Genomic DNA, 288,358 nt, shown 5'->3' with positions numbered 1-288,358 from the left:
CCTAACAGGACTGACCACCTGCACTGATTCTAACACTACTGACGAACTGCTCTGATTCTAACCCTAACAGGACTGACAACCTGCTCTGATCCTAACCCTACTGACCACCTGCTCTGATTCTAACCCTAACAGGACTGACCCCCTGCTCTGATTCTAACAGGACTGACCACCTGCTCTGATTCTAACCCTAACAGGACTGACCCCCTGCTCTGATTCTAACCCTACTGACCACCTGCTCTGATTCTAACCCTAACAGGACTGACCACCTGCTCTGATTCTAACAGGACTGACCACCTTTCTCTGATTCTAACCCTAACAGGACTGACCACCTGCTCTGATTCTAACCCTAACAGGACTGACCACCTGCTCTGATTCTAACAGGACTGACCACCTGCTCTGATTCTAACCCTAACAGGACTGACCACCTGCACTGATTCTAACACTACTGACGAACTGCTCTGATTCTGACCCTAACAGGACTGACCACCTGCTCTGATTCTAACAGGACTGACCACCTGCTCTGATTCTAACAGGACTGACAACCTGCTCTGATTCTAACCCTAACAGGACTGACCACCTGCTCTGATTCTAACAGGACTGACCACCTGCTCTGATTCTAACAGGACTGACCACCTGCTCTGATTCTAACCCTAACAGGACTGACCACCTGCTCTGATTCTAACACTACTGACAACCTGCTCTGATTCTAACCCTAACAGGACTGACCACCTGCTCTGATTCTAACCCTAACACGACTGACCACCAGCACTGATTCTAACACTACTGACGACCTGCTCTGATTCTAACCCTAACAGGACTGACCACCTGCTCTGATTCTAACAGGACTGACCACCTGCTCTGATTCTAACCCTACTGACCACCTGTTCTGAATCTAACCCTAACAGGACTGACCACCTGCTCTGATTCTAACAGGACTGACCACCTGCTCTGATTCTAACCCTAACAGGACTGACATCCTGCTCTGATTCTAACAGGACTGACCACCTGCTCTGATTCTAACCCTAACAGGACTGACCACCTGCTCTGATTCTAAACCTAACAGGACTGACCCCCTGCTCTGAATCTAACTCTAACAGGACTGACCACCTGCTCTGATTCTAACAGGACTGACCACCTGCTCTGATTCTAACCCTAACAGGACTGACATCCTGCTCTGATTCTAACAGGACTGACCACCTGCTCTGATTCTAACCCTAACAGGACTGACCACCTGCTCTGATTCTAAACCTAACAGGACTGACCACCTGCTCTGATTCTAACCCTACCAGGACTGACCACCTGCTCTGATTTTAACCCTACCAGGACTGACCAACTGCCTGATTCTAACCCTACCAGGACTGACCACCTGCTCTGATTCTAACAGGACTGACAACCTGCTCTGATTCTAACCCTAACAGTACTGACCACCTGCTCTGATTCTAACACTACTGACCACCTGCTCTGATTCTAACCCTAACAGGACTGACTACCTGCTCTGATTCTAACAGGACTGGCCACATGCTCTGATTCTAACACTACTGACTACCTGCTCTGATTCTAACCCTAACAGGACTGACCACCTGCTCTGATTCTAACCCTAACAGGACTGACCACCTGCTCTGATTCTACCCCTAACAGGACTGACCACCTGCACTGATTCTAACACTACTGACGAACTGCTCTGATTCTAACCCTAACAGGACTGACAACCTGCTCTGATCCTAACCCTACTGACCACCTGCTCTGATTCTAACCCTAACAGGACTGACCCCCTGCTCTGATTCTAACAGGACTGACCACCTGCTCTGATTCTAACCCTAACAGGACTGACCCCCTGCTCTGATTCTAACCCTACTGACCACCTGCTCTGATTCTAACCCTAACAGGACTGACCACCTGCTCTGATTCTAACAGGACTGACCACCTTTCTCTGATTCTAACCCTAACAGGACTGACCACCTGCTCTGATTCTAACCCTAACAGGACTGACCACCTGCTCTGATTCTAACAGGACTGACCACCTGCTCTGATTCTAACCCTAACAGGACTGACCACCTGCACTGATTCTAACACTACTGACGAACTGCTCTGATTCTGACCCTAACAGGACTGACCACCTGCTCTGATTCTAACAGGACTGACCACCTGCTCTGATTCTAACAGGACTGACAACCTGCTCTGATTCTAACCCTAACAGGACTGACCACCTGCTCTGATTCTAACAGGACTGACCACCTGCTCTGATTCTAACAGGACTGACCACCTGCTCTGATTCTAACCCTAACAGGACTGACCACCTGCTCTGATTCTAACACTACTGACAACCTGCTCTGATTCTAACCCTAACAGGACTGACCACCTGCTCTGATTCTAACCCTAACACGACTGACCACCAGCACTGATTCTAACACTACTGACGACCTGCTCTGATTCTAACCCTAACAGGACTGACCACCTGCTCTGATTCTAACAGGACTGACCACCTGCTCTGATTCTAACCCTACTGACCACCTGTTCTGAATCTAACCCTAACAGGACTGACCACCTGCTCTGATTCTAACAGGACTGACCACCTGCTCTGATTCTAACCCTAACAGGACTGACATCCTGCTCTGATTCTAACAGGACTGACCACCTGCTCTGATTCTAACCCTAACAGGACTGACCACCTGCTCTGATTCTAAACCTAACAGGACTGACCCCCTGCTCTGAATCTAACTCTAACAGGACTGACCACCTGCTCTGATTCTAACAGGACTGGCCACCTGCTCTGATTCTAACAGGTCTGACCACCTGCTCTGATTCTAACAGGACTGACCACCTGCTCTGATTCTGACCCTAACAGGACTGACCACCTGCTCTGATTCTAACAGGACTGACCACCTGCTCTGATTCTAACAGGACTGACCACCTGCTCTGATTCGAACAGGACTGACCACCTGCTCTGATTCTAACCCTAACAGGACTGACCACCTGCTCTGATTCTAACACTACTGACAACCTGCTCTGATTCTAACCCTAACAGGACTGACCACCTGCTCTGATTCTAACCCTAACACGACTGACCACCAGCACTGATTCTAACACTACTGACGACCTGCTCTGATTCTAACCCTAACAGGACTGACCACCTGCTCTGATTCTAACACTACTGACCACCTGCTCTGATTCTAACCCTAACAGGACTGACCCCATGCTCTGATTCTAACAGGACTGACCACCTGCTCTGATTCTAACCCTACTGACCACCTGCTCTGAATCTAACCCTAACAGGACTGACCACCTGCTCTGATTCTAACAGGACTGACCACCTGCTCTGATTCTAACCCTAACAGGACTGACATCCTGCTCTGATTCTAACAGGACTGACCACCTGCTCTGATTCTAACCCTAACAGGACTGACCACCTGCTCTGATTCTAAACCTAACAGGACTGACCCCCTGCTCTGAATCTAACTCTAACAGGACTGACCACCTGCTCTGATTCTAACAGGACTGGCCACCTGCTCTGATTCTAACAGGTCTGACCACCTGCTCTGATTCTAACAGGACTGACCACCTGCTCTGATTCTAACCCTAGTGACCACCTGCTCTGATTCTGACCCTAACAGGACTGACCACCTGCTCTGATTCTAACAGGACTGACCACCTGCTCTGATTCTAACAGGACTGACAACCTGCTCTGATTGTAACCCTAACAGGACTGACCCCCTGCTCTGAATCTAACCCTAACAGGACTGACCACCTGCTCTTATTCTAACAGGACTGACCACCTGCTCTGATTCTAACAGGACTGACAACCTGCTCTGATTGTAACCCTAACAGGACTGACCACCTGCTCTTATTCTAACAGGACTGACCACCTGCTCTGATTCTAACAGGACTGACCACCTGCTCTGATTCTAACAGGACTGACCACCTGCTCTGATTCTAACAAGACTGACCACCTGCTCTGATTCTAACAGGACTGACCACCTGCTCTGATTCTAACCCTAACAGGACTTTCCACCTGCTCTGATTCTAACACTACTGACCACCTGCTCTGATTCTAACCCTACCAGGACTGACCACCTGCTCTGATTCCAACCCTAACAGGACTGACCACCTGCTCTGATTCTAACAGGACTGACCACCTGCTCTGATTCTAACACTACTGACCACCTGCTCTGATTCTAACCCTAACAGGACTGACCACCTGCTCTGATTCTCCACACCTTAGCACACATGTACTCATTCACACACCCACACTCGTTAATTGCCCCCACCTGGTGCAATTGAGGGGCCTTGGAGGTTCATAGTGTAGTTTGAGGGGCCTAGACAGCTACAGGCCACATATGGTTATGGCAGCGAGGGTGTAAATGCTAAGGCTCCATATAAAAGCCTCTATGGTTATGGCAGCGCGGGTGTAAATGCTAAGGCTCCATATAAAAGCCTCTATGGTTATGGCAGCGCGGGTGTAAATGCTAAGGCTCCATATAAAAGCCTCTATGGTTATGGCAGCGCGGGTGTAAATGCTAAGGCTCCATATAAAAGCCTCTATGGTTATGGCAGCGAGGGTGTAAATGCTAAGGCTCCATATAAAAGCCTCTATGGTTATGGCAGCGCGGGTGTAAATGCTAAGGCTCCATATAAAAGCCTCTATGGTTATGGCAGCGAGGGTGTAAATGCTAAGGCTCCATATATAAGCCTCTATGGTTATGGCAGCGAGGGTGTAAATGCTAAGGCTCCATATAAAAGCCTCTATGGTTATGGCAGCGAGGGTGTAAATGCTAAGGCTCCATATAAAAGCCTCTATGGTTATGGCAGCGCGGGTGTAAATGCTAAGGCTCCATATAAAAGCCTCTATGGTTATGGCAGCGAGGGTGTAAATGCTAAGGCTCCATATAAAAGCTAACATCTTAAGTAGTGTGTGTGTTTCAAGTTGTTTTATGTCACATGCACAAGTACAGTGAAAAGCCTTTTTTGCTAGCTCTAAACCCAACAATACAATAATCAATATCAAAGTGATACTAAAAATGACAAGGTTGAGTAAAAAGCAACGTGAACTAAAAATAAGAGCTCAGAACAGGAGAAAGTCAGAAACTGGGACTGTGAAGCCCTTCTTACATCAGCTGATATCTCAAAGTGCTGTACAGAAACCCAGCCTAAAACCCCAAACAGCAAGCAATGCAGGTGTAGAAGCACGGTATTTAGGAAAAACTCCCTAGAAAGGCCAAAACCTAGGAAGAAACCTAGAGAGGAACCAGGCTCAGAGGGGTGGCCAGTCCTCTTCTGGCTGTGTCGGGTGGAGATTATAAGAGTACATGGCCATTAAGGCCAGATTATTCTTCAAGATGTTCAAACGTTCATAGATGACCAGCAAGGTCAAATAGTAATCAGTGGTTGTAGAGGGTGCAACAGGTCAGTATCTCAGGAGTAAATGTCAGTTGGCTTTTCATTGCCGAGCATTCAGAGGTCGAGACAGCAGACGCGGTAGAGAGAGTCGAAAACAGCAGGTCCGGGAACAAGGTAGCACGTCCGGTGAAGAGGTCAGGGTTCTCTAGCCACAGCCAGAACAGTTGAAACTGGAGCAGCAGCACGACCAGATGGACTGGGAACAGCCAGGAGTCATCAGGACAAGTAGTCCTGAGGCATGTTCCTGGGGCTCAGGTCCTCCGGTAGGGGAGGAGAGAGAGGATTAGAGGGAGCATACTTCAATTTACACAGGACACCAGTTAAGACAGGAGAAGGACTCCAGATATACAGACTGACTCTAGCCCCCGGGCACATAGACTATTGCACCATAGATAATGTCCTCCAGCTGTAGAAAAACAAGGTAGAGCTGATACACACAGCACTGATTACATCATCAACGGTGGTTATGTGAATTCCTGGAACAGACAAGTGATAGTAATTTGACCTATGACCAGGTGAAATGTGACTAACCTGACGTTTGACTGGTGGATGGTACCTGGGATAGATGGATGACAGGGCCAACCTAGCTGGTGATGAATATGGCCCAGATAAAAAAAGACTCATCCTTGAACATTTTGATAAACCAGAGTTTGAGCCTTGAACATCACAGTTCACACAGTGTCCAGTTTGTTAACATAAATCAATCTCCAGTGTTCCTTTGTTCAGGTTCTGTGTGTATTTATCCACCATGTCTGTCAGACGGATTCTTCCTGTTTTTATCTCTCCCTCTCAGCTGCTGGCCTTCCTGCAGGGTCTGTTCACGTTCTACCACCAAGGATATGAGCTCGTTCACGAGTTTGAGCCTTACAAACAACAGCTCCAGTTCAACCTGCAGAACGCAAGTAGCCTGGTCCAAGATCAGACCTGTAAGCTTTACTAAGTAGCCTGGTCCCTGATCAGACCTGTAGTCTTTACTAAGTATCCTGGTCCCTGATCAGACCTGTAGTCTTTACTAAGTAGCCTGGTAATGTAGCTTCAGGTCAACCCTCAGAACATATGAAAGAAGGTCTTACTGGAACTCTCGTCACACCTGAGGGGTAGTGAAACCACAGCAGACTGGTTGTTGTTCAGGTAGTGAAACCACAGCAGACAGGTTGTTGACCAGGTAGTGAAACCACAGCAGACTGGTTGTTGACCAGGTAGTGAAACCACAGCAGACTGGTTGTTGTTCAGGTTGAAACCACAGCAGACTGGTTGTTGACCGGGTAGTGAAACCACAGCAGACTGGTTCTTGTTCAGGTAGTGAATCCACAGCAGACTGGTTGTTGATCAGGTTGAAACCACAGCAGACTGGTTGTTGATCAGGTAGTGAAACCACAGCAGACTGGTTGTTGTTCAGGTAGTGAAACCACAGCAGACTGGTTGTTGACCAGGTAGTGAAACCACAGCAGACTGGTTGTTGTTCAGGTAGTGAAACCACAGCAGACTGGTTGTTGACCAGGTAGTGAAACCACAGCAGACTGGTTCTTGTTCAGGTAGTGAAACCACAGCAGACTGGTTGTTGTTCAGGTAGTGAAACCACAGCAGACTGGTTGTTGACCAGGTAGTGAAACCACAGCAGACTGGTTGTTGTTCAGGTAGTGAAACCACAGCAGACTGGTTGTTGTTCAGGTAGTGAAACCACAGCAGACTGGTTGTTGTTCAGGTAGTGAAACCACAGCAGACTGGTTGTTGTTCACGTAGTGAAACCACAGCAGACTGGTTGTTGTTCAGGTAGTGAAACCACAGCAGACTGGTTGTTGTTCACGTAGTGAAACCACAGCAGACTGGTTGTTGTTCAGGTAGTGAAACCACAGCAGACTGGTTGTTGATCAGGGTGAAACCACAGCAGACTGGTTGTTGATCAGGTAGTGAAACCACAGCAGACTGGTTGTTGTTCAGGTAGTGAAACCACAGCAGACTGGTTGTTGCTCAGGTTGAAACCACAGCAGACAGGTTGTTGTTCAGGTAGTGAAACCACAGCAGACTGGTTGTTGATCAGGTAGTGAAACCACAGCAGACTGGTTGTTGTTCAGGTAGTGAAACCACAGCAGACTGGTTGTTGACCAGGTAGTGAAACCACAGCAGACTGGTTGTTGATCAGGTAGTGAAACCACAGCAGACTGGTTGTTGTTCAGGTAGTGAAACCACAGCAGACTGGTTGTTGACCAGGTAGTGAAACCACAGCAGACTGGTTGTTGACCAGGTAGTGAAACCACAGCAGACTGGTTGTTGACCAGGTAGTGAAACCACAGCAGACTGGTTGTTGTTCAGGTAGTGAAACCACAGCAGACTGGTTGTTGACCAGGTAGTGAAACCACAGCAGACTGGTTGTTGTTCAGGTAGTGAAACCACAGCAGACTGGTTGTTGACCAGGTAGTGAAACCACAGCAGACTGGTTGTTGTTCAGGTAGTGAAACCACAGCAGACTGGTTGTTGATCAGGTAGTGAAACCACAGCAGACTGGTTGTAGTTCAGGTAGTGAAACCACAGCAGACTGGTTGTTGTTCAGGTAGTGAAACCACAGCAGACTGGTTGTTGACCAGGTAGTGAAACCACAGCAGACTGGTTGTTGTTCAGGTAGTGAAACCACAGCAGACTGGTTGTTGACCAGGTAGTGAAACCACAGCAGACTGGTTGTTGTTCAGGTTGAAACCACAGCAGACTGGTTGTTGTTCAGGTAGTGAAACCACAGCAGACTGGTTCTTGTTCAGGTAGTGAAACCACAGCAGACTGGTTGTTGACCAGGTAGTGAAACCAAAGCAGACTGGTTGTTGACCAGGTAGTGAAACCACAGCAGACTGGTTGTTGTTCAGGTTGAAACCACAGCAGACTGGTTGTTGACCAGGTAGTGAAACCACAGCAGACTGGTTGTTGACCAGGTAGTGAAACCACAGCAGACTGGTTCTTGTTCAGGTAGTGAAACCACAGCAGACTGGTTGTTGACCAGGTAGTGAAACCACAGCAGACTGGTTGTTGTTCAGGTAGTGAAACCACAGCAGACTGGTTGTTGACCAGGTAGTGAAACCACAGCAGACTGGTTGTTGACCAGGTAGTGAAACCACAGTAGACTGGTTGTTGACCAGGTAGTGAAACCACAGCAGACTGGTTGTTGTTCAGGTTGAAACCACAGCAGACTGGTTGTTGTTCAGGTAGTGAAACCACAGCAGACTGGTTGTTGACCAGGTAGTGAAACCACAGCAGACTGGTTGTTGACCAGGTAGTGAAACCACAGCAGACTGGTTGTTGACCAGGTAGGGAAACCACAGCAGACTGGTTGTTGACCAGGTAGTGAAACCACAGCAGACTGGTTGTTGTTCAGGTTGAAACCACAGCAGACTGGTTGGTGTTCAGGTAGTGAAACCACAGCAGACTGGTTGTTGACCAGGTAGTGAAACCACAGCAGACTGGTTGTTGTTCAGGTAGTGAAACCACAGCAGACTGGTTCTTGTTCAGGTAGTGAAACCACAGCAGACTGGTTCTTGTTCAGATAGTGAAACCACAGCAGACTGGTTGTTGTTCAGGTAGTGAAACCACAGCAGACTGGTTCTTGTTCAGGTAGTGAAACCACAGCAGACTGGTTCTTGTTCAGGTAGTGAAACCACAGCAGACTGGTTCTTGTTCAGGTAGTGAAACCACAGCAGACTGGTTCTTGTTCAGGTAGTGAAACCGCAGCAGACTGGTTCTTGCTCAGGTTGAAACCACAGCAGACTGGTTGTTGTTCAACCCTTAATCCGTAACCATGGGCACCCTCTTAGATATCATCCTGACCAACTTGCCCTCTAAATACACCTCTGCTGTCTTCAACCAGGATCTCAGCAATCACTGCCTCATTGCCTGAGTGCATAATGGGTCCGCCGTCAAACGACCACCCCGCATCACTGTGAAACGCTCCCTAAAACACTTCAGCAAGCAGGCCTTTCTAATCGACCTGGCCCGGGTATCCTGGAAGGATATTGACCTCATCCCGTCAGTAGAGGATGCCTGGTTGCTCTTCAAAAGTGCTTTCCTGTCCATCATAAATAAGCATGCCCCATTCAAACAATGTAGAACTAAGAACAGATATAGCCCTTGGTTCACCCCAGACTTGACTGCTCTTGAACAGCACAAAAACATCCTGTGGCGTTCTGCATTAGCATCGAATAGCCCCTGTGACAATACTGTGCAGCAGTCTTCATCAACCTGGCCAAGGCTTTCGACTCTGTCAACCACGCATTCTTATCGGCAGACTCAATAGCCTTGGTTTCTCAAATGACTGCCTCGCCTGGTTCACCAACTACTTCTCTGACAGAGTTCAGTGTGTCAAATCGGAGGGCCTGTTGTCCGGACCTCTGGCATTATATGGGGTTGCCACAGAGTTCAATTCTCCGGCCGACTCTTTTCTCTGTATATATCAGTGATGTTGCTCTTGCTGCTGGTGATTCTCTGATCCACCTCTACGCAGACGACACCATTCTGTATACATCTAGCCCTTCTTTGGACACTGTCCTAACAAACCTCTAAACGAGCTTCAACGCCATACAACACTCCTTCCGTGGCCTCCAACTGCTTTTAAATGCTAGTAAAACTAAGTGTATGCTCTTCAACCAAATGCTGCCCGCACCCTCCCGCCCGACCAGCATCACTACTCTGGACAGTTCTGACTTAGAATATGTGGACAACTGCAAATACCTAGGTGTCTGGTTAGACTGTAAACTCTCCTTCCAGACTCACATTAAGCATCTCCAATCCAAAACGTTATCTAGAATTGACTTCCTATTTTGCAACAAAGCCTCCTTCACTCAAACTTACCCTCGTAAAACTGACTATCCTACCGATCCTTGACTTCTGCGATGTCATTTTAAAAATAGCCCCCAACACTCTACTCAGCAAACTGGATGTAGTCTATCACAGTGCCATCCGTTTTATCACCAAAGCCCCATATACTACCCACCACTGCGACATGTATGCTCTTGTTGGCTGGCCCTCACTACATATCTGTCGCCAAACCCACTGGCTCCAGGTCATCTATAAGTCTTTGCCTTATCTTATCTTAGTCTTATCACCATGGCCCATTTATTGCTTTACCTCCCTTATCTTACCTCATTTGCACACACTGTATATATACTTTTTCTACTGTATTATTGATTGTATGTTTGTTTATTCCAAGTGTAACTGTGTTGTTGTATGTGTCGAACTGCTATGCTTTATCTTGGCCAGGTCGCAGTTGTAAATGAGAACTTGTTCTCAACTAGCCTACCTGGTTAAAAAAAGGTGAAATAAATAAAAATTCAGTCAGAAACTTTGCACACACACTTCTGCCATCTTGTGGACAGCATCTTACACATAGAATCCTATCTCTGTGTTGTGGCCTTTCTCTTGCATTTCAAATATGATGGGAAAAACTCATGTTTTTGTTTGTATTATCTTTTACCAGATCTAATGTGTTATATTCTCCGACATTAATTTCACATTTCCACAAACTTCAAAGTGTTTCCTTTCAAATGGTACCAATATGGTACCATTATGGTACCAACATATCCTTGCTTTTGGTTCTGACTTACCGGCGGTTAAATTTAGGTACCGAATGTGGCTGGCGCATATCGATTAAACGTCAAACCGTTTCTGATCATGGTTAACCTTTTTTTTCTTCATAAAAAGCTGTAAAACCTAAACAAAACGTATGTCCCTGTCCTGTTTTTCAAGATGTGGCCAATTTTAAACAGCCAGACAAATTTGTTAAATGAAGAAATAACCTTTTTTTTACGATTTGTTGTTTGTAAATGGCTGCTGGGTAATTTGATATGCTTCGAAATCTGTTCGTTTGTAGGCATCGAATTGAGCGAAGGCTGCGCATCTTCACTGAGTTGCAAACTAAATGGATAGGTCTAGCTCATTGATTTGTAGATCTGACGCAGATTATGAGCCTAGCAAAGTGTCGCGAATGAGGTATGTAGTACCCGCAGAAGGCTACGAGGAGGAGCAAGAGAGCTATAAACCCATATATTTTTTTTGCCTTAAAAACCCTAAACCTACGTATAACCTAATTTAGCCCTAACCCCTAACAATAGGTATAACCTATTTTAGCCTTAACCCTAGGGTAGAACACTTTTAGAAACTATTTAAGTAATAATATTAGGTTGGTAAATAACATTATAATACTAAATAGCAGTATGATTATTTTTCTAATCAAAAGCTATTTCAAATGTTGCTGTTTTTTATAATTTTATTTAAAAAAAATATATATATATATTTATTTTTGCAAGGTAGAACACTTGATAATCAAGCTACATTTTATGTTTTATTTGAAATGGGTGTGACCTAGTAACCTCTATGTGGAAGTCCAGCAATGGGCTGGGAATAGGAGGGGCAGGTCTGAGACTGATCTCAGGAATTAATAAGAAAAAGTACTATTTTTTTCGCAGCTGCCTCACCAATGTCTTTATGTGAATTAAGAACTTTGAATTGCTCAATATTTCCAATAGATGGCAGCATTTGACCATGACGCATCAGTTATAGGCTATGGCAGCAATATGATTGACATAAAATTGCATGCAATCAAAGACTATATGTCCCATTATTTTCTAAAATGGTTACTCATTACTTTACAGTTTCGTATGAGGCCTGTGTTGCTTTTGGGAGAGCAATAATATACTTTCTATAGCAGGTATTGAACACCGGCCACTAGTCAGATACACTAACCCCAAGTCTATGTAAACATGTCTATTCATCTTCATATCCCATATCTATGTATGAGACACGTGAACATGCCAGTTGGTTACTTGTGTGAGAAGGCAGAGCGGGTCGATGCTGGTTGATGAATTTGACAATGAACGTACTAGGAAAATATGTTTCTCGACCAGAGGTGACTGAATTAATGTTCAGGATTATTAATCATAGTTATTTAACTATACATTCATGTACATACTACCTCAATTGGCCGAACCAAGCAGTGCTCCAGCACATTGGCTAACCGGGCTATCTGCATTGTGTCCCACCACCCACCACCCGCCAACCCCTCTTTTACGCTACCGCTACTCTCTATTCATCATATATGCATAGTCACTTTAACCATATCTACATGTACAGTGGGGCAAAAAAGTATTTAGTCAGCCACCAATTGTGCAAGTTCTCCCACTTAAAAAGATGAGAGAGGCCTGTAATTTTCATCATAGGTACACTTCAACTATGACAGACAAAATGAGAAAATTAATTTATTTGCAAATTATGGTGGAAAATAAGTATTTGGTCAATAACAAACAAGCAAGATTTCTGGCTCTCACAGACCTGTAACTTCTTCTTTAAGAGGCTCCTCTGTCCTCCACTCGTTACCTGTATTAATGGCACCTGTTTGAACTTGTTATCAGTATAAAAGACACCTGTCCACAACCTCAAACAGTCACACTCCAAACTCCACTATGGCCAAGACCAAAGAGCTGTCAAAGGACACCAGAAACAAAATTGTAGACCTGCACCAGGCTGGGAAGACTGAATCTGCAATAGGTAAGCAGCTTGGTTTGAAGAAATCAACTGTGGGAGCAATTATTAGGAAATAGAAGACATACAAGACCACTGATAATCTCCCTCGATCTGGGGCTCCACGCAAGATCTCACCCCGTGGGGTCAAAATGATCACAAGAACGGTGAGCAAAAATCCCAGAACCACACGGGGGGACCTAGTGAATGACCTGCAGAGAGCTGGGACCAATGTAACAAAGCCTACCATCAGTAACACACTACGCCGCCAGGGACTCAAATCCTGCAGTGCTAGACGTCTCCCCCTGCTTAAGCCAGTACATGTACAGGCCCGTCTGAAGTTTGCTAGAGAGCATTTGGATGATCCAGAAGAAGATTGGGAGAATGTCATATGGTCAGATGAAACCAAAATATAACTTTTTGGTAAAAACCCAACTCGTCGTGTTTGGAGGACAAAGAATGCTGAGTTGCATCCAAAGAACACCATACCTACTGTGAAGCATGGGGGTGGAAACATCATGCTTTGGGGCTGTTTTTCTGCAAAGGGACCAGGACGACTGATCCGTGTAAAGGAAAGAATGAATCGGGCCATGTATCGTGAGATTTTGAGTGAAAACCTCCTTCATTCAGCAAGGGCATTGAAGATGAAACGTGGCTGGGTCTTTCAGCATGACAATGATCCCAAACACACCGCCCGGGCAACGAAGGAGTGGCTTCGTAAGAAGCATTTCAAGGTCCTGGAGTGGCCTAGCCAGTCTCCAGATCTCAACCCGATAGAAAATCTTTGGAGGGAATGAAAGTCCGTGTTTCCCAGCAACAGCCCCAAAACATCACTGCTCTAGAGGAGATCTGTATGGAGGAATGGGCCAAAATACCAGCAACAGTGTGTGAAAACCTTGTGAAGACTTACAGAAAACGTTTGACCTCTGTCATTGCCAACAAAGGGTATATAACAAAGTATTTGAGATAAACTTTTGTTATTGACCAAATACTTATTTTCCACCATAATTTGCTAATAAATTCATTAAAAATCCTACAATGTGATTTTCTGGATTAGTTTTTCTCATTTTGTCTGTCATAGTTGAAGTGTACCTATGATGAAAATTACAGGCCTCTCTCATCTTTTTAAGTGGGAGAACTTGCACAATTGGTGGCTGACTAAATACTTTTTTGCCCCACTGTACATACTACCTCAATCAGCCTGACTAACCAGTGTCTGTATGTAGCCTCGCTACTTTTATAGCCTCACTACTGTATATAGCCTGTCTTTTTACTGTTGTTTTATTTCTTTACTTACTTGTTCACCTAACACCTTTTTTGCACTATTGGTAAGAGCCTGTAAGTAAGCATTTCACTGTAAGGTCTACTACACCTGTTGTATTCAGCATTTCACTGTAAGGTCTACTACACCTGTTGTATTCAGCATTTCACTGTGAGGTCTACTACACCTGTTGTATTCAACATTTCACTGTGAGGTCTACTACACCTGTTGTATTCAGCATTTCACTGTAAGGTCTACTACACCTGTTGTATTCAGCATTTCACTGTGAGGTCTACTACACCTGTTGTATTCAGCATTTCACTGTGAGGTCTACTACACCTGTCGTATTCAGCATTTCACTGTAAGGTCTACTACACCTGTTGTATTCAGCATTTCACTGTAAGGTCTACTACACCTGTTGTATTCAGCATTTCACTGTGAGGTCTACTACACCTGTTGTATTCAGCATTTCACTGTAAGGTCTACTACACCTGTTGTATTCAGCATTTCACTGTAAGGTCTACTACACCTGTTGTATTCAGCATTTCACTGTAAGGTCTACTACACCTGTTGTATTCAGCATTTCACTGTGAGGTCTACTACACCTGTTGTATTCAGCATTTCACTGTGAGGTCTACTACACCTGTTGTATTCAGCATTTCACTGTAAGGTCTACTACACCTGTTGTATTCAGCATTTCACTGTAAGGTCTACTACACCTGTTGTATTCAGCATTTCACTGTGAGGTCTACTACACCTGTTGTATTCAGCATTTCACTGTGAGGTCTACTACACCTGTTGTATTCAGCATTTCACTGTAAGGTCTACTACACCTGTTGTATTCAGCATTTCACTGTAAGGTCTACTACACCTGTTGTATTCAGCATTTCACTGTGAGGTCTACTACACCTGTTTTGGTCCTTCCTCGTGCGTTAGCAGTGTGGAAAGGGACAGGAAAAAGCTTGTGCGGAAGTTTTTCTGTGAGGATGAAGGGGGGTGTGTTCAAGAGAAAACGGATGATCTGAGATATAATTTGTGGTCTCATGCTGCCGTCTATTGGAATTATTTAGCAACCGCAATACTTTTTTTCGAAGCCATGTCTTCATCTGACCATCAGTTTCTATACCGTCTATACCAGGTTATTACTCAGAATTGCAAAATATACAATATGTGTTAGTTAATTTGATCACTTAAAACCATAAAATTGCAAATTTAAGGCATAACAATGAACAATGCAACAATGGTCCATATACCTTTAAACCAAAAACACCATACGTTTAGTTAATTATTAAAAATTAATAATTATTATTTCCAACTGCTGCCAATCAGCAGTTGGAAAAGATAACAAAGTGGTCTCCTGACACTGTTTTGGTAAAAAGCTGGAGAAATGTAACCACTACAATGTATGGACAGAATAATGGATGCAAGGGCTGACATGGTACAAAAATGATCGTTTTGAGGCTTTACAGTTTAATGTATTTATTTTTTACAAACATTGGAGTAAAACAAGCTTGCATTTTGGGTTCTGATTAGAGACACTTGAACTAAGCTCATAAGTTATATTATTTTCTGAATCAATGGGTTCGATATTATTAATTTATAAATAAAAAATGGATGTAACTGTTGGTTCACCTTTAACATAAACACTAGACACACCGGGAATTAGATGTGTATATACCTCTATATCTAACTGTAACTGTTGGTTCACCTTTAACATAAACACTAGACACACTGGGAATTAGATGTGTATATACCTCTATATCTTTGGTAGATCTAAAGAGCCTTTGATTTACTGAGCAGTTTGTTTTCAGAAGCTGCCTGTTTGCTATCAGAGAATTAGAATAATGAGTTCAAACCACAAAATGTTGAACTCAAAAAAAGGCAAATGGTAGCAGATAAATAGCTGATTAAATTCAACTGCTTTTTAGACATTCCTATTTCCCCAACATAACGGCAATGTCTGTTTACTTTCTACACAATTTGTTCTTTTTCAGTTTCATCCTAAGAACAGATTGCAGTGATAAAATAAAAACGGCTACATTTTGTTGTGCCATTTAGGAGGAAATGGAATTCTAAGCATCATTTCAGTCAGAAGAAGTACTGCAAAGGTTTTTTTTCTCCAATTAATTTGCTATGGCCTCGTGCTAGTGTTCCTGCCTTGGGTGAATTTTGACTCGTTCTATTGTCCAGCCTAGCTTTGACTAACCCAATCCATTGTATTTGAAGCTGATAGACACAGTTTCATCTCCTAATCATGTTTTAGCTCCCTGTAATTTATAATCTCTTCTTGTTGGCTAATGAGCCGTCTTGTCATTGTCATAAAGGCTGAACATATTAATCAGATGTGTGTGGCAATACCTACCACGTGATAATTAGGTTGCCGCTAGCAAAGCTGGCTAGCTAGTTAGCTAGGCTAGTGCCAGTGTTAACTATGCAATGTTAGCTAGCTAGGTGGCTAATGTTAGACATTAATGTTAGATTGAATAACATTACTTTCAATAGCTAACATTTGGTCTACGTTGTGATTACCACTTGATGTTTAAATAAAGTGGTAATTAGATAAGTTAGCTAAATGGCTAGGCTAGTCCATTCTTTTTGACAATGAGACAAACAATTTTTTTCAGACAGGTCATGGCTTGTTCATTGTGCCATGGTGAATGTCTCTTTTGAGGAGGCCAGAGTTTTGCAGTCAGAAAGAGAGTGCTAGTGACAAGCCCAGACGAGGAAGGTAATCATAAGGAACATGTCAGTGTATAGGCAGCATAAGAATTCTTTAAAAATACTATGCCTTTCACCTATAATGCTAACTAAATGTCAATTGTTAAATGAACATGCATTCAAATCTGATTAACATTCTAACACCCAGGAAACACCCAGTTAACAGCCAGGAAACACCCAGGTAACACCCAGGTAACACCCAGGTAACACCCAGGTAACAGCCAGGTAACAGCCAGGTAACAGCCAGGAAACACCCAGGAAACACCCAGTTAACAGCCAGGAAACACCCAGGTAACAGCCAGGTAACACCCAGGAAACACCCAGTTAACAGCCAGGTAACAGCCAGGTAACACCCAGGTAACAGCCAGGAAACACCCAGTTAACAGCCAGGTAACAGCCAGGAAACACCCAGGTAACAGCCAGGAAACACCCAGGAAACACCCAGTTAACAGCCAGGTAACAGCCAGGTAACACCCAGGTAACAGCCAGGAAACACCCAGTTAACAGCCAGGTAACAGCCAGGAAACACCCAGGAAACACCCAGGTAACAGCCAGGTAACACCCAGGAAACACCCAGTTAACAGCCAGGTAACAGCCAGGTAACACCCAGGTAACAGCCAGGAAACACCCAGTTAACAGCCAGGTAACAGCCAGGAAACACCCAGGTAACAGCCAGGAAACACCCAGTTAACAGCCAGGTAACACCCAGGTAACAGCCAGGTAACAGCCAGGAAACACCCAGGAAACACCCAGGTAACACCCAGGAAACACCCAGTTAACAGCCAGGTAACAGCCAGGTAACATCCAGTTAACAGCCAGGAAACACCCAGGAAACACCCAGTTAACAGCCAGGTAACAGCCAGGAAACACCCAGGAAACATCCAGTTAACAGCCAGGAAACACCCAGGAAACACCCAGGAAACATCCAGGTAACAGCCAGGAAACACCCAGGTAACATCCAGGAAACACCCAGGTAACAGCCAGGTAACACCCAGGTAACACCCAGGAAACACCCAGTTAACAGCCAGGTAACAGCCAGGTAACAGCCAGGAAACACCCAGTTAACAGCCAGGAAACAGCCAGGTAACAGCCAGGAAACACCCAGTTAACAGCCAGGAAACACCCAGGTAACACCCAGGAAACACCCAGGTAACACCCAGGAAACACCCAGTTAACAGCCAGGTAACAGCCAGGTAACATCCAGTTAACAGCCAGGAAACACCCAGGAAACACCCAGGAAACATCCAGGTAACAGCCAGGTAACACCCAGGAAACACCCAGGTAACATCCAGGAAACATCCAGGTAACAGCCAGGTAACACCCAGGAAACACCCAGGTAACACCCAGGTAACAGCCAGGTAACACCCAGGTAACACCCAGGAAACACCCAGGTAACACCCAGGAAACACCCAGGTAACACCCAGGTAACAGCCAGGAAACACCCAGTTAACAGCCAGGTAACACCCAGGTAACAGCCAGGTAACACCCAGGAAACACCCAGGTAACACCCAGGAAACACCCAGGTAACACCCAGGTAACAGCCAGGAAACACCCAGTTAACAGCCAGGTAACAGCCAGGTAACACCCAGGTAACAGCCAGGAAACACCCAGTTAACAGCCAGGTAACACCCAGGAAACACCCAGGAAACACCCAGGTAACAGCCAGGTAACACCCAGGAAACACCCAGGTAACACCCAGGTAACACCCAGGTAACAGCCAGGAAACACCCAGGAAACATCCAGGTAACAGCCAGGAAACACCCAGGTAACATCCAGGAAACACCCAGGTAACACCCAGGTAACATCCAGGTAACAGCCAGGAAACACCCAGGTAACATCCAGGAAACACCCAGGAAACACCCAGGTAACATCCAGGAAACACCCAGGAAACACCCAGGTAACATCCAGGAAACACCCAGTTAACAGCCAGGTAACACCCAGGTAACACCCAGGAAACATCCAGGTAACAGCCAGGAAACACCCAGGAAACACCCAGGAAACACCCAGGTAACAGCCAGGAAACACCCAGGAAACACCCAGGTAACAGCCAGGTAACAGCCAGGAAACACCCAGGAAACACCCAGGTAACACCCAGGTAACAGCCAGGTAACACCCAGGTAACACCCAGGAAACACCCAGTTAACAGCCAGGTAACAGCCAGGAAACACCCAGGTAACACCCAGGTAACACCCAGGAAACACCCAGGTAACACCCAGGAAACACCCAGGTAACACCCAGGTAACACCCAGGAAACACCCAGGTAACAGCCAGGTAACAGCCAGGAAACACCCAGTTAACAGCCAGGTAACAGCCAGGAAACACCCAGGTAATGCCAGGTAACACCCAGGAAACATCCAGGTAACACCCAGGAAACACCCAGGTAACACCCAGGTAACAGCCAGGAAACACCCAGTTAACAGCCAGGTAACAGCCAGGAAACACCCAGGTAACACCCAGGAAACATCCAGGAAACACCCAGGAAACATCCAGGAAACACCCAGTTAACAGCCAGGTAACAGCCAGGTAACACCCAGGTAACATCCAGGAAACACCCAGGTAACAGCCAGGAAACACCCAGGTAACAGCCAGGAAACACCCAGGAAACACCCAGGTAACAGCCAGGAAACACCCAGGTAACAGCCAGGAAACACCCAGGTAACAGCCAGGAAACACCCAGGAAACACCCAGGTAACAGCCAGGAAACACCCAGGTAACAGCCAGGAAACACCCAGGAAACACCCAGGTAACAGCCAGGTAACACCCAGGAAACACCCAGGTAACAGCCAGGAAACATCCAGTTAACAGCCAGGAAACAGCCAGGTAACACCCAGGAAACACCCAGGTAACACCCAGGAAACACCCAGGTAACACCCAGGTAACACCCAGGAAACACCCAGGTAACAGCCAGGTAACACCCAGGAAACACCCAGGAAACAGCCAGGAAACATCCAGGAAACACCCAGGTAACACCCAGGTAACACCCAGGAAACACCCAGGTAACAGCCAGGTAACACCCAGGAAACACCCAGGAAACAGCCAGGAAACACCCAGGAAACACCCAGGAAACACCCAGGAAACACCCAGGTAACAGCCAGGAAACACCCAGGTAACAGCCAGGTAACACCCAGGAAACACCCAGGAAACAGCCAGGAAACACCCAGGAAACACCCAGGAAACACCCAGGTAACAGCCAGGAAACACCCAGGAAACACCCAGGTAACAGCCAGGAAACACCCAGGTAACAGCCAGGAAACACCCAGGTAACAGCCAGGAAACAGCCAGGAAACACCCAGGTAACAGCCAGGAAACACCCAGGTAACAGCCAGGAAACAGCCAGGAAACACCCAGGTAACAGCCAGGTAACACCCAGGAAACACCCAGGTAACAGCCAGGAAACATCCAGTTAACAGCCAGGAAACAGCCAGGTAACACCCAGGAAACACCCAGGTAACACCCAGGTAACACCCAGGAAACACCCAGGAAACACCCAGGTAACAGCCAGGAAACACCCAGGTAACAGCCAGGAAACACCCAGGAAACACCCAGGTAACAGCCAGGTAACACCCAGGAAACACCCAGGTAACAGCCAGGAAACATCCAGTTAACAGCCAGGAAACAGCCAGGTAACACCCAGGAAACACCCAGGTAACACCCAGGAAACACCCAGGAAACACCCAGGTAACACCCAGGTAACAGCCAGGAAACATCCAGTTAACAGCCAGGAAACAGCCAGGTAACACCCAGGAAACACCCAGGTAACACCCAGGAAACACCCAGGAAACACCCAGGTAACACCCAGGTAACACCCAGGAAACACCCAGGTAACACCCAGGTAACAGCCAGGAAACACCCAGGAAACACCCAGGAAACACCCAGGAAACACCCAGGAAACACCCAGGTAACAGCCAGGTAACACCCAGGAAACACCCAGGTAACAGCCAGGAAACACCCAGGTAACACCCAGGAAACACCCAGGTAACAGCCAGGTAACACCCAGGAAACAGCCAGGAAACACCCAGGTAACACCCAGGAAACACCCAGGTAACAGCCAGGTAACACCCAGGAAACACCCAGGTAACACCCAGGTAACACCCAGGTAACAGCCAGGTAACACCCAGGAAACACCCAGGAAACAGCCAGGAAACACCCAGGTAACACCCAGGTAACAGCCAGGTAACACCCAGGAAACACCCAGGAAACACCCAGGTAACACCCAGGAAACACCCAGGTAACAGCCAGGTAACACCCAGGAAACACCCAGGAAACACCCAGGTAACACCCAGGAAACACCCAGGTAACAGCCAGGTAACACCCAGGAAACACCCAGGAAACAGCCAGGAAACATCCAGGAAACATCTGAATGCAGGAACAAGGAAGCAGTATATTCTGTGGTGTGATGGTTTGAATTGGCATCAACACCAATTTAGGAGAAAGTCATTTTATTATGAACCTGAAAGACAAGTACTTTGTTATTGATACATAAAATAAAATAATTATAAATGTAGGTTTGTTTCCATAATTGTCATGTATTTGTTCATCTTATTTGACTTTAGTGTCATTTAGTGTTTCTAAACCATATCAGTTTTGGTTCAATTGATGTGATGTTGTATCAGAAATGTCTTCTGTAAAAGAACAAACCATTTCAACGTTATGAATCTGCCAGGATATTATTCCTTCTTATTTTCGATGTTCTACGGAAGGAGAGGGAAATGTTGGTTTGTTAAATAACAGAAAAAACATTCATATAACTGATCTGTTTAAAATAATGGAAAATAACCCTTTTTAATTATCCATGAAATAGAAAAATGCTAATTAAACTGCAGTACTTTTAGTGTTATTTAAAGGGGAATTCCACTCAAACTATCTTTTGGTACTTTTTTCAATTAGTCCAATGTTGATACAGTTCCCAAATGTTCTGCATGTCAGCAGTCAAGTTACCAAGAGATTTGCAAAGTGTTCAGATTCAGAACACATCAGAACACATCAGAAGCAGAACACATCAGAACACATCAGATTCAGAACACATCAGAACACATCAGATTCAGAACACATCAGAACACATCAGAACACATCAGATGCAGAACACATCAGAACACATCAGATTCAGAACACATCAGAACACATCAGAAGCAGAACACATCAGAACACATCAGATTCAGAACACATCAGAACACATCAGATTCAGAACACATCAGAACACATCAGAACACATCAGATTCAGAACACATCAGAACACATCAGAACACATCAGATTCAGAACACATCAGAACACATCAGATGCAGAACACATCAGAACACATCAGATTCACAACACATCAGAACACATCAGATTCAGAACACATCAGAACACATCAGATTCAGAACACATCAGAACACATCAGAACACATCAGATGCAGAACACACTTTGCTGATTGGTCTAATTGAAAAAATACCAAAACATCGTTTTTGAATGGAGTTCACCCTTAATGTTTAAACATTTAGCCAAACATTTAAGTTTCTGATTTAAATTACTATAATTACAATGTATTTGTATACTACTGGCATATTAATTTACTTCTGAAACCTCCTACTTTAATTGAAAATGTCTGTATTTTTGTAAGGCAATCCTATGAAATTACTTTGTAATTCCATAAATATACATAGGTTTAACCGAATGTGGCTATGTATGTATTTTTACAAGACGATCAAGTTGATTTACAGTTTAAAACAAATCCTTAATCAGGAATTACTCTATTTTATTGTGTATTTCTATAGAATTACTGTTAAACATTAAATGTACAGTAATTGACCCCTAAAATGGACAATTTAAAATGTAATTATACAATATGTTTCAGTTCATTTACATCTTAAGAGCTACTTTAATCAGAACATTTATTTTATTTACAGATGAGGTTAACCTGGAAGAGTTAGATACGCTGGTTTGATGAGGTTAACCTGGAAGAGTTAGATACGCTGGTTTGATGAGGTTAACCTGGAAGAGTTAGATACGCTGGTTTGATGAGGTTAACCTGGAAGAGTTAGATACGCTGGTTTGATGAGGTTAACCTGGAAGAGTTAGATACGCTGGTTTGATGAGGTTAACCTGGAAGAGTTAGATACGCTGGTTTGATGAGGTTAACCTGGAAGAGTTAGATACGCTGGTTTGATGAGGTTAACCTGGAAGAGTTAGATACGCTGGTTTGATGAGCTAAACCTGGAAGAGGAAAATAACGAGATGAACAGAAATCTGATGAAATAGACTGATAATTTAAAAAGCAAAGTCTGTTTCTCCATGTCCAATACCTCCACATAAACACTGCTCAGCATCATCAGACCACCAGCAGGGCCAGAGACAGGGCCACTACCTCCACATAAACACCAGTAAGCAGCATCAGACCACCAGCAGGGCCAGAGACAGGGCCACTACCTCCACATAAACACAACTCAGCATCATCAGACCACCAGCAGGGCTAGAGTCAGAGTCAGTCAGGGCCAGAGTCAGGGCCAGAGAAGAGTCAGAGTCAGGGCCAGAGTCAGGGCCAGAGTCAGGTCAGGGTCAGAGAAGAGTCAGAGTCAGGGCCAGAGAAGAGTCAGAGTCAGGGCCAGAGAAGAGTCAGAGTCAGGGCCAGAGAAGAGTCAGAGTCAGGGCCAGAGAAGAGTCAGAGTCGGGGCCAGAGAAGAGTCAGAGTCGGGGCCAGAGTCAGAGAAGAGTCAGAGTCAGGGCCAGAGAAGAGTCAGAGTCAGGGCCAGAGTCAGGGCCAGAGGCAGGTCAGGGTCAGAGAAGAGTCAGAGTCAGAGAAGAGTCAGGGCCAAAGTCAGATTCAGGGCCAGGTCAGGGCCAGAGAAGAGTCAGGGCCAAAGTCAGATTCAGGGCCAGGTCAGGGCCAAAGAAGAGTTAGGGCCAAAGTCAGATTCAGGGCCAGGTCAGGGCCAGAGAAGAGTCAGGGCCAAAGTCAGATTCAGGGCCAGGTCAGGGTCAGACGGTGGCCTTAGGGGGGACCAGGGTGGATCTCAGCCCCGGCTCCAACTCCACCACCACCCCTCTAGCCTCCAACGGCTATCATTTTACCAAGATGGCCTAGGCAGATGTCAGGGTTCAGGGGAGCAGGCTGCAGGGGTACCAGGGGGTCCAGGAGAGAGGCCAGGGAGACCAGAGTGGAAGCCAAGGATGTCAGGGTTCAGGGGAGCAGGCTGCAGGGGTACCAGGGGGTCCAGGAGAGAGGCCAGGGAGACCACAGTGGAAGCCAATGATGTCAGGGGCCAGCAGGAGAACCAGGTGTCCCAGGGTCCCCAGGAGAGTGAGGTCTGCCAGGGCAGGGATGGGTTCTGTTTCGTCCCGCTCCAGGAAAGGCACGGTCATCAGACCCCAGTCTGCTACGGCCACCAAGACCCCTTACAACATGGATCACCATGTCACCACCAAGACCCCTTACAACATGGATCACTCTGATGACACCACCAAGACCCCTAACAATATGGATCACTCTAATGACACCACTAAGACCCCTAACAATATGGATCACTCTAATGACACCACTAAGACGCCTAACAACATGGATCACTCTAATGACACCACTAAGACCCCTAACAACATGGATCACTCTAATGACACCACTAAGACCCCTAACAACATGGATCACTCTAATGACACCACTAAGACCCCTAACAACATGGATCACTCTAATGACACCACTAAGACCCCTAACAACATGGATCACTCTAATGACACCACTAAGACCCCTAACAACATGGATCACTCTAATGACACCACTAAGACCCCTAACAACATGGATCACTCTAATGACACCACTAAGACCCCTAACAATATGGATCACTCTAATGACACCACTAAGACCCCTAACAACATGGATCACTCTAATGACACCACTAAGACCCCTAACAACATGGATCACTCTAATGACACCACTAAGACCCCTAACAACATGGATCACTCTAATGACACCACTAAGACCCCTAACAACATGGATCACTCTAATGACACCACTAAGACCCCTTACAGCATGGATCACTCTAATGACACCACTAAGACCCCTAACAACATGGATCACTCTAATGACACCACTAAGACCCCTAACAACATGGATCACTCTAATGACACCACTAAGACCCCTAACAACATGGATCACTCTAATGACACCACCTGCTTTTTTGGTTTTATGTACTTGATGACTGACGTCGTCCACCTGCTATTTGAAATATATTTCATTCCAGCCCTACTAGAGGTGAGGACCCAGTGACCCACAGCCTTCCCACTGAACTCTCCCTGCACATTGTATTGTATTCTAGTCCAACAGAAACTGAACTCTCCCTGCACATTGTATTGGATTCTAGTCCAACAGAAACTGAACTCTCCCTGCACATTGTATTGGATTCTAGTCCAACAGAAACTAAACTCTCCCTGCACAATGTATTGGATTCTAGTCCAACAGAAACTGAACTCTCCCTGCACATTGTATTGGATTCTAGTCCAACAGAAACTAAACTCTCCCTGCACATTGTATTGTATTCTAGTCCAACATAAACTGAACTCTCCCTGCACATTGTATTGGATTCTAGTCCAACAGAAACTAAACTCTCCCTGCACATTGTATTGGATTCTAGTCCAACAGAAACTGAACTCTCCCTGCACATTGTATTGGATTCTAGTCCAACAGAAACTAAACTCTCCCTGCACATTGTATTGTATTCTAGTCCAACAGAAACTAAACTCTCCCTTCACATTGTATTGGATTCTAGTCCAACAGAAACTAAACTCTCCCTGCACATTGTATTGGATTCTAGTCCAACAGAAACTAAACTCTCCCTGCACATTGTATTGGATTCTAGTCCAACAGAAACTGAACTCTCCCTGCACATTGTATTGGATTCTAGTCCAACAGAAACTAAACTCTCCCTGCACATTGTATTGGATTCTAGTCCAACAGAAACTGAACTCTCCCTGCACATTGTATTGGATTCTAGTCCAACAGAAACTAAACTCTCCCTGCACATTGTATTGGATTCTAGTCCAACAGAAACTAAACTCTCCCTGCACATTGTATTGGATTCTAGTCCAACAGAAACTGAACTCTCCCTGCACATTGTATTGTATTCTAGTCCAACAGAAACTGAACTCTCCCTGCACATTGTATTGTATTCTAGTCCAACAGAAACTAAACTCTCCCTGCACATTGTATTGGATTCTAGTCCAACAGAAACTGAACTCTCCCTGCACATTGTATTGTATTCTAGTCCAACAGAAACTGAACTCTCCCTGCACATTGTATTGGATTCTAGTCCAACAGAAACTGAACTCTCCCTGCACATTGTATTGTATTCTAGTCCAACAGAAACTGAACTCTCCCTGCACATTGTATTGGATTCTAGTCCAACAGAAACTGAACTCTCCCTGCACATTGTATTGGATTCTAGTCCAACAGAAACTAAACTCTCCCTGCACATTGTATTGGATTCTAGTCCAACAGAAACTAAACTCTCCCTGCACATTGTATTGGATTCTAGTCCAACAGAAACTAAACTCTCCCTGCACATTGTATTGTATTCTAGTCCAACAGAAACTGAGCTCTCCCTGCACATTGTATTGTATTCTAGTCCAACAGAAACTGAACTCTCCCTGCACATTGTATTGGATTCTAGTCCAACAGAAACTAAACTCTCCCTGCACATTGTATTGTATTCTAGTCCAACAGAAACTGAGCTCTCCCTGCACATTGTATTGTATTCTAGTCCAACAGAAACTGAGCTCTCCCTTCACATTGTATTGTATTCTAGTCCAACAGAAACTGAGCTCTCCCTGCACATTGTATTGGATTCTAGTCCAACAGAAACTAAACTCTCCCTGCACATTGTATTGGATTCTAGTCCAACAGAAACTGAACTCTCCCTGCACATTGTATTGGATTCTAGTCCAACAGAAACTGAACTCTCCCTGCACATTGTATTGGATTCTAGTCCAACAGAAACTAAACTCTCCCTGCACATTGTATTGGATTCTAGTCACACAGAAACTGAACTCTCCCTGCACATTGTATTGGATTCTAGTCAAACAGAAACTAAACTCTCCCTGCACATTGTATTGGATTCTAGTCCAACAGAAACTGAACTCTCCCTGCACATTGTATTGGATTCTAGTCCAACAGAAACTGAACTCTCCCTGCACATTGTATTGGATTCTAGTCCAACAGAAACTGAACTCTCCCTGCACATTGTATTGGATTCTAGTCCAACAGAAACTAAACTCTCCCTGCACATTGTATTGGATTCTAGTCCAACAGAAACTAAACTCTCCCTGCACATTGTATTGTATTCTAGTCCAACAGAAACTGATCTCTCCCTGCACATTGTATTGGATTCTAGTCCAACAGAAACTAAACTCTCCCTGCACATTGTATTGGATTCTAGTCCAACAGAAACTAAACTCTCCCTGCACATTGTATTGGATTCTAGTCCAACAGAAACTGAACTCTCCCTGCACATTGTATTGGATTCTAGTCCAATAGAAACTGAACTCTCCCTGCACATTGTATTGGATTCTAGTCCAACAGAAACTAAACTCTCCCTGCACATTGTATTGTATTCTAGTCCAACAGAAACTGAACTCTCCCTGCACATTGTATTGGATTCTAGTCCAACAGAAACTGAACTCTCCCTGCACATTGTATTGGATTCTAGTCCAACAGAAACTGAACTCTCCCTGCACATTGTATTGGATTCTAGTCCAACAGAAACTGAACTCTCCCTGCACATTGTATTGTATTCTAGTCCAACAGAAACTGAACTCTCCCTGCACATTGTATTGGATTCTAGTCCAACAGAAACTAAACTCTCCCTGCACATTGTATTGGATTCTAGTCCAACAGAAACTAAACTCTCCCTGCACATTGTATTGGATTCTAGTCCAACAGAAACTAAACTCTCCCTGCACATTGTATTGGATTCTAGTCCAACAGAAACTAAACTCTCCCTGCACATTGTATTGTATTCTAGTCCAACAGAAACTGAGCTCTCCCTGCACATTGTATTGGATTCTAGTCCAACAGAAACTAAACTCTCCCTGCACATTGTATTGGATTCTAGTCCAACAGAAACTAAACTCTCCCTGCACATTGTATTGGATTCTAGTCCAACAGAAACTGAACTCTCCCTGCACATTGTATTGTATTCTAGTCCAACAGAAACTGAACTCTCCCTGCACATTGTATTGTATTCTAGTCCAACAGAAACTAAACTCTCCCTGCACATTGTATTGGATTCTAGTCCAACAGAAACTGAACTCTCCCTGCACATTGTATTGTATTCTAGTCCAACAGAAACTGAACTCTCCCTGCACATTGTATTGGATTCTAGTCCAACAGAAACTGAACTCTCCCTGCACATTGTATTGTATTCTAGTCCAACAGAAACTGAACTCTCCCTGCACATTGTATTGGATTCTAGTCCAACAGAAACTAAACTCTCCCTGCACATTGTATTGTATTCTAGTCCAACAGAAACTGAACTCTCCCTGCACATTGTATTGGATTCTAGTCCAACAGAAACTGAACTCTCCCTGCACATTGTATTGGATTCTAGTCCAACAGAAACTGAACTCTCCCTGCACATTGTATTGGATTCTAGTCCAACAGAAACTAAACTCTCCCTGCACATTGTATTGGATTCTAGTCCAACAGAAACTAAACTCTCCCTGCACATTGTATTGTATTCTAGTCCAACAGAAACTGATCTCTCCCTGCACATTGTATTGGATTCTAGTCCAACAGAAACTAAACTCTCCCTGCACATTGTATTGGATTCTAGTCCAACAGAAACTAAACTCTCCCTGCACATTGTATTGGATTCTAGTCCAACAGAAACTGAACTCTCCCTGCACATTGTATTGGATTCTAGTCCAATAGAAACTGAACTCTCCCTGCACATTGTATTGGATTCTAGTCCAACAGAAACTAAACTCTCCCTGCACATTGTATTGTATTCTAGTCCAACAGAAACTGAACTCTCCCTGCACATTGTATTGGATTCTAGTCCAACAGAAACTGAACTCTCCCTGCACATTGTATTGGATTCTAGTCCAACAGAAACTGAACTCTCCCTGCACATTGTATTGGATTCTAGTCCAACAGAAACTGAACTCTCCCTGCACATTGTATTGGATTCTAGTCCATAAACTGAACTCTCCCTGCACATTGTATTGGATTCTAGTCCAACAGAAACTAAACTCTCCCTGCACATTGTATTGGATTCTAGTCCAACAGAAACTAAACTCTCCCTGCACATTGTATTGTATTCTAGTCCAACAGAAACTGAGCTCTCCCTGCACATTGTATTGGATTCTAGTCCAACAGAAACTAAACTCTCCCTGCACATTGTATTGGATTCTAGTCCAACAGAAACTAAACTCTCCCTGCACATTGTATTGGATTCTAGTCCAACAGAAACTGAACTCTCCCTGCACATTGTATTGTATTCTAGTCCAACAGAAACTGAACTCTCCCTGCACATTGTATTGTATTCTAGTCCAACAGAAACTAAACTCTCCCTGCACATTGTATTGGATTCTAGTCCAACAGAAACTGAACTCTCCCTGCACATTGTATTGTATTCTAGTCCAACAGAAACTGAACTCTCCCTGCACATTGTATTGGATTCTAGTCCAACAGAAACTGAACTCTCCCTGCACATTGTATTGGATTCTAGTCCAACAGAAACTGAACTCTCCCTGCACATTGTATTGGATTCTAGTCCAACAGAAACTGAACTCTCCCTGCACATTGTATTGGATTCTAGTCCAACAGAAACTGAACTCTCCCTGCACATTGTATTGGATTCTAGTCCAACAGAAACTAAACTCTCCCTGCACATTGTATTGGATTCTAGTCCAACAGAAACTGAACTCTCCCTGCACATTGTATTAGATTCTAGTCCAACAGAAACTGAACTCTCCCTGCACATTGTATTGGATTCTAGTCCAACAGAAACTGAACTCTCCCTGCACATTGTATTGTATTCTAGTCCAACAGAAACTAAACTCTCCCTGCACATTGTATTGTATTCTAGTCCAACAGAAACTGAACTCTCCCTGCACATTGTATTGGATTCTAGTCCAACAGAAACTGAACTCTCCCTGCACATTGTATTGGATTCTAGACCAACAGAAACTGAACTCTCCCTACACATTGTATTGTATTCTAGTCCAACAGAAACTAAACTCTCCCTGCACATTGTATTGGATTCTAGTCCAACAGAAACTAAACTCTCCCTGCACATTGTATTGGATTCTAGTCCAACAGAAACTGAACTCTCCCTGCACATTGTATTGGATTCTAGTCCAACAGAAACTGAACTCTCCCTGCACATTGTATTGGATTCTAGTCCAACAGAAACTAAACTCTCCCTGCACATTGTATTGTATTCTAGACCAACAGAAACTGAGCTCTCCCTGCACATTGTATTGTATTCTAGTCCAACAGAAACTGAGCTCTCCCTTCACATTGTATTGTATTCTAGTCCAACAGAAACTGAGCTCTCCCTGCACATTGTATTGGATTCTAGTCCAACAGAAACTAAACTCTCCCTGCACATTGTATTGGATTCTAGTCCAACAGAAACTGAACTCTCCCTGCACATTGTATTGGATTCTAGTCCAACAGAAACTGAACTCTCCCTGCACATTGTATTGGATTCTAGTCCAACAGAAACTAAACTCTCCCTGCACATTGTATTGGATTCTAGTCACACAGAAACTGAACTCTCCCTGCACATTGTATTGGATTCTAGTCAAACAGAAACTAAACTCTCCCTGCACATTGTATTGGATTCTAGTCCAACAGAAACTGAACTCTCCCTGCACATTGTATTGGATTCTAGTCCAACAGAAACTGAACTCTCCCTGCACATTGTATTGGATTCTAGTCCAACAGAAACTGAACTCTCCCTGCACATTGTATTGGATTCTAGTCCAACAGAAACTAAACTCTCCCTGCACATTGTATTGGATTCTAGTCCAACAGAAACTAAACTCTCCCTGCAAATTGTATTGGATTCTAGTCCAACAGAAACTGATCTCTCCCTGCACATTGTATTGGATTCTAGTCCAACAGAAACTAAACTCTCCCTGCACATTGTATTGGATTCTAGTCCAACAGAAACTGAACTCTCCCTGCACATTGTATTGGATTCTAGTCCAACAGAAACTGAACTCTCCCTGCACATTGTATTGGATTCTAGTCCAACAGAAACTGAACTCTCCCTGCACATTGTATTGGATTCTAGTCCAACAGAAACTAAACTCTCCCTGCACATTGTATTGGATTCTAGTCCAACAGAAACTGAACTCTCCCTGCACATTGTATTGGATTCTAGTCCAACAGAAACTGAACTCTCCCTGCACATTGTATTGGATTCTAGTCCAACAGAAACTGAACTCTCCCTGCACATTGTATTGGATTCTAGTCCAACAGAAACTGAACTCTCCCTGCACATTGTATTGTATTCTAGTCCAACAGAAACTGAACTCTCCCTGCACATTGTATTGGATTCTAGTCCAACAGAAACTAAACTCTCCCTGCACATTGTATTGGATTCTAGTCCAACAGAAACTAAACTCTCCCTGCACATTGTATTGGATTCTAGTCCAACAGAAACTAAACTCTCCCTGCACATTGTATTGGATTCTAGTCCAACAGAAACTAAACTCTCCCTGCACATTGTATTGTATTCTAGTCCAACAGAAACTGAGCTCTCCCTGCACATTGTATTGTATTCTAGTCCAACAGAAACTGAACTCTCCCTGCACATTGTATTGGATTCTAGTCCAACAGAAACTGAACTCTCCCTGCACATTGTATTGGATTCTAGTCCAACAGAAACTGAACTCTCCCTGCACATTGTATTGTATTCTAGTCCAACAGAAACTGAACTCTCCCTGCACATTGTATTGTATTCTAGTCCAACAGAAACTAAACTCTCCCTGCACATTGTATTGGATTCTAGTCCAACAGAAACTGAACTCTCCCTGCACATTGTATTGTATTCTAGTCCAACAGAAACTGAACTCTCCCTGCACATTGTATTGGATTCTAGTCCAACAGAAACTGAACTCTCCCTGCACATTGTATTGTATTCTAGTCCAACAGAAACTAAACTCTCCCTGCACATTGTATTGTATTCTAGTCCAACAGAAACTGAACTCTCCCTGCACATTGTATTGGATTCTAGTCCAACAGAAACTGAACTCTCCCTGCACATTGTATTGGATTCTAGTCCAACAGAAACTGAACTCTCCCTGCACATTGTATTGGATTCTAGTCCAACAGAAACTAAACTCTCCCTGCACATTGTATTGGATTCTAGTCCAACAGAAACTAAACTCTCCCTGCACATTGTATTGGATTCTAGTCCAACAGAAACTGAACTCTCCCTGCACATTGTATTGGATTCTAGTCCAACAGAAACTGAACTCTCCCTGCACATTGTATTGGATTCTAGTCCAACAGAAACTAAACTCTCCCTGCACATTGTATTGTATTCTAGTCCAACAGAAACTGAGCTCTCCCTGCACATTGTATTGTATTCTAGTCCAACAGAAACTGAGCTCTCCCTTCACATTGTATTGTATTCTAGTCCAACAGAAACTGAGCTCTCCCTGCACATTGTATTGGATTCTAGTCCAACAGAAACTAAACTCTCCCTGCACATTGTATTGGATTCTAGTCCAACAGAAACTGAACTCTCCCTGCACATTGTATTGGATTCTAGTCCAACAGAAACTGAACTCTCCCTGCACATTGTATTGGATTCTAGTCCAACAGAAACTAAACTCTCCCTGCACATTGTATTGGATTCTAGTCACACAGAAACTGAACTCTCCCTGCACATTGTATTGGATTCTAGTCACACAGAAACTAAACTCTCCCTGCACATTGTATTGGATTCTAGTCCAACAGAAACTGAACTCTCCCTGCACATTGTATTGGATTCTAGTCCAACAGAAACTGAACTCTCCCTGCACATTGTATTGGATTCTAGTCCAACAGAAACTGAACTCTCCCTGCACATTGTATTGGATTCTAGTCCAACAGAAACTAAACTCTCCCTGCACATTGTATTGGATTCTAGTCCAACAGAAACTGAACTCTCCCTGCACATTGTATTGTATTCTAGTCCAACAGAAACTGAGCTCTCCCTTCACATTGTATTGTATTCTAGTCCAACAGAAACTGAGCTCTCCCTGCACATTGTATTGGATTCTAGTCCAACAGAAACTAAACTCTCCCTGCACATTGTATTGGATTCTAGTCCAACAGAAACTGAACTCTCCCTGCACATTGTATTGGATTCTAGTCCAACAGAAACTGAACTCTCCCTGCACATTGTATTGGATTCTAGTCCAACAGAAACTAAACTCTCCCTGCACATTGTATTGGATTCTAGTCACACAGAAACTGAACTCTCCCTGCACATTGTATTGTATTCTAGTCCAACAGAAACTGAACTCTCCCTGCACATTGTATTGGATTCTAGTCCAACAGAAACTAAACTCTCCCTGCACATTGTATTGGATTCTAGTCCAACAGAAACTAAACTCTCCCTGCACATTGTATTGGATTCTAGTCCAACAGAAACTAAACTCTCCCTGCACATTGTATTGGATTCTAGTCCAACAGAAACTAAACTCTCCCTGCACATTGTATTGTATTCTAGTCCAACAGAAACTGAGCTCTCCCTGCACATTGTATTGGATTCTAGTCCAACAGAAACTAAACTCTCCCTGCACATTGTATTGGATTCTAGTCCAACAGAAACTAAACTCTCCCTGCACATTGTATTGGATTCTAGTCCAACAGAAACTGAACTCTCCCTGCACATTGTATTGTATTCTAGTCCAACAGAAACTGAACTCTCCCTGCACATTGTATTGTATTCTAGTCCAACAGAAACTAAACTCTCCCTGCACATTGTATTGGATTCTAGTCCAACAGAAACTGAACTCTCCCTGCACATTGTATTGTATTCTAGTCCAACAGAAACTGAACTCTCCCTGCACATTGTATTGGATTCTAGTCCAACAGAAACTGAACTCTCCCTGCACATTGTATTGTATTCTAGTCCAACAGAAACTGAACTCTCCCTGCACATTGTATTGGATTCTAGTCCAACAGAAACTAAACTCTCCCTGCACATTGTATTGGATTCTAGTCCAACAGAAACTGAACTCTCCCTGCACATTGTATTGGATTCTAGTCCAACAGAAACTGAACTCTCCCTGCACATTGTATTGGATTCTAGTCCAACAGAAACTAAACTCTCCCTGCACATTGTATTGGATTCTAGTCCAACAGAAACTGAACTCTCCCTGCACATTGTATTAGATTCTAGTCCAACAGAAACTGAACTCTCCCTGCACATTGTATTGGATTCTAGTCCAACAGAAACTGAACTCTCCCTGCACATTGTATTGGATTCTAGTCCAACAGAAACTAAACTCTCCCTGCACATTGTATTGGATTCTAGTCCAACAGAAACTAAACTCTCCCTGCACATTGTATTGGATTCTAGTCCAACAGAAACTGAACTCTCCCTGCACATTGTATTGGATTCTAGTCCAACAGAAACTGAACTCTGCCTGCACATTGTATTGGATTCTAGTCCAACAGAAACTAAACTCTCCCTGCACATTGTATTGTATTCTAGTCCAACAGAAACTGAGCTCTCCCTGCACATTGTATTGTATTCTAGTCCAACAGAAACTGAGCTCTCCCTTCACATTGTATTGTATTCTAGTCCAACAGAAACTGAGCTCTCCCTGCACATTGTATTGGATTCTAGTCCAACAGAAACTAAACTCTCCCTGCACATTGTATTGGATTCTAGTCCAACAGAAACTGAACTCTCCCTGCACATTGTATTGGATTCTAGTCCAACAGAAACTGAACTCTCCCTGCACATTGTATTGGATTCTAGTCCAACAGAAACTAAACTCTCCCTGCACATTGTATTGGATTCTAGTCACACAGAAACTGAACTCTCCCTGCACATTGTATTGGATTCTAGTCAAACAGAAACTAAACTCTCCCTGCACATTGTATTGGATTCTAGTCCAACAGAAACTGAACTCTCCCTGCACATTGTATTGGATTCTAGTCCAACAGAAACTGAACTCTCCCTGCACATTGTATTGGATTCTAGTCCAACAGAAACTGAACTCTCCCTGCACATTGTATTGGATTCTAGTCCAACAGAAACTAAACTCTCCCTGCACATTGTATTGGATTCTAGTCCAACAGAAACTAAACTCTCCCTGCAAATTGTATTGGATTCTAGTCCAACAGAAACTGATCTCTCCCTGCACATTGTATTGGATTCTAGTCCAACAGAAACTAAACTCTCCCTGCACATTGTATTGGATTCTAGTCCAACAGAAACTGAACTCTCCCTGCACATTGTATTGGATTCTAGTCCAACAGAAACTGAACTCTCCCTGCACATTGTATTGGATTCTAGTCCAACAGAAACTGAACTCTCCCTGCACATTGTATTGTATTCTAGTCCAACAGAAACTAAACTCTCCCTGCACATTGTATTGGATTCTAGTCCAACAGAAACTGAACTCTCCCTGCACATTGTATTGGATTCTAGTCCAACAGAAACTGAACTCTCCCTGCACATTGTATTGGATTCTAGTCCAACAGAAACTGAACTCTCCCTGCACATTGTATTGTATTCTAGTCCAACAGAAACTGAACTCTCCCTGCACATTGTATTGGATTCTAGTCCAACAGAAACTAAACTCTCCCTGCACATTGTATTGGATTCTAGTCCAACAGAAACTAAACTCTCCCTGCACATTGTATTGGATTCTAGTCCAACAGAAACTAAACTCTCCCTGCACATTGTATTGGATTCTAGTCCAACAGAAACTAAACTCTCCCTGCACATTGTATTGTATTCTAGTCCAACAGAAACTGAGCTCTCCCTGCACATTGTATTGTATTCTAGTCCAACAGAAACTGAACTCTCCCTGCACATTGTATTGGATTCTAGTCCAACAGAAACTGAACTCTCCCTGCACATTGTATTGGATTCTAGTCCAACAGAAACTGAACTCTCCCTGCACATTGTATTGTATTCTAGTCCAACAGAAACTGAACTCTCCCTGCACATTGTATTGTATTCTAGTCCAACAGAAACTAAACTCTCCCTGCACATTGTATTGGATTCTAGTCCAACAGAAACTGAACTCTCCCTGCACATTGTATTGTATTCTAGTCCAACAGAAACTGAACTCTCCCTGCACATTGTATTGGATTCTAGTCCAACAGAAACTGAACTCTCCCTGCACATTGTATTGTATTCTAGTCCAACAGAAACTAAACTCTCCCTGCACATTGTATTGTATTCTAGTCCAACAGAAACTGAACTCTCCCTGCACATTGTATTGGATTCTAGTGCAACAGAAACTGAACTCTCCCTGCACATTGTATTGGATTCTAGTCCAACAGAAACTGAACTCTCCCTGCACATTGTATTGGATTCTAGTCCAACAGAAACTAAACTCTCCCTGCACATTGTATTGGATTCTAGTCCAACAGAAACTAAACTCTCCCTGCACATTGTATTGGATTCTAGTCCAACAGAAACTGAACTCTCCCTGCACATTGTATTGGATTCTAGTCCAACAGAAACTGAACTCTCCCTGCACATTGTATTGGATTCTAGTCCAACAGAAACTAAACTCTCCCTGCACATTGTATTGTATTCTAGTCCAACAGAAACTGAGCTCTCCCTGCACATTGTATTGTATTCTAGTCCAACAGAAACTGAGCTCTCCCTTCACATTGTATTGTATTCTAGTCCAACAGAAACTGAGCTCTCCCTGCACATTGTATTGGATTCTAGTCCAACAGAAACTAAACTCTCCCTGCACATTGTATTGGATTCTAGTCCAACAGAAACTGAACTCTCCCTGCACATTGTATTGGATTCTAGTCCAACAGAAACTGAACTCTCCCTGCACATTGTATTGGATTCTAGTCCAACAGAAACTAAACTCTCCCTGCACATTGTATTGGATTCTAGTCACACAGAAACTGAACTCTCCCTGCACATTGTATTGGATTCTAGTCACACAGAAACTAAACTCTCCCTGCACATTGTATTGGATTCTAGTCCAACAGAAACTGAACTCTCCCTGCACATTGTATTGGATTCTAGTCCAACAGAAACTGAACTCTCCCTGCACATTGTATTGGATTCTAGTCCAACAGAAACTGAACTCTCCCTGCACATTGTATTGGATTCTAGTCCAACAGAAACTAAACTCTCCCTGCACATTGTATTGGATTCTAGTCCAACAGAAACTGAACTCTCCCTGCACATTGTATTGGATTCTAGTCCAACAGAAACTGAACTCTCCCTGCACATTGTATTGGATTCTAGTCCAACAGAAACTAAACTCTCCCTGCACATTGTATTGGATTCTAGTCCAACAGAAACTGAGCTCTCCCTGCACATTGTATTGTATTCTAGTCCAACAGAAACTGAGCTCTCCCTTCACATTGTATTGTATTCTAGTCCAACAGAAACTGAGCTCTCCCTGCACATTGTATTGGATTCTAGTCCAACAGAAACTAAACTCTCCCTGCACATTGTATTGGATTCTAGTCCAACAGAAACTGAACTCTCCCTGCACATTGTATTGGATTCTAGTCCAACAGAAACTGAACTCTCCCTGCACATTGTATTGGATTCTAGTCCAACAGAAACTAAACTCTCCCTGCACATTGTATTGGATTCTAGTCACACAGAAACTGAACTCTCCCTGCACATTGTATTGGATTCTAGTCACACAGAAACTAAACTCTCCCTGCACATTGTATTGGATTCTAGTCCAACAGAAACTGAACTCTCCCTGCACATTGTATTGGATTCTAGTCCAACAGAAACTGAACTCTCCCTGCACATTGTATTGGATTCTAGTCCAACAGAAACTGAACTCTCCCTGCACATTGTATTGGATTCTAGTCCAACAGAAACTAAACTCTCCCTGCACATTGTATTGGATTCTAGTCCAACAGAAACTAAACTCTCCCTGCAAATTGTATTGGATTCTAGTCCAACAGAAACTGATCTCTCCCTGCACATTGTATTGGATTCTAGTCCAACAGAAACTGAACTCTCCCTGCACATTGTATTGGATTCTAGTCCAACAGAAACTGAACTCTCCCTGCACATTGTATTGGATTCTAGTCCAACAGAAACTGAACTCTCCCTGCAAATTGTATTGGATTCTAGTCCAACAGAAACTGAACTCTCCCTGCACATTGTATTGGATTCAAGTCCAACAGAAACTAAACTCTCCCTGCACATTGTATTGGATTCTAGTCCAACAGAAACTGAACTCTCCCTGCACATTGTATTGGATTCTAGTCCAACAGAAACTGAACTCTCCCTGCACATTGTATTGGATTCTAGTCCAACAGAAACTGAACTCTCCCTGCACATTGTATTGGATTCTAGTCCAACAGAAACTGAACTCTCCCTGCAAATTGTATTGGATTCTAGTCCAACAGAAACTGAACTCTCCCTGCACATTGTATTGTATTCTAGTCCAACAGAAACTGAACTCTCCCTGCACATTGTATTGTATTCTAGTCCAACAGAAACTAAACTCTCCCTGCACATTGTATTGGATTCTAGTCCAACAGAAACTGAACTCTCCCTGCACATTGTATTGGATTCTAGTCCAACAGAAACTAAACTCTCCCTTCACATTGTATTGTATTCTAGTCCAACAGAAACTAAACTCTCCCTGCACATTGTATTGTATTCTAGTCCAACAGAAACTAAACTCTCCCTTCACATTGTATTGGATTCTAGTCCAACAGAAACTGAACTCTCCCTGCACATTGTATTGGATTCTAGTCCAACAGAAACTGAACTCTCCCTGCACATTGTATTGGATTCAAGTCCAACAGAAACTAAACTCTCCCTGCACATTGTATTGGATTCTAGTCCAACAGAAACTGAACTCTCCCTGCACATTGTATTGGATTCTAGTCCAACAGAAACTGAACTCTCCCTGCACATTGTATTGGATTCTAGTCCAACAGAAACTGAACTCTCCCTGCACATTGTATTGGATTCTAGTCCAACAGAAACTGAACTCTCCCTGCACATTGTATTGTATTCTAGTCCAACAGAAACTGAACTCTCCCTGCACATTGTATTGTATTCTAGTCCAACAGAAACTAAACTCTCCCTGCACATTGTATTGGATTCTAGTCCAACAGAAACTGAACTCTCCCTGCACATTGTATTGGATTCTAGTCCAACAGAAACTAAACTCTCCCTTCACATTGTATTGTATTCTAGTCCAACAGAAACTAAACTCTCCCTGCACATTGTATTGTATTCTAGTCCAACAGAAACTAAACTCTCCCTTCACATTGTATTGGATTCTAGTCCAACAGAAACTGAGCTCTCCCTGCACATTGTATTGGATTCTAGTCCAACAGAAACTAAACTCTCCCTGCACATTGTATTGGATTCTAGTCCAACAGAAACTGAACTCTCCCTGCACATTGTATTGGATTCTAGTCACACAGAAACTAAACTCTCCCTTCACATTGTATTGGATTCTAGTCCAACAGAAACTAAACTCTCCCTGCACATTGTATTGTATTCTAGTCCAACAGAAACTGAACTCTCCCTGCACATTGTATTGTATTCTAGTCCAACAGAAACTGAACTCTCCCTGCACATTGTATTGGATTCTAGTCCAACAGAAACTGAACTCTCCCTGCACATTGTATTAGATTCTAGTCCATAAACTGAACTCTCCCTGCACATTGTATTGTATTCTAGTCCAACAGAAACTGAACTCTCCCTGCACATTGTATTGGATTCTAGTCCAACAGAAACTAAACTCTCCCTGCACATTGTATTGGATTCTAGTCCAACAGAAACTAAACTCTCCCTGCACATTGTATTAGATTCTAGTCCATAAACTGAACTCTCCCTGCACATTGTATTGGATTCTAGTCCAACAGAAACTAAACTCTCCCTGCACATTGTATTGGATTCTAGTCCAACAGAAACTAAACTCTCCCTGCACATTGTATTGGATTCTAGTCCAACAGAAACTGAACTCTCCCTGCACACTGTATTGTATTCTAGTCCAACAGAAACTAAACTCTCCCTGCACATTGTATTGGATTCTAGTCCAACAGAAACTGAACTCTCCCTGCACATTGTATTGTATTCTAGTCCAACAGAAACTGAACTCTCCCTGCACATTGTATTGTATTCTAGTCCAACAGAAACTAAACTCTCCCTGCACATTGTATTGGATTCTAGTCCAACAGAAACTAAACTCTCCCTGCACATTGTATTGTATTCTAGTCCAACAGAAACTGAACTCTCCCTGCACATTGTATTGGATTCTAGTCCAACAGAAACTAAACTCTCCCTGCACATTGTATTGTATTCTAGTCCAACAGAAACTGAACTCTCCCTGCACATTGTATTGGATTCTAGTCCAACAGAAACTAAACTCTCCCTGCACATTGTATTGGATTCTAGTCCAACAGAAACTAAACTCTCCCTGCACATTGTATTGTATTCTAGTCCAACAGAAACTGAACTCTCCCTGCACATTGTATTGGATTCTAGTCCAACAGAAACTAAACTCTCCCTGCACATTGTATTGTATTCTAGTCCAACAGAAACTGAACTCTCCCTGCACATTGTATTGGATTCTAGTCCAACAGAAACTGAACTCTCCCTGCACATTGTATTGTATTCTAGTCCAACAGAAACTAAACTCTCCCTGCACATTGTATTGGATTCTAGTCCAACAGAAACTGATCTCTCCCTGCACATTGTATTGGATTCTAGTCCAACAGAAACTGAACTCTCCCTGCACATTGATTTGGATTCTAGTCCAACAGAAACCCTTTGACAGAGCTTTACTCTCTTTGTGTGGCTGCCAGTTTGCAAATTTGTTTGAGATTCTTTGGGGATATTATTTTCTCTTTGGAAAGCTTCTTCTTAAGTTGCATCAATACGCTGTGTTTTCATTCCCACCGTACCATTCACCACCACTTACGGGATTACTATGTCATGGTGGAAATGTTCTTTTTGGGTCACCTCATGTTTTTATATTGGTGGACAATTTCGAGAAGATCTTGAGGTTTTTTATAACAGAATGTATACCAGGCAGGATAAACGAGTGGAAATGAAATTCCTTGAACCTTTTCCCTGCCTTTCCTCTTCTGTTGCCTTATTGGGGGCTGCGTAATCAACTTAGGTGACCCTAGAACCATCCTGCCTCTCAATGGTTAATTGTGTACTTTGCCTCAAGCCCGTGCCAACCTACAGTACCAGTCGAAAGTTTGGACACACCTACTCATTCAAGGATTTTTCTTTATTTTTACTATTTTCTACATTGTAGAATAATAGTGAAGACACCACAACTATGAAATAACACATATGGAATCATGTAGAAACCAAAAAATGTGTTTTAGATTCTTCAAAGTAGCCACACTTTGTCTTGATGACAGCTTTGCACACTCTTGGTATTCTCTCAACCAGCTTAATCTGGAAACCTTTCACAACAGTCTTGAAGGAGTTCCCACATATGCTGAGCACTTGTTGGCTGCTTTTCCTTCACTCTGCGGTCCAACTCATCCCAAACCATCTCAATTGGGTTTAGGGCGGGTGATTGTGGAGGCCAGGTCATCTGATGCACCACTCCATCACTCTACTTCTTGGTCAAATAGCCCTTACACAGCCTGGATGTGTGTTGGGTCATTTTCCTGTTGAAAAACAAATGATAGTCCCACTAAGCGCAAAACAGATTGGATGGCGTATCGCTGGAGAATGCTGTGGTAGCCATGCTGGTTAAGTGTGCCTTGAATTCTAAATCACAGACAGTATCAACAGCAAAACACCCCCACACCATCACACCTCCTCCTCCGTGCTTCATGGTGGGAACCACACATCCGTTCACTTCTCACAAAGATACAGCGGTTGGAACCAAAAATCTCAAATTTGGACTCATCAGACCAAAGGACAGTTTTCCACTGGTCTAATATCCATTGCTCGTGTTTCTTGGCCCAAGCAAGTCTCTTCTTTGTATTGGTGTCCTTTAGTAGTGGTTTCTTTGCAGCAATTCGACCATGAAGGCCTGATTCACGCAGTCTCCTCTGAATAGTTGATGTTGAGATGTGTCTGTTACTTTAACTCTTTAAAGCATTTATTTGGGCTGCAATTTCTGAGGCTGGTAACTCTTATGAACTTATCCTCTGCAGCAGAGGTAACTCTGGGTCTTCCTTTCCTGTGGCGGTCCTCATGAGAGCCAGTTTCATCATAGCGCTTGATGGTTTTTGAGACTTCACTTGAAGAAACTTTAAAAGTTCTTGACATTTTTTGGATTGACTGTCTTAAAGTAATGATGGACTGTCGTTTCTCTTTGCTTATTTGAGCTGTTCTTGCCATAATATGGACTTGGTCTTTAACCAAATAGGGCCATCTTCTGTATACCACCCCTACTTTGTCACAACACAACTGATTGGCTCAAACGCATTAAGAAGGAAAGAAATTCCACCAATTAACTTGTAACAAGGCACACCTGTTAATTGAAATGATTTCCAGGTGACTACCTCATGAAGCTTGTTGAAAGAATGCCAAGTGTGTGCAAAGCTGTCATCAAGCCAGAGGCTGGCTACTTCAAAGAATGTCAAATATAAAATATATTTTGATTTGTTTTACACTTTTTTGGTTACTAAATTATTCCGTATGTGTTATTTCATAGTCTTGATGTCTTCACTATTATTCTATATGTAGAAAATAGTTTAAAAAAAGTAATAATGATGATAATTACTGCTCCCTAACACAGATGTTGGGGTTATTAAATTATCAATAACATAGATGGTAGAGGAAGGGAAGGCTGTACCTGAGACTAGGATGGTAGAGGAAGGGAAGTCTGTACCTGAGACTAGGATGGTAGAGGAAGGGAAGTCTGTACCTGAGACTAGGAAGGTAGAGGAAGGGAAGGCTGTACCTGAGACTAGGATGGTAGAGGAAGGGAAGTCTGTACCTGAGACTAGGATGGTAGAGGAAGGGAAGTCTGTACCTGAGACTAGGATGGTAGAGGAAGGGAAGTCTGTACCTGAGACTAGGATGGTAGAGGAAGGGAAGTATGTACCTGAGACTAGGATGGTAGAGGAAGGGAAGTCTGTACCTGAGACTAGGATGGTAGAGGAAGGGAAGTCTGTACCTGAGACTAAGATGGTAGAGGAAGGGAAGTCTGTACCTGAGACTAGGATGTTAGAGGAAGGGAAGTCTGTACCTGAGACTAGGATGGTAGAGGAAGGGAAGTCTGTACCTGAGACTAGGATCATAGAGGAAGGGAAGTCTGTACCTGAGACTAGGATGGTAGAGGAAGGGAAGGCTGTACCTGAGACTAGGATCATAGAGGAAGGGAAGTCTGTACCTGAGACTAGGATGGTAGAGGAAGGGAAGTCTGTACATGAGACTAGGCAAACAAATATATTCTGTCAGTGCCTGCAAAACAATAATACACTTTCATCATCATTCATTCAGCTGGATGTATGGGAAAAGGGCCGAAACAGAGGCTCTATGTCCAGAGACTGGGTCTTGACAAAATAATTTCTCAGTGGAGCAGGGACGCTCATTTGCATAACAATTATGGGAACTACATGGGATTACTTTTTCTAGCAGCATTAGAGAGAGAGAGAGGGAGAGAGATGGAGAGAGAGGGAGAGAGAGGGAGAGAGAGGGAGAGAGAGGGAGAGAGAGGGAGAGAGAGAGGGAGAGAGAGAGAATAAGCTATGCAATGTTTAAAAATAGCATAGCCTACATTTGCAACAGTGCAATCTAATTTTAGAGAGAGAGAGAGAGTGAGAAAACAAGAGAGAGAGAGAGCAGAGAGAGAGAGCAGAGAGAAAGAGACAGAGCTCATCACAACAGAGCTCTGACCAATACTCCAGGGTCGGGCAGAACACTGTCCTTCAGAGAAGTACACCACATGATGCAGTCCACACCATGTATCATTCAGATCATCAGCCTACATATGCTGAGGTAACCTCTGGCAAAAGACACCTAGAACTATCAGAGATTGGGCATGTGCACCAACTACTGCATCTAATATGCAGACTACTGGGCTAGACAGACCCTTTCATTCACTCACTCTCTCACAGACACACAATAGACACATATGTACAAAGGGTTGCAGATTGTATTGTACTTATTTTTAGTTCAATCTTATTCCCTTCTTACTGATTTGTTGACAACTATTCTTTATTTTGTTGGTATTATCACTCCTCTTTCACCCCAGCTGCCAAACTAACCCTGATTCAGATGACCATTCTACACATGCTAGATTACAGAGACATCATTTATAGATCGGCCGGTAAGGGTGCTCTCGAGCGGCTAGATGTTCTTTACCATTCGGACATCAGATTTGCCACCAATGCTCCTTATAGGACACATCACTGCACTCTATACTCCTCTGTAAACTGATCATCTCTGTATACCCGTCGCAAGACCCACTGGTTGATGCTTATTTATAAAACCCTCTTAGGACTCACTCCCCCCTATCTGAGATATCTACTGCAGCCCTCATCCTCCACATACAACACCCATTCTGCCAGTCACATTCTGTTAAAGGTCCCCAAAGCACACACATCCCTGGGTCGCTCCTCTTTTCAGTTCGCTGCAGCTAGCGACTGGAACGAGCTGCAACAAACACTCAAACTGGACAGTTTTATATCAATCTCTTCATTCAAAGACTCAATCATGGACACTCTTACTGACAGTTGTGGCTGCTTTGCGTGATGTATTGTTGTCTCTACCTTCTTGCCCTTTGTACTGTTATCTGTGCCCAATAATGTTTGTACCATGTTTTGTGCTGCTACCATGTTGTGTTGCTACCATGTTGTGTTGCTACCATGTTTTTGTCATGTTGTGTTGCTACCATGCTGTGTTGTCATGTGTTGCTGCCTTGCTATGTTGTTGTCTTAGGTCTCTCTTTATGTAGTGTCTAGAAGGCCAGCATCACGGAGTCGCCTCTTCACTGTTGATGTTGAGACTCGTGTTTTGCGGGTACTATTTAATGAAGCTGCCAGTTGAGGACTTGTGAGGCGTCTGTTTCTCAAACTAGACACTCTCATGTACTTGTCCTCTTGCTCAGTTGTGCACCGGGGCCTCCCACACATCTTTCTATTCTGGTTAGAGACAGTTTGCGCTGTTCTGTAAAGGGAGATAGGTTTGGGTCATGCTGATTATTTGGTTCTTCTATCACCAACCAAAGAAGGTCTTCAACAGAACCTTAATATTCTAGGGCAATATTGCCATAATTGGGCCATGGCAGTAAGAAAAATAAATAAACTTAGGATTTTCCTGAAAAAACCCAGATGTCAGAAACTCAAATATAAATTCACCCTGAACAACACCATAATTGAACACAGTAAAATGACTCATATCTTGTTCTGACCCTATCTGCATTGGGAAAATTTAATATGTTAGTGAATGCATTCAAAGAAAAAGTCTGCAGAGCATTGTATGAAATAAAAAATTACATTTTTCGAAATCAACATCCCAATTAGGATTTGGACCCAAATATTTTAAAGCGTAATCCTACCAATAGCTCTTTACGGAAATGAGGTTTGGGGGCCACTCAATAAACTGGATGTTAAAATGTGGGACAAACATCCAATTGAAGCCCTACATGCAGAATTGGGCTGCTTTCCCTAACCCTAACCCCTAACCCTAACCCCTAACCTTAACCCTAACCCTAACCCATGTAGTGCAGAATTGGGCTGCTTTCCCTAACCCTTCCCTAACCCTAACCCCTAACCCTAACCCTAACCCTAACCCTAACCCTAACCCCTAACCCTAACCCTAACCCTAACCCCTAACCCTAACCCCTAACCCTAACCCTAACCCCTAACCCCTAACCCCTAACCCTTTCCAGTGGTAATGAAAATACAGAAAAGATAATTATAATTTAAAGCACTTCAAACCCAAGAGCTGAGCCCAGAAACGAGCACTCTCAGTCAGCTGGTGTTGGACCTAACCAACCAAACTGACACCAGCACTGCTTCGGTAAAAAATAATTAAAATAAACATGAACCAATCAAATGACTCATATTTACAAAATTGGAAAAACTAAACAAAATCCCAAAGCCGACTAAATTGCTATCTGGCCCTAAACAGGGAATATGAATTGGCTGATTATCTCTATATGAAGCAGAGACAGATCCAAGTACAGGCTGAGTGACCACCACTAACCCTAACCCTAACCTTAAAAGGCCTGTGGGGTTGATGGTATCCTAAATAACATCATCCTCAGCTCTGGCATCTTCCCCAATATTTGGAACCAAGGATTGATCAGCCCAATCCACAAAAGTGGAGACGAATTTGACCCAATAACTACCGTGGGATATGCGTCAACAGCAACCTTGGGAAAATCCTCTGCATTATCATTAACAGCAGACTCGTACATTTCCTCAATGAAAACAATGTACTGAGCAAATGTCAAATTAGATTTTTACCAAATTACCGTAAGACAGACCACGTATTCACCCCGCACACAGTAATTGACAAACCAAAACAAAGGCAATCTTCTCATGTTTGTTGATTTCAAATAAGCTTTTGACTCATTTCGGCATGAATGCCGGCTATACAAATTGATGGTAAGTGGTGCTGAGGGAAAAACATACAACATTATTAAATCCATGGACACAAACCACAAGTGTGAGGTTAAAATTGGCAAAACACACACATTTCTTTCCACAGGGCCGTGGGGTGAGACAGGGCCGTGGGGTGAGACAGGGCCGTGGGGTGAGACAGGGCCGTGGGGTGAGACAGGGCCGTGGGGTGAGACAGGGCCGTGGGGTGAGACAGGGCCGTGGGGTGAGACAGGGCCGTGGGGTGAGACAGGGCCGTGGGGTGAGACAGGGCCGTGGGGTGAGACAGGGCCGTGGGGTGAGACAGGGCCGTGGGGTGAGACGATAAAGCTTAAGCTCCACCCTCTTCAACATATATATGAATGAATTGGCGAGGGCACTAGAACACTCTGCAGCACCCGGTCTCACCCTACTAGAATCTGAAGTTAAATGTCTACTGTTTGCTGATGATCTGGTGCTTCTGTCCCCAACCAAGGAGGGCCTACAGCAGCACCTAGATCTTCTGCACAGATTCTGCCAGACCTGGGCCCTGACAGTAAATATCAGTAAGACCAAAATAATGGTGTTCCAAAAAAGGTCCAGTCGCCAGGACCACAAATACAAATTCCATCTAGACACCGTTGCCCTGGAGCACACAAAACACTATACATACCTCGGCCTAAACATCAGCGCCACAGGTAACTTCCACAAAGCTGTGAACGATCTGAGAGACAAGGCAAGAAGGGTCTTCTATGCCATCAAAAGGAACATAAAATTCAACATACCAATTAGGATCTGGCTAAAAATACTTGAGTCAGTTATAGAACCCATTGCCCTTTATGGTTGTGAGTTCTGGGGTCTGCTCACCAATCAAGAATTCACAAAATGGGACAAACATCAAATTGAGACTCTGTATGCAGATTTTTTTACTAAAATATCCTCTGTGTACAACGTAAAACACCAAATAATGCATACAGAGCAGAATTAGGCCGAAACCCGATAATTATTGAAATCCAGAAAAGAGCCATTAAATTCTACAACCACCTAAAAGGAAGCGATTCCCAAACCTTCCATAACAAAGCCATCACCTACAGAGAGATGAACCTGGAGAAGAGTCCCCTAAGCAAGCTGGTCCTGGGGCTCCCTTTCACAAACACAAACAGACCCCACAGAGCCCCAGGACAACAGCACAAATAGACCCAACCAAATCATGAGAAAACAAAAAGATAATTACTTGACACAGTGGAAAGAATTAACAAAAAACAGAGCAAACTAGAATGCTATTTGGCCCTAAACAGAGAGTACACAGTGGCAGAATACCTGACCACTGTGACTGACCCAAACTTAAGGAAAGCTTTGACTATGTACAGACTCAGTGAGCATAGCCTTGCTATTGAGAAAGGCCACCGTAGGCAGACCTGGCTCTCAAGAGAAGACAGACTATGTGCACACTGCCCACAACATGAGGTGGAAACTGAGCTGCACTTCCTAACCTCCTGCCAAATGTATGACCATATTAGAGACACATATTTCCCTCAGATTACACAGATCCAAAAATAATTCAAAAACAAACCCTATTTTGATAAACTCCCATATCTACTGGGTGAAATACCACAGTGTGCCATCACAGCAGCAATATGTGTGACCTGTTGCCACAAGAAAAGGGCAACCAGTGAAGAACAAACACTATTGTAAATACAACCCATTGTATTTTGTGTACTTTAACCATTTGTACATCGTTACAACACTGTATATTTACATAATATGACATTTGTAAATGTCTTTATTCTTTTGGAACTTCTATGAGTGTAATGTTTACTGTTCTTTTTAATTGTTTATTTCACTTTTGTATATTATCTATTTCACTTGCTTTGGCAATGTTAACACATGTTTTCCATGCCAATAAAGCCCCTTGAATTGATATTATTTACTAAGACTATAGTTTATTAATCATTTACTAAGGAAGGCATGACAATACAATGGCATTTCAATTGCTATAACAATAACACAGAGTTTCCCGTCACAAAAACACTGCAGATTAGTCTAAGATCTGTCTAACAGTAGTAAGAATAGTTGATTAAACGTTGCTGTGGAGAAAGTTCTCCCCACTAGAGAAAGGGGATGTGGTCTCTGTCCCAGTGAATGATCCCAAGCCCTGCCCATTCCGAGGTTCAGATCACATGAGTCAGACTCGGATGTCCTGCTCGGAGTGTCGAACCAAGTCAGCTTCAACTTTACAACAGTGAGAAAGAAGGCAATGATTTGCAATGCGCGCTGTCACTCGTGTTTCATGGCAAAATCGGTGAACTCTCGAAAGTTAATCTGTGCAGTTATTTGAGTTTCGCTCGAGATAAGTTTTTAGCTGTTTTCTTTGTGTTTCTTTTTGGAAACAGATACAGTGGGGTAGAAATGCGCGTTGTTATATTAGCTAGTGTGTCTTTCCGAAACAGCAGAAAGAAGAGTTTTCGGAGATTACCATAGTTAGCCTTTAGACATATTGTTGGGAGAAAATACATTCACAATAATTTAACAACTTCATCGAATTTACTTTTGGAAGAATTTACTTTTGGAGGTTCGATGATTTGAGGTTTTCAGTTTCGTTGTAAAGAAAACGTTGCATTGATTTTGGCTCTTTGAATCTTTTATAGACATTTTTTCTCGGGCAAATACTTGTTGTATTGTTTTTGGAATAACCATGGATCCCAGCCAGCACAACCCTCCAGCCGGTCACCAGATAGTCCACGTCCGGGGAGACTCGGAGACGGATCTGGAGGCCCTTTTCAACGCTGTTATGAACCCGAAAAACACAATCGTCCCCCCCTCCGTCCCCATGAGGATGAGAAAGCTACCCGATTCCTTCTTCAAACCGCCAGAGCCAAAGTCCCACTCCAGACAAGTAAGACGAGAGAGACCACCCTGACACACAACCCACCTACTAGGCCCCCGACACTTTACTAGTAGAGGAAAACCCTTTGTGTTGTTTTACTCTCACGCACACATGTTACTAGTCGGGAGTGTCCCAAAACTCCAGACAAAAGCGGGAGGTTTAAAACATATTTAGTAGTCGCCAAAGTTCAGGAGCATGTCTTTAACTAATTCAATTCATTGAGAAGTTATCTTCTGTTTCCTAAATACAGACCAATCAACAACTGAGCACGGTAACCTTTGAGGGAGTTGTTGATTAACGTTTAAAGTGTTATTACTATAGTACTGCGTGCTGTTATGCATGAATTACATTATTATACTTTAAAAAAATAGTTACTTCAAGTTAGTACACAAGTTGTAGTTGCATAAAGTTGTATTTGCATAAAGTTGTATTTGCATATGGGTTATTTTATAATAAATCAGTATTTGTTTGCGTTGCCTAAATAAGCGTATTAATATACAGTACCATGATTAACATACATTATTCGTTTTAAGATTGATTAAAGGTGTAACTTTTGATGTTTGTAAAATTTTAACAAAATGTCTTTTACTCTGATAGCAACAGGTAAGTTTGTGTAGAAGTGGATGCTACCAGCGCGGTTTGTGAAACAATGTAGCATATTTATCTAGTAATACGGTTACGAAATCATATGCTGGTTTTTGACTCACTCAATCCTATTGACAATTTCTTCTTTTTAGTTTGTGATCTTTGGTAAAGAGTTGAGCTAACAGAGCGCATTCAGACTTGTCGGAGTATGGCTGTCGGGACAGTTGTTCTCCCTGATTCGCTGTAGCAGCAGCCCTCTCCTCCTCTGCCTTTATGAGGAGCACCATGACGCTGTAGCAGCCCTCTCCTCCTCTGCCTTTATGAGGTGCACCATGACGCTGTAGCAGCAGCCCTCTCCTCCTCTGCCTTTATGAGGAGCACCATGACGCTGTAGCAGCAGCCCTCTCCTCCTCTGCCTTTATGAGGAGCACCATGACGCTGTAGCAGCCCTCTCCTCCTCTGCCTTTATGAGGAGCACCATGACGCTGTAGCAGCAGCCCTCTCCTCCTCTGCCTTTGAGGAGCACCATGACGCTGTAGCAGCCCCCCTCTCCTCCTCTGCCTTTATGAGGAGCACCATGACGCTGTAGCAGCCCCCCTCTCCTCCTCTGCCTTTATGAGGAGCACCATAACGCTGTAGCAGCAGCCCTCTCCTCCTCTGCCTTTATGAGGAGCACCATGACGCTGTAGCAGCAGCCCTCTCCTCCTCTGCCTTTATGAGGAGCACCATGACGCTGTAGCAGCAGCCCTCTCCTCCTCTGCCTTTGAGGAGCACCATGACGCTGTAGCAGCCCCCCTCTCCTCCTCTGCCTTTATGAGGAGCACCATGACGCTGTAGCAGCAGCCCTCTCCTCCTCTGCCTTTATGAGGAGCATCATGAAACGGCTCCTACTTCTTATTCATGTTTACTCAAGCTCATGACCTAAAATGTTTCTTCTTATTGCATGCAACAACTACCTCTTTATTCAACTCTTTACTCTTTAGAAAACGTGGCTATAATTCATTAAAATAATGACTTTGAAGTGAGTAGTGACCTGCATGTAGTTTAACTATAAATGAAACTACATTTCGCAGTAGCTTGGTGGTAGTTGAACTAAATGTAAATCTAGGCAGTGTTTCCACTAGTTAATAACTGTTTTTTGCCATGGAGTGGTGGAGTTAACTACTGGAACTACAAACATTCCCAAACCAGAAACCGTGGATTGACGGCAGCATTCGCGTGAAACTGAAAGCGCGAACCACTGCTTTTAACCAGGGCAAGGTGACCGGAAGCATGACCGAATACAAACAGTGTAGCTATTCTCTCCGCAAGGCAATCAAACAGGCTAAGTCTCAGTACAGAGACAAAATCGAGTCGAAATTCAACAGCTCAGACACAAGAGGTATGTGGCAGGGTCTACAGTCAATCACGGATTACAAAAAGAAAACCAGCCCCGTCGAGGACCAGGATGTCTTGCTCCCAGACAGGCTAAACAACTTTTTTGCCCGCTTTGAGGACAATACAGTGCCACTGACACGGCCCCCTACCAAAACCTGCGGGCTCTCCTTCACTGCAGCCGAGGTGAGTAAAACATTTAAACGTGTTAACCCTCGCAAGGCTGCAGGCCCAGACGGCATTCCCAGCCGCGTCCTCAGAGCATGCGCAGACCAGCTGGCTGGTGTGTTTACGGACATATTCAATCAATCCTTATCCCAGTCTGCTGTTCCCACATGCTTCAAGAGGGCCACCATTGTTCCTGTTCCCAAGAAAGCTAAGGTAACTGAGCTAAACGACTACCGCCCCGTAGCACTCACTTCCGTCATCATGAAGTGCTTTGAGAGACTAGTCAAGGACCATATCACCTCCACCCTACCGGACACCCTAGACCCACTCCAATTTGCTTACCGACCCAATAGGTCCACAGACGACGCAATCGCAACCACACTGCACACTGCCCTAACCCATCTGGACAAGAGGAATACCCATGTGAGAATGCTGTTCATCGATTACAGCTCAGCATTTAACACCATAGTACCCTCCAAACTCGTCATCAAGCTCGAGACCCTGGGTCTCGACCCCGCCCTGTGCAACTGGGTCCTGGACTTCCTGACGGGCCGCCCCCAGGTGGTGAGGGTAGGTAACAACATCTCCACCCCGCTGATCCTCAACACTGGGGCCCCACAAGGGTGCGTTCTGAGCCCTCTCCTGTACTCCCTGTTCACCCACGACTGCGTGGCCATGCACGCCTCCAACTCAATCATCAAGTTTGCGGATGACACTACAGTGGTAGGCTTGATCACCAACAACGACGAGACGGCCTACAGGGAGGAGGTGAGGGCCCTCGGAGTGTGGTGTCAGGAAAATAACCTCATACTCAACGTCAACAAAACAAAGGAGATGATTGTGGACTTCAGGAAACAGCAGAGGGAGCACCCCCCTATCCACATCGACGGGTCAGTAGTGGAGAAGGTGGAAAGTTTTAAGTTCCTCGGTGTACACATCACGGACAAACTGAACTGGTCCACCCACACAGACAGCGTTGTGAAGAAGGCGCAGCAGCGCCTCTTCAACCTCAGGAGGCTGAAGAAATTCGGCTTGTCACCAAAAGCACTCACAAACTTCTACAGATGCACAATCGAGAGCATCCTGTCGGGCTGTATCACCGCCTGGTACGGCAACTGCTCCGCCCACAACCGTAAGGCTCTCCAGAGGGTAGTGAGGTCTGCAGAACGCATCACCAGGGGCAAACTACCTGCCCTCCAGGACACCTACACCACCCGATGTCACAGGAAGGCCATAAAGATCATCAAGGACAACAACCACCCAAGCCACTGCCTGTTCACCCCGCTATCATCCAGAAGGCGAGGTCAGTACAGGTGCATCAAAGCAGGGACCGAGAGACTGAAAAACAGCTTCTATCTCAAGGCCATCAGACTGTTAAACAGCCACCACTAACATTTAGCGGCCGCTGCCAACATACTGACCCAACTCCAGCCACTTTAAAAATGGGAATTGATGGAAATTATGTAAAAATGTACCACTAGCCACTTTAAGCAATGCCACTTAATACAATGTTTACATACCCTACATTACCCATCTCATATGTATATATACTGTACTCTATATCATCTACTGCATCTTGCCATCTTTATGCAATACATGTACCACTAGCCACTTTAAACTATGCCACTTTATGTTTACATACCCTACAGTACTCATCTCATATGTATATACCGTACTCTATACCATCTACTGCATCTGCCATGCCGTTCTGTACCACCACTCATTCATATATCTTTATGTACATATTCTTTATCCCTTTACACTTGTGTATGTGTGTAAGGTAGTAGTGTGGAATTGTTAGGTTAGATTACTGTTGGTTATTACTGCATTGTCGGAACTAGAAGCACAAGCATTTCGCTACACTCGCATTAACATCTGCTAACCATGTGTATGTGACTAATAAAATTTGATTTGATTTGATTTGATTTGATTTAGAATATAATTAACTATGGGTGAAGCAGGCAGTTCCTTTATTTCCTGTCATCAGACCTGCCTAAATCTCACTTGAAACATGCTTGTTGTGTTTAATAGGCTACATTATACATTCTGTTAAAATATAAGCCCAAATGTTATCTCTTCTTGCAATTTTTTGATCTGATAATTTTTCACAAAGTAGTTTGGATGTAGTGGACTTCTTTTCAAAGTAACTTTAGTGAAGTGAACTTTATTTTCCTTATTGGCTTTAGGGGCGGCAGGTAGCCTTGAGGTTAGAGTATTAGGCCAGCAAACAAAAGGTTGCTGGTTGGAATACCAGAGCCAGCAAGGTGAACAATTTGTCAATGTGCCCTTGAGCAAGACACTTAACTAATTGCTCCAGGGGCGCTGTACAACGGTGACCCTGGCCGTGACCCCACTCTCTGTGGGTTTCTCAGGGGGAGTTGGGATACGCAGGAAACACATTTCCATTACACACTGTGTGTAACAAGACAATATTAAAGTATATTTATAGTAACTTCTTCCAGTGTGAAGTAACTGTATTGAGGAGCTTTCCCAATACTTGTAGTGACGAACATGATTGAACCACTTCTAATGAGTTTTCTCATTAAAAACCTTCCATGGGTAATCTGGTGTGCATTACTGGTCATTTTTCAACGGAAGGGTGACTTAAATCACTTCCCTGACTCCTCTCTACCCCTCTCCTTCTCATCTCCTCCTCTCTCTTCCTCCTCTCTCCTCTCTCCTCCTCTCTCCCCTTCCTCCTCTCTCCTCTCTCCCTTCTCTCCTCCTCCTCTTTCCCCCTCCTCTCCTCCTCCCTCCTCTTCTCCTCTCTTCTCCTCTCTCCCCCTCATGTCATCTCTTCTCCTCTCTCCCCCTCCTCTCTCCTCCATCTCTTCTCTCCTCTCTCCCCTCCTCTCTCTTCTTCTCTGTCCTTCTCCTCCTCTTCTCTCCTCTCTAATCGTCCTCTCTCCCTCTCCTCTCTCCCCCTGCTCTCTCCCTCTCCTCTCTCCCCCTCCTCATCCCCCCTCATCTCCTCTCCTCCCTACCTCCACCCAGGCCAGCACAGACGCAGGTACGGCTGGTGCCCTCGCCCCCCACCACGTGCGTGCCCACTCGTCTCCGGCCTCTCTACAGCTAGGGGCAGTGTCACCCCTGTTGGGCATGGTCCCCGCGGGCGCCCCTCCATCGAACCTCCGACAGTCGTCCTATGAGATCCCAGATGACATGCCCCTGCCCCCGGGTTGGGAGGTGGCTCAGACCCCCTCTGGACAGAGATACTTCCTCAAGTAAGTTTAAAAACAACACTTTAATATCACACTATGTAGGCTGCATCCTGTCGGGCTGTATCACCGCCTGAGCGGCAACTGCACTGCCCACAACCGCAGGGCTCTCCAGAGGGTGGTGCGGTCTGCACAACGCATCACCGGGGGCAAACTACCTGCCCTCCAGGACACCTACATCCCCGATGTCACAGGAAGACCAAAAAGATCATCACGGACAACAACCACCCGAGCCACTGCCTGTTCACCCCGCTATCATCCAGAAGGCGAGGTCAGTACAGGTGCATCAAAGCTGGGACCGAGAGACTGAAAAACAGCTTCTATCTCAAGGCCATCAGATTGTTAAATAGCCGTGGCTACACAGCCACCACCCGGTTACTCAACCCTGCACCTTAGAGGCTGCTGCCCTCTATACATAGATATGGAATCACTGGCCACTTTAATAATGTTACTCCACCCTCCACCTTAGAGGCTGCTGCCCTCTATACATAGACATGGAATCACTGGCCACTTTAATAATGTTACTCCACCCTCCACCTTAGAGGCTGCTGCCCTCTATACATAGACATGGAATCACTGGCCACTTTAATAATGTTACTCCACCCTCCACCTTAGAGGCTGCTGCCCTCTATACATAGACATGGAATCACTGGCCACTTTAATAATGTTACTCCACCCTCCACCTTAGAGGCTGCTGCCCTCTATACATAGACATGGAATCACTGGCCACTTTAATAATGTTACTCCACCCTCCACCTTAGAGGCTGCTGCCCTCTATACATAGACATGGAATCACTGGCCACTTTAATAATGTTACTCCACCCTCCACCTTAGAGGCTGCTGCCCTCTATACATAGACATGGAATCACTGGCCACTTTAATAATGTTACTCCACCCTCCACCTTAGAGGCTGCTGCCCTCTATACATAGACATGGAATCACTGGTCACTTTAATAATGTTTACATTCTGCTTTACTCATCTCATATGTATCTACTGTATTCTATTCTGCTGTATTTAGTCAATGCCACTCCAACATTGCTCATCCTAATACTTAAATATTCCATTCTTATAACTTTATGTGTGTTGTAGTGAATTGTTAGATACTACTGCACTGTTGGAGCTAGGAACACAAGCATTTAGTTAGATACTACTGCACTGTTGGAGCTAGGAACACAAGCATTTAGTTAGATATTACTGCACTGTTGGAGCTAGAAACACAAGCATTTAGTTAGATATTACTGTACTGTTGGAGCTAGGAACACAAGCATTTAGTTAGATACTACTGCACTGTTGGAGCTAGGAACACAAGCATTTAGTTAGATATTACTGCGCTGTTGGAGCTAGGAACACAAGCATTTAGTTAGATACTACTGCACTGTTGGAGCTAGGAACACAAGCATTTAGTTAGATACTACTGCACTGTTGGAGCTAGGAACACAAGCATTTAGTTAGATACTACTGCACTGTTGGAGCTAGGAACACAAGCATTTAGTTAGATACTACTGCACTGTTGGAGCTAGGAACACAAGCATTTAGTTAGATACTACTGCACTGTTGGAGCTAGGAACACAAGCATTTAGTTAGATACTACTGCACTGTTGGAGCTAGGAACACAAGCATTTAGTTAGATACTACTGCACTGTTGGAGCTAGGAACACAAGCACTTAGTTAGATATTACTGCACTGTTGGAGCTTGGAACACAAGCATTTAGTTAGATACTACTGCACTGTTGGAACTAGGAAAACAAGCATTTAGTTAGATATTACTGTACTGTTGGAGCTAGGAACACAAGCATTTAGTTAGATGCTACTGCACTGTTGGAGCTAGGAACACAAGCATTTAGTTAGATATTACTGTACTGTTGGAGCTAGGAACACAAGCATTTAGTTAGATGCTACTGCGCTGTTGGAGCTAGGAACACAAGCATTTAGTTAGATACTACTGCACTGTTGGAGCTAGGAACACAAGCATTTAGTTAGATACTGCTGCACTGTTGGAGCTAGGAACACAAGCATTTAGTTAGATATTACTGTACTGTTGGAGCTAGGAACACAAGCATTTAGTTAGACACTACTGCACTGTTGGAGCTAGGAACACAAGCATTTAGTTAGATATTACTGCACTGTTGGAGATAGGAACACAAGCATTTAGTTAGATGCTACTGCACTGTTGGAGCTAGAAACACAAGCATTTAGTTAGATACTGCTGCACTGTTGGAGCTAGAAACACAAGCATTTAGTTAGATACTACTGCACTGTTGGAGCTAGGAACACAAGCATTTAGTTAGATACTACTGCACTGTTGGATCTAGGAACACAAGCATTTCGCTACACCCGCTAAACACCAGTCTCAACGTCAGCAGTGAAGAGGCGACTCCGGGATGCTGGCCTTCTAGGCAGAGTTGCAAAGAAAAAGCCATATCTCAGACTGGCCAATAAAAATAAAATATTAAGATTGGCAAAAGAACACAGACACTGGACAGGGGAACTCCGCCTAGAAGGCCAGCATCCCAGATTCGCCTCTTCACTGTTGACGTTGAGACTGGTTTTTTGCAGGTACTATTTAATGAAGCTGCCAGTTGAGGACTTGTGAGACGTCTGTTTCTCAAACTAGACACTCTAATGTACTTGTCCTCTTGCTCAGTTGTGCACCGGGGCCTCCCACTCCTCTTTCTATTCTGGTTAGAGCCAGTTTGCGCTGTTCTATAAAGGAAGTAGTACAAAGCATTATACGAGATCTTCAGTTTCTTGGCAATTTCTCACATGGAATAGCCTTCATTTCTGAGAAAAATAATAGACTGAGGAGTTTCAGAAGAAATGTCTTTGTTTCTGGCCATTTTGAGCCTGTAATCGAACCCACAAATGCTGACGCTCCAGATACTCAACTAGTCTAAAGAAGGCCAGTTTTATTGCTTCTTTAATCAGGACAGCAGTTTTCAGCTGTGCTAACATAATTGCAAAAAATAGTTTTCTAATGATCAATTAGCCTTTTAAAGTGATAAACTTGGATTAGCGAACACAACATGCCTTTGGAACACAGGATTGATGGTTGCTGATAATGGGCCTCTGTATGCCTATGGAGATATTCCATTACAAAATCTGCCGTTTCCAGTTACAATAGTCATTTACAACATTAACAATGTCTACACTGTATTTCTGATCAATTTGATGCTTTTATTTCAAAAACAAAGACATTTCTAAGTGACTCCAAACTTTTGAATTTTAGTGTAAATGGGGATGGGAATAACATGTCATTATAATGGGGATGTGAATAACATGTCGTTATAATGGGGATGGGAATAACATGTCATTATAATGGGGATGGGAATAACATGTCATTTTAATGGGGATTAGCATTTTATTTTATTTATTTTATTTCACCTTTATTTAACCAGGTAGGCTAGTTGAGAACAAGTTCTGATTTGCAACTGCGACCTGGCCAAGATAAAGCATAGCAATTCGACACATACAACAACACAGAGTTACACATGGAATAAACAAAACATACAGTCAATAATACAGTAGAAAAAAGAAAACAAAAGTCTATACACAGTGAGTGCAAATTATGTAAGATAAGGGAATTAACTTATCTGGGATATGTGGGACGGTAGCGTCCCACTTGGCCAAAAGCCAGAAAAAATGTAGCGCGCCTAATTCAAATATATTACTATAAAATTCAATATTTCATAAAATTTCATGAAAGCTACACATGTTGTGAATCCAGCCAACATGTCTGATTTCAAAAAGGATTTACGGCGAAAGCACACCAAACGATTATGTTAGCTCAGTACATAGCCACAGAAAAACACAGCCATTTTCCCAGCCAAATATAGGAGTCACAAAAAGCAGAAATAGAGATAAAATTAATCACTAACCTTTGATGATCTTCATCAGATGACACTCATAGGACATCATATTACACAATACATTTATGTTTTGTTCGATAATGTGCATATTTATATCCACAAATCTTAGTTTACATTGGTGCCATGTTCAGAAATATCCAAAATATCCGGAGTAATTACAGAGAGCCACGTCAAATAACAGAAATACTCATCATAAACTTTGATGAAAGGTACATGTTTTACATATAATTAAAGATACACTTGTTCCTAATGCAACCGCTGTGTCAGATTTAAAAATAACTTTACGTAAAAAGCACACCATGCAATAATCTGAGACGGCACTCAGATAGTAACAAAATTTCTCCGCCATGTTGGAGTCAACAGAAATACGAAATTACATCATAAATATTCCCTTACCTTTGATTATCTTCATCAGAATGCAGTGCCAGGAATCCTAGTTCCACAATAAATCGTTGTTTTGTTCGATAATGTCCATTACTTATGTCCAATTAGCTAATTTTGCTAGCATGTGTAGTTCACGTGTCCAAACGCTCGCGCAGATGCAGGCAAATGTTGGACGAAAACTTAAAAAAGTTATATTCCAGGTCGAATAAACTGGTCAAACTTAGTAGAGAATCAATCTTCAGGATGTTGTTATCATTTATATCCAATAAGGTTCGAACCGGAGAATTCTTTTCAGTCTCTATAAGTAATGGAACGCAAGACGATATAATGAGGAAAGCGCATGACCAGGAACTGGCAATCTGCCAGACCACTGACTCATTCCCCTCCCATCCGGTCCCACAACACAGCATAAGCTTCATTCCACGTTCTACTGACTGTTGACATCTAGTGGAAGGCGTATGAAGTGCAAACAGATCCATATATTACAGGGAATTGAATAGGCGATGACTTTAACAACGACCACTCTCAGAATTTTCACTTCCTGTTTGGATTTTTTCTTAGGTTTTTGCCTGCCATATGAGTTCTGTTATACTCACAGACACATATGAGTTCTGTTATACTCACAGACATCATTCAAACAGTTTTAGAAACTTCAGAGTGTTTTCTATCCAATAGTAATAATAATATGCATATATTAGCATGTGGGACAGAGTAGGAGGCAGTTCACTATGGGCACGAAATTCATCCAAAAGTGAAAATGCTGCCCCCTATACCAAAGAAGTCAAAGCTAGTGAGGGAGATGTGAGTCTCCAGCTTCAGTGATTTTTGCAGTTCGTTCCAGTCATTAGCTGCAGAGAACTGGAAGGAAAGGCGATCAAAGGAGGAATTGGCTTTGGGGGTGACCAGTGAGATATAACTGCTGGAGCGCGTGCTACGGGTGGGTGCTGCTATGGTGACCAGTGAGGTGAGATAAGGCGGGGCTTTACCTAGCAGAGACTTGTAGATAACCTGTAGCCAGTGGGTTTGGAGACGAATATGTAGTGAGGGCCAACCAACGAGAGCATACAGGTCGCAGTGGTGGGTAGTATATGGGGCTTTGGTGACAAAACGGATGGCACTGTGATAGACTGCATCCAATTTGTTGAGTAGGGTATTGGAGGCTATTTTATAGATGACATCGCCGAAGTTGAGGATCGGTAGGATGGTCAGTTTTACGAGGGTATGTTTTGCAGCATGAGTGAAGGATGCTTTGTTGCGATATAGGAAGCCAATTCTTTATTTAATTTTGGATTGGAGATGCTTAATGTGAGTCTGGAAGGAGAGTTTACAGTCTAACCAGACACCTAGGTATTTGTATTTGCAAGACAATGATAGGTTGCTTTAACTTTTATTTTCCATTTAGAAGTGTAAAAAGTGTCAAACTTCCTGGATTAGGTTAAAGGTGCACTATGCAGAAATCGCTGCACCATATTCTGGTTGATAAAATTCTAATAGTTCATCCTAATTTCAGTTTATGTGACTAAACAAGCAAGTATAGTGTAGAGAATCATTGTACCGTCTAAACCGCTGTGAAATATATTTTCCATTAACAAAAAGATTGTATTTTCATGTGTTAAAAGCTGGTTTACAAAACTGAAAGTAAAAGATGCAAAAACAACATTGAAGAACGGAAAGCTTAGAAACAGAGCACACAGAACAGACATACCGCTTCTTAGACTGGCTTTCAATGAGAACGACAGATCTATAACTCACATTTCTATGTGAATTTGTTCGGGTCGCCCAGAAAGTGACATATTTCAGGTTTAAATAACAATAGAAATGTGACAACTCTTGCAAAGCTTCCTGTTGGTTGTTTTGTTCTGTGTATATTTGTGATGGATATGTACTTTGTTAGAGCCTTCCAGAGAGGGCCCAAGCCATTAGCATAAACAAAGGATCTTTAAATGGATCGGAAAGAAATAGAACTAGAGAATAGCAGCAGGGTATTGGGTCGTATTGGGTCGTAGCTCAGACTGAGCCTTTGTCCAGCAGGGTATTGAGTCGTAGCTCAGACTGAACCTTTGTCCAGCAGGATATTGGGTCGTAGCTCAGACTGAGTCTTTGTCCAGCAGGGTATTGGGTCGTAGCTCAGACCGAGCCTTTGTCCAGCAGGGTATTGGGTCGTAGCTCAGACTGAGCCTTTGTCCAGCAGGGTATTGGGTCGTAGCTCAGACTGAGCCTTTGTCCAGCAGGGTATTGGGTCGTAGCTCAGACTGAGCCTTTGTCCAGCAGGGTATTGGGTCGTAGCTCAGACTGAGCCTTTGTCCAGCAGGGTATTGGGTCGTAGCTCAGACTGAGCCTTTGTCCAGCAGGTGAAGGCTTTGTAAATGTGGAACACTGTTGTTGAGGTCTGGGACTGACCTTCCCACCGGCCCTGTGCGTGTAAGAAGAGACCAGAACCCGTCTGAATCAGCCAACAAATACCAACAACGCTGTAATTATCAATGGCTTCACAATGTGGCATCCCCAACCCAGGCAGTCAGTCAGTCCCCTAGCCCCTCACTAAACCAGCCCAGAATAGAGAGGAGCAACAATGTGGCATCCCCAACCCAGTCAGTCAGTCCCCTAGCCCCTCACTAAACCAGCCCAGAATAGAGAGGAGCAACAATGTGGCATCCCCAACCCAGTCAGTCAGTCCCCTAGCCCCTCACTAAACCAGCCCAGAATAGAGAGGAGCAACAATGTGGCATCCCCAACCCAGTCAGTCAGTCCCCTAGCCCCTCACTAAACCAGCCCAGAATAGAGAGGAGCAACAATGTGGGAACTTACTAAAGTTATTTTAGAACCATTCATTGGCTCTGTAAAATGGTTCACTGGTTGTTAGGGTTGCGACCGTTACAAATATTGTTGGTGATTTATTGTCCCCCAAGAGGAAATCAAGGAGGGGCCTGTGGATCTCTCCGCCCGACAGCACGTCAGTCACGCACCATAGTTTAGACAGCACTGGTCCAATTTTGACCAAAACTTGTGTAAATTCAATTTACGTCATTTAGCAGACGCTGTTCAAGAGCACATCGGCAGATTTTTCACTTAGTCGGCTTGGGGATTTAAACCAGTGACCTTTCGGTTACTGGCCCAACGCTCTTAGCCGCTGGGCTAGCTACCAACGACACTGATGTGTCTTGACATATAGATCTGTCATTGACATTGACATTGACATCATTTAGCAGACGCTCTTATCCAGAGCGACTTACAAATTGGAAAGTTCATACATATTCATCCTGGTCCCCCCGTGGGGAATGAACCCACAACCCTGGCGTTGCAAGCGCCATGCTCTACCAACTGAGCCACACGGGACCATTTACATAATGTAACTGATTGGTTCAAGGCAGGCGCTATAGTAATCAACTGAAATGTGTTAGTCACAATCAATAGACAGGCAGGAAGGGAGGAGCAGACAGGAAGGGGGGAGCAGGCAGGAAGGGGGGGCAGGTAGGAAGGGGGGAGAAGGCAGCTGTATTGTGATCTGTCTCTCTATAAACTCTATAAAAGCTCAGACACACCTATAGGATTGTCAAATGTTTGCCTGCCAACAGTACTTTGCACCTCTGAACAGTGTCGGCATTCCATCAATCTTTTTTGTGTTCACACAGCAAAGACCTTGAAGTAGTCAGCCTTGTTAAAATACTCCAAACAAGATGGTGAAAGTAGCTTTGATTAGCAGTGTTGTCCATGTGTGTTGCTTAGTCATGGTCTAGATTCCAATGTTAGCAAGCTAGCTGCGCTAATGTTGCTATTTTATAGAAGGCCTTAGTTGATACTAGCCTGATGGCTACAGCTAGATAACTACCTAGCAAGATGACGAATAAACTATTTAAATCACTTTCTATAGTCCCATACTGTCATTGCCAGACCATATATTTTTTTTTAGCTAGCTAGCTAACATTAGCATATTCACTAGCTAGCAAAGCATCCTAGCGAGCTAGCTAAGGACGGTGCACTAACTCGGCAACTAATACAGGAAGCTGTTTCATGGAAACTAATCCATTGTGACTTAATTATGTCAATACTAGCTACAGTGGTTAGCTAGCTTGGAGGAAGTATTTAGTGTTGTGTGTATTGCATCTCTGCACTTAGCTAGCTACCATCCCATAGCCTACATTGCAAATTAATTGTGACTGGCTCATGACATTTAGCCAAAGACAGTTTGAAGATAGGTAGAAACTGATCACATGTCATGGTGACGTTCGCTAGCTAAGCTAATGCGCGGAAACACGCCATCAGAGGTGCGTTCAGTTCGCTTTAACGTTTGCTATGTTCCCCAAAACGTTCTTGTATTTTCTTGAACAGACTTTGAGGTCTGTTTGCTACCGTTTGGTGGGTGTGGCTTGATGCAATGAGTGACGTATTTAAAGGGATTGGCCATGCTGACATCGTTCCCCAAACCCACAACCCAACTCCTCACAGTTTTTCAACTGGTCATTCATTCCAGAATAAAATAAAACAATGTGCTGTACGCAGCCCTGATCTAACGGTTGTCTCGCGCCATGACATCAAAGGCACTCCTTTGATAAGAAGTTGTTTTTGGACGTGTCAGTTTGTCACCTTCAAGAGGTTGTATTACTAACATGTTCAACTAGATCATGTCTCCAATCTATAGTGGATTGTAATTAACAACTAAGGAAGATTTCTTCACTTCTCTCATTGACTCTCCAAACCTCGGCCTGGTCGGCTTGGTCTGTTTCGAAGCGTTCCTAGAAGTCTGGCGATGTTGCGCCTCTGGGCTTAGAAACTCTTTGATTTAACCACAGGATTAGTGGTGAAAACGCCCTCTTTTTCCTTTTTGTTGTCACTCCTGTTGGTTCCCCCACGTCGGGGTTCATGCTCTCTGATTGGCTCAAAGTCAAGTGGTTGGCTACCAGGGATGCCAGGCAGGTGTATGGGCTACTTTTAAATTGCACCGCGGCCCACATAAAAATAGATATATTCAACGGTAACCTGCTGCTGCTGCCAGTGAACAGGTTGTTACTGAGTGAGTGAACGGTGGGGAGGGCCAGAGTGGTGTAATCAGAGCACTGGTTGAGAGAGTACCGCAGCAGAGGCAGCTGTGTCAAGGAGTCAACCACTTGACTTTGAGCCAATCAGAGAGCATGAACCTTGACTTGGGGGAACAGCAGACGCTGTTCAAGAGCACATCGGCAGATTTTTCACTTAGTCGGCTTGGGGATTTAAACCAGTGACCTTTCGGTTACTGGCCCAACGCTCTTAGCCGCTGGGCTAGCTACCAACGACACTGATGTGTCTTGACATATAGATCTGTCATTGACATTGACATCATTTAAAAAAATCTGCCGATGTGCTCTGACAAGGAGTCAGAGTAGCACATCATGACAACCTTTTTACCAGTTGTCGGTAGGCTATAACCATTGGTCATTATGGAGACTCCCGTTTACCAGTAGACTATAACCATTGGTCATTATGGAGACTCCCGTTTACCAGTAGACTATTTTGATTGGTCATTATGGAGACTCCTGTTTACCAGTAGGCTATATCCATTGGTCATTATGGAGACTCCTGTTTACCAGTAGGCTATATCCATTGGTCATTATGGAGACACCTGTTTACCAGTAGGCTATATCCATTGGTCATTATGGAGACTCCTGTTTACCAGTAGGCTATATCCATTGGTCATTATGGAGACTCCTGTTTACCAGTAGGCTATATCCATTGGTCATTATGGAGACTCCTGTTTACCAGTAGGCTATATCCATTGGTCATTTTTTTACATTTTACATTTTAAGTCATTTAGCAGACACTCTTATCCAGAGCGACTTACAAATTGGAAAGTTCATACATATTCATCCTGGTCCCCCCGTGGGGAATGAACCCACAACCCTGGCGTTGCAAGCGCCATGCTCTACCAACTGAGCCACACGGGACCATAATGACTGCTGGTCATTATGGAGACTCCTGTTTACCAGTAGGCTATATCCATTGGTCATTATGGAGACTCCTGTTTACCAGTAGGCTATATCCATTGGTCATTATGGAGACTCCTGTTTACCAGTAGGCTATATCCATTGGTCGTTATGGAGACTGCTGTTTACCAGTAGACTATTTAGATTGGTCATTATGGAGACTGCTGTTTACCAGTAGACTATTTAGATTGGTCATTATGGAGACTCCCGTTTACCAGTAGACTATTTAGATTGGTCATTATGGAGACTACTGTTTACCAGTAGACTATTTAGATTGGTCATTATGGAGACACCCGTTTACCAGTAGACTATTTAGATTGGTCATTATGGAGACACCCGTTTACCAGTAGACTATTTAGATTGGTCATTATGGAGACTCCCGTTTACCAGTCGACTATTTAGATTGGTCATTATGGAGACTACTGTTTACCAGTAGACTATTTAGATTGGTCATTATGGAGACACCCGTTTACCAGTGGACTATTTAGATTGGTCATTATGGAGACTCCCGTTTACCAGTAGACTATTTAGATTGGTCATTATGGAGACTCCCGTTTACCAGTAGACTATTTAGATTGGTCATTATGGAGACTACTGTTTACCAGTAGACTATTTAGATTAGTCATTATGGAGACTGCTGTTTACCAGTAGACTATTTAGATTGGTCATTATGGAGACTCCCGTTTACCAGTAGACTATTTCGATTGGTCATTATGGAGAGCCCCGTTTACCAGTAGACTATTTAGATTGGTCATTATGGAGACTGCTGTTTACCAGTAGACTATTTAGATTGGTCATTATGGAGACTCCCGTTTACCAGTAGACTATTTAGATTGGTCATTATGGAGACCACTGTTTACCAGTAGACTATTTAGATTGGTCATTATGGAGACTGCTGTTTACCAGTAGACTATTTAGATTGGTCATTATGGAGACTGCTGTTTACCAGTAGACTATTTAGATTGGTCATTATGGAGACTGCTGTTTACCAGTAGACTATTTAGATTGGTCATTATGGAGACTGCTGTTTACCAGTAGACTATTTAGATTGGTCATTATGGAGACTGCTGTTTACCAGAGAGACTATTTAGATTGGTCATTATGGAGACTGCTGTTTACCAGTAGACTATTTAGATTGGTCATTATGGAGACTGCTGTTTACCAGTAGACTATTTAGATTGGTCATTATGGAGACTGCTGTTTACCAGTAGACTATTTAGATTGGTCATTATGGAGACTGCTGTTTACCAGTAGACTATTTAGATTGGTCATTATGGAGACTGCTGTTTACCAGTAGACTATTTAGATTGGTCATTATGGAGACTGCTGTTTACCAGTAGACTATTTAGATTGGTCATTATGGAGACTGCTGTTTACCAGTAGACTATTTAGATTGGTCATTATGGAGACTACTGTTTACCAGTAGACTATTTAGATTGGTCATTATGGAGACTGCTGTTTACCAGTAGACTATTTAGATTGGTCATTATGGAGACTGCTGTTTACCAGTAGACTATTTAGATTGGTCATTATGGAGACTGCTGTTTACCAGTAGACTATTTAGATTGGTCATTATGGAGACTGCTGTTTACCAGTAGACTATTTAGATTGGTCATTATGGAGACTGCTGTTTACCAGTAGACTATTTAGATTGGTCATTATGGAGACTGCTGTTTACCAGTAGACTATTTAGATTGGTCATTATGGAGACTGCTGTTTACCAGTAGACTATTTAGATTGGTCATTATGGAGACTGCTGTTTACCAGTAGACTATTTAGATTGGTCATTATGGAGACTGCTGTTTACCAGTAGGCTATATCCATTGGTCATTATGGAGACTCCTGTTTACCAGTAGGCTATATCCATTGGTCATTATGGAGACTGCTGTTTACCAGTAGGCTATATCCATTGGTCATTATGGAGACTCCTGTTTACCAGTAGGCTATATCCATTGGTCATTATGGAGACTGCTGTTTACCAGTAGACTATTTAGATTGGTCATTATGGAGACTGCTGTTTACCAGTAGACTATTTAGATTGGTCATTATGGAGACTGCTGTTTACCAGTAGACTATTTAGATTGGTCATTATGGAGACTGCTGTTTACCAGTAGGCTATATCCATTGGTCATTATGGAGACTCCTGTTTACCAGTAGGCTATATCCATTGGTCATTATGGAGACTCCTGTTTACCAGTAGGCTATATCCATTGGTCATTATGGAGACTCCTGTTTACCAGTAGGCTATATCCATTGGTCATTATGGAGACTCCTGTTTACCAGTAGGCTATATCCATTGGTAATTATGGAGACTCCTGTTTACCAGTAGGCTATATCCATTGGTCATTATGGAGACTCCTGTTTACCAGTAGGCTATATCCATTGGTCATTATGGAGACTCCTGTTTACCAGTAGGCTATATCCATTGGTCATTATGGAGACTCCGGTTTACCAGTAGGCTATATCCATTGGTCATTATGGAGACTCCTGTTTACCAGTAGGCTATATCCATTGGTCATTATGGAGACTCCTGTTTACCAGTAGGCTATATCCATTGGTCATTATGGAGACTCCTGTTTACCAGTAGGCTATATCCATTGGTCGTTATGGAGACTGCTGTTTACCAGTAGACTATTTAGATTGGTCATTATGGAGACTGCTGTTTACCAGTAGACTATTTAGATTGGTCATTATGGAGACACCCGTTTACCAGTAGACTATTTAGATTGGTCATTATGGAGACTCCCGTTTACCAGTAGACTATTTAGATTGGTCATTATGGAGACTCCCGTTTACCAGTCGACTATTTAGATTGGTCATTATGGAGACTACTGTTTACCAGTAGACTATTTAGATTGGTCATTATGGAGACACCCGTTTACCAGTGGACTATTTAGATTGGTCATTATGGAGACTCCCGTTTACCAGTAGACTATTTAGATTGGTCATTATGGAGACTCCCGTTTACCAGTAGACTATTTAGATTGGTCATTATGGAGACTACTGTTTACCAGTAGACTATTTAGATTGGTCATTATGGAGACTGCTGTTTACCAGTAGACTATTTAGATTGGTCATTATGGAGACTCCCGTTTACCAGTCGACTATTTAGATTGGTCATTATGGAGACTACTGTTTACCAGTAGACTATTTAGATTGGTCATTATGGAGACACCCGTTTACCAGTGGACTATTTAGATTGGTCATTATGGAGACTCCCGTTTACCAGTAGACTATTTAGATTGGTCATTATGGAGACTCCCGTTTACCAGTAGACTATTTAGATTGGTCATTATGGAGACTACTGTTTACCAGTAGACTATTTAGATTGGTCATTATGGAGACTGCTGTTTACCAGTAGACTATTTAGATTGGTCATTATGGAGACTCCCGTTTACCAGTAGACTATTTCGATTGGTCATTATGGAGACTGCCGTTTACCAGTAGACTATTTAGATTGGTCATTATGGAGACTGCTGTTTACCAGTAGACTATTTAGATTGGTCATTATGGAGACTACTGTTTACCAGTAGACTATTTAGATTGGTCATTATGGAGACTGCTGTTTACCAGTAGACTATTTAGATTGGTCATTATGGAGACTGCTGTTTACCAGTAGACTATTTAGATTGGTCATTATGGAGACTACTGTTTACCAGTAGACTATTTAGATTGGTCATTATGGAGACTGCTGTTTACCAGTAGACTATTTAGATTGGTCATTATGGAGACTGCTGTTTACCAGTAGACTATTTAGATTGGTCATTATGGAGACTGCTGTTTACCAGTAGACTATTTAGATTGGTCATTATGGAGACTGCTGTTTACCAGTAGACTATTTAGATTGGTCATTATGGAGACTGCTGTTTACCAGTAGACTATTTAGATTGGTCATTATGGAGACTGCTGTTTACCAGTAGACTATTTAGATTGGTCATTATGGAGACTGCTGTTTACCAGTAGACTATTTAGATTGGTCATTATGGAGACTGCTGTTTACCAGTAGACTATTTAGATTGGTCATTATGGAGACTGCTGTTTACCAGTAGACTATTTAGATTGGTCATTATGGAGACTGCTGTTTACCAGTAGACTATTTAGATTGGTCATTATGGAGACTGCTGTTTACCAGTAGACTATTTAGATTGGTCATTATGGAGACTGCTGTTTACCAGTAGACCATTTAGATTGGTCATTATGGAGACTGCTGTTTACCAGTAGACGATTTAGATTGGTCATTATGGAGACTGCTGTTTACCAGTAGACTATTTAGATTGGTCATTATGGAGACTGCTGTTTACCAGTAGACTATTTAGATTGGTCATTATGGAGACTGCTGTTTACCAGTAGACTATTTAGATTGGTCATTATGGAGACTGCTGTTTACCAGTAGACTATTTAGATTGGTCATTATGGAGACTGCTGTTTACCAGTAGACTATTTAGATTGGTCATTATGGAGACTCCTGTTTACCCGTAGACGATTTAGATTGGTCATTATGGAGACTGCTGTTTACCAGTAGACTATTTAGATTGGTCATTATGGAGACCCCCGTTTACCAGTAGACTATTTAGATTGGTCATTATGGAGACTGCTGTTTACCAGTAGACTATTTAGATTGGTCATTATGGAGACTGCTGTTTACCAGTAGACTATTTAGATTGGTCATTATGGAGACTGCTGTTTACCAGTAGACTATTTAGATTGGTCATTATGGAGACTGCTGTTTACCAGTAGACTATTTAGATTGGTCATTATGGAGACTGCTGTTTACCAGTAGACCATTTAGATTGGTCATTATGGAGACTGCTGTTTACCAGTAGACTATTTAGATTGGTCATTATGGAGACTGCTGTTTACCAGTAGACTATTTAGATTGGTCATTATGGAGACTGCTGTTTACCAGTAGACTATTTAGATTGGTCATTATGGAGACTGCTGTTTACAAGAGAGACTATTTAGATTGGTCATTATGGAGACTGCTGTTTACCAGTAGACTATTTAGATTGGTCATTATGGAGACTCCTGTTTACCCGTAGACTATTTAGATTGGTCATTATGGAGACTGCTGTTTACCAGTAGACTATTTAGATTGGTCATTATGGAGACTCCTGTTTACCCGTAGACTATTTAGATTGGTCATTATGGAGACTGCTGTTTACCAGTAGACTATTTAGATTGGTCATTATGGAGACTGCTGTTTACCAGTAGACTATTTAGATTGGTCATTATGGAGACTACTGTTTACCAGTAGACTATTTAGATTGGTCATTATGGAGACTGCTGTTTACCAGTAGACTATTTAGATTGGTCATTATGGAGACTGCTGTTTACCAGTAGACTATTTAGATTGGTCATTATGGAGACTACTGTTTACCAGTAGACTATTTAGATTGGTCATTATGGAGACTGCTGTTTACCAGTAGACTATTTAGATTGGTCATTATGGAGACTGCTGTTTACCAGTAGACTATTTAGATTGGTCATTATGGAGACTGCTGTTTACCAGTAGACTATTTAGATTGGTCATTATGGAGACTGCTGTTTACCAGTAGACTATTTAGATTGGTCATTATGGAGACTGCTGTTTACCAGTAGACTATTTAGATTGGTCATTATGGAGACTGCTGTTTACCAGTAGACTATTTAGATTGGTCATTATGGAGACTGCTGTTTACCAGTAGACTATTTAGATTGGTCATTATGGAGACTGCTGTTTACCAGTAGACTATTTAGATTGGTCATTATGGAGACTGCTGTTTACCAGTAGACTATTTAGATTGGTCATTATGGAGACTGCTGTTTACCAGTAGACTATTTAGATTGGTCATTATGGAGACTGCTGTTTACCAGTAGACTATTTAGATTGGTCATTATGGAGACTGCTGTTTACCAGTAGACCATTTAGATTGGTCATTATGGAGACTGCTGTTTACCAGTAGACGATTTAGATTGGTCATTATGGAGACTGCTGTTTACCAGTAGACTATTTAGATTGGTCATTATGGAGACTGCTGTTTACCAGTAGACTATTTAGATTGGTCATTATGGAGACTGCTGTTTACCAGTAGACTATTTAGATTGGTCATTATGGAGACTGCTGTTTACCAGTAGACTATTTAGATTGGTCATTATGGAGACTGCTGTTTACCAGTAGACTATTTAGATTGGTCATTATGGAGACTCCTGTTTACCCGTAGACGATTTAGATTGGTCATTATGGAGACTGCTGTTTACCAGTAGACTATTTAGATTGGTCATTATGGAGACCCCCGTTTACCAGTAGACTATTTAGATTGGTCATTATGGAGACTGCTGTTTACCAGTAGACTATTTAGATTGGTCATTATGGAGACTGCTGTTTACCAGTAGACTATTTAGATTGGTCATTATGGAGACTGCTGTTTACCAGTAGACTATTTAGATTGGTCATTATGGAGACTGCTGTTTACCAGTAGACTATTTAGATTGGTCATTATGGAGACTGCTGTTTACCAGTAGACCATTTAGATTGGTCATTATGGAGACTGCTGTTTACCAGTAGACTATTTAGATTGGTCATTATGGAGACTGCTGTTTACCAGTAGACTATTTAGATTGGTCATTATGGAGACTGCTGTTTACCAGTAGACTATTTAGATTGGTCATTATGGAGACTGCTGTTTACAAGAGAGACTATTTAGATTGGTCATTATGGAGACTGCTGTTTACCAGTAGACTATTTAGATTGGTCATTATGGAGACTCCTGTTTACCCGTAGACTATTTAGATTGGTCATTATGGAGACTGCTGTTTACCAGTAGACTATTTAGATTGGTCATTATGGAGACTCCTGTTTACCCGTAGACTATTTAGATTGGTCATTATGGAGACTGCTGTTTACCAGTAGACTATTTAGATTGGTCATTATGGAGACTGCTGTTTACCAGTAGACTATTTAGATTGGTCATTATGGAGACCCCCGTTTACCAGTAGACTATTTAGATTGGTCATTATGGAGACTGCTGTTTACCAGTAGACTATTTAGATTGGTCATTATGGAGACTGCTGTTTACCAGTAGGCTATATCCATTGGTCATTATGGAGACCCCCGTTTACCAGTAGGCTATATCCATTGGTCATTATGGAGACTCCTGTTTACCAGTAGGCTATATCCATTGGTAATTATGGAGACTCCTGTTTACCAGTAGGCTATATCCATTGGTCATTATGGAGACTCCTGTTTACCAGTAGGCTATATCCATTGGTCATTATGGAGACTCCTGTTTACCAGTAGGCTATATCCATTGGTCATTATGGAGACTCCGGTTTACCAGTAGGCTATATCCATTGGTCATTATGGAGACTCCTGTTTACCAGTAGGCTATATCCATTGGTCATTATGGAGACTCCTGTTTACCAGTAGGCTATATCCATTGGTCATTATGGAGACTCCTGTTTACCAGTAGGCTATATCCATTGGTCGTTATGGAGACTGCTGTTTACCAGTAGACTATTTAGATTGGTCATTATGGAGACTGCTGTTTACCAGTAGACTATTTAGATTGGTCATTATGGAGACACCCGTTTACCAGTAGACTATTTAGATTGGTCATTATGGAGACTCCCGTTTACCAGTAGACTATTTAGATTGGTCATTATGGAGACTCCCGTTTACCAGTCGACTATTTAGATTGGTCATTATGGAGACTACTGTTTACCAGTAGACTATTTAGATTGGTCATTATGGAGACACCCGTTTACCAGTGGACTATTTAGATTGGTCATTATGGAGACTCCCGTTTACCAGTAGACTATTTAGATTGGTCATTATGGAGACTCCCGTTTACCAGTAGACTATTTAGATTGGTCATTATGGAGACTACTGTTTACCAGTAGACTATTTAGATTGGTCATTATGGAGACTGCTGTTTACCAGTAGACTATTTAGATTGGTCATTATGGAGACTCCCGTTTACCAGTCGACTATTTAGATTGGTCATTATGGAGACTACTGTTTACCAGTAGACTATTTAGATTGGTCATTATGGAGACACCCGTTTACCAGTGGACTATTTAGATTGGTCATTATGGAGACTCCCGTTTACCAGTAGACTATTTAGATTGGTCATTATGGAGACTCCCGTTTACCAGTAGACTATTTAGATTGGTCATTATGGAGACTACTGTTTACCAGTAGACTATTTAGATTGGTCATTATGGAGACTGCTGTTTACCAGTAGACTATTTAGATTGGTCATTATGGAGACTCCCGTTTACCAGTAGACTATTTCGATTGGTCATTATGGAGACTGCCGTTTACCAGTAGACTATTTAGATTGGTCATTATGGAGACTGCTGTTTACCAGTAGACTATTTAGATTGGTCATTATGGAGACTACTGTTTACCAGTAGACTATTTAGATTGGTCATTATGGAGACTGCTGTTTACCAGTAGACTATTTAGATTGGTCATTATGGAGACTGCTGTTTACCAGTAGACTATTTAGATTGGTCATTATGGAGACTACTGTTTACCAGTAGACTATTTAGATTGGTCATTATGGAGACTGCTGTTTACCAGTAGACTATTTAGATTGGTCATTATGGAGACTGCTGTTTACCAGTAGACTATTTAGATTGGTCATTATGGAGACTGCTGTTTACCAGTAGACTATTTAGATTGGTCATTATGGAGACTGCTGTTTACCAGTAGACTATTTAGATTGGTCATTATGGAGACTGCTGTTTACCAGTAGACTATTTAGATTGGTCATTATGGAGACTGCTGTTTACCAGTAGACTATTTAGATTGGTCATTATGGAGACTGCTGTTTACCAGTAGACTATTTAGATTGGTCATTATGGAGACTGCTGTTTACCAGTAGACTATTTAGATTGGTCATTATGGAGACTGCTGTTTACCAGTAGACTATTTAGATTGGTCATTATGGAGACTGCTGTTTACCAGTAGACCATTTAGATTGGTCATTATGGAGACTGCTGTTTACCAGTAGACGATTTAGATTGGTCATTATGGAGACTGCTGTTTACCAGTAGACTATTTAGATTGGTCATTATGGAGACTGCTGTTTACCAGTAGACTATTTAGATTGGTCATTATGGAGACTGCTGTTTACCAGTAGACTATTTAGATTGGTCATTATGGAGACTGCTGTTTACCAGTAGACTATTTAGATTGGTCATTATGGAGACTGCTGTTTACCAGTAGACTATTTAGATTGGTCATTATGGAGACTCCTGTTTACCCGTAGACGATTTAGATTGGTCATTATGGAGACTGCTGTTTACCAGTAGACTATTTAGATTGGTCATTATGGAGACCCCCGTTTACCAGTAGACTATTTAGATTGGTCATTATGGAGACTGCTGTTTACCAGTAGACTATTTAGATTGGTCATTATGGAGACTGCTGTTTACCAGTAGACTATTTAGATTGGTCATTATGGAGACTGCTGTTTACCAGTAGACTATTTAGATTGGTCATTATGGAGACTGCTGTTTACCAGTAGACTATTTAGATTGGTCATTATGGAGACTGCTGTTTACCAGTAGACCATTTAGATTGGTCATTATGGAGACTGCTGTTTACCAGTAGACTATTTAGATTGGTCATTATGGAGACTGCTGTTTACCAGTAGACTATTTAGATTGGTCATTATGGAGACTGCTGTTTACCAGTAGACTATTTAGATTGGTCATTATGGAGACTGCTGTTTACCAGAGAGACTATTTAGATTGGTCATTATGGAGACTGCTGTTTACCAGTAGACTATTTAGATTGGTCATTATGGAGACTCCTGTTTACCCGTAGACTATTTAGATTGGTCATTATGGAGACTGCTGTTTACCAGTAGACTATTTAGATTGGTCATTATGGAGACTCCTGTTTACCCGTAGACTATTTAGATTGGTCATTATGGAGACTGCTGTTTACCAGTAGACTATTTAGATTGGTCATTATGGAGACTGCTGTTTACCAGTAGACTATTTAGATTGGTCATTATGGAGACCCCCGTTTACCAGTAGACTATTTAGATTGGTCATTATGGAGACTGCTGTTTACCAGTAGACTATTTAGATTGGTCATTATGGAGACCCCCGTTTACCAGTAGACTATTTAGATTGGTCATTATGGAGACTGCTGTTTACCAGTAGACTATTTAGATTGGTCATTATGGAGACCCCCGTTTACCAGTAGACTATTTAGATTGGTCATTATGGAGACTACTGTTTACCAGTAGACTATTTAGATTGGTCATCAGACTTCTGTTTACCATAAAACATTTTAACTGATATAACGGCGACAAAGCATTGGAAAATGACTTTAGATGCACTAGAGCTGTTTAGATACATTTTCTCCGAGGTATTTTAAAGTCAACTACATTCAAACGTCGACTTTTCTTCTGGATAATCGTATCAAGTGTGTTTTACTCGTTCTCAGTTCCAGGGTCTGGAGCCCTGCACCAGTAGACATGTGTTTTACTCGTTCTCAGTTCCAGGGTCTGGAGCCCTGCACCAGTAGACGTGTGTTTTACTCGTTCTCAGTTCCAGGGTCTGGAGCCCTGCACCAGTAGACATGTGTTTTACTCGTTCTCAGTTCCAGGGTCTGGAGCCCTGCACCAGTAGACATGTGTTTTACTCGTTCTCAGTTCCAGGGTCTGGAGCCCTGCACCAGTAGACATGTGTTTTACTCGTTCTCAGTTCCAGGGTCTGGAGCCCTGCGTCAGTAGATGTGTGTTTTACTCGTTCTCAGTTCCAGGGTCTGGAGCCCTGCACCAGTAGACGTGTGTTTTACTCGTTCTCAGTTCCAGGGTCTGGAGCCCTGCACCAGTAGACGTGTGTTTTACTCGTTCTCAGTTCCAGGGTCTGGAGCCCTGCACCAGTAGACATGTGTTTTACTCGTTCTCAGTTCCAGGGTCTGGAGCCCTGCACCAGTAGACATGTGTTTTACTCGTTCTCAGTTCCAGGGTCTGGAGCCCTGCGCCAGTAGACATGTGTTTTACTCGTTCTCAGTTCCAGGGTCTGGAGCCCTGCACCAGTAGACGTGTGTTTTACTCGTTCTCAGTTCCAGGGTCTGGAGCCCTGCGTCAGTAGACGTGTGTTTTACTCGTTCTCAGTTCCAGGGTCTGGAGCCCTGCGTCAGTAGACGTGTGTTTTACTCGTTCTCAGTTCCAGGGTCTGGAGCCCTGCACCAGTAGACGTGTGTTTTACTCGTTCTCAGTTCCAGGGTCTGGAGCCCTGCACCAGTAGACGTGTGTGTTTTACTCGTTCTCAGTTCCAGGGTCTGGAGCCCTGCACCAGTAGACATGTGTTTTACTCGTTCTCAGTTCCAGGGTCTGGAGCCCTGCACCAGTAGACGTGTGTTTTACTCGTTCTCAGTTCCAGGGTCTGGAGCCCTGCACCAGTAGACGTGTGTTTTACTCGTTCTCAGTTCCAGGGTCTGGAGCCCTGCGTCAGTAGACGTGTGAAACGGAAGTTATGGAACTGCATCGCGTGCTTCTGTTATGGGGAAAAGTCCACAATTAAAATGACATTAAATGTGGAGAATCATAGGCTGCGTTAGCATCTGTTAGCTATCACAGGCTATTCATTTAGTTAATATCAAGGCTTAGGACAAGACCCAGATGCAGACTGTTTCAAAGTAACAAAAGTGTTTTACAGAACCAGAGGGGGCAGGCAAACGACAGGTTGAGATTCTCTGTCCAATCACTCAAACTCTCCTGTCAAATTTATCTACAGCACATGCACAAACGGAATTTATTTACAATTAGAAACTGTGTGGTTTGAACCCTGAATGCTTATTGGTAGAATGCCATGGTATATCAGACTGTGTACCATGGGAATGACAAAAACCTTACTTTTTACTATTCTAATTACATTTATACTAGCAATAAGGCACCTCAGGGGTTTGTGGTATATGTCCAATATACCACGGCTAAGGGCTGTGGTTAAAGAGCAGCCCTTAGCCGTGGTATATTGACATATACCACACCTCCTCTGGACTTATTGTTTAGTCAGAGAAGTCAAAACAAGTTAAATCCATTGATCTGGAGAGTTTAATGAGGGCGATTTATCTTTTCTCTTGTGACGTATTCTTAAACATACAATAATTATTATTTTGAAGGAAAACCATATTTTGCTTCTTAGCCTACGTCGTTAAAAATGACATCGATATTCCTTCTTAATTCGCTCGATAACGTTATGGAGAAAGGGTCTCTTGGATAAATATGTCACCTCCTCTCTTGGATAAATATGTCACCTCCTCTCTTGGATAAATATGTCACCTCCTCTCTTGGATAAATGTGTCACCTCCTCTCTTGGATAAATGTGTCACCTCCTCTCTTGGATAAATATGTCATCTCCTCTCTTGGATAAATATGTCACCTCCTCTCTTGGATAAATATGTCACCTCCTCTCTTGGATAAATGTGTCACCTCCTCTCTTGGATAAATATGTCATCTCCTCTCTTGGATAAATGTGTCACCTCCTCTCTTGGATAAATGTGTCACCTCCTCTCTTGGATAAATGTGTCACCTCCTCTCTTGGATAAATGTGTCACCTCCTCTCTTGGATAAATATGTCATCTCCTCTCTTGGATAAATATGTCATCTCCTCTCTTGGATAAATGTGTCACCTCCTCTCTTGGATAAATGTGTAATCTCCTCTCTTGGATAAATATGTAATCTCCTCTCTTGGATAAATATGTCACCTCCTCTCTTGGATAAATATGTCACCTCCTCTCTTGGATAAATATGTCCCCTCCTCTCTTGGATAAATATGTCAACTCCTCTCTTGGATAAATATGTCAACTCCTCTCTTGGATAAATGTGTCATCTCCTCTCTTGGATAAATATGTCACCTCCTCTCTTGGATAAATGTGTCACGTCCTCTCTTGGATAAATATGTCATCTCCTCTCTTGGATAAATATGTCATCTCCTCTCTTGGATAAATATGTCACCTCCTCTCTTGGATAAATATGTCGCCTCCTCTCTTGGATCAATATGTCACCTCCTCTCTTGGATAAATATGTCACCTACTCTCTTGGATAAATATGTCATCTCCTCTCTTGGATAAATATGTCACCTCCTCTCTTGGATAAATGTGTCACCTCCTCTCTTGGATAAATATGTCACCTCCTCTCTTGGATAAATGTGTCACCTACTCTCTTGGATAAATATGTCACCTCCTCTCTTGGATAAATGTGTCACCTCCTCTCTTGGATAAATATGTCCCCTCCTCTCTTGGATAAATGTGTCACCTCCTCTCTTGGATAAATATGTCATCTCCTCCCTTGGATGAATATGTCACCTCCTCTCTTGGATAAATATGTAACCTCCTCTCTTGGATAAATATGTCCCCTCCTCTCTTGGATAAATATGTCACCTCTCTTGGATAAATATGTCACCTCCTCTCTTGGATAAATATGTCATCTCCTCTCTTGGATAAATATGTCACCTCCTCTCTTGGATAAATATGTCACCTCCTCTCTTGGATAAATATGTCACCTCCTCTCTTGGATAAATATGTCACCTCCTCTCTTGGATAAATATGTCACATCCTCTCTTGGATAAATATGTCACCTCCTCTCTTGGATAAATATGTCCCCTCCTCTCTTGGATAAATATGTCACCTCCTCTCTTGGATAAATATGTCACCTCCTCTCTTGGATAAATATGTCACCTCCTCTCTTGGATAAATATGTCACCTCCTCTCTTGGATAAATATGTCACCTCCTCTCTTGGATAAATGTGTCACCTCCTCTCTTGGATAAATATGTCACCTCCTCTCTTGGATAAATATGTCACCTCCTCTCTTGGATAAATATGTCATCTCCTCTCTTGGATAAATATGTCCCCTCCTCTCTTGGATAAATATGTCACCTCCTCTCTTGGATAAATATGTCCCCTCCTCTCTTGGATAAATATGTCACCTCCTCTCTTGGATAAATATGTCACCTCCTCTCTTGGATAAATATGTCACCTCCTCTCTTGGATAAATATGTCCCCTCCTCTCTTGGATAAATATGTCACCTCCTCTCTTGGATAAATATGTCTCCTCCTCTTTTGGATAAATATGTCGCCTCCTCTCTTGGATAAATATGTCACCTCCTCTCTTGGATAAATATGTCCCCTCCTCTCTTGGATAAATATGTCATCTCCTCTCTTGGATAAATGTGTCATCTCCTCTCTTGGATAAATGTGTCACCTCCTCTCTTGGATAAATATGTCACCTCCTCTCTTGGATAAATGTGTCACCTCCTCTCTTGGATAAATATGTCACCTCCTCTCTTGGATAAATGTGTCACCTCCTCTCTTGGATAAATATGTCACCTCCTCTCTTGGATAAATATGTCACCTCCTCTCCTGGATAAATATGTCCCCTCCTCTCTTGGATAAATATGTCATCTCCTCTCTTGGATAAATATGTCACCTCCTCTCTTGGATAAATGTGTCACCTCCTCTCTTGGATAAATATGTCACCTCCTCTCTTGGATAAATGTGTCACCTCCTCTCTTGGATAAATATGTCATCTCCTCTCTTGGATAAATATGTCATCTCCTCTCTTGGATAAATATGTCACCTCCTCTCTTGGATAAATATGTCCCCTCCTCTCTTGCATAAATATGTCACCTCCTCTCTTGGATAAATATGTCACCTCCTCTCTTGGATAAATATGTCCCCTCATCTCTTGGATAAATATGTCATCTCCTCTCTTGGATAAATATGTCACCTCCTCTCTTGGATAAATATGTCACCTCCTCTCTTGGATAAATATGTCATCTCCTCTCTTGGATAAATATGTCACCTCCTCTCTTGGATAAATATGTCACCTCCTCTCTTGGATAAATATGTCACCTCCTCTCTTGGATAAATATGTCATCTCCTCTCTTGGATAAATATGTCCCCTCCTCTCTTGGATAAATATGTCATCTCCTCTCTTGGATAAATATTTCACCTCCTCTCTTGGATAAATATGTCCCCTCCTCTCTTGGATAAATATGTCATCTCCTCTCTTGGATAAATATGTAATCTCCTCTCTTGGATAAATATGTCACCTCCTCTCTTGGATAAATGTGTCACCTCCTCTCTTGGATAAATATGTCCCCTCCTCTCTTGGAGAAATATGTCATCTCCTCTCTTGGAAAAATGTGTCACCTCCTCTCTTGGATAAATATGTCACCTCCTCTCTTGGATAAATATGTTACCTCCTCTCTTGGATAAATATGTCCCCTCCTCTCTTGGATAAATATGTCACCTCTCTTGGATAAATATGTCACCTCCTCTCTTGGATAAATATGTCATCTCCTCTCTTGGATAAATATGTCACCTCCTCTCTTGGATAAATATGTCACCTCCTCTCTTGGATAAATATGTCACCTCCTCTCTTGGATAAATATGTCCCCTCCTCTCTTGGATAAATATGTCACATCCTCTCTTGGATAAATATGTCACCTCCTCTCTTGGATAAATATGTCCCCTCCTCTCTTGGATAAATATGTCACCTCCTCTCTTGGATAAATATGTCACCTCCTCTCTTGGATAAATATGTCACCTCCTCTCTTGGATAAATATGTCACCTCCTCTCTTGGATAAATATGTCACCTCCTCTCTTGGATAAATGTGTCACCTCCTCTCTTGGATAAATATGTCACCTCCTCTCTTGGATAAATATGTCACCTCCTCTCTTGGATAAATATGTCATCTCCTCTCTTGGATAAATATGTCCCCTCCTCTCTTGGATAAATATGTCACCTCCTCTCATGGATAAATATGTCCCCTCCTCTCTTGGATAAATATGTCACCTCCTCTCTTGGATAAATATGTCACCTCCTCTCTTGGATAAATATGTCACCTCCTCTCTTGGATAAATATGTCCCCTCCTCTCTTGGATAAATATGTCACCTCCTCTCTTGGATAAATATGTCTCCTCCTCTTTTGGATAAATATGTCACCTCCTCTCTTGGATAAATGTGTCACCTCCTCTCTTGGATAAATATGTCCCCTCCTCTCTTGGATAAATATGTCATCTCCTCTCTTGGATAAATGTGTCATCTCCTCTCTTGGATAAATGTGTCACCTCCTCTCTTGGATAAATGTGTCACCTCCTCTCTTGGATAAATATGTCACCTCCTCTCTTGGATAAATGTGTCACCTCCTCTCTTGGATAAATATGTCCCCTCCTCTCTTGGATAAATATGTCATCTCCTCTCTTGGATAAATATGTCACCTCCTCTCTTGGATAAATGTGTCACCTCCTCTCTTGGATAAATATGTCACCTCCTCCCTTGGATAAATATGTCCCCTCCTCTGTTGGATAAATATGTCATCTCCTCTCTTGGATAAATATGTCACCTCCTCTCTTGGATAAATATGTCCCCTCCTCTCTTGGATAAATATGTCACATCCTCTCTTGGATAAATATGTCACCTCCTCTCTTGGATAAATATGTCCCCTCCTCTCTTGGATAAATATGTCACCTCCTCTCTTGGATAAATATGTCACCTCCTCTCTTGGATAAATATGTCACCTCCTCTCTTGGATAAATATGTCACCTCCTCTCTTGGATAAATATGTCACCTCCTCTCTTGGATAAATGTGTCACCTCCTCTCTTGGATAAATATGTCACCTCCTCTCTTGGATAAATATGTCACCTCCTCTCTTGGATAAATATGTCATCTCCTCTCTTGGATAAATATGTCCCCTCCTCTCTTGGATAAATATGTCACCTCCTCTCTTGGATAAATATGTCCCCTCCTCTCTTGGATAAATATGTCACCTCCTCTCTTGGATAAATATGTCACCTCCTCTCTTGGATAAATATGTCACCTCCTCTCTTGGATAAATATGTCCCCTCCTCTCTTGGATAAATATGTCACCTCCTCTCTTGGATAAATATGTCTCCTCCTCTTTTGGATAAATATGTCACCTCCTCTCTTGGATAAATGTGTCACCTCCTCTCTTGGATAAATATGTCCCCTCCTCTCTTGGATAAATATGTCATCTCCTCTCTTGGATAAATGTGTCATCTCCTCTCTTGGATAAATGTGTCACCTCCTCTCTTGGATAAATGTGTCACCTCCTCTCTTGGATAAATATGTCACCTCCTCTCTTGGATAAATGTGTCACCTCCTCTCTTGGATAAATATGTCCCCTCCTCTCTTGGATAAATATGTCACCTCCTCTCTTGGATAAATATGTCACCTCCTCTCTTGGATAAATGTGTCACCTCCTCTCTTGGATAAATATGTCACCTCCTCCCTTGGATAAATATGTCCCCTCCTCTGTTGGATAAATATGTCATCTCCTCTCTTGGATAAATATGTCACCTCCTCTCTTGGATAAATGTGTCACCTCCTCTCCTGGATAAATATGTCCCCTCCTCTCTTGGATAAATATGTCATCTCCTCTCTTGGATAAATATGTCACCTCCTCTCTTGGATAAATGTGTCACCTCCTCTCTTGGATAAATATGTCACCTCCTCTCTTGGATAAATGTGTCACCTCCTCTCTTGGATAAATATGTCATCTCCTCTCTTGGATAAATATGTCATCTCCTCTCTTGGATAAATATGTCACCTCCTCTCTTGGATAAATATGTCCCCTCCTCTCTTGGATAAATATGTCACCTCCTCTCTTGGATAAATATGTCACCTCCTCTCTTGGATAAATATGTCCCCTCCTCTCTTGGATAAATATGTCATCTCCTCTCTTGGATAAATATGTCACCTCCTCTCTTGGATAAATATGTCCCCTCCTCTCTTGGATAAATATGTCACCTCCTCTCTTGGATAAATATGTCATCTCCTCTCTTGGATAAATATGTCACCTCCTCTATTGGATAAATATGTCACCTCCTCTCTTGGATAAATATGTCACCTCCTCTCTTGGATAAATATGTCACCTCCTCTCTTGGATAAATATGTCACCTCCTCTCTTGGATAAATGTGTCACCTCCTCTCTTGGATAAATGTGTCACCTCCTCTCTTGGATAAATATGTCACCTACTCTCTTGCTGCGATAGTTTTTTGGGGGGGCTAGTCTTCAGGCCTTGTGGGTAGGTTTTCAGAGGTCATTGGGCTAGAAATGTTAGCTGGATCTTGCAACACTGTTGGCCACTGACGAGTATTGCGATTCTACAAATAGAAATGGCAGGTTTGTTGCTGCCTAGTCAGCACGCAGCAGGAACGACCTCCTACTGTGATAAGTACTTATCGGCAGTCTATCGGCAGTGAGCTTCTCGGCCTGTTTTATGCTTAAGGCAGGGACGTGCAGAGAGAAGTGTGTGGTTGGAATAACAGCAGAAATGGCCTATTTACAATATCCATTACAGCCTGATGATGGTGAGATGTGTTGTTTTACAATATCCATTACAGCCTGATGATGGTGAGATGTGTTGTTTTACAATATCCATTACAGACTGATGATGGTGAGATGTGTTGTTTTACAATATCCATTACAGACTGATGATGGTGAGATGTGTTGTTTTACAATATATATTACAGCCTGATGATGGTGAGATGTGTTGTTTTACAATATATATTACAGACTGATGATGATGAGATGTGTTGTTTTTTCAATATATATTACAGACTGATGATGAGATGTGTTGTTTTACAATATATATTACAGACTGATGATGAGATGTGTTGTTTTACAATATATATTACAGACTGATGATGAGATGTGTTGTTAAACAATATATATTACAGACTGATGATGAGATGTGTTGTTAAACACTATATATTACAGCCTGATGATGAGATGTGTTGTTTTACAATATATATTACAGCCTGATGATACGATGTGTTGTTTTACAATATATATTACAGACTGATGATGAGATGTGTTGTTTTACAATATATATTACAGCCTGATGATACGATGTGTTGTTTTACAATATATATTACAGACTGATGATGAGATGTGTTGTTTTACAATATATATTACAGACTGATGATGAGATGTGTTGTTTTACAATATATATTACAGACTGATGATGAGATGTGTTGTTTTACAATATATATTACAGACTGATGATGATGAGATGTGTTGTTTTACAATATATATTACAGACTGATGATGAGATGTGTTGTTTTACAATATATATTACAGACTGATGATGAGATGTGTTGTTTTACAATATATATTACAGACTGATGATGAGATGTGTTGTTTTACAATATATATTACAGACTGATGATGAGATGTGTTGTTTTACAATATATATTACAGATTGATGATGAGATGTGTTGTTTTACAATATATATTACAGACTGATGATGAGATGTGTTGTTTTACAATATATATTACAGACTGATGATGAGATGTGTTGTTTTACAATATATATTACAGACTGATGATACGATGTGTTGTTTTACAATATATATTACAGACTGATGATGAGATGTGTTGTTTTACAATATATATTACAGACTGATGATGAGATGTGTTGTTTTACAATATATATTACAGACTGATGATGAGATGTGTTGTTTTACAATATATATTACAGACTGATGATACGATGTGTTGTTTTACAATATATATTACAGACTGATGATGAGATGTGTTGTTTTACAATATATATTACAGACTGATGATACGATGTGTTGTTTTAAAATATATATTACAGACTGATGATGAGATGTGTTGTTTTACAATATATATTACAGACTGATGATACGATGTGTTGTTTTACAATATATATTACAGACTGATGATGATGATGTGTTGTTTTACAATATATATTACAGACTTATGATGATGAGATGTGTTGTTTTACAATATATATTACAGACTGATGATGAGATGTGTTGTTTTACAATATATATTACAGACTGATGATGAGATGTGTTGTTTTACAATATATATCACAGACTAATGATGATGAGATGTGTTGTTTTACAATATATATTACAGACTGATGATGGTGAGATGTGTTGTTTTACAATATATATTACAGACTGATGATGAGATGTGTTGTTTTACAATATATATTACAGACTGATGATGGTGAGATGTGTTGTTTTACAATATATATTACAGACTGATGATGAGATGTGTTGTTTTACAATATATATTACAGACTGATGATGAGATGTGTTGTTTTACAATATCCATTACAGACTGATGATGAGATGTGTTGTTTTACAATATATATTACAGACTGATGATGAGATGTGTTGTTTTACAATATATATTACAGACTGATGATGATGAGATGTGTTGTTTTACAATATATATTACAGACTGATGATGAGATGTGTTGTTTTACAATATATATTACAGACTGATGATACGATGTGTTGTTTTACAATATATATTACAGACTGATGATGATGATGTGTTGTTTTACAATATATATTACAGACTGATGATGAGATGTGTTATTTTACAATATATATTACAGACTGATGATACGATGTGTTGTTTTACAATATATATTACAGACTGATGATGATGATGTGTTGTTTTACAATATATATTACAGACTGATGATGAGATGTGTTGTTTTACAATATATATTACAGACTGATGATGATGAGATGTGTTGTTTTACAATATATATTACAGACTGATGGTGAGATGTGTTGTTTTACAATATATATTACAGACTGATGATACGATGTGTTGTTTTACAATATATATTACAGACTGATGATGATGATGTGTTGTTTTACAATATATATTACAGACTTATGATGATGAGATGTGTTGTTTTACAATATATATTACAGACTGATGATGAGATGTGTTGTTTTACAATATATATTACAGACTGATGATGATGAGATGTGTTGTTTTACAATATATATTACAGACTAATGATGATGAGATGTGTTGTTTTACAATATATATTACAGACTGATGATGAGATGTGTTATTTTACAATATCCATTACAGACTGATGATGAGATGTGTTGTTTTAAAATATATATTACAGACTGATGATGAGATGTGTTGTTTTACAATATATATTACAGACTGATGATACGATGTGTTGTTTTACAATATATATTACAGACTGATGATGATGATGTGTTGTTTTACAATATATATTACAGACTTATGATGATGAGATGTGTTGTTTTACAATATATATTACAGACTGATGATGAGATGTGTTGTTTTACAATATATATTACAGACTGATGATACGATGTGTTGTTTTACAATATATATTACAGACTGATGATGATGATGTGTTGTTTTACAATATATATTACAGACTTATGATGATGAGATGTGTTGTTTTACAATATATATTACAGACTGATGATGAGATGTGTTGTTTTACAATATATATTACAGACTGATGATGAGATGTGTTGTTTTACAATATATATTACAGACTGATGATGAGATGTGTTGTTTTACAATATATATCACAGACTAATGATGATGAGATGTGTTGTTTTACAATATATATTACAGACTGATGATGATGAGATGTGTTGTTTTACAATATATATTACAGACTGATGATGAGATGTGTTGTTTTACAATATATATTACAGACTGATGATGAGATGTGTTGTTTTACAATATATATTACAGCCTGATGATACGATGTGTTGTTTTACAATATATATTACAGACTGATGATGATGAGATGTGTTGTTAAACACTATATATTACAGACTGATGATGAGATGTGTTGTTTTACAATATATATTACAGACTGATGATGATGACATGTGTTGCTCTCCACTCTTTTCTTCTCTCTGTAATTGGACAGAAAAGTCAGCATGGAGCCTCATGTTTGTGTTGTTTTCAGATCCTACAGCTCTGTTTTAACTCTCGATTGTCCCAATTGGCACCCTATTCCCTATATAGTGCACTACTTTTGACCAGACGTAGTGCATTACATACATAACAGAGTGCCATTTGGGACATATTCTCTGTTTTGTAACGTTATAATAAACTTGTAAATTCCAGTGTGTGGAAGAAAATACAGCAGTTCAGTTTGTGGGGTTCCCTCCCTAAAGGGAAGCTCTATACAGTAGTTCAGTTTATGGGGTTCCCTCCCTAAAGGGAAGCTCTATACAGTAGTTCAGTGTGTGGGGTTCCCTCCCTAAAGGGAAGCTCTATACAGCAGTTCAGTTTGTGGGGTTCCCTCCCTAAAGGGAAGCTCTATACAGTAGTTCAGTTTGTGGGGTTCCCTCCCTAAAGGGAAGCTCTATACAGTAGTTCAGTGTGTGGGGTTCCCTCCCTAAAGGGAAGCTCTATACAGTAGTTCAGTGTGTGGGGTTCCCTCCCTAAAGGGAAGCTCTATACAGTAGTTCAGTGTGTGGGGTTCCCTCCCTAAAGGGAAGCTCTATACAGTGGTTCAGTTTGTGGGGTTCCCTCCCTAAAGGGAAGCTCTATACAGTAGTTCAGTGTGTGGGGTTCCCTCCCTAAAGGGAAGCTCTATACAGTAGTTCAGTGTGTGGGGTTCCCTCCCTAAATGGAAGCTCTATACAGTAGATCAGTGTGTGGGGTTCCCTCCCTAAAGGGAAGCTCTATACAGTAGTTCAGTTTGTGGGGTTCCCTCCCTAAAGGGAAGCTCTATACAGTAGTTCAGTGTGTGGGGTTCCCTCCCTAAAGGGAAGCTCTATACAGTAGTTCAGTGTGTGGGGTTCCCTCCCTAAAGGGAAGCTCTATACAGTAGTTCAGTGTGTGGGGTTCCCTCCCTAAAGGGAAGCTCTATACAGTGGTTCAGTTTGTGGGGTTCCCTCCCTAAAGGGAAGCTCTATACAGTAGTTCAGTGTGTGGGGTTCCCTCCCTAAAGGGAAGCTCTATACAGTAGTTCAGTGTGTGGGGTTCCCTCCCTAAAGGGAAGCTCTATACAGCAGTTCAGTGTGTGGGGTTCCCTCCCTAAAGGGAAGCTCTATACAGTGGTTCAGTGTGTGGGGTTCTCTCCCTAAAGGGAAGCTCTATACAGTAGTTCAGTGTGTGGGGTTCCCTCCCTAAAGGGAAGCTCTATACAGTAGTTCAGTGTGTGGGGTTCCCTCCCTAAAGGGAAGCTCTATACAGCAGTTCAGTGTGTGGGGTTCCCTCCCTAAAGGGAAGCTCTATACAGTGGTTCAGTTTGTGGGGTTCCCTCCCTAAAGGGAAGCTCTATACAGTAGTTCAGTTTGTGGGGTTCCCTCCCTAAAGGGAAGCTCTATACAGTATAATGTGACGTGCTTCTGGCAAATACACTTTTCAGCTTCAAATCAGCTTCACAGTTTTCTCTTTCTCCTAAAATATGTTGTGGGACTGTAGACAAATCCTCAGATCTATTATGCTGTTAATAACTCTATGCTTCTTGCAGTTCTTGATTCCATTTTCCCATGAACATTTTTTAAAAGTTCATTAAAGTTTCATGACAGTTCATTTCATTCAGTGATGAACTCTTCTCTCTGTGCAGCCATCTGGACCAGTCGACCACCTGGCAGGACCCTCGTAAGGCCCTCCTACAGATGAACCAGGCCCCTCCCACCAGCCCTGTACCAGTCCAGCAGCAGAACACCATGAGCCCAGCTAGTGGTCAGTACACACACACACACACACACACACACACACACACACACACACACACACACACACACACACACACACACACACACACACACACACACACACACTCACAGCCCTGTACCAGTCCAGCAGCAGAACACCATGAGCCCGGCTAGCGGTCAGTAAAATACATTCACACACCGTTGTGTTTATGTTGTACTGATAGCATACGGGGTTCTTTTGGAGCATTCGAGGGCTTAAGGCTGAAATGAACAAATGATCTGTGTGGTAGTTTTTATTTTTAACAACCTACTGAATAAAGAAGTATTTTTACCCCTCTTTAACTCTGGGTCTTCCTTTCCTGTGGCGGTCCTCATGAGAGCCAGCTTCATCATAGCGCTTGATGGTTTTTGCAACTGCATTTAAAGAAACTTTCAAAGTTCTTGAAATTTTCCTGATTGAGTGACCTTCATGTCTTTAAATAAAGACGGACTATCATTTCTCTTTGCTATTTGAGCTGTTCTTGCCATAATATGGACTTGGTCTTTTACCAAATAGAGCTATCTTCTGTATACCACCCCTACCTTGTCAAAACACAACTGATTGGTTCAAACGCATTAAGAAGGGAAGAAATTCCACAAATTAACTTTTGACAAGGCACACCTGTTAATTGAAATGCATTCCAGGTGACTACCTCCTGTAGCTAGTTGAGAGAATGCCAAGAGTGTGCAAAGCTGTCATCAAGGCAAAAGGTGGCTATTTTGAAGAATGTAAAATCTAACATATATTTTGATTTGTTTAACACTTTCTTGGTTACTACATGATTTCATATGTGTTATTTCATAGTTTTGATGTCTTCACTAATATTCTACAATGTAGAAAATAGTAAAAATAAAGAAAAACGCTTAAATGAGTAGGTGTGTCCAAACTTTTGACTGGTACTGTATATTACATTAACAAAGCCACCACTGTTGAAAGGTTAAAGCTCTGAAAGTGCTTGTCATATTGATTTACTAGATACATTTACTTTAATAAACAGTCAAGAAATGTGTCTACAAACAAAACAAGCAGCATAACCTATTCAGTAGTAATAACAATAGGTCTGGTTGGTAGAGTGGTGGTTGCCAGTGACGACAGAGACAGAACTGCCAATCAATGGGCTCCCACCAAACATGTTGGAGAGGGTTAGTCTAGTTCTACCTCTCTCTAACCCCACCTAGGAATATTCTAGTTCTACCTCTCACCCCACCTAGGAATATTCTAGTTCTACCTCTCTCTAACCCCACCTAGGACTATTCTAGTTCTACCTCTAACCTCACCTAGGAATATTCTAGTTCTACCTCTCTCTAACCCCACCTAGGAATATTCTAGTTCTACCTCTCTCTAACCCCACCTAGGAATATTCTAGTTCTACCTCTCTCTAACCCCACCTAGGACTATTCTAGTTCTACCTCTAACCCCACCTAGGAATATTCTAGTTCTACCTCTAACCCCACCTAGGAATATTCTAGTTCTACCTCTCTAACCCCACCTAGGACTATTCTAGTTCTACCTCTAACCCCACCTAGGAATATTCTAGTTCTACCTCTAACCCCACCTAGGAATATTCTAGTTCTACCTCTCTCTAACCCCACCTAGGAATATTCTAGTTCTACCTCTCTCTAACCCCACATAGGAATATTCTAGTTCTACCTCTCTCTAACCCCACCTAGGAATATTCTAGTTCTACCTCTAACCCCACCTAGGAATATTCTAGTTCTATCTCTAACCCCACCTAGGAATATTCTAGTTCTACCTCTCTCTAACCCCACCTAGGAATATTCTAGTTCTACCTCTCTCTAACCCCACCTAGGAATATTCTAGTTCTACTTCTAACCCCACCTAGGAATATTCTAGTTCTATCTCTAACCCCACCTAGGAATATTCTAGTTCTACCTCTCTCTAACCCTACCTAGGAATATTCTAGTTCTACCTCTCTCTAACCCCACCTAGGACTATTCTAGTTCTACCTCTCTCTAACCCCACCTAGGACTATTCTAGTTCTACCTCTCTCTAACCCCACCTAGGAATATTCTAGTTCTGCCTCTAACCCCACCTAGGAATATTCTAGTTCTACCTCTCTCTAACCCCACCTAGGAATATTCTAGTTCTACCTCTAACCCCACCTAGGAATATTCTAGTTCTACCTCTCACTAACCCCACCTAGGAATATTCTAGTTCTACCTCTCTCTAACCCCACCTAGGAATATTCTAGTTCTACCTCTAACCCCACCTAGGAATATTCTAGTTCTATCTCTAACCCCACCTAGGAATATTCTAGTTCTACCTCTCTCTAACCCCACCTAGGAATATTCTAGTTCTACCTCTCTCTAAACCCACCTAGGAATATTCTAGTTCTACCTCTCTCTAACCCCACCTAGGAATATTCTAGTTCTACCTCTCTCTAACCCCACCTAGGAATATTCTAGTTCTACCTCTAACCCCACCTAGGAATATTCTAGTTCTACCTCTCTCTAACCCCACATAGGAATATTCTAGTTCTACCTCTCTCTAACCCCACCTAGGAATATTCTAGTTCTACCTCTAACCCCACCTAGGAATATTCTAGTTCTATCTCTAACCCCACCTAGGAATATTCTAGTTCTACCTCTCTCTAACCCCACCTAGGAATATTCTAGTTCTACCTCTCTCTAACCCCACCTAGGAATATTCTAGTTCTACTTCTAACCCCACCTAGGAATATTCTAGTTCTATCTCTAACCCCACCTAGGAATATTCTAGTTCTACCTCTCTCTAACCCTACCTAGGAATATTCTAGTTCTACCTCTCTCTAACCCCACCTAGGAATATTCTAGTTCTACCTCTAACCCCACCTAGGACTATTCTAGTTCTACCTCTCTCTAACCCCACCTAGGAATATTCTAGTTCTGCCTCTAACCCCACCTAGGAATATTCTAGTTCTACCTCTCTCTAACCCCACCTAGGAATATTCTAGTTCTACCTCTAACCCCACCTAGGAATATTCTAGTTCTACCTCTCACTAACCCCACCTAGGAATATTCTAGTTCTACCTCTCTCTAACCCCACCTAGGAATATTCTAGTTCTACCTCTAACCCCACCTAGGAATATTCTAGTTCTATCTCTAACCCCACCTAGGAATATTCTAGTTCTACCTCTCTCTAACCCCACCTAGGAATATTCTAGTTCTACCTCTCTCTAAACCCACCTAGGAATATTCTAGTTCTACCTCTAACCCCACCTAGGACTATTCTAGTTCTACCTCTCTCTACCCCCACCTAGGAATATTCTAGTTCTACCTCTAACCCCACCTAGGAATATTCTAGTTCTACCTCTCTCTAACCCCACCTAGGAATATTCTAGTTCTACCTCTAACCCCACCTAGGAATATTCTAGTTCTACCTCTAACCCCACCTAGGAATATTCTAGTTCTACCTCTAACCCCACCTAGGATTATTCTAGTTCTACCTCTCTCTAACCCCACCTAGGAATATTCTAGTTCTACCTCTAACCCCACCTAGGAATATTCTAGTTCTATCTCTAACCCCACCTAGGAATATTCTAGTTCTACCTCTCTCTAACCCCACCTAGGACTATTCTAGTTCTACCTCTAACCCCACCTAGGAATATTCTAGTTCTACCTCTAACCCCACCTAGGAATATTCTAGTTCTACCTCTCTAACCCCACCTAGGACTATTCTAGTTCTACCTCTAACCCCACCTAGGAATATTCTAGTTCTACCTCTAACCCCACCTAGGAATATTCTAGTTCTACCTCTCTCTAACCCCACCTAGGAATATTCTAGTTCTACCTCTCTCTAACCCCACATAGGAATATTCTAGTTCTACCTCTCTCTAACCCCACCTAGGAATATTCTAGTTCTACCTCTAACCCCACCTAGGAATATTCTAGTTCTATCTCTAACCCCACCTAGGAATATTCTAGTTCTACCTCTCTCTAACCCCACCTAGGAATATTCTAGTTCTACCTCTCTCTAACCCCACCTAGGAATATTCTAGTTCTACTTCTAACCCCACCTAGGAATATTCTAGTTCTATCTCTAACCCCACCTAGGAATATTCTAGTTCTACCTCTCTCTAACCCTACCTAGGAATATTCTAGTTCTACCTCTCTCTAACCCCACCTAGGACTATTCTAGTTCTACCTCTCTCTAACCCCACCTAGGACTATTCTAGTTCTACCTCTCTCTAACCCCACCTAGGAATATTCTAGTTCTGCCTCTAACCCCACCTAGGAATATTCTAGTTCTACCTCTCTCTAACCCCACCTAGGAATATTCTAGTTCTACCTCTAACCCCACCTAGGAATATTCTAGTTCTACCTCTCACTAACCCCACCTAGGAATATTCTAGTTCTACCTCTCTCTAACCCCACCTAGGAATATTCTAGTTCTACCTCTAACCCCACCTAGGAATATTCTAGTTCTATCTCTAACCCCACCTAGGAATATTCTAGTTCTACCTCTCTCTAACCCCACCTAGGAATATTCTAGTTCTACCTCTCTCTAAACCCACCTAGGAATATTCTAGTTCTACCTCTCTCTAACCCCACCTAGGAATATTCTAGTTCTACCTCTCTCTAACCCCACCTAGGAATATTCTAGTTCTACCTCTAACCCCACCTAGGAATATTCTAGTTCTACCTCTCTCTAACCCCACATAGGAATATTCTAGTTCTACCTCTCTCTAACCCCACCTAGGAATATTCTAGTTCTACCTCTAACCCCACCTAGGAATATTCTAGTTCTATCTCTAACCCCACCTAGGAATATTCTAGTTCTACCTCTCTCTAACCCCACCTAGGAATATTCTAGTTCTACCTCTCTCTAACCCCACCTAGGAATATTCTAGTTCTACTTCTAACCCCACCTAGGAATATTCTAGTTCTATCTCTAACCCCACCTAGGAATATTCTAGTTCTACCTCTCTCTAACCCTACCTAGGAATATTCTAGTTCTACCTCTCTCTAACCCCACCTAGGAATATTCTAGTTCTACCTCTAACCCCACCTAGGACTATTCTAGTTCTACCTCTCTCTAACCCCACCTAGGAATATTCTAGTTCTGCCTCTAACCCCACCTAGGAATATTCTAGTTCTACCTCTCTCTAACCCCACCTAGGAATATTCTAGTTCTACCTCTAACCCCACCTAGGAATATTCTAGTTCTACCTCTCACTAACCCCACCTAGGAATATTCTAGTTCTACCTCTCTCTAACCCCACCTAGGAATATTCTAGTTCTACCTCTAACCCCACCTAGGAATATTCTAGTTCTATCTCTAACCCCACCTAGGAATATTCTAGTTCTACCTCTCTCTAACCCCACCTAGGAATATTCTAGTTCTACCTCTCTCTAAACCCACCTAGGAATATTCTAGTTCTACCTCTAACCCCACCTAGGACTATTCTAGTTCTACCTCTCTCTAACCCCACCTAGGAATATTCTAGTTCTACCTCTAACCCCACCTAGGAATATTCTAGTTCTACCTCTCTCTAACCCCACCTAGGAATATTCTAGTTCTACCTCTAACCCCACCTAGGAATATTCTAGTTCTACCTCTCTAACCCCACCTAGGACTATTCTAGTTCTACCTCTAACCCCACCTAGGAATATTCTAGTTCTACCTCTAACCCCACCTAGGAATATTCTAGTTCTACCTCTCTCTAACCCCACCTAGGAATATTCTAGTTCTACCTCTCTCTAACCCCACATAGGAATATTCTAGTTCTACCTCTCTCTAACCCCACCTAGGAATATTCTAGTTCTACCTCTAACCCCACCTAGGAATATTCTAGTTCTATCTCTAACCCCACCTAGGAATATTCTAGTTCTACCTCTCTCTAACCCCACCTAGGAATATTCTAGTTCTACCTCTCTCTAACCCCACCTAGGAATATTCTAGTTCTACTTCTAACCCCACCTAGGAATATTCTAGTTCTATCTCTAACCCCACCTAGGAATATTCTAGTTCTACCTCTCTCTAACCCTACCTAGGAATATTCTAGTTCTACCTCTCTCTAACCCCACCTAGGACTATTCTAGTTCTACCTCTCTCTAACCCCACCTAGGACTATTCTAGTTCTACCTCTCTCTAACCCCACCTAGGAATATTCTAGTTCTGCCTCTAACCCCACCTAGGAATATTCTAGTTCTACCTCTCTCTAACCCCACCTAGGAATATTCTAGTTCTACCTCTAACCCCACCTAGGAATATTCTAGTTCTACCTCTCACTAACCCCACCTAGGAATATTCTAGTTCTACCTCTCTCTAACCCCACCTAGGAATATTCTAGTTCTACCTCTAACCCCACCTAGGAATATTCTAGTTCTATCTCTAACCCCACCTAGGAATATTCTAGTTCTACCTCTCTCTAACCCCACCTAGGAATATTCTAGTTCTACCTCTCTCTAAACCCACCTAGGAATATTCTAGTTCTACCTCTCTCTAACCCCACCTAGGAATATTCTAGTTCTACCTCTCTCTAACCCCACCTAGGAATATTCTAGTTCTACCTCTAACCCCACCTAGGAATATTCTAGTTCTACCTCTCTCTAACCCCACATAGGAATATTCTAGTTCTACCTCTCTCTAACCCCACCTAGGAATATTCTAGTTCTACCTCTAACCCCACCTAGGAATATTCTAGTTCTATCTCTAACCCCACCTAGGAATATTCTAGTTCTACCTCTCTCTAACCCCACCTAGGAATATTCTAGTTCTACCTCTCTCTAACCCCACCTAGGAATATTCTAGTTCTACTTCTAACCCCACCTAGGAATATTCTAGTTCTATCTCTAACCCCACCTAGGAATATTCTAGTTCTACCTCTCTCTAACCCTACCTAGGAATATTCTAGTTCTACCTCTCTCTAACCCCACCTAGGAATATTCTAGTTCTACCTCTAACCCCACCTAGGACTATTCTAGTTCTACCTCTCTCTAACCCCACCTAGGAATATTCTAGTTCTGCCTCTAACCCCACCTAGGAATATTCTAGTTCTACCTCTCTCTAACCCCACCTAGGAATATTCTAGTTCTACCTCTAACCCCACCTAGGAATATTCTAGTTCTACCTCTCACTAACCCCACCTAGGAATATTCTAGTTCTACCTCTCTCTAACCCCACCTAGGAATATTCTAGTTCTACCTCTAACCCCACCTAGGAATATTCTAGTTCTATCTCTAACCCCACCTAGGAATATTCTAGTTCTACCTCTCTCTAACCCCACCTAGGAATATTCTAGTTCTACCTCTCTCTAAACCCACCTAGGAATATTCTAGTTCTACCTCTAACCCCACCTAGGACTATTCTAGTTCTACCTCTCTCTAACCCCACCTAGGAATATTCTAGTTCTACCTCTAACCCCACCTAGGAATATTCTAGTTCTACCTCTCTCTAACCCCACCTAGGAATATTCTAGTTCTACCTCTAACCCCACCTAGGAATATTCTAGTTCTACCTCTAACCCCACCTAGGAATATTCTAGTTCTACCTCTAACCCCACCTAGGATTATTCTAGTTCTACCTCTCTCTAACCCCACCTAGGAATATTCTAGTTCTACCTCTAACCCCACCTAGGAATATTCTAGTTCTATCTCTAACCCCACCTAGGAATATTCTAGTTCTACCTCTCTCTAACCCTACCTAGGAATATTCTAGTTCTACCTCTCTCTAACCCCACCTAGGAATATTCTAGTTCTACCTCTAACCCCACCTAGGACTATTCTAGTTCTACCTCTCTCTAACCCCACCTAGGAATATTCTAGTTCTACCTCTAACCCCACCTAGGAATATTCTAGTTCTACCTCTCTCTAACCCCACCTAGGAATATTCTAGTTCTACCTCTAACCCCACCTAGGAATATTCTAGTTCTACCTCTCACTAACCCCACCTAGGAATATTCTAGTTCTACCTCTCTCTAACCCCACCTAGGAATATTCTAGTTCTACCTCTAACCCCACCTAGGAATATTCTAGTTCTATCTCTAACCCCACCTAGGAATATTCTAGTTCTACCTCATTCTAACCCCACCTAGGACTATTCTAGTTCTACCTCTCTCTAACCCCACCTAGGAATATTCTAGTTCTACCTCTCTCTAACCCCACCTAGGAATATTCTAGTTCTACCTCTCTCTAACCCCACCTAGGAATATTCTAGTTCTACCTCTAACCCCACCTAGGAATATTCTAGTTCTACCTCTCTCTAACCCCACCTAGGAATATTCTAGTTCTACCTCTCTCTAACCCCACCTAGGAATATTCTAGTTCTACCTCTAACCCCACCTAGGAATATTCTAGTTCTACCTCTAACCCCACCTAGGAATATTCTAGTTCTACCTCTCTCTAACCCCACCTAGGAATATTCTAGTTCTACCTCTAACCCCACCTAGGAATATTCTAGTTCTACCTCTCTCTAACCCCACCTAGGAATATTCTAGTTCTACCTCTCTCTAACCCCACCTAGGACTATTCTAGTTCTACCTCTCTCTAACCCCACCTAGGAATATTCTAGTTCTACCTCTCTCTAACCCCACCTAGGAATATTCTAGTTCTACCTCTAACCCCACCTAGGACTATTCTAGTTCTACCTCTCTCTAACCCCACCTAGGAATATTCTAGTTCTGCCTCTAACCCCACCTAGGAATATTCTAGTTCTACCTCTCTCTAACCCCACCTAGGAATATTCTAGTTCTACCTCTAACCCCACCTAGGAATATTCTAGTTCTACCTCTCACTAACCCCACCTAGGAATATTCTAGTTCTACCTCTCTCTAACCCCACCTAGGAATATTCTAGTTCTACCTCTAACCCCACCTAGGAATATTCTAGTTCTATCTCTAACCCCACCTAGGAATATTCTAGTTCTACCTCTCTCTAACCCCACCTAGGAATATTCTAGTTCTACCTCTCTCTAAACCCACCTAGGAATATTCTAGTTCTACCTCTCTCTAACCCCACCTAGGAATATTCTAGTTCTACCTCTCTCTAACCCCACCTAGGAATATTCTAGTTCTACCTCTAACCCCACCTAGGAATATTCTAGTTCTACCTCTCTCTAACCCCACATAGGAATATTCTAGTTCTACCTCTCTCTAACCCCACCTAGGAATATTCTAGTTCTACCTCTAACCCCACCTAGGAATATTCTAGTTCTATCTCTAACCCCACCTAGGAATATTCTAGTTCTACCTCTCTCTAACCCCACCTAGGAATATTCTAGTTCTACCTCTCTCTAACCCCACCTAGGAATATTCTAGTTCTACTTCTAACCCCACCTAGGAATATTCTAGTTCTATCTCTAACCCCACCTAGGAATATTCTAGTTCTACCTCTCTCTAACCCTACCTAGGAATATTCTAGTTCTACCTCTCTCTAACCCCACCTAGGAATATTCTAGTTCTACCTCTAACCCCACCTAGGACTATTCTAGTTCTACCTCTCTCTAACCCCACCTAGGAATATTCTAGTTCTGCCTCTAACCCCACCTAGGAATATTCTAGTTCTACCTCTCTCTAACCCCACCTAGGAATATTCTAGTTCTACCTCTAACCCCACCTAGGAATATTCTAGTTCTACCTCTCACTAACCCCACCTAGGAATATTCTAGTTCTACCTCTCTCTAACCCCACCTAGGAATATTCTAGTTCTACCTCTAACCCCACCTAGGAATATTCTAGTTCTATCTCTAACCCCACCTAGGAATATTCTAGTTCTACCTCTCTCTAACCCCACCTAGGAATATTCTAGTTCTACCTCTCTCTAAACCCACCTAGGAATATTCTAGTTCTACCTCTAACCCCACCTAGGACTATTCTAGTTCTACCTCTCTCTAACCCCACCTAGGAATATTCTAGTTCTACCTCTAACCCCACCTAGGAATATTCTAGTTCTACCTCTCTCTAACCCCACCTAGGAATATTCTAGTTCTACCTCTAACCCCACCTAGGAATATTCTAGTTCTACCTCTCTAACCCCACCTAGGACTATTCTAGTTCTACCTCTAACCCCACCTAGGAATATTCTAGTTCTACCTCTAACCCCACCTAGGAATATTCTAGTTCTACCTCTCTCTAACCCCACCTAGGAATATTCTAGTTCTACCTCTCTCTAACCCCACATAGGAATATTCTAGTTCTACCTCTCTCTAACCCCACCTAGGAATATTCTAGTTCTACCTCTAACCCCACCTAGGAATATTCTAGTTCTATCTCTAACCCCACCTAGGAATATTCTAGTTCTACCTCTCTCTAACCCCACCTAGGAATATTCTAGTTCTACCTCTCTCTAACCCCACCTAGGAATATTCTAGTTCTACTTCTAACCCCACCTAGGAATATTCTAGTTCTATCTCTAACCCCACCTAGGAATATTCTAGTTCTACCTCTCTCTAACCCTACCTAGGAATATTCTAGTTCTACCTCTCTCTAACCCCACCTAGGACTATTCTAGTTCTACCTCTCTCTAACCCCACCTAGGACTATTCTAGTTCTACCTCTCTCTAACCCCACCTAGGAATATTCTAGTTCTGCCTCTAACCCCACCTAGGAATATTCTAGTTCTACCTCTCTCTAACCCCACCTAGGAATATTCTAGTTCTACCTCTAACCCCACCTAGGAATATTCTAGTTCTACCTCTCACTAACCCCACCTAGGAATATTCTAGTTCTACCTCTCTCTAACCCCACCTAGGAATATTCTAGTTCTACCTCTAACCCCACCTAGGAATATTCTAGTTCTATCTCTAACCCCACCTAGGAATATTCTAGTTCTACCTCTCTCTAACCCCACCTAGGAATATTCTAGTTCTACCTCTCTCTAAACCCACCTAGGAATATTCTAGTTCTACCTCTCTCTAACCCCACCTAGGAATATTCTAGTTCTACCTCTCTCTAACCCCACCTAGGAATATTCTAGTTCTACCTCTAACCCCACCTAGGAATATTCTAGTTCTACCTCTCTCTAACCCCACATAGGAATATTCTAGTTCTACCTCTCTCTAACCCCACCTAGGAATATTCTAGTTCTACCTCTAACCCCACCTAGGAATATTCTAGTTCTATCTCTAACCCCACCTAGGAATATTCTAGTTCTACCTCTCTCTAACCCCACCTAGGAATATTCTAGTTCTACCTCTCTCTAACCCCACCTAGGAATATTCTAGTTCTACTTCTAACCCCACCTAGGAATATTCTAGTTCTATCTCTAACCCCACCTAGGAATATTCTAGTTCTACCTCTCTCTAACCCTACCTAGGAATATTCTAGTTCTACCTCTCTCTAACCCCACCTAGGAATATTCTAGTTCTACCTCTAACCCCACCTAGGACTATTCTAGTTCTACCTCTCTCTAACCCCACCTAGGAATATTCTAGTTCTGCCTCTAACCCCACCTAGGAATATTCTAGTTCTACCTCTCTCTAACCCCACCTAGGAATATTCTAGTTCTACCTCTAACCCCACCTAGGAATATTCTAGTTCTACCTCTCACTAACCCCACCTAGGAATATTCTAGTTCTACCTCTCTCTAACCCCACCTAGGAATATTCTAGTTCTACCTCTAACCCCACCTAGGAATATTCTAGTTCTATCTCTAACCCCACCTAGGAATATTCTAGTTCTACCTCTCTCTAACCCCACCTAGGAATATTCTAGTTCTACCTCTCTCTAAACCCACCTAGGAATATTCTAGTTCTACCTCTAACCCCACCTAGGACTATTCTAGTTCTACCTCTCTCTAACCCCACCTAGGAATATTCTAGTTCTACCTCTAACCCCACCTAGGAATATTCTAGTTCTACCTCTCTCTAACCCCACCTAGGAATATTCTAGTTCTACCTCTAACCCCACCTAGGAATATTCTAGTTCTACCTCTAACCCCACCTAGGAATATTCTAGTTCTACCTCTAACCCCACCTAGGATTATTCTAGTTCTACCTCTCTCTAACCCCACCTAGGAATATTCTAGTTCTACCTCTAACCCCACCTAGGAATATTCTAGTTCTATCTCTAACCCCACCTAGGAATATTCTAGTTCTACCTCTCTCTAACCCTACCTAGGAATATTCTAGTTCTACCTCTCTCTAACCCCACCTAGGAATATTCTAGTTCTACCTCTAACCCCACCTAGGACTATTCTAGTTCTACCTCTCTCTAACCCCACCTAGGAATATTCTAGTTCTACCTCTAACCCCACCTAGGAATATTCTAGTTCTACCTCTCTCTAACCCCACCTAGGAATATTCTAGTTCTACCTCTAACCCCACCTAGGAATATTCTAGTTCTACCTCTCACTAACCCCACCTAGGAATATTCTAGTTCTACCTCTCTCTAACCCCACCTAGGAATATTCTAGTTCTACCTCTAACCCCACCTAGGAATATTCTAGTTCTATCTCTAACCCCACCTAGGAATATTCTAGTTCTACCTCATTCTAACCCCACCTAGGACTATTCTAGTTCTACCTCTCTCTAACCCCACCTAGGAATATTCTAGTTCTACCTCTCTCTAACCCCACCTAGGAATATTCTAGTTCTACCTCTCTCTAACCCCACCTAGGAATATTCTAGTTCTACCTCTAACCCCACCTAGGAATATTCTAGTTCTACCTCTCTCTAACCCCACCTAGGAATATTCTAGTTCTACCTCTCTCTAACCCCACCTAGGAATATTCTAGTTCTACCTCTAACCCCACCTAGGAATATTCTAGTTCTACCTCTAACCCCACCTAGGAATATTCTAGTTCTACCTCTCTCTAACCCCACCTAGGAATATTCTAGTTCTACCTCTAACCCCACCTAGGAATATTCTAGTTCTACCTCTCTCTAACCCCACCTAGGAATATTCTAGTTCTACCTCTCTCTAACCCCACCTAGGACTATTCTAGTTCTACCTCTCTCTAACCCCACCTAGGAATATTCTAGTTCTACCTCTCTCTAACCCCACCTAGGAATATTCTAGTTCTACCTCTAACCCCACCTAGGAATATTCTAGTTCTACCTCTCACTAACCCCACCTAGGAATATTCTAGTTCTACCTCTCTCTAACCCCACCTAGGAATATTCTAGTTCTACCTCTAACCCCACCTAGGAATATTCTAGTTCTATCTCTAACCCCACCTAGGAATATTCTAGTTCTACCTCTCTCTAACCCCACCTAGGAATATTCTAGTTCTACCTCTCTCTAAACCCACCGTGGAAAATTCTAGTTCTACCTCTCTCTAACCCCACCTAGGAATATTCTAGTTCTACCTCTCTCTAACCCCACCTAGGAATATTCTAGTTCTACCTCTAACCCCACCTAGGAATATTCTAGTTCTACCTCTCTCTAACCCCACATAGGAATATTCTAGTTCTACCTCTCTCTAACCCCACCTAGGAATATTCTAGTTCTACCTCTAACCCCACCTAGGAATATTCTAGTTCTATCTCTAACCCCACCTAGGAATATTCTAGTTCTACCTCTCTCTAACCCCACCTAGGAATATTCTAGTTCTACCTCTCTCTAACCCCACCTAGGAATATTCTAGTTCTACTTCTAACCCCACCTAGGAATATTCTAGTTCTATCTCTAACCCCACCTAGGAATATTCTAGTTCTACCTCTCTCTAACCCTACCTAGGAATATTCTAGTTCTACCTCTCTCTAACCCCACCTAGGAATATTCTAGTTCTACCTCTAACCCCACCTAGGACTATTCTAGTTCTACCTCTCTCTAACCCCACCTAGGAATATTCTAGTTCTGCCTCTAACCCCACCTAGGAATATTCTAGTTCTACCTCTCTCTAACCCCACCTAGGAATATTCTAGTTCTACCTCTAACCCCACCTAGGAATATTCTAGTTCTACCTCTCACTAACCCCACCTAGGAATATTCTAGTTCTACCTCTCTCTAACCCCACCTAGGAATATTCTAGTTCTACCTCTAACCCCACCTAGGAATATTCTAGTTCTATCTCTAACCCCACCTAGGAATATTCTAGTTCTACCTCTCTCTAACCCCACCTAGGAATATTCTAGTTCTACCTCTCTCTAAACCCACCTAGGAATATTCTAGTTCTACCTCTAACCCCACCTAGGACTATTCTAGTTCTACCTCTCTCTAACCCCACCTAGGAATATTCTAGTTCTACCTCTAACCCCACCTAGGAATATTCTAGTTCTACCTCTCTCTAACCCCACCTAGGAATATTCTAGTTCTACCTCTAACCCCACCTAGGAATATTCTAGTTCTACCTCTAACCCCACCTAGGAATATTCTAGTTCTACCTCTAACCCCACCTAGGATTATTCTAGTTCTACCTCTCTCTAACCCCACCTAGGAATATTCTAGTTCTACCTCTAACCCCACCTAGGAATATTCTAGTTCTATCTCTAACCCCACCTAGGAATATTCTAGTTCTACCTCTCTCTAACCCTACCTAGGAATATTCTAGTTCTACCTCTCTCTAACCCCACCTAGGAATATTCTAGTTCTACCTCTAACCCCACCTAGGACTATTCTAGTTCTACCTCTCTCTAACCCCACCTAGGAATATTCTAGTTCTACCTCTAACCCCACCTAGGAATATTCTAGTTCTACCTCTCTCTAACCCCACCTAGGAATATTCTAGTTCTACCTCTAACCCCACCTAGGAATATTCTAGTTCTACCTCTCACTAACCCCACCTAGGAATATTCTAGTTCTACCTCTCTCTAACCCCACCTAGGAATATTCTAGTTCTACCTCTAACCCCACCTAGGAATATTCTAGTTCTATCTCTAACCCCACCTAGGAATATTCTAGTTCTACCTCATTCTAACCCCACCTAGGACTATTCTAGTTCTACCTCTCTCTAACCCCACCTAGGAATATTCTAGTTCTACCTCTCTCTAACCCCACCTAGGAATATTCTAGTTCTACCTCTCTCTAACCCCACCTAGGAATATTCTAGTTCTACCTCTAACCCCACCTAGGAATATTCTAGTTCTACCTCTCTCTAACCCCACCTAGGAATATTCTAGTTCTACCTCTCTCTAACCCCACCTAGGAATATTCTAGTTCTACCTCTAACCCCACCTAGGAATATTCTAGTTCTACCTCTAACCCCACCTAGGAATATTCTAGTTCTACCTCTCTCTAACCCCACCTAGGAATATTCTAGTTCTACCTCTAACCCCACCTAGGAATATTCTAGTTCTACCTCTCTCTAACCCCACCTAGGAATATTCTAGTTCTACCTCTCTCTAACCCCACCTAGGACTATTCTAGTTCTACCTCTCTCTAACCCCACCTAGGAATATTCTAGTTCTACCTCTAACCCCACCTAGGAATATTCTAGTTCTACCTCTAACCCCACCTAGGAATATTCTAGTTCTACCTCTAACCCCACCTAGGAATATTCTAGTTCTACCTCTCACTAACCCCACCTAGGAATATTCTAGTTCTACCTCTCTCTAACCCCACCTAGGAATATTCTAGTTCTACCTCTAACCCCACCTAGGAATATTCTAGTTCTATCTCTAACCCCACCTAGGAATATTCTAGTTCTACCTCTCTCTAACCCCACCTAGGAATATTCTAGTTCTACCTCTCTCTAACCCCACCTAGGAATATTCTAGTTCTACCTCTCTCTAACCCCACCTAGGAATATTCTAGTTCTACCTCTAACCCCACCTAGGAATATTCTAGTTCTACCTCTAACCCCACCTAGGAATATTCTAGTTCTACCTCTCTCTAACCCCACCTAGGAATATTCTAGTTCTACCTCTAACCCCACCTAGGAATATTCTAGTTCTACCTCTCTCTAACCCCACCTAGGAATATTCTAGTTCTACCTCTAACCCCACCTAGGAATATTCTAGTTCTACCTCTAACCCCACCTAGGAATATTCTAGTTCTATCTCTAACCCCACCTAGGAATATTCTAGTTCTACCTCTCTCTAACCCCACCTAGGAATATTCTAGTTCTACCTCTCTCTAAACCCACCTAGGAATATTCTAGTTCTACCTCTCTCTAACCCCACCTAGGAATATTCTAGTTCTACCTCTAACCCCACCTAGGAATATTCTAGTTCTACCTCTAACCCCACCTAGGAATATTCTAGTTCTACCTCTCTCTAACCCCACCTAGGAATATTCTAGTTCTACCTCTCTCTAACCCCACCTAGGAATATTCTAGTTCTACCTCTAACCCCACCTAGGAATATTCTAGTTCTACCTCTAACCCCACATAGGAATATTCTAGTTCTACCTCTAACCCCACCTAGGAATATTCTAGTTCTACCTCTCTCTAACCCCACCTAGGAATATTCTAGTTCTACCTCTAACCCCACCTAGGAATATTCTAGTTCTACCTCTCTCTAACCCCACCTAGGAATATTCTAGTTCTACCTCTAACCCCACCTAGGAATATTCTAGTTCTACCTCTAACCCCACCTAGGAATATTCTAGTTCTATCTCTAACCCCACCTAGGAATATTCTAGTTCTACCTCTCTCTAACCCCACCTAGGAATATTCTAGTTCTACCTCTCTCTAAACCCACCTAGGAATATTCTAGTTCTACCTCTCTCTAACCCCACCTAGGAATATTCTAGTTCTACCTCTAACCCCACCTAGGAATATTCTAGTTCTACCTCTCTCTAACCCCACCTAGGAATATTCTAGTTCTACCTCTAACCCCACCTAGGAATATTCTAGTTCTACCTCTAACCCCACCTAGGAATATTCTAGTTCTACCTCTCTCTAACCCCACCTAGGAATATTCTAGTTCTACCTCTAACCCCACCTAGGAATATTCTAGTTCTACCTCTAACCCCACCTAGGAATATTCTAGTTCTACCTCTAACCCCACCTAGGAATATTCTAGTTCTACCTCTCTCTAACCCCACCTAGGAATATTCTAGTTCTACCTCTAACCCCACCTAGGAATATTCTAGTTCTACCTCTCTCTAACCCCACCTAGGAATATTCTAGTTCTACCTCTAACCCCACCTAGGAATATTCTAGTTCTACCTCTAACCCCACCTAGGAATATTCTAGTTCTACCTCTAACCCCACCTAGGAATATTCTAGTTCTATCTCTAACCCCACCTACGAATATTCTAGTTCTACCTCTCTCTAACCCCACCTAGGAATATTCTAGTTCTACCTCTCTCTAAACCCACCTAGGAATATTCTAGTTCTACCTCTCTCTAACCCCACCTAGGAATATTCTAGTTCTACCTCTAACCCCACCTAGGAATATTCTAGTTCTACCTCTAACCCCACCTAGGAATATTTTAGTTCTACCTCTCTCTAACCCCACCTAGGAATATTCTAGTTCTACCTCTAACCCCACCTAGGAATATTCTAGTTCTACCTCTAACCCCACCTAGGAATATTCTAGTTCTACCTCTAACCCCACCTAGGATTATTCTAGTTCTACCTCTCTCTAACCCCACCTAGGACTATTCTAGTTCTACCTCTAACCCCACCTAGGAATATTCTAGTTCTACCTCTAACCCCACCTAGGAATATTCTAGTTCTACCTCTAACCCCACCTAGGAATATTCTAGTTCTACCTCTAACCCCACCTAGGAATATTCTAGTTCTACCTCTCTCTAACCCCACCTAGGAATATTCTAGTTCTACCTCTAACCCCACCTAGGAATATTCTAGTTCTACCTCTCTCTAACCCCACCTAGGAATATTCTAGTTCTACCTCTCTCTAACCCCACCTAGGACTATTCTAGTTCTACCTCTCTCTAACCCCACCTAGGAATATTCTAGTTCTACCTCTAACCCCACCTAGGAATATTCTAGTTCTACCTCTAACCCCACCTAGGAATATTCTAGTTCTACCTCTAACCCCACCTAGGAATATTCTAGTTCTACCTCTCACTAACCCCACCTAGGAATATTCTAGTTCTACCTCTCTCTAACCCCACCTAGGAATATTCTAGTTCTACCTCTAACCCCACCTAGGAATATTCTAGTTCTATCTCTAACCCCACCTAGGAATATTCTAGTTCTACCTCTCTCTAACCCCACCTAGGAATATTCTAGTTCTACCTCTCTCTAACCCCACCTAGGAATATTCTAGTTCTACCTCTCTCTAACCCCACCTAGGAATATTCTAGTTCTACCTCTAACCCCACCTAGGAATATTCTAGTTCTACCTCTAACCCCACCTAGGAATATTCTAGTTCTACCTCTCTCTAACCCCACCTAGGAATATTCTAGTTCTACCTCTAACCCCACCTAGGAATATTCTAGTTCTACCTCTCTCTAACCCCACCTAGGAATATTCTAGTTCTACCTCTAACCCCACCTAGGAATATTCTAGTTCTACCTCTAACCCCACCTAGGAATATTCTAGTTCTATCTCTAACCCCACCTAGGAATATTCTAGTTCTACCTCTCTCTAACCCCACCTAGGAATATTCTAGTTCTACCTCTCTCTAAACCCACCTAGGAATATTCTAGTTCTACCTCTCTCTAACCCCACCTAGGAATATTCTAGTTCTACCTCTAACCCCACCTAGGAATATTCTAGTTCTACCTCTAACCCCACCTAGGAATATTCTAGTTCTACCTCTCTCTAACCCCACCTAGGAATATTCTAGTTCTACCTCTCTCTAACCCCACCTAGGAATATTCTAGTTCTACCTCTAACCCCACCTAGGAATATTCTAGTTCTACCTCTAACCCCACATAGGAATATTCTAGTTCTACCTCTAACCCCACCTAGGAATATTCTAGTTCTACCTCTCTCTAACCCCACCTAGGAATATTCTAGTTCTACCTCTAACCCCACCTAGGAATATTCTAGTTCTACCTCTCTCTAACCCCACCTAGGAATATTCTAGTTCTACCTCTAACCCCACCTAGGAATATTCTAGTTCTACCTCTAACCCCACCTAGGAATATTCTAGTTCTATCTCTAACCCCACCTAGGAATATTCTAGTTCTACCTCTCTCTAACCCCACCTAGGAATATTCTAGTTCTACCTCTCTCTAAACCCACCTAGGAATATTCTAGTTCTACCTCTCTCTAGAACTAGACTAGGAATATTCTAGTTCTACCTCTCACTAACCCCACCTAGGAATATTCTAGTTCTACCTCTCTCTAACCCCACCTAGGAATATTCTAGTTCTACCTCTAACCCCACCTAGGAATATTCTAGTTCTATCTCTAACCCCACCTAGGAATATTCTAGTTCTACCTCTCTCTAACCCCACCTAGGAATATTCTAGTTCTACCTCTCTCTAACCCCACCTAGGAATATTCTAGTTCTACCTCTCTCTAACCCCACCTAGGAATATTCTAGTTCTACCTCTAACCCCACCTAGGAATATTCTAGTTCTACCTCTAACCCCACCTAGGAATATTCTAGTTCTACCTCTCTCTAACCCCACCTAGGAATATTCTAGTTCTACCTCTAACCCCACCTAGGAATATTCTAGTTCTACCTCTCTCTAACCCCACCTAGGAATATTCTAGTTCTACCTCTAACCCCACCTAGGAATATTCTAGTTCTACCTCTAACCCCACCTAGGAATATTCTAGTTCTATCTCTAACCCCACCTAGGAATATTCTAGTTCTACCTCTCTCTAACCCCACCTAGGAATATTCTAGTTCTACCTCTCTCTAAACCCACCTAGGAATATTCTAGTTCTACCTCTCTCTAACCCCACCTAGGAATATTCTAGTTCTACCTCTAACCCCACCTAGGAATATTCTAGTTCTACCTCTAACCCCACCTAGGAATATTCTAGTTCTACCTCTCTCTAACCCCACCTAGGAATATTCTAGTTCTACCTCTCTCTAACCCCACCTAGGAATATTCTAGTTCTACCTCTAACCCCACCTAGGAATATTCTAGTTCTACCTCTAACCCCACATAGGAATATTCTAGTTCTACCTCTAACCCCACCTAGGAATATTCTAGTTCTACCTCTCTCTAACCCCACCTAGGAATATTCTAGTTCTACCTCTAACCCCACCTAGGAATATTCTAGTTCTACCTCTCTCTAACCCCACCTAGGAATATTCTAGTTCTACCTCTAACCCCACCTAGGAATATTCTAGTTCTACCTCTAACCCCACCTAGGAATATTCTAGTTCTACCTCTCACTAACCCCACCTAGGAATATTCTAGTTCTACCTCTCTCTAACCCCACCTAGGAATATTCTAGTTCTACCTCTAACCCCACCTAGGAATATTCTAGTTCTATCTCTAACCCCACCTAGGAATATTCTAGTTCTACCTCTCTCTAACCCCACCTAGGAATATTCTAGTTCTACCTCTCTCTAACCCCACCTAGGAATATTCTAGTTCTACCTCTCTCTAACCCCACCTAGGAATATTCTAGTTCTACCTCTAACCCCACCTAGGAATATTCTAGTTCTACCTCTAACCCCACCTAGGAATATTCTAGTTCTACCTCTCTCTAACCCCACCTAGGAATATTCTAGTTCTACCTCTAACCCCACCTAGGAATATTCTAGTTCTACCTCTCTCTAACCCCACCTAGGAGTATTCTAGTTCTACCTCTAACCCCACCTAGGAATATTCTAGTTCTACCTCTAACCCCACCTAGGAATATTCTAGTTCTATCTCTAACCCCACCTAGGAATATTCTAGTTCTACCTCTCTCTAACCCCACCTAGGAATATTCTAGTTCTACCTCTCTCTAAACCCACCTAGGAATATTCTAGTTCTACCTCTCTCTAACCCCACCTAGGAATATTCTAGTTCTACCTCTAACCCCACCTAGGAATATTCTAGTTCTACCTCTAACCCCACCTAGGAATATTCTAGTTCTACCTCTCTCTAACCCCACCTAGGAATATTCTAGTTCTACCTCTCTCTAACCCCACCTAGGAATATTCTAGTTCTACCTCTAACCCCACCTAGGAATATTCTAGTTCTACCTCTAACCCCACATAGGAATATTCTAGTTCTACCTCTAACCCCACCTAGGAATATTCTAGTTCTACCTCTCTCTAACCCCACCTAGGAATATTCTAGTTCTACCTCTAACCCCACCTAGGAATATTCTAGTTCTACCTCTCTCTAACCCCACCTAGGAATATTCTAGTTCTACCTCTAACCCCACCTAGGAATATTCTAGTTCTACCTCTAACCCCACCTAGGAATATTCTAGTTCTATCTCTAACCCCACCTAGGAATATTCTAGTTCTACCTCTAACCCCACCTAGGAATATTCTAGTTCTACCTCTCTCTAAACCCACCTAGGAATATTCTAGTTCTACCTCTAACCCCACCTAGGAATATTCTAGTTCTACCTCTAACCCCACCTAGGAATATTCTAGTTCTACCTCTCTCTAACCCCACCTAGGACTATTCTAGTTCTACCTCTAACCCCACCTAGGAATATTCTAGTTCTACCTCTAACCCCACCTAGGAATATTCTAGTTCTACCTCTAACCCCACCTAGGAATATTCTAGTTCTACCTCTCTCTAACCCCACCTAGGAATATTCTAGTTCTACCTCTAACCCCACCTAGGAATATTCTAGTTCTACCTCTCTCTAACCCCACCTAGGAATATTCTAGTTCTACCTCTAACCCCACCTAGGAATATTCTAGTTCTACCTCTAACCCCACCTAGGAATATTCTAGTTCTACCTCTAACCCCACCTAGGAATATTCTAGTTCTATCTCTAACCCCACCTAGGAATATTCTAGTTCTACCTCTCTCTAACCCCACCTAGGAATATTCTAGTTCTACCTCTCTCTAACCCCACCTAGGAATATTCTAGTTCTACCTCTCTCTAAACCCACCTAGGAATATTCTAGTTCTACCTCTCTCTAACCCCACCTAGGAATATTCTAGTTCTACCTCTAACCCCACCTAGGAATATTCTAGTTCTACCTCTAACCCCACCTAGGAATATTCTAGTTCTACCTCTCTCTAACCCCACCTAGGAATATTCTAGTTCTACCTCTCTCTAACCCCACCTAGGGATATTCTAGTTCTACCTCTAACCCCACCTAGGAATATTCTAGTTCTACCTCTAACCCCACATAGGAATATTCTAGTTCTACCTCTAACCCCACCTAGGAATATTCTAGTTCTACCTCTCTCTAACCCCACCTAGGAATATTCTAGTTCTACCTCTAACCCCACCTAGGAATATTCTAGTTCTACCTCTCTCTAACCCCACCTAGGAATATTCTAGTTCTACCTCTAACCCCACCTAGGAATATTCTAGTTCTACCTCTAACCCCACCTAGGAATATTCTAGTTCTATCTCTAACCCCACCTAGGAATATTCTAGTTCTACCTCTAACCCCACCTAGGAATATTCTAGTTCTACCTCTCTCTAAACCCACCTAGGAATATTCTAGTTCTACCTCTAACCCCACCTAGGAATATTCTAGTTCTACCTCTAACCCCACCTAGGAATATTCTAGTTCTACCTCTCTCTAACCCCACCTAGGACTATTCTAGTTCTACCTCTAACCCCACCTAGGAATATTCTAGTTCTACCTCTAACCCCACCTAGGAATATTCTAGTTCTACCTCTAACCCCACCTAGGAATATTCTAGTTCTACCTCTCTCTAACCCCACCTAGGAATATTCTAGTTCTACCTCTAACCCCACCTAGGAATATTCTAGTTCTACCTCTCTCTAACCCCACCTAGGAATATTCTAGTTCTACCTCTAACCCCACCTAGGAATATTCTAGTTCTACCTCTAACCCCACCTAGGAATATTCTAGTTCTACCTCTAACCCCACCTAGGAATATTCTAGTTCTATCTCTAACCCCACCTAGGAATATTCTAGTTCTACCTCTCTCTAACCCCACCTAGGAATATTCTAGTTCTACCTCTCTCTAAACCCACCTAGGAATATTCTAGTTCTACCTCTCTCTAACCCCACCTAGGAATATTCTAGTTCTACCTCTAACCCCACCTAGGAATATTCTAGTTCTACCTCTAACCCCACCTAGGAATATTCTAGTTCTATCTCTAACCCCACCTAGGAATATTCTAGTTCTACCTCTCTCTAACCCCACCTAGGAATATTCTAGTTCTACCTCTCTCTAAACCCACCTAGGAATATTCTAGTTCTACCTCTCTCTAACCCCACCTAGGAATATTCTAGTTCTACCTCTAACCCCACCTAGGAATATTCTAGTTCTACCTCTAACCCCACCTAGGAATATTCTAGTTCTACCTCTCTCTAACCCCACCTAGGAATATTCTAGTTCTACCTCTCTCTAACCCCACCTAGGAATATTCTAGTTCTACCTCTAACCCCACCTAGGAATATTCTAGTTCTACCTCTAACCCCACATAGGAATATTCTAGTTCTACCTCTAACCCCACCTAGGAATATTCTAGTTCTACCTCTCTCTAACCCCACCTAGGAATATTCTAGTTCTACCTCTAACCCCACCTAGGAATATTCTAGTTCTACCTCTCTCTAACCCCACCTAGGAATATTCTAGTTCTACCTCTAACCCCACCTAGGAATATTCTAGTTCTACCTCTAACCCCACCTAGGAATATTCTAGTTCTATCTCTAACCCCACCTAGGAATATTCTAGTTCTACCTCTAACCCCACCTAGGAATATTCTAGTTCTACCTCTCTCTAAACCCACCTAGGAATATTCTAGTTCTACCTCTAACCCCACCTAGGAATATTCTAGTTCTACCTCTAACCCCACCTAGGAATATTCTAGTTCTACCTCTCTCTAACCCCACCTAGGACTATTCTAGTTCTACCTCTAACCCCACCTAGGAATATTCTAGTTCTACCTCTAACCCCACCTAGGAATATTCTAGTTCTACCTCTAACCCCACCTAGGAATATTCTAGTTCTACCTCTCTCTAACCCCACCTAGGAATATTCTAGTTCTACCTCTAACCCCACCTAGGAATATTCTAGTTCTACCTCTCTCTAACCCCACCTAGGAATATTCTAGTTCTACCTCTAACCCCACCTAGGAATATTCTAGTTCTACCTCTAACCCCACCTAGGAATATTCTAGTTCTACCTCTAACCCCACCTAGGAATATTCTAGTTCTATCTCTAACCCCACCTAGGAATATTCTAGTTCTACCTCTCTCTAACCCCACCTAGGAATATTCTAGTTCTACCTCTCTCTAAACCCACCTAGGAATATTCTAGTTCTACCTCTCTCTAACCCCACCTAGGAATATTCTAGTTCTACCTCTAACCCCACCTAGGAATATTCTAGTTCTACCTCTAACCCCACCTAGGAATATTTTAGTTCTACCTCTCTCTAACCCCACCTAGGAATATTCTAGTTCTACCTCTAACCCCACCTAGGAATATTCTAGTTCTACCTCTAACCCCACCTAGGAATATTCTAGTTCTACCTCTAACCCCACCTAGGATTATTCTAGTTCTACCTCTCTCTAACCCCACCTAGGACTATTCTAGTTCTACCTCTAACCCCACCTAGGAATATTCTAGTTCTACCTCTAACCCCACCTAGGACTATTCTAGTTCTACCTCTCTCTAACCCCACCTAGGAATATTCTAGTTCTACCTCTAACCCCACCTAGGAATATTCTAGTTCTACCTCTCTCTAACCCCACCTAGGAATATTCTAGTTCTACCTCTAACCCCACCTAGGAATATTCTAGTTCTACCTCTCACTAACCCCACCTAGGAATATTCTAGTTCTACCTCTCTCTAACCCCACCTAGGAATATTCTAGTTCTACCTCTAACCCCACCTAGGAATATTCTAGTTCTATCTCTAACCCCACCTAGGAATATTCTAGTTCTACCTCTCTCTAACCCCACCTAGGAATATTCTAGTTCTACCTCTCTCTAACCCCACCTAGGAATATTCTAGTTCTACCTCTCTCTAACCCCACCTAGGAATATTCTAGTTCTACCTCTCTCTAACCCCACCTAGGAATATTCTAGTTCTACCTCTAACCCCACCTTGGAATATTCTAGTTCTACCTCTAACCCCACCTAGGAATATTCTAGTTCTACCTCTCTCTAACCCCACCTAGGAATATTCTAGTTCTACCTCTCTCTAACCCCACCTAGGAATATTCTAGTTCTACCTCTAACCCCACCTAGGAATATTCTAGTTCTACCTCTAACCCCACCTAGGAATATTCTAGTTCTACCTCTAACCCCACCTAGGAATATTCTAGTTCTACCTCTCTCTAACCCCACCTAGGAATATTCTAGTTCTACCTCTCTCTAACCCCACCTAGGAATATTCTAGTTCTACCTCTAACCCCACCTAGGAATATTCTAGTTCTACCTCTCTCTAAACCCACCTAGGAATATTCTAGTTCTACCTCTCTCTAACCCCACCTAGGAATATTCTAGTTCTACCTCTAACCCCACCTAGGAATATTCTAGTTCTACCTCTAACCCCACCTAGGAATATTTTAGTTCTACCTCTCTCTAACCCCACCTAGGAATATTCTAGTTCTACCTCTAACCCCACCTAGGAATATTCTAGTTCTACCTCTAACCCCACCTAGGAATATTCTAGTTCTACCTCTAACCCCACCTAGGATTATTCTAGTTCTACCTCTCTCTAACCCCACCTAGGACTATTCTAGTTCTACCTCTAACCCCACCTAGGAATATTCTAGTTCTACCTCTAACCCCACCTAGGAATATTCTAGTTCTACCTCTAACCCCACCTAGGAATATTCTAGTTCTACCTCTAACCCCACCTAGGAATATTCTAGTTCTACCTCTCTCTAACCCCACCTAGGAATATTCTAGTTCTACCTCTAACCCCACCTAGGAATATTCTAGTTCTACCTCTCTCTAACCCCACCTAGGAATATTCTAGTTCTACCTCTCTCTAACCCCACCTAGGACTATTCTAGTTCTACCTCTCTCTAACCCCACCTAGGAATATTCTAGTTCTACCTCTAACCCCACCTAGGAATATTCTAGTTCTACCTCTAACCCCACCTAGGAATATTCTAGTTCTACCTCTAACCCCACCTAGGAATATTCTAGTTCTACCTCTCACTAACCCCACCTAGGAATATTCTAGTTCTACCTCTCTCTAACCCCACCTAGGAATATTCTAGTTCTACCTCTAACCCCACCTAGGAATATTCTAGTTCTATCTCTAACCCCACCTAGGAATATTCTAGTTCTACCTCTCTCTAACCCCACCTAGGAATATTCTAGTTCTACCTCTCTCTAACCCCACCTAGGAATATTCTAGTTCTACCTCTCTCTAACCCCACCTAGGAATATTCTAGTTCTACCTCTAACCCCACCTAGGAATATTCTAGTTCTACCTCTAACCCCACCTAGGAATATTCTAGTTCTACCTCTCTCTAACCCCACCTAGGAATATTCTAGTTCTACCTCTAACCCCACCTAGGAATATTCTAGTTCTACCTCTCTCTAACCCCACCTAGGAATATTCTAGTTCTACCTCTAACCCCACCTAGGAATATTCTAGTTCTACCTCTAACCCCACCTAGGAATATTCTAGTTCTATCTCTAACCCCACCTAGGAATATTCTAGTTCTACCTCTCTCTAACCCCACCTAGGAATATTCTAGTTCTACCTCTCTCTAAACCCACCTAGGAATATTCTAGTTCTACCTCTCTCTAACCCCACCTAGGAATATTCTAGTTCTACCTCTAACCCCACCTAGGAATATTCTAGTTCTACCTCTAACCCCACCTAGGAATATTCTAGTTCTACCTCTCTCTAACCCCACCTAGGAATATTCTAGTTCTACCTCTCTCTAACCCCACCTAGGAATATTCTAGTTCTACCTCTAACCCCACCTAGGAATATTCTAGTTCTACCTCTAACCCCACATAGGAATATTCTAGTTCTACCTCTAACCCCACCTAGGAATATTCTAGTTCTACCTCTCTCTAACCCCACCTAGGAATATTCTAGTTCTACCTCTAACCCCACCTAGGAATATTCTAGTTCTACCTCTCTCTAACCCCACCTAGGAATATTCTAGTTCTACCTCTAACCCCACCTAGGAATATTCTAGTTCTACCTCTAACCCCACCTAGGAATATTCTAGTTCTATCTCTAACCCCACCTAGGAATATTCTAGTTCTACCTCTCTCTAACCCCACCTAGGAATATTCTAGTTCTACCTCTCTCTAAACCCACCTAGGAATATTCTAGTTCTACCTCTCTCTAACCCCACCTAGGAATATTCTAGTTCTACCTCTAACCCCACCTAGGAATATTCTAGTTCTACCTCTCTCTAACCCCACCTAGGAATATTCTAGTTCTACCTCTAACCCCACCTAGGAATATTCTAGTTCTACCTCTAACCCCACCTAGGAATATTCTAGTTCTACCTCTCTCTAACCCCACCTAGGACTATTCTAGTTCTACCTCTAACCCCACCTAGGAATATTCTAGTTCTACCTCTAACCCCACCTAGGAATATTCTAGTTCTACCTCTAACCCCACCTAGGAATATTCTAGTTCTACCTCTCTCTAACCCCACCTAGGAATATTCTAGTTCTACCTCTAACCCCACCTAGGAATATTCTAGTTCTACCTCTCTCTAACCCCACCTAGGAATATTCTAGTTCTACCTCTAACCCCACCTAGGAATATTCTAGTTCTACCTCTAACCCCACCTAGGAATATTCTAGTTCTACCTCTAACCCCACCTAGGAATATTCTAGTTCTATCTCTAACCCCACCTAGGAATATTCTAGTTCTACCTCTCTCTAACCCCACCTAGGAATATTCTAGTTCTACCTCTCTCTAAACCCACCTAGGAATATTCTAGTTCTACCTCTCTCTAACCCCACCTAGGAATATTCTAGTTCTACCTCTAACCCCACCTAGGAATATTCTAGTTCTACCTCTAACCCCACCTAGGAATATTTTAGTTCTACCTCTCTCTAACCCCACCTAGGAATATTCTAGTTCTACCTCTAACCCCACCTAGGAATATTCTAGTTCTACCTCTAACCCCACCTAGGAATATTCTAGTTCTACCTCTAACCCCACCTAGGATTATTCTAGTTCTACCTCTCTCTAACCCCACCTAGGACTATTCTAGTTCTACCTCTAACCCCACCTAGGAATATTCTAGTTCTACCTCTAACCCCACCTAGGACTATTCTAGTTCTACCTCTCTCTAACCCCACCTAGGAATATTCTAGTTCTACCTCTAACCCCACCTAGGAATATTCTAGTTCTACCTCTCTCTAACCCCACCTAGGAATATTCTAGTTCTACCTCTAACCCCACCTAGGAATATTCTAGTTCTACCTCTCACTAACCCCACCTAGGAATATTCTAGTTCTACCTCTCTCTAACCCCACCTAGGAATATTCTAGTTCTACCTCTAACCCCACCTAGGAATATTCTAGTTCTATCTCTAACCCCACCTAGGAATATTCTAGTTCTACCTCTCTCTAACCCCACCTAGGAATATTCTAGTTCTACCTCTCTCTAACCCCACCTAGGAATATTCTAGTTCTACCTCTCTCTAACCCCACCTAGGAATATTCTAGTTCTACCTCTCTCTAACCCCACCTAGGAATATTCTAGTTCTACCTCTAACCCCACCTTGGAATATTCTAGTTCTACCTCTAACCCCACCTAGGAATATTCTAGTTCTACCTCTCTCTAACCCCACCTAGGAATATTCTAGTTCTACCTCTCTCTAACCCCACCTAGGAATATTCTAGTTCTACCTCTAACCCCACCTAGGAATATTCTAGTTCTACCTCTAACCCCACCTAGGAATATTCTAGTTCTACCTCTAACCCCACCTAGGAATATTCTAGTTCTACCTCTCTCTAACCCCACCTAGGAATATTCTAGTTCTACCTCTCTCTAACCCCACCTAGGAATATTCTAGTTCTACCTCTAACCCCACCTAGGAATATTCTAGTTCTACCTCTAACCCCACCTAGGAATATTCTAGTTCTATCTCTAACCCCACCTAGGAATATTCTAGTTCTACCTCTCTCTAACCCCACCTAGGAATATTCTAGTTCTACCTCTAACCCCACCTAGGAATATTCTAGTTCTACCTCTCTCTAACCCCACCTAGGAATATTCTAGTTCTACCTCTAACCCCACCTAGGAATATTCTAGTTCTACCTCTAACCCCACCTAGGAATATTCTAGTTCTACCTCTAACCCCACCTAGGAATATTCTAGTTCTACCTCTCTCTAACCCCACCTAGGAATATTCTAGTTCTACCTCTAACCCCACCTAGGAATATTCTAGTTCTACCTCTAACCCCACCTAGGAATATTCTAGTTCTACCTCTAACCCCACCTAGGAATATTCTAGTTCTACCTCTAACCCCACCTAGGAATATTCTAGTTCTACCTCTCTCTAACCCCACCTAGGAATATTCTAGTTCTACCTCTCTCTAACCCCACCTAGGAATATTCTAGTTCTACCTCTAACCCCACCTAGGAATATTCTAGTTCTACCTCTAACCCCACCTAGGATTATTCTAGTTCTACCTCTAACCCCACCTAGGAATATTCTAGTTCTACCTCTAACCCCACCTAGGAATATTCTAGTTCTATCTCTAACCCCACCTAGGAATATTCTAGTTCTACCTCTCTCTAACCCTACCTAGGAATATTCTAGTTCTACCTCTCTCTAACCCCACCTAGGAATATTCTAGTTCTACCTCTAACCCCACCTAGGACTATTCTAGTTCTACCTCTCTCTAACCCCACCTAGGAATATTCTAGTTCTACCTCTAACCCCACCTAGGAATATTCTAGTTCTACCTCTCTCTAACCCCACCTAGGAATATTCTAGTTCTACCTCTAACCCCACCTAGGAATATTCTAGTTCTACCTCTCACTAACCCCACCTAGGAATATTCTAGTTCTACCTCTCTCTAACCCTCGACTCATATCATCTACCACCGGATACTGAAATCCAAGATGGCAGCATGTCAAGTCGTTTGTTTGTGACTAGTACATTTTAACCTACTAATAATCTATTTATTTATGGTTGCGTAACTTCGTTGTTGTGTAGTGCAAACTATTTTATTTTTGCTGGTGTAAAGATCACGGGTCCTCCTCAACTCGGCACTTCATTATTTTGAAGTTTACCAAAGTAACTAACTCTGGCTGCCCTGAGTTCCTCCTTCGTCCGCGGAGTGTCTTGTCCAAGCTGCTCCTTTTTGCTCTTCGCCTGGCTGTCAGTGGCAGCTCAACCCGTTCTCTCTATCGCCCTCAACACCCATCTACTCACACGCGCAAACACTCACATTGACTCACATACACGCTGTCCCTCTCTCCACTTACCTTCGTTGGCCTCTTATTTTTTTGTCAGAGAAAATGACAATTTACGTGGTATTGCTTTGTGCACTGACTTTACTGAACTCTGGAGAAAACGAACATTGTCGCAGGGTGAGTACATCTGACAATGTCCTCTCCCGTCCATTAGACATTTTGTCAGCAGGAACTCGCTCTTTTTCACTCGGTCCACTCGTCCAAGTGCCGATGCATCTGTGGCATGATGTGAACAGTACGAATTTGTGTCACTACCAAAGTCTAATGGTTTTAAATGACTGTTTTGTATTGTCTGGAAACTCACTTGTAGAATTCGCTTGCAGTAGGTCTCTTAAAAAAGAGAAGCCGTGCAAGGTTATTAAACAGAGGTGCCTAGTTATTATTCTGTTGTTGATATCAGGTAACGTGCAACCTAACCCTGGCCCTGATATGCAATGTCTCCAAACCCCCTCTGATTTTAAATCAAGATCTGGTTTTGGTATTTTTCATCTAAATGTACGCAGCCTGTTGTCAAAAATTGATGGGGTTAGGATTTGGGCTAAATCAACTGATGCTGATGTAATTGTGTTTTCTGAAACCTGGCTCAGCAAGTCTATTTTTGATAAGGATATTTGTATAAGTGGTTACAATGTTTATCGCACTGATCGGGTTAAGAAAGGTGGGGGTGTGGCTATATATGTAAAATCTAAATTCCATGTAAGTGTGGCAAAGTCTGAAACTATTTGTAAACAGTTGGAATTTCTTGCTTTGAATATTGAGGTTTCAAAGGGCCTCTCTATAACTGTGATTGGCTGTTATAGACCCCCCTCTGCTCTCGGTGATGCATTTTCTTCTTTGATGCACCTTATGTCTAAACTTCTTTACAGTGAAATGATCTTGATTGGTGATCTCAACTGGTGTTGGTTAAAGCCGGTGTTGGATGATTTACAAATGTTTTGTAATTCTATGAATCTTACCCAGTTGATTAATTCACCCACTCGCCCAAATCTTAAATGCCCAGATAAATCTACCCTGATTGATTTGATATTGACAAATGTTCCACATAAATATTCTGCGGTTGGTGTTTTTTGTAATGATTTAAGTGACCATTGTGCTGTTGTTGCTGTTAGAAATACTAAGGTTCCTTAGACAAACCCACGTTTTATTTGTAAGAGAAATTTGAAGTGTTTTAATGAGCAGGCTTTCTTTCATGATTTGTTTTATTTTGACTGGAGCAGATTGAGCTTATCCCTGATGTGGAAACTGCCTGGATATTCTTTCATGATGTTTTTTTGCAAATAGTAAACAAACATGCCCCATTCCGCAGGTTCAGGGTTAAAGGGCGGAATAATCCATGGTTTTCTTCTGAGCTGTCTTGTATTATTCACGACCGTAATCTAGCCTGGGCTAAAGCAAGGAAATCTTGTTCTGATGCTGATTGGCTTATTTTTATGCAGTTAAGAAACAAGTGTTCTTTTCTTCTCAGGAAGGTCAAGTCTGAATATTTTATGTCTGTTACCACTGATAACCTGAATGACCCTAGAAAGTTTTGGAAGGCTATTAAGTCTATGTCTTGTAACAGTAATGTTAATGAATTACCGTCATGTGTTTTGAAGGACTCTGTTGCTATATATGACAAAACTGAAATGCTGAATTGTTTCGATGAGCACTTTGTATCATCTGGTAGGCTGTTTGATTCAGTGTCCTCTGTCTCTGTACAACCCTGTGTGGATGAACCAGTGTCTTCTGTCTCTGTACAACCCTGTGTGGATGAACCAGTGTCCTCTGTCTCTGTCCAACCCTGTGTGGATGAACCAGTGTCCTCTGTCTCTGTACAACCCTGTGTGGATGAACCAGTGTCCTCTGTCTCTATACAACCCTGTGTGGATGAACCAGTGTCCTCTGTCTCTGTACAACCCTGTGTGGATGAACCAGTGTCCTCTGTCTCTATACAACCCTGTGTGGATGAACCAGTGTCCTCTGTCTCTGTCCGGCCCTGTGGATGAACCAGTGTCCTCTGTCTCTGTCCAACCCTGTGTGGATGAACCAGTGTCCTCTGTCTCTGTCCAACCCTGTGTGGATGAACCAGTGTCCTCTGTCTCTGTCCAACCCTGTGTGGATGAACCAGTGTCCTCTGTCTCTGTCCAACCCTGTGTGGATGAACCAGTGTCCTCTGTCTCTGTCCAACCCTGTGTGGATGAACCAGTGTCCTCTGTCTCTGTCCAACCCTGTGTGGATGAACCAGTGTCCTCTGTCTCTGTCCAACCCTGTGTGGATGAACCAGTGTCCTGTCTCTGTACAGGCCTGTGTGGATGAACCAGTGTCCTCTGTCTCTGTCCAACCCTGTGTGGATGAACCAGTGTCCTCTGTCTCTGTCCAACCCTGTGTGGATGAACCAGTGTCCTCTGTCTCTGTACAACCCTGTGGATGAACCAGTGTCCTCTGTCTCTGTACAACCCTGTGTGGATGAACCAGTGTCCTCTGTCTCTGTCCAACCCTGTGTGGATGAACCAGTGTCCTCTGTCTCTGTCCAACCCTGTGTGGATGAACCAGTGTCCTCTGTCTCTGTACAACCCTGTGTGGATGAACCAGTGTCCTCTGTCTCTGTCCAACCCTGTGTGGATGAACCAGTGTCCTCTGTCTCTGTCCAACCCTGTGTGGATGAACCAGTGTCCTCTGTCTCTGTCCAACCCTGTGGATGAACCAGTGTCTTCTGTCTCTGTCCAACCCTGTGTGGATGAACCAGTGTCCTCTGTCTCTGTACAACCCTGTGTGGATGAACCAGTGTCCTCTGTCTCTGTCCAACCCTGTGTGGATGAACCAGTGTCCTCTGTCTCTATACAACCCTGTGTGGATGAACCAGTGTCCTCTGTCTCTGTACAACCCTGTGTGGATGAACCAGTGTCCTCTGTCTCTGTCCAACCCTGTGTGGATGAACCAGTGTCCTCTGTCTCTGTACAACCCTGTGTGGATGAACCAGTGTCCTCTGTCTCTGTACAACCCTGTGGATGAACCAGTGTCCTCTGTCTCTATACAACCCTGTGTGGATGAACCAGTGTCCTCTGTCTCTGTCCAACCCTGTGTGGATGAACCAGTGTCCTCTGTCTCTGTCCAACCCTGTGGATGAACCAGTGTCCTCTGTCTCTGTCCAACCCTGTGTGGATGAACCAGTGTCCTCTGTCTCTATACAACCCTGTGTGGATGAACCAGTGTCCTCTGTCTCTGTACAACCCTGTGTGGATGAACCAGTGTCCTCTGTCTCTGTACAACCCTGTGTGGATGAACCAGTGTCCTCTGTCTCTGTACAACCCTGTGTGGATGAACCAGTGTCCTCTGTCTCTGTACAACCCTGTGTGGATGAACCAGTGTCCCCTGTCTCTGTCCAACCCTGTGGATGAACCAGTGTCCTCTGTCTCTGTCCAACCCTGTGGATGAACCAGTGTCCTCTGTCTCTGTACAACCCTGTGTGGATGAACCAGTGTCCTCTGTCTCTGTACAACCCTGTGTGGATGAACCAGTGAGAGCTGGTCAAACTTTTAGCTTTCTGCCATTCTCAGTGCAGGTGGTACATAAAGCCCTGAAATCCTTAGATCAAAGAAAGCCTGCAGGTCCTGATCTTTTGGATCCCTGCTTTTTAAATCTGGCAGCTGATTTCATAGCTGAACCACTTGCATATCTGTTCAATCTAACCCTGGAATGTAATGAAATTCCAAAGATCTGGAAATCAGCATTTGTCCTACCACTTTTAAAAGGGGGAGATCCAACTCTTTTAAATAATTATAGGCCAATCTCAAAGCTGTCACCCCTGGTGAAAATACTTGAAACCCTTGTACGTGAACAGCTAAAAGAGTTTTTATTTACTAACTCTATTTTATCAATGTACCAATCGTGCTTCAGGAAAAAGCATAGCACAATTACAGCAGCCATGAAGGTTTTAAATGATATCACTGAAGCCCTTGACAAAAAACAGCACTGTGTCTCACTTTTTATTGATCTCTCTAAGGCTTTTGATACAGTTGATCATGCTATACTAAGGCAGAGATTGTTGAGTGTCGGTCTTTCGGAGCATGCAGTTGCATGGTTTGCTAACTATCTGTCTGATAGAACTCAGTGCACTCAATTTGATGGGCTTATGTCTGTTAAATTGTCTGTCCTGAATGGTGTGCCCCAAGGCTCTGTACTTGGTCCTCTCTTATTCACTATTTATATAAATGATTTAGACAAAAATGTCCAAAATGCACAACTTCATTTTTATGCTGATGATACTGTTATTTACTGTTGTGCCTCATCTCTTACAAAAGCTTTCCAGAACTTGCAAACTGCTTTTTATACTGTTCAACATACCTTGTGTCAATTGAAGCTTATCCTCAATACTGACAAAACTAAACTAATGGTGTTTTCTAATGCAAGAAATAGACCTCTGAACCTTTCACCTATTACTACCTGTCAGGGCAAGGAGATTGAGGTTGTAACCTCATATAAATATCTTGGAATTCTAATTGATGACGGCCTCTCTTTTAAATTGCATATTCAACAACTTACAAAAAAATTGAAGCTGAAATTGGGATTTTATTTTAGGAATAAGGCCTGTTTTTCTTTTGAAGCCAGAAGGAGGCTAGTATCAGCTACATTTATGCCTTTACTAGACTATGGGGATATTTTATATATGAATGCTTCCGCTCAGTGTTTGAGATCAATTGACACTCTTTACCATGGCACTTTGAGATTTATTTTAAACTGCAAAACCCTTACGCACCACTGCACTTTGTATACCAGGGTTGGCTGGCCTTCTCTAGTCACTCGTAGGCTCAGTCACTGGTATACTTTTATTTACAAAGCCATTTTGGGTTTACTACCTTTTTATTTGGGCATTTTTATTGTTCAGAAATGTGGTGGGTACTCTCTTCGTTCGCTAGACTTTATCCTGCTAACTGTTCCAAATGTCCCAACTGAATTTGGTAAAAGGTCTTTTATGTACTCTGCGCCATCGTCTTGGAACACCTTACAAAATACTTTTAAACTGGAAGAACTTGTCCCGATTGGTGTTTTTAAATCACTGATGAAGGATTTTGAGGCTGATTCCCTGACCTGTCAATGTTTTTAATTTGCTGTTTTTGATATTGTTATACTCTTGTGAACTCAATGGTTTTTACTAGATTACTTGTAGTTTTTTTGTTGTTGTCTGTCTGTAATTTTTTGTAATGACTTGCTGCTTCCTATCTTGGCCAGGACGCTCTTGAAAAAGAGATTTTAAATCTCAATGAGCCCTTCCTGGTTAAATAAAGGTTAAATAAATAAATAAAAATAAAATAAATAACCCCACCTAGGAATATTCTAGTTCTACCTCTAACCCCACCTAGGAATATTCTAGTTCTATCTCTAACCCCACCTAGGAATATTCTAGTTCTACCTCTCTCTAACCCCACCTAGGAATATTCTAGTTCTACCTCTCTCTAACCCCACCTAGGAATATTCTAGTTCTACCTCTCTCTAACCCCACCTAGGAATATTCTAGTTCTACCTCTCTCTAACCCCACCTAGGAATATTCTAGTTCTACCTCTAACCCCACCTAGGAATATTCTAGTTCTACCTCTAACCCCACCTAGGAATATTCTAGTTCTACCTCTCTCTAACCCCACCTAGGAATATTCTAGTTCTACCTCTAACCCCACCTAGGAATATTCTAGTTCTACCTCTCTCTAACCCCACCTAGGAATATTCTAGTTCTACCTCTAACCCCACCTAGGAATATTCTAGTTCTACCTCTAACCCCACCTAGGAATATTCTAGTTCTATCTCTAACCCCACCTAGGAATATTCTAGTTCTACCTCTCTCTAACCCCACCTAGGAATATTCTAGTTCTACCTCTCTCTAACCCCACCTAGGAATATTCTAGTTCTACCTCTCTCTAACCCCACCTAGGAATATTCTAGTTCTACCTCTCTCTAACCCCACCTAGGAATATTCTAGTTCTACCTCTAACCCCACCTTGGAATATTCTAGTTCTACCTCTAACCCCACCTAGGAATATTCTAGTTCTACCTCTCTCTAATCCCACCTAGGAATATTCTAGTTCTACCTCTCTCTAACCCCACCTAGGAATATTCTAGTTCTACCTCTCTCTAACCCCACCTAGGAATATTCTAGTTCTACCTCTCTCTAACCCCACCTAGGAATATTCTAGTTCTACCTCTAACCCCACCTTGGAATATTCTAGTTCTACCTCTAACCCCACCTAGGAATATTCTAGTTCTACCTCTCTCTAACCCCACCTAGGAATATTCTAGTTCTACCTCTCTCTAACCCCACCTAGGAATATTCTAGTTCTACCTCTAACCCCACCTTGGAATATTCTAGTTCTACCTCTAACCCCACCTAGGAATATTCTAGTTCTACCTCTCTCTAACCCCACCTAGGAATATTCTAGTTCTACCTCTCTCTAACCCCACCTAGGAATATTCTAGTTCTACCTCTCTCTAACCCCACCTAGGAATATTCTAGTTCTACCTCTCTCTAACCCCACCTAGGAATATTCTAGTTCTACCTCTAACCCCACCTTGGAATATTCTAGTTCTACCTCTAACCCCACCTAGGAATATTCTAGTTCTACCTCTCTCTAACCCCACCTAGGAATATTCTAGTTCTACCTCTCTCTAACCCCACCTAGGAATATTCTAGTTCTACCTCTCTCTAACCCCACCTAGGAATATTCTAGTTCTACCTCTCTCTAACCCCACCTAGGAATATTCTAGTTCTACCTCTAACCCCACCTTGGAATATTCTAGTTCTACCTCTAACCCCACCTAGGAATATTCTAGTTCTACCTCTCTCTAACCCCACCTAGGAATATTCTAGTTCTACCTCTCTCTAACCCCACCTAGGAATATTCTAGTTCTACCTCTAACCCCACCTTGGAATATTCTAGTTCTACCTCTAACCCCACCTAGGAATATTCTAGTTCTACCTCTCTCTAACCCCACCTAGGAATATTCTAGTTCTACCTCTCTCTAACCCCACCTAGGAATATTCTAGTTCTACCTCTCTCTAACCCCACCTAGGAATATTCTAGTTCTACCTCTCTCTAACCCCACCTAGGAATATTCTAGTTCTACCTCTAACCCCACCTTGGAATATTCTAGTTCTACCTCTAACCCCACCTAGGAATATTCTAGTTCTACCTCTCTCTAACCCCACCTAGGAATATTCTAGTTCTACCTCTCTCTAACCCCACCTAGGAATATTCTAGTTCTACCTCTCTCTAACCCCACCTAGGAATATTCTAGTTCTACCTCTCTCTAACCCCACCTAGGAATATTCTAGTTCTACCTCTAACCCCACCTTGGAATATTCTAGTTCTACCTCTAACCCCACCTAGGAATATTCTAGTTCTACCTCTCTCTAACCCCACCTAGGAATATTCTAGTTCTACCTCTCTCTAACCCCACCTAGGAATATTCTAGTTCTACCTCTAACCCCACCTTGGAATATTCTAGTTCTACCTCTAACCCCACCTAGGAATATTCTAGTTCTACCTCTCTCTAACCCCACCTAGGAATATTCTAGTTCTACCTCTCTCTAACCCCACCTAGGAATATTCTAGTTCTACCTCTAACCCCACCTAGGAATATTCTAGTTCTACCTCTCTCTAACCCCACCTAGGAATATTCTAGTTCTACCTCTAACCCCACCTAGGAATATTCTAGTTCTACCTCTAACCCCACCTAGGAATATTCTAGTTCTATCTCTAACCCCACCTAGGAATATTCTAGTTCTACCTCTCTCTAACCCCACCTAGGAATATTCTAGTTCTACCTCTCTCTAACCCCACCTAGGAATATTCTAGTTCTACCTCTCTCTAACCCCACCTAGGAATATTCTAGTTCTACCTCTCTCTAACCCCACCTAGGAATATTCTAGTTCTACCTCTAACCCCACCTTGGAATATTCTAGTTCTACCTCTAACCCCACCTAGGAATATTCTAGTTCTACCTCTCTCTAATCCCACCTAGGAATATTCTAGTTCTACCTCTCTCTAACCCCACCTAGGAATATTCTAGTTCTACCTCTCTCTAACCCCACCTAGGAATATTCTAGTTCTACCTCTCTCTAACCCCACCTAGGAATATTCTAGTTCTACCTCTAACCCCACCTTGGAATATTCTAGTTCTACCTCTAACCCCACCTAGGAATATTCTAGTTCTACCTCTCTCTAATCCCACCTAGGAATATTCTAGTTCTACCTCTCTCTAACCCCACCTAGGAATATTCTAGTTCTACCTCTCTCTAACCCCACCTAGGAATATTCTAGTTCTACCTCTCTCTAACCCCACCTAGGAATATTCTAGTTCTACCTCTAACCCCACCTTGGAATATTCTAGTTCTACCTCTAACCCCACCTAGGAATATTCTAGTTCTACCTCTCTCTAACCCCACCTAGGAATATTCTAGTTCTACCTCTCTCTAACCCCACCTTGGAATATTCTAGTTCTACCTCTAACCCCACCTAGGAATATTCTAGTTCTACCTCTCTCTAACCCCACCTAGGAATATTCTAGTTCTACCTCTCTCTAACCCCACCTAGGAATATTCTAGTTCTACCTCTCTCTAACCCCACCTAGGAATATTCTAGTTCTACCTCTCTCTAACCCCACCTAGGAATATTCTAGTTCTACCTCTAACCCCACCTTGGAATATTCTAGTTCTACCTCTAACCCCACCTAGGAATATTCTAGTTCTACCTCTCTCTAACCCCACCTAGGAATATTCTAGTTCTACCTCTCTCTAACCCCACCTAGGAATATTCTAGTTCTACCTCTCTCTAACCCCACCTAGGAATATTCTAGTTCTACCTCTCTCTAACCCCACCTAGGAATATTCTAGTTCTACCTCTAACCCCACCTTGGAATATTCTAGTTCTACCTCTAACCCCACCTAGGAATATTCTAGTTCTACCTCTCTCTAACCCCACCTAGGAATATTCTAGTTCTACCTCTCTCTAACCCCACCTAGGAATATTCTAGTTCTACCTCTAACCCCACCTTGGAATATTCTAGTTCTACCTCTAACCCCACCTAGGAATATTCTAGTTCTACCTCTCTCTAACCCCACCTAGGAATATTCTAGTTCTACCTCTCTCTAACCCCACCTAGGAATATTCTAGTTCTACCTCTCTCTAACCCCACCTAGGAATATTCTAGTTCTACCTCTCTCTAACCCCACCTAGGAATATTCTAGTTCTACCTCTAACCCCACCTTGGAATATTCTAGTTCTACCTCTAACCCCACCTAGGAATATTCTAGTTCTACCTCTCTCTAACCCCACCTAGGAATATTCTAGTTCTACCTCTCTCTAACCCCACCTAGGAATATTCTAGTTCTACCTCTAACCCCACCTTGGAATATTCTAGTTCTACCTCTAACCCCACCTAGGAATATTCTAGTTCTACCTCTCTCTAACCCCACCTAGGAATATTCTAGTTCTACCTCTCTCTAACCCCACCTAGGAATATTCTAGTTCTACCTCTCTCTAACCCCACCTAGGAATATTCTAGTTCTACCTCTCTCTAACCCCACCTAGGAATATTCTAGTTCTACCTCTAACCCCACCTTGGAATATTCTAGTTCTACCTCTAACCCCACCTAGGAATATTCTAGTTCTACCTCTCTCTAACCCCACCTAGGAATATTCTAGTTCTACCTCTCTCTAACCCCACCTAGGAATATTCTAGTTCTACCTCTCTCTAACCCCACCTAGGAATATTCTAGTTCTACCTCTCTCTAACCCCACCTAGGAATATTCTAGTTCTACCTCTAACCCCACCTTGGAATATTCTAGTTCTACCTCTAACCCCACCTAGGAATATTCTAGTTCTACCTCTCTCTAACCCCACCTAGGAATATTCTAGTTCTACCTCTCTCTAACCCCACCTAGGAATATTCTAGTTCTACCTCTAACCCCACCTTGGAATATTCTAGTTCTACCTCTAACCCCACCTAGGAATATTCTAGTTCTACCTCTCTCTAACCCCACCTAGGAATATTCTAGTTCTACCTCTAACCCCACCTAGGAATATTCTAGTTCTACCTCTAACCCCACCTAGGAATATTCTAGTTCTACCTCTAACCCCACCTAGGAATATTCTAGTTCTACCTCTCTCTAACCCCACCTAGGAATATTCTAGTTCTACCTCTAACCCCACCTAAGAATATTCTAGTTCTACCTCTAACCCCACCTAGGAATATTCTAGTTCTACCTCTCTCTAACCCCACCTAGGAATATTCTAGTTCTACCTCTAACCCCACCTAGGAATATTCTAGTTCTACCTCTAACCCCACCTAGGAATAGTCTAGTTCTACCTCTCACCTAGGGCAAATTCCACTTGGACACCAAATGAGACGGCTCACTGACTAGAGTCATGTTAGTGAACCAACTGAGACGGCTCACTGACTAGAGTCATGTTAGTGAACCAACTGAGACGGCTCACTGACTAGAGTCATGTTAGTGAACCAACTGAGACGGCTCACTGACTAGAGTCATGTTAGTGAACCAACTGAGACGGCTCACTGACTAGAGTCATGTTAGTGAACCAACTGAGACGGCTCACTGACTAGAGTCATGTTAGTGAACCAACTGAGACGGCTCAAATCAAATCACCCGTATATTGATTTAAAATCTGTAACTTTATTCATGTTATTGTTTTTTGAGCTTCTAATCATCTCTATTTGGTCTGATGGTTGCATATTGTTTGGACCCCTTTATTGGCTGCTCATAGTTAGGTTTTGAACAGATGTTTAACACACCCATCCAGATTCTGTTTCTGTCTGTATTGGTGGGTTTCCTGAAACTAGCTGTTGCTAATCTGTTCAGTATCACTCTGTGATACATCCCTCCTTCTGTTTCCACACGCTGCACAGACAGTATGCCTGAGCAGAATCACCACACACACCCTGCCTGCCCAGCCGCAGCCTAATCTCCCTGTGTATGTGCCTGTCCTCTCTCAGGTCCTCTCCCTGACGGCTGGGAACAGGCCGTCACCTCTGAGGGAGAGATCTACTACATCAACCACAAGAACAAAACCACCTCCTGGCTCGACCCACGTCTCGAGCCGTGCTACAGTGAGACAACACACACCTCTCAGTTCTGTCTTGTTCACCTCTCAGTTCTGTCTTGTTCACCCCTCAGTTCTGTCTTGTTTACCTCTCAGTTCTGTCTTGTTCACCTCTCAGCCTGTCTTGTTCACCTCTCAGCCTGTCTTGTTCACCTCTCAGTTCTGTCTTGTTCACCTCTCAGTCTGTTTGTTCACCTCTCAGCCTGTCTTGTTCACCTCTCAGTTCTGTCTTGTTCACCTCTCAGTCTGTCATGTTCACCTCTCAGTTCTGTCATGTTCACCTCTCAGTTCTGTCTTGTTCACCTCTCAGTTCTGTCATGTTCACCTTTCAGTTCTGTCTTGTTCACCTCTCAGCCTGTCTTGTTCACCTCTCAGCCTGTCTTGTTCACCTCTCAGTTCTGTCTTGTTCACCTTTCAGTTCTGTCTTGTTCACCTCTCAGCCTGTCTTGTTCACCTCTCAGTCTGTCATGTTCACCTCTCAGTTCTGTCATGTTCACCTCTCAGTTCTGTCTTGTTCACCTCTCAGTTCTGTCTTGTTCACCTCTCAGTTCTGTCATGTTCACCTCTCAGTTCTGTCTTGTTCACCTCTCAGTTCTGCCATGTTCACCTCTCAGTTCTGTCTTGTTCACCTCTCAGCCTGTCTTGTTCACCTCTCAGCCTGTCTTGTTCACCTCTCAGCCTGTCTTGTTCACCTCTCAGCCTGTCTTGTTCACCTCTCAGTTCTGTCTTGTTCACCTCTCAGTTCTGTCTTGTTCACCTCTCAGTTCTGTCTTGTTCACCTCTCAGTTCTGTCTTGTTCACCTCTCAGTTCTGTCTTTTTCACCTCTCAGTTCTGTCTTGTTCACCTCTCAGTTCTGTCTTGTTAACCTCTCAGTTCTGTCTTGTTCACCTCTCAGTTCTGTCTTGTTCACCTCTCAGTTCTGTCTTTTTCACCTCTCAGTTCTGTCTTGTTCACCTCTCAGTTCTGTCTTGTTCACTTCTCAGTTCTGTCACGTTCACCTCTCAGTTCTGTCATGTCCCCCTCTCAGTTCTGTCTTGTTTACCTCTCAGTTCTGTCTTGTTTACCTCTCAGTTCTGTCTTGTTCACCTCTCAGTTCTGTCTTGTTCACCTCTCAGTTCTGTCTTGTTCACCTCTCAGTTCTGTCTTGTTCTCCTCTCAGTTCTGTCTTGTTCACCTCTCAGTTCTGTCTTGTTCACCTCTCAGTTCTGTCTTGTTCACCTCTCAGTTATGTCTTGTTCACCTCTCAGTTATGTCTTGTTCACCTCTCAGTTCTGTCTTGTTCACCTCTCAGTTCTGTCTTGTTCACCTCTCAGTTCTGTCATGTTCACCTTTCAGTTCTGTCTTGTCTGTTCCCCAGGGAAGCTCTGACTCATTAACTAAATGTAATGTCCTTTTGTTTCTGAGCTTGTTCTCCAAGGAAGCTCTGACTCATTAACTTGAGGTCACGTTCCTAACCCTTTATACCACTTGTTCCTAACCCTTTATACCACTTGTTCCTAACCCTTTATACCACTTGTTCCTAACCCTTTATAACACTTGTTCCTAACCCTTTATAACCACTTGTTCCTAACCCTTTATACCACTTGTTCCTAACCCTTTATACCACTTGTTCCTAACCCTTTATATCACTTGTTCCTAACCCTTTATATCACTTGTTCCTAACCCTTTATACCACTTGTTCCTAACCCTTTATACCACTTGTTCCTAACCCTTTATAACCACTTGTTCCTAACCCTTTATACCACTTGTTCCTAACCCTTTATACCACTTGTTCCTAACCCTTTATAACCACTTGTTCCTAACCCTTTATACCACTTGTTCCTAACCCTTTATAACCACTTGTTCCTAACCCTTTATAACCACTTGTTCCTAACCCTTTATACCACTTGTTCCTAACCCTTTATACCACTTGTTCCTAACCCTTTATAACCACTTGTTCCTAACCCTTTATACCACTTGTTCCTAACCCTTTATAACCACTTGTTCCTAACCCTTTATAACCACTTGTTCCTAACCCTTTATACCACTTGTTCCTAACCCTTTATAACCACTTGTTCCTAACCCTTTATACCACTTGTTCCTAACCCTTTATAACCACTTGTTCCTAACCCTTTATACCACTTGTTCCTAACCCTTTATACCACTTGTTCCTAACCCTTTATAACCACTTGTTCCTAACCCTTTATACCACTTGTTCCTAACCCTTTATACCACGTGTTCCTAACCCTTTATAACACTTGTTCCTAACCCTTTATACCACTTGTTCCTAACCCTTTATATCACTTGTTCCTAACCCTTTATATCACTTGTTCCTAACCCTTTATACCACTTGTTCCTAACCCTTTATAACACTTGTTCCTAACCCTTTATACCACTTGTTCCTAACCCTTTATAACCACTTGTTCCTAACCCTTTATAACCACTTGTTCCTAACCCTTTATACCACTTGTTCCTAACCCTTTATACCACTTGTTCCTAACCCTTTATACCACTTGTTCCTAACCCTTTATACCACTTGTTCCTAACCCTTTATACCACTTGTTCCTAACCCTTTATAACACTTGTTCCTAACCCTTTATAACCACTTGTTCCTAACCCTTTATACCACTTGTTCCTAACCCTTTATAACCACTTGTTCCTAACCCTTTATAACCACTTGTTCCTAACCCTTTATACCACTTGTTCCTAACCCTTTATACCACTTGTTCCTAACCCTTTATACCACTTGTTCCTAACCCTTTATACCACTTGTTCCTAACCCTTTATACCACTTGTTCCTAACCCTTTATACCACTTGTTCCTAACCCTTTATACCACTTGTTCCTAACCCTTTATACCACTTGTTCCTAACCCTTTATAACACTTGTTCCTAACCCTTTATAACCACTTGTTCCTAACCCTTTATACCACTTGTTCCTAACCCTTTATACCACTTGTTCCTAACCCTTTATACCACTTGTTCCTAACCCTTTATAACACTTGTTCCTAACCCTTTATAACCACTTGTTCCTAACCCTTTATACCACTTGTTCCTAAACCTTTATACCACTTGTTCCTAACCCTTTATACCACTTGTTCCTAACCCTTTATACCACTTGTTCCTAACCCTTTATACCACTTGTTCCTAACCCTTTATAACACTTGTTCCTAACCCTTTATAACCACTTGTTCCTAACCCTTTATACCACTTGTTCCTAACCCTTTATACCACTTGTTCCTAACCCTTTATAACCACTTGTTCCTAACCCTTTATAACCACTTGTTCCTAACCCTTTATACCACTTGTTCCTAACCCTTTATACCACTTGTTCCTAACCCTTTATATCACTTGTTCATAACCCTTTATACCACTTGTTCCTAACCCTTTATAACCACTTGTTCCTAACCCTTTATACCACTTGTTCCTAACCCTTTATAACCACTTGTTCCTAACCCTTTATACCACTTGTTCCTAACCCTTTATACCACTTGTTCCTAACCCTTTATACCACTTGTTCCTAACCCTTTATACCACTTGTTCCTAACCCTTTATACCACTTGTTCCTAACCCTTTATACCACTTGTTCCTAACCCTTTATACCACTTGTTCCTAACCCTTTATAACCACTTGTTCCTAACCCTTTATAACCACTTGTGCCTAACCCTTTATACCACTTGTAGTTGTGTCTTTCTTGTTTCTTATCTCAACCCAGGAGATGCAACACCCTGGCAATAGCCTCCCTGTTTAATTGACAGCAGACAAATATTGACCTAACCTTCAAAGAACAGAAAGCTGCAGATCATTTTAATAGTACTCAGCTGGCACACCCTCCCCAGAGTGTGTGTTTGTGTGCGTGTCTGTGTGCATGTGTGTCCTTATGAGCAATTCACACCGCAACAATGTAGTAAACTAACAGAGTCTGTCTGTCTGTCTGTCTGTCTGTCTGTCTGTCTGTCTGTCTGTCTGTCTGTCTGTCTGTCTGTCTGTCTGTCTGTCTGTCTGTCTGTCTGTCTGGCTGGCTGGCTGGCTGGCTGGCTGGCTGGCTGGCTGTGAGTCAGACAGTTTGATTGATCTGTTGTGGAAGACTTTGATCTGTTGTGGAAGACTTTGATCTGTTGTGGAAGACTTTGATCTGTTGTGGAAGACTTTGATCTGTTGTGGAAGACTTTGATCTGTTGTGGAAGACTTTGATCTGTTGTGGAAGACTTTGATCTGTTGTGGAAGACTTTGATCTGTTCTGGAAGACTTTGATCTGTTCTGGAAGACTTTGATCTGTTGTGGAAGACTTTGATCTGTTCTGGAAGACTTTGATCTGTTGTAGAAGACTTTGATCTGTTGTGGAAGACTTTGATCTGTTGTGGAAGACTTTGATCTGTTCTGGAAGACTTTGATCTGTTCTGGAAGACTTTGATCTGTTGTGGAAGACTTTGATCTGTTCTGGAAGACTTTGAGATGCGTTGTGGAAGACTTTGATCTGTTGTGGAAGACTTTGAGATGCATTGTGTTGGGGCTTCTTTCCCTCTCACTGGCTCAACACTAGAACAGAAAGGCTTGAAATGGCAAATGGCACCCTATTCCCAGTACACAGTACACCATATACACAGTACACCAAATACACAGTACATCATATACACAGTACACCATATACACAGTACACCAAATGCATAGTACATAAAATACACAGTACACCAAATACACAGTACGCCATATACACAGTACACCAAATACACAGTACATAAAATACACCAAATACACAGTACACCAAATACACCAGTTACACAGTACACCAAATACACAGTACACCAAATACACCGTACATCAAATACACCAAATATACAGTACACCAAATTCACAGTACACCAAATACACAGTACACCAATTACACAGTATAACAAATACACAGTGCACCAAATGCACAGTACACCAAATATACCAAATACACAGTACACCAAATACACAGTACACCAACTACACAAAATACACAGTACACCAAATGCACAGTACACAAACAATGCTGGATGATTTGTGTGTTGTAAAATCTGATAATTAACCTCTCACCCCTCTCTCCCTCTGGAGGCCTGAACCAGCAGCGTATCACCCAGAGTGCTCCAGGTAAGCAGGGAAGCCAGCTGCCCTCCAGCCCCCAAAGTGGAGGAGTCATTGGGGGCAGCAACCAGACAAAGCTCCAGCAGCCGCAGGTGGAGAAGGAGAGGTTGAGACACCAGGAGCTGCTCCGCACCAGACCACAGGTCAGCAGAAATCCATATAACCTAACCTGAATCCCAACTCAGATCCATGTCTATATAAACTAACCTGAATCCCAACTCAGATCCATGTCTATATAAACTAACCTGAATCCCAACTCAGATCCATGTCTATATAAACTAACCTGAATCCCAACTCAGATCCATGTCTATATAAACTAACCTGAATCCCAACTCAGATCCATGTCTATATAAACTAACCTGAATCCCAACTCAGATCCATGTCTATATAAACTAACCTGAATCCCAACTCAGATCCATGTCTATATAAACTAACCTGAATCACAACTCAGATCCATGTCTATATAAACTAACCTGAATCACAACTCAGATCCATGTCTATATAAACTAACCTGAATCACAACTCAGATCCATGTCTATATAAACTAACCTGAATCACAACTCAGATCCATGTCTATATAAACTAACCTGAATCCCAACTCAGATCCATGTCTATATAAACTAACCTGAATCACAACTCAGATCCATGTCTATATAAACTAACCTGAATCCCAACTCAGATCCATGTCTATATAACCTAACCTGAATCCCAACTCAGATCCATGTCTATATAAACTAACCTGAATCCCAACTCAGATCCATGTCTATATAAACTAACCTGAATCACAACTCAGATCCATGTCTATATAAACTAACCTGAATCCCAACTCAGATCCATGTCTATATAAACTAACCTGAATCCCAACTCAGATCCATGTCTATATAAACTAACCTGAATCCCAACTCAGATCCATGTCTATATAAACTAACCTGAATCCCAACTCAGATCCATGTCTATATAACCTAACCTGAATCCCAACTCAGATCCATGTCTATATAAACTAACCTGAATCCCAACTCAGATCCATGTCTATATAACCTAACCTATATGGAATGTGTATGTGCTCCACTAACATGTGGAATGTGTGTGTGTTGAAGGAGCTTGCTCTGAGGAACCAACTGCCCACCAGTATGGAGCAGGATGGGGAACCCCCGAACCCCGTGTCGTCCCCTGGGATGGGCCAGGATGCCAGAATCATGACCACCAACAGCAATGACCCGTTCCTCAACAGGTACGCCTAATGAGCTTAGAGAAAGTGTTATAATATAACCATCATAACAACGACAGCTCCGTTCTTCAACAGGCCAGACTTTACCAATATTTTTTTATATTTATTTTACCTTTACCTGGGTTAACTGCCTTGTTCAGGGGTAGAACGACAGATTTTTACCTTGTCAGCTCGGGGATTCGATCCAGCAACCTTTCGGTTACTGGCCCAACGCTCTAACCAGTAGGCTACCTGCCGCCCCAAAACACAGATGGGAAAAGTACATGACTCATGATTTGTGAAATAGTGTTTGAAGTATTAGTTACTTCAGAAAGTATTCAAACCCCTTGATTCCCAGTTCAAAATGGATGACATATTTGTTTTCTCTCCCATCTACACACAATGACAATAATGACATGTTTTTAGAAATGTTTGAAAAAAAAAATATTTAAAAAATACAGAAATATCTAATTTACAAATGTTTTCACACCCCTTTGTCAACACTTTGGCAGCGATTAAAGATGGGAGTCTTTCTCTGTAAGACTCGAAGAGGTTTCCACACATTTGCCCATTATTCTTTAAAATGTAAAAAATTATTCAAGCTCTGTCAATTTGGTTGTTGATCATTACTAGACAACCATTTTCAGGTCTTGCTGTAGATTTTCAAGTAGATTTAAGTCAAAACTGTAGCTTGGCCACTCAGGAACATTCACTGTCTTCTTGGTAAGCAACTCCAGTGTAGATTTAGCCTTGTGTTTTAGGTTATTGCCGAAAAGGTGAATTCATCTCCCAGTGTCGGTTTTGTTTTTATCCTGAAAAACTCCCCAGTCCTTAACGATTACAAGCATACCCATAACATGATGCAGCCACAACTATGAAATAATGCAGAGTGGTACTCGGTAATGTGTTGTATTGGATTTGACCCAAACATAACACTTTGCATTAAAGACAAAAAGTAAATTGCTTTGCCAGTATTACTTTAGTGCCTTGTCGCAAACAGATGCATGTTTTGGAATATTTTTTATTTTACAGGCTTCCTTCATTTCACTTGCATTCGAAAAGTATTCAAACCCCTTAACTTTTTCAACATTTTGTTACGTTACAGCCTTATTCTAAAATGGATTAAATAAATAAAAATCCTCAGCAGTCTACACACAAATGTTTACAAATGTCTAAAAAACAAACATAAATAACTTATTTACATAAGTATTCAGACCCTTTGCTATGAGACTCGATATTGAGCTCAGGTGCATCCTGTTTCCATTGATCATCCTTGAGATGTTTCTACAACTTGATTGGAGTCCACCTGTGGTAAATTCAATTGATTGGACATTATTTGGAAAGGCACCCACCTGTCTATATAAGGTCCCACAGTTGACAGTGCATGTCAGAGCAAAAACCAAGAGGTTGTAATGTGAATAAAGGGAAAAAGGCGAATTTTTGAGACATTTTTACTAATCTGGTAGAGAACCAGTTTGGATTTAAGTATAACTTTTGTATGACTGAAGCCTTTAGTGAGAGGTCTAATGCTTTAATATTTAATCATTTCTGCCCTCCAAATTCATATTCATTATATAAATAGGCCCATTGAATTTTGTCTGGCTTGCCATTCCAAATAAAATTGAATATTTTTTTCTCATATAATTTAAAAAGCAGGTCTCTAGGTGTAGACACGGCCATAAGCAAATAGATAAACTGGGATATGACTAAAGAGTTAATCAGGGTAAACTGGGATATGACTAAAGAGTTAATCAGGGTAAACTGGGATATGACTAAAGAGTTAATCAGGGTAAACTGGGACATGACTAGAGAGTTAATCAGGGTAAACCGGGATATGACTAAAGAGTTAATCAGGGTAAACCGGGATATGACTAAAGCGTTAATCAGGGTAAACCGGGATATGACTAAAGAGTTAATCAGGGTAAACTGGGATATGACTAAAGAGTTAATCAGGGTAAACTGGGACATGACTAAAGAGTTAATCAGGGTAAATTGGGATATGACTAAAGAGTTAATCAGGGTAAACTGGGACATGACTAAAGAGTTAATCAGGGTAAATTGGGATATGACTAAAGAGTTAATCAGGGTAAACTGGGATATGACTAAAGAGTTAATCATGGTAAACTGGGATATGACTAAAGAGTTAATCAGGGTAAACTGGGATATGACTAAAGAGTTAATCAGGGTAAACTGGGATATGACTAAAGAGTTAATCAGGGTAAACTGGGATATGACTACAGAGTTAATCAGGGTAAACTGTGATATGACTAAAGAGTTAATCAGGGTAAACTGTGATATGACTAAAGAGTTAATCAGGGTAAACTGTGATATGACTAAAGAGTTAATCAGGGTAAACTGGGATATGACTAAAGAGTTAATCAGGGTAAACTGGGATATGACTAAAGAGTTAATCAGGGTAAACTGGGACATGACTAAAGAGGTAATCAGGGTAAACTGGGATATGACTAAAGAGTTAAACAGCCGGAGTTTTCTACAAATAGACAGGTATTTTCCTTTCTATGGTAGCGACATCATGTGGAGACGCAGGGCGTTAGGAAGCAGGTGCAGTTGAAGACTTTAGTGTAAATGAACCCATAATGATGCAAAACCAAGAGAAGCATCTGGAGAACATAAACGGGAAATGACAACGGAGTCCGATATATATAGGGGGAGTAATCAGGGAAGTGATGAGGTCCAGGTGTGCCATTCCATGGCCTCTAAAGGCACATTTAAGTGTCCCATACAATAAGGGCATCTGCTGTACCTATGTTATGTTGGAAAAAATCAGTTATAACTTGTTTTTAACCAGGAGAGAAGAATTTATCATCCAATAGGCTTTGATAAAATTTCTGATATCCTCGCGTACGAGGAAATTCTGTAAGAGTAATGTCCCCTCTCGAACTTTTGCTGCCAGTGAGAATGACATAATAAAGTAGTCAAGTCGACGAGCTTGTTTGAGCCTCCTCCATGTATATCTCACTAGGTCAGGGTATTAAACCTCCACCATGTATATCTCACTAGGTCAGGATATTAAACCTCCTCCATGTATATCTCACTAGGTCAGGATATTAAACCTCCACCATGTATATCTCACTAGGTCAGGATATTAAACCACCATGTATATCTCACTAGGTCAGGATATTAAACCTCCACCATGTATATCTCACTAGGTCAGGATATTAAACCTCCACCATGTATATCTCACTAGGTCAGGATATTAAACCTCCACCATGTATATCTCACTAGGTCAGGATATTAAACCTCCATGTATATCTCACTAGGTCAGGATATTAAACCTCCTCCATGTATATCTCACTAGGTCAGGATATTAAACCTCCATGTATATCTCACTAGGTCAGGATATTAAACCTCCTCCATGTATATCTCACTAGGTCAGGCTATTAAACCTCCACCATGTATATCTCACTAGGTCAGGATATTAAACCTCCTCCATGTATATCTCACTAGGTCAGGATATTAAACCTCCTCCATGTATATCTCACTAGGTCAGGATATTAACCCTCCACCGTGTATATCTCACTAGGTCAGGATATTAAACCTCCATGTATATCTCACTAGGTCAGGATATTAAACCTCCACCATGTATATCTCACTAGGTCAGGATATTAAACCTCCATGTATATCTCACTAGGTCAGGATATTAAACCTCCTCCATGTATATCTCACTAGGTCAGGATATTAAACCTCCATGTATATCTCACTAGGTCAGGATATTAAACCTCCTCCATGTATATCTCACTAGGTCAGGCTATTAAACCTCCACCATGTATATCTCACTAGGTCAGGATATTAAACCTCCTCCATGTATATCTCACTAGGTCAGGATATTAAACCTCCTCCATGTATATCTCACTAGGTCAGGATATTAACCCTCCACCGTGTATATCTCACTAGGTCAGGATATTAAACCTCCTCCATGTATATCTCACTAGGTCAGGCTATTAAACCTCCACCATGTATATCTCACTAGGTCAGGATATTAACCCTCCACCGTGTATATCTCACTAGGTCAGGGTATTAATCCTCCTCCATGTATATCTCACTAGGTCAGGGTATTAAACCTCCATGTATATCTCACTAGGTCAGGATATTAAACCTCCTCCATGTATATCTCACTAGGTCAGGCTATTAAACCTCCTCCATGTATATCTCACTAGGTCAGGGTATTAAACCTCCATGTATATCTCACTAGGTCAGGATATTAAACCTCCATGTATATCTCACTAGGTCAGGGTATTAATCCTCCTCCATGTATATCTCACTAGGTCAGGATATTAAACCTCCATGTATATCTCACTAGGTCAGGATATTAAACCTCCTCCATGTATATCTCACTAGGTCAGGGTATTAATCCTCCTCCATGTATATCTCACTAGGTCAGGGTATTAAACCTCCATGTATATCTCACTAGGTCAGGGTATTAATCCTCCTCCATGTATATCTCACTAGGTCAGGGTATTAAACCTCCATGTATATCTCACTAGGTCAGGATATTAAACCTCCTCCATGTATATCTCACTAGGTCAGGCTATTAAACCTCCACCATGTATATCTCACTAGGTCAGGATATTAACCCTCCACCGTGTATATCTCACTAGGTCAGGGTATTAATCCTCCTCCATGTATATCTCACTAGGTCAGGGTATTAAACCTCCATGTATATCTCACTAGGTCAGGATATTAAACCTCCTCCATGTATATCTCACTAGGTCAGGCTATTAAACCTCCTCCATGTATATCTCACTAGGTCAGGGTATTAAACCTCCATGTATATCTCACTAGGTCAGGATATTAAACCTCCATGTATATCTCACTAGGTCAGGGTATTAATCCTCCTCCATGTATATCTCACTAGGTCAGGATATTAAACCTCCATGTATATCTCACTAGGTCAGGATATTAAACCTCCTCCATGTATATCTCACTAGGTCAGGGTATTAATCCTCCTCCATGTATATCTCACTAGGTCAGGATATTAAACCTCCTCCATGTATATCTCACTAGGTCAGGGTATTAATCCTCCTCCATGTATATCTCACTAGGTCAGGGTATTAAACCTCCATGTATATCTCACTAGGTCAGGGTATTAATCCTCCTCCATGTATATCTCACTAGGTCAGGGTATTAAACCTCCATGTATATCTCACTAGGTCAGGGTATTAAACCTCCATGTATATCTCACTAGGTCAGGATATTAAACCTCCATGTATATCTCACTAGGTCAGGATATTAAACCTCCTCCATGTATATCTCACTAGGTCAGGGTATTAAACCTCCTCCATGTATATCTCACTAGGTCAGGGTATTAAACCTCCATGTATATCTCACTAGGTCAGGGTATTAATCCTCCTCCATGTATATCTCACTAGGTCAGGGTATTAAACCTCCATGTATATCTCACTAGGTCAGGGTATTAAACCTCCATGTATATCTCACTAGGTCAGGATATTAAACCTCCATGTATATCTCACTAGGTCAGGGTATTAAACCTCCATGTATATCTCACTAGGTCAGGATATTAAACCTCCATGTATATCTCACTAGGTCAGGGTATTAATCCTCCTCCATGTATATCTCACTAGGTCAGGATATTAAACCTCCTCCATGTATATCTCACTAGGTCAGGGTATTAATCCTCCTCCATGTATATCTCACTAGGTCAGGGTATTAAACCTCCATGTATATCTCACTAGGTCAGGGTATTAATCCTCCTCCATGTATATCTCACTAGGTCAGGGTATTAAACCTCCATGTATATCTCACTAGGTCAGGGTATTAAACCTCCATGTATATCTCACTAGGTCAGGATATTAAACCTCCATGTATATCTCACTAGGTCAGGATATTAAACCTCCTCCATGTATATCTCACTAGGTCAGGGTATTAAACTTCCTCCATGTATATCTCACTAGGTCAGGGTATTAAACCTCCATGTATATCTCACTAGGTCAGGGTATTAATCCTCCTCCATGTATATCTCACTAGGTCAGGGTATTAAACCTCCATGTATATCTCACTAGGTCAGGGTATTAAACCTCCATGTATATCTCACTAGGTCAGGATATTAAACCTCCATGTATATCTCACTAGGTCAGGGTATTAAACCTCCATGTATATCTCACTAGGTCAGGATATTAAACCTCCATGTATATCTCACTAGGTCAGGGTATTAATCCTCCTCCATGTATATCTCACTAGGTCAGGATATTAAACCTCCTCCATGTATATCTCACTAGGTCAGGGTATTAATCCTCCTCCATGTATATCTCACTAGGTCAGGGTATTAAACCTCCATGTATATCTCACTAGGTCAGGGTATTAATCCTCCTCCATGTATATCTCACTAGGTCAGGGTATTAAACCTCCATGTATATCTCACCAGGTCAGGGTATTAAACCTCCATGTATATCTCACTAGGTCAGGATATTAAACCTCCATGTATATCTCACTAGGTCAGGATATTAAACCTCCTCCATGTATATCTCACTAGGTCAGGGTATTAAACCTCCTCCATGTATATCTCACTAGGTCAGGGTATTAAACCTCCATGTATATCTCACTAGGTCAGGGTATTAATCCTCCTCCATGTATATCTCACTAGGTCAGGGTATTAAACCTCCATGTATATCTCACTAGGTCAGGGTATTAAACCTCCATGTATATCTCACTAGGTCAGGATATTAAACCTCCATGTATATCTCACTAGGTCAGGGTATTAAACCTCCATGTATATCTCACTAGGTCAGGATATTAAACCTCCATGTATATCTCACTAGGTCAGGGTATTAATCCTCCTCCATGTATATCTCACTAGGTCAGGGTATTAAACCTCCATGTATATCTCACTAGGTCAGGGTATTAAACCTCCATGTATATCTCACTAGGTCAGGATATTAAACCTCCATGTATATCTCACTAGGTCAGGATATTAAACCTCCTCCATGTATATCTCACTAGGTCAGGGTATTAAACCTCCTCCATGTATATCTCACTAGGTCAGGGTATTAAACCTCCATGTATATCTCACTAGGTCAGGGTATTAATCCTCCTCCATGTATATCTCACTAGGTCAGGGTATTAAACCTCCATGTATATCTCACTAGGTCAGGGTATTAAACCTCCATGTATATCTCACTAGGTCAGGATATTAAACCTCCATGTATATCTCACTAGGTCAGGGTATTAAACCTCCATGTATATCTCACTAGGTCAGGATATTAAACCTCCATGTATATCTCACTAGGTCAGGGTATTAATCATCCTCCATGTATATCTCACTAGGTCAGGATATTAAACCTCCTCCATGTATATCTCACTAGGTCAGGGTATTAATCCTCCTCCATGTATATCTCACTAGGTCAGGGTATTAAACCTCCATGTATATCTCACTAGGTCAGGGTATTAATCCTCCTCCATGTATATCTCACTAGGTCAGGGTATTAAACCTCCATGTATATCTCACTAGGTCAGGGTATTAAACCTCCATGTATATCTCACTAGGTCAGGATATTAAACCTCCATGTATATCTCACTAGGTCAGGATATTAAACCTCCTCCATGTATATCTCACTAGGTCAGGGTATTAAACCTCCTCCATGTATATCTCACTAGGTCAGGGTATTAAACATCCATGTATATCTCACTAGGTCAGGGTATTAATCCTCCTCCATGTATATCTCACTAGGTCAGGGTATTAAACCTCCATGTATATCTCACTAGGTCAGGGTATTAAACCTCCATGTATATCTCACTAGGTCAGGATATTAAACCTCCATGTATATCTCACTAGGTCAGGGTATTAAACCTCCATGTATATCTCACTAGGTCAGGATATTAAACCTCCATGTATATCTCACTAGGTCAGGATATTAAACCTCCATGTATATCTCACTAGGTCAGGGTATTAAACCTCCATGTATATCTCACTAGGTCAGGATATTAAACCTCCATGTATATCTCACTAGGTCAGGATATTAAACCTCCATGTATATCTCACTAGGTCAGGATATTAAACCTCCTCCATGTATATCTCACTAGGTCAGGGTATTAAACCTCCGCCATGTATATCTCACTAGGTCAGGGTATTAAACCTCCATGTATATCTCACTAGGTCAGAATATTAAACCTCCATGTATATCTCACTAGGTCAGAATATTAAACCTCCATGTATATCTCACTAGGTCAGGATATTAAACCTCCTCCATGTATATCTCACTAGGTCAGGGTATTAAACCTCCTCCATGTATATCTCACTAGGTCAGGGTATTAAACCTCCTCCATGTATATCTCACTAGGTCAGGATATTAAACCTCCTCCATGTATATCTCACTAGGTCAGGATATTAAACCTCCTCCATGTATATCTCACTAGGTCAGGATATTAAACCTCCTCCATGTATATCTCACTAGGTCAGGATATTAAACCTCCTCCATGTATATCTCACTAGGTCAGGGTATTAAACCTCCTCCATGTATATCTCACTAGGTCAGGATATTAAACCTCCTCCATGTATATCTCACTAGGTCAGGATATTAAACCTCCTCCATGTATATCTCACTAGGTCAGGATATTCAACCTCCTCCATGTATATCTCACTAGGTCAGGATATTAAACCTCCTCCATGTATATCTCACTAGGTCAGGATATTAAACCTCCTCCATGTATATCTCACTAGGTCAGGATATTAAACCTCCTCCATGTATATCTCACTAGGTCAGGGTATTAAACCTCCTCCATGTATATCTCACTAGGTCAGGATATTAAACCTCCTCCATGTATATCTCACTAGGTCAGGATATTAAACCTCCTCCATGTATATCTCACTAGGTCAGGATATTAAACCTCCTCCATGTATATCTCACTAGGTCAGGATATTAAACCTCCTCCATGTATATCTCACTAGGTCAGGATATTAAACCTCCTCCATGTATATCTCACTAGGTCAGGATATTAAACCTCCTCCATGTATATCTCACTAGGTCAGGATATTAAACCTCCACCATGTATATCTCACTAGGTCAGGATATTAAACCTCCTCCATGTATATCTCGCTAGGTCAGGGTATTAAACCTCCACCATGTATATCTCACTAGGTCAGGATATTAAACCTCCTCCATGTATATCTCACTAGGTCAGGGTATTAAACCTCCTCCATGTATATCTCACTAGGTCAGGATATTAAACCTCTTCCATGTATATCTCACTAGGTCAGGATATTAAACCTCCACCATGTATATCTCACTAGGTCAGGATATTAAACCTCCTCCATGTATATCTCACTAGGTCAGGGTATTAAACCTCCTCCATGTATATCTCACTAGGTCAGGATATTAAACCTCCACCATGTATATCTCACTAGGTCAGGATATTAAACCTCTTCCATGTATATCTCACTAGGTCAGGATATTAAACCTCCACCATGTATATCTCACTAGGTCAGGATATTAAACCTCCTCCATGTATATCTCACTAGGTCAGGGTATTAAACCTCCTCCATGTATATCTCACTAGGTCAGGATATTAAACCTCTTCCATGTATATCTCACTAGGTCAGGGTATTAAACCTCCACCATGTATATCTCACTAGGTCAGGATATTAAACCTCCTCCATGTATATCTCACTAGGTCAGGGTATTAAACCTCCACCATGTATATCTCACTAGGTCAGGATATTAAACCTCCTCCATGTATATCTCACTAGGTCAGGGTATTAAACCTCCTCCATGTATATCTCACTAGGTCAGGATATTAAACCTCTTCCATGTATATCTCACTAGGTCAGGATATTAAACCTCCACCATGTATATCTCACTAGGTCAGGATATTAAACCTCCTCCATGTATATCTCACTAGGTCAGGGTATTAAACCTCCTCCATGTATATCTCACTAGGTCAGGATATTAAACCTCCACCATGTATATCTCACTAGGTCAGGATATTAAACCTCCTCCATGTATATCTCACTAGGTCAGGATATTAAACCTCCACCATGTATATCTCACTAGGTCAGGATATTAAACCTCCTCCATGTATATCTCACTAGGTCAGGATATTAAACCTCCTCCATGTATATCTCACTAGGTCAGGGTATTAAACCTCCTCCATGTATATCTCACTAGGTCAGGATATTAAACCTCCTCCATGTATATCTCACTAGGTCAGGGTATTAAACCTCCTCCATGTATATCTCACTAGGTCAGGGTATTAAACCTCCTCCATGTATATCTCACTAGGTCAGGGTATTAAACCTCCTCCATGTATATCTCACTAGGTCAGGGTATTAAACCTCCTCCATGTATATCTCACTAGGTCAGGATATTAAACCTCTTCCATGTATATCTCACTAGGTCAGGATATTAAACCTCCTCCATGTATATCTCACTAGGTCAGGATATTAAACCTCCTCCATGTATATCTCACTTGGTCAGGATATTAAACCTCCTCTATGTATATCTCACTAGGTCAGGGTATTAAACCTCCACCATGTATATCTCACTAGGTCAGGATATTAAACCTCCTCCATGTATATCTCACTAGGTCAGGGTATTAAACCTCCACCATGTATATCTCACTAGGTCAGGGTATTAAACCTCCACCATGTATATCTCACTAGGTCAGGGTATTAAACCTCCATGTATATCTCACTAGGTCAGGGTATTAAACCTCCACCATGTATATCTCACTAGGTCAGGGTATTAAACCTCCACCATGTATATCTCACTAGGTCAGGGTATTAAACCTCCATGTATATCTCACTAGGTCAGGGTATTAAACCTCCATGTATATCTCACTAGGTCAGGATATTAAACCTCCTCCATGTATATCTCACTAGGTCAGGATATTAAACCTCCTCCATGTATATCTCACTAGGTCAGGATATTAAACCTCCTCCATGTATATCTCACTAGGTCAGGATATTAAACCTCCTCCATGTATATCTCACTAGGTCAGGGTATTAAACCTCCTCCATGTATATCTCACTAGGTCAGGGTATTAAACCTCCTCCATGTATATCTCACTAGGTCAGGGTATTAAACCTCCTCCATGTATATCTCACTAGGTCAGGGTATTAAACCTCCTCCATGTATATCTCACTAGGTCAGGATATTAAACCTCCTCCATGTATATCTCACTAGGTCAGGATATTAAACCTCCTCCATGTATATCTCACTAGGTCAGGATATTAAACCTCCTCCATGTATATCTCACTAGGTCAGGATATTAAACCTCCTCCATGTATATCTCACTAGGTCAGGATATTAAACCTCCACCATGTATATCTCACTAGGTCAGGATATTAAACCTCCTCCATGTATATCTCACTAGGTCAGGATATTAAACCTCCATGTATATCTCACTAGGTCAGGGTATTAAACCTCCACCATGTATATCTCACTAGGTCAGGATATTAAACCTCCTCCATGTATATCTCACTAGGTCAGGGTATTAAACCTCCACCATGTATATCTCACTAGGTCAGGATATTAAACCTCCTCCATGTATATCTCACTAGGTCAGGGTATTAAACCTCCTCCATGTATATCTCACTAGGTCAGGATATTAAACCTCTTCCATGTATATCTCACTAGGTCAGGATATTAAACCTCCACCATGTATATCTCACTAGGTCAGGATATTAAACCTCCTCCATGTATATCTCACTAGGTCATGGTATTAAACCTCCTCCATGTATATCTCACTAGGTCAGGATATTAAACCTCCACCATGTATATCTCACTAGGTCAGGATATTAAACCTCTTCCATGTATATCTCACTAGGTCAGGATATTAAACCTCCACCATGTATATCTCACTAGGTCAGGATATTAAACCTCCTCCATGTATATCTCACTAGGTCAGGATATTAAACCTCCTCCATGTATATCTCACTAGGTCAGGGTATTAAACCTCCTCCATGTATATCTCACTAGGTCAGGATATTAAACCTCCTCCATGTATATCTCACTAGGTCAGGGTATTAAACCTCCTCCATGTATATCTCACTAGGTCAGGGTATTAAACCTCCTCCATGTATATCTCACTAGGTCAGGGTATTAAACCTCCTCCATGTATATCTCACTAGGTCAGGGTATTAAACCTCCTCCATGTATATCTCACTAGGTCAGGATATTAAACCTCTTCCATGTATATCTCACTAGGTCAGGATATTAAACCTCCTCCATGTATATCTCACTAGGTCAGGATATTAAACCTCCTCCATGTATATCTCACTAGGTCAGGATATTAAACCTCCTCTATGTATATCTCACTAGGTCAGGGTATTAAACCTCCACCATGTATATCTCACTAGGTCAGGATATTAAACCTCCTCCATGTATATCTCACTAGGTCAGGGTATTAAACCTCCACCATGTATATCTCACTAGGTCAGGGTATTAAACCTCCACCATGTATATCTCACTAGGTCAGGGTATTAAACCTCCATGTATATCTCACTAGGTCAGGGTATTAAACCTCCACCATGTATATCTCACTAGGTCAGGGTATTAAACCTCCACCATGTATATCTCACTAGGTCAGGGTATTAAACCTCCATGTATATCTCACTAGGTCAGGGTATTAAACCTCCATGTATATCTCACTAGGTCAGGATATTAAACCTCCTCCATGTATATCTCACTAGGTCAGGATATTAAACCTCCTCCATGTATATCTCACTAGGTCAGGATATTAAACCTCCTCCATGTATATCTCACTAGGTCAGGATATTAAACCTCCTCCATGTATATCTCACTAGGTCAGGGTATTAAACCTCCTCCATGTATATCTCACTAGGTCAGGGTATTAAACCTCCTCCATGTATATCTCACTAGGTCAGGGTATTAAACCTCCTCCATGTATATCTCACTAGGTCAGGGTATTAAACCTCCTCCATGTATATCTCACTAGGTCAGGATATTAAACCTCCTCCATGTATATCTCACTAGGTCAGGATATTAAACCTCCTCCATGTATATCTCACTAGGTCAGGATATTAAACCTCCTCCATGTATATCTCACTAGGTCAGGATATTAAACCTCCTCCATGTATATCTCACTAGGTCAGGATATTAAACCTCCACCATGTATATCTCACTAGGTCAGGATATTAAACCTCCTCCATGTATATCTCACTAGGTCAGGATATTAAACCTCCATGTATATCTCACTAGGTCAGGATATTAAACCTCCATGTATATCTCACTAGGTCAGGATATTAAACCTCCATGTATATCTCACTAGGTCAGGATATTAAACCTCCATGTATATCTCACTAGGTCAGGATATTAAACCTCCATGTATATCTCACTAGGTCAGGATATTAAACCTCCATGTATATCTCACTAGGTCAGGATATTAAACCTCCATGTATATCTCACTAGGTCAGGATATTAAACCTCCATGTATATCTCACTAGGTCAGGATATTAAACCTCCACCATGTATATCTCACTAGGTCAGGATATTAAACCTCCATGTATATCTCACTAGGTCAGGATATTAAACCTCCATGTATATCTCACTAGGTCAGGATATTAAACCTCCATGTATATCTCACTAGGTCAGGATATTAAACCTCCTCCATGTATATCTCACTAGGTCAGGATATTAAACCTCCACCATGTATATCTCACTAGGTCAGGATATTAAACCTCCTCCATGTATATCTCACTAGGTCAGGATATTAAACCTCCATGTATATCTCACTAGGTCAGGATATTAAACCTCCATGTATATCTCACTAGGTCAGGATATTAAACCTCCATGTATATCTCACTAGGTCAGGATATTAAACCTCCATGTATATCTCACTAGGTCAGGATATTAAACCTCCATGTATATCTCACTAGGTCAGGATATTAAACCTCCATGTATATCTCACTAGGTCAGGATATTAAACCTCCATGTATATCTCACTAGGTCAGGATATTAAACCTCCACCATGTATATCTCACTAGGTCAGGATATTAAACCTCCATGTATATCTCACTAGGTCAGGATATTAAACCTCCATGTATATCTCACTAGGTCAGGATATTAAACCTCCATGTATATCTCACTAGGTCAGGATATTAAACCTCCTCCATGTATATCTCACTAGGTCAGGATATTAAACCTCCACCATGTATATCTCACTAGGTCAGGATATTAAACCTCCTCCATGTATATCTCATTAGGTCAGGATATTAAACCTCCTCCATGTATATCTCACTAGGTCAGGATATTAAACCTCCTCCATGTATATCTCACTAGGTCAGGATATTAAACCTCCTCCATGTATATCTCATTAGGTCAGGATATTAAACCTCCTCCATGTATATCTCACTAGGTCAGGGTATTAAACCTCCATGTATATCTCACTAGGTCAGGATATTAAACCTCCATGTATATCTCACTAGGTCAGGATATTAAACCTCCACCATGTATATCTCACTAGGTCAGGATATTAAACCTCCATGTATATCTCACTAGGTCAGGGTATTAAACCTCCACCATGTATATCTCACTAGGTCAGGATATTAAACCTCCATGTATATCTCACTAGGTCAGGATATTAAACCTCCATGTATATCTCACTAGGTCAGGATATTAAACCTCCACCATGTATATCTCACTAGGTCAGGATATTAAACCTCCATGTATATCTCACTAGGTCAGGATATTAAACCTCCACCATGTATATCTCACTAGGTCAGGATATTAAACCTCCATGTATATCTCATTAGGTCAGGATATTAAACCTCCTCCATGTATATCTCACTAGGTCAGGGTATTAAACCTCCATGTATATCTCACTAGGTCAGGATATTAAACCTCCATGTATATCTCACTAGGTCAGGATATTAAACCTCCACCATGTATATCTCACTAGGTCAGGATATTAAACCTCCATGTATATCTCACTAGGTCAGGGTATTAAACCTCCACCATGTATATCTCACTAGGTCAGGATATTAAACCTCCATGTATATCTCACTAGGTCAGGATATTAAACCTCCATGTATATCTCACTAGGTCAGGATATTAAACCTCCACCATGTATATCTCACTAGGTCAGGATATTAAACCTCCATGTATATCTCACTAGGTCAGGGTATTAACCCTCCACCATGTATATCTCACTAGGTCAGGATATTAAACCTCCATGTATATCTCACTAGGTCAGGATATTAAACCTCCATGTATATCTCACTAGGTCAGGATATTAAACCTCCATGTATATCTCACTAGGTCAGGATATTAAACCTCCATGTATATCTCACTAGGTCAGGATATTAAACCTCCATGTATATCTCACTAGGTCAGGGTATTAGACCTCCATGTATATCTCACTAGGTCAGGATATTAAACCTCCATGTATATCTCACTAGGTCAGGATATTAAACCTCCACCATGTATATCTCACTAGGTCAGGATATTAAACCTCCATGTATATCTCACTAGGTCAGGGTATTAAACCTCCACCATGTATATCTCACTAGGTCAGGATATTAAACCTCCATGTATATCTCACTAGGTCAGGATATTAAACCTCCATGTATATCTCACTAGGTCAGGATATTAAACCTCCACCATGTATATCTCACTAGGTCAGGATATTAAACCTCCATGTATATCTCACTAGGTCAGGATATTAAACCTCCACCATGTATATCTCACTAGGTCAGGATATTAAACCTCCATGTATATCTCACTAGGTCAGGGTATTAACCCTCCACCATGTATATCTCACTAGGTCAGGATATTAAACCTCCATGTATATCTCACTAGGTCAGGATATTAAACCTCCACCATGTATATCTCACTAGGTCAGGATATTAAACCTCCATGTATATCTCACTAGGTCAGGATATTAAACCTCCACCATGTATATCTCACTAGGTCAGGGTATTAACCCTCCACCATGTATATCTCACTAGGTCAGGATATTAAACCTCCATGTATATCTCACTAGGTCAGGATATTAAACCTCCATGTATATCTCACTAGGTCAGGATATTAAACCTCCTCCATGTATATCTCACTAGGTCAGGATATTAAACCTCCTCCATGTATATCTCACTAGGTCAGGGTATTAACCCTCCACCATGTATATCTCACTAGGTCAGGATATTAAACCTCCATGTATATCTCACTAGGTCAGGGTATTAACCCTCCACCATGTATATCTCACTAGGTCAGGATATTAAACCTCCATGTATATCTCACTAGGTCAGGGTATTAACCCTCCACCATGTATATCTCACTAGGTCAGGATATTAAACCTCCACCATGTATATCTCACTAGGTCAGGATATTAAACCTCCTCCATGTATATCTCACTAGGTCAGGATATTAAACCTCCATGTATATCTCACTAGGTCAGGGTATTAAACCTCCACCATGTATATCTCACTAGGTCAGGATATTAAACCTCCACCATGTATATCTCACTAGGTCAGGGTATTAAACCTCCACCATGTATATCTCACTAGGTCAGGATATTAAACCTCCACCATGTATATCTCACTAGGTCAGGGTATTAAACCTCCACCATGTATATCTCACTAGGTCAGGGTATTAAACCTCCACCATGTATATCTCACTAGGTCAGGATATTAAACCTCCTCCATGTATATCTCACTAGGTCAGGGTATTAACCCTCCACCATGTATATCTCACTAGGTCAGGATATTAAACCTCCATGTATATCTCACTAGGTCAGGATATTAAACCTCCACCATGTATATCTCACTAGGTCAGGATATTAAACCTCCATGTATATCTCACTAGGTCAGGATATTAAACCTCCACCATGTATATCTCACTAGGTCAGGGTATTAACCCTCCACCATGTATATCTCACTAGGTCAGGATATTAAACCTCCATGTATATCTCACTAGGTCAGGATATTAAACCTCCATGTATATCTCACTAGGTCAGGATATTAAACCTCCTCCATGTATATCTCACTAGGTCAGGATATTAAACCTCCTCCATGTATATCTCACTAGGTCAGGGTATTAACCCTCCACCATGTATATCTCACTAGGTCAGGATATTAAACCTCCATGTATATCTCACTAGGTCAGGGTATTAACCCTCCACCATGTATATCTCACTAGGTCAGGATATTAAACCTCCATGTATATCTCACTAGGTCAGGGTATTAACCCTACACCATGTATATCTCACTAGGTCAGGATATTAAACCTCCACCATGTATATCTCACTAGGTCAGGATATTAAACCTCCTCCATGTATATCTCACTAGGTCAGGATATTAAACCTCCATGTATATCTCACTAGGTCAGGGTATTAAACCTCCACCATGTATATCTCACTAGGTCAGGATATTAAACCTCCACCATGTATATCTCACTAGGTCAGGGTATTAAACCTCCACCATGTATATCTCACTAGGTCAGGATATTAAACCTCCACCATGTATATCTCACTAGGTCAGGGTATTAAACCTCCACCATGTATATCTCACTAGGTCAGGGTATTAAACCTCCACCATGTATATCTCACTAGGTCAGGATATTAAACCTCCTCCATGTATATCTCACTAGGTCAGGATATTAAACCTCCTCCATGTATATCTCACTAGGTCAGGATATTAAACCTCCTCCATGTATATCTCACTAGGTCAGGGTATTAAACCTCCTCCATGTATATCTCACTAGGTCAGGATATTAAACCTCCTCCATGTATATCTCACTAGGTCAGGATATTAAACCTCCTCCATGTATATCTCACTAGGTCAGGATATTAAACCTCCTCCATGTATATCTCACTAGGTCAGGATATTAAACCTCCTCCATGTATATCTCACTAGGTCAGGATATTAAACCTCCTCCATGTATATCTCACTAGGTCAGGATATTAAACCTCCTCCATGTATATCTCACTAGGTCAGGATATTAAACCTCCTCCATGTATATCTCACTAGGTCAGGGTATTAAACCTCCTCCATGTATATCTCACTAGGTCAGGATATTAAACCTCCTCCATGTATATCTCACTAGGTCAGGATATTAAACCTCCTCCATGTATATCTCACTAGGTCAGGATATTAAACCTCCTCCATGTATATCTCACTAGGTCAGGGTATTAAACCTCCATGTATATCTCACTAGGTCAGGATATTAAACCTCCTCCATGTATATCTCACTAGGTCAGGATATTAAACCTCCTCCATGTATATCTCACTAGGTCAGGATATTAAACCTCCTCCATGTATATCTCACTAGGTCAGGATATTAAACCTCCTCCATGTATATCTCACTAGGTCAGGATATTAAACCTCCTCCATGTATATCTCACTAGGTCAGGGTATTAAACCTCCTCCATGTATATCTCACTAGGTCAGGATATTAAACCTCCTCCATGTATATCTCACTAGGTCAGGATATTAAACCTCCACCATGTATATCTCACTAGGTCAGGATATTAAACCTCCTCCATGTATATCTCACTAGGTCAGGATATTAAACCTCCTCCATGTATATCTCACTAGGTCAGGATATTAAACCTCCTCCATGTATATCTCACTAGGTCAGGATATTAAACCTCCACCATGTATATCTCACTAGGTCAGGATATTAAACCTCCTCCATGTATATCTCACTAGGTCAGGGTATTAAACCTCCATGTATATCTCACTAGGTCAGGATATTAAACCTCCTCCATGTATATCTCACTAGGTCAGGATATTAAACCTCCTCCATGTATATCTCACTAGGTCAGGGTATTAAACCCCCTCCATGTATATCTCACTAGGTCAGGATATTAAACCTCCTCCATGTATATCTCACTAGGTCAGGATATTAAACCTCCTCCATGTATATCTCACTAGGTCAGGGTATTAAACCTCCATGTATATCTCACTAGGTCAGGATATTAAACCTCCTCCATGTATATCTCACTAGGTCAGGATATTAAACCTCCTCCATGTATATCTCACTAGGTCAGGATATTAAACCTCCATGTATATCTCACTAGGTCAGGATATTAAACCTCCATGTATATCTCACTAGGTCAGGGTATTAAACCTCCATGTATATCTCACTAGGTCAGGATATTAAACCTCCTCCATGTATATCTCACTAGGTCAGGGTATTAAACCTCCATGTATATCTCACTAGGTCAGGATATTAAACCTCCTCCATGTATATCTCACTAGGTCAGGATATTAAACCTCCTCCATGTATATCTCACTAGGTCAGGATATTAAACCTCCTCCATGTATATCTCACTAGGTCAGGGTATTAAACCTCCATGTATATCTCACTAGGTCAGGATATTAAACCTCCTCCATGTATATCTCACTAGGTCAGGATATTAAACCTCCTCCATGTATATCTCACTAGGTCAGGATATTAAACCTCCTCCATGTATATCTCACTAGGTCAGGATATTAAACCTCCTCCATGTATATCTCACTAGGTCAGGGTATTAAACCTCCTCCATGTATATCTCACTAGGTCAGGATATTAAACCTCCTCCATGTATATCTCACTAGGTCAGGATATTAAACCTCCACCATGTATATCTCACTAGGTCAGGATATTAAACCTCCTCCATGTATATCTCACTAGGTCAGGATATTAAACCTCCTCCATGTATATCTCACTAGGTCAGGATATTAAACCTCCTCCATGTATATCTCACTAGGTCAGGATATTAAACCTCCACCATGTATATCTCACTAGGTCAGGATATTAAACCTCCTCCATGTATATCTCACTAGGTCAGGGTATTAAACCTCCATGTATATCTCACTAGGTCAGGATATTAAACCTCCTCCATGTATATCTCACTAGGTCAGGATATTAAACCTCCTCCATGTATATCTCACTAGGTCAGGGTATTAAACCTCCTCCATGTATATCTCACTAGGTCAGGATATTAAACCTCCTCCATGTATATCTCACTAGGTCAGGATATTAAACCTCCTCCATGTATATCTCACTAGGTCAGGGTATTAAACCTCCATGTATATCTCACTAGGTCAGGATATTAAACCTCCTCCATGTATATCTCACTAGGTCAGGATATTAAACCTCCTCCATGTATATCTCACTAGGTCAGGATATTAAACCTCCATGTATATCTCACTAGGTCAGGATATTAAACCTCCATGTATATCTCACTAGGTCAGGGTATTAAACCTCCATGTATATCTCACTAGGTCAGGATATTAAACCTCCTCCATGTATATCTCACTAGGTCAGGGTATTAAACCTCCATGTATATCTCACTAGGTCAGGATATTAAACCTCCTCCATGTATATCTCACTAGGTCAGGATATTAAACCTCCTCCATGTATATCTCACTAGGTCAGGATATTAAACCTCCTCCATGTATATCTCACTAGGTCAGGATATTAAACCTCCTCCATGTATATCTCACTAGGTCAGGGTATTAAACCTCCATGTATATCTCACTAGGTCAGGATATTAAACCTCCTCCATGTATATCTCACTAGGTCAGGATATTAAACCTCCTCCATGTATATCTCACTAGGTCAGGGTATTAAACCTCCTCCATGTATATCTCACTAGGTCAGGATATTAAACCTCCTCCATGTATATCTCACTAGGTCAGGATATTAAACCTCCATGTATATCTCACTAGGTCAGGATATTAAACCTCCATGTATATCTCACTAGGTCAGGGTATTAAACCTCCATGTATATCTCACTAGGTCAGGATATTAAACCTCCTCCATGTATATCTCACTAGGTCAGGGTATTAAACCTCCATGTATATCTCACTAGGTCAGGGTATTAAACCTCCACCATGTATATCTCACTAGGTCAGGATATTAAACCTCCACCATGTATATCTCACTAGGTCAGGGTATTAAACCTCCACCATGTATATCTCACTAGGTCAGGATATTAAACCTCCACCATGTATATCTCACTAGGTCAGGGTATTAAACCTCCACCATGTATATCTCACTAGGTCAGGGTATTAAACCTCCACCATGTATATCTCACTAGGTCAGGATATTAAACCTCCTCCATGTATATCTCACTAGGTCAGGATATTAAACCTCCTCCATGTATATCTCACTAGGTCAGGATATTAAACCTCCTCCATGTATATCTCACTAGGTCAGGGTATTAAACCTCCTCCATGTATATCTCACTAGGTCAGGATATTAAACCTCCTCCATGTATATCTCACTAGGTCAGGATATTAAACCTCCTCCATGTATATCTCACTAGGTCAGGATATTAAACCTCCTCCATGTATATCTCACTAGGTCAGGATATTAAACCTCCTCCATGTATATCTCACTAGGTCAGGATATTAAACCTCCTCCATGTATATCTCACTAGGTCAGGATATTAAACCTCCTCCATGTATATCTCACTAGGTCAGGATATTAAACCTCCTCCATGTATATCTCACTAGGTCAGGGTATTAAACCTCCTCCATGTATATCTCACTAGGTCAGGATATTAAACCTCCTCCATGTATATCTCACTAGGTCAGGATATTAAACCTCCTCCATGTATATCTCACTAGGTCAGGATATTAAACCTCCTCCATGTATATCTCACTAGGTCAGGGTATTAAACCTCCATGTATATCTCACTAGGTCAGGATATTAAACCTCCTCCATGTATATCTCACTAGGTCAGGATATTAAACCTCCTCCATGTATATCTCACTAGGTCAGGATATTAAACCTCCTCCATGTATATCTCACTAGGTCAGGATATTAAACCTCCTCCATGTAGTATATCTCACTAGGTCAGGATATTAAACCTCCTCCATGTATATCTCACTAGGTCAGGGTATTAAACCTCCTCCATGTATATCTCACTAGGTCAGGATATTAAACCTCCTCCATGTATATCTCACTAGGTCAGGATATTAAACCTCCACCATGTATATCTCACTAGGTCAGGATATTAAACCTCCTCCATGTATATCTCACTAGGTCAGGATATTAAACCTCCTCCATGTATATCTCACTAGGTCAGGATATTAAATCTCCTCCATGTATATCTCACTAGGTCAGGATATTAAACCTCCACCATGTATATCTCACTAGGTCAGGATATTAAACCTCCTCCATGTATATCTCACTAGGTCAGGGTATTAAACCTCCATGTATATCTCACTAGGTCAGGATATTAAACCTCCTCCATGTATATCTCACTAGGTCAGGATATTAAACCTCCTCCATGTATATCTCACTAGGTCAGGGTATTAAACCTCCTCCATGTATATCTCACTAGGTCAGGATATTAAACCTCCTCCATGTATATCTCACTAGGTCAGGATATTAAACCTCCTCCATGTATATCTCACTAGGTCAGGGTATTAAACCTCCATGTATATCTCACTAGGTCAGGATATTAAACCTCCTCCATGTATATCTCACTAGGTCAGGGTATTAAACCTCCACCATGTATATCTCACTAGGTCAGGGTATTAAACCTCCACCATGTATATCTCACTAGGTCAGGATATTAAACCTCCTCCATGTATATCTCACTAGGTCAGGATATTAAACCTCCTCCATGTATATCTCACTAGGTCAGGATATTAAACCTCCTCCATGTATATCTCACTAGGTCAGGGTATTAAACCTCCTCCATGTATATCTCACTAGGTCAGGATATTAAACCTCCTCCATGTATATCTCACTAGGTCAGGATATTAAACCTCCTCCATGTATATCTCACTAGGTCAGGATATTAAACCTCCTCCATGTATATCTCACTAGGTCAGGATATTAAACCTCCTCCATGTATATCTCACTAGGTCAGGATATTAAACCTCCTCCATGTATATCTCACTAGGTCAGGATATTAAACCTCCTCCATGTATATCTCACTAGGTCAGGATATTAAACCTCCTCCATGTATATCTCACTAGGTCAGGGTATTAAACCTCCTCCATGTATATCTCACTAGGTCAGGATATTAAACCTCCTCCATGTATATCTCACTAGGTCAGGATATTAAACCTCCTCCATGTATATCTCACTAGGTCAGGATATTAAACCTCCTCCATGTATATCTCACTAGGTCAGGGTATTAAACCTCCATGTATATCTCACTAGGTCAGGATATTAAACCTCCTCCATGTATATCTCACTAGGTCAGGATATTAAACCTCCTCCATGTATATCTCACTAGGTCAGGATATTAAACCTCCTCCATGTATATCTCACTAGGTCAGGATATTAAACCTCCTCCATGTATATCTCACTAGGTCAGGATATTAAACCTCCTCCATGTATATCTCACTAGGTCAGGGTATTAAACCTCCTCCATGTATATCTCACTAGGTCAGGATATTAAACCTCCTCCATGTATATCTCACTAGGTCAGGATATTAAACCTCCACCATGTATATCTCACTAGGTCAGGATATTAAACCTCCTCCATGTATATCTCACTAGGTCAGGATATTAAACCTCCTCCATGTATATCTCACTAGGTCAGGATATTAAACCTCCTCCATGTATATCTCACTAGGTCAGGATATTAAACCTCCACCATGTATATCTCACTAGGTCAGGATATTAAACCTCCTCCATGTATATCTCACTAGGTCAGGGTATTAAACCTCCATGTATATCTCACTAGGTCAGGATATTAAACCTCCTCCATGTATATCTCACTAGGTCAGGATATTAAACCTCCTCCATGTATATCTCACTAGGTCAGGGTATTAAACCTCCTCCATGTATATCTCACTAGGTCAGGATATTAAACCTCCTCCATGTATATCTCACTAGGTCAGGATATTAAACCTCCTCCATGTATATCTCACTAGGTCAGGGTATTAAACCTCCATGTATATCTCACTAGGTCAGGATATTAAACCTCCTCCATGTATATCTCACTAGGTCAGGATATTAAACCTCCTCCATGTATATCTCACTAGGTCAGGATATTAAACCTCCATGTATATCTCACTAGGTCAGGATATTAAACCTCCATGTATATCTCACTAGGTCAGGGTATTAAACCTCCATGTATATCTCACTAGGTCAGGATATTAAACCTCCTCCATGTATATCTCACTAGGTCAGGGTATTAAACCTCCATGTATATCTCACTAGGTCAGGATATTAAACCTCCTCCATGTATATCTCACTAGGTCAGGATATTAAACCTCCTCCATGTATATCTCACTAGGTCAGGATATTAAACCTCCTCCATGTATATCTCACTAGGTCAGGGTATTAAACCTCCATGTATATCTCACTAGGTCAGGATATTAAACCTCCTCCATGTATATCTCACTAGGTCAGGATATTAAACCTCCTCCATGTATATCTCACTAGGTCAGGATATTAAACCTCCTCCATGTATATCTCACTAGGTCAGGATATTAAACCTCCTCCATGTATATCTCACTAGGTCAGTTTATTAAACCTCCTCCATGTATATCTCACTAGGTCAGGATATTAAACCTCCTCCATGTATATCTCACTAGGTCAGGATATTAAACCTCCACCATGTATATCTCACTAGGTCAGGATATTAAACCTCCTCCATGTATATCTCACTAGGTCAGGATATTAAACCTCCACCATGTATATCTCACTAGGTCAGGATATTAAACCTCCTCCATGTATATCTCACTAGGTCAGGATATTAAACCTCCACCATGTATATCTCACTAGGTCAGGATATTAAACCTCCTCCATGTATATCTCACTAGGTCAGGGTATTAAACCTCCATGTATATCTCACTAGGTCAGGATATTAAACCTCCTCCATGTATATCTCACTAGGTCAGGATATTAAACCTCCTCCATGTATATCTCACTAGGTCAGGATATTAAACCTCCATGTATATCTCACTAGGTCAGGATATTAAACCTCCATGTATATCTCACTAGGTCAGGGTATTAAACCTCCATGTATATCTCACTAGGTCAGGATATTAAACCTCCTCCATGTATATCTCACTAAGTCAGGGTATTAAACCTCCATGTATATCTCACTAGGTCAGGATATTAAACCTCCTCCATGTACAGTGGGGAGAACAAGTATTTGATACACTGCCGATTTTGCAGGTTTTCCTACTTACAAAGCATGTAGAGGTCTGTCATTTTTATCATAGGTACACTTCAACTGTGAGAGACGGAATCTAAAACAAAAATCCAGAAAATCACATTGTATGATTTTTAAGTAATTAATTTGCATTTTATTGCATGACATAAGTATTTGATCACCTTCCAACCAGTAAGAATTCCGGCTCTCACAGACCTGTTAGTTTTTCTTTAAGAAGCCCTCCTGTTCTCCACTCATTACCTGTATTAACTGCACCTGTTTGAACTCGTTACCTGTATAAAAGACACCTGTCCACACACTCAATCAAACAGACTCCAACCTCTCCACAATGGCCAAGACCAGAGAGCTGTGTAAGGACATCAGGGGTAAAATTGTAGACCTGCACAAGGCTGGGATGGGCTACAGGACAATAGGCAAGCAGCTTGGTGAGAAGGCAACAACTGTTGGCGCAATTATTAGAAAATGGAAGAAGTTCAAGATGACGGTCAATCATCCTCGGTCTGGGGCTCCATGCAAGATCTCACCTCGTGGGGCATCAATGATCATGAGGAAGGTGAGGGATCAGCCCAGAACTACACGGCAGGACCTGGTCAATGACCTGAAGAGAGCTGGGACCACAGTCTCAAAGAAAACCATTAGTAACACACTATGCCGTCATGGATTAAAATACTGCAGCGCACGCAAGGTCCCCCTGCTCAAGCCAGGGCATGTCCAGGACCGTCTGAAGTTTGCCAATGACCATCTGGATGATCCAGAGGAAGAATGGGAGAAGGTCATGTGGTCTGATGAGACAAAAATTGAGCTTTTTGGTCTAAACTCCACTCGACATGTTTGGAGGAAGAAGAAGGATGAGTACAACCCCAAGAACACCATCCCAACCGTGAAGCATGGAGGTGGAAACATCATTCTTTGGGGATGCTTTTCTGCAAAGGGGACAGGACGACTGCACCGTATTGAGGGGAGGATGGATGGGGCCATGTATCGCGAGATCTTGGCCAACAACCTCCTTCCCTCAGTAAGAGCATTGAAGATGGGTCGTGGCTGGGTCTTCCAGCATGACAACGACCCGAAACACACAGCCAGGGAAACTAAGGAGTGGCTCCGTAAGAAGCATCTCAAGGTCCTGGAGTGGCCTAGCCAGTCTCCAGACCTGAACCCAATAGAAAATCTTTGGAGGGCGCTGAAAGTCCGTATTGCCCAGCGACAGCCCTGAAACCTGAAGGATCTGGAGAAGGTCTGTATGGAGGAGTGGGACAAAATCCCTGCTGCAGTGTGTGCAAACCTGGTCAAGAACTCCAGGAAACGTATGATCTCTGTAATTGCAAACAAAGGTTTCTGTACCAAATATTAAGTTCTGCTTTTCTGATGTATCAAATACTTATGTCATGCAATAAAATGCAAATTAATTACTTAAAAATCATACAATGTGATTTTCTGGATTTTTGTTTTAGATTCCGTCTCTCACAGTTGAAGTGTACCTATGATAAATATTACAGACCTCTACATGCTTTGTAAGTAGGAAAACCTTCAAAATCGGCAGTGTATCAAATACTTGTTCTCCCCACTGTATATCTCACTAGGTCAGGATATTAAACCTCCTCCATGTATATCTCACTAGGTCAGGATATTAAACCTCCTCCATGTATATCTCACTAGGTCAGGATATTAAACCTCCTCCATGTATATCTCACTAGGTCAGGGTATTAAACCTCCATGTATATCTCACTAGGTCAGGGTATTAAACCTCCATGTATATCTCACTAGGTCAGGATATTAAACCTCCTCCATGTATATCTCACTAGGTCAGGATATTAAACCTCCTCCATGTATATCTCACTAGGTCAGGATATTAAACCTCCATGTATATCTCACTAGGTCAGGATATTAAACCTCCATGTATATCTCACTAGGTCAGGGTATTAAACCTCCATGTATATCTCACTAGGTCAGGATATTAAACCTCCTCCATGTATATCTCACTAGGTCAGGGTATTAAACCTCCATGTATATCTCACTAGGTCAGGATATTAAACCTCCTCCATGTATATCTCACTAGGTCAGGATATTAAACCTCCTCCATGTATATCTCACTAGGTCAGGATATTAAACCTCCTCCATGTATATCTCACTAGGTCAGGATATTAAACCTCCTCCATGTATATCTCACTAGGTCAGGGTATTAAACCTCCATGTATATCTCACTAGGTCAGGGTATTAAACCTCCATGTATATCTCACTAGGTCAGGGTATTAAACCTCCTCCATGTATATCTCACTAGGTCAGGATATTAAACCTCCATGTATATCTCACTAGGTCAGGGTATTAAACCTCCTCCATGTATATCTCACTAGGTCAGGGTATTAAACCTCCATGTATATCTCACTAGGTCAGGATATTAAACCTCCTCCATGTATATCTCACTAGGTCAGGGTATTAATCCTCCTCCATGTATATCTCACTAGGTCAGGATATTAAACCTCCTCCATGTATATCTCACTAGGTCAGGATATTAAACCTCCTCCATGTATATCTCACTAGGTCAGGGTATTAAACCTCCTCCATGTATATCTCACTAGGTCAGGGTATTAAACCTCCTCCATGTATATCTCACTAGGTCAGGATATTAAATCTCCTCCATGTATATCTCACTAGGTCAGGATATTAAACCTCCTCCATGTATATCTCACTAGGTCAGGATATTAAACCTCCTCCATGTATATCTCACTAGGTCAGGGTATTAAACCTCCTCCATGTATATCTCACTAGGTCAGGATATTAAACCTCCTCCATGTATATCTCACTAGGTCAGGATATTAAACCTCCTCCATGTATATCTCACTAGGTCAGGATATTAAACCTCCTCCATGTATATCTCACTAGGTCAGGATATTAAACCTCCTCCATGTATATCTCACTAGGTCAGGATATTAAACCTCCTCCATGTATATCTCACTAGGTCAGGATATTAAACCTCCTCCATGTATATCTCACTAGGTCAGGATATTAAACCTCCTCCATGTATATCTCACTAGGTCAGGATATTAAACCTCCTCCATGTATATCTCACTAGGTCAGGATATTAAACCTCCTCCATGTATATCTCACTAGGTCAGGATATTAAACCTCCTCCATGTATATCTCACTAGGTCAGGGTATTAAACCTCCTCCATGTATATCTCACTAGGTCAGGATATTAAACCTCCTCCATGTATATCTCACTAGGTCAGGATATTAAACCTCCTCCATGTATATCTCACTAGGTCAGGATATTAAACCTCCTCCATGTATATCTCACTAGGTCAGGGTATTAAACCTCCATGTATATCTCACTAGGTCAGGATATTAAACCTCCTCCATGTATATCTCACTAGGTCAGGGTATTAAACCTCCACCATGTATATCTCACTAGGTCAGGGTATTAAACCTCCACCATGTATATCTCACTAGGTCAGGATATTAAACCTCCTCCATGTATATCTCACTAGGTCAGGATATTAAACCTCCTCCATGTATATCTCACTAGGTCAGGATATTAAACCTCCTCCATGTATATCTCACTAGGTCAGGGTATTAAACCTCCTCCATGTATATCTCACTAGGTCAGGATATTAAACCTCCTCCATGTATATCTCACTAGGTCAGGATATTAAACCTCCTCCATGTATATCTCACTAGGTCAGGATATTAAACCTCCTCCATGTATATCTCACTAGGTCAGGATATTAAACCTCCTCCATGTATATCTCACTAGGTCAGGATATTAAACCTCCTCCATGTATATCTCACTAGGTCAGGATATTAAACCTCCTCCATGTATATCTCACTAGGTCAGGATATTAAACCTCCTCAATGTATATCTCACTAGGTCAGGGTATTAAACCTCCTCCATGTATATCTCACTAGGTCAGGATATTAAACCTCCTCCATGTATATCTCACTAGGTCAGGATATTAAACCTCCTCCATGTATATCTCACTAGGTCAGGATATTAAACCTCCTCCATGTATATCTCACTAGGTCAGGGTATTAAACCTCCATGTATATCTCACTAGGTCAGGATATTAAACCTCCTCCATGTATATCTCACTAGGTCAGGATATTAAACCTCCTCCATGTATATCTCACTAGGTCAGGATATTAAACCTCCTCCATGTATATCTCACTAGGTCAGGATATTAAACCTCCTCCATGTATATCTCACTAGGTCAGGATATTAAACCTCCTCCATGTATATCTCACTAGGTCAGGGTATTAAACCTCCTCCATGTATATCTCACTAGGTCAGGATATTAAACCTCCTCCATGTATATCTCACTAGGTCAGGATATTAAACCTCCACCATGTATATCTCACTAGGTCAGGATATTAAACCTCCTCCATGTATATCTCACTAGGTCAGGATATTAAACCTCCTCCATGTATATCTCACTAGGTCAGGATATTAAACCTCCTCCATGTATATCTCACTAGGTCAGGATATTAAACCTCCACCATGTATATCTCACTAGGTCAGGATATTAAACCTCCTCCATGTATATCTCACTAGGTCAGGGTATTAAACCTCCATGTATATCTCACTAGGTCAGGATATTAAACCTCCTCCATGTATATCTCACTAGGTCAGGATATTAAACCTCCTCCATGTATATCTCACTAGGTCAGGGTATTAAACCTCCTCCATGTATATCTCACTAGGTCAGGATATTAAACCTCCTCCATGTATATCTCACTAGGTCAGGATATTAAACCTCCTCCATGTATATCTCACTAGGTCAGGGTATTAAACCTCCATGTATATCTCACTAGGTCAGGATATTAAACCTCCTCCATGTATATCTCACTAGGTCAGGATATTAAACCTCCTCCATGTATATCTCACTAGGTCAGGATATTAAACCTCCATGTATATCTCACTAGGTCAGGATATTAAACCTCCATGTATATCTCACTAGGTCAGGGTATTAAACCTCCATGTATATCTCACTAGGTCAGGATATTAAACCTCCTCCATGTATATCTCACTAGGTCAGGGTATTAAACCTCCATGTATATCTCACTAGGTCAGGATATTAAACCTCCTCCATGTATATCTCACTAGGTCAGGATATTAAACCTCCTCCATGTATATCTCACTAGGTCAGGATATTAAACCTCCTCCATGTATATCTCACTAGGTCAGGGTATTAAACCTCCATGTATATCTCACTAGGTCAGGATATTAAACCTCCTCCATGTATATCTCACTAGGTCAGGATATTAAACCTCCTCCATGTATATCTCACTAGGTCAGGATATTAAACCTCCTCCATGTATATCTCACTAGGTCAGGATATTAAACCTCCTCCATGTATATCTCACTAGGTCAGTTTATTAAACCTCCTCCATGTATATCTCACTAGGTCAGGATATTAAACCTCCTCCATGTATATCTCACTAGGTCAGGATATTAAACCTCCACCATGTATATCTCACTAGGTCAGGATATTAAACCTCCTCCATGTATATCTCACTAGGTCAGGATATTAAACCTCCTCCATGTATATCTCACTAGGTCAGGATATTAAACCTCCTCCATGTATATCTCACTAGGTCAGGATATTAAACCTCCACCATGTATATCTCACTAGGTCAGGATATTAAACCTCCTCCATGTATATCTCACTAGGTCAGGGTATTAAACCTCCATGTATATCTCACTAGGTCAGGATATTAAACCTCCTCCATGTATATCTCACTAGGTCAGGATATTAAACCTCCTCCATGTATATCTCACTAGGTCAGGGTATTAAACCTCCTCCATGTATATCTCACTAGGTCAGGATATTAAACCTCCTCCATGTATATCTCACTAGGTCAGGATATTAAACCTCCTCCATGTATATCTCACTAGGTCAGGGTATTAAACCTCCATGTATATCTCACTAGGTCAGGATATTAAACCTCCTCCATGTATATCTCACTAGGTCAGGATATTAAACCTCCTCCATGTATATCTCACTAGGTCAGGATATTAAACCTCCATGTATATCTCACTAGGTCAGGATATTAAACCTCCATGTATATCTCACTAGGTCAGGGTATTAAACCTCCATGTATATCTCACTAGGTCAGGATATTAAACCTCCTCCATGTATATCTCACTAGGTCAGGGTATTAAACCTCCATGTATATCTCACTAGGTCAGGATATTAAACCTCCTCCATGTACAGTGGGGAGAACAAGTATTTGATACACTGCCGATTTTGCAGGTTTTCCAACTTACAAAGCATGTAGAGGTCTGTAATTTTTATCATAGGTACACTTCAACTGTGAGAGACGGAATCTAAAACAAAAATCCAGAAAATCACATTGTATGATTTTTAAGTAATTAATTTGCATTTTATTGCATGACATAAGTATTTGATCACCTTCCAACCAGTAAGAATTCCGGCTCTCACAGACCTGTTAGTTTTTCTTTAAGAAGCCCTCCTGTTCTCCACTCATTACCTGTATTAACTGCACCTGTTTGAACTCGTTACCTGTATAAAAGACACCTGTCCACACACTCAATCAAACAGACTCCAACCTCTCCACAATGGCCAAGACCAGAGAGCTGTGTAAGGACATCAGGGGTAAAATTGTAGACCTGCACAAGGCTGGGATGGGCTACAGGACAATAGGCAAGCAGCTTGGTGAGAAGGCAACAACTGTTGGCGCAATTATTAGAAAATGGAAGAAGTTCAAGATGACGGTCAATCATCCTCGGTCTGGGGCTCCATGCAAGATCTCACCTCGTGGGGCATCAATGATCATGAGGAAGGTGAGGGATCAGCCCAGAACTACACGGCAGGACCTGGTCAATGACCTGAAGAGAGCTGGGACCACAGTCTCAAAGAAAACCATTAGTAACACACTATGCCGTCATGGATTAAAATACTGCAGCGCACGCAAGGTCCCCCTGCTCAAGCCAGGGCATGTCCAGGACCGTCTGAAGTTTGCCAATGACCATCTGGATGATCCAGAGGAAGAATGGGAGAAGGTCATGTGGTCTGATGAGACAAAAATTGAGCTTTTTGGTCTAAACTCCACTCGACATGTTTGGAGGAAGAAGAAGGATGAGTACAACCCCAAGAACACCATCCCAACCGTGAAGCATGGAGGTGGAAACATCATTCTTTGGGGATGCTTTTCTGCAAAGGGGACAGGACGACTGCACCGTATTGAGGGGAGGATGGATGGGGCCATGTATCGCGAGATCTTGGCCAACAACCTCCTTCCCTCAGTAAGAGCATTGAAGATGGGTCGTGGCTGGGTCTTCCAGCATGACAACGACCCGAAACACACAGCCAGGGAAACTAAGGAGTGGCTCCGTAAGAAGCATCTCAAGGTCCTGGAGTGGCCTAGCCAGTCTCCAGACCTGAACCCAATAGAAAATCTTTGGAGGGCGCTGAAAGTCCGTATTGCCCAGCGACAGCCCTGAAACCTGAAGGATCTGGAGAAGGTCTGTATGGAGGAGTGGGACAAAATCCCTGCTGCAGTGTGTGCAAACCTGGTCAAGAACTCCAGGAAACGTATGATCTCTGTAATTGCAAACAAAGGTTTCTGTACCAAATATTAAGTTCTGCTTTTCTGATGTATCAAATACTTATGTCATGCAATAAAATGCAAATTAATTACTTAAAAATCATACAATGTGATTTTCTGGATTTTTGTTTTAGATTCCGTCTCTCACAGTTGAAGTGTACCTATGATAAAAATTACAGACCTCTACATGCTTTGTAAGTAGGAAAACCTGCAAAATCGGCAGTGTATCAAATACTTGTTCTCCCCACTGTATATCTCACTAGGTCAGGATATTAAACCTCCTCCATGTATATCTCACTAGGTCAGGATATTAAACCTCCTCCATGTATATCTCACTAGGTCAGGATATTAAACCTCCTCCATGTATATCTCACTAGGTCAGGGTATTAAACCTCCATGTATATCTCACTAGGTCAGGGTATTAAACCTCCATGTATATCTCACTAGGTCAGGATATTAAACCTCCTCCATGTATATCTCACTAGGTCAGGATATTAAACCTCCTCCATGTATATCTCACTAGGTCAGGATATTAAACCTCCACCATGTATATCTCACTAGGTCAGGATATTAAACCTCCTCCATGTATATCTCACTAGGTCAGGATATTAAACCTCCTCCATGTATATCTCACTAGGTCAGGGTATTAAACCTCCACCATGTATATCTCACTAGGTCAGGGTATTAAACCTCCTCCATGTATATCTCACTAGGTCAGGATATTAAACCTCCATGTATATCTCACTAGGTCAGGATATTAAACCTCCTCCATGTATATCTCACTAGGTCAGGATATTAAACCTCCTCCATGTATATCTCACTAGGTCAGGATATTAAACCTCCTCCATGTATATCTCACTAGGTCAGGGTATTAAACCTCCACCATGTATATCTCACTAGGTCAGGATATTAAACCTCCTCCATGTATATCTCACTAGGTCAGGATATTAAACCTCCATGTATATCTCACTAGGTCAGGATATTAAACCTCCTCCATGTATATCTCACTAGGTCAGGATATTAAACCTCCACCATGTATATCTCACTAGGTCAGGGTATTAAACCTCCATGTATATCTCACTAGGTCAGGATATTAAACCTCCTCCATGTATATCTCACTAGGTCAGGATATTAAACCTCCATGTATATCTCACTAGGTCAGGATATTAAACCTCCTCCATGTATATCTCACTAGGTCAGGGTATTAAACCTCCTCCATGTATATCTCACTAGGTCAGGATATTAAACCTCCATGTATATCTCACTAGGTCAGGATATTAAACCTCCTCCATGTATATCTCACTAGGTCAGGATATTAAACCTCCACCATGTATATCTCACTAGGTCAGGATATTAAACCTCCTCCATGTATATCTCACTAGGTCAGGATATTAAACCTCCATGTATATCTCACTAGGTCAGGATATTAAACCTCCTCCATGTATATCTCACTAGGTCAGGATATTAAACCTCCATGTATATCTCACTAGGTCAGGATATTAAACCTCCACCATGTATATCTCACTAGGTCAGGATATTAAACCTCCTCCATGTATATCTCACTAGGTCAGGATATTAAACCTCCATGTATATCTCACTAGGTCAGGATATTAAACCTCCATGTATATCTCACTAGGTCAGGATATTAAACCTCCACCATGTATATCTCACTAGGTCAGGATATTAAACCTCCACCATGTATATCTCACTAGGTCAGGGTATTAAACCTCCTCCATGTATATCTCACTAGGTCAGGATATTAAACCTCCACCATGTATATCTCACTAGGTCAGGATATTAAACCTCCTCCATGTATATCTCACTAGGTCAGGATATTAAACCTCCTCCATGTATATCTCACTAGGTCAGGATATTAAACCTCCTCCATGTATATCTCACTAGGTCAGGATATTAAACCTCCTCCATGTATATCTCACTAGGTCAGGATATTAAACCTCCACCATGTATATCTCACTAGGTCAGGATATTAAACCTCCACCATGTATATCTCACTAGGTCAGGATATTAAACCTCCACCATGTATATCTCACTAGGTCAGGATATTAAACCTCCTCCATGTATATCTCACTAGGTCAGGATATTAAACCTCCATGTATATCTCACTAGGTCAGGATATTAAACCTCCATGTATATCTCACTAGGTCAGGATATTAAACCTCCACCATGTATATCTCACTAGGTCAGGATATTAAACCTCCTCCATGTATATCTCACTAGGTCAGGATATTAAACCTCCATGTATATCTCACTAGGTCAGGATATTAAACCTCCATGTATATCTCACTAGGTCAGGATATTAAACCTCCTCCATGTATATCTCACTAGGTCAGGATATTAAACCTCCACCATGTATATCTCACTAGGTCAGGATATAAAACCTCCTCCATGTATATCTCACTAGGTCAGGATATTAAACCTCCATGTATATCTCACTAGGTCAGGATATTAAACCTCCTCCATGTATATCTCACTAGGTCAGGATATTAAACCTCCACCATGTATATCTCACTAGGTCAGGGTATTAAACCTCCATGTATATCTCACTAGGTCAGGATATTAAACCTCCTCCATGTATATCTCACTAGGTCAGGATATTAAACCTCCATGTATATCTCACTAGGTCAGGATATTAAACCTCCACCATGTATATCTCACTAGGTCAGGATATTAAACCTCCTCCATGTATATCTCACTAGGTCAGGATATTAAACCTCCATGTATATCTCACTAGGTCAGGATATTAAACCTCCATGTATATCTCACTAGGTCAGGATATTAAACCTCCACCATGTATATCTCACTAGGTCAGGATATTAAACCTCCACCATGTATATCTCACTAGGTCAGGATATTAAACCTCCATGTATATCTCACTAGGTCAGGATATTAAACCTCCTCCATGTATATCTCACTAGGTCAGGATATTAAACCTCCTCCATGTATATCTCACTAGGTCAGGATATTAAACCTCCATGTATATCTCACTAGGTCAGGATATTAAACCTCCTCCATGTATATCTCACTAGGTCAGGAACTGGATCCTAGGGCCTCTGATTAGAACCCGTCCTTAAAAAGAGTTCCTTTCCGCCACCCACATAACAGAAGCAGATTAACTGCCACAAGCATGTCCAGCGCCCTCACCTCCATTTTATTGTATATAGTTATTTAAAAGTATATATTAAAAGATCTTGTTTATCTTCATTTATTTCCACGATTAATTAAATAATGCGCTATAATTTTGGTAGTTCATGCGAAGGATTGTTACCTATAACCAGGATTGGTATTACAAAAATTACATCTTTAGCAAGCATTCACAATTATTGTGATTCATCCTTTATTTATCCCTAACATCATTACCTTATAGCAACAGATGTGGGAAAAACACACACACACACACACATACATACACACACACACACACACACACACACACACACACACACACACACACACACACACACACACACACAATTTCCCCACAAACAACCACAAGCTCAGATGTTCAACAGATGTTCTATCCCCAAGTCTGAAGAGATAAGTTGTTTGAGAAGTCAAGAATGTGGAGATGTATTAACCAACATCAAGTCCTAGCTGATGGAGATACACCCCTTTCCCCTGAACCACACGCTGGTCCCCGTTGTGACCATTTCCCCTGAACCACACGCTGGTCCCCGTTGTGACCATTTCCCCTGAACCACACGCTGGTCCCCGTTGTGACCATTTCCCCTGAACCACACGCTGGTCCCCGTTGTGACCATTTCCCCTGAACCACACGCTGGTCCCCGTTGTGACCATTTCCCCTGAACCACACGCTGGTCCCCGTTGTGACCATTTCCCCTGAACCACACGCTGGTCCCCGTTGTGACCATTTCCCCTGAACCACACGCTGGTCCCCGTTGTGACCATTTCCCCTGAACCACACGCTGGTATCCGTTGTGACCATTTCCCCCAGCATCTCTGCAGTCAGACCACACGCTGGTCCCCGTTGTGACCATTTCCCCCAGCATCTCTGCAGTCAGACCACACGCTGGTCCCCGTTGTGACCATTTCCCCCAGCATCTCTGCAGTCAGACCACACGCTGGTCCCCGTTGTGACCATTTCCCCCAGCATCTCTGCAGTCAGACCACACGCTGGTCCCCGTTGTGACCATTTCCCCCAGCATCTCTGCAGTCAGACCACACGCTGGTCCCCGTTGTGACCATTTCCCCCAGCATCTCTGCAGTCAGACCACACGCTGGTCCCCGTTGTGACCATTTCCCCCAGCATCTCTGCAGTCAGACCACACGCTGGTCCCCGTTGTGACCATTTCCCCCAGCATCTCTGCAGTCAGACCACACGCTGGTCCCCGTTGTGACCATTTCCCCCAGCATCTCTGCAGTCAGACCACACGCTGGTCCCCGTTGTGACCATTTCCCCCAGCATCTCTGCAGTCAGACCACACGCTGGTCCCCGTTGTGACCATTTCCCCCAGCATCTCTGCAGTCAGACCACACGCTGGTCCCCGTTGTGACCATTTCCCCCAGCATCTCTGCAGTCAGACCACACGCTGGTCCCCGTTGTGACCATTTCCCCCAGCATCTCTGCAGTCAGACCTTTGATGATTTTGTGCCACCGGGGCCACAATAACTTGCCCCCTCTGATTGTCCGAGTGTGACCCCCTTCCCCATGGGTTACTGCAGCTAGTGTTGCCAGCCCTGCCACTGCCTGGGTGGGGGCCCCCCACCCCCCTCCCCATGGGTTACTGCAGCTAGTGTTGCCAGCCCTGCCACTGCCTGGGTGGGGGCCCCCCACCCCTATCCCCATGGGTTACTGCAGCTAGTGTTGCCAGCCCTGCCACTGCCTGGGTGGGGGCCCCCCACCCCCCTCCCCATGGGTTACTGCAGCTAGTGTTGCCAGCCCTGCCACTGCCTGGGTGGGGGCCCCCCACCCCTATCCCCATGGGTTACTGCAGCTAGTGTTGCCAGCACTGCCACTGCCTGGGTGGGGGCCCCCCACCGGAATCCGGCTCTGTACAAGGTCATCAGGGTTCTCATTAGCAGCTTTGAGAATTGTCTTGTATATTATGCTCTCCCTTTAGGGGGCTTTGACCAACTCTGTCAGGCAGGCTCAGAACCACTGTTGGACCAACCCTGTCAGACAGGTTCAGAACCACTGTTGGACCAACCCTGTCAGGTTCAGAACCACCAACCCTGTCAGGTTCAGAACCACTGTTGGACCAACCCTGCCAGGCAGGTTCAGAACCACTGTTGGACCAACCCTGCCAGGCAGGTTCAGAACCACTGTTGGACCAACCCTGTCAGGCAGGCTCAGAACCACTGTTGGACCAACCCTGCCAGACAGGCTCAGAACCACTGTTGGACCAACCCTGTCAGGCAGGCTCAGAACCACTGTTGGACCAACCCTGTCAGGCAGGCTCAGAACCACTGTTGGACCAACCCTGTCAGACAGGCTCAGAACCACTGTTGGACCAACCCTGTCAGGCAGGTTCAGAACCACTGTTGGACCAACCCTGTCAGGCAGGTTCAGAACCACTGTTGGACCAACCCTGTCAGACAGGTTTAAAACCACTGTTGGACCAACCCTGTCAGGCAGGTTCAGAACCACTGTTGGACCAACCCTGTCAGGCAGGCTCAGAACCTTGAGAGGGGTGGTGCTGCTTTAGCAGGTCTCTGACCACATTCATCTTTCTGTCTTGGCTGCATATCGGCTAATTACAGTAGGCCTGTAAAACAGATAAGGACTTCTCCTCAGTGTATAGGTCGCTCAGGTGGGTGACTAGGGCATAGGGTTGGAGACCGCTCCATCATGATAGGACAATAAATAAATAAACTATATATATAATCTATTTTAAAATGTATATCCCATATCTGCACAACATTGAAAGCTCTGTCTTTCACAACTCCTGCTCACAGACACACAAGGGCTCTGGGATTTGCAACTATTTTCATTTTTAGCTCACTCAACTCCAGACTTTTCCAAACACAAAAACACACCCCCCACCTTCCATCACAATACACCCACACACACCCACATACTGTGCCTTCTATGTCCTCTGTTTGCTGTGTTTGTATCCCTACCATGTTGATTCCTACCTCATTTCAGGCTTTTAACTACTTTTGTGTTTCAGTTCCTTGTATTTGAAGAGGTATTATTTCAATAATGATCATTTCTTCTGATGCTGTCTTTCATCTATTTATAAATACTTTGAATAGAAAGTTGAATACTAATTATTTTACAACATTCACTATCTTGAATGGTATCCTGTGTTTGTAGTGTATTTCTTTATCCTGGCAGCACGATGTGTAGTTTAAAGCAGGTTTAACATAACCTAATGTGACTAGCCTCTGGAGCCTCTAATTAAAGAGGACCAGGAACAACTCTGGGCTCTGGATCCTCTACATACAGAGGAGCAGGAACAACTCTGGGCTCTAGATCCTCTAATTAAACAGCAGGAACAACCCTGGACACTAAAGCCTCTACTTAAAGAGCAGAAACAACCCTGGACTCTAAAGCCTCTACTTAAAGAGCAGGAACAACCCTGGACTCTAAAGCCTCTACTTAAAGAGCAGGAACAACCCTGGACACTAAAGCCTCTACTTAAAGAGCAGGAACAACCCTGGACACTAAAGCCTCTACTTAAAGAGCAGGAACAACCCTGGACACTAAAGCCTCTACTTAAAGAGCAGGAACAACCCTGGACTCTAGAACCTCTACTTAAAGAGCAGGAACAACCCTGGACTCTAAAGCCTACTTAAAGAGCAGGAACAACCCTGGACTCTAGAACCTCTACTTAAAGAGCAGGAACAACCCTGGACTCTAAAGCCTCTACTTAAAGAGCAGGAACAACCCTGGACACTAAAGCCTCTACTTAAAGAGCAGGAACAACCCTGGACTCTAGAACCTCTACTTAAAGAGCAGGAACAACCCTGGACTCTAAAGCCTACTTAAAGAGCAGGAACAACCCTGGACACTAAAGCCTCTACTTAAAGAGCAGGAACAACCCTGGACTCTATAACCTCTACTTAAAGAGCAGGAACAACCCTGGACTCTAAAGCCTCTACTTAAAGAGCAGGAACAACCCTGGACACTAAAGCCTCTACTTAAAGAGCAGGAACAACCCTGGACTCTAAAGCCTCTACTTAAAGAGCAGGAACAACCCTGGACACTAAAGCCTCTACTTAAAGAGCAGGAACAACCCTGGACTCTAGAACCTCTACTTAAAGAGCAGGAACAACCCTGGACTCTAAAGCCTACTTAAAGAGCAGGAACAACCCTGGACACTAAAGCCTCTACTTAAAGAGCAGGAACAACCCTGGACTCTAGAACCTCTACTTAAAGAGCAGGAACAACCCTGGACTCTAGAACTTCTACTTAAAGAGCAGGAACAACCCTGGGCTCTAGAACTTCTACTTAAAGAGCAGGAACAACCCTGGGCTCTAGATCCTCTGCTTAAAGAGCAGGAACAACCCTGGACTCTAAAACCTCTACTTAAATAGCAGGAACAACCCTGGACTCTAGAGCCTCTACTTAAAGAAGAGGCTGTTCCTTACAGCCAGCGAATGAGGGCACGACTGAATACACAACCAGCCAATGAGAGCTAAATGGATAGGGCAGCGAGCCAATGAGAGCCAGTCTGACTAGACAGCCAACCAATACCAAACAGCCCTTGTGAACGTGTGATTCGGGTCAGTAAACAGGTCCGTCTGGTGTCACTCCCCTGCCCCGGCTCAATTAAATCAAATCAAATGTATATATAAAGCCCTTCTTACATCAGCTGATATCTCAAAGTGCTGTACAGAAACACAGCCTAAAACCCCAAACAGCAAGCAATGCAGGTGTAGAAGCACGGTGGCTAGGAAAAACTCCCTAGAAAGGCCCAAACTTAGGAAGAAACCTAGAGAGGAACCAGGCTATGAGGGGTGACCAGTCCTCTTCTGGCTGTGCCAGGTGGAGATTATAACAGAACATGGCCAAGATGTTCAAATGTTCATAAATGACCAGCATGGTCAAATAATAATAATCACAGTAGTTGTCGAGGGTGCAGCATGTCAGCACCTCAGGAGTAAATGTCAGTTGGCTTTTCATAGCCGATCATTAAGAGTATCTCTACCGCTCCTTCTGTCTCTAGAGAGTTGAAAACAGCAGGTCTGGGACAGGTAGCACGTCCGGTGAACAGGTCAAGGTTCCATAGCCGCAGGCAGAACAGTTGAAACTGGAGCAGCAGCACGGCCAGGTGGACTGGGGACAGCAAGGAGTCATCATGCTAGGTAGTCCTGAGGCATGGTCCTAGGGCTCAGGTCCTCCGGGAGAGAGAAAGAAAGAGAGAAGGAGAGAATTAGAGAGAGCATACTTAAATTCACACAGGACACCGGATAAGACAGGAGAAGTACTCCAGATATAACAAACTGACCCTAGCCCCCCGACACATAAACTACTGCAGCATAAATACTGGAGGCTGAGATAGGAGGGGTCAGGAGACACTGTGGCCCCATCCGATGATACCCCCGGACAGGCCCAAACAGGAAGGATATAACCCCACCCACTTTGCCAAAGCACAGCCCCCTCACCACTAGAGGGATATCTTCAACCACCAACTTACCATCCTGAGACAAGGCTGAGTATAGCCCACAAAGATCTCCTCCACTGCACAACCCAAGGGGGGGGCGCCAACCCAAACAGGAAGACCACGTCAGTGACTCAACCCACTCAAGTGACGCACCCCTCCTAGGGACGGCATGAAAGAGCACCAGTAAGCCAGTGACTCAGCCCCTGTAATAGGGTTAGAGGCAGAGAATCCCAGTGGAGAGAGGGGATGCCTCTCAATGCCCCTCCCCTCCCTGATCTCTTCTCCCCTCATCAGTCCTCCCTCTCATCAGTCCTCCCTCTCTCTCTCTCAGCAGATTTCACTATAGATAATTACTGTGAGGTTTAACAGTAATTACATTATAAAATAATAACATTTGATGTGTCCTGTCTCTTGTGTCCACAGTGGGACCTACCACTCCAGGGACGAGAGCACAGACAGCGGTCTGAGTATGAGCAGCTACAGTGTCCCCCGTACCCCTGACGACTTCCTCAACAGTGTGGACAGTGTCCCCCGTACCCCTGACGACTTCCTCAACAGTGTGGACAGTGTCTCCCGTACCCCTGACGACTTCCTCAACAGTGTGGACAGTGTCCCCCGTACCCCTGACGACTTCCTCAACAGTGTGGACGAGATGGACACAGGTGAGACATACTAGCTCCAGGTAGCAGCATGGACCTGATGTTGAGACGGTCTGGTATCAGTCAGTAGTATGGTTAGTATCTATTATATTCCAGGTAGCAGCATGGACCTGATGTTGAGACGGTCTGGTATCAGTCAGTAGTATGGTTAGTATCTATTATATTCCAGGTAGCAGCATGGACCTGATGTTGAGACGGTCTGGTATCAGTCAGTAGTATGGTTAGTATCTATTATATTCCAGGTAGCAGCATGGACCTGATGTTGAGACGGTCTGGTATCAGTCAGTAGTATGGTTAGTATCTATTATATTCCAGGTAGCAGCATGGACCTGATGTTGAGACGGTCTGGTATCAGTCAGTAGTATGGTTAGTATCTATTATATTCCAGGTAGCAGCATGGACCTGATGTTGAGACGGTCTGGTATCAGTCAGTATGTCTGATGATGTGATTAACTCAGTGTTGTCAATACACTTCCAGTGGTTTATCAATAAGTTATTCAATGGAATGGGCTGTTATTTACTCAGGATCATTATGGGACAATATTAGGACATTACATTATAATACATTATAACATCATCATAATACATTATAACAACATCATAATACATTATAACAACATAATACATTATAACAACATCATAATACATTATAACATAATACATTAGAACATAATACATTATAACAACATAATACATTAGAACATCATAATACATTAGAACATAATACATTATAACAACATAATACATTATAAAAACATTATAATACATTATAACAACATCATAATACATTATAACAACATCATAATACATTATAACAACATCATAATACATTATAACAACATCATAATACATTATAACAACATAATACATTATAACAACATCATAATACATTATAACAACATAATACATTATAACAACATCATAATACATTATAACAACATCATAATACATTATAACATAATACATTAGAACATAATACATTATAACATCATAATACATTAGAACATCATAATACATTATAACAACATCATAATACATTAGAACAACATAATACATTATAACAACATCATAATATATTATAACAACATAATACATTATAACAACATCATAATACATTATAACATCATAATACATTATAACATCATATTACATTATAACAACATAATACATTATAACAACATAATACATTATAACAACATCATAATACATTATAACATAATACATTAGAACATAATACATTATAACATCATAATACATTATAACAACATCATAATACATTATAACATCATAATACATTATAACAACATAATACATTATAACAACATAATACATTATAACAACATCATAATACATTATAACATAATACATTAGAACATAATACATTATAACATCATAATACATTATAACAACATCATAATACATTATAACATCATAATACATTATAACATCATAATACATTATAACAACATCATAATACATTATAACAACATCATAATACATTATAACAACATAATACATTATAACAACATAATACATTATAACAACATCATAATACATTATAACAACATCATAATACATTATAACAACATAATACATTATAACAACATAATACATTATAACAACATCATAATACATTATAACAACATCATAATACATTATAACATCATAATACATTATAACAACATCATAATACATTATAACAACATCATAATACATTATAACAACATCATAATACATTATAACAACATCATAATACATTATAACATCATAATACATTATAACAACATCATAATACATTATAACAACATCATAATACATTATAACAACATCATAATAAATTATAACAACATCATAATACATTATAACATCATAATACATTATAACAACATCATAATACATTATAACAACATAATACATTATAACAACATAATACATTATAACAACATCGTAATACATTATAACATCATAATACATTATAACATCATAATACATTATAACAACATCATAATACATTATAACAACATAATACATTATAACAACATAATACATTATAACAACATCGTAATACATTATAACATCATAATACATTATAACAACATCATAATACATTATAACAACATCGTAATACATTATAACAACATCGTAATACATTGTAACAACAACATAATACATTATAACAATATCATAATGCTTCATAACTTTACATAACACATCCATGTGGTTGTTTTGTCATAATCAGGGGACTCCCTGCCGGTCTCCATGGAAACACAGCCCGGTCGTTTCCCTGACTACCTGGACGCCATCCCGGGGACAGATGTAGACCTGGGCACGCTGGAGAACAAGAGCATGGCCATGGAGGGCGAAGAGCTAATGCCTAGTCTCCAGGAAGCATTGAGCTCCGACATCTTAAACGACATGGAGTCAGTTCTGGCGGCCACCAAGATGGACAAGGAGAGCTTCCTCACATGGTTATAGACCAAGCTGGATCTGGGCCTCATCACTGATAAATTGGACCTGCGCCTCATCACTGATAAGCTATAGTATACAACATCGGTTTACAAACTTGTTTTTGCTTCTTGACCCACCAATTGAGGTGGGTGTTTAGTCATGACCCACCACACGATTTGAGCAGTGGAACAACATGCTCTGACCCGCAGGTATATAGCAGAGAGGATCCTGGGATGAGCTCCTATGGGCTCTATAGGAGAGACAGAGCTTCGTACCCTGCTCTTCTCTCCTTTAGTCTACACGTTCACCTGCTGCCTAGTCAAACTCTCAGACCAGTGAACGATGTGTAGTTGCCTTGATTAAAACAACAATCTGTTCCTCCTTCCTAGATATGAATAATATCTGTCATCGGGCAGCATACATGATAACATGGCCGACTGAGGCACTGCTATTCTGTTGTTTCTTTTTCTTTATTTTTGTTGTCTGTGTCTTCAAGGCTGGCCTGTGAACACACAATTTATTCAAAGGTCCCCGAATCTTTTCACACGGCTGGAATTCTCAATCTGTCCATCGTCTTTACCTGGTGCAGGGCAGCTGCTTGTTTGTTTCTCCACCTTTACATCTAGGGTGTCTCACCTGCTGGCCGGCCGGCAAGGGGCTTGCTGCTCTCCTTCTCCCCCAACGCCCACGTCTGATCTGGGCGGCTGCCTGCCTGTAGTCCTCTCACCTCGGCCCCGGGCTTCCTGACAATAGCATTCGAGCATTGTATTATCCTGCCTTTTTTTCTTTTTATTCATGTATTTTACATTGTTGTTTTAAATTGTTTTTTGTTTTTTAAATGATGAGCCTGAGAAAACACAAAATGATGAAGTTGATTTGGAAGGTTAGTTTAGGTACGTTAGGTTAGAGCTTCACCCCAAATGGCACATATTCCTGACATAGTATACACTACTATGGCCCCGGGTAGTAGTGCACCAGATAGGGTATAGGGTGCTATTTGGGACATAGCCTAGGTTACACAAGATGGAGTCTCAGTTAGGACATGTTAGCTCTGTGTGGTGGTGATGGGGGATGGCCTGGAGCCTGGGCCTGGGACCTCGTATACTATACTACACTATATTATACTATACTATATATAATATACTATACTATACTCAGTGGTGGAGAAAGTACCCAATAGTCATACTTGATTAAAAAGTAAAGATAGAAAATAGATAGAAAATGATAGAAAATGTCTAAAGTAAAAGGGAAAGTCACCCAATAAAATACTACTTGAGTAAAAGTGTAAAAGTATTTCGTTTTAAATATACTTTAGTATCAAAAGTAAAAGTATAAATCACTTAAAATTCCTTCCATTAAACAAACCAGACCTCACCATTTTCTTGTTTTTTAATTTAGAGATAGCCAGGGGTACACGCCAACATCATTTACAAAAGAAGCATGCGTGTTTACTGAGTCCGCCAGATCAGAGGCAGTAGGGATGACCAGGGATGTTCTCTGTTTACTGAGTCCGCCAGATCAGAGGCAGTAGAGATGACCAGGGATGTTCTCTGTTTACTGAGTCCTCCAGATCAGAGGCAGTAGGGATGACCAGGGATGTTCTCTGTTTAGTGAGTCCTCCAGATCAGAGGCAGTAGGGATGACCAGGGATGTTCTCTGTTTAGTGAGTCCTCCAGATCAGAGGCAGTAGGGATGACCAGGGATGTTCTCTGTTTAGTGAGTCCTCCAGATCAGAGGCAGTAGGGATGACCAGGGATGTTCTCTGTTTAGTGAGTCCTCCAGATCAGAGGCAGTAGAAATGACCAGGGATGTTCTCTGTTTACTGAGTCCTCCAGATCAGAGGCAGTAGGGATGACCAGGGATGTTCTCTGTTTACTGAGTCCTCCAGATCAGAGGCAGTAGGGATGACCAGGGATGTTCTCTGTTTAGTGAGTCCTCCAGATCAGAGGCAGTAGAAATGACCAGGGATGTTCTCTGTTTACTGAGTCCTCCAGATCAGAGGCAGTAGGGAGGACCAGGGATGTTCTCTTGATAACTTTGGGAATTAGACTATTTTCCTGTCCTGCTTGTAAGGAGTGCTTTTGGGAGTCAGGGAAAATTTATGGAGTAAAAATTACACAATTTTATTTAGGAATGTAGTGAAGTAAAAGTATAAGTTGTCAAAAATGTAAATAATAAACTACAGATACTCCAAAAACGACTTAAGTAGTACTTTAAAGTATTTTTACTTAAGTACTTTACACCACTGACTATACAATACGATACGATACTATATTATACAATACTATACGATACACACTGCTGCTGCTTGGCTGTGCCAGCATGTTTATAAGTTCAACCTTTCTTTGTCAAATCAAGTGCCTTCAGTTGTATTTTTTAACCAGCCCTAAAATAACTACCGTGGTAGGTTTTGGGGTTTTGACACTTATGTAAAATAACTAACCTAAAATAACACAATGTCACAACAGGTGTAAATATACGTTTCATGACTGTTATGACCATATTATGACAGGTTGTTATGATGTAAAGTGTTTCTGGGATTTCTTTATATTTAATGAACCCTAGCTTCTTTATATTTCATTCTTATTTCTGTTTTATCGTTTAATAATCTTCTAATTTAATTAGGTTAATATTTCATGATTTATTATAGATCAAACTGCTTTTTAGTTTTTCCTTTATCTTTATGTTTTATAGGTAGAGTGAGACATTTTAACCGGGTCACCTTTCAGCACATCACTGCAGCAGGTCCAACTGACACGAGGCTCTTCAGAACCAACACCAGAATCAGTTACAAGTTGCCTCTTTCACCGGGTCATGATTCCTGGTTGGTGGATTCGTTGTGATTTTATCAGGGTTAGGGTTATTGTAGCCTTATCAATCACGCTCAGCTTTCATTCTTTCCCTATTACCTGAGGATATTCTTAATCAATAACCCTCCCAAAAAAAGGAACAGTTTGAAGAAAACAAGGAAACAAGAGGCCCTTTGGATCAATAAGAACTGGTTTGATGATAGTGTCTCAAATGGCACCCTATTCCCTACGTAGTTCACTACTCAATACATGTCAAAAGTAGTCCACCTTTGAGGGAATAGGGTGTCATTTAGGAGACAGTGATTGTCTCCATGTCTGAAAGGCAGTCTATGGACTCACTGCCCTGGTATAGACCTGCTGTTTTGTGCTGAAACAGATGGTGGTTAGGGCATGTTTTAGCTGGTTAGAAAAGCATGTGAGTTACAGCATGGGGACTCTAGTTGGTCAATGGTAGATGTGAGTTACAGCATGGGGACTCTAGTTGGTGTACAGTTAGAATGTCTCCTCATGAAAAAATAAAATCCCTCAGCTATGATTTTACTAAAGTCAGGAATTGTTGTGATGAGTTATTTTTGTATTTTATATTTTTTAACATTTCCTCATAATTCTTCTTCCAAATGATACTGAATCTGCCTTCACAGGTGACAAAAATTATGAAAATGATTTGTTATTATCAACCGCTATCTGTCTAACTACACATGTATAAGCGAATGAGAGCATGACTTAGGGTTTGAGGTAACAGAGATGTCTGAGTAGTCATAGAGGCAAACTGCCATCTGTAGACATGGTGGCCATTTTGATTGACTAACCCTGTGAGGATTCTAGGAGATCTAGAATAGAACAAACAAGTACGTGGTATTTTTTCTTATTTGATATTTTTGTTATGAGTTTGTTTCCATTGTTCCAGAACAAGAGAACACTACAGCAACATTCTGTTATTGCTATATTTCTTCCTTTATGATCAGAATCGGTACGTTCTCAGATGTTTAAATGTTGATGACACTTAGGGCTCTATTCAATCCGTATCGCGGTAATTGAGCATCACGGCGTGATTGAAATTTAAAGGCAATGCCTTCGCGTTAGCAGAAGGCAGGTAAAAGCTGAAAATGCCGGCTCAATAGGAAATTACCTTTACATTTCTAGTACGCTATGTGTAACACTTCAGCGATCCAGACTGAATAGAGCCCTAACACATTATCCAGACTGAATAGAGTCCTAACACATTATCCAGACTGAATAGAGCCCTAACACATTATCCAGACTGAATAGAGCCCTAACACATTATCCAGACTGAATAGAGCCCTAACACATTATCCAGACTGAATAGAGCCCTAACACATTATCCAGACTGAATAGAGTCCTAACACATTATCCAGACTGAATAGAGCCCTAACACATTATCCAGACTGAATAGAGTCCTAACACATTATCCAGAATGAATAGAGCCCTAACACATTATCCAGACTGAATAGAGTCCTAACACATTATCCAGACTGAATAGAGCCCTAACACATTATCCAGACTGAATAGAGCCCTAACACATTATCCAGACTGAATAGAGCCCTAACACATTATCCAGACTGAATAGAGTCCTAACACATTATCCAGACTGAATAGAGCCCTAACACATTATCCAGACTGAATAGAGCCCTAACACATTATCCAGACTGAATAGAGCCCTAACACATTATCCAGACTGAATAGAGTCCTAACACATTATCCAGACTGAATAGAGCCCTAACACATTATCCAGACTGAATAGAGCCCTAACACATTATCCAGACTGAATAGAGCCCTAACACATTATCCAGACTGAATAGAGCCCTAACACATTATCCAGACTGAATAGAGCCCTAACACATTATCCAGACTGAATAGAGTCCTAACACATTATCCAGACTGAATAGAGCCCTAACACATTATCCAGACTGAATAGAGTCCTAACACATTATCCAGACTGAATAGAGCCCTAACACATTATCCAGACTGAATAGAGCCCTAACACATTATCCAGACTGAATAGAGCCCTAACACATTATCCAGACTGAATAGAGCCCTAACACATTATCCATAGCCGTAACACATTATCCAGACTGAATAGAGCCCTAACACATTATCCATAGCCCTAACACATTATCCAGACTGAATAGAGCCCTAACACATTATCCAGAGCCCTAACACATTATCCAGAGCCCTAACACATTATCCATATTGTCTGCCATAGAGGAAGGACATCTGGACGACTGATGATATATAGCTACACTACAAAGCCAAGATGCTAAATTGGCAGTATTTAACTTTTTACAGAACAAATGTTTTAAATTGTTACCATGTACATTTTGAGTGTGGATTATGTTTTCAGTCATTTCCATTCAGTTGATTATCTGGCTGATCATGTATAGTACTGATTGTGGCTATTGGATGGACGGGTTAAACAGTGAGAGAGACAGAACAATGCAACTAAAGGGACTTTTCTTGTAATAGTTGGTGGTCCGCTACTCTACCGTGCTTGTATTGCACATAAACAGAATGTTGGCAGAAATGATTTATTTGTCACAGAAGTGTGACTTTGGCCATAGCTAGTTTGTGTAATTGTCAGACTAAATCAATCCAAATCAACGTTTATTTGTCACGTGCGCTGAATACAACAGGTGTAGTAGACCTCACAGTGAAATGCTTACTTACAGGCTCTAACCAATAGTGCAAAAAATGTATTAGGTGAACAATAGGTAGGTACAGTTAACTGTTGACTGTCTTTGGAGCAGGACTAATCACTGTCAGACTACAGTTAACTGTTGACTGTCTTTGGAGCAGGACTAATCACTGTCAGACTACAGTTAACTGTTGACTGTCTTTGGAGCAGGACTAACCACTGTCAGACTACAGTTAACTGTTGACTGTCTTTGGAGCAGGACTAATTACTGTCAGACTACAGTTAACTGTTGACTGTCTTTGGAGCAGGACTAATCACTGTCAGACTACAGTTAACTGTTGACTGTCTTTGGAGCAGGACTAACCACTGTCAGACTACAGTTAACTGTTCACTGTCTTTGGAGCAGGACTAACCACTGTCAGACTACAGTTAACTGTTGACTGTCTTTAGAGCGTAGTACTAACCACTGTCAGACCACAGTTAACTGTTGACTGTCTTTGGAGCAGGACTAATCACTGTCAGACTACAGTTAACTGTTAACTGTCTTTGGAGCAGGACTAACCACTGTCAGACTACAGTTAACTGTTAACTGTCTTTGGAGCAGGACTAACCACTGTCAGACTACAGTTAACTGTTGACTGTCTTTGGAGCAGGACTAACCTAACCACTGTCAGACTACAGTTAACTGTTGACTGTCTTTGGAGCAGGACTAACCACTGTCAGACTACAGTTAACTGTTGACTGTCTTTGGAGCAGGACTAATCACTGTCAGACTACAGTTAACTGTTGACTGTCTTTGGAGCAGGACTAACCACTGTCAGACTACAGTTAACTGTTGACTGTCTTTGGAGCAGGACTAACCACTGTCAGACTACAGTTAACTGTTGACTGTCTTTGGAGCAGGACGAATCACTGTCAGACCACAGTTAACTGTTGACTGTCTTTGGAGCAGGACTAATCACTGTCAGACTACAGTTAACTGTTGACTGTCTTTGGAGCAGGACTAACCACTGTCAGACTACAGTTAACTGTTGACTGTCTTTGGAGCAGGACTAACCACTGTCAGACTACAGTTAACTGTTAACTGTCTTTGGAGCAGGATTAACCACTGTCAGACTACAGTTAACTGTTGACTGTCTTTGGAGCAGGACTAACCACTGTCAGACTACAGTTAACTGTTGACTGTCTTTGGAGCAGGACTAACCACTGTCAGACTACAGTTAACTGTTAACTGTCTTTGGAGCAGGACTAACCACTGTCAGACTACAGTTAACTGTTGACTGTCTTTGGAGCAGGACTAACCACTGTCAGACTACAGTTAACTGTTAACTGTCTTTGGAGCAGGACTAACCACTGCCAGACTACAGTTAACTGTTGACTGTCTTTGGAGCAGGACTAATCACTGTCAGACTACAGTTAATTGTTGACTGTCTTTGGAGCAGGACTAACCACTGTCAGACTACAGTTAACTGTTGACTGTCTTTGGAGCAGGTCTAACCACTGTCAGACTACAGTTAACTGTTGACTGTTTTTGGAGCAGGACTAACCACTGTCAGACTACAGTTAACTGTTGACTGTCTTTGGAGCAGGACTAACCACTCTCAGACTACAGTTAACTGTTGACTGTCTTTGGAGCATGACTAATCACTGTCAGACTACAGTTAACTGTTGACTGTCTTTGGAGCAGGACTAACCACTGTCAGACTACAGTTAACGGTTGACTGTCTTTGGAGCAGGACTAACCACTGTCAGACTACAGTTAACTGTTGACTGTCTTTGGAGCAGGACTAATCACTGTCAGACTACAGTTAACTGTTGACTGTCTTTGGAGCAGGACTAACCACTGTCAGACTACAGTTAACTGTTGACTGTCTTTGGAGCAGGACTAACCACTGTCAGACTACAGTTAACTGTTGACTGTCTTTGGAGCAGGACTAACCACTGTCAGACTACAGTTAATTGTTGACTGTCTTTGGAACAGGACTAACCACTGTCAGACTACAGTTAACTGTTGACTGTCTTTGGAGCAGGACTAACCACTGTCAGACTACAGTTAACTGTCTTTGGAGCAGGACTAACCACTCATGTTTAAAGGATTGGTATTTAGACATTATCTAAATGCACACAACAAAAATGAAACTATATTCAGTAACTGTGATCATGTTATAGATATTATTTGCATGTATTTTATCTTTATCTCCTTCTATAATACTTTGAATTGGAATAAAGTGTATACGTTCTGGTAATTATGTCTGGAGTGGATTTTTGGAGGTTCTACACACACCCGTTAACTCATAACTGTAATCTATTCTGTAGGAGAGATATGACTTGTGTGGTTTGCACAAGAAGGCTGGTGGTAATTTCTAATGGCAAAAATCTATTTTCTACTAACAGGTGATGATGATAATACTATAAGCACACCCAGACTCACATCTTCTATTTACCAGTATCTCTTTACCAGTATAATACATCCCTTTACCAGAATCTCTTTACCAGTATAATACATCTCTTTACCAGTATAATACATCTCTTTACCAGTATCTAATACATCTCTTTACCAGTATAATACATCTCTTTACCAGTATAATACATCTCTTTACCAGTATAATACATCTCTTTACCAGTATAATACATCTCTTTACCAGTATAATACATCTCTTTACTAGTATAATACATCTCTTTACCAGTATAATACATCTCTTTACCAGTATCTCTTTACCAGTATAATACATCTCTTTACCAGTATAATACATCTGTTTACCAGTATAATACATCTCTTTACTAGTATAATACATCTCTTTACTAGTATAATACATCTCTTTACCAGTATAATACATCTCTTTACCAGTATAATACATCTCTTTACCAGTATCTCTTTACCAGTATGATACATCTCTTTACCAGTATGATACATCTCTTTACCAGTATAATACATCTCTTTACCAGTATAATACATCTCTTTACTAGTATAATACATCTCTTTACCAGTATAATACATCTCTTTACCAGTATAATACATCTCTTTACCAGTATAATACATCCCTTTACCAGTATAATACATCTCTTTACCAGTATCTCTTTACCAGTATAATACATCTCTTTACTAGTATCTCTTTACCAGTATAATACATCTCTTTACCAGTATAATACACCTCTTTACCAGTATAATACATCTCTTTACCAGTATCTCTTTACCAGTATAATACATCTCTTTACTAGTATAATACATCTCTTTACCAGTATAATACATCTCTTTACCAGTATAATACATGTCTTTACCAGTATCTCTTTACCAGTATAATACATCTCTTTATTAGTATCTCTTTACCAGTATAATACATCTCTTTACCAGTATCTCTTTACCAGTATAATACATCTCTTTACCAGTATAATACATCTCTTTACTAGTATAATACATCTCTTTACTAGTATAATACATCTCTTTACTAGTATCTAATACATCTCTTTACTAGTATAATACATCTCTTTACCAGTATAATACATCTCTTTACCAGTATAATACATCTCTTTACCAGTATCTCTTTACCAGTATAATACATCTCTTTACCAGTATAATACATCTCTTTACTAGTATAATTCATCTCTTTACCAGTATAATACATCTCTTTACCAGTATCTCTTTACCAGTATAATACATCTCTTTACTAGTATAATACATCTCTTTACCAGTATAATACATCTCTTTACTAGTATCTAATACATCTCTTTACTAGTATAATACATCTCTTTACCAGTATAATACATCTCTTTACCAGTATAATACATCTCTTTACCAGTATAATACATCTCTTTACTAGTATAATACATCTCTTTACCAGTATCTAATACATCTCTTTACCAGTATAATACATCTCTTTACCAGTATAATACATCTCTTTACCAGTATAATACATCTCTTTACCAGTATAATACATCTCTTTACTAGTATAATACATCTCTTTACCAGTATAATACATCTCTTTACTAGTATAATACATCTCTTTACCAGTATAATACATCTCTTTACCAGTATCTCTTTACCAGTATAATACATCTCTTTACCAGTATAATACATCTGTTTACCAGTATAATACATCTCTTTACTAGTATAATACATCTCTTTACTAGTATAATACATCTCTTTACCAGTATAATACATCTCTTTACCAGTATAATACATCTCTTTACCAGTATCTCTTTACCAGTATGATACATCTCTTTACCAGTATGATACATCTCTTTACCAGTATAATACATCTCTTTACCAGTATAATACATCTCTTTACTAGTATAATACATCTCTTTACCAGTATAATACATCTCTTTACCAGTATAATACATCTCTTTACCAGTATAATACATCCCTTTACCAGTATAATACATCTCTTTACCAGTATCTCTTTACCAGTATAATACATCTCTTTACTAGTATCTCTTTACCAGTATAATACATCTCTTTACCAGTATAATACACCTCTTTACCAGTATAATACATCTCTTTACCAGTATCTCTTTACCAGTATAATACATCTCTTTACTAGTATAATACATCTCTTTACCAGTATAATACATCTCTTTACCAGTATAATACATGTCTTTACCAGTATCTCTTTACCAGTATAATACATCTCTTTATTAGTATCTCTTTACCAGTATAATACATCTCTTTACCAGTATCTCTTTACCAGTATAATACATCTCTTTACCAGTATAATACATCTCTTTACTAGTATAATACATCTCTTTACTAGTATAATACATCTCTTTACTAGTATCTAATACATCTCTTTACTAGTATAATACATCTCTTTACCAGTATAATACATCTCTTTACCAGTATAATACATCTCTTTACCAGTATCTCTTTACCAGTATAATACATCTCTTTACCAGTATAATACATCTCTTTACTAGTATAATTCATCTCTTTACCAGTATAATACATCTCTTTACCAGTATCTCTTTACCAGTATAATACATCTCTTTACTAGTATAATACATCTCTTTACCAGTATAATACATCTCTTTACTAGTATCTAATACATCTCTTTACTAGTATAATACATCTCTTTACCAGTATAATACATCTCTTTACCAGTATAATACATCTCTTTACCAGTATAATACATCTCTTTACTAGTATAATACATCTCTTTACCAGTATCTAATACATCTCTTTACCAGTATAATACATCTCTTTACCAGTATAATACATCTCTTTACCAGTATAATACATCTCTTTACCAGTATAATACATCTCTTTACTAGTATAATACATCTCTTTACCAGTATCTAATACATCTCTTTACCAGTATAATACATCTCTTTACTAGTATAATACATCTCTTTACCAGTATGATACATTTACATTTTACATTTAAGTCATTTAGCAGACGCTCTTATCCAGAGCGACTTACAAGTTGGACATCTCTTTACCAGTATAATACATCTCTTTACCAGTATAATACATCTCTTTACCAGTATAATACATCTCTTTACCAGTATCTAATACATCTCTTTACCAGTATAATACATCTCTTTACCAGTATAATACATCTCTTTACCAGTATAATACATCTCTTTACCAGTATAATACATCTCTTTACCAGTATAATACATCTCTTTACCAGTATAATACATCTCTTTACTAGTATAATACATCTCTTTACTAGTATAGTACATCTCTTTACCAGTATAATACATCTCTTTACCAGTATAATACATCTCTTTACCAGTATCTCTTTACCAGTATAATACATCTCTTTACCAGTATAATACATCTCTTTACTAGTATAATACATCTCTTTACCAGTATGATACATTTACATTTTACATTTAAGTCATTTAGCAGACGCTCTTATCCAGAGCGACTTACAAGTTGGACATCTCTTTACCAGTATAATACATCTCTTTACCAGTATAATACATCTCTTTACCAGTATAATACATCTCTTTACCAGTATTTAATACATCTCTTTACCAGTATAATACATCTCTTTACCAGTATAATACATCTCTTTACCAGTATAATACATCTCTTTACCAGTATAATACATCTCTTTACTAGTATAATACATCTCTTTACTAGTATAGTACATCTCTTTACTAGTATAATACATCTCTTTACCAGTATGATACATCTCTTTACCAGTATAATACATCTCTTTACTAGTATAATACATCTCTTTACCAGTATAATACATCTCTTTACCAGTATCTCTTTACTAGTATAATACACCTCTTTACTAGTATCTCTTTACTAGTATAATACATCTCTTTACCAGTATAATACATCTCTTTACTAGTATAATACATCTCTTTACCAGTATAATACATCTCTTTACCAGTATCTCTTTACCAGTATAATACATCTCTTTACCAGTATAATACATCTCTTTACTAGTATAATACATCTCTTTACTAGTATAATACATCTCTTTACCAGTATCTCTTTACTAGTATAATACATCTCTTTTCCAGTATAATACATCTCTTTACCAGTATAATACATCTCTTTACTAGTATAATACATCTCTTTACTAGTATAATACATCTCTTTACCAGTATCTCTTTACCAGTATAATACATCTCTTTACCAGTATAATACATCTCTTTACTAGTATAATACATCTCTTTACTAGTATAATACATCTCTTTACCAGTATAATACATCTCTTTACCAGTATAATACATCTCTTTACTAGTATAATACACCTCTTTACCAGTATCTTTTTACCAGTATAATACATCTCTTTACCAGTATAATACATCTCTTTACTAGTATAATACATCTCTTTACCAGTATAATACATCTCTTTACTAGTATAATACATCTCTTTACCAGTATGATAAATCTCTTTACTAGTATAATACATCTCTTTACTAGTATAATACATCTCTTTACCAGTATCTCTTTACCAGTATAATACATCTCTTTACCAGTATAATACATCTCTTTACTAGTATAATACATCTCTTTACCAGTATAATACATCTCTTTACTAGTATAATACATCTCTTTACCAGTATAATACATCTCTTTACCAGTATCTCTTTACCAGTATAATACATCTCTTTACCAGTATAATACATCTGTTTACCAGTATAATACATCTCTTTACTAGTATAATACATCTCTTTACTAGTATAATACATCTCTTTACCAGTATAATACATCTCTTTACCAGTATAATACATCTCTTTACCAGTATCTCTTTACCAGTATGATACATCTCTTTACCAGTATGATACATCTCTTTACCAGTATAATACATCTCTTTACCAGTATAATACATCTCTTTACTAGTATAATACATCTCTTTACCAGTATAATACATCTCTTTACCAGTATAATACATCTCTTTACCAGTATAATACATCCCTTTACCAGTATAATACATCTCTTTACCAGTATCTCTTTACCAGTATAATACATCTCTTTACTAGTATCTCTTTACCAGTATAATACATCTCTTTACCAGTATAATACACCTCTTTACCAGTATAATACATCTCTTTACCAGTATCTCTTTACCAGTATAATACATCTCTTTACTAGTATAATACATCTCTTTACCAGTATAATACATCTCTTTACCAGTATAATACATGTCTTTACCAGTATCTCTTTACCAGTATAATACATCTCTTTATTAGTATCTCTTTACCAGTATAATACATCTCTTTACCAGTATCTCTTTACCAGTATAATACATCTCTTTACCAGTATAATACATCTCTTTACTAGTATAATACATCTCTTTACTAGTATAATACATCTCTTTACTAGTATCTAATACATCTCTTTACTAGTATAATACATCTCTTTACCAGTATAATACATCTCTTTACCAGTATAATACATCTCTTTACCAGTATCTCTTTACCAGTATAATACATCTCTTTACCAGTATAATACATCTCTTTACTAGTATAATTCATCTCTTTACCAGTATAATACATCTCTTTACCAGTATCTCTTTACCAGTATAATACATCTCTTTACTAGTATAATACATCTCTTTACCAGTATAATACATCTCTTTACTAGTATCTAATACATCTCTTTACTAGTATAATACATCTCTTTACCAGTATAATACATCTCTTTACCAGTATAATACATCTCTTTACCAGTATAATACATCTCTTTACTAGTATAATACATCTCTTTACCAGTATCTAATACATCTCTTTACCAGTATAATACATCTCTTTACCAGTATAATACATCTCTTTACCAGTATAATACATCTCTTTACCAGTATAATACATCTCTTTACTAGTATAATACATCTCTTTACCAGTATCTAATACATCTCTTTACCAGTATAATACATCTCTTTACTAGTATAATACATCTCTTTACCAGTATGATACATTTACATTTTACATTTAAGTCATTTAGCAGACGCTCTTATCCAGAGCGACTTACAAGTTGGACATCTCTTTACCAGTATAATACATCTCTTTACCAGTATAATACATCTCTTTACCAGTATAATACATCTCTTTACCAGTATTTAATACATCTCTTTACCAGTATAATACATCTCTTTACCAGTATAATACATCTCTTTACCAGTATAATACATCTCTTTACCAGTATAATACATCTCTTTACTAGTATAATACATCTCTTTACTAGTATAGTACATCTCTTTACTAGTATAATACATCTCTTTACCAGTATGATACATCTCTTTACCAGTATAATACATCTCTTTACTAGTATAATACATCTCTTTACCAGTATAATACATCTCTTTACCAGTATCTCTTTACTAGTATAATACACCTCTTTACTAGTATCTCTTTACTAGTATAATACATCTCTTTACCAGTATAATACATCTCTTTACTAGTATAATACATCTCTTTACCAGTATAATACATCTCTTTACCAGTATCTCTTTACCAGTATAATACATCTCTTTACCAGTATAATACATCTCTTTACTAGTATAATACATCTCTTTACTAGTATAATACATATCTTTACCAGTATCTCTTTACTAGTATAATACATCTCTTTACCAGTATAATACATCTCTTTACCAGTATAATACATCTCTTTACTAGTATAATACATCTCTTTACTAGTATAATACATCTCTTTACCAGTATCTCTTTACCAGTATAATACATCTCTTTACCAGTATAATACATCTCTTTACTAGTATAATACATCTCTTTACTAGTATAATACATCTCTTTACCAGTATAATACATCTCTTTACCAGTATAATACATCTCTTTACTAGTATAATACACCTCTTTACCAGTATCTTTTTACCAGTATAATACATCTCTTTACCAGTATAATACATCTCTTTACTAGTATAATACATCTCTTTACCAGTATAATACATCTCTTTACTAGTATAATACATCTCTTTACCAGTATGATAAATCTCTTTACTAGTATAATACATCTCTTTACTAGTATAATACATCTCTTTACCAGTATCTCTTTACTAGTATAATACATCTCTTTACTAGTATGATACATCTCGTTACCAGTATAATACATCTCTTTACCAGTATCTCTTTACTAGTATAATACATCTCTTTACTAGTATGATACATCTCTTTACCAGTATAATACATCTCTTTACCAGTATCTCTTTACCAGTATAATACATCTCTTTACTAGTATCTCTTTACCAGTATAATACATCTCTTTACCAGTATCTCTTTACTAGTATAATACATCTCTTTACCAGTATGATACATCTCTTTACCAGTATAATACATCTCTTTACTAGTATAATACATCTCTTTACTAGTATCTCTTTACCAGTATAATACATCTCTTTACCAGTATAATACATCTCTTTACCAGTATAATACATCTCTTTACTAGTATAATACATCTCTTTACTAGTATCTCTTTACCAGTATAATACATCTCTTTACTAGTATAATACATCTCTTTACTAGTATCTCTTTACCAGTATAATACATCTCTTTACCAGTATAATACATATCTTTACCAGTATCTCTTTACTAGTATAATACATCTCTTTACCAGTATAATACATCTCTTTACCAGTATCTCTTTACCAGTATAATACATCTCTTTACCAGTATAATACATCTCTTTACCAGTATCTCTTTACCAGTATCTCTTTACCAGTATAATACATCTCTTTACCAGTATAATACATCTCTTTACCAGTATAGTACATCTCTTTACTAGTATAATACATCTCTTTACCAGTATCTCTTTACCAGTATAATACATCTCTTTACCAGTATAATACATCTCTTTACTAGTATAATACATATCTTTACTAGTATAATACATCTCTTTACCAGTATAATACATCTCTTTACTAGTATAATACATCTCTTTACCAGTATAATACATCTCTTTACCAGTATCTCTTTACCAGTATAATACATCTCTTTACCAGTATAATACATCTCTTTACTAGTATAATACATCTCTTTACTAGTATAATACATCTCTTTACCAGTATCTCTTTACTAGTATAATACATCTCTTTACCAGTATAATACATCTCTTTACCAGTATAATACATCTCTTTACTAGTATAATACATCTCTTTACTAGTATAATACATCTCTTTACCAGTATCTCTTTACCAGTATAATACATCTCTTTACCAGTATAATACATCTCTTTACTAGTATAATACATCTCTTTACTAGTATAATACATCTCTTTACCAGTATAATACATCTCTTTACCAGTATAATACATCTCTTTACTAGTATAATACACCTCTTTACCAGTATCTTTTTACCAGTATAATACATCTCTTTACCAGTATAATACATCTCTTTACTAGTATAATACATCTCTTTACCAGTATAATACATCTCTTTACTAGTATAATACATCTCTTTACCAGTATGATAAATCTCTTTACTAGTATAATACATCTCTTTACTAGTATAATACATCTCTTTACCAGTATCTCTTTACTAGTATAATACATCTCTTTACTAGTATGATACATCTCGTTACCAGTATAATACATCTCTTTACCAGTATCTCTTTACTAGTATAATACATCTCTTTACTAGTATGATACATCTCTTTACCAGTATAATACATCTCTTTACCAGTATCTCTTTACCAGTATAATACATCTCTTTACTAGTATCTCTTTACCAGTATAATACATCTCTTTACCAGTATAATACATCTCTTTACCAGTATCTCTTTACTAGTATAATACATCTCTTTACCAGTATGATACATCTCTTTACCAGTATAATACATCTCTTTACTAGTATAATACATCTCTTTACTAGTATCTCTTTACCAGTATAATACATCTCTTTACCAGTATAATACATCTCTTTACCAGTATAATACATCTCTTTACTAGTATAATACATCTCTTTACTAGCATCTCTTTACCAGTATAATACATCTCTTTACCAGTATAATACATCTCTTTACCAGTATAATACATCTCTTTACTAGTATAATACATCTCTTTACCAGTATCTAATACATCTCTTTACCAGTATAATACATCTCTTTACTAGTATAATACATCTCTTTACCAGTATGATACATTTACATTTTACATTTAAGTCATTTAGCAGACGCTCTTATCCAGAGCGACTTACAAGTTGGACATCTCTTTACCAGTATAATACATCTCTTTACCAGTATAATACATCTCTTTACCAGTATAATACATCTCTTTACCAGTATCTAATACATGTCTTTACCAGTATAATACATCTCTTTACCAGTATAATACATCTCTTTACCAGTATAATACATCTCTTTACCAGTATAATACATCTCTTTACCAGTATAATACATCTCTTTACCAGTATAATACATCTCTTTACTAGTATAATACATCTCTTTACTAGTATAGTACATCTCTTTACCAGTATAATACATCTCTTTACCAGTATAATACATCTCTTTACCAGTATCTCTTTACCAGTATAATACATCTCTTTACCAGTATAATACATCTCTTTACTAGTATAATACATCTCTTTACCAGTATAATACATCTCTTTACCAGTATCTCTTTACCAGTATAATACATCTCTTTACTAGTATAATACATCTCTTTACCAGTATAATACATCTCTTTACTAGTATCTAATACATCTCTTTACTAGTATAATACATCTCTTTACCAGTATAATACATCTCTTTACCAGTATAATACATCTCTTTACCAGTATAATACATCTCTTTACTAGTATAATACATCTCTTTACCAGTATCTAATACATCTCTTTACCAGTATAATACATCTATTTACCAGTATAATACATCTCTTTACCAGTATAATACATCTCTTTACCAGTATAATACATCTCTTTACTAGTATAATACATCTCTTTACCAGTATCTAATACATCTCTTTACCAGTATAATACATCTCTTTACTAGTATAATACATCTCTTTACCAGTATGATACATTTACATTTTACATTTAAGTCATTTAGCAGACGCTCTTATCCAGAGCGACTTACAAGTTGGACATCTCTTTACCAGTATAATACATCTCTTTACCAGTATAATACATCTCTTTACCAGTATAATACATCTCTTTACCAGTATTTAATACATCTCTTTACCAGTATAATACATCTCTTTACCAGTATAATACATCTCTTTACCAGTATAATACATCTCTTTACCAGTATAATACATCTCTTTACTAGTATAATACATCTCTTTACTAGTATAGTACATCTCTTTACTAGTATAATACATCTCTTTACCAGTATGATACATCTCTTTACCAGTATAATACATCTCTTTACTAGTATAATACATCTCTTTACCAGTATAATACATCTCTTTACCAGTATCTCTTTACTAGTATAATACACCTCTTTACTAGTATCTCTTTACTAGTATAATACATCTCTTTACCAGTATAATACATCTCTTTACTAGTATAATACATCTCTTTACCAGTATAATACATCTCTTTACCAGTATCTCTTTACCAGTATAATACATCTCTTTACCAGTATAATACATCTCTTTACTAGTATAATACATCTCTTTACTAGTATAATACATCTCTTTACCAGTATCTCTTTACTAGTATAATACATCTCTTTACCAGTATAATACATCTCTTTACCAGTATAATACATCTCTTTACTAGTATAATACATCTCTTTACTAGTATAATACATCTCTTTACCAGTATCTCTTTACCAGTATAATACATCTCTTTACCAGTATAATACATCTCTTTACTAGTATAATACATCTCTTTACTAGTATAATACATCTCTTTACCAGTATAATACATCTCTTTACCAGTATAATACATCTCTTTACTAGTATAATACACCTCTTTACCAGTATCTTTTTACCAGTATAATACATCTCTTTACCAGTATAATACATCTCTTTACTAGTATAATACATCTCTTTACCAGTATAATACATCTCTTTACTAGTATAATACATCTCTTTACCAGTATGATAAATCTCTTTACTAGTATAATACATCTCTTTACTAGTATAATACATCTCTTTACCAGTATCTCTTTACTAGTATAATACATCTCTTTACTAGTATGATACATCTCGTTACCAGTATAATACATCTCTTTACCAGTATCTCTTTACTAGTATAATACATCTCTTTACTAGTATGATACATCTCTTTACCAGTATAATACATCTCTTTACCAGTATCTCTTTACCAGTATAATACATCTCTTTACTAGTATCTCTTTACCAGTATAATACATCTCTTTACCAGTATAATACATCTCTTTACCAGTATCTCTTTACTAGTATAATACATCTCTTTACCAGTATGATACATCTCTTTACCAGTATAATACATCTCTTTACTAGTATAATACATCTCTTTACTAGTATCTCTTTACCAGTATAATACATCTCTTTACCAGTATAATACATCTCTTTACCAGTATAATACATCTCTTTACTAGTATAATACATCTCTTTACTAGTATCTCTTTACCAGTATAATACATCTCTTTACTAGTATAATACATCTCTTTACTAGTATCTCTTTACCAGTATAATACATCTCTTTACCAGTATAATACATATCTTTACCAGTATCTCTTTACTAGTATAATACATCTCTTTACCAGTATAATACATCTCTTTACCAGTATCTCTTTACCAGTATAATACATCTCTTTACCAGTATCTCTTTACCAGTATCTCTTTACCAGTATAATACATCTCTTTACCAGTATAATACATCTCTTTACCAGTATAGTACATCTCTTTACTAGTATAATACATCTCTTTACCAGTATCTCTTTACCAGTATAATACATCTCTTTACCAGTATAATACATCTCTTTACTAGTATAATACATATCTTTACTAGTATAATACATCTCTTTACCAGTATAATACATCTCTTTACTAGTATAATACATCTCTTTACCAGTATAATACATCTCTTTACCAGTATCTCTTTACCAGTATTATACATCTCTTTACCAGTATAATACATCTCTTTACTAGTATAATACATCTCTTTACTAGTATAATACATCTCTTTACCAGTATCTCTTTACTAGTATAATACATCTCTTTACCAGTATAATACATCTCTTTACCAGTATAATACATCTCTTTACTAGTATAATACATCTCTTTACTAGTATAATACATCTCTTTACCAGTATCTCTTTACCAGTATAATACATCTCTTTACCAGTATAATACATCTCTTTACTAGTATAATACATCTCTTTACTAGTATAATACATCTCTTTACCAGTATAATACATCTCTTTACCAGTATAATACATCTCTTTACTAGTATAATACACCTCTTTACCAGTATCTTTTTACCAGTATAATACATCTCTTTACTAGTATAATACATCTCTTTACCAGTATAATACATCTCTTTACTAGTATAATACATCTCTTTACCAGTATGATAAATCTCTTTACTAGTATAATACATCTCTTTACTAGTATAATACATCTCTTTACCAGTATCTCTTTACTAGTATAATACATCTCTTTACTAGTATGATACATCTCGTTACCAGTATAATACATCTCTTTACCAGTATCTCTTTACTAGTATAATACATCTCTTTACTAGTATGATACATCTCTTTACCAGTATAATACATCTCTTTACCAGTATCTCTTTACCAGTATAATACATCTCTTTACTAGTATCTCTTTACCAGTATAATACATCTCTTTACCAGTATAATACATCTCTTTACCAGTATCTCTTTACTAGTATAATACATCTCTTTACCAGTATGATACATCTCTTTACCAGTATAATACATCTCTTTACTAGTATAATACATCTCTTTACTAGTATCTCTTTACCAGTATAATACATCTCTTTACCAGTATAATACATCTCTTTACCAGTATAATACATCTCTTTACTAGTATAATACATCTCTTTACTAGTATCTCTTTACCAGTATAATACATCTCTTTACTAGTATAATACATCTCTTTACTAGTATCTCTTTACCAGTATAATACATCTCTTTACCAGTATAATACATATCTTTACCAGTATCTCTTTACTAGTATAATACATCTCTTTACCAGTATAATACATCTCTTTACCAGTATCTCTTTACCAGTATAATACATCTCTTTACCAGTATCTCTTTACCAGTATCTCTTTACCAGTATAATACATCTCTTTACCAGTATAATACATCTCTTTACCAGTATAGTACATCTCTTTACTAGTATAATACATCTCTTTACCAGTATCTCTTTACCAGTATAATACATCTCTTTACCAGTATAATACATCTCTTTACTAGTATAATACATATCTTTACTAGTATAATACATCTCTTTACCAGTATAATACATCTCTTTACTAGTATAATACATCTCTTTACCAGTATAATACATCTCTTTACCAGTATCTCTTTACCAGTATTATACATCTCTTTACCAGTATAATACATCTCTTTACTAGTATAATACATCTCTTTACTAGTATAATACATCTCTTTACCAGTATCTCTTTACTAGTATAATACATCTCTTTACCAGTATAATACATCTCTTTACCAGTATAATACATCTCTTTACTAGTATAATACATCTCTTTACTAGTATAATACATCTCTTTACCAGTATCTCTTTACCAGTATAATACATCTCTTTACCAGTATAATACATCTCTTTACTAGTATAATACATCTCTTTACTAGTATAATACATCTCTTTACCAGTATAATACATCTCTTTACCAGTATAATACATCTCTTTACTAGTATAATACACCTCTTTACCAGTATCTTTTTACCAGTATAATACATCTCTTTACTAGTATAATACATCTCTTTACCAGTATAATACATCTCTTTACTAGTATAATACATCTCTTTACCAGTATGATAAATCTCTTTACTAGTATAATACATCTCTTTACTAGTATAATACATCTCTTTACCAGTATCTCTTTACTAGTATAATACATCTCTTTACTAGTATGATACATCTCGTTACCAGTATAATACATCTCTTTACCAGTATCTCTTTACTAGTATAATACATCTCTTTACTAGTATGATACATCTCTTTACCAGTATAATACATCTCTTTACCAGTATCTCTTTACCAGTATAATACATCTCTTTACTAGTATCTCTTTACCAGTATAATACATCTCTTTACCAGTATAATACATCTCTTTACCAGTATCTCTTTACTAGTATAATACATCTCTTTACCAGTATGATACATCTCTTTACCAGTATAATACATCTCTTTACTAGTATAATATATCTCTTTACTAGTATCTCTTTACCAGTATAATACATCTCTTTACCAGTATAATACATCTCTTTACCAGTATAATACATCTCTTTACTAGTATAATACATCTCTTTACTAGTATCTCTTTACCAGTATAATACATCTCTTTACTAGTATAATACATCTCTTTACTAGTATCTCTTTACTAGTATAATACATCTCTTTACCAGTATAATACATCTCTTTACCAGTATCTCTTTACCAGTATAATACATCTCTTTACCAGTATAATACATCTCTTTACCAGTATCTCTTTACCAGTATCTCTTTACCAGTATAATACATCTCTTTACCAGTATAATACATCTCTTTACCAGTATAGTACATCTCTTTACTAGTATAATACATCTCTTTACCAGTATCTCTTTACCAGTATAATACATATCTTTACCAGTATAATACATCTCTTTACTAGTATAATACATCTCTTTACCAGTATAATACATCTCTTTACCAGTATAATACATCTCTTTACTAGTATAATACATCTCTTTACCAGTATCTCTTTACCAGTATAATACATCTCTTTACCAGTATAATACATCTCTTTACCAGTATAATACATCTCTTTACCAGTATAATACATCTCTTTACCAGTATAATACATCTCTTTACTAGTATAATACATCTCTTTACTAGTATAATACATCTCTTTACTAGTATAATACATCTCTTTACCAGTATAATACATCTCTTTACCAGTATAATACATCTCTTTACCAGTATAATACATCTCTTTACCAGTATAATACATCTCTTTACCAGTATAATACATCTCTTTACTAGTATAATACATCTCTTTACTAGTATAGTACATCTCTTTACTAGTATAATACATCTCTTTACCAGTATGATACATCTCTTTACCAGTATAATACATCTCTTTACTAGTATAATACATCTCTTTACCAGTATAATACATCTCTTTACCAGTATCTCTTTACTAGTATAATACACCTCTTTACTAGTATCTCTTTACTAGTATAATACATCTCTTTACCAGTATAATACATCTCTTTACTAGTATAATACATCTCTTTACCAGTATAATACATCTCTTTACCAGTATCTCTTTACCAGTATAATACATCTCTTTACCAGTATAATACATCTCTTTACTAGTATAATACATCTCTTTACTAGTATAATACATCTCTTTACCAGTATCTCTTTACTAGTATAATACATCTCTTTACTAGTATCTCTTTACCAGTATAATACATCTCTTTACCAGTATAATACATCTCTTTACCAGTATAATACATCTCTTTACCAGTATTTAATACATCTCTTTACCAGTATAATACATCTCTTTACCAGTATAATACATCTCTTTACCAGTATAATACATCTCTTTACCAGTATAATACATCTCTTTACTAGTATAATACATCTCTTTACTAGTATAGTACATCTCTTTACTAGTATAATACATCTCTTTACCAGTATGATACATCTCTTTACCAGTATAATACATCTCTTTACTAGTATAATACATCTCTTTACCAGTATAATACATCTCTTTACCAGTATCTCTTTACTAGTATAATACACCTCTTTACTAGTATCTCTTTACTAGTATAATACATCTCTTTACCAGTATAATACATCTCTTTACTAGTATAATACATCTCTTTACCAGTATAATACATCTCTTTACCAGTATCTCTTTACCAGTATAATACATCTCTTTACCAGTATAATACATCTCTTTACTAGTATAATACATCTCTTTACTAGTATAATACATCTCTTTACCAGTATCTCTTTACTAGTATAATACATCTCTTTACCAGTATAATACATCTCTTTACCAGTATAATACATCTCTTTACTAGTATAATACATCTCTTTACTAGTATAATACATCTCTTTACCAGTATCTCTTTACCAGTATAATACATCTCTTTACCAGTATAATACATCTCTTTACTAGTATAATACATCTCTTTACTAGTATAATACATCTCTTTACCAGTATAATACATCTCTTTACCAGTATAATACATCTCTTTACTAGTATAATACACCTCTTTACCAGTATCTTTTTACCAGTATAATACATCTCTTTACCAGTATAATACATCTCTTTACTAGTATAATACATCTCTTTACCAGTATAATACATCTCTTTACTAGTATAATACATCTCTTTACCAGTATGATAAATCTCTTTACTAGTATAATACATCTCTTTACTAGTATAATACATCTCTTTACCAGTATCTCTTTACTAGTATAATACATCTCTTTACTAGTATGATACATCTCGTTACCAGTATAATACATCTCTTTACCAGTATCTCTTTACTAGTATAATACATCTCTTTACTAGTATGATACATCTCTTTACCAGTATAATACATCTCTTTACCAGTATCTCTTTACCAGTATAATACATCTCTTTACTAGTATCTCTTTACCAGTATAATACATCTCTTTACCAGTATCTCTTTACTAGTATAATACATCTCTTTACCAGTATGATACATCTCTTTACCAGTATAATACATCTCTTTACTAGTATAATACATCTCTTTACTAGTATCTCTTTACCAGTATAATACATCTCTTTACCAGTATAATACATCTCTTTACCAGTATAATACATCTCTTTACTAGTATAATACATCTCTTTACTAGTATCTCTTTACCAGTATAATACATCTCTTTACTAGTATAATACATCTCTTTACTAGTATCTCTTTACCAGTATAATACATCTCTTTACCAGTATAATACATATCTTTACCAGTATCTCTTTACTAGTATAATACATCTCTTTACCAGTATAATACATCTCTTTACCAGTATCTCTTTACCAGTATAATACATCTCTTTACCAGTATAATACATCTCTTTACCAGTATCTCTTTACCAGTATCTCTTTACCAGTATAATACATCTCTTTACCAGTATAATACATCTCTTTACCAGTATAGTACATCTCTTTACTAGTATAATACATCTCTTTACCAGTATCTCTTTACCAGTATAATACATATCTTTACCAGTATAATACATCTCTTTACTAGTATAATACATCTCTTTACCAGTATAATACATCTCTTTACCAGTATAATACATCTCTTTACTAGTATAATACATCTCTTTACCAGTATCTCTTTACCAGTATAATACATCTCTTTACCAGTATAATACATCTCTTTACCAGTATAATACATCTCTTTACCAGTATAATACATCTCTTTACCAGTATAATACATCTCTTTACTAGTATAATACATCTCTTTACTAGTATAATACATCTCTTTACTAGTATAATACATCTCTTTACCAGTATAATACATCTCTTTACCAGTATAATACATCTCTTTACCAGTATAATACATATCTTTACCAGTATCTCTTTACTAGTATAATACATCTCTTTACCAGTATAATACATCTCTTTACCAGTATAATACATCTCTTTACCAGTATAATACATCTCTTTACCAGTATAATACATCTCTTTACTAGTATAATACATCTCTTTACTAGTATAGTACATCTCTTTACTAGTATAATACATCTCTTTACCAGTATGATACATCTCTTTACCAGTATAATACATCTCTTTACTAGTATAATACATCTCTTTACCAGTATAATACATCTCTTTACCAGTATCTCTTTACTAGTATAATACACCTCTTTACTAGTATCTCTTTACTAGTATAATACATCTCTTTACCAGTATAATACATCTCTTTACTAGTATAATACATCTCTTTACCAGTATAATACATCTCTTTACCAGTATCTCTTTACCAGTATAATACATCTCTTTACCAGTATAATACATCTCTTTACTAGTATAATACATCTCTTTACTAGTATAATACATCTCTTTACCAGTATCTCTTTACTAGTATAATACATCTCTTTACCAGTATAATACATCTCTTTACCAGTATAATAAATCTCTTTACTAGTATAATACATCTCTTTACTAGTATAATACATCTCTTTACCAGTATCTCTTTACCAGTATAATACATCTCTTTACCAGTATAATACATCTCTTTACTAGTATAATACATCTCTTTACTAGTATAATACATCTCTTTACCAGTATAATACATCTCTTTACCAGTATAATACATCTCTTTACTAGTATAATACACCTCTTTACCAGTATCTTTTTACCAGTATAATACATCTCTTTACCAGTATAATACATCTCTTTACTAGTATAATACATCTCTTTACCAGTATAATACATCTCTTTACTAGTATAATACATCTCTTTACCAGTATGATAAATCTCTTTACTAGTATAATACATCTCTTTACTAGTATAATACATCTCTTTACCACTATCTCTTTACTAGTATAATACATCTCTTTACTAGTATGATACATCTCGTTACCAGTATAATACATCTCTTTACCAGTATCTCTTTACTAGTATAATACATCTCTTTACTAGTATGATACATCTCTTTACCAGTATAATACATCTCTTTACCAGTATCTCTTTACCAGTATAATACATCTCTTTACTAGTATCTCTTTACCAGTATAATACATCTCTTTACCAGTATAATACATCTCTTTACCAGTATCTCTTTACTAGTATAATACATCTCTTTACCAGTATGATACATCTCTTTACCAGTATAATACATCTCTTTACTAGTATAATACATCTCTTTACTAGTATCTCTTTACCAGTATAATACATCTCTTTACCAGTATAATACATCTCTTTACCAGTATAATACATCTCTTTACTAGTATAATACATCTCTTTACTAGTATCTCTTTACCAGTATAATGCATCTCTTTACTAGTATAATACATCTCTTTACTAGTATCTCTTTACCAGTATAATACATCTCTTTACCAGTATAATACATATCTTTACCAGTATCTCTTTACTAGTATAATACATCTCTTTACCAGTATAATACATCTCTTTACCAGTATCTCTTTACCAGTATAATACATCTCTTTACCAGTATAATACATCTCTTTACCAGTATCTCTTTACCAGTATCTCTTTACCAGTATAATACATCTCTTTACCAGTATAATACATCTCTTTACCAGTATAGTACATCTCTTTACTAGTATAATACATCTCTTTACCAGTATCTCTTTACCAGTATAATACATCTCTTTACCAGTATAATACATCTCTTTACTAGTATAATACATATCTTTACTAGTATAATACATCTCTTTACCAGTATAATACATCTCTTTACTAGTATAATACATCTCTTTACCAGTATAATACATCTCTTTACCAGTATCTCTTTACCAGTATAATACATCTCTTTACCAGTATAATACATCTCTTTACTAGTATAATACATCTCTTTACTAGTATAATACATCTCTTTACCAGTATCTCTTTACTAGTATAATACATCTCTTTACCAGTATAATACATCTCTTTACCAGTATAATACATCTCTTTACTAGTATAATACATCTCTTTACTAGTATAATACATCTCTTTACCAGTATCTCTTTACCAGTATAATACATCTCTTTACCAGTATAATACATCTCTTTACTAGTATAATACATCTCTTTACTAGTATAATACATCTCTTTACCAGTATAATACATCTCTTTACCAGTATAATACATCTCTTTACTAGTATAATACACCTCTTTACCAGTATCTTTTTACCAGTATAATACATCTCTTTACCAGTATAATACATCTCTTTACTAGTATAATACATCTCTTTACCAGTATAATACATCTCTTTACTAGTATAATACATCTCTTTACCAGTATGATAAATCTCTTTACTAGTATAATACATCTCTTTACTAGTATAATACATCTCTTTACCAGTATCTCTTTACTAGTATAATACATCTCTTTACTAGTATGATACATCTCGTTACCAGTATAATACATCTCTTTACCAGTATCTCTTTACTAGTATAATACATCTCTTTACTAGTATGATACATCTCTTTACCAGTATAATACATCTCTTTACCAGTATCTCTTTACCAGTATAATACATCTCTTTACTAGTATCTCTTTACCAGTATAATACATCTCTTTACCAGTATAATACATCTCTTTACCAGTATCTCTTTACTAGTATAATACATCTCTTTACCAGTATGATACATCTCTTTACCAGTATAATACATCTCTTTACTAGTATAATACATCTCTTTACTAGTATCTCTTTACCAGTATAATACATCTCTTTACCAGTATAATACATCTCTTTACCAGTATAATACATCTCTTTACTAGTATAATACATCTCTTTACTAGTATCTCTTTACCAGTATAATACATCTCTTTACTAGTATAATACATCTCTTTACTAGTATCTCTTTACCAGTATAATACATCTCTTTACCAGTATAATACATATCTTTACCAGTATCTCTTTACTAGTATAATACATCTCTTTACCAGTATAATACATCTCTTTACCAGTATCTCTTTACCAGTATAATACATCTCTTTACCAGTATAATACATCTCTTTACCAGTATCTCTTTACCAGTATCTCTTTACCAGTATAATACATCTCTTTACCAGTATAATACATCTCTTTACCAGTATAGTACATCTCTTTACTAGTATAATACATCTCTTTACCAGTATCTCTTTACCAGTATAATACATCTCTTTACCAGTATAATACATCTCTTTACTAGTATAATACATCTCTTTACCAGTATAATACATCTCTTTACCAGTATAATACATCTCTTTACTAGTATAATACATCTCTTTACCAGTATCTCTTTACCAGTATAATACATCTCTTTACCAGTATAATACATCTCTTTACCAGTATAATACATCTCTTTACCAGTATAATACATCTCTTTACTAGTATAATACATCTCTTTACTAGTATAATACATCTCTTTACTAGTATAATACATCTCTTTACCAGTATAATACATCTCTTTACCAGTATAATACATCTCTTTACCAGTATAATACATATCTTTACCAGTATCTCTTTACTAGTATAATACATCTCTTTACCAGTATAATACATCTCTTTACCAGTATAATACATCCCTTTACCAGTATAATACATCTCTTTACTAGTATCTCTTTACCAGTATAATACATCTCTTTACTAGTATAATACATCTCTTTACTAGTATCTCTTTACCAGTATAATACATCTCTTTACCAGTATAATACATCTCTTTACCAGTATAATACATCTCTTTACCAGTATCTCTTTACTAGTATAATACATCTCTTTACCAGTATAATACATCTCTTTACCAGTATAATACATCTCTTTACTAGTATAATACATCTCTTTACAAGTATCTCTTTACCAGTATAATACATCTCTTTACCAGTATAATACATCTCTTTACCAGTATAATACATCTCTTTACTAGTATAATCCATCTCTTTACCAGTATAATACATCTCTTTACCAGTATAATACATCTCTTTACCAGTATAATACATCTCTTTACCAGTATCTCTTTACTAGTATAATACATCTCTTTACCAGTATAATACATCTCTTTACCAGTATAATACATCCCTTTACCAGTATAATACATCTCTTTACTAGTATCTCTTTACCAGTATAATACATCTCTTTACTAGTATAATACATCTCTTTACTAGTATCTCTTTACCAGTATAATACATCTCTTTACCAGTATAATACATCTCTTTACCAGTATGATACATCTCTTTACCAGTATAATACATCTCTTTACTAGTATAATACATCTCTTTACCAGTATAATACATCTCTTTACCAGTATAATACATCTCTTTACCAGTATCTCTTTTACCAGTATAATACATCTCTTTACCAGTATAATACATCCCTTTACCAGTATAATACATCTCTTTACCAGTATAATACATCCCTTTACCAGTATAATACATCTCTTTACTAGTATCTCTTTACCAGTATAATACATCTCTTTACTAGTATAATACATCTCTTTACTAGTATCTCTTCACCAGTATAATACATCTCTTTACCAGTATAATACATATCTTTACCAGTATCTCTTTACTAGTATAATACATCTCTTTACCAGTATAATACATCTCTTTACTAGTATCTCTTTACCAGTATAATACATCTCTTTACCAGTATAATACATCTCTTTACCAGTATAATACATCTCTTTACCAGTATCTCTTTACTAGTATAATACATCTCTTTACCAGTATAATACATCTCTTTACCAGTATAATACATCTCTTTACTAGTATAATACATCTCTTTACAAGTATCTCTTTACCAGTATAATACATCTCTTTACCAGTATAATACATCTCTTTACCAGTATAATACATCTCTTTACTAGTATAATCCATCTCTTTACCAGTATAATACATCTCTTTACCAGTATAATACATCTCTTTACCAGTATAATACATCTCTTTACCAGTATCTCTTTACTAGTATAATACATCTCTTTACCAGTATAATACATCTCTTTACCAGTATAATACATCCCTTTACCAGTATAATACATCTCTTTACTAGTATCTCTTTACCAGTATAATACATCTCTTTACTAGTATCTCTTTACCAGTATAATAAATCTCTTTACCAGTATAATACATCTCTTTACCAGTATGATACATCTCTTTACCAGTATAATACATCTCTTTACTAGTATAATACATCTCTTTACCAGTATAATACATCTCTTTACCAGTATAATACATCTCTTTACCAGTATCTCTTTACCAGTATAATACATCTCTTTACCAGTATAATACATCCCTTTACCAGTATAATACATCTCTTTACCAGTATAATACATCCCTTTACCAGTATAATACATCTCTTTACTAGTATCTCTTTACCAGTATAATACATCTCTTTACTAGTATAATACATCTCTTTACTAGTATCTCTTCACCAGTATAATACATCTCTTTACCAGTATAATACATATCTTTACCAGTATCTCTTTACTAGTATAATACATCTCTTTACCAGTATAATACATCTCTTTACTAGTATCTCTTTACCAGTATAATACATCTCTTTACCAGTATAATACATCTCTTTACCAGTATAATACATCTCTTTACCAGTATAATACATCTCTTTACCAGTATAATACATCTCTTTACTAGTATAATACATCTCTTTACTAGTATAATACATCTCTTTACTAGTATAATACATCTCTTTACCAGTATAATACATCTCTTTACCAGTATAATACATCTCTTTACCAGTATCTCTTTACTAGTATAATACATCTCTTTACCAGTATAATACATCTCTTTACCAGTATAATACATCCCTTTACCAGTATAATACATCTCTTTACTAGTATCTCTTTACCAGTATAATACATCTCTTTACTAGTATAATACATCTCTTTACTAGTATCTCTTTACCAGTATAATACATCTCTTTACCAGTATAATACATCTCTTTACCAGTATGATACATCTCTTTACCAGTATAATACATCTCTTTACTAGTATAATACATCTCTTTACCAGTATAATACATCTCTTTACCAGTATAATACATCTCTTTACCAGTATCTCTTTACCAGTATAATACATCCCTTTACCAGTATAATACATCTCTTTACCAGTATAATACATCCCTTTACCAGTATAATACATCTCTTTACCAGTATAATACATCCCTTTACCAGTATAATACATCTCTTTACTAGTATCTCTTTACCAGTATAATACATCTCTTTACTAGTATAATACATCTCTTTACTAGTATCTCTTTACCAGTATAATACATCTCTTTACCAGTATAATACATCTCTTTACCAGTATGATACATCTCTTTACCAGTATAATACATCTCTTTACTAGTATAATACATCTCTTTACCAGTATAATACATCTCTTTACCAGTATAATACATCTCTTTACCAGTATCTCTTTACCAGTATAATACATCTCTTTGCCAGTATAATACATCCCTTTACCAGTATAATACATCTCTTTACCAGTATAATACATCCCTTTACCAGTATAATACATCTCTTTACTAGTATCTCTTTACCAGTATAATACATCTCTTTACTAGTATAATACATCTCTTTACTAGTATCTCTTCACCAGTATAATACATCTCTTTACCAGTATAATACATATCTTTACCAGTATCTCTTTACTAGTATAATACATCTCTTTACCAGTATAATACATCTCTTTACTAGTATCTCTTTACCAGTATAATACATCTCTTTACCAGTATAATACATCTCTTTACCAGTATAATACATCTCTTTACCAGTATAATACATCTCTTTACCAGTATAATACATCTCTTTACTAGTATAATACATCTCTTTACTAGTATAATACATCTCTTTACTAGTATAATACATCTCTTTACCAGTATAATACATCTCTTTACCAGTATAATACATCTCTTTACCAGTATAATACATCTCTTTACCAGTATCTCTTTACTAGTATAATACATCTCTTTACCAGTATAATACATCTCTTTACCAGTATAATACATCCCTTTACCAGTATAATACATCTCTTTACTAGTATCTCTTTACCAGTATAATACATCTCTTTACTAGTATAATACATCTCTTTACTAGTATCTCTTTACCAGTATAATACATCTCTTTACCAGTATAATACATCTCTTTACCAGTATGATACATCTCTTTACCAGTATAATACATCTCTTTACTAGTATAATACATCTCTTTACCAGTATAATACATCTCTTTACCAGTATAATACATCTCTTTACCAGTATCTCTTTACCAGTATAATACATCTCTTTACCAGTATAATACATCCCTTTACCAGTATAATACATCTCTTTACCAGTATAATACATCCCTTTACCAGTATAATACATCTCTTTACTAGTATCTCTTTACCAGTATAATGCATCTCTTTACTAGTATAATACATCTCTTTACTAGTATCTCTTTACCAGTATAATACATCTCTTTACCAGTATAATACATCTCTTTACCAGTATGATACATCTCTTTACCAGTATAATACATCTCTTTACTAGTATCTCTTTACCAGTATAATACATCTCTTTACCAGTATAATACATCTCTTTACCAGTATGATACATCTCTTTACCAGTATAATACATCTCTTTACTAGTATAATACATCTCTTTACCAGTATAATACATCTCTTTACCAGTATAATACATCTCTTTACCAGTATCTCTTTACCAGTATAATACATCTCTTTACCAGTATAATACATCCCTTTACCAGTATAATACATCTCTTTACCAGTATAATACATCCCTTTACCAGTATAATACATCTCTTTACTAGTATCTCTTTACCAGTATAATACATCTCTTTACTAGTATAATACATCTCTTTACTAGTATCTCTTCACCAGTATAATACATCTCTTTACCAGTATAATACATATCTTTACCAGTATCTCTTTACTAGTATAATACATCTCTTTACCAGTATAATACATCTCTTTACTAGTATCTCTTTACCAGTATAATACATCTCTTTACCAGTATAATACATCTCTTTACCAGTATAATACATCTCTTTACCAGTATAATACATCTCTTTACCAGTATAATACATCTCTTTACTAGTATAATACATCTCTTTACTAGTATAATACATCTCTTTACTAGTATAATACATCTCTTTACCAGTATAATACATCTCTTTACCAGTATAATACATCTCTTTACCAGTATCTCTTTACTAGTATAATACATCTCTTTACCAGTATAATACATCTCTTTACCAGTATAATACATCCCTTTACCAGTATAATACATCTCTTTACTAGTATCTCTTTACCAGTATAATACATCTCTTTACTAGTATAATACATCTCTTTACTAGTATCTCTTTACCAGTATAATACATCTCTTTACCAGTATAATACATCTCTTTACCAGTATGATACATCTCTTTACCAGTATAATACATCTCTTTACTAGTATAATACATCTCTTTACCAGTATAATACATCTCTTTACCAGTATAATACATCTCTTTACCAGTATCTCTTTACCAGTATAATACATCTCTTTACCAGTATAATACATCCCTTTACCAGTATAATACATCTCTTTACCAGTATAATACATCCCTTTACCAGTATAATACATCTCTTTACTAGTATCTCTTTACCAGTATAATGCATCTCTTTACTAGTATAATACATCTCTTTACTAGTATCTCTTTACCAGTATAATACATCTCTTTACCAGTATAATACATCTCTTTACCAGTATGATACATCTCTTTACCAGTATAATACATCTCTTTACTAGTATAATACATCTCTTTACTAGTATCTCTTTACCAGTATAATACATCTCTTTACCAGTATAATACATCTCTTTACCAGTATAATACATCTCTTTACCAGTATAATACATCTCTTTACTAGTATAATACATCTCTTTACCAGTATAATACATCTCTTTACCAGTATAATACATCTCTTTACTAGTATAATACATCTCTTTACCAGTATAATACATCTCTTTACCAGTATAATACATCTCTTTACCAGTATAATACATCTCTTTACTAGTATAATACATCTCTTTACTAGTATAATACATATCTTTACCAGTATCTCTTTACCAGTATAATACATCTCATTACCAGTATAATACATTTCTTTACCAGTATAATACATCTCTTTACCAGTATAATACATCTCTTTACCAGTATAATACATCTCTTTACCAGTATAATACATCTCTTTACCAGTATAATACATCTCTTTACTAGTATAATACATATCTTTACCAGTATCTCTTTACCAGTATAATACATCTCTTTACCAGTATAATACATCTCTTTACCAGTATAATACATCTCTTTACTAGTATAATACATCTCTTTACTAGTATCTCTTTACCAGTATAATACATCTCTTTACCAGTATAATACATCTCTTTACCAGTATCTCTTTTCTAGTATAATACATCTCTTTACCAGTATAATACATATCTTTACCAGTATCTCTTTACCAGTATAATACATCTCTTTACCAGTATAATACATCTCTTTACCAGTATGATACATCTCTTTACTAGTATAATACATCTCTTTGATGATATATAGACGTTATTTCTCCTGTGATATAGATGTTTTTTCCGCTGTGCAAAGGTGTTGTATTTAGGGCTTTATTTTGTCTGCATCACAGAAGTTCAGCTTTACAGGGTGATAGAAATTTAAAGGCAAGGTTCCCGCTTTAGCAGAGACTGCATTAACGGTAAACGCTTCATGTTTCAGCTCAATCTGAAAGGACCTTGACATTTCTATCACTCATACAGACTGAATAGAGCACTAGTTTCTTTCATCAGAAACCGTTGGAACACATTTGCCATGAAAAATGGCATTCATCATTAATGAAATGTTACAAAATTATTTGTCTGCTTGACAAATCATTTGTCTGGCCACATTGCACAGGTTACTAAGGACATCCTCCTTCCTCTCCCGCTCTGATCTCAGATAACAGCGTCACGCTGAACGTGAACAAACACAAACGATGTAAGTTTGTGAAGGGGAGGAGACTAAGGCCGGGATCCAATCAGATCAAATGTTAATCGGCGGTAACCGACTCACGGTTGGTGTTTTGACGGTGTCGGATGTTTTTAGGTTTTATTTATTATTCGCAAAGAAAAGTGAAAGACTAAACAGTAGAGAAAGAAAGTGGTCCAAATGGTGTGCAGGTGAGGTTGGAAGACCAAAATGGTGTGCAGGTGAGGTTGGAAGACCAAAATGGTGTGCAGGTGAGGTTGGAAGACCAAAATGGTGTGCAGGTGAGGTTGGAAGACCAAAATGGTGTGCAGGTGAGGTTGGAAGACCAAAATGGTGTGCAGGTGAGGTTGGAAGACCAAAAAGGTGTGCGGGTGAGGTTGGAAGACCAAAATGGTGTGCGGGTGAGGTTGGAAGACCAAAATGGTTGATATGAAAACTACACCACTGATATATGTAAAAAAAAAATAAAAAAAAAAGTTTGTTCAATCACTTAAACAAAGGATATTATTAATTATAATTGTACATGATATACTCAGCATACAAGAAAAAAATGTTTGATGATGTGTGTGTGTGAGAGAGAGTTTGGCTTCATGGAGGGATTAGTGGGTAGTTTGGTTCATCAGGCTGAACCCGTCTTCATGGAGGGATTAGTGGGTAGTTTGGTTCATCAGGCTGACCTCCAGTCTTCATGGTGGGCATTAGTGGATAGTTTGGTTCATCAGGCTGAACCCGTCTTCATGGAGGGATTAGTGGGTAGTTTGGTTCATCAGGTTGACCCCCAGTCTTCATGGCGGGGATTAGTGGGTAGTTTGGTTCATCAGGTTGACCCCCAGTCTTCATGGCGGGGATTAGTGGGTAGTTTGGTTCATCAGGCTGACCCCCAGTCTTCATGGAGGAGATTACTGAGTAGTTTGGTTCATCAGGCTGACCCCCAGTCTTCATGGAGGGATTAGTGGGTAGTTTGGTTCATCAGGCTGACCCCCAGTCTTCATGGAGGAGATTACTGAGTAGTTTGGTTCATCAGGCTGACCCCCAGTCTTCATGGCGGGCATTAGTGGGTAGTTTGGTTCATCAGGCTGACCCCCAGTCTTCATGGCGGGGATTAGTGGGTAGTTTGGTTCATCAGGTTGACCCCCAGTCTTCATGGCGGGGATTAGTGGGTAGTTTGGTTCATCAGGCTGACCCCCAGTCTTCATGGAGGGATTAGTGGGTAGTTTGGTTCATCAGGCTGACCCCCAGTCTTCATGGCGGGGATTAGTGGGTAGTTTGGTTCATCAGGTTGACCCCCAGTCTTCATGGAGGGATTAGTGGGTAGTTTGGTTCATCAGGCTGACCCCCAGTCTTCATGGAGGAGATTACTGAGTAGTTTGGTTCATCAGGCTGACCCCCAGTCTTCATGGAGGAGATTACTGAGTAGTTTGGTTCATCAGGTTGACCCCCAGTCTTCATGGAGGGATTAGTGGGTAGTTTGGTTCATCAGGCTGACCCCCAGTCTTCATGGAGGAGATTACTGAGTAGTTTGGTTCATCAGGCTGACCTCCAGTCTTCATGGAGGGATTACTGAGTAGTTTGGTTCATCAGGCTGACCTCCAGTCTTCATGGAGGAGATTACTGAGTAGTTTGGTTCATCAGGCTGACCTCCAGTCTTCATGGAGGAGATTACTGAGTAGTTTGGTTCATCAGGCTGACCTCCAGTCTTCATGGAGGAGATTACTGAGTAGTTTGGTTCATCAGGCTGACCTCCAGTCTTCATGGAGGAGATTACTGAGTAGTTTGGTTCATCAGGTTGACCCCCAGTCTTCATGGAGGAGATTACTGAGTAGTTTGGTTCATCAGGCTGACCCCCAGTCTTTGCTTGAAGTTATTGAGGGATGATGAGGTTTTGGCATTATGAAGATAAGAATTAGGGATGCACGATATATCGGTGAACATATCGGAATCATCCAATATTAGCTAAAAATGGCAACATTGGTATTGGCCCGATGTCTAGTTTAACGCCAATGTGCAAAACCGATGTCAAAGCTGACGAGAATACCTATATAATGTAAGTACATGACATAATGACGCCGCGTAAAATTTTGCGCCACACGTGCAACACAGCATTCCTAACCTAGCCCACACAATGTCTGCTGTGTGGATCGAGCAGTCAACAAGTCGAGCAGACATCTGAAAGAGTAAGAACATTTCAGCAAGACAACACCCAGGTGAAATTCCTTAAAGCCAAAATAATGGAAATTCATTGCCCTTGACAATTAAACGTTCTCCGTCGTGGGTGATGTTGGGTTTTTGCGCTATTTTTCAGCTGTTGCCCTACCGGAGTCACATGGTAATAGCGTCACTGCTATTAGCTTCACGACATACATACTATGGAAAGCCTTTTCGGTCTTTGCGTGTCAAAAAAGATACAGTAGCAAACAAGCAAATACCGGCCACCAACGATGTGTTTACAATACCGCGTCGGTAATAAAGCATTGTTTCTGTAACTTCTGGGGTAGCTAGCTTTAGCTTGGTACCTAGCTAGCACCAATACAACTAGCCTGAAAACAATGACCAGTAGAAAATGCAGTAATTTTCATTATTCTTAGCAATGATTTAGGAATCCTTTTTTCCCTATTTGACCTGCAACGACCCAAACGGTGTTCCATAGAAATCCTGGTTGAGAATGAATCAACTCAACAATGAAACAGCACAGCAAGTCAGTGAAAGAAATAGGTTTTGATGTTTTACTGGGACATACATAAATGCCAACAAAATAACTTTTTGGTCAGTGTGTGTGTGTGTGTAACGTTTATTTAACTAGGCAAGTCAGTTAAGAACAAATTCTTATTTACAATAACGGTCCGTACGACGCTGGGCCAATTGTGCGCTGCTCTATGGATTCGAACCAGGGACTGTAGTGATGCCGCTTGCACTGAGATGCAGTGCCATAGACCGGTGCATCCATGTGGGTGTGTTAACTATTTAACTGAACAAGAATGCTTAAAAGGCCGCTATAATTTTAAATATCAGTTACTGGTATCGGGTTTTTTTCGGCAAATAAAATATCAGATATCTTTATCGGCCAAAAATGTAATATCGGTGCATCACTACTATTTACAGTAAGTCAGCAAACAGAACAGAAAAGGTGCAGAGAGACTGGCTTATTTACAGTAAGAGTGTAAGGGCATTATATTTCATTCACTGTGTTATTTTTTCTCATGAGCAAAGTGAACCATCACCCAGTTCTCTGATTAGCAAGGATTGCTATAAGATATCATCAGTGAAATGGTGGAGAATGTATGACAAACTACCAGAGGATGGTGTGTCTCACAAGAACTGTTACTGGAAATGGAAAAATCTGCAGCGTACCGTAACAACAGCTACAGGTATAGACAGTCAGCTGCAGAAACAAATCCAGACAGAAATGTATAAAAACAGAGCTAGAAAGGATTTTTGGACACTGTACTTAGCATCTAGGAATCTGCCATTCTGGAGGAAATCCCTCAATCTTGATGATGTGCATCATGGACATTACCTAGATAAAGTTCAGGGAAATAATTGGATGTTTTCTTGAATATAGAGACTTTGCTAGAAAGACAGGCAGTGACATTTCTGAAATGATGTTGAGTGCATTGGAAGGGTATTGACATAGCAGATTGCCGTGGTCAAGGCTATGATAATGGTGCAAATATGTCAGGGAAAGTGAAGGGAGTATAAACACACATACTGCAAACTCACCTTGTGCCTACCATACTCTTAATCTTGTGGGTGTACATGCAGCTCAGTCGTGCACAGAAGTATCAACCTTTTTTGGCTGTGTGAATCTTCTTTCAATCTGTTCAGTGCCAGCCCAGAGCGATGGGCCATTCTCAAGGAAAAGACTGGCTGCTGTCTTAACCGCCTTTCAGACACGCGATGGAGTGTGTGTATTGCTGCGGTCTGACAAGTGGCAACTCATTTACCGTCTATCATCAAGGCCCTAGACATACTTCTTGCTATCTGCAGCCCTGACAAACGAAGCCAAATCTGAGGCAAATGGTCTGAAAAGCTACTTCATGTCTTTCAGGGCATGAATTCTTCCTGCTCACTTTGTGTAAAAGTTTTGCAGTGCGTTGAGAATAGAAGCCAAATTCTTCAGTCGGGAAATATTTCTCTGGACACTGAAGCAGCTCACATTAAGGCACTACAGGAAGAAATACAGGCTCTGTGTAATCAATGGGACGCTCTTCTGGCAGAAGCCTCCATGGTGGCAAATGAAATGGGTGTAACTACTCAGTTTTACAGTGAACAGAGGAGCCGCCAGAAAAAAAAGAAAACGTTTCCCTGATGAGACTGAAGATGACATAGCAGATGAACAGAAGTCAGACACTGGATTTCACAACACAGGGTTTTATGTGGCTCTGGATAGTATAATCAGTCATTTGGACATGCAGTTCCACACGGTTGCAGCATTATGCGAGGAGTTTTCACCAATACTTACATTTAGGAAAAGGACTGAAAACCACATTTGTGTATCTTGCCAAAAATTGAGAAACAAGTACTCAAAAGATCTCACAGATGGATTTGAAAATGAAGTGCGACATCTAAAGATGATATATGGTGCCACTTTTTCAGATGGTCTTTCTCCTGTAGAGATCCTAAATGCAACACAAGATGCAACTAAAGAACATTTTTGGAGAGGTGTGCATTACACTGGGAATCTCCTGTACAATGCCTGTAACAGTTTCTGGAGGTGAACGTGCCTTCAGTAAGCTGAAACTTATAATGAACTATCTAAGATCTACAATGTGCCAAGACAGGTTGAACAGCCTTGCCATCCTTTCAATTGAAAAACAGTTAGTGAGAAAATGTCACTTTAAAGACATTATACATTCATTTGCTCACAAGACGGCTCTACGCTGGGCTCTTGGTGCAGTGTAACCTCTGAGTTTTGTTTGCAGGGAACAAACACAAGGACAAATAGCTTAACCTATTCTACCCAAGCCTGCCCAGGGATTGGAAAAAAACAGTTTCAGAGTATTTTCTGCTATGGTTTATCTCCTGTTGAACTTACTCATAATGTCTTGACACTACAGTTGCAGTTTCACAGATGCTTGTTCTCTGTAGGTACCACATGTATGCCTGTAGTCCACATAGTTCAGGAAAATGTTTTATTTTGGGAATGTTTTTTAGGCATACATTTAGGAATTATGCATAAGGCAGAAGACGGTTAGCCTTGTTTATAAGAATTGGTAGTACATTCTTTAATCTGAAACATGGATCATTGGTAGTTTCTTCATTAAAACTGACTACACTACCATATATGAAATATAAGTCACCAATTGTGTAGTTATTTATAAACTCAGCAAAAAAAGAAACGCCCCTTTTTCAGGACCCTCTCTTTCAAAGATAATTCATAAAACTCAAAATAACTTCACAGATCTTCATTGTAAAGGGTTTAAAACCTGTCTCGCCCCCCCCGTTCCGCTAGAGGAACTCCTCCCACATTCCACTGAAAAGGCAGAGCGCGAAATTCAAAAAATATTTTTTTAGAAATATTTAACTTTCACACATCCAATACAGCTAATGAAAGATACACATCTTGTGAATCCAGCCAACATGTCCGATTTTTTTAATGTTTTACAGGGAAAACAATATATATTTATGTTAGCTCACCAACAAATAGAAAAAAGCACAGACATTTTTCACAGCACAGGTAGCAAAATCAAAATCAACCAAACTAACCTAGAACAAACCAAAGAAACCAAGAAACAACTTAATCAGATGACAGTCTTATAACATGTTATACAATAAATCTATGTTTTGTTCGAAAAATGTGCATATTTCAGGTATAAATCATAGTTTACATTGCGGGTACAATCAGAAATTGCACCGAAAGCAGCCAGAATAATTACAGACACCAACGTGACATACCGAAATACTCATCATAAAACATTTTTGAAAAATACATGGTGTATAGCAAATTAAAGACAAAGATCTTGTGAATACAGCCAATATTTCAGATTTTCTAAGTGTTTTACAGCGAAAACACAATATAGCATTATATTAGCTTACTACAATAGCCTACCACACAACCGCATTCATTCATCAAGGCACGTTAGCGATAGCAATAGGCACGTTAGCGTTAGCGAATAAACCAGCAAAATATATTCAATTTCACTAACCTTCATAAACCTTCCTCAGATGACAGTCCTGTAACATCAGGTTATACATACACTTATGTTTTGTTCGAAAATGTGCATATTTAGAGCTGAAATCCGTGGTTATACAACGTAGCATAACGTAGCATAACGTGCTAACGTAGCATCTTTTTCCCAGAATGTGCAGATATTTCTATTAGACTCTCACCTATTCTGAGCAAATAGCTATTCATAAACATTACAAAAAAATACATGTTGTATAGGAAACGATAGATCCATTAGTTCTTAATGCAATCGCAGTGTTAGAATTCTAAAAATATCTTCATTACGACATAAGACTTAGTTATGGTAAGGGAATAACCAAAACCTGAGCGCAAAGCTACTATTAAACAGTTCGACAGATATATGAAATAGCATCCCAAAATGGTTCCTACTTTTGCTGATCTTCTATCAGAATGTTGTACAATGGGTCCTTTGTCCAGAACCGTCTTTGTTTGGATTCAGAACGTTCTTTTTCCCTCTTGAATTAGCAAGCACACTGGCCATGCGGCGCTAAGCTCTCCAACGTCAACAAAGTCAAACAACGCAACACGCCTAACGTCCCGAATAAATTTCAATAATCTAATGAAACTATATTGAAAAAACATACTTTAGGATGATATTGTAACATGTATCAAATAAATTCAAAGCCGGAGCTCATATTCGCCCATAACGACAGGTTTCCAGTAGGCAATAGCAGGTCCCCCCATGCGCCTTGCAGACAACAGAAAATGGGGGACACGTTGTTCCAAGAGGGCTCATTCAACGTCAGACAGAGATAATCAACTCCTTTTTCCTCTCACTTCCTCTTGACATCCAGGGGAAGGTGTATGACGTGCACGTATAGTCATACGTATCATGCCCATTTATAGGCAGCGACTTGAACACAGCATCGATTTCAGACTTTCCACTTCCTGGTCACAAAGTGTGCTGCCAAATGAGTTGTGTTTGACCCACAGACAAAATTCAAACGGTTTTAGAAACTAGAGAGTGTTTTCTATCCAATAGTAATAATAATATGCATATTGTACGAGCAAGAATTGAGTACGAGGCCGTTTAAATTTTGAACGATTTTCCCCAAAAGTGAAAACAGCACCCCCTATCCTTAAGATAACTGTTTCCCATGCTTGTCCAATGAACCATGAACAATTAATGAACATGCACCTGTGGAACGGTCGTTAAGACACTAACAGCTTACAGACGGTAGGCAATTAAGGTCACAGTTATGAAAACTTAGGACACTAAAGAGGCCTTTCTACTGACTCTGAAAAACATCAAAAGAAAGGGTCCCTGCTCATCTGCATGAACGTGCCTTGGGCATGCTGCAAGGAGGCATGAGGACTGCAGGTGTGGCCAGGGCAATAAATTGCGATGTCCGTACTGTGAGACGCCTAAGACAGCGCTACAGGGAGACAGGACGGACAGCTGATCGTCCTGGCAGTGGCAGACCACGTGTAACAACACTTGCACAGGATTGGTACATCCGAACATCACACCTGCGGGATAGGTACAGGATGGCAGCAACAACTACCCGAGTTACACCAGGAACGCACAATCCCTCCATCCGTGCTCAGACTGTCCACAATAGGCTGAGAGAGGCTGGACTGAGGGCTTGTAGGCCTGTTGTAAGGCAGGTCCTCACCAGACATTACCGGCAACAACAACGAATATGGGCACAAACCCACCGTTACTGGACCAGACAAGACTGGCAAAAAGTGCTCTTCACTCGCCTTTATCGTTGAAGTAATGAGCGTTACACTGAGGCCTGTACTCTGGAGCGGGATCGATTTGGAGGTGGAGGGTCCGTTATGGATGGTATAATGGTGAATGCTAAGTTATGTGATTTCAAAATGTTTAAGAATTCCCTGTATTCAGAGGTGGAGCCTCCCCACAGTCCAAAAATATCATCCAAATACCTAAGGTACAGCAGCAGTAAGGTCTTACAGGAAATCAGTTTCTTACCAATAACTCATGTACAAATTTGCAAAACTTGGGGTGAATTTCTTTCCAATTGCTGTATAGTACTGCCCATTGAACTCAGTTGTTTCTAGTGAGCCTCAACTCCAACAAATCCAGAATAAGACTATCCTGTTGACTCGGGTTAGGGTTAAGGGCGTGGGGTGTTAGGGTTAGGTGTAGTGGTTAGGGTTAAGGTTAAAGTTTGGGTTAGGGTTGGGTTGAGGTTAGGGTTGGGGTTAGGATTGGGGTTAGGGTTGGGTTGTGGTGAGGTTGGGGTGGGTTAAGGGTTAAGGGTTGGGGTGAGGGTTAGTGTTTGGGGGTTGGGGGTTGGGGTTAGGGTTAAGTGTTGGGGTTGGGGTTAGGCTTAGGTGCGACAAGGGGTGTTCCTCCTGTGCAGCGGCGGCAAGGGGTGCGGAGTAGGCAATTTCTGGAGGGTTGCGACTCCTGTTTGGGACTGCCGCTCCCTGCCAGATGCCGCAGCACGTCGCCCTGCGGCTGTGTCTACTTGTCCGGTAGTTGAGTGTTGTCCAGCATGAGTGGGGCGGGGCCAAGAACCCAACCCTCCCAATTCGGTGCGTCGGGCCTGCGCTCCTGCCAGTCCGCACGTGGTGTCCCCTTGAGGTACCAAGATTCCAGCCGTGATCCGCCGCACCGAGCAACCACAAGCCCATTTCACCAACACTCCATTGTAGCCACCAAGTTCTGCAAAGCCATGCTTGTGCAAATCCCGCAGGAGCTATTCTCAACTGGGGCGCAGTCCGACGGTTGCGAGGAGGTTCGCCAGGAGTGAAAGTGTGTTGTTGGCCGCTTACCAAGCCCTGCTACCCTTCGTGTGAGGGTATGGACATTTTTTTGGGAAAGAACTCTGATTGCGTAGGGCAGCATCGCCATTTTTGGGACGTCTTATCTCAGCCTCTAGTGGTAGCGGGGACGAGGTTCAAAAAATAGGAGAGAGGGAGAAGGGGAGACCATCCGTCCGTGTACCACAGGCTGCTAGATATACCTTGAATACCGTAGGGTGAGCCCAGTGTTAGGAGCGTCCTGGGTTGTTAGTGGCGGCTAGCTTCTGGTCTTGCTTCATAGCGTCGTCTCAGATAGGAGATCGACGGTCGGGTCGCTGGTGTCGTTGTAGCGGTGGTGGAGCGCGTTGAAGTACCCGGAGTCCAGCTCCAGGCTGTCATATCTCTCGCTGTCATGTTGTGTAAAACTAAAAATAACAGAAGAGTACAACCAAGGAGACCTTTCTGGAACCCAACTTCAACAATATAACGAGCCGTGTGGTGCTGGGCCCATCAGGTCTTTAACAGAACAATATAACGAGCCGTGTGGTGCTGGGCCCATCAGGTCTTTAACAGAACAATATAACGAGCCGTACCGTGTGGTGCTGGGCCCATCAGGTCTTTAACAGAACAATATAACGAGCCGTACCGTGTGGTGCTGGGCCCATCAGGTCTTTAACAATATAACGAGCCGTACCGTGTGGTGCTGGGCCCATCAGGTCTTTAACAATATAACGAGCCATACCGTGTGGTGCTGGGCCCATCAGGTCTTTAACAATATAACGAGCCATACCATGTGGTGCTGGGTCCATCAGGTCTTTAATAGAACAATATAACGAGCCATACCGTGTGGTGCTGGGTCCATCAGGTCTTTAACAGAACAATATAACGAGCCGTACCGTGTGGTGCTGGGCCCATCAGGTCTTTAACAATATAACGAGCCATACCGTGTGGTGCTGGGCCCATCAGGTCTTTAACAGAACAATATAACGAGCCGTACCGTGTGGTGCTGGACCCATCAGGTCTTCAACAGAACAATATAACGAGCCATACCGTGTTGTGCTGGGCCCATCAGGTCTTTAACAGAACAATATAACGAGCCATACCGTGTGGTGCTGGGCCCATCAGGTCTTCAACAGAACAATATAACGAGCCGTACCGTGTGGTGCTTGGCCCATCAGGTCTTTAACAATATAACGAGCCATACCGTGTGGTGCTGGGCCCATCAGGTCTTTAACAATATAACGAGCCATACCGTGTGGTGCTGGGCCCATCAGGTCTTTAACAATATAACGAGCCATACCATGTGGTGCTGGGTCCATCAGGTCTTTAATAGAACAATATAACGAGCCATACCGTGTGGTGCTGGGCCCATCAGGTCTTTAACAATATAACGAGCCATACCGTGTGGTGCTGGGCCCATCAGGTCTTTAACAGAACAATATAACGAGCCGTACCGTGTGGTGCTGGACCCATCAGGTCTTCAACAGAACAATATAACGAGCCATACCGTGTTGTGCTGGGCCCATCAGGTCTTTAACAGAACAATATAACGAGCCATACCGTGTGGTGCTGGGCCCATCAGGTCTTCAACAGAACAATATAACGAGCCATACCGTGTGGTGCTGGGTCCATCAGGTCTTTAACAGAACAATATAACGAGCCATACCGTGTGATGCTGGGTCCATCAGGTCTTCAACAGAACAATATAACGAGCCATACCGTGTGGTGCTGGGCCCATCAGGTCTTTAACAGAACAATATAACGAGCCATACCGTGTGGTGCTGGGCCCATCAGGTCTTTAACAATATAACGAGCCATACTGTGTGGTGCTGGGTCCATCAGGTCTTTAACAGAACAATATAACGAGCCGTACCGTGTGGTGCTGGGTCCATCAGGTCTTCAACAGAACAATATAATGAGCCATACCGTGTGGTGCTGGGTCCATCAGGTCTTTAACAGAACAATATAACGAGCCGTACCGTGTGGTGCTGGGTCCATCAGGTCTTTAACAGAACAATATAACGAGCCATACTGTGTGGTGCTGGGTCCATCAGGTCTTTAACAATATAACGAGCCATACCATGTGGTGCTGGGTCCATCAGATCTTTAATAGAACAATATAACGAGCCATACCGTGTGGTGCTGGGCCCATCAGTTCTTTAACAGAACAATATAACGAGCCGTACCGTGTGGTGCTGGGCCCATCAGGTCTTTAACAGAACAATATAACGAGCCGTACCGTGTGGTGCTGGGCCCATCAGGTCTTCAACAGAACAATATAACGAGCCATACCGTGTGGTGCTGGGTCCATCAGGTCTTCAACAATATAACGAGCCATACCGTGTGGTGCTGGGTCCATCAGGTCTTTAACAGAACAATATAACGAGCCATGCCGTGTGGTGCTGGGCCCATCAGGTCTTTAACAGAACAATATAACGAGCCATACCGTGTGGTGCTGGGTCCATCAGGTCTTCAACAATATAACGAGCCATACCGTGTGGTGCTGGGCCCATCAGGTCTTTAACAGAACAATATAACGAGCCATACCGTGTGGTGCTGGGCCCATCAGGTCTTCAACAGAACAATATAACGAGCCGTACCGTGTGGTGCTGGGCCCATCAGGTCTTTAACAGAACAATATAACGAGCCGTACCGTGTGGTGCTGGGTCCATCAGGTCTTTAACAATATAACGAGCCATACCGTGTGGTGCTGGGCCCATCAGGTCTTTAACAGAACAATATAACGAGCCGTACCGTGTGGTGCTGGGTCCATCAGGTCTTTAACAATATAACGAGCCATACCGTGTGGTGCTGGGTCCATCAGGTCTTTGACAGAACAATATAACGAGCCATACCGTGTGGTGCTGGGCCCATCAGGTCTTTGACAGAACAATATAACGAGCCGTACCGTGTGGTGCTGGGTCCATCAGGTCTTTAACAGAACAATATAACGAGCCGTACCGTGTGGTGCTGGGCCCATCAGGTCTTTGACAGAACAATATAACGAGCCGTGTGGTGCTGGGTCCATCAGGTCTTTAACAGAACAATATAACGAGCCATACCGTGTGGTGCTGGGCGCATCAGGTCTTTAACAGAACAATATAACGAGCCGTACCGTGTGGTGCTGGGCCCATCAGGTCTTTAACAGAACAATATAACGAGCCGTACCGTGTGGTGCTGGGCCCATCAGGTCTTTGACAGAACAATATAACGAGCCGTGTGGTGCTGGGTCCATCAGGTCTTTAACAATATAACGAGCCGTGTGGTGCTGGGCCCATCAGGTCTTTAACAATATAACTAGCCGTACCGTGTGGTGCTGGGCCCATCAGGTCTTTGACAGAACAATATAACGAGCCGTACCGTGTGGTGCTGGGTCCATCAGGTCTTTGACAGAACAATATAACGAGCCGTGTGGTGCTGGGTCCATCAGGTCTTTAACAATATAACGAGCCGTGTGGTGCTGGGTCCATCAGGTCTTTAACAATATAACGAGCCGTGTGGTGCTGGGCCCATCAGGTCTTTAACAGAACAATATAACGAGCCGTACCGTGTGGTGCTGGGTCCATCAGGTCTTTGACAGAACAATATAACGAGCCGTGTGGTGCTGGGTCCATCAGGTCTTTAACAATATAACGAGCCGTGTGGTGCTGGGTCCATCAGGTCTTTAACAATATAACGAGCCGTACCGTGTGGTGCTGGGCCCATCAGGTCTTTGACAGAACAATATAACGAGCCGTGTGGTGCTGGGTCCATCAGGTCTTTAACAATATAACGAGCCGTACCGTGTGGTGCTGGGCCCATCAGGTCTTTAACAGAACAATATAACGAGCCGTACCGTGTGGTGCTGGGTCCATCAGGTCTTTAACAATATTACGAGCCATACCATGTGGTGCTGGGCCCATCAGGTCTTTGACAGAACAATATAACGAGCCATACCGTGTGGTGCTTGGCCCATCAGGTCTTTAACAGAACAATATAACGAGCCATACCGTGTGGTGCTGGGCCCATCAGGTCTTTAACAGAACAATATAACGAGCCATACCGTGTGGTGCTGGGCCCATCAGGTCTTTAACAGAACAATATAACGAGCCATACCGTGTGGTGCTGGGTCCATCAGGTCTTTAACAGAACAATATAACGAGCCATGCCGTGTGGTGCTGGGACCATCAGGTCTTCAACAATATAACAAGCCATACCGTGTGGTGCTGGGTCCATCAGGTCTTTAACAATATAACGAGCCATACCGTGTGGTGCTGGGCCCATCAGGTCTTTAACAGAACAATATAACGAGCCGTACCGTGTGGTGCTGGGTCCATCAGGTCTTTAACAGAACAATATAACGAGCCATGCCGTGTGGTGCTGGGACCATCAGGTCTTTAACAGAACAATATAACGAGCCGTACCGTGTGGTGCTGGGTCCATCAGGTCTTTAACAGAACAATATAACGAGCCATGCCGTGTGGTGCTGGGCCCATCAGGTCTTTAACAATATAACGAGCCATACCGTGTGGTGCTGGGCCCATCAGGTCTTTAACAATATAACGAGCCATACCATGTGGTGCTGGGTCCATCAGGTCTTTAATAGAACAATATAACGAGCCATACCGTGTGGTGCTGGGCCCATCAGGTCTTTAACAATATAACGAGCCATACCGTGTGGTGCTGGGCCCATCAGGTCTTTAACAGAACAATATAACGAGCCGTACCGTGTGGTGCTGGACCCATCAGGTCTTCAACAGAACAATATAACGAGCCATACCGTGTTGTGCTGGGCCCATCAGGTCTTTGACAGAACAATATAACGAGCCATACCGTGTGGTGCTGGGTCCATCAGGTCTTCAACAGAACAATATAACGAGCCATACCGTGTTGTGCTGGGCCCATCAGGTCTTTAACAGAACAATATAACGAGCCATACCGTGTGGTGCTGGGCCCATCAGGTCTTTAACAATATAACGAGCCATACTGTGTGGTGCTGGGTCCATCAGGTCTTTAACAGAACAATATAACGAGCCGTACCGTGTGGTGCTGGGTCCATCAGGTCTTCAACAGAACAATATAACGAGCCATACCGTGTGGTGCTGGGTCCATCAGGTCTTTAACAGAACAATATAACGAGCCGTACCGTGTGGTGCTGGGTCCATCAGGTCTTTAACAGAACAATATAACGAGCCATACCGTGTGGTGCTGGGTCCATCAGGTCTTTAACAATATAACGAGCCATACCATGTGGTGCTGGGTCCATCAGATCTTTAATAGAACAATATAACGAGCCATACCGTGTGGTGCTGGGCCCATCAGTTCTTTAACAGAACAATATAACGAGCCGTACCGTGTGGTGCTGGGCCCATCAGGTCTTTAACAGAACAATATAACGAGCCGTACCGTGTGGTGCTGGGCCCATCAGGTCTTCAACAGAACAATATAACGAGCCATACCGTGTGGTGCTGGGTCCATCAGGTCTTCAACAATATAACGAGCCATACCGTGTGGTGCTGGGTCCATCAGGTCTTTAACAGAACAATATAACGAGCCATGCCGTGTGGTGCTGGGCCCATCAGGTCTTTAACAGAACAATATAACGAGCCATACCGTGTGGTGCTGGGTCCATCAGGTCTTCAACAATATAACGAGCCATACCGTGTGGTGCTGGGCCCATCAGGTCTTTAACAGAACAATATAACGAGCCATACCGTGTGGTGCTGGGACCATCAGGTCTTTAACAGAACAATATAACGAGCCATACCGTGTGGTGCTGGGTCCATCAGGTCTTTAACAGAACAATATAACGAGCCGTACCGTGTGGTGCTGGGTCCATCAGGTCTTTAACAATATAACGAGCCATACCGTGTGGTGCTGGGCCCATCAGGTCTTTGACAGAACAATATAACGAGCCGTGTGGTGCTGGGTCCATCAGGTCTTTAACAGAACAATATAACGAGCCATACCGTGTGGTGCTGGGCGCATCAGGTCTTTAACAGAACAATATAACGAGCCGTACCGTGTGGTGTTGGGCCCATCAGGTCTTTAACAGAACAATATAACGAGCCGTACCGTGTGGTGCTGGGCCCATCAGGTCTTTGACAGAACAATATAACGAGCCGTGTGGTGCTGGGTCCATCAGGTCTTTAACAATATAACGAGCCGTGTGGTGCTGGGTCCATCAGGTCTTTAACAATATAACTAGCCGTACCGTGTGGTGCTGGGCCCATCAGGTCTTTGACAGAACAATATAACGAGCCGTACCGTGTGGTGCTGGGTCCATCAGGTCTTTGACAGAACAATATAACGAGCCGTGTGGTGCTGGGTCCATCAGGTCTTTAACAATATAACGAGCCGTGTGGTGCTGGGTCCATCAGGTCTTTAACAATATAACGAGCCGTGTGGTGCTGGGCCCATCAGGTCTTTAACAGAACAATATAACGAGCCGTACCGTGTGGTGCTGGGTCCATCAGGTCTTTGACAGAACAATATAACGAGCCGTGTGGTGCTGGGTCCATCAGGTCTTTAACAATATAACGAGCCGTGTGGTGCTGGGCCCATCAGGTCTTCAACAGAACAATATAACGAGCCATACCGTGTGGTGCTGGGTCCATCAGGTCTTCAACAGAACAATATAACGAGCCATACCGTGTTGTGCTGGGCCCATCAGGTCTTTAACAGAACAATATAACGAGCCATACCGTGTGGTGCTGGGCCCATCAGGTCTTTAACAATATAACGAGCCATACTGTGTGGTGCTGGGTCCATCAGGTCTTTAACAGAACAATATAACGAGCCGTACCGTGTGGTGCTGGGTCCATCAGGTCTTCAACAGAACAATATAACGAGCCATACCGTGTGGTGCTGGGTCCATCAGGTCTTTAACAGAACAATATAACGAGCCGTACCGTGTGGTGCTGGGTCCATCAGGTCTTTAACAGAACAATATAACGAGCCATACCGTGTGGTGCTGGGTCCATCAGGTCTTTAACAATATAACGAGCCATACCATGTGGTGCTGGGTCCATCAGATCTTTAATAGAACAATATAACGAGCCATACCGTGTGGTGCTGGGCCCATCAGTTCTTTAACAGAACAATATAACGAGCCGTACCGTGTGGTGCTGGGCCCATCAGGTCTTCAACAGAACAATATAACGAGCCATGCCGTGTGGTGCTGGGCCCATCAGGTCTTTAACAGAACAATATAACGAGCCGTACCGTGTGGTGCTGGGCCCATCAGGTCTTTAACAGAACAATATAACGAGCCATACCGTGTGGTGCTGGGTCCATCAGGTCTTCAACAATATAACGAGCCATACCGTGTGGTGCTGGGTCCATCAGGTCTTCAACAATATAACGAGCCATACCGTGTGGTGCTGGGTCCATCAGGTCTTTAACAGAACAATATAACGAGCCATACCGTGTGGTGCTGGGTCCATCAGGTCTTCAACAATATAACGAGCCATACCGTGTGGTGCTGGGCCCATCAGGTCTTTAACAGAACAATATAACGAGCCATACCGTGTGGTGCTGGGCCCATCAGGTCTTCAACAGAACAATATAACGAGCCGTACCGTGTGGTGCTGGGCCCATCAGGTCTTTAACAGAACAATATAACGAGCCGTACCGTGTGGTGCTGGGTCCATCAGGTCTTTAACAATATAACGAGCCATACCGTGTGGTGCTGGGCCCATCAGGTCTTTGACAGAACAATATAACGAGCCGTGTGGTGCTGGGTCCATCAGGTCTTTAACAGAACAATATAACGAGCCATACCGTTTGGTGCTGGGCCCATCAGGTCTTTGACAGAACAATATAACGAGCCGTACCGTGTGGTGCTGGGCCCATCAGGTCTTTGACAGAACAATATAACGAGCCGTGTGGTGCTGGGTCCATCAGGTCTTTAACAATATAACGAGCCGTGTGGTGCTGGGCCCATCAGGTCTTTAACAATATAACTAGCCGTACCGTGTGGTGCTGGGCCCATCAGGTCTTTAACAGAACAATATAACGAGCCGTACCGTGTGGTGCTGGGTCCATCAGGTCTTTGACAGAACAATATAACGAGCCGTGTGGTGCTGGGTCCATCAGGTCTTTAACAATATAACGAGCCGTGTGGTGCTGGGTCCATCAGGTCTTTAACAATATAACGAGCCGTACCGTGTGGTGCTGGGCCCATCAGGTCTTTGACAGAACAATATAACGAGCCGTGTGGTGCTGGGTCCATCAGGTCTTTAACAATATAACGAGCCGTACCGTGTGGTGCTGGGCCCATCAGGTCTTTAACAGAACAATATAACGAGCCGTACCGTGTGGTGCTGGGTCCATCAGGTCTTTAACAATATTACGAGCCATACCATGTGGTGCTGGGCCCATCAGGTCTTTGACAGAACAATATAACGAGCCATACCGTGTGGTGCTTGGCCCATCAGGTCTTTAACAAAACAATATAACGAGCCATACCGTGTGGTGCTGGGCCCATCAGGTCTTTAACAGAACAATATAACGAGCCATACCGTGTGGTGCTGGGCCCATCAGGTCTTTAACAGAACAATATAACGAGCCATACCGTGTGGTGCTGGGTCCATCAGGTCTTCAACAATATAACAAGCCATACCGTGTGGTGCTGGGTCCATCAGGTCTTTAACAATATAACGAGCCATACCGTGTGGTGCTGGGCCCATCAGGTCTTTAACAGAACAATATAACGAGCCGTACCGTGTGGTGCTGGGTCCATCAGGTCTTTAACAGAACAATATAACGAGCCATGCCGTGTGGTGCTGGGACCATCAGGTCTTTAACAGAACAATATAACGAGCCGTACCGTGTGGTGCTGGGACCATCAGGTCTTTAACAATATAACGAGCCGTACCGTGTGGTGCTGGGTCCATCAGGTCTTTAACAGAACAATATAACGAGCCATACCGTGTGGTGCTGGGTCCATCAGGTCTTTAACAGAACAATATAACGAGCCATACCGTGTGGTGCTGGGTCCATCAGGTCTTTAACAGAACAATATAACGAGCCATGCCGTGTGGTGCTGGGACCATCAGGTCTTTAACAATATAACGAGCCGTACCGTGTGGTGCTGGGTCCATCAGGTCTTTAACAGAACAATATAACGAGCCGTACCGTGTGGTGCTGGGTCCATCAGGTCTTTAACAGAACAATATAACGAGCCATACCGTGTGGTGCTGGGTCCATCAGGTCTTTAACAGAACAATATAACGAGCCGTACCGTGTGGTGCTGGGTCCATCAGGTCTTTGACACATCCACTCCCACGCGGAAAATTCATCCACAAAATGTTGGCACTATTGTAACAGGTTGTAATCAAGTCCTGGTCTCCATGGGAACAGAAGCAGGACACCTGGAGCGGTATTCTCAGGTTGGACTTCTCCAAATCAACTTGGTTCTGAGACACACACACACACACACACACACACACACACACACACACACACACACACACACACACACACACACACACACACACACACACACACACACACACACACACACACATACAGAAGCTTTGCAGGTCCATCAACCCCATTTAAATACCTCTCACACCCTACAGTAACTTGTGGATCGTCAGAGAACCTTCATAAATCAGTAGAACGTTAATAATCTATGTATTGACAGTAGTGTCCTGTAATACTTAGTTAGAAGTGAGACCCCTTCGGTCATCCATAGCACATCCATAAAGACTCTATATCGTATGACGTTGTACTTCATATAAAGCAGACCCCTTTGGTCTGACAGCAGGTAGCCTAGTGGTTAGAGCGTAGGACTTTTAACCGAAAGGTTGCAAGATCGAATCCACGAGCTGACAATGTAAAAAGTTCTGCCCCTGAACAAGGCAGTTAACCCACTGTTCCTAGGCCGTCATTGAAAATGAGAATTTGTTCTTAACTGACTTGCCTAGTTAAATAAAGATAAAATACATTTATATCACATACATAGAGGCTTAATGATGTAAACACAAGTGTATTAACACTTGGTGAGTTATCACTAACAGCCATCACTAACATGTTAAAGACATGTTTAAACTATACATGTCCTTTTATTTGTATATAATAATATATAATTTATTATAATATAATTTTAAAAAATGCAAATACATGAAGTTTCATAAAGTCCAGCAATGCAATTACATTGAACATTACACAGGGCTGTACCTGACCTAATGGGCCAAAGGTTCTTACCTCTCTTCCTGCTGGAGGTACTGCATGTTGCTTCCAACCTTGAAAGTAACAACAAAGAAAGTTAGTAGGTCTGTTAGGAAATGCCTTTGTCACACCATCTGGATAAGGGCTGTGCTGCGCCAGAAACGCTGAACGGGAAGATGGGAAACTCCATTCAATTCATATTATTACATTACTCTATCATTTACAAATCTCATGACGTGACTATGAGACGTGGCCGTTCCTAGGGAGCTTTGTATTTAGCTGAGCCTGCTAGCTAGCTACATTTCGGCTAGCTAGCAATTGCTGTGAAGTCACTGAAATTATTTGAAATAACATTTGAGGTAGCTACAGTATGTAATCTAACTCAACACCTAAATACTACAAACTAATTTAAATTACAACAAATAAAGGCTAACTTAAATGTTTTTTTTGCTGTCCAGTACAGATTTGCGAACGCATAACATGATCAGCGTCACGTCAGCAACGCTAAAAAAGTTACTTTCGGGTCAAGGAATTTAGGAAATAATAGCAAAGTGTCAATAACCATTCATGATAAATGGAAACTAAATGTTGAAACATGAACAATCATTCATATTTGTGACATTTGAATTACATTTGTGTTTAAACACATGTTCCAAGGTCACATACATATCCCCAATGTGAATCACTGTATATGGAATACATATTGGCTTATAGAGCAAGAACTATTCTGGATGCCACAGTAAAAGTATTGTAGGAAATACTCAGTAGGGTCTGTAGAATATATATATGATGTCATTTCCTGGGGCTGTGAATAATACAGAGTGTTGCTCGCCTTTTACTCCGCCCATTCCATTGGCGGCTGAATCACATCACATGTGGCTTACTGCACTACAGAAAAGACACTAACCAAACAACAGCATGCTCACTGAATTAGGGCAACTACACTCAAAAATATAAGTTTCTTTGATTTTTCACAGTCTCTACCAATGTTTTAAAGGTCTCTACCAACGTTTTAAAAGGCCTCTACCAACGTTTTAAAAGGCCTCTACCAACGTTTTAAAAAGCCTCTACCAACGTTTTAAAAGGCCTCTACCAACGTTTTAAAAGGCCCTAGCAACGTTTTAAAAGGCCCTAGCAACGTTTTAAAAGGCCCTAGCAACGTTTTAAAAGGCCCTAGCAACGTTTTAAAAGGTCCCTACCAACATTTTAAAAGGCCCTACCAACGTTTTAAAAGGCCCTAGCAACGTTTTAAAAGGCCCTACCAACGTTTTAAAAGGCCCTAGCAACGTTTTAAAAGGCCCTACCAACGTTTTAAAAGGCCCTAGCAACGTTTTAAAAGGCCTCTACCAATGTTTTAAAAAGGTCTCTACCAATGTTTTAAAAAGGCCTCTACCAACGTTTTAAAAGGCCTCTACCAACGTTTTAAAAGGCCCTAGCAACGTTTTAAAAGGTCTCTACCAACGTTTTAAAAGGTCTCTACCAATGTTTTAAAAGGTCTCTACCAAAGTTTTAAAAGGTCTCTACCAACGTTTTAAAAGGTCTCTACCAACGTTTTAAAAGGTCTCTACCAACGTTTTAAAAGGTCTCTACCAACGTTTTAAAAGGTCTCTACCAATGTTTTAAAAGGTCTCTACCAACGTTTTAAAAGGTCTCTACCAACGTTTTAAAAGGTCTCTACCAAAGTTTTAAAAGGTCTCTACCAAAGTTTTAAAAGGTCTCTACCAACGTTTTAAAAGGTCTCTACCAACGTTTTAAAAGGTCTCTACCAACGTTTTAAAAGGTCTCTACCAACGTTTTAAAAGGTCTCTACCGATGTTTTAAAAGGTCTCTACCAACGTTTTAAAAGGTCTCTACCAACGTTTTAAAAGGTCTCTACCAATGTTTTAAAAGGCCCTACCAACGTTTTAAAAGGCCCTAGCAACGTTTTAAAAGGCCCTACCAACGTTTTAAAAGGCCCTAGCAACGTTTCAAAAGGCCCTACCAACGTTTTAAAAGGCCCTACCAACGCTTTAAAAGGTCTCTACCAATGTTTTAAAAGGTCTCTACCAACGTTTTAAAAGGCCTCTACCAACGTTTTAAAAGGCCCTAGCAACGTTTTAAAAGGTCTCTACCAACGTTTTAAAAGGCCCTAGCAACGTTTTAAAAGGTCTCTACCAACGTTTTAAAAGGCCCTAGCAACGTTTTAAAAGGCCCTACCAACGTTTTAAAAGGTCTCTACCAACGTTTTAAAAGGCCTCTACCAATGTTTTAAAAGGTCTCTACCAATGTTTTAAAAGGTCTCTACCAAAGTTTTAAAAGGTCTCTACCAACGTTTTAAAAGGTCTCTACCAACGTTTTAAAAGGTCTCTACCAACATTTTAAAAGGTCTCTACCAACGTTTTAAAAGGTCTCTACCAATGTTTTAAAAGGTCTCTACCAACGTTTTAAAAGGTCTCTACCAAAGTTTTAAAAGGTCTCTACCAACGTTTTAAAAGGCCCTAGCAATGTTTTAAAAGGCCCTACCAACGTTTTAAAAGGCCCTAGCAACGTTTCAAAAGGCCCTACCAACGTTTTAAAAGGCCCTACCAACGCTTTAAAAGGCCCTAGCAATGTTTTAAAAGGCCCTACCAACGTTTTAAAAGGCCCTAGCAATGTTTTAAAAGGCCCTACCAACGTTTTAAAAGGCCCTAGCAACATTTTAATAAAAGGCCCTACCAACTTTTTAAAAGGCCCTAGCAACATTTTAAAAGGTCTCTACCAACGTTTTAAAAGTCCCTAACAACGTTTTAAAAGGCCCTAGAAACGATTTAAAAGGCCCTACCAACGTTTTAAAAGGCCCTACCAATGTTTTAAAAGGCCCTACCAACGCTTTAAAAGGCCCTAGCAACGTTTTCAAATGCCCTACCAACGTTTTAAAAGGCCCTAGCAACGTTTTAAAAGGTCTCTACCAACGTTTTAAAAGGCCCTAGCAACGTTTTAAAAGGCCCTAGCAACGTTTTAAAAGGTCTCTACCAACGTTTTAAAAGGCCCTAGCAACATTTTAAAAGGCCCTAGCAACGTTTTAAAAGGCCCTAGCAACGTTTTAAAAGGCCCTAGCAGTCCTATGGTTCCGGACCCGTCCAGTCCTATGGTCCCGGACCAGTCCAGTCCTATGGTTCCAGACCCGTCCAGTCCTATGGTCCCGGACAAGTCCAGTTCTATGGTCCCGGACCAGTCCAGTCCTACTATGGTCCAGAACCAGTCCAGTCCTATGGTTCCGGACCAGTCCAGTTCTATGGTTCCGGACCCGTCCAGTCCTATGGTCCCGCACCAGTCCAGTCCAATGGTCCCGGACAAGTTCAGTTCTATGGTTCCAGACCCGTCCAGTCCTATGGTTCCGGACCAGTCCAGTCCTATGGTTCCGGACCCGTCCAGTCCTATGGTCCCGGACAAGTTCAGTTCTATGGTTCCAGACCCGTCCAGTCCTATGGACCCGGACCAGTCCAGTCCTATGGTCCCGGACAAGTTCAGTTCTATGGTCCCGGACCAGTCCAGTCCTATGGTCCCGGACAAGTTCAGTTCTATGGTCCCGGACCAGTCCAGTCCTGTGGTCCCGGACAAGTTAAGTTCTATGGTCCCGGACCAGTCCAGTCCTGTGGTCCCATACCGGTCCAGTCCTGTGGTCCTGCACCAGTCCAGTTCTATGGTCCCGGACCAGTCCAGTGCTATGGTCCCGAACCAGTCCAGTCCTACTATGTTCCCGAACCAGTCCAGTCCTATGGTCCCAGACCAGTCCAGTTCTATGGTCCCGGACCAGTCCAGTCCTATGGTCCCGAACCAGTCCAGTCCTATGGTCCCGGACCAGTCCAGTTCTATGGTCCTGGACCAGTCCAGTTCTAAGACGGTGGGTGGGTTAAACCATCCTGTCTTCAGCGGTCAACTCACGAAGCACCAGAATGTCCACAGCAGCACTAGATGCTGTACCTACGGGCTCCCCCATGGGGATTATCAGTTTGCTATTACAGCAAAAGTCACTGAATCAGCAGGCTTCAGAACCACTCAGCATTATTATGTCAATAGGAAATTACATCCAAAGCGTGTTTGTTTTCATGGATACGAAGGAAGTGTCCCAAATCGCACCCTATTACCTGTTTAGCACTACAATCCACATGCAGGATGAGACGTATCACTGTTTACTGTTTTAGGAAGACAACAACTGTGTCAGCTTTAATTCCACTGTGATAGCACATATTAATATTGCTGCAATAATCATATCTGTTTCCTGATTAAGAGAACATGTCCGTGTCCTGGTTAAGAGAACATGTCCGTGTCCTGGTTAAGAGAACATGTCTGTGTCCTGCAGAAGAGAACATGTCTGTGTCCTGGTTAAGAGAACATGTCTGTGTCCTGGTTAAGAGAACATGTCTGTGTCCTGGTTAATAAGAGAACATTTCTGTGTCCTGGTTAAGAGAACATGTCTGTGTCCTGGTTAATAAGAGAACATGTTTGTGTCCTGGTTAAGAGAACATGGCTGTGTCCTGGTTAAGAGAACATGTCTGTGTCCTGGTTAAGAGAACATGTCTGTGTCCTGGTTAAGAGAACATGTCTGTGTCCTGGTTAAGAAAACATGTCTGTGTCCTGGTTAAGAGAACATGTCCGTGTCCTGGTTAAGAGAACATGTCTGTGTCCTGGTTAAGAGAACATGTCTGTGTCCTGTTTAAGAGAACATGTCTGTGTCCTGGTTAAGAGAACATGTCTGTGTCCTGGTTAAGAGAACATGTCTGTGTCCTGGTTAAGATAACATGTTTGTGTCCTGGTTAAGAGAACATGTATGTGTCCTGGTTAAGAGAACATGTCTGTGTCCTGTTTAAGAGAACATGTCTGTGTCCTGGTTAAGAGAACATGTCTGTGTCCTGGTTAAGAGAACATGTCTGTGTCCTGGTTAAGAGAACATGTCAGTTTCCTGGTTAAGAGAACATGTCCGTTTCCTGGTTAAGAGAACATGTCTGTGTCCTGGTTAAGAGAACATGTCTGTGTCCTGGTTAAGAGAACATGTATGTGTCCTGGTTAAGAGAACATGTCTGTGTCCTGGTTAAGAGAACATGTCTGTGTCCTGGTTAAGAGAACATGTCTGTGTCCTGGTTAATAAGAGAACATGTCTGTGTCCTGGTTAATAAGAGAACATGTCTGTGTCCTGGTTAAGAGAACATGGCTGTGTCCTGGTTAAGAGAACATGTCTGTGTCTTGGTTAAGAGAACATGTTTGTGTCCTGGTTAAGAGAACATGTCTGTGTCCTGGTTAAGAGAACATGTCTGTGTCCTGCAGAAGAGAACATGTCCGTGTCCTGGTTAAGAGAACATGTCTGTGTCCTGGTTAAGAGAACATGTCTGTGTTCTGGTTAAGAGAACATGTCCGTTTCCTGGTTAAGAGAACATGTCTGTGTCCTGTTTAAGAGAACATGTCTGTGTCCTGGTTAAGAGAACATTTTTTGTGTCCTGGTTAAGAGAACATGTCTGTGTCCTGGTTAAGAGAACATGTCTGTGTCCTGCAGAAGAGAACATGTCCGTGTCCTGGTTAAGAGAACATGTCTGTGTCCTGGTTAAGAGAACATGTCTGTGTTCTGGTTAAGAGAACATGTCTGTGTCCTGTTTAAGAGAACATGTCTGTGTCCTGGTTAAGAGAACATGTCTGTGTCCTGGTTAAGAGAACATGTCTGTGTCCTGTTTAAGAGAACATGTCTGTGTTCTGGTTAAGAGAACATGTCTGTGTCCTGTTTAAGAGAACATGTCTGTGTCCTGGTTAAGAGAACATGTCTGTGTTCTGGTTAAGAGAACATGTCTGTGTCCTGGTTAAGAGAACATGTCTGTGTCCTGTTTAAGAGAACATGTCTGTGTCCTGGTTAAGAGAACATGTCTGTGTCCTGTTTAAGAGAACATGTCTGTGTCCTGGTTAAGAGAACATTTTTTGTGTCCTGGTTAAGAGAACATGTCTGTGTCCTGGTTAAGAGAACATGTCAGTGTCCTGGTTAAGAGAACATGTCTGTGTCCTGGTTAAGAGAACATGTCTGTGTCATGGTTAAGAGAACATGTCTGTGTCCTGCAGAAGAGAACATGTCCGTGTCCTGGTTAAGAGAACATGTTTGTGTCCTGGTTAAGAGAACATGTCTGTGTCCTGTTTAAGAGAACATGTCTGTGTCCTGGTTAAGAGAACATTTTTTGTGTCCTGGTTAAGAGAACATGTCTGTGTCCTGGTTAAGAGAACATGTCTGTGTCCTGGTTAAGATAACATGTCTGTGTCCTGGTTAAGAGAACATGTCCGTGTCCTGATTAAGAGAACATGTCTGTGTCCTGGTTAAGAGAACATGTCCGTTTCCTGGTTAAGAGAACATGTCCGCTTCCTGGTTAAGAGAACATGTGCGTGTCCTGGTTAAGAGAACATGTCTGTGTCCTGGTTAAGAGAACATGTTTGTGTCCTGGTTAAGAGAACATGTCTGTGTCCTGGTTAAGAGAACATGTCTGTGTCCTGGTTAAGAGAACATGTCTGTGTCCTGGTTAAGAGAACATGTCTGTGTCCTGCAGAAGAGAACATGTCTGTGTCCTGGTTAAGAGAACATGTCTGTGTCCTGGTTAAGAGAACATGTCTGTGTCCTGGTTAAGAGAACATGTCTGTGTCCTGGTTAAGAGAACATGTCCGTTTCCTGGTTAAGAGAACATGTGCGTGTCCTGGTTAAGAGAACATGTTTGTGTCCTGGTTAAGAGAACATGTTTGTGTCCTGGTTAAGAGAACATGTCTGTGTCCTGGTTAAGATAACATGTTTGTGTCCTGGTTAAGAGAACATGTCCGTGTCCTGGTTAAGATAACATGTCCGTTTCCTGGTTAAGAGAACATGTCTGTGTCCTGGTTAAGAGAACATGTCTGTGTCCTGCAGAAGAGAACATGTCCGTGTCCTGGTTAAGAGAACATGTTTGTGTCCTGGTTAAGAGAACATGTCTGTGTCCTGTTTAAGAGAACATGTCTGTGTCCTGGTTAAGAGAACATGTCTGTGTCCTGGTTAAGAGAACATGTCTGTGTCCTGGTTAAGAGAACATGTCTGTGTCCTGGTTAAGAGAACATGTCTGTGTCCTGCAGAAGAGAACATGTCTGTGTCCTGGTTAAGAGAACATGTCTGTGTCCTGGTTAAGAGAACATGTCTGTGTCCTGGTTAAGAGAACATGTCTGTGTCCTGGTTAAGAGAACATGTCTGTGTCCTGGTTAAGAGAACATGTCTGTGTCCTGCAGAAGAGAACATGTCTGTGTCCTGGTTAAGAGAACATGTCTGTGTCCTGTTTAAGAGAACATGTCTGTGTCCTGGTTAAGAGAACATGTCTGTGTCCTGCAGAAGAGAACATGTCTGTGTCCTGGTTAAGAGAACATGTCTGTGTCCTGGTTAAGAGAACATGTCTGTGTCCTGGTTAAGAGAACATGTCTGTGTCCTGCAGAAGAGAACATGTCTGTGTCCTGGTTAAGAGAACATGTCTGTGTCCTGGTTAAGAGAACATGTCTGTGTCCTGGTTAAGAGAACATGTCTGTGTCCTGGTTAAGAGAACATGTCTGTGTCCTGGTTAAGAGAACATGTCTGTGTCCTGCAGAAGAGAACATGTCTGTGTCCTGGTTAAGAGAACATGTCTGTGTCCTGGTTAAGAGAACATGTCTGTGTCCTGCAGAAGAGAACATGTCTGTGTCCTGGTTAAGAGAACATGTTTGTGTCCTGGTTAAGAGAACATGTCTGTGTCCTGCAGAAGAGAACATGTCCGTGTCCTGGTTAAGAGAACATGTTTGTGTCCTGGTTAAGAGAACATGTCTGTGTCCTGTTTAAGAGAACATGTCTGTGTCCTGGTTAAGAGAACATTTTTTGTGTCCTGGTTAAGAGAACATGTCTGTGTCCTGGTTAAGAGAACATGTCTGTGTCCTGGTTAAGATAACATGTCTGTGTCCTGGTTAAGAGAACATGTCCGTGTCCTGATTAAGAGAACATGTCTGTGTCCTGGTTAAGAGAACATGTCCGTTTCCTGGTTAAGAGAACATGTCCGCTTCCTGGTTAAGAGAACATGTGCGTGTCCTGGTTAAGAGAACATGTCTGTGTCCTGGTTAAGAGAACATGTTTGTGTCCTGGTTAAGAGAACATGTCTGTGTCCTGGTTAAGAGAACATGTCTGTGTCCTGGTTAAGAGAACATGTCTGTGTCCTGGTTAAGAGAACATGTCTGTGTCCTGCAGAAGAGAACATGTCTGTGTCCTGGTTAAGAGAACATGTCTGTGTCCTGGTTAAGAGAACATGTCTGTGTCCTGGTTAAGAGAACATGTCTGTGTCCTGGTTAAGAGAACATGTCCGTTTCCTGGTTAAGAGAACATGTGCGTGTCCTGGTTAAGAGAACATGTTTGTGTCCTGGTTAAGAGAACATGTTTGTGTCCTGGTTAAGAGAACATGTCTGTGTCCTGGTTAAGATAACATGTTTGTGTCCTGGTTAAGAGAACATGTCCGTGTCCTGGTTAAGATAACATGTCCGTTTCCTGGTTAAGAGAACATGTCTGTGTCCTGGTTAAGAGAACATGTCTGTGTCCTGCAGAAGAGAACATGTCCGTGTCCTGGTTAAGAGAACATGTTTGTGTCCTGGTTAAGAGAACATGTCTGTGTCCTGTTTAAGAGAACATGTCTGTGTCCTGGTTAAGAGAACATGTCTGTGTCCTGGTTAAGAGAACATGTCTGTGTCCTGGTTAAGAGAACATGTCTGTGTCCTGGTTAAGAGAACATGTCTGTGTCCTGCAGAAGAGAACATGTCTGTGTCCTGGTTAAGAGAACATGTCTGTGTCCTGGTTAAGAGAACATGTCTGTGTCCTGGTTAAGAGAACATGTCTGTGTCCTGGTTAAGAGAACATGTCTGTGTCCTGGTTAAGAGAACATGTCTGTGTCCTGCAGAAGAGAACATGTCTGTGTCCTGGTTAAGAGAACATGTCTGTGTCCTGTTTAAGAGAACATGTCTGTGTCCTGGTTAAGAGAACATGTCTGTGTCCTGCAGAAGAGAACATGTCTGTGTCCTGGTTAAGAGAACATGTCTGTGTCCTGGTTAAGAGAACATGTCTGTGTCCTGGTTAAGAGAACATGTCTGTGTCCTGCAGAAGAGAACATGTCTGTGTCCTGGTTAAGAGAACATGTCTGTGTCCTGGTTAAGAGAACATGTCTGTGTCCTGGTTAAGAGAACATGTCTGTGTCCTGGTTAAGAGAACATGTCTGTGTCCTGGTTAAGAGAACATGTCTGTGTCCTGCAGAAGAGAACATGTCTGTGTCCTGGTTAAGAGAACATGTCTGTGTCCTGGTTAAGAGAACATGTCTGTGTCCTGCAGAAGAGAACATGTCTGTGTCCTGGTTAAGAGAACATGTTTGTGTCCTGGTTAAGAGAACATGTCTGTGTCCTGCAGAAGAGAACATGTCCGTGTCCTGGTTAAGAGAACATGTTTGTGTCCTGGTTAAGAGAACATGTCTGTGTCCTGTTTAAGAGAACATGTCTGTGTCCTGGTTAAGAGAACATGTCTGTGTCCTGGTTAAGAGAACATGTCTGTGTCCTGGTTAATAAGAGAACATTTCTGTGTCCTGGTTAAGAGAACATGTCTGTGTCCTGTTTAAGAGAACATGTCTGTGTCCTGGTTAAGAGAACATGTCTGTGTCCTGCAGAAGAGAACATGTCTGTGTCCTGGTTAAGAGAACATGTCTGTGTCCTGGTTAAGAGAACATGTCTGTGTCCTGGTTAAGAGAACATGTCTGTGTCCTGCAGAAGAGAACATGTCTGTGTCCTGGTTAAGAGAACATGTCTGTGTCCTGGTTAAGAGAACATGTCTGTGTCCTGGTTAAGAGAACATGTCTGTGTCCTGGTTAAGAGAACATGTCTGTGTCCTGGTTAAGAGAACATGTCTGTGTCCTGCAGAAGAGAACATGTCTGTGTCCTGGTTAAGAGAACATGTCTGTGTCCTGGTTAAGAGAACATGTCTGTGTCCTGGTTAAGAGAACATGTCTGTGTCCTGGTTAAGAGAACATGTCTGTGTCCTGGTTAAGAGAACATGTCTGTGTCCTGCAGAAGAGAACATGTCTGTGTCCTGGTTAAGAGAACATGTCTGTGTCCTGGTTAAGAGAACATGTCTGTGTCCTGGTTAAGAGAACATGTTTGTGTCCTGGTTAAGAGAACATGTCTGTGTCCTGGTTAAGAGAACATGTCTGTGTCCTGGTTAAGAGAACATGTCTGTGTCCTGGTTAAGAGAACATGTCTGTGTCCTGCAGAAGAGAACATGTCTGTGTCCTGGTTAAGAGAACATGTCTGTGTCCTGGTTAAGATAACATGTTTGTGTCCTGGTTAAGAGAACATGTCTGTGTCCTGGTTAAGAGAACATGTCTGTGTCCTGGTTAAGAGAACATGTCCGTGTCCTGGTTAAGAGAACATGTCTGTGTCCTGGTTAAGAGAACATGTCTGTGTCCTGGTTAAGAGAACATGTCTGTGTCCTGGTTAAGAGAACATGTCCGTGTCCTGGTTAAGAGAACATGTCTGTGTCCTGGTTAAGAGAACATGTCTGTGTCCTGGTTAAGAGAACATGTCTGTGTCCTGCAGAAGAGAACATGTCTGTGTCCTGGTTAAGAGAACATGTCTGTGTCCTGCAGAAGAGAACATGTCTGTGTCCTGGTTAAGATAACATGTCTGTGTCCTGGTTAATAAGAGAACATGTCTGTGTCCTGGTTAAGAGAACATGTCCGTGTCCTGGTTAAGAGAACATGTCTGTGTCCTGGTTAAGAGAACATGCCTGTGTCCTGGTTAAGAGAACATGTCTGTGTCCTGGTTAAGAGAACATGTCTGTGTCCTGGTATTGTGCATTACATTTGAGACGACCCATAGTGCACGATAAATGGTAAGGTGCCATTTGGAACTCAGGCAATTAGGTGTTTGGTAAATAAAGTATAGAATAAGTGTGCTCTATGTTTTACTCAAGGAGGAAGTTAACTTTAGTTTAGTCTCTAGTTCCAGTTTTGAATGAATGAGTTAAAACATGCAGACACCAGACAGAATATCACTCCGTTGGCTAATTCTTTTTCTTTTCATGAATTCAGTGGGGCTCTAAATCCTTACTGAATATTTCTATGTGCAAATGAACCTCAATCACCCATACCACGCCACTCCTCTATCTCTTCCTGCCTCCCTTCTCTTCTTTCTCTGACGTTTTCTCCTCAGTTCTGTCGCCTTAATTGACACCCGGTCGGTGGTGAGAAAAGAGACTTGGATATAATAATCCCTCTGAGAAAGAGAAAGAGAGAGCGAGAGAGAGAGAGATAGAGAGACAGGAGAGCGAGAGAGAGAGAGAGAGTAGAGAGAGAGCGAGAGAGAGAGAGAGAAAGAGAGATAGAGACAGAAGAGCGAGAGAGAGAGAGAGAGGAGAGAGAGGGTAGAGAGAGAGGTAGAGAGGGAGAGAGAGACAGAGAGAGAGAGAGAGAGAGAGAAAGAGAGATAGAGAGACAGGAGAGCGAGAGAGAGAGAGAGAGTAGAGAGAGAGCGAGAGAGAGAGAGAAAGAGAGATAGAGAGACAGGAGAGCGAGAGAGAGAGAGAGAGAGAGAGAGAGAGAGAGAGAGAGAGAGAGAGAGAGAGAGAGAGAGAGGACAGTGAGAGAGAGAGAGAGAGAGAGAGAGAGAGAGAGAGAGAGAGAGAGAGAGAGAGAGAGAGAGTAGAGAGAGAGCGAGAGAGAGAGAGAAAGAGAGATAGAGAGACAGGAGAGCGAGAGAGAGAGAGGAGAGAGAGAGAGAGAGAGAGTGTAGATTTAGCTCTTTCCCTACTGTCTGTCTGTCTGTGTGGATCTGACATCAAAGACTGGTTGTTGTAATCCTCCTGAGGGTAAACATGAAGACAGGTTGGTAGGCTGGGAGGGATGGGAGGGATGGGAGGGATGGGAGGGTTGGGAGGTTGGGAGGGATGGGAGGGTTGGGAGGTTGGGAGGGATGGGAGGGTTGGGAGGTTGGGAGGCTGGTAGGCTGGGAGGCTGGGAGGGATGGGAGGGTTGGGAGTGTTTGGAGGCTGGGAGGGATGGGAGGGTTGGGAGTGTTTGGAGGCTGGGAAGGATGGGAGGGATGGGAGGGTGACAGGCTGGGAGGCTGGGAGGGATGGGAGGGTTGGGAGGTTGGGAGGCTGGAAGGGGTGGGAGGCTGGGAGGGATGGGAGGGATGGGAGGTTGGGAGGCTGGAAGGGATGGGAGGCTGGGAGTGTTTGGAGGCTGGGAAGGTTGGGAGGCTAGGAAGCTGGGAGGGATGGGAGGGTGACAGGCTGGGAGGCTGGGAGGGTTGGGAGGGTGACAGGATGGCAGGGTTGGTAGGCTGGGAGGGTTGGGAGGGTGACAGGCTGGTAGGGTTGGTAGGATGGGAGGGTAACAGGAGGGAGGGTGGTAGGGTTGGTAGGCTGGGAGGGTGACAGGATGGTAGGGTTGGTAGGCTGGGAGGGTAACAGGATGGTAGGGTTGGTAGGCTGGGAGGGTTGGGAGGGTGACAGGATGGTAGGGTTGGTAGGCTGGGAGGGTGACAGGATGGTAGGGTTGGTAGGCTGGGAGGGTTGGGAGGGTGACAGGATGGTAGGGTTGGGAGGCTGGGAGGGTGACAGGATGGTAGGGTTGGTAGGTTGGGAGGGTTGGGAGGGTAACAGGATGGTAGGGTTGGTCGGGTTGGGAGGGTTGGGAGGGATGGGAGGGTTGGGAGGTTGGGAGGGATGGGAGGGTTGGGAGGGTTGGGAGGTTGGGAGGGATGGGAGGGTTGGGAGGTTGGGAGGCTGGTAGGCTGGGAGGCTGGGAGGGATGGGAGGGTTGGGAGTGTTTGGAGGCTGGGAGGGATGGGAGGGTTGGGAGTGTTTGGAGGCTGGGAAGGATGGGAGGGATGGGAGGGTGACAGGTTGGGAGGCTGGGAGGGATGGGAGGGTTGGGAGGTTGGGAGGCTGGAAGGGATGGGAGGCTGGGAGGGATGGGAGGGATGGGAGGTTGGGAGGCTGGAAGGGATGGGAGGCTGGGAGTGTTTGGAGGCTGGGAAGGTTGGGAGGCTAGGAAGCTGGGAGGGATGGGAGGGTGACAGGCTGGGAGGCTGGGAGGGTTGGGAGGGTGACAGGATGGCAGGGTTGGTAGGCTGGGAGGGTTGGGAGGGTGACAGGCTGGTAGGGTTGGTAGGATGGGAGGGTAACAGGATGGTAGGGTTGGTAGGCTGGGAGGGTGACAGGATGGTAGGGTTGGTAGGCTGGGAGGGTAACAGGATGGTAGGGTTGGTAGGCTGGGAGGGTTGGGAGGGTGACAGGATGGTAGGGTTGGTAGGCTGGGAGGGTGACAGGATGGTAGGGTTGGTAGGCTGGGAGGGTTGGGAGGGTGACAGGATGGTAGGGTTGGGAGGCTGGGAGGGTGACAGGATGGTAGGGTTGGTAGGTTGGGAGGGTTGGGAGGGTAACAGGATGGTAGGGTTGGTAGGGTTGGGAGGGTTGGGAGGGTGACAGGATGGTAGGGTTGGGAGGCTGGGAGGGTGACAGGATGGTAGGGTTGGTAGGTTGGGAGGGTGACAGGATGGTAGGGTTGGTAGGCTGGGAGGGTAACAGGATGGTAGGGTTGGTAGGCTGGGAGGGTTGGGAGGGTAACAGGATGGTAGGTTTGGTAGGCTGGGAGGGTGACAGGATGGTAGGGTTGGTAGGCTGGGAGGGTTGGGAGGGTGACAGGATGGTAGGGTTGGTAGATTGGGAGGGTTGGGAGGGTGACAGGATAGTAGGGTTGGTAGATTGGGAGGGTTGGGAGGGTAACAGGATGGTAGGTTTGGTAGGCTGGGAGGGTGACAGGATGGCAGGGTTGGTAGGCTGGGAGGGTTGGGAGGGTGACAGGATGGTAGGGTTGGTAGGCTGGGAGGGTGACAGGATGGTAGGGTTGGTAGGCTGGGAGGGTTGGGAGGGTGACAGGATGGTAGGTTTGGTAGGCTGGGAGGGTGACAGGATGGTAGGGTTGGTAGGCTGTGAGGGTTGGGAGGGTGACAGGATGGTAGGGTTGGTAGGATGGGAGGGCTGGGAGGGTGACAGGATGGTAGGGTTGGTAGGCTGGGAGGGTGACAGGATGGTAGGGTTGGTAGGCTGTGAGGGTTGGGAGGGTGACAGGATGGTAGGGTTGGTAGGATGGGAGGGCTGGGAGGGTGACAGGATGGTAGGGTTGGTAGGCTGGGAGGGTGACAGGATGGTAGGGTTGGTAGGCTGGGAGGGATGGGAGGGTTGGGAGGCTGGAAGGGATGGGAGGCTGGGAGTGTTTGGAGGCTGGGAAGGTTGGGGGCTAGGAAGCTGGGAGGGATGGGAGGGTGACAGGATGGCAGGGTTGGTAGGCTGGGAGGGTTGGGAGGGTGACAGGCTGGTAGGGTTGGTAGGATGGGAGGGTAACAGGATGGTAGGGTTGGTAGGCTGGGAGGGTGACAGGATGGTAGGGTTGGTAGGCTGGGAGGGTAACAGGATGGTAGGGTTGGTAGGCTGGGAGGGTTGGGAGGGTGACAGGATGGTAGGGTTGGTAGGCTGGGAGGGTGACAGGATGGTAGGGTTGGTAGGCTGGGAGGGTTGGGAGGGTGACAGGATGGTAGGGTTGGGAGGCTGGGAGGGTGACAGGATGGTAGGGTTGGTAGGTTGGGAGGGTTGGGAGGGTAACAGGATGGTAGGGTTGGTAGGGTTGGGAGGGTTGGGAGGGTGACAGGATGGTAGGGTTGGGAGGCTGGGAGGGTGACAGGATGGTAGGGTTGGTAGGTTGGGAGGGTCAGGATGGTAGGGTTGGTAGGCTGGGAGGGTAACAGGATGGTAGGGTTGGTAGGCTGGGAGGGTTGGGAGGGTAACAGGATGGTAGGTTTGGTAGGCTGGGAGGGTGACAGGATGGTAGGGTTGGTAGGCTGGGAGGGTTGGGAGGGTGACAGGATGGTAGGGTTGGTAGATTGGGAGGGTTGGGAGGGTGACAGGATAGTAGGGTTGGTAGATTGGGAGGGTTGGGAGGGTAACAGGATGGTAGGTTTGGTAGGCTGGGAGGGTGACAGGATGGCAGGGTTGGTAGGCTGGGAGGGTTGGGAGGGTGACAGGATGGTAGGGTTGGTAGGCTGGGAGGGTGACAGGATGGTAGGGTTGGTAGGCTGGGAGGGTTGGGAGGGTGACAGGATGGTAGGTTTGGTAGGCTGGGAGGGTGACAGGATGGTAGGGTTGGTAGGCTGTGAGGGTTGGGAGGGTGACAGGATGGTAGGGTTGGTAGGATGGGAGGGCTGGGAGGGTGACAGGATGGTAGGGTTGGTAGGCTGGGAGGGTGACAGGATGGTAGGGTTGGTAGGCTGTGAGGGTTGGGAGGGTGACAGGATGGTAGGGTTGGTAGGATGGGAGGGCTGGGAGGGTGACAGGATGGTAGGGTTGGTAGGCTGGGAGGGTGACAGGATGGTAGGGTTGGTAGGCTGGGAGGGTGACAGGATGGTAGGGTTGGTAGGCTGTGAGGGTTGGGAGGGTGACAGGATGGTAGGGTTGGTAGGCTGGGAGGGTTGGGAGGGTAACAGGATGGTAGGGTTGGTAGGCTGGGAGGGTGACAGGATGGTAGGGTTGGTAGGCTGGGAGGGTGACAGGATGGTAGGGTTGGTAGGCTGGGAGGGTGACAGGATGGTAGGGTTGGTAGGCTGGGAGGGTTGGGAGGGTGACAGGATGGTAGGGTTGGGAGGCTGGGAGGGTGACAGGATGGTAGGGTTGGTAGGTTGGGAGGGTTGGGAGGGTAACAGGATGGTAGGGTTGGTAGGGTTGGGAGGGTTGGGAGGGTGACAGGATGGTAGGGTTGGGAGGCTGGGAGGGTGACAGGATGGTAGGGTTGGTAGGTTGGGAGGGTGACAGGATGGTAGGGTTGGTATGCTGGGAGGGTAACAGGATGGTAGGGTTGGTAGGCTGGGAGGGTTGGGAGGGTAACAGGATGGTAGGTTTGGTAGGCTGGGAGGGTGACAGGATGGTAGGGTTGGTAGGCTGGGAGGGTTGGGAGGGTGACAGGATGGTAGGGTTGGTAGATTGGGAGGGTTGGGAGGGTGACAGGATAGTAGGGTTGGTAGGTTGGGAGGGTTGGGAGGGTAACAGGATGGTAGGTTTGGTAGGCTGGGAGGGTGACAGGATGGCAGGGTTGGTAGGCTGGGAGGGTTGGGAGGGTGACAGGATGGTAGGGTTGGTAGGCTGGGAGGGTGACAGGATGGTAGGGTTGGTAGGCTGGGAGGGTTGGGAGGGTGACAGGATGGTAGGTTTGGTAGGCTGGGAGGGTGACAGGATGGTAGGGTTGGTAGGCTGTGAGGGTTGGGAGGGTGACAGGATGGTAGGGTTGGTAGGATGGGAGGGCTGGGAGGGTGACAGGATGGTAGGGTTGGTAGGCTGGGAGGGTGACAGGATGGTAGGGTTGGTAGGCTGTGAGGGTTGGGAGGGTGACAGGATGGTAGGGTTGGTAGGCTGGGAGGGTTGGGAGGGTGACAGGATGGTAGGGTTGGTAGGCTGGGAGGGTGACAGGATGGTAGGGTTGGTAGGCTGGGAGGGTTGGGAGGGTGACAGGATGGTAGGTTTGGTAGGCTGGGAGGGTGACAGGATGGTAGGGTTGGTAGGCTGTGAGGGTTGAGAGGGTGACAGGATGGTAGGGTTGGTAGGCTGGGAGGCTGGGAGGGTTCAATCAAATGTATTTATATAGCCCTTCTTACATCAGCTGATATCTCAAAGTGTTATACAGAAACCCAGCCTAAAACCCCAAACAGCAAGCAATGCAGATGTAGAAGCATGGTGGCTAGGAAAAACTCCCTAGAAATGCAGGAACCTAGGAAGAAACCTAGAGAGGAACCAGGCTATGAGGGGTGGCCAGTCCTCTTCTGGCTGTGCAGGGTGGAGATTATAACAGTACATGGCGAAGAAGTTCAAACGTTCATAGATGACCAGCAGGGTCGCACATTAATAATAATCACAGTGACTGTAGAGGGTGCAGCAGGTCAGCAACTCAGGAATAAATGTCTGTTTGCTTTTCATAGCCAATCATTCAGAGTTAGAGACAGCAGGTGCGGTAGAGAGAGACTCGAAAACAGCAGGTCTGGGACAAGGTAGCACGTCGGGTGATCAGGTCAGGGTTCCATAGCCGCAGACAGAACAGTTGAAACTGGAGCAGCAGCACGACCAGGTGGACTGGGGACAGCAAGGGGTCATCAGGGCTCAGGTTCTCCGAGAGAAGAGAGAAAAAGAGAGAGAGAGAGAGAGAGAGAGAGAGAGAGAGAGAGAGAGAGAGAGAGAGAGAGAGAGAGAGACAAAGATGATTAGAGGGAGCATATTTAAATTCACACAGGACACCTGGTAAGACAGGAAAAATACTCCAGATATAACAGACTGACCCTAGCCCCCCGACACAAACTATTGCAGCATAATTACTGGAGGCCGATACCCCCGGACAGGGCCAACCAGGCAGGATATAACTCCACCCACAACCCCCACATCACTAGAGGGATATCTTCAAACCACCAACTTACTATCCTGAGACAAGGCCAAGTATAGCCCACAAAGATCTCCCCCACGGCACAAACCCGAGGCGGGGTGCCAACCCGGACAGGAAGATCACATCAGTGACTCAACCCACTCAAGTGATGCACCCCTTCTAGGGACGGCATGAAAGAGCACCAGTAAGCCAGTGACTCAGCCCCTGTAATAGGGTTAGAGGCAGAGAATCCCAGTGGAGAGAGGGGATGCCTCTCAATGCCCCTCCCCTCCCTGATCTCCTCTCCCCTCATCAGTCCTCCCTCTCTCTCTCTCTCTCAGCAGATTTAGTAGTATGGTTAGTATCTATTATATTCCAGGTAGCAGCATGGACCTGATGTTAGCCAGTGACTCAGCCCCTGTAATAGGGATAGAGGCAGAGAATCCCAGTGGGCAACAGCTTTTACATTTTTTTTGTGATTCGATATAGGCCAATAGTTTTTAAAACTTTCTTGGTCAAGGTTGTGAGAGCAAAATTGCAAGATTATGTTATAATACTTTTATTGCATTAAATGGTTGTTTTATGCAACAGAATACAGGGTTGTTAGAACACTCATCTGTGTTCTACTGAGGATGGGCCTCTGGAAGATGTACAATGTCTTTGGGTGATACTGCATTCCAGAGCATGGGTTAATGTTTCTGTTCTATACCGGTACAGAGAGATGACCCCAGGGCCATACCTTGGTCTCTACACAAAGAGAACCGTTTTTACAATTATAAGTATTTTTCATACGAATCTTAACCCTGTGACCCATTCCATACATCTGTTGTTCATCATGTAGGTTGAAAGGGGTATATCTTGGCTATAAAAGACCTTTGTACTCTTGTCTTGGGGTTCTCAACGAATCATCTGAGGGTGAGGATATGTGTTTACTTTCAGCTTCCTGTGACAACCGAAAGTGCCTTAAAATTGTTAGTGATAAGGGGCAGTATTCGGAATTTTGTATGACTGAGATGTCCAACATAAACTGCCTGTTACATATGCATATCGTATTGGATAGAAAACACTCTAAAGTTTCAAAAACTTAAAATTATGTCTGTGAGTATAACAGAACTGATTTGGCAGGCGAAAACCCGAGGACAATTATTTTTTCTGTTGACCTGCCAGCCAATTCCAAGCTTAAGCTATTGAAACCAAAGACTTCCGCCTCCCAAATTGCTTGTTTCAGGCTTGTATTCTGAAAAACCAATGAGGAATAGTTGTTTATCCTCAGGAAGTCCCATGGCAAAACTAGTCTCATTGTGCGAGTGACACAGGGAGTGCGCAGCATTCTGTTCCTTTCCTATTGAAAACAGTTCGCTCCGTATGAAATAGTATCATTTATTTAGATAATAATATCTAATAATGAATTAGAAACATTGTTTGATTTGTTTGGATAAACTTTACTGGTAACGTTTGGAACTCCTGTCTGCATTCTGAACGGGTGGATTACTTAACTGAATGACGCCTACTAAACTGACTATTTGGGATATAAAGAAGGAATTTTTTGAACAAAACGACCATTCATTGTGTTCCTGGGACTCTTGTGAATGAGATCAGGGGAAGATCTTCAAAGGTAAGTCACTTATTTTGTCTCTATTTGGGATTTTGTGACACCTGTGCTTGTTTGGATAATATGCTGTTGTGGGGTGCTGACCTCAGATAATCGAATGCTGTGCTTTCGCCGTAAAGCCTTTTTGAAATCCGACGATGCGGTTAGATTGCCAAGATTCTAAGCTAAAGAATCATGTATGACACTTGTATTATCATGAAGGTTTAATATTACGTTTTCTGTATTTTGAATTTGCTGCTCTGCAATTTCACTGGATGTTGGATGTTGTCTAGGTGGGTCTCTAGCGTGACCCCTGCGCCAGAAAGGTTAAATTGGGGTCATGGTGGCTGTTTTGAAGGGTTAAAAAGGACACATCTTTCCAAAATGTCATATGATTAGGCAACCCTCATGAACTGTAAATCAGTCCTCCCATCAGATGTCCAAGAAAAAACTCTCACACACACAGCAAGGATGGACACAGTGTGGGGCTAATAGACACACAGAGCCTGTAATAGTTACCTGCTTTCGAACTATCAAAGAACCGTCAGACCTAGAGCTCTGAAACTTTAGAAACCTGCTCAATTCGATAGTGCACGGTGAGTTATGTGGCTCTAGAAGGTTCTCAGACTGAGAAACAGCCTAGTATATTTGCATGAACTTTAATTCATTTTGAACGTCGCGAAAATTATGACATTTAGAAAAGGACCAGAATCACGAGACTAGGTGCATTGAAACCGCCTTGGCCCATAGAGACTGACCCTTCACATTTCTGGCCGATAGCTCGTTCAAGGACCCCGTAGCAACCCCCGAAATAAGTGCATTTTCTGCACTAATTAAGGTCACTGCTTGGGCTCCGAATTACCTATCGAGCCGAAACTCAGCTAGGCCTACACATAATGTCAGAACTGGACATACCAAGCTGCTTGCCTATTGTCCTGTAGCCCATCCCAGCCTTGTGCAGGTCTACAATTTTATCCCTGATGTCCTTACACAGCTCTCTGGTCTTGGCCATTGTGGAGAGGTTGGAGTCTGTTTGATTGAGTGTGTGGACAGGTGTCTTTTATACAGGTAACAAGTTCAAACAGGTGCAGTTAATACAGGTAATGAGTGGAGAACAGGAGGGCTTCTTAAAGAAAAACTAACAGGTCTGTGAGAGTCGGAATTCTTACTGGTTGGTAGGTGATCAAATACTTATGTCATGCAATAAAATGCAAATTAATTACTTAAAAATCATACAATGTGATTTTCTGGATTTTTGTTTTAGATTCCGTCTCGCACAGTTGAAGTGTACCTATGATAGAAATTACAGACCTTTACATGCTTTGTAAGTAGGAAAACCTGCAAAATCGGCAGTGTTTCAAATACTTGTTCTCCCCACTGTATATATATATATATGTAACCATGTTTTTGATTTTTTTTTATGGTTTTAACAGAAGGCGAAATTAATTGTGTGCCAGCTCTGAAATATGTGAGAGTTGGCTTTCAACCTCTCTGGGATATGTGGGACGGTAGCGTCCCACTTGGCCAATAGCCAGGGAAAATGTAGGAGCCAAATAAAAAAAAATGATATAAAATCAAACTTTCATTAAATCGCACATGTAAGATACCAAATTAAAGCTACACTCGTTGTGAATCCAGCCACCATGTCAGATTTCAAAAAGGCTTTTCGGCGAAAGCATAAGATGCTATTATCTGATGATAGCACAACAGTAAACAAGGAGAGTGTAGCATATTTCAACACTGCAGGCACGACACAAAACGCAGAAATAAAATATAAATCATGCCTTACCTTTGACGAGATTCTTTTGTTGGCACTCCAATATGTCCCATAAACATCACAAATGGTCCTTTTGTTCGATTAATTCCGTCCATATATATCCAAATTGTCCATTTATTTGGCGCGTTTGATCCAGAAAAAAACTGCTTCCAATTTGCTCAACGTCTCTACAAAATATCTCAAAAATTACCTCTAAACTTTGCCAAAACATTTCAAACTACTTTTGTAATACAACTTAAGGTATTTGTAAACGTTAATAATCGATCAAATTGAAGACGGGTCTATCTGTTTTCAATACAGGAGATCAACAAACTAACGCTACTTTTCTAGTCTTGCGCAACTCTCAAACAGTACACATGACGTTAAACAATGAAACCTCATTTAACAGACATTGACCTAAAAAAAATAAAAAATGTATGGTTAGTCCTCAGAGTTTTGCCTGCTACATAAGTTCTGTTATACTTACAGACATGATTCAAACAGTTTTAGAAACTTCAGAGTGTTTTCTATCCAAATCTACTAATAATATGCATATCTTAAATTCTGGGGATGAGTAGAAGGAAGTTGAAATTGGGCACGCTATTTATCCAAAAGTGAAAATGCTGCCCCCTATCCTAGAGAAGTTAAAAGAGTTGGACAAAGTGAGTTTGGTGTCAGTATGTATAAGTTTTGTGTCAGAATGATATCTTATTGACTGATGACTGACTTGATGGCAGTATAATACTATATATTGGCATTGTACATTTTATATTGCAAATGGACAGTGTACATTTCCAATGTATTTAATGAGGGATTTACCATCACCAAATGGACAAGTTGAAATCAACACCAATGAGTGATGGAGAGGAACCACTATCACTGCTTGGCCATCCCGAGTTCAACGAGCCAGTCAATTGGGCATTTCTGAAGTATATTAGAGCATGTCCAATTTGTGTTCCTAAATGGCCATTGTAATACATTGCAAATGGACATTGCAAATGGACAGTGTACATTTTTCCATTTCCAATGTATTTAATGACGGATTTTCCATCACCAAATGGACAGGCTGAAATCAACACCAACGAACGATTGGACAGTGTCCATTACTCATATACTATATTGTCAGTGTGAACATGCTATTCTGCAAGTTGACAGCATCCATTGCTAATGTATATCCATAAGGACTTCCCTGCTGAATCAACATCAACAAGAAATTCTTACTTCCTATGACTGTCTATGATCGAACATGACAAATAGACCTTCTAGGTTGATTCAGGGCTTAACATAGTGATATATATCATTTGGGCAGTATAAATGCCATTTGGACATGGTTCACTGACTTTTGGGTTCGGAAGCCGACTTCCTATGATCATTTATGGCAAGTGGACAAAACATAGGCCTTACGGACAAACTCAATAAAATAAGACCAATGTATTTCCATGCGGTTACGAAATATGTATAATTACCCCCCCCCCCCCCCCCCCCAAAAAAAAAAAAAAAATTTAAAAAACGGTCCAAAACGCACATTTTATGAGGTTTGAAAATGTTAATTTGTTTTTGAGATTTTGAAAATTTCACCCTTTGGGCCTGACTTTGTGCCCATTCCCTATATGAAAACCTACGGTGGAGCTCAACCCCTATTTGATTTTTGGTTTATTATTGTAATTGTCCGGTTGCAATATGGTTTTGATGAACTGCCGTCCATTTGAGTGGTATTTGCGATTGTGTATATGGTTTGTAATGCCAATACCACAGAGCTGTCTCTAATCAAGCTGCATACTGAGTATCACAGAACTGTCTCTAATCAACCTGTATACTGAGTACCACAGAGCTGTCTCTAATCAACCTGTATACTGAGTACCACAGAGCTGTCTCTAATCAACCTGTATACTGAGTACCACAGAGCTGTCTCTAATCAAGCTGCATACTGAGTACCACAGAGCTGTCTCTAATCAACCTGCATACTGAGTACCACAGAGCTGTCTCTAATCAAGCTGCATACTGAGTACCACAGAGCTGTCTCTAATCAACCTGTATACTGAGTACCACAGAGCTGTCTCTAATCAACCTGTATACTGAGTACCACAGAGCTGTCTCTAATAAACCTGTATACTGAGTACCACAGAGCTGTCTCTAATCAACCTGCATACTGAGTACCACAGAGCTGTCTCTAATCAACCTGCATACTGAGTACCACAGAGCTGTCTCTAATCAACCTGCATACGGAGTACCACAGAGCTGTCTCTAATCAACCTGCATACTGAGTACCACAGAACTGTCTCTCTAATGCAGAAACCTCCATGTATGCCCTCTGCAGATGTGGTTTTGAACACAGTAATCTAGAAAACCCTTTGCACATAGGCAGATGTTTGTGGTTATACAATATGAAGTAATATATTATTCACATCTCATCACCTGTTTGTGTATGTCTTGTGATTGAAATCCTGTCTAGGGTTGTGATGGTCTTAGAATAGACTGGCTGTAATATATACAGTTAACTGCCAAAATAAAGGAAACACAAGTAAATGAGGGATAGAAAGTGGATTGAAAGCAGGTGATCCCACACAGGTGTGGTTCCTAAGTTAATTAAAAACATTTTATTTAATGTAACCTTTATTTAACTAGGCAAGTCAGTTAAGAACACATTCTTATTTTCAATGACAGCCTAGGAACAGTGGGTTAACTGCCTTATTCAGGGTCAGAATGACATATTTTTACCTTGTCAGCCAGGGGATTTGATCTTGCAACCTTTCGGTTACTAGTTCAACGCATAAAAAACGCATAAAAATGCTGGGCAGGCCATTATTTCTACCATTATTTTGGCCACCATGGCTATGCCCCATAGGATGACAATGAGAGCTCACCTCTGTTTAGGGTCATGTATAAGATATGCTGGGCAGGTCATTATTTTGGCCACCATGGCTATGCCCCATAGGATGTCACTGCCCCCCATCCACAGGGCACAAGTGGTCACTGAATGGTTTGATGAGCATGAAAACAATGTAAACCATATGCAAGGCTGTCTCAGACACCAGATCTCAACCTAATTGAACACCTATGGGAGGTTCTGGAGTGGGGCGCAACAACAAAACACCAAAGCATGGAATTTATCATGGAAGACCGATGCAGTTTTAAGAAAATAGAGTAAAGAAAATATTTACCAAATAAAAAATTTGTGACAACAGGTGTAGACTGACGGTGAAATGCTGACTTACAGGTCCTTCCCAACAGTGCAGAGAAATGTTATAAACAAAATTATAACACAAGGATTAAATACACAACGAGTAACAATAACATGGCTATATACAGGAAGTACCAGGTAATAACATGGCTATATACAGGAAGTACCAGGTAATAACATGGCTATATACAGGAAGTACCAGGTAATAACATGGCTATATACAGGAAGTACCAGGTAATAACATGGCTATATACAGGAAGTACCAGGTAATAACATGGCTATATACAGGAAGTACCAGGTAATAACATGGCTATATACAGGAAGTACGAGGTAATAACATACTGCCCTGGTTGTATTCATACCTGGAAAACAGACTACTGCCCTGGTTGTATTCATACCTGGAAAACAGACTACTGCCCTGGTTGTATTCATACCTGGAAAACAGACTACTGCCCTGGTTGTATTCATACCTGGAAAACAGACTACTGCCCTGGTTGTATTCATACCTGGAAAACAGACTACTGCCCTGGTTGTATTCATACCTGGAAAACAGACTACTGCCCTGGTTGTATTCATACCTGGAAAACAGACTACTGCCCTGGTTGTATTCATACCTGGAAAACAGACTACTGCCCTGGTTGTATTCATACCTGGAAAACAGACTACTGCCCTGGTTGTATTCATACCTGGAAAACAGACTACTGCCCTGGTTGTATTCATACCTGGAAAACAGACTACTGCCCTGGTTGTATTCATACCTGGAAAACAGACTACTGCCCTGGTTGTATTCATACCTGGAAAACAGACTACTGCCCTGGTTGTATTCATACCTGGAAAACAGACTACTGCCCTGGTTGTATTCATACCTGGAAAACAGACTACTGCCCTGGTTGTATTCATACCTGGAAAACAGATAGACTACCCTCCTCCTACATCACATATCTCATGTATTTTTAGAGTCAACTGTTCTCATGCCAGGATACCCTCCAGAGACCCTATCTGGTCACGGCAAAGAGCTCTGCATGCCTTTAAAGTACTGCATTATAAAGTTAAATGAGCAACACATAATAACCCAGAGACCGTTAACATGCACGGCGGTAGAAAATACTATTGTTATGGTGCAGCAGATTTAACAATGGCTGTGGCTAAGTAGAATGCATAGCCGGGGTCTAAAGTCTTATTTAACAGTTTAGGTCGAGCGGCTACCTCATTTGTGCAGACGGGACAACTCGTTTGGAAAATGTAAAGTTCTCTGAAGTGATGCGGGCTGCATGGTGAGATCTGCAGAATGGTCGGGGCTGTAGAGTAGCCATGTCTGTCACACTCAGTCCCAGGGATGTTTAAAGTCTGTAGCGTTTTTACATTAGACAGAGAGACGGAGGTGACAGGTTTACGTAAATGGCCATTCATCATGTCATAACAGGGAGAAGTGGTTCTCCTGTTATTTAAAGAGTGTTCCAACCAAGGTCCATCTAGGTTTGATCAAACTGACATAGCGGGAAACTAGGACATTAAGACAAAACAACAACAACATTGTATTGATAAACTGGCCTCAGGTATTACTCTCGGGACAGGAGTGTCTCCTGAACACGTGACTCTAGTAATACGCAGTGCTATTTATGGTCAGATGACATGAAAGTAGGTCCAATCCATGTGCCAATGCCGTTAATCAACAGTCTCGTGAAAATAGAGCTCTTTGACGACGCACACCAGTGGTGGATTTGGCGTCGAAAAACGGAAGCATATGCAGAAGAAATACCTCATACCTGCTGTAAAATATGGTGGTGGATCTTTGATGATATGGGTCTATTTTGCTTCCACTGGTCCTGGGGCCTTGTTAAGGTCAACGACATGAACTTTACCAAGTACCAGGACATTTTAACCTAAAACCTGGTCGCCTCTTCCAGGAGGCTGACACTTGGCCACAAGTGGATCTTTCAGCCAGACATTAAACCCAAGCACTAATAAAAATGCTAATTTGTTTAGCTAATTGACCCCAAAAAATCTACATTTTGCAGTGGCCATCTCAGTCTCCGTACTTGAACCCCGTTGAAAACCTGTGGTTTGAATTGAAGAGGACAGTTTTTAAGAGCAGATGAAAGATATCAAGGACCTGGAAAGATTCTGTATGGAGGAATGGTCTAAGATCCCTCCCACTGTGTTCTCCAATCTCATAATACATTTTAGAAAAATACTGTGTCGTTATCCTTGTAAAGGGAGGGTGCTGGAGTATTGAAAACAGGAGTGTCAATCATTTTGACCCGGACTGTGTCGTTATCCTCGTAAAGGGAGGGTGCTGGAGTATTGAAAACAGGAGTGTCAATCATTTTGACCCGGACTGTGTCGTTATCCTCGTAAAGGGAGCGTGCTGGAGTATTGATAACAGGAGTGTCAATCATTTTGACCCGGACTGTGTCGTTATCCTCGTAAAGGTAGCGTGCTGGAGTATTGAAAACAGGGGTGTCAATCATTTTGACCCGGACTGTGTCGTTATCCTCGTAAAGGGAGGGTGCTGGAGTATTGAAAACAGGAGTGTCAATCATTTTGACCCGGACTGTGTCGTTATCCTCGTAAAGGGAGGGTGCTGGAGAATTGAAAACAGGAGTGTCAATCATTTTGACCCGGACTGTGTCGTTATCCTCGTAAGGGTAGCGTGCTGGAGTATTGAAAACAGGAGTGTCAATCATTTTGACCCGGACTGTGTCGTTATCCTCGTAAAGGGAGGGTGCTGGAGTATTGAAAACAGGGGTGTCAATCATTTTGACCCGGACTGTGTCGTTATCCTCGTAAAGGGAGGGTGCTGGAGTATTGAAAACAGGGGTGTCAATCATTTTGACCCGGACTGTGTCGTTATCCTCGTAAAGGGAGGGTGCTGGAGTATTGAAAACAGGGGTGTCAATCATTTTGACCCGGACTGTGTCGTTATCCTCGTAAAGGGAGGGTGCTGGAGTATTGAAAACAGGGGTGTCAATCATTTTGACCCGGACTGTGTCGTTATCCTCGTAAAGGGAGGGTGCTGGAGTATTGAAAACAGGGGTGTCAATCATTTTGACCCGGACTGTGTCGTTATCCTCGTAAAGGTAGCGTGCTGGAGTATTGAAAACAGGGGTGTCAATCATTTTGACCCGGACTGTGTCGTTATCCTCGTAAAGGGAGGGTGCTGGAGTATTGAAAACAGGGGTGTCAATCATTTTGACCCGGACTGTGTCGTTATCCTCGTAAAGGGAGGGTGCTGGAGTATTGAAAACAATCATTTTGACCCGGACTGTGTCGTTATCCTCGTAAAGGAAGGGTGCTGGAGTATTGAAAACAATCATTTTGACCTCTATCTTTTTGAAAATTATGTTTATTACTTGTTAAAGCTGCAATATTTGACTTTTTGCGTGAACTGACCAAATTCACACAGAAATGTTAGTTATAGATCTGTCGTTCTCATTGAAAGCCAGTCTAAGAAGCGATATGTCTGTTCTGTGTGCTCTGTTTCTATGCTTTCCGTTCTTCAGTGTTGTTTTTGCATCTTTTACTTTCAGTTTTGTCAACCAGCTTTTAACACCTGAAAATACAATATTTTTGGTTGTAGAAAATATATTTCAATGCGGTTTAGACGGTACAATGATTCTCTACACTATACTTGCTTGTTTAGTCACATTAACTGAAATTAGGATGAACTATTAGAATTTTATCAACCAGAATATGGTGCAGCGATTTCTGCATAGTGTATATTTAAATATATATTCCTCTGAGTAAATGTATTAGTATAAAATGATTTCCCCATATCTTTTTGGCATTCTGTACAATATAGCTGAGTATTTATAGTATTTATTTTGTTGTATTTTTTGCTTGTCTTTATCAATGGTGCCAATACTTTGGACATGACTGTACCGCAGATGTGTGTTTATTGTTGTAGTGATTCATTAACACCAAGGGGTGGAGCCAAAACACAGCGCAAAGTGAGGTCTGTTCTACTGTACCTCTGCACTGGGAGGAACCCTGGCTCTAAGAGAGGTCTGTTCTACTGCAGCTCTGTGGAGGAACCCTGGCTCTAAGAGAGGTCTGTTCTACTGCAGCTCTGCACTGGGAGGAACCCTGGCTCTAAGAGAGGTCTGTTCTACTGCACCTCTGCACTGGGAGGAACCATGGCTCTAAGAGAGGTCTGTTCTACTGCACCTCTGCACTGGGAGGAACCCTGGCTCTAAGAGAGGTCTGTTCTACTGCAGCTCTGTGGAGGAATCCTGGCTCTAAGAGAGGTCTGTTCCCCTGCAGCTCTGCACTGGGAGGAACCCTGGGTCTAAGAGAGGTCTGTTCTACTGCAGCTCTGCACTAGGAGGAACCCTGGCTCTAAGAGAGGTCTGTTCTACTGTACCTCTGCACTGGGAGGAATCCTGGCTCTAAGAGAGGTCTACTCTACTGCACCTCTGCACTGGGAGGAACCCTGGCTCTAAGAGAGGTCTGTTCTACTGCACCTCTGCACTGGGAGGAACCCTGGCTGTAAGAGAGGTCTGTTCCCCTGCAGCTCTGCACTGGGAGGAACCCTGGGTCTAAGAGAGGTCTGTTCTCCTGCACCTCTGCACTGGGAGGAACCCTGGGTCTAAGAGAGGTCTGTTCTACTGCACCTCTGCACTAGGAGGAACCCTGGCTCTAAGAGAGGTCTACTCTCCTGCAGCTCTGCACTAGGAGGAACCCTGGGTCTAAGAGAGGTCTGCTCTACTGCACCTCTGCACTGGAGGAATCCTGGCTCTAAGAGAGGTCTACTCTCCTGCACCTCTGCACTGGAGGAACCCTGGCTCTAAGAGAGGTCTACTCTCCTGCAGCTCTGCACTGGAGGAACCCTGGCTCTAAGAGAGGTCTGTTCTACTGCACCTCTGCACTGGAGGAATCCTGGCTCTAAGAGAGGTCTACTCTCCTGCACCTCTGCACTGGAGGAACCCTGGCTCTAAGAGAGGTCTTTTCTACTGCACCTCTGCACTGGGAGGAATCCTGGCTCTAAGAGAGATCTGTTCTACTGCAGCTCTGCACTGGGAGGAACCCTGGCTCTAAGAGAGGTCTACTCTACTGCACCTCTGCACTGGAGGAACCCTGGCTCTAAGAGAGGTCTACTCTACTGCACCTCTGCACTGGAGGAATCCTGGCTCTAAGAGAGGTCTGTTCCCCTGCACCTCTGCACTGGGAGGAACCCTGGCTGTAAGAGAGGTCTGTTCCCCTGCAGCTCTGCACTGGAGGAACCCTGGCTCTAAGAGAGGTCTGTTCTCCTGCAGCTCTGCACTAGGAGGAACCCTGGCTCTAAGAGAGGTCTGTTCTACTGCAGCTCTGCACTAGGAGGAACCCTGGGTCTAAGAGAGGTCTGTTCTACTGCACCTCTGCACTGGGAGGAACCCTGGCTCTAAGAGAGGTCTACTCTCCTGCAGCTCTGCACTGGGAGGAACCCTGGCTCTAAGAGAGGTCTGTTCTACTGCAGCTCTGCACTGGAGGAACCCTGGGTCTAAGAGAGGTCTACTCTCCTGCAGCTCTGCACTGGGAGGAATCCTGGCTCTAAGAGAGATCTGCTCTACTGCACCTCTGTACTGGGAGGAACCCTGGCTCTAAGAGAGGTCTGTTCCCCTGCAGCTCTGCACTGGGAGGAACCCTGGCTCTAAGAGAGGTCTACTCTCCTGCAGCTCTGCACTAGGAGGAACCCTGGCTCTAAGAGAGGTCTGTTCTACTGCACCTCTGCACTAGAGGAACCCTGGCTCTAAGAGAGGTCTGCTCTACTGCACCTCTGCACTGGAGGAACCCTGGCTCTAAGAGAGATCTGTTCTACTGCAGCTCTGCACTAGGAGGAACCCTGGCTCTAAGAGAGGTCTACTCTACTGCACCTCTGCACTAGGAGGAACCCTGGCTCTAAGAGAGGTCTGCTCTACTGCACCTCTGCATTTGAGGAACCCTGGCTCTAAGAGAGATCTGTTCTACTGCACCTCTGCACTGGAGGAATCCTGGCTCTAAGAGAGGTCTGTTCCCCTGCACCTCTGCACTGGGAGGAACCCTGGCTGTAAGAGAGGTCTGTTCCCCTGCAGCTCTGCACTGGAGGAACCCTGGCTCTAAGAGAGGTCTGTTCTCCTGCACCTCTGCACTGGAGGAACCCTGGGTCTAAGAGAGGTCTGTTCTCCTGCACCTCTGCACTGGGAGGAACCCTGGGTCTAAGAGAGGTCTGTTCTCCTGCACCTCTGCACTGGAGGAACCCTGGGTCTAAGAGAGGTCTGTTCTCCTGCACCTCTGCACTGGGAGGAACCCTGGCTCTAAGAGAGGTCTGCTCTACTGCAGCTCTGCACTGGGAGGAACCCTGGCTCTAAGAGAGGTCTGTTCTACTGCAGCTCTGCACTAGGAGGAACCCTGGCTCTAAGAGAGGTCTGTTCTACTGCAGCTCTGCACTGGAGGAACCCTGGGTCTAAGAGAGGTCTGTTCTACTGCACCTCTGCACTGGGAGGAACCCTGGGTCTAAGAGAGGTCTGTTCTACTGCACCTCTGCACTAGGAGGAACCCTGGCTCTAAGAGAGGTCTACTCTCCTGCAGCTCTGCACTAGGAGGAACCCTGGGTCTAAGAGAGGTCTGTTCTACTGCAGCTCTGCACTGGAGGAACCCTGGCTCTAAGAGAGGTCTACTCTCCTGCAGCTCTGCACTGGGAGGAACCCTGGGTCTAAGAGAGGTCTACTCTCCTGCAGCTCTGCACTGGGAGGAACCCTGGCTCTAAGAGAGGTCTACTCTACTGCACCTCTGCACTGGGAGGAACCCTGGCTCTAAGAGAGGTCTACTCTCCTGCACCTCTGTACTGGGAGGAACCCTGGCTCTAAGAGAGGTCTGTTCTACTGCACCTCTGTACTGGGAGGAACCCTGGCTCTAAGAGAGGTCTACTCTCCTGCAGCTCTGCACTGGAGGAACCCTGGCTCTAAGAGAGGTCTACTCTACTGCACCTCTGCACTAGGAGGAACCCTGGGTCTAAGAGATGTCTGTTCTACTGCACCTCTGCACTAGGAGGAATCCTGGCTCTAAGAGAGGTCTACTCTCCTGCAGCTCTGCACTAGGAGGAACCCTGGGTCTAAGAGAGGTCTGTTCTACTGCACCTCTGCACTAGGAGGAACCCTGGGTCTAAGAGAGGTCTACTCTCCTGCAGCTCTGCACTAGGAGGAACCCTGGCTCTAAGAGACAGATAGTCAGCATATCTTATTTATGTGAAAGATTTCACATCTCACGAGAGAAACTAGACAAAATACCTATTGAATATGAGTTCAAACATTTCTCTATCTCCTAACTAACAATTTATTAATTAGACTTCTAGTTCTAGATTTTTCATTGATCACCTTTGTTTGATCTGTTAGCCAAATCACAGTTTGCAACCAAAGGGAAACACAGACAGTGGGAGACCGTCCTTCACGAATCTGACAACTTGTAATTAGCAGTGGGTGACCGTCCTTAATGAGTCTGACAACTTGTAATTAGCAGTGGGTGACGAGGGGTCCATAGATACAACACTACTTAGTCATGGTAACGAGGGGTTCATATATACAACACTACTCAGTCATGGTAACGAGGGGTTTATAGATACAACACTACTTAGTCATGGTAACGAGGGGTCCATAGATACAACACTACTCAGTCATGGTAACGAGGGGTTTATAGATACAACACTACTTAGTCATGGTGACGAGGGGTTCATATATACAACACTACTCAGTCATGGTAACGAGGGGTTTATAGATACAACACTACTCAGTCATGGTAACGAGGGGTTCAGAGATACACACTACTCAGTCATGGTAACGAGGGGTTTATAGATACAACACTACTCAGTCATGGTAACGAGGGGTTTATAGATACAACACTACTCAGTCATGGTGACGAGGGGTTTATAGATACAACACTACTCAGTCATGGTAACGAGTGGTTTATAGATACAACACTACTCAGTCATGGTAACGAGGGGTTCATATATACAACACTACTCAGTCATGGTAACGAGGGGTTTATAGATACAACACTACTCAGTCATGGTAACGAGGGGTTCAGAGATACACACTACTCAGTCATGGTAACGAGGGGTTTATAGATACAACACTACTCAGTCATGGTAACGAGGGGTTTATAGATACAACACTACTCAGTCATGGTGACGAGGGGTTTATAGATACAACACTACTCAGTCATGGTAACGAGTGGTTTATAGATACAACACTACTCAGTCATGGTAACGAGGGGTTCATATATACAACACTACTCAGTCATGGTAACGAGGGGTTTATAGATACAACACTACTCAGTCATGGTAACGAGGGGTTTATAGATACAACACTACTCAGTCATGGTGACGAGGGGTTCATATATACAACACTACTCAGTCATGGTAACGAGGGGTTTATAGATACAACACTACTCAGTCATGGTAACGAGGGGTTTATAGATACAACACTACTCAGTCATGGTAACGAGGGGTTTATAGATACAACACTACTCAGTCATGGTAACGAGGGGTTTATAGATACAACACTACTCAGTCATGGTAACGAGGGGTTTATAGATACAACACTACTCAGTCATGGTAACGAGGGGTTAATAGATACAACACTACTCAGTCATGGTAACGAGGGGTTTATAGATACAACACTACTCAGTCATGGTAACGAGGGGTTTATAGATACAACACTACTCAGTCATGGTAACGAGGGGTTTATAGATACAACACTACTCAGTCATGGTAACGAGGGGTTTATAGATACAACACTACTCAGTCATGGTAACGAGGGGTTTATAGATACAACACTACTCAGTCATGGTAACGAGGGGTTCAGAGATACACACTACTCAGTCATGGTAACGAGGGGTTTATAGATACAACACTACTCAGTCATGGTAACGAGGGGTTTATAGATACAACACTACTCAGTCATGGTAACGAGGCTTTTATAGATACAACACTACTCAGTCATGGTGACGAGGGGTTTACAGATACAACACTACTCAGTCATGGTGACGAGGGGTTCATATATACAACACTACTCAGTCATGGTAACGAGGGGTTTATAGATACAACACTACTCAGTCATGGTAACGAGGGGTTCATAGATACAACACTACTCAGTCATGGTAAAGAGGGGTTCACAGATACAACACTACTCAGTCATGGTAACGAGAGGTTTATAGATACAACACTACTCAGTCATGGTAACGAGGGGTTCAGAGATACACACTACTCAGTCATGGTAACGAGGGGTTTATAGATACAACACTACTCAGTCATGGTAACGAGGGGTTTATAGATACAACACTACTCAGTCATGGTAACGAGGGGTTTATAGATACAACACTACTCAGTCATGGTAACGAGGGGTTTATAGATACAACACTACTCAGTCATGGTAACGAGGGGTTAATAGATACAACACTACTCAGTCATGGTAACGAGGGGTTTATAGATACAACACTACTCAGTCATGGTAACGAGGGGTTTATAGATACAACACTACTCAGTCATGGTAACGAGGGGTTTATAGATACAACACTACTCAGTCATGGTAACGAGGGGTTTATAGATACAACACTACTCAGTCATGGTAACGAGGGGTTTATAGATACAACACTACTCAGTCATGGTAACGAGGGGTTTATAGATACAACACTACTCAGTCATGGTAACGAGGGGTTCACAGATACAACACTACTCAGTCATGGTAACGAGGGGTTTATAGATACAACACTACTCAGTCATGGTAACGAGGGGTTCAGAGATACACACTACTCAGTCATGGTAACGAGGGGTTTATAGATACAACACTACTCAGTCATGGTAACGAGGGGTTTATAGATACAACACTACTCAGTCATGGTAACGAGGGGTCCATAGATACAACACTACTCAGTCATGGTAACGAGGGGTTTATAGATACAACACTACTCAGTCATGGTAACGAGGGGTTTATAGATACAACACTACTCAGTCATGGTAACGAGGGGTTTATAGATACAACACTACCTAGTCATGGTAACGATGGGTTTATAGATACAACATTACTCAGTCATGGTAACGAGGGGTTTATAGATACAACACTACTCAGTCATGGTAACGAGGGGTTTATAGATACAACACTACTCAGTCATGGTAACGAGGGGTTTATAGATACAACACTACTCAGTCATGGTAACGAGGGGTTTATAGATACAACACTACTCAGTCATGGTAACGAGGGGTTTATAGATACAACACTACTCAGTCATGGTGACGAGGGGTCCATAGATACAACACTACTCAGTCATGGTAACGAGGGGTTTATAGATACAACACTACTCAGTCATGGTAACGAGGGGTTTATAGATACAACACTACTCAGTCATGGTAACGAGGGGTTTATAGATACAACACTACTCAGTCATGGTAACAAGGGGTTTATAGATACAACACTACTCAGTCATGGTAACGAGGGGTTTATAGATACAACACTACTCAGTCATGGTAACGAGGGGTTTATAGATACAACACTACTCAGTCATGGTAACGAGGGGTTTATAGATACAACACTACTCAGTCATGGTAACGAGGGGTTTATAGATACAACACTACTCAGTCATGGTAACGAGGGGTTAATAGATACAACACTACTCAGTCATGGTAACGAGGGGTCCATAGATACAACACTACTCAGTCATGGTAACGAGGGGTTAATAGATTATTAAAAGTTTTTACTTACAAACAAAAACCTAAAGCTTGATACACACCATACAAACCATCCATAAAATTATTAAAAACGCACAACTCTATGCATCCCAAAAACAACAAAACAAACCACAGCAAAACATAAAAGCCAGGTGAGCCCCTTCCCTCCCCCTTAATACCCACATAAAACACATTCCCAAATCCTATCTTCCTACCTTTCTCTATTCCCCCATCCCTAAAATACCACCTATTCCCTTTACACTAAAGCTGAATATTTCAACCGGACGGTAAACTGTTCAATACTACAGAGGTTTTTATCCCTGTTCCATTGTTTGCCTCTCCTCCATTTAAAGGGGTATGAACCAGATTCCTTTCCCAATGGCTTTTCCTCAGGCTTCTTCAGGCTGTGACCAGGCTTTAGACATAGTTTCAAGCTTTTATTTTGAAAAATAAGCGAGATTTTTCAAAACGCGTCAGGTGTCCTCTGATTAGTTCCTGCGCGCGACAGATGTAGCTCGACATTTTCTTTCTCTGTAGTATTGAATAGGTTACCGTCCGGTTTAAATATTATCGATTATGTATGTTATAAACAACCTTGGGATTGATTATAAAAAACGTTTGACATGTTTCTATGAACATTACGAATACTTTTTGGATTTTTCGTTGCCTTTCAGGGCCGGAACGAGCCTGTGGTTTTCTGAACATAACGCACAAACCAAATGGCGTTTTTTTGGTTATAAAACTAATCTTTATCGAACAAAAATAACATTTATTGTGTAACTGGGAGTCTCGTGAGTGCAAACATCCGAAGATTATCAAAGGTAAGCGATTAATTTTATTGCTTTTCTGACTTTCGTGACCAAGGTAATTTGGGGCTAGCTGTTCTTACTGTTTTGTCTAGTGATTGATAAACTCAGAAACGCTTGGATTGCTTTCGCTGTAAAGCATATTTTCAAAATCTGACATGATAGGTGGATTAACAACAAGCTAGGCTGTGTGTTGGTATATTGCACTTTTGATTTCATGATTATAAATATTTTTTGTATTATTTTTGAATTTGGCGCTCTGCAATTCAGCGGTTGTTTACGAAAATGATCCCGCTAAAGGGATCCGTGCGGCAAGAAGTTATCTACCAGATTCAATTTCACCATTTCCTTCCACCCAGTGTCCAAAAACGTGAAGCCGGTAGCCCTCTTCCGTCTGTACTGTTCCGCTGCCACTTCCTCTGAATCTGAGACCATCCTCCCTGTCTCATGTTTGGTGGCTTCGGTAGTTTTGGGGTAATGAGGCTCTGGTCCGCAAGGCACAACATTCCCAGCCGGACCCGACTAACCAGATGTTCATTCCTGATTTGACCCGGCCTCAGGTTCTGGAATGGGCTCACTCCTCCAGGCTTACCTGTCATCCTGGGGCTCTTCGTACGCTGGCTTTCCTTCGACAACGCTTCTGGTAGCCCACCATGGCTCCTGATTTCTCGGCCTTCGTCGCCGCATGCATGATGTGCGCTCAAAGCAAGACTCCACGGCAAGCTCCAACTGGCCTCCTTCAGCCACTCCCTGTTCCTCATCGTCCCTGGTCCCTTATTTCCCAGGATTTTGTCACTGGGTTTCCCCCATCAGATGGTAACACCACCATTCTGATGGTGGTTAATAGGTTTTCCAAAGCCACCCATTTCATCCCTCTTCCCAAGTTACCTTCAGCCAAGGAGACGGCCCAGCTCATGGTGCAGCACGTCTTCCAAATCCATCCCCATTCTCGTCCCGATTCTGGAAGGCATTCTGCATCCTTATCGGGTCGTCGGCCAGTCTGTCCTCTGGGTTTCATCCCCAATTCAACAGCCAATCAGAGCGAGCCAATCAAGACATGGAGGCGACACTTCGGTGTTTTGTTGCTAGTAACCCCACCACCTGGAGCCAGCAACTGGTCTGGGTGGAAAATGCTAGGAACACTCTTCCCTGCTCGGCTACTGGACTCTCCCCCGCCGTGGAGCATTCGAAGGGGGAATCAGCCTCCACTCTTCCAAGAGCAAGAGGTTAACTTCTTGCCACTAGGGGGGTGCTATTTCGACATAGCACAAATGTGTATCCAATGTAAACGGCCTCTTACTCAATTCTTGCTCGTACAATATGCATATTATTCTTACTATTGGATAGAAAACACTCTCTAGTTTCTAAAACCGTTGGAATTATGTCTGTAAGTGAAACAGAACTCGACTTAGAGCACTTTTCCTATGTCTGTGTGAGAATGGGAAATTTTATCATCTGCTTTGAGACCTGTCTTTAACTTTGCCTGTCTTCTATTGGTTGAGATGCACTGCATACGCCTTCCCCTGGCTGTTAGCGAATAGGGAGAGTTGAAATGACGTCTCTACGTATTTCCCAAAGTTTTTAAATTGATTGGAACCGAGGTGTCCGACCTTTTGGGACTTCGCGCTGACGCAAAGAGGGTCTTGGCATGTCTTTTTAGAACGTCTGGTTTTAGCTCCTAGAAGTATCCGGCTCTGTTTTTATTCGCTATAGGCTTTAAAGACATCATAATCTTGTTATTTTGAACCGAATTATACCAGTTTAGGTCAGTATATTGCGATTTTCAGGTATTTATTTCCATGGCGCTGTAGAAACGTGGGTGTCTCTCTCTCGAATGCCATTCTGTACTGCTAATTGCAACGTCGAGGGAAACATTCTCCAACCCAGCAACGATTCTTTTGGCCAACGGACACCTTTCACAAGATTCTGATGGGAGTTCAGCTAATAGTAGGTACTATTTATGCTGATAAAACGTTGTTCTGTTGAAAAAGAAAAATGTATTAGACGCCATTATTTTCCATGTAGCGTTGCGCTATCGCACCCTGTATTGTACCCAGTATTGCGCAGTAAGGTTAATTTTAAAAATGTAATTCAGCGATTGCATTAAGAACTAATTTCTCTTTCAATTGCTGTCCAACCTGTATTTTTTTAGTCAAGTTTATGAATAGTTTTCGATAAGATTAGGTGCCTTTCCAAAATGGCGCCGGACAGATTGCTTGATTTTTTGCCCACTAAACACATTGTGTAACCACGAATTGTGCGGCTAAATATGCACATTTTCGAACAAACTATATGCATTGTGTAATATGATGTTACAGGACTGTCATCTGAAGAATTCTGAGAAGGTTAGTGAAAAAATTAATAGCGTTTGGTGGTTTATAACGTTATTGCTATTTTTGGCTTGAATCAATGCTACTGTGTGACTGACTTGTAGTAAGCTAAGATAACGCTATATTGTGTTTTCGCTGTAAAACACTTAGAAAATCTGACATATTGGCTATATTCACATGATCTGTGTCTTTCATCTGCTGTACGCTGTGTATTTTTAAGAAATGTTTTATGATGAGTAATTAGCTAATACACGATGGTCTCTGTAGTTATTCTAGTCATTTTAGTGATAGTTGTAATGGGGGCTGCAATTGTAAACTATGATTTATACCTGAAATATGCACATTTTTCTAACAAAAACTATGCTATACAATAAATATGTTATCAGACTGTCATCTGATGAGAATTGTTTCTTGGTTAGTGGCTATTTATATCTTTATTTGGTCGAATTTGTGATAGCTACTGATGCAGTAAAAAATATGGTGGAGTAAAAAAAGTGGTGTCTTTTGCTAACGTGGTTAGCTAATAGATTTACATATTGTGTCTTCCCTGTAAAACATTTAAAAAATCAGAGATGATGGCTTGAATCACAAGATCTGTATCTTTCATTTGGTGTCTTGGACTTGTGATTTCATGAACATTTTATTTTATGATATCCCTGTAACTTTAGGCTAGGCTATGCTAGTCAGCTTTTGTGATGGGGGGGATCCCGGATCCGGGTTTGTGACTTTAAGGTCAACAGACCCTCAGCCCAGATGTTCTTCCGCCGCTGTCGGCGTACCTGGAAAAGCGTACCTGGAAAAGAGCTCGGAAAAGAGCTCTTCTCAAGACCACATCCAGGTATCGTTGACAAGCGGAGCGCCACCGGACTCTGGCTCCCCGCTATAGGGTCGGGCAGAAGGTAATGTTGTCCAAACGGGACCTGCCCCTCCGGGTGGCTTGCGTGTTTTCCGTGCTCCTGCTTTTTCTTATCTCTCTTTTGCTAGTCCTCCCGGTTTTGACCCTTGCCTACCTTGACTCTGTACCCGCCTGCCTGACCAGTCTGCCTGCCCTGCCCTCGAGCCTGCCTGCCACTCTGTACCTCCTGGACTCTGACCTTGTTTATGATATTTTGCCTGTCCAAGACCATTCTCTTGCCTAACCCTTGGATTATAACAAATATCAGACACTCTAACCATCGGCCTCTTTGTCTGCTTCTGGGTCTCGCCCTGTACCCGTATAGAAAGAGGACATATGTCTTGATATATTTATATCTAGTAGACAGGGAAAGAAGATGATAGTAATCAAGGTGAAGAAGGAGACATCTTAAAGGCTTTACATGATTGGCCTTCAGGCATTCAGTTAGACTTTACAACAAATATGCACTGTATTCTTAATTAAGCTGTCAGAAAGAAATTATATCTGCATGACAAGTCAACAATGACTTGCAGTTATGTCAAGGCTTTCAACACTTTGAGGAAGATTGCTAGTCTGATGTAATGCCAACCTTGCTGTGGTTACTGATAACTTGACAGCAAGATCTATATGTTCTGCTGTTTATATGTTCTGCATGTCAACCAGACAGTAATGTCTATATGTTCAACCAGACAGTAATGCCTATATGTTCAACCAGACAGTAATGTCTGTATGTTCAACCAGACAGTAATGTCTGTATGTTCAACCAGACAGTAATGTCTATATGTTCAACCAGACAGTAATGCCTATATGTTCAACCAGACAGTAATGCCTATATGTTCAACCAGACAGTAATGTCTGTATGTTCAACCAGACAGTAATGTCTATATGTTCAACCAGACAGTAATGTCTATATGTTCAACCAGACAGTAATGTCTATATGTCAACCAGACAGTAATGCCTATATGTTCAACCAGACAGTAATGCCTATATGTTCAACCAGACAGTAATGTCTATATGTTCAACCAGACAGTAATGTCTGTATGTTCAACCAGACAGTAATGTCTATATGTTCAACCAGACAGTAATGCCTATATGTTCAACCAGACAGTAATGTCTATATGTTCAACCAGACAGTAATGCCTATATGTTCAACCAGACAGTAATGTCTATATGTTCAACCAGACAGTAATGTCTATATGTTCTGCATGTCAACCAGACAGTAATGTCTATATGTTCAACCAGACAGTAATGTCTATATGTTCAACCAGACAGTAATGTCAATATGTTCAACCAGACAGTAATGTCAATATGTTCAACCAGACAGTAATGTCTATATGTTCAACCAGACAGTAATGTCTATATGTTCTGCATGTCAACCAGACAGTAATGCCTATATGTTCAACCAGACAGTAATGCCTATATGTTCAACCAGACAGTAATGTCTATATGTTCAACCAGACAGTAATGTCTATATGTTCAACCAGACAGTAATGTCTATATGTTCAACCAGACAGTAATGTCTATATGTTCAACCAGACAGTAATGTCTATATGTTCAACCAGACAGTAATGTCTATATGTTCAACCAGACAGTAATGTCTATATGTTCAACCAGACAGTAATGTCTATATGTTCAACCAGACAGTAATGTCTATATGTCAACCAGACAGTAATGTCTATATGTTCAACCAGACAGTAATGTCTATATGTTCAACCAGACAGTAATGTCTATATGTTCAACCAGACAGTAATGTCTATATGTTCAACCAGACAGTAATGTCTATATGTCAACCAGACAGTAATGTCTATATGTTCAACCAGACAGTAATGTCTATATGTTCAACCAGACAGTAATGTCTATATGTTCAACCAGACAGTAATGTCTATATGTCAACCAGACAGTAATGTCTATATGTTCAACCAGACAGTAATGTCTATATGTTCAACCAGACAGTAATGTCTATATGTTCAACCAGACAGTAATGTCTATATGTTCAACCAGACAGTAATGTCTATATGTTCAACCAGACAGTAATGTCTATATGTTCAACCAGACAGTAATGTCTATATGTTCAACCAGACAGTAATGTCTATATGTTCAACCAGACAGTAATGTCTATATGTTCAACCAGACAGTAATGTCTATATGTTCAACCAGACAGTAATGTCTATATGTCAACCAGACAGTAATGTCTATATGTTCCACCAGACAGTAATGTCTATATGTTCAACCAGACAGTAATGTCTATATGTTCAACCAGACAGTAATGTCTATATGTTCAACCAGACAGTATTGTCTATATGTCAACCAGACAGTAATGTCTGTATGTTCAACCAGACAGTAATGTCTATATGTTCTGCATGTCAACCAGACAGTAATGTCTATATGTTCAACCAGACAGTATTGTCTATATGTCAACCAGACAGTAATGTCTGTATGTTCAACCAGACAGTAATGTCTATATGTTCAACCAGACAGTAATGTCTATATGTCAACCAGACAGTAATGTCTATATGTTCAACCAGACAGTAATGCCTATATGTTCAACCAGACAGTAATGTCTATATGTTCAACCAGACAGTAATGTCTATATGCTCAACCAGACAGTAATGTCTATATGTCAACCAGACAGTAATGTCTATATGTTCAACCAGACAGTAATGCCTATATGTTCAACCAGACAGTAATGTCTATATGTTCAACCAGACAGTAATGTCTGTATGTTCAACCAGACAGTAATGTCTATATGTTCAACCAGACAGTAATGTCTATATGTTCAACCAGACAGTAATGTCTGTATGTTCAACCAGACAGTAATGTCTATATGTTCAACCAGACAGTAATGTCTATATGTTCAACCAGACAGTAATGTCTATATGTTCAACCAGACAGTAATGTATATATGTTCAACCAGACAGTAATGTCTATATGTTCAACCAGACAGTAATGCCTATATGTTCAACCAGACAGTAATGTCTATATGTTCAACCAGACAGTAATGTCTATATGTTCAACCAGACAGTAATGTCTATATGTTCAACCAGACAGTAATGCCTATATGTTCAACCAGACAGTAATGTCTATATGTTCAACCAGACAGTAATGTCTATATGTTCAACCAGACAGTAATGTCTATATGTTCAACCAGACAGTAATGTCTATATGTTCAACCAGACAGTAATGCCTATATGTTCAACCAGACAGTAATGTCTATATGTTCAACCAGACAGTAATGTCTGTATGTTCAACCAGACAGTAATGTCTATATGTTCAACCAGACAGTAATGTCTATATGTTCAACCAGACAGTAATGTCTGTATGTTCAACCAGACAGTAATGTCTGTATGTTCTGCATGTCAACCAGACAGTAATGTCTGTATGTTCTGCATGTCAACCAGACAGTAATGTCTGTATGTTCAACCAGACAGTAATGTCTATATGTTCTGCATGTCCTAAAGTATATGTTTTTAAACCCCTGACATCGCATTTGATTGCAAGTGCAATACATACAGTTATCCCCATCAGAAATTTCTGTGTTCAATATAAAGGTCATATTGCATATGGTTTATCCTAGACACAAGGCACACAAAAGCTCTGAGAAAAAAGACTGAACCCTGCATGTCTTCAGGGATCCTGGTTCTCTACATATTAGTTGATCAAATCAAATAACATTGTATTTGTCACATACACATGGTTAGCAGATGTTAATGTGAGTGTAGCGAAATGCTTGTGCTTCTAGTTCCGACAATGCAGTAATCTAACCAACGAGTAATCTAACCTAACAATTTCACAACAACTACCTTATACACACAAGTGTAAAGGGATGAAGAATATGTACATAAATACGTACATAAAGTGTCATCACTTTCAGAGACATGTAGGTACCACCAAGTCTGAGATGAAATAATCACTTGTGGTTATGAATCCCTTGAGAATGAAACCAGACCAGGCTGGGGGCTGATAAACAGACCAGGCTGATGGACAGACCAGGCTGATAAACAGAACAGGCTGATGGACAGACCAGGCTGATAAACAGAACAGGCTGATGGACAGACCAGGCTGATAAACAGAACAGGCTGATGGACAGACCAGGCTGATAAACAGAACAGGCTGATGGACAGACCAGGCTGGGGGCTGATAAACAGAACAGGCTGATGGACAGACCAGGCTGATAAACAGAACAGGCTGATGGACAGACCAGGCTGATAAACAGAACAGGCTGATGGACAGACCAGGCTGGGGGCTGATAAACAGAACAGGCTGATGGACAGACCAGGCTGATAAACAGAACAGGCTGATGGACAGACCAGGCTGATAAACAGAACAGGCTGATGGACAGACCAGGCTGATAAACAGAACAGGCTGATGGACAGACCAGGCTGATAAACAGAACAGGCTGATGGACAGACCAGGCTGATAAACAGAACAGGCTGATGGACAGACCAGGCTGATAAACAGAACAGGCTGATGGACAGACCAGGCTGATAAACAGAACAGGCTGATGGACAGACCAGGCTGTGGGCTGATGGACAGACCAGGCTGTGGGCTGATGGACAGACCAGGCTCGGGGCTGATGGACAGACCAGGCTGGGGGCTGATGGACAGACCAGGCTGTGGGCTGATGGACAGACCAGGCTCGGGGCTGATGGACAGACCAGGCTGGGGGCTGATGGACAGACCAGGCTCGGGGCTGATGGACAGAACAGGCTGGGGGCTGATGGACAGAACAGGCTGGGGGCTGACGGACAGACGAGGCTGGGGGCTGATGGACAGACCAGGCTGGGGGCTGATGGACAGACCAGGCTGGGGGCTGATGGACAGACCAGGTTGGGGGCTGATGGACAGACCAAGCTTGGGGCTGATGGACAGAAAAGGCTGGGGGCTGACGGACAGACGAGGCTTGGGGCTGACGGACGGACCAAGCTGGGGGCTGATGGACAGACCAGGTTGGGGGCTGATGGACAGACCGGGCTTGGGGCTGATGGACAGACCAGGCTGGGGGCTGATGGACAGACCAGGCTGGGGGCTGATGGACAGACCAGGCTGGGGGCTGATAGACAGACCAGGCTTGGGGCTGATGGACAGAACAGGCTGGGGGCTGATGGACAGACCAGGCTGGGGGCTGATGGACAGACCAGTCTTGGGGCTGATGGACAGACCAGGCTGGGGGCTGATGGACAGACCAGGCTGGGGGCTGATGGACAGAACAGGCTGGGGGCTGATGGAAACACTAGGCTGTGGGCTGATGGACAGACCAGGCTGGGGGCTGATGGACAGACCAGGCTGTGGGCTGATGGACAGACCAGGCTGGGGGCTGATGGACAGACCAGGCTGTGGGCTGATGGACAGACCAGGCTGTGGGCTGATGGACAGACCAGGCTGGGGGCTGATGGACAGACCAGGCTGGGGGCTGATGGACGTAACAAGTAAGAGATTATAATCTCCACTCGGGACAGCCAGAAGAGGACTGGCCACCCCTCATAGCCTGGTTCCTCTCTTGGTTTCTTCCTAGGTTCTGGCCTTTCTAGAGAGTTTTTCCTAGCCACCGTGCTTCTACATCTGCATTGCTTTCTGTTTGGGGTTTTAGGCTGGGTTTCTGTACATCACTTTGAGATATCAGCTGATGTAAGAAGGGCTTTATAAATACATTTGATTGATTGATTGTTGAATTGGGTGTCACTAATAAATGTCTCAGAAATCAATTTGAATTGATCCCCCATCTATGAAACTTGGCTGAAACATGTACCAAGCCTCTGATGGATTGGGCCTTGATTAAATGGACACTGTCAGCCCACAGGTTATGTCTGGGAAGTCTTCTAACGGTGTGTCAGGTAGAATTTATTGGATGGGTCTCTGTCTTGTCAGTTCCTTGCCAAAGGTTGTCACCATGTGAGCGAACTCAGCAGTGTTGTCAGTCTCCACACCTGAGAGGATTTGAAATACTTTCCTTAAAGCATAGTTTTGGGCAAATCCCATTGGTTAATCCTATGGCTCCATGCTTGCCAGGTAATTCTGAAATGTAAATATTTTGACTTTTTATTCAGTAAACCTTTAAAAAATCAATGACTTAGACCAGCCAGAGTTTATTAGTTGCTGTAGTGGATTCTCTAGCACACAATGTTGTTTCCCCTGTATTGACGGTGTGAAGGTTGTTGTGACCCCCCAGCTACTTGTTGTGACCCCCCCCCCCCCCGGCTACTTGTTGTGACCCCCAGCTACTTGTTGTGACCCCCCCGGCTACTTGTTGTGACCCCCCCCCCCCGGCTACTTGTTGTGACCCCCCCCCCGGCTACTTGTTGTGACCCCCCCCCCCCCGGCTACTTGTTGTGACCCCCCCCCCCCCCGGCTACTTGTTGTGACCCCCCCGGCTACTTGTTGTGACCCCCCCCCGGCTACTTGTTGTGACCCCCCCCCCCAGCTACTTGTTGTGACCCCCCCGGCTACTTGTTGTGACCCCCCCCCGGCTACTTGTTGTGACCCCCCCCCCCCGGCTACTTGTTGTGACCCCCCCCCCCCCCCCGGCTACTTGTTGTGACCCCCCACCGGCTACTTGTTGTGACCCCCCCCCCCCCCCCCCCGGCTACTTGTTGTGACCCCCCCCCGGCTACTTGTTGTGACCCCCCCCGGCTACTTGTTGTGACCCCCCCGGCTACTTGTTGTGACCCCCCCCCCCCCGGCTACTTGTTGTGACCCCCCCCCCCCCCGGCTACTTGTTGTGACCCACCCCCCTGGCTACTTGTTGTGACCCCCCCCGGCTACTTGTTGTGACCCCCCCCGGCTACTTGTTGTGACCCCCCCCCCCCCCGTCTACTTGTTGTGACCCCCCCCGGCTACTTGTTGTGACCCCCCCGGCTACTTGTTGTGACCCCCCCCCGGCTACTTGTTGTGACCCCCCCGGCTACTTGTTGTGACCCCCCCCCCACCCCCGGCTACTTGTTGTGACCCCCCCCAGCTACTTGTTGTGACCCCCCAGCTACTTGTTGTGACCCCCCCCCCCCCCCCCAGCTACTTGTTGTGACCCCCCCCTTCTACTTGTTGTGACCCCCCCCCCTTCTACTTGTTGTGACCCCCCCGGCTACTTGTTGTGACCCCCCCAGCTACGTGTTGTAGTGGATTGGATTGTGGTGTCTCTATAGTATGGATTGTGGTGTCTCTATAGTATGGATTGTGGTGTCTCTATAGTATGGATTGTAGGGTCTCTATAGTATGGATTGTGGGGTCTCTATAGTATGGATTGTGGTGTCTCTATAGTATGGATTGTGGGGTCTCTATAGTATGGATTGTGGGGTCTCTATAGTATGGATTGTGGTGTCTCTATAGTATGGATTGTGGTGTCTCTATAGTATGGATTGTGGGGTCTCTATAGTATGGATTGTGGTGTGATCCTAGTTGTTGTGGTGTGTAGCTTACTTCTAACTGTCTAGAGGACTTTACATCTCTGTCAACTCTATCTAAAGTATACTATTGATTTATGTTTGCAATAAAATCATTTAAATGTTTTATCAGTTTGGTGGCATTTGGCCAATATTTAAATGAGACAATGAAAGTGTTATCATGCCAAAATACAGATAAGGTGCGTTCAGTCCACTAGCTCAAGTCGGATCGACTCTGTCCATAGTGGAATGACAAAATAATAATGAACACCAACAGACGGAAAATGCTTCCCGATCACTGACAAGAAGAGCGATCATTGTTTGGAGAAAGGTAGTGGTTCATCCATTGAATTAATATCTTATAAGAAAGTATTACTTTCAATGTTAAAACAGCAAAAACAATCCCAAATCAAATGTTATTGGTCACGTACACATGTTTAGCAGATGTTAATGCGAAAGTAGCCGGGTGGGGGGGGGGGGGGGGTCACAACAAGTAGCCGGGGGGGGTCACTACAAGTAGCCGGGGGGTTCACAACAAGTAGCCGGGGGGGTCACAACAAGTAGCCGGGGGGGGGTCACAACAAGTAGCCGGGGGGGTCACAACAAGTAGCCGGGGGGGTGGTGTCCCCACACCACCCCCCCGGCTACTAGTAGGGGTAGAGACCCCACATTCCATACTATAGAGACACCACATTCCATACTATAGAGACACCACATTCCATACTATAGAGACCCTACAATCCATACTATAGAGACACCACATTCCATACTATAGAGACCCCACAATCCATACTATAGAGACCCTACAATCCATACTATAGAGACCCTACAATCCATACTATAGAGACCCTACAATCCATACTATAGAGACCCTACAATCCATACTATAGAGACACCACAATCCATACTATAGAGACACCACATTCCATACTATAGAGACCCTACAATCCATACTATAGAGACACCACATTCCATACTATAGAGACCCTACAATCCATACTATAGAGACACCACATTCCATACTATAGAGACCCCACAATCCATACTATAGAGACCCTACAATCCATACTATAGAGACCCTACAATCCATACTATAGAGACCCTACAATCCATACTATAGAGACCCTACAATCCATACTATAGAGACACCACAATCCATACTATAGAGACACCACATTCCATACTATAGAGACCCTACAATCCATACTATAGAGACACCACAATCCATACTATAGAGACACCACATTCCATACTATAGAGACCCTACAATCCATACTATAGAGACACCACAATCCATACTATAGAGACCCCACAATCCATACTATAGAGACACCACAATCAATACTATAGAGACCCCACAATCCATACTATAGAGACCCCACAATCCATACTATAGAGACCCTACAATCCATACTATAGAGACCCTACAATCCATACTATAGAGACCCTACAATCCATACTATAGAGACCCCACAATCCATACTATAGAGACACCACAATCCATACTATAGAGACCCTACAATCCATACTATAGAGACACCACAATCCATACTATAGAGACCCCACAATCCATACTACAGAGACCCTACAATCCATACTATAGAGACCCCACAATCCATACTATAGAGACCCTACAATCCATACTATAGAGACCCTACAATCCATACTATAGAGACCCCACAATCCATACTATAGAGACCCCACAATCCATACTATAGAGACACCACATTCCATACTATAGAGACACCACAATCCATACTATAGAGACCCTACAATCCATACTATAGAGACCCCACAATCCATACTATAGAGACCCTTCAATCCATACTATAGAGACCCCACATTCCATACTATAGAGACACCACAATCCATACTATAGAGACCCTACAATCCATACTATAGAGACCCTACAATCCATACTATAGAGACCCTACAATCCATACTATAGAGACACCACAATCCATACTATAGAGACACCACAATCCATACTATAGAGACCCCACAATCCATACTATAGAGACCCCACAATCCATACTATAGAGACCCCACAATCCATACTATAGAGACCACACAATCCATACTATAGAGACACCACAATCAATACTATAGAGACCCCACAATCCATACTATAGAGACACCATAATCCATACTATAGAGACCCCACAATCCATACTATAGAGACCCTACAATCCATACTATAGAGACCCTACAATCCATACTATAGAGACACCACAATCCATACTATAGAGACCCCACAATCCATACTATAGAGACCCTACAATCCATACTACAGAGACCCTACAATCCATAATATAGAGACCCTACAATCCATACTATAGAGACACCACAATCCATACTATAGAGACACCACAATCCATACTATAGAGACCCTACAATCCATACTATAGAGACCCTACAATCCATACTATAGAGACACCACAATCCATACTATAGAGACCCCACAATCCATACTATAGAGACCCTACAATCCATACTATAGAGACCCTACAATCCATACTATAGAGACCCCACAATCCATACTATAGAGACCCTACAATCCATACTATAGAGACCCTACAATCCATACTATAGAGACCCTACAATCCATACTATAGAGACCTCACAATCCATACTATAGAGACCCTACAATCCATACTATAGAGACACCACAATCCATACTATAGAGACACCACATTCCATACTATAGAGACCCTACAATCCATACTATAGAGACCCTACAATCCATACTATAGAGACACCACATTCCATACTATAGAGACCCTACAATCCATACTATAGAGACACCACAATCCATACTATAGAGACCCCACAATCCATACTATAGAGACCCCACAATCCATACTATAGAGACCCCACAATCCATACTATAGATACACTACAATCCATACTATAGAGACCCCAAAATCCATACTATAGAGACCCTACAATCCATACTATAGAGACCCCACAATCCATACTATAGAGACCCCACAATCCATACTATAGAGACACCACAATCCATACTATAGAGACCCCACAATCCATACTATAGAGACCCTACAATCCATACTATAGAGACACCACAATCCATACTATAGAGACCCCACAATCCATACTATAGAGACACCACATTCCATACTATAGAGACACCACAATCCATACTATAGAGACCCTACAATCCATACTATAGAGACCCCACAATCCATACTATAGAGACCCCACAATCCATACTATAGAGACCCCACAATCCATACTATAGAGACCCTACAATCGATACTATAGAGACCCCACAACAACTAGGATCACACCACATTTCATACTATAGAGAACCCACAATCCATACTATAGAGACCCTACAATCCATACTATAGAGACACTACAATCCATACTATATAGACACCACAATCCATACTATAGAGACCCCACAATCCATACTATAGAGACACCACAATCCATACTATAGAGACACTACAATCCATACTATAGAGACACCACATTCCATACTATAGAGACACCACAATCCATACTATAGAGACACCACAATCCATACTATAGAGACACCACAATCCATACAATAGAGACACCACAATCCATACTATAGAGACCCCACAATCCATACTATAGAGACACCACATTCCATACTATAGAGACACCACAATCCATACTATAGAGACCCTACAATCCATACTATAGAGACCCTACAATCCATACTATAGAGACACCACAATCCATACTATAGGGACCCTACAATCCATACTATAGAGACCCTACATTCCATACTATAGAGACACCACATTCCATACTATAGAGACACCACAATCCATACTATAGAGACCCCACAATCCATACTATAGAGACACCACAATCCATACTATAGAGACCCTACAATCCATACTATAGAGACACCACATTCCATACTATAGAGACCCCACAATCCATACTATAGAGACCCTACAATCCATACTATAGAGACCCCACAATCCATACTATAGAGACCCCACAATCCATACTATAGAGACACCACAATCCATACTATAGAGACCCCACAATCCATACTATAGAGACCCTACAATCCATACTATAGAGACCCCACAATCCATACTATAGAGACCCCACAATCCATACTATAGAGACACCACAATCCATACTATAGAGACCCCACAATGCATACTATAGAGACCCTACAATCCATACTATAGAGACCCTACAATCCATACTATAGAGACCCTACAATCCATACTATAGAGACCCCACAATCCATACTATAGAGACCCTACAATCCATACTATTGAGACACTACAATCCATACTATAGAGACCCCACAATCCATACTATAGAGACCCCACAATCCATACTATAGAGACACTACAATCCATACTATAGAGGCCCTACAATCCATACTATAGAGACACCACAATCCATACTATAGAGACCCCACAATCCATACTATTGAGACACTACAATCCATACTATAGAGATCCCACAATCCATACTATAGAGACCCTACAATCCATACTATAGAGACACCACAATCCATACTATAGAGACACCACAATCCATACTATAGAGACACCACATTCCATACTATAGAGACACCACATTCCATACTATAGAGACACCACAATCCATACTATAGAGACCCTACAATCCATACTATAGAGACACCACAATCCATACTATAGAGACCCTACAATCCATACTATAGAGACACCACATTCCATACTATAGAGACCCCACAATCCATACTATAGAGACCCTACAATCCATACTATAGAGACCCCACAATCCATACTATAGAGACCCCACAATCCATACTATAGAGACACCACAATCCATACTATAGAGACCCCACAATCCATACTATAGAGACCCTACAATCCATACTATAGAGACCCCACAATCCATACTATAGAGACCCCACAATCCATACTATAGAGACACCACAATCCATACTATAGAGACCCCACAATCCATACTATAGAGACCCTACAATCCATACTATAGAGACCCTACAATCCATACTATAGAGACCCTACAATCCATACTATAGAGACCCCACAATCCATACTATAGAGACCCTACAATCCATACTATAGAGACACCACAATCCATACTATAGAGACCCCACAATCCATACTATTGAGACACTACAATCCATACTATAGAGACCCCACAATCCATACTATAGAGACCCTACAATCCATACTATAGAGACACCACAATCCATACTATAGAGACACCACAATCCATACTATAGAGACACCACATTCCATACTATAGAGACACCACAATCCATACTATAGAGACCCTACAATTCATACTATAGAGACCCTACAATCCATACTATAGAGACCCCACAATCCATACTATAGAGACACTACAATCCATACTATAGAGACCCTACAATCCATACTATAGAGACCCCACAATCCATACTATAGAGACACTACAATCCATACTATAGAGACCCTACAATCCATACTATAGAGACACCACAATCCATACTATAGAGACCCCACAATCCATACTATTGAGACACTACAATCCATACTATAGAGACCCCACAATCCATACTATAGAGACCCCACAATCCATACTATAGAGACCCCACAATCCATACTATTGAGACACTACAATCCATACTATAGAGACCCTACAATCCATACTATAGAGACCCCACAATCCATACTATAGAGACACCACAATCCATACTATAGAGACCCTACAATCCATACTATAGAGACCCTACAATCCATACTATAGAGACACTACAATCCATACTATAGAGACCCTACAATCCATACTATAGAGACCCCACAATCCATACTATAGAGACACCACAATCCATACTATAGAGACCCCACAATCCATACTATAGAGACCCCACAATCCATACTATAGAGACACCACAATCCATACTATAGAGACACCACAATCCATACTATAGAGACCCTACAATCCATACTATAGAGACCCCACAATCCATACTATAGAGACACTACAATCCATACTATAGAGACCCTACAATCCATACTATAGAGACCCCACAATCCATACTATAGAGACACCACAATCCATACTATAGAGACCCCACAATCCATACTATAGAGACCCCACAATCCATACTATAGAGACACCACAATCCATACTATAGAGACACCACAATCCATACTATAGAGACCCTACAATCCATACTATAGAGACCCTACAATCCATACTATAGAGACACCACAATCCATACTATAGAGACCCCACAATCCATACTATAGAGACCCTACAATCCATACTATAGAGACCCTACAATCCATACTATAGAGACCCCACAATCCATACTATAGAGACCCTACAATCCATACTATAGAGACCCTACAATCCATACTATAGAGACCCTACAATCCATACTATAGAGACCTCACAATCCATACTATAGAGACCCTACAATCCATACTATAGAGACACCACAATCCATACTATAGAGACACCACATTCCATACTATAGAGACCCTACAATCCATACTATAGAGACCCTACAATCCATACTATAGAGACACCACATTCCATACTATAGAGACCCTACAATCCATACTATAGAGACACCACAATCCATACTATAGAGACCCCACAATCCATACTATAGAGACCCCACAATCCATACTATAGAGACCCCACAATCCATACTATAGATACACTACAATCCATACTATAGAGACCCCAAAATCCATACTATAGAGACCCTACAATCCATACTATAGAGACCCCACAATCCATACTATAGAGACCCCACAATCCATACTATAGAGACACCACAATCCATACTATAGAGACCCCACAATCCATACTATAGAGACCCTACAATCCATACTATAGAGACACCACAATCCATACTATAGAGACCCCACAATCCATACTATAGAGACACCACATTCCATACTATAGAGACACCACAATCCATACTATAGAGACCCTACAATCCATACTATAGAGACCCCACAATCCATACTATAGAGACCCCACAATCCATACTATAGAGACCCCACAATCCATACTATAGAGA

The 288,358-nt window shown here is 41.5% G+C and overlaps 3 protein-coding genes across 3 annotated transcripts; all 3 read left to right on the top strand.

Annotated features, from left to right (window-relative positions):
- The first annotated feature begins 5,585 nt into the window (after nt 1-5,585).
- Nucleotides 5,586-25,105, top strand: LOC139549688 (dentin sialophosphoprotein-like). Its single transcript, XM_071360351.1, has 4 exons — nt 5,586-5,657; nt 6,188-6,320; nt 23,237-23,799; nt 23,930-25,105. The coding sequence occupies exons 1-4, from the start codon at nt 5,586-5,588 to the stop codon at nt 25,103-25,105; spliced, it is 1,944 nt and encodes a 647-aa protein (XP_071216452.1).
- A 23,646-nt stretch (nt 25,106-48,751) lies between these two features.
- On the top strand, nt 48,752-188,173 carry LOC139549549 (transcriptional coactivator YAP1-like). Its single transcript, XM_071360159.1, has 8 exons — nt 48,752-49,451; nt 54,564-54,793; nt 88,392-88,510; nt 129,738-129,851; nt 134,902-135,074; nt 136,029-136,162; nt 177,778-178,016; nt 180,253-188,173. Exons 1-8 carry the CDS (start codon nt 49,251-49,253, stop codon nt 180,486-180,488), a joined length of 1,446 nt encoding a protein of 481 aa, XP_071216260.1. The 5' UTR covers nt 48,752-49,250; the 3' UTR covers nt 180,489-188,173.
- Nucleotides 188,174-238,326: 50,153 nt separating this feature from the next.
- LOC139549687 (proteoglycan 4-like) lies at nt 238,327-239,592 on the top strand. Its single transcript, XM_071360350.1, has 2 exons — nt 238,327-239,106; nt 239,566-239,592. Exons 1-2 carry the CDS (start codon nt 238,327-238,329, stop codon nt 239,590-239,592), a joined length of 807 nt encoding a protein of 268 aa, XP_071216451.1.
- The last annotated feature ends 48,766 nt before the right edge of the window (nt 239,593-288,358 follow it).

The sequence above is a fragment of the Salvelinus alpinus genome, chromosome 22 (genome assembly GCF_045679555.1).
Source record: "Salvelinus alpinus chromosome 22, SLU_Salpinus.1, whole genome shotgun sequence".
Classification (NCBI taxonomy): Eukaryota; Metazoa; Chordata; class Actinopteri; order Salmoniformes; family Salmonidae; genus Salvelinus; species Salvelinus alpinus.
Note: the sequence above shows the minus strand (reverse complement) of the source record. Positions and strands in the feature narration are given on the sequence as shown.

What these genes read in the sequence shown, in the direction of transcription:
- LOC139549688 (XM_071360351.1), top strand. Translation starts at nt 5,586, where the DNA reads ATGGACTGGGAACAGCCAGGAGTCATCAGGACAAGTAGTCCTGAGGCA. An exon ending in CCTGGGGCTCAGGTCCTCCG is followed by an intron (nt 5,658 to 6,187) that starts GTAGGGGAGGAG and finishes TCTCCCTCTCAG; the next exon opens with CTGCTGGCCTTCCTGCAGGG. An exon ending in AGAGAAGAGTCAGGGCCAAA is followed by an intron (nt 23,800 to 23,929) that starts GTCAGATTCAGG and finishes AAGATGGCCTAG; the next exon opens with GCAGATGTCAGGGTTCAGGG.
- LOC139549687 (XM_071360350.1), top strand. Translation starts at nt 238,327, where the DNA reads ATGGTTCCGGACCCGTCCAGTCCTATGGTCCCGGACCAGTCCAGTCCT. An exon ending in ACCAGTCCAGTTCTAAGACG is followed by an intron (nt 239,107 to 239,565) that starts GTGGGTGGGTTA and finishes TGTGTCCTGCAG; the next exon opens with AAGAGAACATGTCTGTGTCC.
- LOC139549549 (XM_071360159.1), top strand. Translation starts at nt 49,251, where the DNA reads ATGGATCCCAGCCAGCACAACCCTCCAGCCGGTCACCAGATAGTCCAC. An exon ending in CAAAGTCCCACTCCAGACAA is followed by an intron (nt 49,452 to 54,563) that starts GTAAGACGAGAG and finishes ACCTCCACCCAG; the next exon opens with GCCAGCACAGACGCAGGTAC. An exon ending in TGTGGACGAGATGGACACAG is followed by an intron (nt 178,017 to 180,252) that starts GTGAGACATACT and finishes TGTCATAATCAG; the next exon opens with GGGACTCCCTGCCGGTCTCC.